This window comes from Pararge aegeria, chromosome 5 (genome assembly GCF_905163445.1).
Source record: "Pararge aegeria chromosome 5, ilParAegt1.1, whole genome shotgun sequence".
Classification (NCBI taxonomy): domain Eukaryota; kingdom Metazoa; phylum Arthropoda; class Insecta; order Lepidoptera; family Nymphalidae; genus Pararge; species Pararge aegeria.
Window position 1 is genome coordinate 15,726,418 of NC_053184.1, and position 288,358 is coordinate 16,014,775.

General features: G+C 35.4%; 16 protein-coding genes and 1 long non-coding RNA gene across 24 annotated transcripts; 11 read left to right on the plus strand and 6 right to left on the minus strand.

Annotated features, from left to right (window-relative positions):
- Nucleotides 1-3,438: 3,438 nt before the first annotated feature.
- Nucleotides 3,439-7,440, plus strand: LOC120623966 (carboxypeptidase Q-like). The gene is made up of 4 exons (XM_039890261.1): nucleotides 3,439-3,511; nucleotides 4,327-4,468; nucleotides 5,412-5,541; nucleotides 6,307-7,440. The coding sequence occupies exons 1-4, from the start codon at nucleotides 3,439-3,441 to the stop codon at nucleotides 7,387-7,389; spliced, it is 1,428 nt and encodes a 475-aa protein (XP_039746195.1). The 3' UTR covers nucleotides 7,390-7,440.
- An 8,727-nt stretch (nucleotides 7,441-16,167) lies between these two features.
- Nucleotides 16,168-27,760, plus strand: LOC120624018 (cytochrome P450 CYP12A2-like). Its single transcript, XM_039890325.1, has 10 exons — nucleotides 16,168-16,404; nucleotides 17,744-17,871; nucleotides 18,960-19,090; nucleotides 19,800-19,921; nucleotides 21,721-21,837; nucleotides 22,798-23,076; nucleotides 23,491-23,647; nucleotides 23,808-24,020; nucleotides 24,513-24,684; nucleotides 27,564-27,760. The coding sequence occupies exons 1-10, from the start codon at nucleotides 16,346-16,348 to the stop codon at nucleotides 27,716-27,718; spliced, it is 1,533 nt and encodes a 510-aa protein (XP_039746259.1). The 5' UTR covers nucleotides 16,168-16,345; the 3' UTR covers nucleotides 27,719-27,760.
- Nucleotides 27,761-31,377: 3,617 nt separating this feature from the next.
- Nucleotides 31,378-36,714, plus strand: LOC120623968. The gene is made up of 3 exons (XM_039890263.1): nucleotides 31,378-32,017; nucleotides 32,507-32,899; nucleotides 33,170-36,714. The coding sequence occupies exons 1-3, from the start codon at nucleotides 31,378-31,380 to the stop codon at nucleotides 36,712-36,714; spliced, it is 4,578 nt and encodes a 1,525-aa protein (XP_039746197.1).
- Nucleotides 36,715-84,678: 47,964 nt separating this feature from the next.
- On the plus strand, nucleotides 84,679-86,058 carry LOC120623831 (probable DNA-directed RNA polymerases I and III subunit RPAC2). The gene is made up of 4 exons (XM_039890095.1): nucleotides 84,679-84,833; nucleotides 84,868-84,917; nucleotides 84,992-85,092; nucleotides 85,860-86,058. Exons 2-4 carry the CDS (start codon nucleotides 84,903-84,905, stop codon nucleotides 86,044-86,046), a joined length of 303 nt encoding a protein of 100 aa, XP_039746029.1. The 5' UTR covers nucleotides 84,679-84,833; nucleotides 84,868-84,902; the 3' UTR covers nucleotides 86,047-86,058.
- Nucleotides 86,059-86,912: 854 nt separating this feature from the next.
- On the minus strand, nucleotides 86,913-88,415 carry LOC120623830 (40S ribosomal protein S2). Its single transcript, XM_039890094.1, has 3 exons — nucleotides 88,289-88,415; nucleotides 87,410-87,929; nucleotides 86,913-87,210 (listed from the first exon to the last, which is right to left on the minus strand). The coding sequence occupies exons 2-3, from the start codon at nucleotides 87,926-87,928 to the stop codon at nucleotides 86,944-86,946; spliced, it is 786 nt and encodes a 261-aa protein (XP_039746028.1). The 5' UTR covers nucleotide 87,929; nucleotides 88,289-88,415; the 3' UTR covers nucleotides 86,913-86,943.
- Nucleotides 88,416-89,764: 1,349 nt separating this feature from the next.
- Nucleotides 89,765-96,625, minus strand: LOC120623727 (N(4)-(Beta-N-acetylglucosaminyl)-L-asparaginase-like). Its single transcript, XM_039889919.1, has 6 exons — nucleotides 96,352-96,625; nucleotides 95,119-95,272; nucleotides 94,240-94,468; nucleotides 93,852-94,048; nucleotides 92,580-92,687; nucleotides 89,765-91,235 (listed from the first exon to the last, which is right to left on the minus strand). Exons 1-6 carry the CDS (start codon nucleotides 96,497-96,499, stop codon nucleotides 90,992-90,994), a joined length of 1,080 nt encoding a protein of 359 aa, XP_039745853.1. The 5' UTR covers nucleotides 96,500-96,625; the 3' UTR covers nucleotides 89,765-90,991.
- A 4,053-nt stretch (nucleotides 96,626-100,678) lies between these two features.
- On the plus strand, nucleotides 100,679-108,363 carry LOC120623728 (adenosine deaminase-like protein). Of its 2 annotated transcripts, XM_039889920.1 has the most exons (7): nucleotides 100,680-100,948; nucleotides 101,553-101,701; nucleotides 101,943-102,131; nucleotides 102,598-102,814; nucleotides 103,577-103,733; nucleotides 107,024-107,124; nucleotides 108,163-108,363. In XM_039889920.1, exons 1-7 carry the CDS (start codon nucleotides 100,910-100,912, stop codon nucleotides 108,349-108,351), a joined length of 1,041 nt encoding a protein of 346 aa, XP_039745854.1. In that variant the 5' UTR covers nucleotides 100,680-100,909; the 3' UTR covers nucleotides 108,352-108,363. The 2 variants fall into 2 exon arrangements, with proteins under 2 accessions (XP_039745855.1, XP_039745854.1); XM_039889921.1 differs by lacking the exon at nucleotides 101,943-102,131 and having other exon boundaries at nucleotides 100,679-100,948.
- Nucleotides 108,364-110,131: 1,768 nt separating this feature from the next.
- LOC120623810 (mitochondrial import inner membrane translocase subunit Tim8) lies at nucleotides 110,132-114,463 on the plus strand. The gene is made up of 2 exons (XM_039890061.1): nucleotides 110,132-110,355; nucleotides 113,570-114,463. Exons 1-2 carry the CDS (start codon nucleotides 110,254-110,256, stop codon nucleotides 113,741-113,743), a joined length of 276 nt encoding a protein of 91 aa, XP_039745995.1. The 5' UTR covers nucleotides 110,132-110,253; the 3' UTR covers nucleotides 113,744-114,463.
- A 1-nt stretch (nucleotide 114,464) lies between these two features.
- LOC120623809 (RNA transcription, translation and transport factor protein) lies at nucleotides 114,465-117,098 on the minus strand. The gene is made up of 4 exons (XM_039890059.1): nucleotides 116,943-117,098; nucleotides 116,649-116,873; nucleotides 116,090-116,176; nucleotides 114,465-115,798 (listed from the first exon to the last, which is right to left on the minus strand). Exons 1-4 carry the CDS (start codon nucleotides 117,010-117,012, stop codon nucleotides 115,500-115,502), a joined length of 681 nt encoding a protein of 226 aa, XP_039745993.1. The 5' UTR covers nucleotides 117,013-117,098; the 3' UTR covers nucleotides 114,465-115,499.
- A 477-nt stretch (nucleotides 117,099-117,575) lies between these two features.
- On the plus strand, nucleotides 117,576-122,928 carry LOC120624133 (dehydrodolichyl diphosphate synthase complex subunit DHDDS). Its single transcript, XM_039890498.1, has 5 exons — nucleotides 117,576-117,876; nucleotides 120,465-120,598; nucleotides 120,777-120,925; nucleotides 121,838-122,013; nucleotides 122,576-122,928. The coding sequence occupies exons 1-5, from the start codon at nucleotides 117,688-117,690 to the stop codon at nucleotides 122,774-122,776; spliced, it is 849 nt and encodes a 282-aa protein (XP_039746432.1). The 5' UTR covers nucleotides 117,576-117,687; the 3' UTR covers nucleotides 122,777-122,928.
- A 503-nt stretch (nucleotides 122,929-123,431) lies between these two features.
- Nucleotides 123,432-128,092, minus strand: LOC120624108 (protein FAM50 homolog). Its single transcript, XM_039890462.1, has 6 exons — nucleotides 127,587-128,092; nucleotides 126,392-126,493; nucleotides 125,776-125,980; nucleotides 124,836-124,990; nucleotides 124,601-124,713; nucleotides 123,432-123,701 (listed from the first exon to the last, which is right to left on the minus strand). Exons 1-6 carry the CDS (start codon nucleotides 127,929-127,931, stop codon nucleotides 123,602-123,604), a joined length of 1,020 nt encoding a protein of 339 aa, XP_039746396.1. The 5' UTR covers nucleotides 127,932-128,092; the 3' UTR covers nucleotides 123,432-123,601.
- A 679-nt stretch (nucleotides 128,093-128,771) lies between these two features.
- LOC120623613 (gem-associated protein 5-like) lies at nucleotides 128,772-155,883 on the plus strand. The gene is made up of 18 exons (XM_039889678.1): nucleotides 128,772-129,095; nucleotides 129,300-129,459; nucleotides 130,479-130,695; nucleotides 131,280-131,847; nucleotides 132,673-132,867; nucleotides 133,629-133,907; nucleotides 134,511-134,697; nucleotides 135,401-135,563; nucleotides 136,366-136,522; nucleotides 138,830-138,969; nucleotides 140,051-140,172; nucleotides 142,791-142,965; nucleotides 144,469-144,951; nucleotides 146,919-147,066; nucleotides 150,646-150,725; nucleotides 152,546-152,678; nucleotides 154,053-154,139; nucleotides 155,105-155,883. Exons 1-18 carry the CDS (start codon nucleotides 128,899-128,901, stop codon nucleotides 155,364-155,366), a joined length of 3,753 nt encoding a protein of 1,250 aa, XP_039745612.1. The 5' UTR covers nucleotides 128,772-128,898; the 3' UTR covers nucleotides 155,367-155,883.
- A 742-nt stretch (nucleotides 155,884-156,625) lies between these two features.
- On the minus strand, nucleotides 156,626-211,610 carry LOC120623614 (kinesin-related protein 4-like). 3 transcript variants are annotated; one of them, XM_039889679.1, is made up of 33 exons: nucleotides 211,318-211,610; nucleotides 210,335-210,569; nucleotides 209,787-209,943; nucleotides 208,309-208,383; nucleotides 206,051-206,256; nucleotides 204,926-205,051; nucleotides 203,879-204,014; nucleotides 202,801-203,009; nucleotides 198,930-199,072; nucleotides 196,938-196,997; nucleotides 195,743-195,855; nucleotides 193,901-194,068; nucleotides 193,600-193,753; nucleotides 188,024-193,529; nucleotides 187,117-187,291; nucleotides 186,476-186,611; nucleotides 185,525-185,624; nucleotides 185,363-185,393; nucleotides 184,845-184,956; nucleotides 181,381-181,420; nucleotides 179,883-180,048; nucleotides 179,628-179,730; nucleotides 178,581-178,752; nucleotides 178,033-178,198; nucleotides 176,940-177,069; nucleotides 175,683-175,762; nucleotides 173,927-173,987; nucleotides 163,222-163,316; nucleotides 162,967-163,050; nucleotides 162,495-162,621; nucleotides 161,722-161,866; nucleotides 160,614-160,716; nucleotides 156,626-159,248 (listed from the first exon to the last, which is right to left on the minus strand). In XM_039889679.1, the coding sequence occupies exons 1-33, from the start codon at nucleotides 211,466-211,468 to the stop codon at nucleotides 159,087-159,089; spliced, it is 9,627 nt and encodes a 3,208-aa protein (XP_039745613.1). In that variant the 5' UTR covers nucleotides 211,469-211,610; the 3' UTR covers nucleotides 156,626-159,086. The 3 variants fall into 3 exon arrangements, with proteins under 3 accessions (XP_039745613.1, XP_039745614.1, XP_039745615.1); XM_039889680.1 differs by lacking the exon at nucleotides 162,967-163,050; XM_039889681.1 differs by lacking the exons at nucleotides 156,626-159,248; nucleotides 160,614-160,716; nucleotides 161,722-161,866; ... (1 more) ...; nucleotides 162,967-163,050; nucleotides 163,222-163,316 and adding an exon at nucleotides 171,271-172,702 and having other exon boundaries at nucleotides 173,895-173,987.
- A 544-nt stretch (nucleotides 211,611-212,154) lies between these two features.
- On the plus strand, nucleotides 212,155-216,139 carry LOC120624125 (protein MAK16 homolog A). Its single transcript, XM_039890483.1, has 8 exons — nucleotides 212,155-212,285; nucleotides 212,370-212,416; nucleotides 212,496-212,639; nucleotides 213,553-213,735; nucleotides 214,520-214,649; nucleotides 214,812-215,018; nucleotides 215,492-215,563; nucleotides 216,031-216,139. The coding sequence occupies exons 1-8, from the start codon at nucleotides 212,271-212,273 to the stop codon at nucleotides 216,127-216,129; spliced, it is 897 nt and encodes a 298-aa protein (XP_039746417.1). The 5' UTR covers nucleotides 212,155-212,270; the 3' UTR covers nucleotides 216,130-216,139.
- A 15,451-nt stretch (nucleotides 216,140-231,590) lies between these two features.
- Nucleotides 231,591-235,554, plus strand: LOC120623841. The gene is made up of 2 exons (XR_005658736.1): nucleotides 231,591-231,728; nucleotides 235,124-235,554. It is a non-coding gene; the product is annotated as an uncharacterized LOC120623841 (long non-coding RNA).
- Nucleotides 235,555-244,441: 8,887 nt separating this feature from the next.
- Nucleotides 244,442-249,505, minus strand: LOC120624116 (uncharacterized 30.3 kDa protein-like). Of its 2 annotated transcripts, XM_039890471.1 has the most exons (3): nucleotides 249,374-249,505; nucleotides 245,742-247,376; nucleotides 244,442-245,329 (listed from the first exon to the last, which is right to left on the minus strand). In XM_039890471.1, exons 2-3 carry the CDS (start codon nucleotides 245,824-245,826, stop codon nucleotides 244,542-244,544), a joined length of 873 nt encoding a protein of 290 aa, XP_039746405.1. In that variant the 5' UTR covers nucleotides 245,827-247,376; nucleotides 249,374-249,505; the 3' UTR covers nucleotides 244,442-244,541. The 2 variants fall into 2 exon arrangements, with proteins under 2 accessions (XP_039746405.1, XP_039746406.1); XM_039890472.1 differs by lacking the exon at nucleotides 249,374-249,505 and having other exon boundaries at nucleotides 245,699-245,837.
- A 4,447-nt stretch (nucleotides 249,506-253,952) lies between these two features.
- LOC120624012 (tenascin-like) lies at nucleotides 253,953-259,895 on the plus strand. Of its 4 annotated transcripts, none has more exons than XM_039890315.1 (7): nucleotides 253,953-254,147; nucleotides 255,220-255,369; nucleotides 255,874-256,041; nucleotides 256,539-256,679; nucleotides 257,476-257,664; nucleotides 258,600-258,757; nucleotides 259,436-259,569. In XM_039890315.1, exons 1-6 carry the CDS (start codon nucleotides 254,066-254,068, stop codon nucleotides 258,725-258,727), a joined length of 858 nt encoding a protein of 285 aa, XP_039746249.1. In that variant the 5' UTR covers nucleotides 253,953-254,065; the 3' UTR covers nucleotides 258,728-258,757; nucleotides 259,436-259,569. The 4 variants fall into 4 exon arrangements, with proteins under 4 accessions (XP_039746249.1, XP_039746252.1, XP_039746250.1 ...); XM_039890318.1 differs by having other exon boundaries at nucleotides 255,232-255,369; XM_039890316.1 differs by lacking the exon at nucleotides 258,600-258,757 and having other exon boundaries at nucleotides 259,436-259,895.
- Nucleotides 259,896-288,358: the final 28,463 nt, after the last annotated feature.

Consider the following 288,358-nt stretch of genomic DNA (forward strand, 5'->3'; position numbering starts at 1 on the left):
AAATTTCTTGTTTTTTTTTCTTCTACAGTTTTTTTTAATCTATCTTACTCCCAAGAAAAATTAGTTTGTTGTCAAAACAATATTTCACTAGCTAAGACGCATATAGCTCGCACGCATAGCTCTGAAAAGTTTAATGTGCTGGAATTAACCGGTAATACTAAAAGTAAGGGTGAAAGAGTACCCACAAGTCTGTATACAGACTTATTATATTATTGCTGTATAGTGCGCATTGGAACTGCATGGTGTCTATGCTCTAAAACGCTTCCTTCTAGAAGATAGGAGGCCCTTGCCCTGCAGTGGGATGACTATTGGCTGTGGATAATGATGATGGATAGGTCCATCGAAAAAACAAAAGGGCATCGACTCATCGGTGCGAATGAGTGGGTGCCGTTTTGTTTTTTCTTTTTTAAAGAGCACCACGGAGGCGTAGGTGATGTATTTCCGGACTTGTATTTTCGACTTGACAGTCGGATTAAACTGAATACAACTTTTCGTACCGTATTTTCGTAGAACTTAGGCCATTTATATTCTCAGTTGTTATTTGTGTTAGTCGAAATAGTGAAAGATGCGACCACATCCATTTATCTACATCGATGGTAGGCCTATCATTCATAGGATCAAAACACACGTCAAGTTTCTTTGCCTGGCGTTGTTTATCGCTGGCAGAAAGACGGAAGGCGTCCATGAATAATTCAAGCGCCTCTCTTTGTGGCAGGTAATCCATTTAAACTGGAGATGTGCGCGAATAACTCCAAATAGCTAATAAGGCATAATGTCGTATGGAAATAAACAACACACCTTGTATATTTCTTTTATCTTTAACAGGTTTATGTTTGACGTTTGACGTTTGAAGTACGTTATAACCTAGGGCGTTATCAGACGTGAGTTGTAGAACACACCCACACATTTTATTTTACAAACAAATCTTTCCTATTTAAAATATTATATGCGAAAATATGGTATTCGATTCTCCATTTAGAATTTCCGTAAACCATTGCCAAACTGCCAGCTTTAAAATTGTACTTTTATTTGTTATTTTTCTTTTTTTTAATTTTATCATCACGAGAAAAAAAATAACCGCATATGCTTCGAGTTTATTTAGTAGAAATTTATTTTTAATAACAATGAAAGCTAATACGACCGACATGCAAAGCTATAAAACTCATGACACCCGCTCTTGACGTCAGAGGGTAAAAACAGAATATAGGGACTCACATTGAACTCCAGTAGTAACATATTAAATGTTGAACACAAAACGCTTTTCATTAATCTCATAGAAAATGTCACTACAATTTAGGACGTTAAATTTAATTTCCCTCGCTAAATGAGGGCAGGAAACGATGCTCTTGAGCATTCCTGACGTTTTTATATCACAAGAGAGCCGGACTAAAGTCAAAAGAGTAATTGTCGGCGATAAATAATGCAAAAGTGCTTCAAGGAACGTGTAATTTTATTTTGCGCTCTCCGACGCTGGCGTTTTCCAACGAGGGAACAGTAGCAAAGGACTTTTTACACTTGTCAGTATTTTTTTTCATAGAATGTTGCGTATAGGATTCGTCGAATAAATAAAAAAAATATTTTAATTCTATAGATAGTTGTTTTTACAAATGTACTGCGTTTTTTTTATCGAGAATATTTTACAAAATCGTGTAACTATTTAATGAGAAATATGGTTTAGAAATCTTTCCATCGCTGTGATCATTGATCACTGAGTGCTTCATTGATCTATAATAGTTTAAGTTCTTTAACCTTATTTAGCACCACTCAGCACTTTAACCTCACTGTTTATAATACCAGCATTTCTAGATTTACGACATTAATTAAGAATAAAGAAAAAAATCCAATGCTTTACTTACATGATGGATATCATAATCAATTAACCTGCCACTGCTTGGCACAGGTCTTCTCTGTCATAGGAGAGAGAGATGTAGAGCAGAGACCCATTACTGCTTTTGCCTTAGCCATTTTTATACATTTATCACATTCCTCAGGTTATTAGAGTCCGACTGCTGGACACGAGCCTCCACTCTCATAGAAGGAAGAGGGATATAGAAACCAGTAATAACTTTTAGCTTAGCTTTTTATACACAACCCATCTCTCCTATGGGAGAGAGAGGTTTATAGCTTAAAAACCTAACAATTTTACTGATATATGATAAATATGACGTAGGTTCGCATGGAAACGTATAACCTTTAAGCCCGCCTTGCTATATTTAATTAACTGAAAGCGCCCGTAACCTGGTTATGGCGTAAAAGGCATGTCTCCCTATTCCTAGTTAATTACAATACATTTACACGTATGGCCTACTTTTTAGAGTACTCAGATCCCGCACGTGTCTCTCTCCCGTGTACAAATGGGCTTACAAACCAGATATGGGTTTGTATTTTAAGGGTTGAAAATTTAAAGGGTTTATAATTATTGACGCCTTACTCTCTCGTTTTCTTTTCGTTTCACAGTTAGGCTTTGAATGCCATTTCACAGTTATTGCGTCAAAATATTTTATTTAAATAAATTTTCTATTTGTATCAACAAACCCTTCAATTACTGTAAGAATAACATATTTTTAGATATCTCACTTCCGAACATCATGGGGAAGTTTTTCAAAACTAGTCATCATGCCTACGTTTACCGTTTATAAATGTTTACCGATATACGTAATAAATACCACCAAGATCAAAATGCCTTATTAAAACCAGTACTCGAAACTTTCCGAGTTAATGACAAACTCCATGATACTGATTTACATATTTGAGCACAGCGTTATATTAAGGTTACATGAAACGTTGACGTGCTTCAAGCAGTGTTGTAATTACAGAACTTTGCATACAGACTGCCAGACGTAACATTAATTAGAAGTAATTATAGTTTTCTTGCTATATTTCAATGACACATTATAAACATGAAAGATTACCCAATAATTATTTTTACAATTTTTTACACCGCTGGCGAAAGAGTGTAAATTTTTCAGGGTTCACGTGCGTATGAACACATATATATATATTTCCTTCACAAGTAAGTACATGAACCCCGATTTTGTTTTTTAATTTACTACTAGCCCTTGGCATTACCACCTGGTGGTGGTGAATTTTTTTTTTTTTGCCCCAAAGTAAGCGTAGCTTGTGTTATGGGTACTAAGATGACTGATGAATATTTTTATTTTTTAAGAATAATATACATAAATACTTATAATATACAGATAAACACCCAGACACTGAAAAACATTCATGTTCATCACACAATCATTTTCCAGTCGTAAGAATCGAACCCACGGCCTTGGACTCAGAAAGCAGAGTCGCTGCCCACTGCGTCAATCGGCCGTCAATTGTGAAGCAATATAAGATGTTAGCGTATAGCGTACACCCAAACCCACGCTACAACAAAGACCTCCCAACAGTCTGAACCTCCCAGTTACAATTTAGAATTTGTATATTACAAAAATGCCTCTGCCGGGGATCCAATTTGTGTTCCCACTTATAAGACCTCAGCGCTACGTGACTCACTACTACGCCAGTGAGGTCGTGATTTATTTTATTCCACCACAACTTGTAAATGCTTGAAGAAATTTGGATGTGCAGCAGTATGAGGATCTTTAGAATCCTTTCATAATCCCGAGTGAGAGTGAAAAACTAACCTGGTTTTTTATTCAAAATGGCGACTGTATGGTGCCTTTTGTAAACGTCAAATTGAACATCTTCGTCTTATATATAAGAATCGTATAGTTTGTATAGTATTTTACATGTTGTTATGTGAGCCTTGTTGTCTGATGCATATAAATAAATAAAATATAAATTAAACAATTAAAAAAAAATTAAATAAATACCTCTATTAATCTGATTTAAGTCCATTGAAAGAAAAAGCATTAAAGCTATTAAGCTATTCTGCTAAGAAAATGATGCTGAGTAACTACCGGGCTGGGGTATCGGCTGGATTTTTTATGATTAGCCACGTTTAAGTCATGAATTATAAAAATCAATTTAAAACAGTCATGCGCAGTCATTTATTTAGCGGCTGTCGAATCGCAAACATGATTTATGTAATTTAATCTAAGTGATATGCAGGTTATTAAATATAACTTTAATATATTTATGTATATCGCTTACATATTAGAAAATCACATGTTTATTACGCTCTTTACAGATAGTTTATACTAGTACATCTAGTATAAACTATCTGTCATAACGAAGTGGCTAGTACTGTAGTTTAGTAAATGTGTAAATTAAAGATTTGAATGATGGAAAAACTTTAAACAAATTATAAAATGTGTTTAAAAACTATTTTCATATTTACCTCTCTAATAATATTTACAATACAACTTGAATTTCCAGAACAAGCTCTGAACTACACCATACAAAACGAGTGCGATTTTAACTGGACTCATACTCAAAACATTCTTTTATACCAACCTACTGTAAATTACATAAAGAATATTGTAAACTCACAACCAATCGCTGATGATTTCTATGAGAAGTAAGTGAATTGTTTACTAACAAAATCTTCAAAAGAATGGCTAACAGAACCATTAAACGAACCATCGAGTTATCTAAGACTTAGATGAAATTAGACCTGAAGCAAATTTGCATAGTCCGAAGTTATTTAATGCATTTGCAAGTAAAACCAGAAAGAGATCACAAAGTTTTTGTCGGCAGTCTGTGCTACAGAAATAACCTGAACTGACAACTGAGCGAAAAATATATAGCCTTACCAGTTAGTGATTATATATTTTTTATTATTCCAATACAAGTTAGCCCTTGACTGCAATCTCACCTGGTGGAAAGTGGTGATGCAGTCTAAGATGATAGCGGGCTAACCTGTTAGAGACTATAGTAGTTATATTAAAACCCTAAACGGTCTCGGCACACCGTGCCGGAAGGCTTAATCGCTTAGCGCTAGGGTGGTAACTATCCACGGCGAAAGCCTCAAAGCAGACAAGACCAGAGAAAATTCGGAAATTATAAATTCCAAAATTGCTCCTGCCGGGAATCGAACCCGGGACCTCCAACTTACAGCCGCAGCGCTCACCACTGCCCCAGGCAGGTCGTCAAGTATGATATGTTTTTTCGCTGGAATTGGACTTCACTGGAATTATGAAATATTTTTAAAGAACATGTTTAAAAAAACAAAAAAAAACAGTAGTACCAAGTTCGATCCCAAGCACCTGTGTGTATGTGCGTTTTAAACAAAAAACTTTCACTTACTTAAAGTAAGGTGAAGGTGAAGAAAGACATCATGCTGAAACATTCCTGCCATAGAGTTCTTCAAAATTTTCTAAAAGGCGTGTGAAGTTTACCAATCTGAACTTCGCCAGCGTGGTGGACGACAGCCTAAACCCCTGTTATTCTGAAAGGAAACCTGCGCCTTGGGTGTTTTGATGATGTTTTTAGGCTGTAACTTGATATAATTTTGATGACAGGTATTCGAAGTTTGTAGACAAATTTGGAGCTCGTCCCTCTGGAAGTTCTACATTAGAAAGAGCCATTGATCACATGGTTGACCTGACGTTTCAAAGTGGTCTCAATGATGTGTGGACGGAGAGTGTCAAGGTGAACAATATTTTAGGATTTTTCCGTACTTATCTTTACCATGCAACTACCAAGCTGTCGCCCGCATTCTTCGTCCGCGATTATTACGGGTTTCTATTATTCTGTTTGTTACGAAGTGTCTGTTTTCCTGGGACAAAAATAGTCTATGTTACTCTCTGTCTTTTCATCTAACTCCATGTCAAAAATAAAGTTAGTTTTAGTAGTAGTAGAGCTTTTTGTGACAGCTCATCCGGAAAAATACTACCATTATCCTTGTTATTGTTGCAATGCTATGTTCCGGTTTGAAGGGCGTGGTGGCGTGTACACGGAACGGGAACACGGGGCTTAACACCTATCCCTCAGGTTATATCTAACAAAGCTAACAGGAGAGACAAGCCATGTGGTTTTTAGTTTGGCTATACCCCCTATGAGAGGGGAAGCCCCACATAACCTCCATCCTGCCCAAGGGTCGGAGGTAGCCATAAAGCTTTTCTACCACGCCAAAAAAAAGGTTGTTGGACACAGGTTGACACGTTGCAGAGCGTGCTCCCTGCGAAGTGTTGCTCTGTTTTAAGGCGACGCTTATCCATTTACCATAAGGTGGGCGATCTGCTCCGTCCGTCAAAATATAAAAAAGTTGATTGGTTGATTAGTTAGGGCGTAAAACAAAGAAACACAGACAAACGAAAACACAGTCGCATTTATAATATTAGTAAGTACTTAAAGCATATTTTCCTGGAATTTAATGAATCGATGATTTTCCATAAGTGTAATCATTAATTACAGGTCCCTCACTGGCAACGTGGATATGAGTCCTTAACAATGATACTGCCACGTACAAGAAATATGACGATATTAGGTCTTGGACCCAGTGTGCCAACACCTACCGCTGGGATAGTAGCGGAGGTTGTCGTAGTCAACAGTTTCACTGAACTTGAGACGATCGCTCATACCGTACCAGGCAAAATTGTATTGTTCAATGCTCATTTTACTTCTTACCAAGAAACGGTGAAATACCGACAATATTGTGCAATAGCAGCAGCAAAGCATGGAGCCATCGCAGTATTAGTAAGAAGTATTACACCATTCTCTTTATATACTCCGCATACTGGCTCATTATATTACGAGGAAGGTATCAGAAAAATACCTGCAGCTGCCGTTACTCTGGAAGATGCAGATTTTTTACAAAGGGTCTATAACAGGCGTAAGAAAGTTGTAGTAAAGTTGAAAATGTTTAACGATTTAAGTTTGAAGGAATCACGAAATGTTATAATTGACGTAAAAGGGCAAGAAAATCCAGACAACATAGTCATAGTTTCTGGGCATATTGATAGCTGGGATGTTGGCAAGGGAGCCATAGATGATGGAGGTGGAATGATGATAAGTTGGTTCGTACCGGTAATCTTAAATCATCTTAGCTTGTGGCCCAAAAGAACCATACGTTCCATACTATGGACTGCTGAAGAGCCTGGCTACATAGGTGCCGCTTCATATTTGCAGCGACACTCAAATGAATTGGATAAAATTGATTTTATAATGGAATCCGATGCAGGCACATTTGAGCCACTAGGATTAGAAGTAGTTGGATCTCCAGACGTGAGATGTTTGATTGCAAAAGTTTTGAAACTATTTGCACCGATGGATGCAATTAAAAATGTTAATATTACCGGGTCTGATATTGAACTCTTTTTGAACTTAGGGATACCTGGCGCGTCGCTACTAAACCAAAATGATCAATATTTCTGGTTTCACCACACTCAAGCTGATACATTAACCGTTCAGAACAAGACTAATGTTGTGAAATGTGCTGCATTTTGGGCCGCAGTTACTTATGTAATTGCAGATTTACCATTTGATATTCCACCGTAAATACAATTTAAATTAATAAACCTTCCTTCATACACAGGTTCTCATATGAAAATCGACCCTTCTTCTACTTCTAATGAGTGAAATCTAATATTCTTTACAATATAGAGAAATACTTTTTGTATTGTAATAAAATGTGTAAAAATATTTGATTTCAGTAAATTGCTTTTATGAGTGTACATTTACTTTATCCGGTTCAAAAGTAAAACCAGTAAGTGTAACCGTGAATGCTACAGATAAACTGACTTAGTTTTACCAATTCAAGTAAACATTAAGTATAAAACAACTCTGCTTGCTTTCTTTAACATTATAAGTTTAATGCTTGTTTTCACTAAATCTAGAAATCACCTTAATCGGATGCCTAGTGATTTAGGTAATTCCTAGAGATAAAAATATTTCACGAACTCACATGTCTAACAACGTAAGGCGCCGTGTAAAGTTACGACCACTCGGCGGATCGTAAAATTTAAGGGTCTTGCAGAAAATACCACACTCTGTGGCGTGAACCATAGACAAGTTAGGTTATATGGGTTGCTTAGAGAAAATCGATTGGTGAAAGGTAAATGTATGCCTAGGAATCTTCTTTGATTAATCGTTTCTCATTTAGGCATTTCCTTGACCGTTGTTAGTGAAAACGAGCATAAATATCGTTATGTTACTGAATAAGATAACAACAAGATTTTAATAAACAAATCCACACCCAGCAGAGAAACAGGCCGCGGAATGATTTATGGTTGGCAGCTACTTCGAATAACTAAGAGTAATAAATCAACCAAACGAATTTATTGGTTATTTCCAATATGGGAATCAAAGTGAATATTACTTAGTTTGTTTAGGACAGGCAGTTTTCCTCTGATTCGCTTGCGTATAATTTCTGTTAAGTACGTAATTTTTTAAAACCTGAAAAAAGTGTAAAACTACACAATGTACCACGACCCACCGCGTCATATCGCCCGCCTCTTTATTGCTTAATTTCCTTGACTTATAAGACTCGTAACGTTTTAATAAATAGCTTAGCCTAGCCGAACCTTCCTCAGGGTTAGAGCTAATGCAAAAAAAATCCAAACAAAACAAATAAAAACTATTTCCTCAGCTTTATATCTTTAGCTTTAGCTATATTTATTTCTTTAGCTTTACTAAAGAATAGAATAGATACGTATAGATAGTTTGAAAATTATGATGAAGCAATTTTTATTTTTTTTAAATTTCTTACGAAGCATAAGTTTGAGTTTCACTAAAGATGCTACATCACATACAAGGCATTTGGTTCAGGGGTTCATGAAGTATTTATCTTCCAGAAGTTATAAGTAGGGCACTACCAAATAGACAGGCGGACATACAAGATACAAAGATTATAATATTATTATTATCGCAAAGCTGATATCTGTATTTGTTAGTCGACGTAGTCTTGCACAAAACAAGAGTTCTTCTCACTTTCCCTTATTTAAAACTAAATATAGCCTGAGCCCTACGTTGAACATAATAGCGGAGTCTTAAAACCTTTGAAGGATAATAAAGCCAGACCATACAACTAAAGGTCTAATAAGGAGGATTCGTCCGCAGATCTATTTCAATTTTCGTGCAGATTGAAACCCATCTCATATGTCCCGTATAATGGGTTCCCAAGTTCGAGTGATACCGGCCATTAGTCCCTTTTAATTCTCGTCCACTTACAGAATTAAGGTTTTTTTTTGTAGTAATTCCGGAGGAAATTTTTCTTTAGCGCGTAATTAAATTCCCCCGTAATTCCGACAGAAGAATACGGTGAATATTTTTCAATATTTTGAAATTGGACTAAACACATACCTATATAGAAGAAGTTTTAGTCAGATTTTGAAATAGCTTTATTAAACGACTAGTGGTCCCCCGCCACTTTGTCCGCTTTTACCTTAAAAGATAGTCCGATACATCATTGTATTGTTTGCAGATGATATATAAAGATACGTCTGGCGATGTAAACCGTGTTATGTCACATATATGTCACTGATTTGCATTCCTGTTTTTTTTTAGAACTTTTAAAGAAGATTAATTCCGCGTTACATAATTTTGGCACAACTTATGAGTAGCACGCATCAAAAGCTCGCAAAAGGAATATTTTTCCCGTTTCAGACACATTGATGCTCCGCTTATATTGATCGTACCGCCTATAGGCCTTCGACAACTTGCTGGCACGTGAGCATTGTGTTGTTAAAAGTGGGACTTCCCGGGTACGTTCCCCAAAGTGGCAAATCGGGATTCTATAATTTCTAAATTTTCTCTGATCTGGTCTGGATGAAGGCTCTTAGGTCTGGCGTAATAGAGTAACAAACTTCTATCCAAACTTTATTTTTTACGAAATTATAGCATAGGTTAGTATAGATTATTCTTAATAGAAAAAAGCATAACCGATTCATAATAAATAAATTTGCGAGACAAAATCAACGCACACATTAAGTATTTTCGTGGTTTCAAACCTCAAAAAATATTCGCACACAAACATAAATGCAGATCTCAAAGGTAGAGAACTCCGAGCGATCAAAGTCAGCTAGCGTAATGGCTTTGTCCTTTTATCCTTCCTCTATAAATCTTTACTAAAAATAAACCAAGGAAAAGTTACCTCTATACTAAAGCAAATCAATCTTAAAGTGCCACGTTCCTGTATGGAACTTTTATTTTAAAACAACTTTACGAAAGAAGTACTTTTCAACACAACTTACCTTTTTTATCATAAATTCGTAATTGTTATACAATAGATAAACTTAATCTATTTATGTAAATAAAATTTGTATTATAAAAATACTGAAAAAATACTAATCTCATTTAGAATTTATAGCGTGACGGTTGAAAATTAATTGTAACAATATATTATTATCTATCTATTATTTTATTGACGGACGATTGGCGCATTGGGCAATGACCCTGCTTATTGAATCCTGTGAAATTTCAGCTGTGGGTTCGATTCCCACAACTGGAATTTTGTGTGTGATAAACTTCAATTTTTTTCAGTGTTTGGGTGTTTATTTGCAAATTATAAGTATTTATGAATGTTATTCATAAAAAATATACATCAGTTATCTATAACCCATAACGCAAGCTACGCTTACTATGGGGTTGGATGGGATGTGTGCATTGTCTTAATACATATTATTTTACTATAATTTTTTTAAATGGTGCAACAAAATGGTTTTAGTCAACATCTTAGTTGGTATAACGTGTTGACCACGACGCCTTTGAACTATATACCTGCAGTAGTCTGAAATCGTTTTGGCCGCTTTAAACTACGTGCAAGCTTACTTCAGGGCAGCCAATAAGTTTACAGACTACTTCTTTTGAACACCCTGAACTACGCGCAGGTTCACTTCTGGGCGGCCAAAGCGTTTGGTGACAAATGTACCAGCGGATAATGTTATACTCGGAACCGGTTTTAATGTACATTAAGTAATTTGACTAGTTTATTTTGATATTTTAAAAAAACTAAGATATCGCGTCGCTTCTTAACTGAGTGTAATCGAATAAGAAACGGTTTTCTGAAAATAATGATGAAATTTATGATGTCAGTGCCAGAATAATAACCTAAACCGGTTTGTAATTTTTACCGGATTCCAAGCCTGCCTCTATCTGTGATATGGATGACCGCAGCGTAGCGGTGTTACCTGTGCATTTATTTGCTGCGAATGTCTCGTAGTCCGGCTGACATAGACACAAAAGATTTTGACAACACAAAAGCATCTAGAAACCTTGAATTATATATTATTGGTATTTCCAAAGGAATATTATAGCCAGCTAAAATAAATTTAACAGTTTTCAATAGAACATTCTAAAGAATTTATTCGAAACTCAGCCAACCATGAGGGCTAAACAAGTTTTAACCCTCTGATCTCCCTTGCTGATAAAATACGAAAAGGATAATCCCAATATCTCTGAATACATTAAATTAAAGCCTCTATTCAAATAAATTCCACTCAAAAGGGAATAGACCGTGTAAATTCGATATTAACACATGGCGGCCTTTTCAGCTTTGTCGTTCAACCCTTCAGGGTTAAGGAATAGAAAATAGCGTAATTTCAAAGAATAGGAATCATTTGATGACTACCATCTTAACTCTTGGAATCCTCTCGGCGTTACGGTATATATATGAGCGGTATACTTGCACCCCCTTATTACAGTTACCGTTATATATGTATCGTTGAAGTATTTGGTCACGTTCTGGCATATCAGTCAGTTGAAATGTGTCAAAAATGACGGTGGAAGACCTTAAGAGAGTTCTAGGCGGTTCTAGTAGTGCAACAGGAAATATTACCAATAAACTCTTACTCTTCCGCAGCTGCTTTAAGTGGTCTACAATTATCTTCTCAATGTAGGTGTGGTACGTATTACAGTGACAAAAGAAGCTTACAAAAGTCTTCAGTAGTAGATATGTTCCGGAACATACAACTATAAAGGCTAAGGAGTGGTGTATAATCGCTTTTTTAGAAGTACTACTTGGTGTGAATTTTAGTGTCAACGAAGTTTGCGAAAAGCAATTATGCAACCTGAAACTGCTTTCTGAACGCTTCAACCACCACTACAGACCCAAAGGTTACAAAATAAGCTTTTAAAAGACGGCGTAACTATTCTGATCCTTCTTACGTCACGTCTGTTAGTAAGGGGGAAACGATGGTGTCATTATGGAGGCAGGAGACTCATCTCACATTGGGATAACGAAAAGAACAATAGAAGGAGAAAAGCTGACCGATAATTCCGATAGCCAGCCGGCTAAGTTTTTTGTGGGCATCTTGTTTTAAGTTTTTCACCGTAATCTAACTACTATGTACACATTTCTTATGACTTGTCGGTATCTGAAGTGTCTCTACTTGCATAGAGATATTCTTGACTTTACTATCGTTCGTCGGGCAATATTCTCGGCTGCATTTTTGGTTCACTTCTCTGCGGCAATTACATACGGACCCAGACGGGTTTAAAATCAAAGAATTGGCATAAAGGGTTAACGATTCTACCGGTGATCCTAGAGCTGGCAGCTCTCTTGGCCACAAGAAAGAAAGTTTTTGGTACATAGAATATTTTTGTTTATGAATATAAAATGTTTTAGGTAAGATGGTACTTTAAAATCAAATAGATCCTTATAGACCCATGGCTTTGTGGCAGTGGCGTGCATAGAGGGTATGCATAGGATATGCAGATGATATAAAATTAAGAAAATCTCCAGTTCGAGTCTTAAGTCGAAAAACTTAAGGGTAGGCATTGTAAGAGTTATTAAAAGCCTACCCTTAAGTTTTTTTAAGTCGTACTGAAGATTTTCTTCATTTTATATAATATGCATAGCTTGTGTTTACCCTCTATGCACGCCACTGCTTCGCGGTAGGCTTTTTAGACCAGACGCGTTTCGAACACTAGTTTACCTTTCACTTCGCTACCCTATAATTAAGATGGATAGATAAAACACTTTATTGTACACAAAAAAGCAAACACACAAACAATTCGGTCTTATTGCTAAAGCTCTTCCAGACAACCTTTGGGGTTATTAAAGAGTTATTAAAGGTAAGAAAGGGTAGCGGTGCAATATTTAAATATGAATACATACTAAAACAATATATATAATAAATATACGTATAAAATAGAAATATAATAATAATAAATACAAATTTTAATTATATAGTACCTATAGTAAAATAGTTACCTACTTTTTAACAATATTTACAAGTTAAGCAACTTGGGAAGACAAAAGTTCTATGGATCAGTTTGTAGTAGGTAGACTTATTTAGCTAGTTCTACTGCAGCAAAGTTTTCAAACCTAGTTTTACTAAACTTAAACTTGGAGGTGATAGTATAAACTTGTTTTGACTATGTTTTCATTTGTTGTATTGCCACAAAAGGTTGTAGCAATATATTACATACATTATACAGTTAAGGCCGTAGTCCACCACGCTGGCCCAGTGCGGAGTGTTGGGATCCACACGCCTTTGAGAACATTATAGAGAACTCTCAGGCATGCAGGTTTCCTCACGATATTTCCATCACCGTTGAACCAACTGATATTTAAATTGCTTGAAACGCGCATAACTAAGAAAAGTTAGAGGTGCGTGCTGTTATTAGAACTTGGCCCCGCAGAAGTGAAGTCGAAGTCTGAGCTCACTGTGCTTGCTGAAGTTTGACCCTGGTCTCACTGAGCTATCGCCACTTCAATTAATTAACTTCTACGTAAATACTAGAATACACGTAGATAGGTTATGTCGTGCAGTATAATACGGACTTATTAGCTGACCCTTACTCCCACTGCGGCCTTAATTGAATGAACGCTCCATAAATGTAGGGTAGCCATGCGGCCAGTAAAATAAATCAACTATACTTAACAAATGACATGTTTAAGATGCCTTATTTGTTAAGTATAGTTGAACGGGTACATACCACGATAATATTTTGGATTTGTCGATATTTCGACCCAGTTGCAAGGATCGTGGTCACGACGGACTCAACTATACTTAAGAAATGTTGATTAACCACGAAAATCTTAGTTTGAAATCTTTAATGCCTTATTTGATAAATTATTTAGCATAGAGACCCAAATCTGTAGGCTTAAGGTCAAATTCATGAGAAAAGCCTTTAAACACAACCGTATTTGTCCGTCACGTTAAAAAACTTAATATCAGTTAAAAATAATTGTTGTTACTAAAATAAAATTTGTGATTTCATTTTTTATTTATTTGTTATTTTGATACCAAGCTACCATCTATTAATGTATTTAAGCATCAAAAATTCAAATTAAAAGGTCCCGTATTGATTTCTGGAATTTATGGCAGTCCTACATACGAGTACATAGCAAATGTCGACGCAGTGGGGATTTTCCGTTTCAAGTCATGTTTGCTAATATATTTTAGAGAATAATAAGTAAAAGAGGTTCGCTACTAAGAACGATTATCTTGACCTTCATCTGAATCCTTAAAATAATATAAAAAACCGCGAGTAATCGGATTGAAACCACTCGACAAGCTGCTTAATGCCTACATATTGGACAAATGAGATTTGAAACCTTAGATCCATAGAATAAAGATACACGGAAATTCAACTTCAAATGGCCTTACCGACGGTTCGACCAAAATTTGCTTTGCGATGCTTCTCAAATACGTGATTATGACTAAGGACTGGATTTATCGGTTTGATACTGAGGAACTCATTGGGCATATTTTGACAATTGTTATATTTATTATCTGATATAAATCTTTTCTGTTACATAAGTAAAAAAAAATCGCCATAAGTGAAATGTAAATGTACGAGCATAACTTCCGAACGACTGCACCAAGTTGAAGTTCTTTTTTTTGTCTTACCGTCCGGGCAAGGTTTGTGTGAAAATAAAAACGAAAAGATTTAATTTGAATCTCATAACATGAAAAGTGACCTAGACCGATCTTGATGAAATGATGGCACAGATAGAGCTTGCATCCTGGAGACGCACATAGGACTGCCGGAACTTTTAATCCGAAAAAGGGGTGTCGTTTCCACATAGTTAAAAATATTGTTAGTCGAAAAATCAATCTTTACAAAATTTTGCATAGATATAGCTTGAACCTTTTAAGCCCTGGCTAATTAAATGTTAATGCGTCCAGCACGAACATTTTATTTCCTTAATAACGTAAAAAATGCGGATTAAGTTGAAGGCAACAACTAGTTTTATATATACGCTCAAAAGTCATAATTTGACATCGCCGCATTAAAGAAACTCCAGCGTAACTTTTTTAAACCAAAAAATGTACCTGAACAGTTAGATATTTATTGTTATAGTTTTTTCAACAATACTAATATATTACAATGTAAATAAATAAATAGTAATGTTTATAGACAGTCTAAATGATTAAGATAAGTCATAAGGCTCTATGAACCTACAATTAATTACTAATAATGCAAAACTATTAGTATTTGATATCAAAGCCAGATTTATATCTCAGGCCACCAACAAAATTCAATTACATTTGCAATTATTTTCCTAACATGGTTTTTGGCACAAGATTGAAGGTCTATATTTACCTGTATATGTATTTAGTATTCAATTCAAATTCTAACGTTTGTCATGTAAGCCAATCACAGGAAAACAATGATACTTTTCTTGTTCCTTAGTTTCCCTGTGCCCCATTTTTTTCTAATCCTACCTACGAATAAAATGAATACAAATCTATACATACTATAGCTGTGTCGGCGGACGTCTGTGTTTATTTCAATCTACACCAAGGTTAAGGCCGAGAGACAATGGTAAATATTAAAAGGTTGCTTAAAAAATTGCTTCCGCGTAAGCTTACCATAGTGAAAAGACAAGAATGAAATGAATGAACAAATATACGTTTACGTTACGTTTTATATTGTTTCAGTAAGAGTTAAAACCTTACTGTTTATTATATAGTGAGGTTTCATTTATTACATAATGTTACAATGATAATTCCTGAATCATGAACTCACAATCGTACATTGTAGATAAATTAGCTTGCGATACTCAAGTTACGCCTTTGTATAAATACCTGTCTGGTAAAAGTCCTGAGTTACTTCTTGCCTTTGAACTTACTTATATTATAAACACGTTAGTTAATTAGAACAAAGACTGCTAAAATGAATCCCGTAAAAATCATCACGTCAATATAAATAAAAATTGTTCGACAGTTTACATTTAAGGACCGTTCAATGTAGTTAAATATTTAGATTTAATTAATTTTTTATTCAAGCACTCTTCAAAATTGCATCACTCTCTCAGTATAACATAACATTTGGACGGGCGAGTAGGTATCATAAAGTTCATGTCCACGAGCAATCATTCAACCATGTACAACGCAGTAGGTGCTCATATCTAATGATTGTTCACTACTCTGATAAGCTATTGTTTGAATAAAAGATACTGTGGAGCGTCATAAAGTATCTACTCGAACTGATTATATACATCGACAGAAGTGTTTATGGAAAACAAATAATCTGGTGTAATTCCGTGTTGTGAAGTGAAAATATGCAGGCTGTTCGCAGATCAGCTTCAATAATAACAACTGCTGGGAAGCAGTTCACAAGGTGGGTACAATTTGGTACCAATTCCATATTCAGACGAGTAGAAAATTAAACTATATTATTTTTCTGACTATGGCATTTTATCTCAGTTAGATATTTGTTTTTTTTTAATTGGGTTTCCGTACGTTTAGCTGCTTTAAATTTTATGAATCATCTTCAGACAAGGCCGAGATTCCTCAGCGGACACTATCAATTACAATTATTAATCAATCATAATAAGTGCAATAACAAAAAAGTTTAAAAATAGAACAAGCCCGAGCGCGGTCCAATCTGCGTAATTGAAATAAGTTAGTGTGTGTCCGTCATTTTTTTTAAACAGAAAATAGTTTGTGTGAGCAATTTATTTTTATGTTTACATAATCCAACTTCTCATATTATAACATAATTATCTTAAGTGGTCAAATTGTTTCAGTTAAAAAAGATTTTAGATACTTATTTCAAAGGACCGTTTCAAATCGTTCTAAAAAGTCGACAGCAATGTGTATTTGAGAAGAAGAATATGTCTTTATATAACCACTACTGATTTTGGTGGTTATGTAAAGACATATTCTTCTTCTTACATTAAACAAAACATCATTGCTCTTCGATGACATGGCCCTGTTACCACAGCTATATAAATTCGTGCAAAAAACTCTAACGTACCTATTAATGGAGTATTCAACCAAAGTTAATGTTTTTTTAATTATATGTAAACACGCAATCGTTATATCTAACGCAGATATTATTAAATAAGATAAACTTTATTATATGTAATAACGTAATTAATCTGAGTAATTAATCTGTAAAGAAGTACAAACAAGTACTTGATTAAAAAAATAACAATACACTTCCACTGAACACTACGAATTTTAATATTTTGGAAAACCGGCTTACGTACGTACTTTCAAAATACACAGTAACATATAAAGTCAATGTCCAAAATATGTAATATAAGTAAGAAGTTTATGCATTCCTAAATTATTTCCCATAACTGTCATCATATATAAATTAGTCATCTGTATAAGTTTAAACAATATGTTAAAACACATTAATTGCAGCGAGGTTACCTAATAATTTTTAGATTTCCTAATCACAAGGATGCTTGGAAGCATCCGGCTCCGCTTTCATCTCTCACGAGATAAAAAAATGGATGTTAAAATGTAAAATGTTAATTGTTGATGTTGGAAAAGAGCAACTAGTGAGTTTCTTGCTGGCTGCTTCTTCTCGGTAGAATCTGCCTTTCGAATCTTTGGTAGAGTAACTTAAAAAAAAGACAGATTTAATGTTTCAAAAGTGCTTATAGAGTTAGCCTTGAAATAAAGAATTTTAAATTCTAATTTTGAATTCATTAATATTGTTATAGATCAATTGCAGTTAATAGTGCAACCATCAACGCTAATGAGGAGCACAACAACCTGAAGTCATGGCGCGAAATACCCGGACCCTCCAAATTACCCATAATTGGACAGTTGCACCATTTTCTGCCAGGAGGTGGGTCTTCTATTCCTAAGTGCAAGACCACGTGGAATCCAATCTGCGTCCTTAGTGGCGTTCAACTTCGCGTCCTGCGTTCGACCAATCAGAAGACCCACGCTAAACGCAAATTTGAACGCAAGTGGACGCAGCGGCGTGGCCTTCACGTAATTCGTTGTAATGTCAACCATTGAACATCCACAGCTGGACATATATCTAGTTAAATCCAATTTAGTATTGAAATTAGTTCAAGAAACTTCTTATCCCAACATGTTAAATTTCGTTTATAATTTGATTTATTCCGTTTTGACGATCTCCTTGACGTAGCGGTGAGCGCTAAGTGGAAGGTCCCGGGTTCGATCCCCGGCAGGGGAAATTTAGGAATTTAATTATAATTCTGAATTTCGTCTGGTGGGAAGCTTTAGCCGTGACTAGTTACCACCCTACCGATTTAGCGTTCCGGTAAGATGTCGCGCAGAAACCGATGAGGGGTATCAATATGGTAATGGGCTAACCTTTTAGGGATACTTAACAGGTTAGCGCCATCTTAGAATGCGTCATCAATTATCCGCAGGTGAGATTGCAGTCAAGGGCTAACTTGTAGTAGAATAAAAAAAAAAGTTCTAATACCAACAACTTCAACATCAAATAGAATTTGTGGTAACCCCTACAATCAAATTCAATTTGATATGATCAGACTCAAAATCAGGTAATGCATTAAGAAATCAGGCAACTCTGACAAAAAGTGATGGAGAAGTCGATGTACAAACATCGCAGCGAGTTTAAACTGTTTTAGCGAATTTAAAGCGAATTTAAAGTGTAAAGTTTGGTCTAGTGATAAACACATTCGACCATGTTGACTAATAATTCTCAGTACTAACCTGGAGTGAGGAAATTTGAGAGTTCCACTCCTATGCCTAGGAGAGAAAGTTAAGCCATCAGTCTCAGTTATTATCATCATTATGATGTCCAACATTAGAGCCGTTTGAACAATGCTTTTAATCTTACTCTCTAATACGGTGACAGCATGTGCCCTACAGTAGGATATTTATAGGATGAGAATAATGAAGATGATGAGTAAATACGAAATTGTTTAAACATTTTAGGTTCTTTATATAACAACGAAGACTTTATTAATAACGTTATGTACGAACGCTTTGGACCCATTATAAGAATGGAGGGTTACTTCGGATCGCCTCCTATTATTTTACTCTATGATGCAGAAGCTTCAGCACAAGTAAGTCAATACTATGAAGTTATAACATAATTTAAGGAATAATAACAATGACGAAAAAAAAATTCACAGCGCCCACAGCTTAAATAAAATTTGTAAGGATGTATGGATTTGTGAATGTATAGCATATGCCATCTGCATATAGTCTGCGAAAAGTACATTAGTCATTTGTGGGATTGAGTATATGCTTTATTAATAAAGACCTACCAATGCATAGATTTAAACAATGTGCTATAACATATTTAATAAATCGTGGTGACTGTACAATTGATATATTTTTTAACGCCAAGGCCACTTGAAAGCAAGCTGTTCCGTCCTCATCTCTCACAGGATAGAAAATTCTAAAGATTGTAAACTGTAAAATTATGTTGAAAAAGATCAATCTGCTGAGATTCTTGCTGGCTCTTCTCGGTAGAATCGGCCTTGCGAACCGGTGGTAGAGTCACTAGAAACAGACTATACTTTGGATTAACACATAAGCTACATTTAACACTGAAAAATACCATGGTTTGCGCTTGCGATTTGTGTGAAACGTAGATCTCACGTCGATGAGCGATACCTAACTATAGCTATAGTTTGCCATGCCAAACTTCCTAGAAATTTATCATAAAAAAACGTAAAGGCTACCTTTTATCCCTTTTACCCCCTTAATTTCCTGCAGGAATGACCAAAACCTATCACTACCAGATCGAGTAGTATAAAACTTTTTCAGATACTTCGTGGTGAAAATTGGATGCCAAATCGTCCTGGTTTCCAATCATTACAATATTTTCGAAAGAATTATTACCAAAAGCAAGGTGCTGCTCCCGACGGACCTACTGGTCTGATTACAGAGTAAGTTTAAAAACACGTTTATTACGATACCATAGAATAATAAATAAATATACTACGAAATAAAAAATAATAATGAACTTTCTTTTACCGGTTACAGGTCATCAATAAAGCAATATAACTTTGGTGTACCATAAGGCAGCTTACTCGGTCCTTTATTATTCATTCTGTACATTAATGACTTACCAGATGTTATTACTGACAAATGTATTCTATATGCAGATGACATTTTACTTATCTTGACATAATATTATCTATCATATATATTATCTTCTAAAAATATTATTAATGATGAAATTGACATAAATAATAAAATTGTAAAAATTATAGAATGGCTAAGTAGTAATAATCTATTCATCAATGTATTAAAAACTTAAATATATACAATTATCCAATTATAATAAATCCATAAAGACTAAATTAAATCTTAATTATCAGTACCAAACCATTGAGGAAACAGACGAAGTTACTTTCCTAGGATTGTAGACAAACACTGTAATTGGAAATCACACGTCGAAGTAGTATGTAACAAAATAAATAAATGCGCATACCTTCTGAACAAATTGCGAAAAACTTCAACACTAAACACTGTTCTTACTACATACTATGGATATGTTTATTCCGTTCTGAAGTATGGGATACTAATATGGGGCAATTCCACGGATAAAAATAGAGTATTTATTGCTCAAAAAAGGCATACGCGCAATGGTGGGAAAGGCCCCGTTTGATTCGTGTAGACCAATATTTAAAAGTTTAAGAATCCTTACACTTCCTAGCATATATATTTTAGAATTAGCAACTTTTGTTAAATCTAACCCAAATCTCTTTAGGAAGGTTACTGATTTATTTCCAAGGCGCACTCGAAACAAAGACAGATTGATATTCAATAAGTGCCCTAGGACAGCTATGTATTTGAAAAACTAAATATTTAATGCATTTCGAATCAAAAATTTAAAAATACATTGAAAAGTGGCTATTGTGCAATGTATTTTATTCAATTGATGAATTTCTACAAATAGAACTCCTCAATTAGAATTTCTACAATTAGATTTCCTCAGAACTAGATTGTTTATATATAATTGACCAAATTTTGTATGTTGGGGTTGCCTGACCGGATATGATGCGACTTATTATTTTGTTAAGAACATTTTATCACATATTCATACAAATAAATACATTTCAATTTATTTCATTTCATTAAGACAATACACACATCGCCATCTAGTCCCATAGTAAGCGTAGCTTGTGTTATGAGTACTAACTAAGATAACTGATAAATAATTTTATGAATAATGTACATAAATACCAATCATATATAGATAAGCAGCCAGACACTGAAAAACATTCATGTTCATCACACAAACATTGTCCAGTTGTGGGAATCGAACCCACGGCCTTGGATTCAAAAAGCAGGGTCGCTGCCCACTGTGCTAATCGGCCGTCTATAGGAACTAAATTGTTCTTACCCAATACACACTCCCTGGTCGCGGGATCCATCCAATATTGCACGCGGGTTCTGGAAACGTCCCCACCATCATGGAAATCCATGAGCTCTTCAAGCTCAGATAGACAGGACAGAGTATGGACAGAGTCATTGAACAAAGACATACCAGAAGCGCTAGAATGCACACTACGGGATAATTACGTCTACCATTTTCATTCCAATACTTTTTGTACTGCGTACGAGATAATGTATTACTGATTTTACAGTACGATTTAATAGTATACAACAAGTAATCCTGAGCTGTTCTTTTTTAAGTCGATTTAATTATTTTTTTTATTTAAATGTTTATATGTTACAGCCATGGCGATATCTGGAAGAAATTTAGATCAACCGTGAATCCAATTATGTTACAACCAAAAACTATTAAACTGTATACCAGTTCACTTAATGAAGTAGCAGAAGATATGATTGAAAGGTTAATATGATTGAAATAATTTATGATATTAATTAATTCCTTAATCAAAAGATTTAATTATATTGATTATGTAATTATATTGATTAAATCTTTTGATTAAGTAATCAACAACATTTTGCACTCCATAAACGTTATTCTTTTAATATGACTCTTTCTTAATAGTAGATATTGCAACTTTAACGACTAACAAAATTGATTGCTTCGCGGAATAATTAAATCTACAGTTATCGAAATCAGTTTTTAACCGCCGAATCACAAAATTAACAAAATGCTGTGGGAAAATTATATGAAATACGATTTACAGCGATGTTTCTGACCAGCAGTATATTATATATTCACAATTTGGGAAAATACAGTTCATTTTCCAACCTTGGACGTTGTTTTCTTAATTCATGTTTATTTCTTAGTATCTACCAACAAAGTATATCTGTTACCAATTTTTTGTGGTTTATCGTCATCATATCAAATGATGGACGCTTACTTTTGAAAAAAATGTTTTATATACATACCCAAATTTCACTGTCTTGAGCAGCTTGTACCCAGCGGTTCCTTACGACTTGTCTAATATCGTTTGACCATCTCGTTGGCATCTATCAACAATGCGTTTCGCTGCACAGCGTCGCCATTTCATCAACTTGAGACCTCAACGTCCGTCAGTCGATCTACCTATGTGCCCCGCTCATTGCCTCTGCAGCCTCACAACTCATAAACTGTGTTGGTAACTCCGGTTCCTCAACAAATCTCCTCATCTCTGATTCCATTACGTAAAGATACTAAGTGCTGCGTGATAGGTCTCTTCTTCGCCATATGAGTGACGCTAAGCCTTTTTACAAGGCCTATAGGTAGTTTTTAACGGTTATATGCATTCAATTAAACTTCATTTTTATTATAGAAGCAATAAAAAAGAAGTTTAATTGAAAAATAAGAGAAGGATGCTATATCCTTCTCTAATTTTTGCAGGATGCGGTTGATACGCAACGACAAAAATATGTTGAAGGGAAATTTTGATTTCGAGATGAATCTATGGGCGTTGGAGTCTATTAGTGTAGTGGCTCTTGGTGGTCGTCTAAATTGCTTCGACCCCAAACTTCCTGAAAGTTCTCCTGCGAGGAAGCTAATACATTTGGTTCATGAAATATTCACTATAGTCGACCAGTTGGACTTCAAACCAAGTGTGTGGCGATATATCTCAACGCCAACATTCAAAAAGGCGATGAAGCTATACGAAGATCAGATTAGGTAAGATTTTTCTCCTATCGTTTGTATTTACAGTCTTTGTTTTAATGTTAAGTTGCATTAATCAACCGATAGAACCGACCTAAGAACCTAAATTGATAATTTTGTATGAAAATTGCTTTTAATGAATGGCTTTGAATAATTAAAAAAAAAAAACTAAAATAATATTGTTAAATAACTAAAAAAAACATGCATCAGTTTTATAGCCAAATAAAAACGGTTAAAAAGGTTGAATATTCCATATTCCGTTTACTAGAATATATAAAAATAGGAACTATGATTGAAAAAGTTTGTATTTAAAAAAAATCGTCTACGGTCGTGTTTAAAACCACATTAGGTAGTCATTAATAATTTTTGAATGTTTGTACTCCAGTAAACAATACTAATGTAGCTTTATACGTAAAATTATTGTTTCAGTATAAGTAAACACTTCATCGCAGTGGCTATGAAAGAGCTCAAGTCTAAGAATCAGCCTTCCTTTGAAGAAAAAGGTGTTTTAGAGAAACTCCTTGAAATTGATGAGAACGTAGCTGTTATTATGGCTAGCGATATGTTATTTGCTGGTGTCGACACGGTTAGTTTCTCGCTTTTCAGTTGTGTTTTCTGCCTTTTAATTTTCTTGGTTTCCCCTGCCATATTTTTTTGTTAGAAACATTACACAACAATATTTTTTATTTTGTGTATATTTTGTTTAAGTTATTATATTGCAGTAACATTTCCTTATGCACTTACAGGCAGCTAATACCATGACTGCGACGTTATATCTACTGGCCAATAATCCAGATAAACAAAAAAAACTAAGAGAAGAAATCCTCTCGGATAAAGAAAAGCGGTCCTATCTTAAAGCATGTATTAAAGAGTCTATGAGAATGATGCCAGTTGTGGCAGGCAACATGAGGCTTACTTCGAAGGAGTACAAAACTTTAGGCTATAAAATACCCAAAGGTGTAAGTATGCTAACTAAGATATTGGGACAGTAAGAGCTCCTTCTCAAAAAGAGCGCAATATGGATTTATGATATGCCTCCGGACAAGGTTACACACATCACAGGGCAAACCACCTCTACCACCAAACATGGCGTAACCTTCCGCCACGCCCACTTACGCCACACAACGCCAACCAAATGCCACAAGGCACCACGCCAATCTTTACACAAAATAAATTGCATTACGTTCTACGACAACTAAACGAACTGGGCCAGAGTTGCTGGAATATGTAATTTAAACTCTACAGAACGCATCATTAAAATACATGACATCACTTTCTGTTACGCCAATCATTAACCAAGTTGCCCAATTATTGGCTAATAATCGCTAAATATTTACTAAATCTATTTTACCGAAAGAGCGATTAATTAGTTTAATAAAGCAGGCTAAAACGCATGTGCTGTTATTATTATGATAATTATAATTACGTTAATAGTTTAAACTTTATTTCAGACATATGTATCATTCATTCATCAAGCTTTGTCTATGATGGAACAACACTTTCCGCAGCCAGAAAAGTATATTCCTGAAAGATGGATCGCAGAAAAAGATGATCCCTTGTTTCATGGAAATGCACATCCCTTCGCATGGAATCCGTTTGGATTTGGAGTTCGCATGTGCATAGGTAAAGTAATTTATTAAAAATATAGATAAAGGGATAAAATTGCCATGGACCAAGGACCTAAAAATTATATTTTTATAAGTGCAAAATGCGGAGAAGAACCAGAGTTACCGACAAAGATTTGATCTATCAAAGAGTTGCGAAACTAAAGTGGCTATAGGCGTAGCACGTAGCTCGGAGAACCGGTGGACGTTTGGGTCCAAAGGTGCTGAAATGGTGACTTCATACCGGAAAACGCAGCGTTGGTAGATCCCCGAAGAGGTGGACGGATGATTGATTGAGTCGCAGAGAGCCATTGCACCCAAGATGGCGGCCGATTGGCGCAGTGGGCAGCGACCCTACTTTCTGAGTCCAAGGCCGAGGGTTCGATTCCCACGACTGGACAATGTTAGTGTGATGAACATGAATGTTTCTTAGTGTCGGAGTGTTTATCTGTATATTATTCATAAAATTATTCATCATTTATCTTAGTACCCATAACACAAGCTTAATTTGGGACTAGATGGCAAATTATGTACTGTCGTAGAATATTTATTTAACCCATTTGGACCCAAATACAAACCAGCAGTAATTTTTTGGAAAAAACTTTATTAAACGAATTATTGGAGGCTAGTTAGACATTTTACAGCAAAATACCTAAAAAAATATCTTCTATATATTAAAAAAAACACTGTCCTTAAATGGGGCCAATGGGGTTATGCATGATATTTTTCGAAACAAAATTTTTGATGCACAATGTTTTGATGCATTTTTTACAGTGTCAACGTGCTTTCGCGTGACATACTACGCAACAAAGCTGGCTTGGTAGCTTCTAAGGGAAGTGTCCAACTTCATTCAGATTCATGCTTGGCACCACTGACGATTTACACCGGCTTCTATCGGGTCTTTTATTGCCTACACCCCTTTAAATAATAGCGGGCCATACTTCGACGAAACTGGAGCTGGTCCATTTTATCTTCAACGGACAGGATATCGAGACACCAAGCATTAGCTACAGCATAATCTAGCATGTAGGTAAACAGCACCCACTACCATTTTTTGCCTTGTATAGCTGATCTGTATGCTGCGATTGACTGATCAGCTTGATCGACTCCACCCATGCCTTTTATTGTAGTTTTGAAAGAGAAAAGAGATGTCCACGTCTATCTTTATTCCTTCTGCTGAGCTCCACCTTTTCACCTTGCCCAGAGGGTAAACAAAGTCGTAGTTGATACCCATGGTAACAACCCTGTTGTCAAGCCATCGTACGAACAAAATTCGATTGGCTGTAACGAAACTGTAGTAAAATTCGACTCGGAGTTACTTTTTCACTCACTTTTTCCAAAAAGCCTTTTACAATTTTTGAATCCAAAGGCTCCTACTGGTCCCTCCTAATGGTTTACCACAGTACACATCGAAAGCATAGCAATAACCATCTGCACTTGCAATCATCCAGTGTTTGTATCCAAATCGAACTGGCTTGCCTCTTATGAACTGCTTGGCAGGGTGGCGTTAAAAATATTTGACCATTGACTCGTCTATCGATAGATGCTCATGGACTACACCCCACTGAAGGAATTTCTTGATCAGCACATCAGCGAGTGGTTGTACTTTGAACATCTTATCGGTAGATCCCGCAGCAGCTTCATTGTCGCAAAAATGCAGGAATTTCTTTATTTCCAAGAATCTGTTTCTTGACTATGACTTTTGAAACAATGGAAACATTACAGTTTTAGTCTAAATACTAGTACAATCGTTCTCGTGAAAGTGAGTTGTATTTAGTCAATAGTAGAATGCCAATAAAAATTTTGGGGTCATCAACATTTATCTGAGAGTCATGGTTGTTGTGTTTTGTAGCATATAACTTCGTGTTCAGAAAGAACTCTTCATTAAAAATATTTTCTATAACTTCCTCGAGGCCCCGATAGCCATTTGCAAAATCAAATGATGGCTTCTTCATGATTAACGTTGAAACTGAATCTGACAAAAAAATAAAAAATATATAAGCAATAAGCCCATTGGACCCATTTGGGGACACCACACTAAAGTATCTTCCCTTATAGTCAAATCTTACAAAATTCCTAATATAATAGCATTATTTTATAGTGACAACTATAGGAAAGTTTATAATTCTAAAAAAAAAAAAATAATACCACTATAGATATGAAAAAGTATGACTTACCTTGAGGCTATCAACTAGTAGCTCAATGAAGAAGATAAAACCGTCAATTATAACAACTTTATTCGGTGATTCACAAAACTATATTTATTATTAGGAAGCCACACTCTTTGACACTACGATTAAGTATCTAAACTCCAATATAGTTTAAAAAAATTATAATGTGTGGGTAGTTAGACAAACGGCCCCAAATGGGGACAGCGGGCGTAAATGGGTTAAATAGTATATTTATATTTTTTTGACACTCCCTACAGAAGTCTAAGTCCAGCAGTGGACGTCCATTGGTCGATGATGATGCTGAAGTGCAGTACAATAAGAATCATCATTGGTTTTTAAAAATATGTGATTCGGCTTATATCAGTGCAAGTTACTAGATTACGAAAATAACGCGACTGTCGATAATTCAACAGAAATATTTCAGAAAGAGTGGTCTGAAACTAACTTATTCAGTTGCACTATAACCTGTCTTCCAACAAATCGCGAGGAATCAGAAGGGTATTTTATATTATAATACTACTCTATGAATACGACGGAACGATGCGTTTTACTTCCTCCGTTATATCTATCTATCTAAAATGCCGCAGAACAAAGAAGCTGAACTTCTGTTTTCAGCGCCAGTAATTATTCTTTTTGCATAAAAAAATATTTCTCTATTCTAAAGTGATACCATAGCTAAGCTAGGTTTAAGTATTTTGTTTAAGTGTGAAAATTTCCATATTCTCAGGTCGCCGAATAGCTGAATTGGAAATAGAAACCTTTCTCGCGAAGGTGATCGAAAATTTCCAAGTGGAATGGTTTGGACCGCCGCTGCGGACTCGGTCCAGCTCGCTGAATTATACTATTGGACCTTTTAATTTTATTTTTAAAGATGTTAAATAACTCTTTGGAGCATACAATAAACACTGGGTCTTTTTCACATTGGAAATTAGTTTAACATTTCAAGCTTTAGCTTGATTAATACTGATTTCGTCATTCCATAAATGATTTAAGAGCTCGTATAAGCATTGTACAAAGATTCTTAACTAAACTATTGGTCCCTTTGAACTAATGCCTCGCATTGTCCCGTCAATTATTAACAGAACTATCTGTTAGTTAAAGTTATCCGCATTTCCTTTCTCTGCTATAAATATTACTTTTAAAAGTATAAATATAATTATGCTTAGGATTTCAACACGTTTAAATTGGGACCCTGATCTGGTTTTCAGGTAACGTGGTAAGTTCATGTATTGCACGCGCACTTCACAGTTTTTTACTCTTGGATCATTGAGTTTTATTTTAATATGAACGTATGTCTGTACTAAGTTCTACGTAAAACAAGTTATTATCATCTGTTATGTAGCTTAATAAGCTGTTAAAAATATTTAGTTTATATGCTGTTAACTTTAAAAAAGGTATTGTAACCAGCTTACCTGTAAGTAATAAATTATTTGTTTAACCTAGGCTACTCAATAGGATACGAACTACTGTAATACAATTATTTAATTAGTAACGATATTTTTGAAACAAAACATAAACAAAACTCTTGGATCAATTATGTTTATAATGTAAATTATAAGATTGAAATTAGAGATGCATATTTCCATATATCTTTAGACTATTCCGAATGGGTTGAAATTATGCAGTCGGTGTTTTTTAGTTTTTAAGTCTTCCGAAGTTTGTTTCGGCATGTGATATAAGTACATATAAAAAATCCATGGGTACACATTATTATTATTTTTTTTTTTGGAAATAAACACGTTAGAGGTGCAAGCTGTTTCAAAGCAGATTTAAAATAGATTTGGCAAATGTGAAGTAACTGGTGATACGCCATACTATTGATTCAATATACTATTTTATTATGTAGATTAAGATCAAACATCTTTATTGGGTGTTTTTGGTCAAAACTTAAATACATTTATACCTTCCTGCTGCTAAGAATAAGAAAAACGTTGTAACATTCTTGTAATAGGGAATTGAGGTGTCTCAGATACGTGCGCTGCTCACTAATATCAACCGTACTGTGTTGAAAACTTCTGTTTATATGATAAATGCAGTAAGTAGCACGATACTTTTTTCGCAGGATATTTTACTGCTTTTTAAAGTATAAGGTATAGAATTAGGAACATGCAGAATCCGTGTACATGACTAATACTGAAGCATCACAAACCACACCACTTTATTACTGTTTCTCTAACAGGTAGTTATCAGTGGCGTGCACTTCATACATGCACAAAAGCGCTTCATACCCTAACATTTTCATATAACTGGAAACGAAGAAGCCATTTGCCATTTTATATCATTTTATTTTTTTATGCTTACCCTAGTCCAAAATCCTGTGCACACCACTTGTAGTTAGTCACTTCATTCATTTAGCAGTTGACAGTAATTATTTAACCTCTAATGTTCTAAATGTTTACCATAAAATGGGGAAAATGGGAAAAGGTTGTGAGATAGCAACATTCCACGGGTTCGAAGTGAGAAATGCGCAGGGCGTTTTCTCTGCTTTTGGACACAATGCACAGCATGCAATAATGGCTGAATGAGGATTCTGAATGTTCTTAATTCTGTGGTATGAAGTAAATTAGAACACTCCTTGCAACGTCTTTTTAGAGATACCGTCTTAAAAGGCAACAGCAAAAAGCGCACCGTAGCTCAGGTTAAGTAAAACTAAGTCTAAAATGGTTGCTTACATGAGAAAAATAGAGTGATATAAACGTCCTTAACTTAAAGACTCGCTCCCACTCCATGTAACAAGCCTTTTGTGCAAAGACTACAATAGAGAATTTGATATACCTACCTACCGCGGTTTGAATGGTCACAATAGAAGTAAAGTGGTTTATTAATCTTTTGATAAAACTTGAAACGTCATTTCTAAATCATTTAGGAAATGTTGGTAGTTAGAAAATAGTAGAGAATAGCTACTTCCAACATTTTTAGAAAATCCCCTTTCTGTTTACCTGATTTAATAAAAGGAAGAAATTGAACAGACTTTGAGCAGTTATTAAAAGTTATAAATACTATTATTAACTGACTTTACAATTAATAGAGAAATATTCATACAAAATGTATTGCAGTTATTCCACGTTGATTTTGCAATTCAATGTTTGCGATTACCTACATATGTACGTACCCAAGCAATTATTTCTTGACTCGCTGACACCATAAAATCGAGCCACGGAAATCAATAAAACAATCGCCATGACATATCGCCATATCAGTATAGCAATCGTAAGAGGTCGATTGTCGTAAATAATCAGCGATATTATAACGATAATATTGCTTTTAAGTTGGCTGACAGTATTCCACTACTGGGCACCAATAATTAAGCCAAAGCCAATTTTGACAGTCACATTGTGTTAATAAGAATGCTGATATTAATTATTTCGACGTATTCATATTAACATTGGTTGCGCCAAGTTATAATTAAGTCTTAAATAATAATTTAAAATTTCATTGGTGTTCCTATTCTCCCATATCCAACCTAAAACAGCACTGAACGATTCTCCGTGAAGAGACTGGCGCCCTCATACGCCTCAAAAACACTAGAACGCAGAGCTGTCACTTAAATTAACGGAAGCAAACGATTAAGACGTTTGCGGACGACTTGCTTTCCGATTGCGAAAAGTAACGGGCAATACGAGTTTACTGGCTGCCTGAAAATAAGCCATAAAATATCATAATATACCTTAGAAGTTTCAATGAGATCCTTTTAAGCATAATTCCTATATTTATGTGTGTGCCGAAATATAACATAAGTGGTGGTGTTCGAGAAGAGAGGACTTCGTGAGGAATATTTGGATCAACGGACGGCGTGCTCCTACCCATGAAAAATAAGGTCAAGTAAGTGCTGTCTTCCTTGTGCTCTGATTCCTTGTATCTTTCTTTTGTACACCAATTTACCGCAAAAAATACAGTCCACTCATTCGAAATAAAAATCTTAAATAACTTAATATAACTTGGCGCATACATATTTATTTGGTTCCGTCGAGACGGATATTTACAGCATTTCCTTCATATTAACGTATTGAAGCATTAGTTTCCTTGTTAGAATACTTCTATAGGCTCTAATAATTGAAATAATATAATTTTAAATAAAATAGGTCATTGCGTCATCTATTTTCTTTGTCGTAATACTGGCATAAGCGGCATTATAGCATTGAGCTAGCTATTTCCCCAGTTAGACATACTAATTATCTACACATATTTATGTATATTTCGATAAATATTAGTGTATTTAAATTGAATTAACAATTAAAACAAATCTTAAAACTTGCAATTATTAATTATTGTAGTACCTTCGGTTGTGAAACATTTACTCAAGAGTCGTAAGACCTAGCATATAAGGTCGAGATTTGTCTATACGAACCTCTGGTCGATCGAACATTCGATATAACCCGACCACGCGTAATATCGAACGAAGCGCGCTTGCGCATATTATCCGCACTCCGCGCGACCTACTTAATTTACCAGTATATGATTGGCTATTAACCTATCATACTCACATAACATATAGGTATTTCGTGATCGTTAGATAATTGTCTCACTTACACTTTAGTAAAATGCCTCCTAAAGTAGATTCTAAAACTAGCGAAAGTGATAAGGAGATTCAGGATACTAAACTGTCTATCTTAATTGCTAAACGTGAAGCTATATTCGGTATCATGCAAAATGTCTTTGACTTATCTCGTGAACCCGATGTTCATACGAACGTTGAAAAAAGAGAACATTTTCTAGACGAATCTTCACAAATTGATTCATTGCGTTTAAAGTACGAGTCTATTGTAGACGATTATAATACACGTTTATTAAACTTAAATTCAGATGCAAAACCTGATTACAAAAGTCTGTATGCTTTTGAGACTTTGTATAATAGGGTCAAACGAACTCATACAAAATGCTCAACTTTAAATACGACACCAGAAATACATAATGCGACCTCCGCGCTGCTAAAAGCCAAGCCGAAGCTAGCTCCCATATCGATATTAGAATTCGATGGTGACATTAAATCTTTTCAGATGTTTTATACGACCTTTAAGTCAGTAGTAGATAATAATCCATCACTCACAGATGCAGAAAAGCTATTTTATCTGTTACCGAAGCTGACAGGGAAGGCAAAAAGCGCAATCGCTGGAATTTCTCCGTGTGCTGAGAATTATCAGCTCATTTTACAAACACTCGTCAATAGGTTCGATGATAAACGTATGTTGACTTCCGCGTACCTACATGAATTATTTCGCTATAAGGGTTTTCAGACTCCCTCTGCGACTAACTTTGAAGATTTCATAGACCGGTTCGCTGGCGCAGTAAGCGCTTTAAAAAACCTAAAGTTAGATAACCTAGCTGATCTTATCATACTACATATAGCTACACAAAGGGTCGATACTGAGAGTGTACGCGCGTTTGAAATTAAATGCGGCAAGAATATACCTACTTTCGACGACTTTGTGGAATTTATCACAACACGCGCGAAGGTGTTTGAGCGTACGAATACGAATGTCACAAACCCTTCTAATACACGTCATAATAAAAATATAAAACATTTGAATAACGGGACTTCTGGCAATGCGCCGAAGTATCAGGCCTATATAAGCACGGTTGATAAGCCTACGTCCAAGTGTCTATGTAGAAATATAACACATGCGCATTTATATAAATGTGTTGACTTTAATAAATTATTAACTCCTCAAGAACGTTTTAAGTGCGTCAAGGAGAAGAATGCCTGTGTGAACTGCCTGTCTATAAAACATAAAGTCGGGCAATGTGAAGTCTCCCCGCACTGTTCGTGTGGTCAGAAACATAACAAAAGGCTGCACTTTGACCAGCGCGAGGAACATTCCCGCGCGTCTCAGTTGAATACCGTCATGCCGCCACCGAACGCACCTACCGTTACCGCGTCATCGCCCGTAGCGGATGATCGCGCCGACGTAGCACTGTGCGCTACGCGCGTAAGCCCGTCTACAAGCGCTACGCAGGTGTATAATAGCAATTTAATGAATCGTGTGGAAGACAAGCGAACTACTGTCTTATTGGCTACCGCACAAGTTGCTGTTTACGACTGTAATGGTGAACGGCAAGTTATACGTATATTGTTGGATTCTGCTTCGCAGGCCGATTTCCTCTCAAAAGAATGTTGTGATCGCTTGGGTTTGCAAACTAAATTCACAGAACGTACTATCGTGAAGGGGTTCGGTGGAATTGAGAAGGTTGTACAATCCAGCTCGGTTGACTTGACGTTTTATTCGCGTTTTGATGATAACGTTAGTTTTAATATCTCGCCACTTGTTGTTGATAAAGTGACAGACAAATTACCTACGGCTGTGATAGATACGGCAGTCCTATCACACCTTAAAGGTATTCCGCTTGCCGATGCGAGTTACGGCGTACCTGATAAAATTGATGCTTTAATAGGAGCTTCCCTATTTCCACATTTGCTTCTCCCCGACGACGTCCATACGTCACGTCGCGACCCGTCGGTGCCCGTTGCATTGCGCACGGTGTTAGGTCTGGTGTTCATGGGCAATGCGCCTACGATACCTACTATAAATACTCATACGGCCTTGACATGTTGTTTCGTTCAAGAGCCTCCTGCTATTGACTCTTTAGTCAAGCGTTTCTGGGAACTTGAAGAACTTCCTTCCGCTTCCATTCAGAATCCTGATGATAATGAATGCGAAGACTTCTACACTTCGACTACTGTCCGAGATCCCGATACGGGCAGATACGTTGTCGGCCTGCCATTTAAAGAGGATCTATATTCCCTAGGGAATTCTTTGGACATAGCTAAGAAACGTTTCATCTGCCTCGAAAGAAAGCTTGAAGCTTCGAATAAATTGAGGTCGGCATATGATGACGTCATAAAAGGTTATCTCGCGAAAGATTATATTTCTCCCGCGCCTTCATATGATTCTAAAGATCCCGTTCCGATTTACGTGATGCCACACACGGGGATTTTACGTGAAGACAAACTCTCGACGAGACTGAGATTAGTCGTCGATGCTTCTTGTCGTTCTAGTTCTGGAAAGGCACTGAACCATCTGCTACATTCCGGTCAAAATTTACAGGGAGATCTTTTTAAAATAATTTTGAATTTTCGTCTGCATGCAGTGGCAATGACAGCCGACTGCCGAGAACAGTTTCTACAAATCGTTATGCGCGAAGCTGATCGTCGCTATCAATGCTTCTTATACCGCTTTAATCCACAAGACCCTCTTGTGCTATACCAGTTCAATCGAGTCTGTTTCGGTCTCACTTCCAGTCCCTTCCATGCACTGCGCACGGTAAGACAGCTGGTGAATGACGACGGCGCAAAATATCCACGAGCGAATAGCATTGTGCTACCCGCGCTTTATATGGATGACGTAGCTTTCTCGCTTCCAAGCGAACTAGAGGCAGTCACTGTGTCGCTGCAGATGATCGATCTTTTTAAGGGTGCACAGTGGGAATTAGTTAAGTGGAACAGCAATTCTCGCGAGGTCTTAGATAACCTTCCTGCGTCCCACAAACTTCCGACTGAAGTGGAGTTTGACAAAACCATGCACCATAAAATACTTGGTCTGCATTGGTATACTGGAAATGACGCTTTCTATTTTAAAATTTCTGTGCCCGACGATGTGACATGCACTAAGCGCTCCATCTTGTCGACTGTTGCCCGTCTGTGGGACATAATGGGCTTCGTTGCTCCCACAGTCGTGTATGCCAAAATATTAATTAAAATGCTTTGGCAATTAAATCTTGATTGGGACACTGTAGCTCCACCACACATCATTAAGATGTGGAGACAGTTTTGCGATGAGTTGCCAGCTCTAAATAAGCTACACATACCGCGTCATGTGGGCGTGACAACAGACTGTGAGGTCACTCTCCTGGGACTATCAGATGCTAGTCTCGCAGCCTATGGTGCTGTCGTTTATTTACACGTTAGCTCCCCTACTGGTAACACTGTGCGTCTTGCTTGTGCGAAAAGTAAAGTTTCGCCGACGAAACCTCATTCAATTGCTCGTCTCGAACTATTAGGTGGCGTCCTACTGTCGAAATTGCTTCGTACAGTACATGACACTTACTCTGAGCGTATCCCAATCAAGGCTACATATGCATTTCTCGATTCCAAAGTCGCCCTATATTGGATAAAAAGTTCACCGCATAGATGGCAGACTTTTGTCGCGAATCGCGTTGTACAGATAACTGAGAATATCTCACCAGACAACTTTTATCATTGCCCTGGCACTGAGAACTCTGCTGATATTCTATCGAGAGGTGTAACTCCTGAGAAGCTTCTCTCACACCCTCTGTGGCTGCATGGTCCACCATGGGCATCAATGCATCCGTCTCAGTGGCCACTCAAAACTCTAGAGGGAGAGTCTATTGAAGACGTACCCGAGAAGAAGGTTCTTATACACACTGTGTGTAAACCTATACTCCCGAACGACTTACACGAGCTTGCTCTCCGTTTTTCTTCGTGGAGCAAACTTCTACGTATAATTGTATACATTTGTAGATTTGCTAAATTACTGCCTCGTCGCGGCACTAGTGCAGTTACCGCTGACGACTTAAATTTCGCAGAGAATAGAATGCTTCGCGCTCTGCAAAATCAGCATTTTGCTGAAGAATATTCTCTTATTAAAAATAATAAAACATGTTCACCGGCATTTAATCGCCTAAGACCATTTATTGATGATGGACTTATCCGCGTTGGTGGTCGTCTCGCCAACTCTGGACTTAGCTTTGAAAAAATACATCCGGTTATATTGCCTCGCAATGGCCACGTGGTAAATATAATCATTGATTATTACCACATTAAACATTTACATGCTGGACCCGAACTCCTAATGGCCCTGCTTCGTCAAAGGTACTGGATTCTGTCGGCACGCCGTATTGTCAGGCAAAGAGTACATATGTGCAATACTTGCTTTAGATTTAAACCGCGTCCAACCATTCCGCTGATGGCGGATCTTCCTGATATACGTACACGTCCAGCGTTGAAAGCCTTTAGTTTCACCGGCTGCGATTATGCAGGTCCTATACCATACGTTCCTGTACGCCGCCGTGGCGTACACAGTGAGAAAGCTTATATTGTGCTGTTCACGTGTCTCACTACGAGATCTACGCACATTGAGGTTGCTACCTCACTCAGCACCCCCAGTTTCCTCGCCGGGTTTAAAAGATTCCTATCACGTCGTGGTCCTGTTCAGGTGCTGCATAGCGACAATGCTAAAAACTTCCAGGGTGCTGCTTCTTACCTTCGGGACCTCTATAAATTTCTAAGAGAAGAATATTACCCGAAGCTAGAGCAGGAATGCGCTGAAAATCGCATAACTTGGAAATTCATCTGTCCCAATTCCCCACACTTTGGAGGTTCATGGGAAAGTATGATCAAGGTGACTAAGACGATCCTGTTCAAGGTCATAGGGCAACAGCTCCTTTCTTATGAGGAACTTTGCACTGTGCTCATTCAGGTCGAATGTCTTCTCAATTCGCGTCCGCTAACAATACTAAGCTCTGACCCTGCCGAACCTTCGGCTCTTACTCCAAGTCACTTCCTACATACTGCGCCTCTATTCTCCTTGCCTGCGCCTGATGTCAATCCAGACAAAATTAACTTGGTTGACAGGTACTCGTTAATAGATAAAATGGTCCAATCGTTTTGGAATCGTTGGAGGATGGAATATTTGCACGGATTGCAAGTTCGTTTGAAATGGAATACGCCTTCCGTACCTATTACGCCGGGAACTGTCGTCGTAGTTATAAATGACAACGTACCGCCTCTGGCTTGGCCTCTAGCAGTAGTAGAGAAAGTGCATCCCTCGAAAGACGGCGTCATACGCGTAGCGACCGTTAAAATTTCCGGGAGAACTTACGTCCGTCCGGTCGTTCGCTTATGCCCTCTTCCGACGCAATAAGCGTAACAATTATAGTTTCATAATTTAGTACTAAGTAGCTCATACGTTAAGACTTTATTCTCTTTTATAATAATTCTACAAATAATTAATATTTTTTAATATACTTTCGTAAATATACACATACTTATATGAAATACGCCCATGCGCAATACGCGTTCTTAAAAGAGGCAATTCTACCTCATACCTTATGAGAGCTTTTCTTAAAGGTGACCCTTTAAGGGCGGGTGGATGGTTGCGCCAAGTTATAATTAAGTCTTAAATAATAATTTAAAATTTCATTGGTGTTCCTATTCTCCCATATCCAACCTAAAACAGCACTGAACGATTCTCCGTGAAGAGACTGGCGCCCTCATACGCCTCAAAAACACTAGAACGCAGAGCTGTCACTTAAATTAACGGAAGCAAACGATTAAGACGTTTGCGGACGACTTGCTTTCCGATTGCGAAAAGTAACGGGCAATACGAGTTTACTGGCTGCCTGAAAATAAGCCATAAAATATCATAATATACCTTAGAAGTTTCAATGAGATCCTTTTAAGCATAATTCCTATATTTATGTGTGTGCCGAAATATAACATAAGTGGTGGTGTTCGAGAAGAGAGGACTTCGTGAGGAATATTTGGATCAACGGACGGCGTGCTCCTACCCATGAAAAATAAGGTCAAGTAAGTGCTGTCTTCCTTGTGCTCTGATTCCTTGTATCTTTCTTTTGTACACCAATTTACCGCAAAAAATACAGTCCACTCATTCGAAATAAAAATCTTAAATAACTTAATATAACTTGGCGCATACAAACATTAACTCCAACATTAAATAAGGTATTTTATCGACAGAAGATGTACTATACAACGTATAAATGAAAACCAAAATAATACTTTAGAGGTTTTAGAGGTACATTATTTACCGTGTCTGAGACTTATCTGTGAAACCGAAAGCCTATTATTTTTTGCCATAGTTTTTACTAAAATAAAGGTACAGCCAAAATAAATCACAATATGCAAATGTAAAATCAAGTGACTCCTGTCACTTTATTAGGTACGCATCGCGTAGCGTAGGTACTATGCACGTGTCGATCTTTTATCTTTAATAAGGTTGTCATAAGTATACACTTTGAATGATTTGAATCAGTTTGTGCGGAAAAATAAATATGCTTCTTTTGATTTAATATTTTTATATGGTTATTACTTATGAAATATACTTAAGCACCCTTTAATAGTATTTTGTAATTCCGTAACACGTTGTATTTTCCATCCTAAAACAAAGATTGCGAGTATAGTAATGTGATAATATTCATGTATTGCATTAATTCCGTAGTATCAATATTAATTTAAAAATTCTCAGTTGTGACACAGTATTAATCGACGAGAAATGCTTTTAGAATAGTGAATACAGAATGCGTCTTTCAAACGTCGAAGCACGTGCTTCAACGCGATTAAACTAGAAAAGAACCATTTCAAAAGATACGAATGCCGTAATGCCTACGAACCTACTTTTATTGTACTGCTTCTATTCTGTGGCAGTTGCCTTGCATGTGCTAAAAAAATATAAAAATATGGAAGGCCAAGGTATTCACTTATTCACTATAATACCCACAATGTTCAGGATGGCACTTAGATCTTTCATTAATTAACAGTATTATTGAAGCTAAATACCTAGTTTCTCATATTAAAGTATTCATTTTATAAAAGACATCATTAAAGCCCACCAACCTGCTTTAGAGCAGTGTTGTGGGTCTGTACTCTATAAACCTGACTTCCCAAGGAGTGAAATAAAACAACTAGACTGACTCTAATACTGTATATTAGGCTTCTCTATAATTCATATTACTTGTTACCTTCAAATGACTCTACTACCAGTTCGGAATGCTGTCTTCGGCAGAGAAGACCACTGGCAAGAAACTCTACCGTTGCTCTTTTATTCAATCAATTAAAACAACTTATAAACACAATTACAACATTGTCATATGTAATAACGCTAGGCCCTTTGATACAAGACATATAAGACAGGTCGAACATAACTACTATTATCACTTATAACATCATAAATAAACCAAAAGATGATATATACTTATCTGATGCAACATCAGGTACCAACAACTTATCTCAACTCCATCACCAATACATACGACTCTTGTTTCGTCACAACAATATTTCCTTAAGTATATCGTTTCCATTATAAATCATCTATTCCCAATTTGTAACGTTCTATCCACAATACTTTACTTAATCTCCTTTTCTCAATTAATTAATTAAAACCCGTGCTAACTTTTCTTTCCCGCCAATCGATCTTGTCAAACTCGCGTCTCCCGCCATAGATCCTATATTTTTCTTTGACAGTCTACTAAAGGCCATTATTCTATTTTCAATACACTATCAATGAGTATACAAACTATGATTTGTTGATATATTTAATATAATCATCGGGTTTATCATAGATAAAGTGCTATAATTCCCTATTTCCTAACACGGCCATTCTGACAAGTACTTCGTTCTCGAAGTACATAGGGTTATTCTTTTTTAGGTATATGTTTTGTATCATAAGTCCTTAGGTACATAGAATATCCTAACAAGTACATAATCTTATGTACACCTATATAACGTTAGTTTAAATGGTATATAAGCACAAATATCATCAAATCAGTTACATTCTGTATACACTTTTATCAATAAACTGTAAACAATATTATATCAAAAGATAGGCATAATCAAAACATTTTATAATTAAAGTGTCTTTCACTTTAATTATAAAATGTTTTGATTCTTTATAGGACCAAAAAAAATTTTCATTAAAATTCCACACCATTTAACATATTACAACAATATAATACTTCTAATAAAGTAAAATGATTAATTTTCAACAATGTAAATCAAAAATACTCATTTTCATTTATCTTGTACATTTTAACATGTACAATCACAATCCAAATATTTCTATCTCAATATAAATCTCAAACAATTTATCCTTTTGCCTCTAGTCCAACTTTATCAAAATATCCACACAGGTAATTTTATTTCCCATCAATTCTGTCATTAACATTGTTAGTCTCATTTAGTCACAGATGCAATCGGTACAGTTTAATAGTCAAACCAATATATACCAAAACACCAACACCCACTGGTGATATCAACAACATCATCACTCTCAAGTGATATCAATAACATCATCACCCACTGGTGATATCAACAACATCATCACTCTCAAGTGATATCAATAACATCATCACCCACTGGTGATATCAATAACATCATCACCCACTGGTGATATCAACAACAACATCACTCTCAAGTGATATCAATAACATCATCACCCACTGGTGATATCCACATCATCATCACTCTCAAGTGATATCAATAACATCATCACCCACTGGTGATATTCATATTTTTTCCACTGTCCAAGTCAAGTAATATATAAGATAAATATAAATAAATTAATATAAAAACGCTAAGATGGAATTATTTCTATTAGTTTACATCTTTTTTTTTTTATCATCTCATCATAAAAGCCAAGGTATATTCAATGTTTGTTCAATTGTTATTTCTATTATTCAATGTTTTATTTCAATCTAAACATCAATTAAACCACCTGTTTAACAGAATCATTTATCATGCAAGGACTCTTAAAATTTCACATAAAATTTGATAATTTAAACAACTGTTAACCTAAGTATAATCTAATTATTTATAATGCAACTAATATATTTTCCTTTGCAGCAGCAACACTAATTTAGTTTATAATTGTATTTCATTTATATCATTTTTAAAAACTTCTCTCAACATCATACTGAAAGATCACTGACCTAACCTAACCCACAACATTTAAGCTGACTCCTAATTCTTTTCTTCACACAACCCAACATAGAAACTAAACTATTTCATTTAGCTATTCAGTAGTAATTTTCCCTATATGTATTGTTCTGACACATAATTATATTCTATTCTATTCTACCAACAAAATTTTTTTTTTTTTTGTTTTGTTTTGTTTTATGTGTATTCTTTTATATGTTCTGAATAATTTACACAATCTCTCCTATCTCGGCTTTCCTGACAAGTACTTAGATCTCAAAGTACATAGAATAGTTCCTAAATAAAAGTCAACAGCTTGGCTAACCTGACTAGTTGCTCAATATAAACTTGAAATCTTGTATGTAATAAAGTCAAAGTCAAAGTCAAAGTCAAAGTCAAATATATCTTTATTCAAATAGGCACATAGATGGCACTTTTCATGCGTTATTATATACAAAATGTGTACATAGCAGTGAGTAGTGATGGCGATAACTACAATCGTAAACTTAAAACTAAAGCTACGAGGGTTCCAATCGCGCCCTGGTCTAAGAAGAAGCCCACAACAAACTTAGCCGGGTGTTCTTTTTGTCATCACCATCTCACATTGTCATTAGAAAATATTTAAGAAAAATATTTAATAAATAAGAATTAGAAGAAAAATCTATTACACATTCCGTTCGGCTAACCTGACCAGTTTATGTATTTTAACCTTGACAGACTAATAAAATAAAGCTTAACACAAATTCCATTTGTCTAACCAGACTAGTTAAATAAAACTTGATAATTCAAATTTATCAAACTTATTACACATTCTGTTTGGCCAACTTGACTTGTTGGTTATCACAAACAAACTTAAATCAATTCTATTTTGGACTTAATCATTTCAGCAAAATAAACAAAGAGCCAATAGGCCATATCAGTTTCAGGTAATAAGTACTATCTTTCAAAAGTAGAAACCACAAAAAGAAAAGATAAATAAAAATATGACATCAATTGGTTCCCCGGACCACATATACTTCAATGGAATTTTACCAAGTCTGGTGCTCTGTCTCCAGAGTGTTTCTGTTTTAGCACATACCAGCTATTAGTTGAGACATCATCAAAAACATCAAACCATGTACTATATCCACATTTGCCGGGATGGTTATTAATTGGTTCCCCGGACCACATATCCTTAAATAGAATTTCAACAAGCATGGTGCTTTGTCTCCAGAGTGTTTCTGTGTTAGCACATAGCAGCAAAAAATTGAGGCATCATCAAAAACATCAAACTCTTTACTATGTCCATATTTGACGGGATGGTTCTAAAAAAAGTAAATCTGCATTAGAGAAAGGCATAAATTGGGCATGAATAGGATCCCACTTCTGATGCTAAAAAAATATAGAGAATGGAAAGCCATGGTAGTCAGACATTCCTTTCAATACCAACAATGTTCAGGATGGCACTTAGATCTTTCATTAAATAACAGTATTATTGAAGCTAAATACCTAGTTTCTCATATTAAAGTATTCATTTTATAAAAGACATCATTAAAGCCCACCAACCTGCTTTAGAGCAGTGTTGTGGGTCTGTACTCTATAAACCTGACTTCCCAAGGAGTGAAATAAAACAACTAGACTGACTCTAATACTGTATATTAGGCTTCTCTATAATTCATATTACTTGTTACCTTCAAATGACTCTACTACCAGTTCGGAATGCTGTCTTCGGCAGAGAAGACCACTGGCAAGAAACTCTACCGTTGCTCTTTTATTCAATCAATTAAAACAACTTATAAACACAATTACAACATTGTCATATGTAATAACGCTAGGCCCTTTGATACAAGACATATAAGACAGGTCGAACATAACTACTATTATCACTTATAACATCATAAATAAACCAAAAGATGATATGTACTTATCTGATGCAACATCAGGTACCAACATAGTACCAACAACTTATCTCAACTCCATCACCAATACATACGACTCTTGTTTCGTCACAACAATATTTCCTTAAGTATATCGTTTCCATTATAAATCATCTATTCCCAATTTGTAACGTTCTATCATACATGCAACAATGCTTGAAGAGTAGCAGATGGATTAAAATAGGATCAAGGTAAGTGATTTCAAGTAAAGACAATCACAAGCTTTACTTTTTAAAGCTTATTACGATTATAAAAAAAAACTAAGGACTTTTCTTTTTAGTGAACGCCTAAGGCTATCTCCTAGATACAAAAATAAAGTATCTACAGACCTTAAGGATAGGACCAAGTTGATCCAATAATATGCCGTCGCGTCTATAAATCCATATTACTTCAAAAAAATATTTCGTTTTAAATGACGCAATAAAAAGTTTCACCATTTTAATAACATAGAAATAAGAATGATAAATGACAGCAACGAGCCGTATAAAAATAATAGGTGAACACTAATAAAAAACCTTTTTGATAATAAAAGAGCAAGTTAGAAAAATTATGTACGTAGACGAAAAAATTGCCTTCATTATGGCAAACGATTTGTATTTTATGCGGTACTCAGTAGTGCAGATAGGGTCAGATTGAAAAATTATGCGCCTTAAGTATGTTTCATGATGTAGCTAACTCATTAAGTAAAGTTTTTCGCCTAATAAAATTTTATTACCATCCTATTAATGTGGAGCAAATATTATTATTTTATGTTATTTTTATTTTTATAGATAATGTTACATTAATAAACTTATAACTAAACTGTAGGTACATGTTATGCCCGTGTGGAATAGGGTCAAGAATGCTCTTTATTTTCGCATTTCCACGCATTTCCGCGCTTAACAGCCAGGTTGACCCTTTGCAATTCATCCATCATCGCTTCTTTCCAAAAAAATGAGCAAGCACTTCTGTCGCCAGATGCAGTGATTAACAGGGTATTCAAGTTCACTTAAATGGGGCACATTGCAACAGAAGATCTAAAAGATGATTGTATAGAAGCAGGCGTTACTTTGCTGAAATCCATGATATATTATGAAACTTGAGCTTAATTTGCTATACTACGCGGAAAGCAGGAGTCAGTCCTTCTGCAGTGCGTCTGGTTTGCGGAGAACCGAGTTGATGGCTTCTTCGCAATTATTAGGAAAAATATCGCGTCCCTCGAACGTAGGATCGAGAGCAGCTCCAATATTCTTCTGAAGATTTTAGCTGACTTGCAGGATAGTGTATTTAAAGCGCATTGGATGTCAGCTTTAATATGTAGAAACATTAATTATATTAACTAACATAGATATTAAGTTTTTTGTGAATTACTAACACTTGGTGGAGAACACATGGTGGTGAACACACAGTGTAATATCTCGAAGGTTCTTTTTGCACTTAGGGTAGTCACTGCAAACGGAATAAATATGTAACTCTCTACTAGGAAGGCTTATGTTACTTAAGTTCATGCCTTTTTCCGCCATCCCAGCTGCGGCTCACTGTCTTGACGCTGTCTCCTTGAGGAAAGCAATGTGTCAACGCATTTTATGTTATGTTTATTTTATGCCAGTCAATTTCAAGTTGGATATTTAATAACGGTATTCTTCACTACAGTTTTTTTCATGGACATAAATAAGATTTAATAAGTTTATCATTGACACAATCACACAAACTTGTTCCCCGTTCCATCTTTTAATGTTATGAAATATAAAAAAAATATTAAAATCATCATATAAATTGATGGACGCCCACAGCTTGACATAGGTCTTCCTCCCTCAGTGCATCATCCCATTGCTGGGCATCCTCTCCTCATGAATATTTTCATGAATATTATACATAAATATTTATAATATACAGATAAACACCCAGACACTGAGAAACATTCATGTTCATCACATAAACATGTTCCAGTGGTGGGATTCGAACCCGTGGCCTTGACTCAGAAACCAGGATCGCTGCCCACTGCGCCAATCGGCCGTCGGCTTAGACCCTCCTCAGCGCTGATCTATTCTGAATTGAAGGATTTTAACACTGTTTATTATAGTTTATTTATTACAATAGTTTTAATACATGTAAGTATCCCGATGATGGATGAGTGTGGTCTCCGAAGCAAGGTGAATAGCACCATATTACTTTCAAGCTGGTACTGAGAATCCCTGGGTAGAAAACCCAAATACCTCACATCCATCTGTGCAGGCCCAGGAATCAACCGCAATATAAATAGAAATTACCCTTTGAATGATTATAGCTTAACATGATATATTATATTGTAAACCGCGGTAGCTCTTTATAATAAAAAAATAAAAGGGACATTGCGTCTTAAGAAAACATATGCAAAGAATAGAGGGCAAATTCGGTCAACCCGATATTTCATTGAAAATAAAGAAAATCATTTGATATAGAGAAAGATACGTTGAAACGGTGAAACGAAGGAAATCACCCCGTTAATATTGACATTGAAGTCGTTTCCGGTGTCAAGGGCGACCTCACCTTTCCGGTGTAAGTGGTAGAAGCACGCGATCCCATTACTGATATTACCTACTGATATTGAGAAATAACCTAGCCTTTTCAGTAGTGAAATTCTTTGTTTGTTTCTTTATGTATACCCGACTTTGAAAGGGTTGTTCCAGATATGATATACTTTTTAGCATGAGATTGTGTGAACACCACCAACACCAACCTAGCTTCTGGTCTAGGGAGGGGAAACTCCAGTTGCGTGCATACGGGTATACACTAAGCTGTTTGATATTATGAAATTTAAAAAATCTACAGTAAGAGTTATGAAAAACTTAAGTATAGGCTTTTTAGGAGTTATAAAAAGCCTACCCTTAAGTTTTTAACTCGTACTAGAGATTTTCTTCATTTTATATCATCTGCATACCCTATGCATACCCTCTATGCACGCCACTGCGGAAAGTAAAACTAGGTTCAGATCTTCCGCGGCTGTATTGAGAAAACTTTTTTAAGAGGACCCTCTATAATCGATACTGAAGCCCACATTGTGTTTTTTTTCATTTATGTCAGCTGTCTGTCTGTAGGTATCTTGGCCACCATACATTTCGTTACAGAGTTCATACATTTCCTTGTGCAGTTCGTCCATGCCCACCAACACGCATTGGAGCATCGCGCCGGGTTATGCTCTGAAACCCTTTCCGATGACAAAGGCATTTACCCAGTAGTATACTGTGAATAGGCTGATGATAAAGATTCCGTTAACTCCATCATCATCAATAGCCTAAAAAATTCAACTGCTGGACTAGACCTCTCCAAATCGGTTTATCCATAATCAATTCGCTGGCCAGATGGTTTGGTGATCGCAGTACATGGTAGTAGCAGTAAAGAGGTGGGTGGGTGGCTGGGTCTATTTCCTGTAATCCCTTAAACATCTCATACAACACCCGCCGGAAGAGAAGGGGTGGTGACAACTGTATTCTGATCTGGCAACTTTAGTAAATGATAATTAATACGTATTTGTGCGAAATATAACGAGTTATCTAAAAAGATACCTGGCATCGGTATCTTCTCACCCACAGCTTTTAGAAAAAAAACTCACTGAGCACTTATCGGTGAGTTAAATTTTGTGTTATTTTTTTGTCAAATTAAGTTTACATGACGCTTTGTCAATATCGCTATGTGCACTTGTCATTGACGTGCGTATCAGTCCATGTTTTTGTGTGTGTGCTATGTGTAATATGCATGTTGTTAGTGCTCTTAATAAATAAATAAATAAATAATTATTATTAAACCTAAAACGAAAATTATTATGATATACTGAGGAAGTTTTTGAAAGAATATTTTCATATACTTTCCGTCAGGGCCTGAATTATTCACCAACATTTTTCAAGTAGAACGCAAGAAAAACTTCAAGTAAAGTATGTAAAATGTATGCAGAAAATTCTTGTTACCACAAAATGTGACTACACTACGACTACTTGAAATAAAGATGAGTACGAGTATTTTCAGAACGCGACACGAATAATATTTGAAACCAGTAGTAACATATTAAATAGAGTTATAAAACTATGAGAAATCAGCTTAAAGCTCAAAGCCATTCAGCCATTGTTCATACATTCACTTCCAACTTTTAGTGGCTAATGATGTGAAACTGAAAATAAAGTATGTTTAGATAATATAACCAACAACACGTGTTTACGTCGGTTAGATTTTTTATTAATGGCCACTGTTTTCTATGGTGCAAAGAAAAAATAAGGTTTTCCTTTTTTAATATACAAATAGGACAGATGAATTGAAGGAATATCGACATTTTTTTGAGTCATCCTATAAAAGTTCACAGCTCGACTTAAAGCGTCTCCCAACAAAGAGGTTTCCCATAATCATATTTTTTATAACAATAACATGTGGACGAAAGAAACGTATACGGTAAGAAATTTTAAACGGCGCAACGCAGATTCGTTTTGATTTTAATGCAGTTTTCAGCAATTGATAGAGTTATTCAAGAAGAAGACTTACATGTAGTTTGCATATTATAGTAGAGTAAAGCCAAGAAATTTGAAGATTTTTAATGTGATGTTGGAACAAGCATATTTCTGTGCGAAAGAGATTTTTACGTACCACAGAATTGTATGTAGACTGTAGACTAATCATCGTCATAATATTATTATTATTCACTCCAATCGACCCCACATTAGTTATTAGTATCATCATTGATATTGGATTACACATCTCATCCAAAACTGTAGAACGTCTTTTTTTAATGATTTAAAAGGCTTTCAAGCTGTGTTTTAAATTAAAAAAAGGCCGCTTACTTACCGCTTTACTTACCGCTTATTTTAAATCTCAAAATTCGAAATGAAAAGAGATCGTTTATCGGACTTCCTAAATTGCCGGTATCCAATATCTGAAATTGTCGGGAAGGTAAATCTCAATATATTAAATAGCCGACAAGCTCGCCACACAAAAGGAACCCGCCTTACTTTATTAAAACACCCGACGACTTTTAAAGTTATTTTCAGCCATCAAATAAAACGATTCCTTCAGCGTTTTCTTTATATTTCTTTAAACTGAGACAACTATCTTGGGCGAACTCTGTGATGTCACGTGGACCTTAGGATTTTATGAAAATCTCTTGTTAGAAATTCAATATAAACATCCTCTGTTGTACAGTATAATAGAATTTGTGACGACATTTTTCGTTATCCCGAGTCAAGGAGTTTTTATGGTGACATCGTTCATACACAAAAATGACAAAACCTTTTTAAACGTTCCTTTGGTTTTCCGCATGGTTTATGAATGGTTTCAATATCAAGGGTGAGGTCCTATGACCTGGCCTTTACCTTCTACCCCTACGATCGCTTAAAAAATCTGACCTCAGAGTAATAAATAATTTTACGGATCTCAAAATTAAAAAAAAACTAAATTCAAAATTCATATATTTCAAGTCCCCTGGCCACTGGCCGATTGGCGCAGTGGGCAGCGACCCTGCTTTCTGAGTCCAAGGCTGTGGGTTCGATGTGTGAAATGTTTGTGTGAAGAACATGAATTTTTTTCAGTGTCTGAGTGTTTATATTTATATTATAAGTATTTATGTATATTATTCATAAAAATATTCATCAGTTATCTTAATACCCATAACACAAGCTACGCTTACTTTGGGAATAGGTGGCTGTGTGTGTATTGTCGTAGTATATTTATTTATTATTATTTAAGTAGGCCTTCTTTATGAGCACTTTTGAAACGTCAAATACGTATGTTTGTAGTGACTCTACCACCGGTTCTCCTTAATTCTGTTCTGTGTTGTAATTATATTCCGAGCATTGCTACTTCTATCGCTCGCTGAGTGAAAAGCTTTTTTTATGAGGTCCATAATAAGCAGCCATGTCCCGACTAGTGACAAATTATCATTAGGAACATGATCAAAGAATTTGGTCTTCAGGCACTAATTTAGTAGCAAGCTAACATGTTAGTACGAGTAAGTAAGTATTTAGATTTTAGTTTGTGCATTGGTATAATTTTGTAATACATTAGGAGGAGCAAGTATCTACCTACTACGCATCCCGTACCTCCAGCGCTTTTATCCCACACTACCAATATTTTGCAATGGAAAATTAACATTATTAACGCAACAGAGCACCCTCTTTTAAAGCCAAAACTAGTATCACAATGAATAATGAAGCAGTCATGCCTAGTACGTAAGGTATCAGCTTTTCGAACTAGGCTACTAAGTGTTCGAACTTCGGCACGCACCACTGACTTTTTTTAGTTATCGGCGTTTTTAATTTAACCAATTTAAATATCACTTGCTTTAAATGGTGAAGGCGAACATCGTGAGGAATCCTTCAGGCCTGAGAACTCTCAGTCAGTTAATGTTTAATGTTTTCAACGGCGTGTGAAGTCTACCAAACCTTCACTTTGCCAGCGTGGTAGACCATGGCCGAAAACCCTGCTCATTATGGGAGGAGTGTAGGGGGCCGTTACCGGCCCTGTAACGGGCCGGTAACGGGTTGATGATGTTAATCACAATTAAATAACAAATCTAACCCAAATATTGGAACCTAGCTTGAATGTTGTCTTAGCTTATACTCCTTATTTATCTGTTTAATTATGATACTATGGTTGGGTACCATGGCTCAGGCGGCAGAATATAGGGGGCAATATTTCGGGAAACATATCAACTCTTACTACAATGGGAATTCACAAATAAGTTGTGATTTATACTCCTGTATAAATCAAAAGGAGAAAGTAGAAAAGAGAAGAAAGACAAGTCCATGAAAAAATTTTTCTAATCGTTGTCGTGTTTTAGGCCGTAAGGCGAGTACACGGTCAAAGAGGTGACGGGGGGTTTTAGCCGGTAAAAGTCCGGCACTACCTAGCGCTGCGGGTGTCCATGAGGATTTCCCCTCCTGTAAGGAAAAAAAAAAACAGGTTTGATACGGCTGACTATCAGTCGCCTATTAGGACTAAGGCACCCTTGCTCGTGAGATTGCAATAGCCGAGCTGATACGGGTTCCGGATTTCAAAAAGCTTTCTTCTTAAAATCAAAAACAAAGCAATACTCAAACGGTATAAAATGTGATAGCAATACTTTCAGTCAAAGTCATACTGATTTCTCACTGAACAGATTTTTATGCTAAGGCAATCAAGCAAGGAGTCTGCGAAATAACTGTTTTGCACAGACCCCACGTTCCTAGCGTCTGAATTGCAAACAGTAGGAAGACGTGACTGTTAACTAGAGCCTTGTGCACAATGTATACTTTTCATCGCAAATTATGGTTCCGTAGCAAATTTTTATAGGTTCTATGGGAAAGTTCGTTTTGACATAAAGTATGGATAGTTTAAAAAATTCAAATCTCGATTCCTTTGAGAAGTTGGTTTAAATCAATTCAAAAAGTACCGAACAAAAATACACCAAAGCAATTTACATAAGTAAGAAATATAAATAAAATAGTCCTTAAAATAAAGCAAAGCACAAAACTTTTGACGCGTACATGGGTAGGTACACACTACGATTTCCTTTCGTTGTACTTAGCTTAGCGATAATGATAATGTACAATCAAGTCTGTTCGGACTACTCCCTCCGACATATATATATATATACATATATGTTTTATATTAATAGATAACAAATGTCAGTCTAAGCAAATTTAGCATCTGATGGTAAGTGTAAAACCACCACCTATCAACAGCCCAATACTCCATAGGGTACGCAATAAATACGTCTTATGTCGTTGCATAATAAGTATGTAAAGTAATTGTTACTAAGAAAATAGCTACACACTTAGCGATAATGTACAATCAAGTCTGTTCCGACTACTCCCTCCGACATATATATATATATATATATATATATATATATGTTTTATATTAATAAATAACAAATGTCAGTCTAAGCAAATTTGGCATCTGATGGTAAGTGTAAAACCACCACCTATTGACAGCCCAACACTTCATAGGGCACGCAATAAATACGTGTCGTTGCATAATATGTATGTAAAGTAATTATTACTAAGAAAAAATATAGGGGTCAGTTTTATAACAAAAGATTTATTTTATTTTTCACTGCTCGATGCAATAGCTTTTTGAACGTTTAAGTTACACAAAGCACCAAATAATGCCAATGTCGTCTTTAAGTCTACGGAATACAGTGCAAAGTTTGTGCTTAAAGGATACGACCACGATCTTTGCAACGTTCGTTCTCTCCTGTTGCGAGAGCACCATCTGAATTGTAAATAGCCGGGGTACCCGAGGTAGCCACCGCTTGACAAACAAACTTTGTGCAACGAAAATTTGCATTGAGATTAAGAAAGGCTACAAAAGCATTTTTCTTGCATTTTTTTCTGGAATCTGTCGGTAGCTGAGTCGTAAGCAAGTACTATCTTTTTACAAAAGTATTATATTTCAATAACCAAATAAATGTTTACAGGAAATCAGCATTTTTTATGGGAAATTCATCTTTATTCCTTGAGTACCCTAAAGTTAATTGAGTAATTTGTTTTTACGGAAAAAACAAACGCATCCGCTACGCCGTAGACGGGTGGGAAGAAGACGGCGGGAATTTTCCGCTCGCCAACTTCTCTTGGGAGGCGGCGGGTAGCTATTGGGTCAGCTATCCGTCAATACACTGTGGGGTTCAAGCAGTTCTGATCCCCTCCTCGTTAGCGCGGGAGTCTCAGCAATCGGTTGGGGTGGTTGGTAGACGTCCGGGAGGTAAACAACGGGTTCCCCGTGCGTCTAACAAAGCCAACAAGTAGCACATGCCGTGGTGGTTTTTAGTTTGGGTAAACCCTCTTTAGAGGGGGGAATCGCACATAACCTCCGTCCTGACCAAGGGTCGGAGGTAGCATGAAAGCGTTTCCACCACGCCAAAAAAAAACACAATAAAATCTGTTAAAAATTTAATTGGTTAACCTTTGCATACAAATCAAATATCATTGCGATGTCGATTCTGCCTTTAACGATCACTATTCTCTGTTAGTGATAGGAGCTGAAACTGATAAATACCAAATTATCGTTCAAACCTTCAAAGATTCCATCCATTTAGTGACTTAGGTCAACGTAACTTTCCTATACTAGACCATACATTATTTTCAGTGATTTGTGAAAGGAATTTAAAAGAATATACACTATATCTATTATAGTAAAGTGAAAATGGAGTAGGTCCCCGAGATAGTCATGTGGGACTCCTTAAATCTTCAGTCAGCGAAGCTTCAAGAGCTACAATAGATATACGGATTATCCGCGCACTGCTCAGTCGTTTGTTGAAATATGTTGTAGAAAGTGGCATGGCTATCATTACTATCGACACATACACACAAGTCTATCATTTGACTTCATTTCCTACCATAGATAGTCTTGTACCAAAAAAACCTCTAGAATATTAAATAGGAGAAAACTAGGAAAAAATGTGTTTCTATATATTTTTTTTTAATCTAAGTGACGTTTGTACGTTACATACATGTCAGCACCATCGTTACACACAATATGAATCCTTGACAAACATAACTCTTAAACTACAACAATTGGAGAGAATCACCAACGAATCTATGAAGTTTAATTGCCGAAATGCTCAACGGTTTGCTAATAATAGAGTTAAAAATGCCAATGTTCATAAAATTAATATTCAGTTCATAGGTTAGTGTTTCTCTCAAGCTGTGATTCCAAACACACGCCATTAGTAGGAAAACATGGTCTACCTCACCACATACATCACAATTGGGACCTTTTGCTCATTAGATATTTGAACTTGCCTAAAGGCATGTGCCAAGATCTAAGTCTACATCCTAGAACTAAGTTATTCCTACTTATATTACTATTTATAAACCAGGGTATATGAGTAGGCTTAGATTGAAACGTTCCGTACCATATACCTTTATCGTTACTATATTTATAGCAGAGTCGGTCGGTTGTACCACAAATAAATCTAGGGCGTCATTTAATATTCTCTGTCGTATAGCTGAGCAATCGGGCTAAGATCATCCCTAAGGAGGTCGTCGAAACTAATAAAGGGCGAAAAGTCTCAACTGTAAATTCGAGCCATACAAACCACAAGGTACGTTAAACAACCATTTATCTCCACTACGAAAGCAATTTAAATTTAAATTGCGGAAGATGGCCACAGTGTCCATTGAGCACCAACAAATGAGTTTTGCATTCATATATCTTGGATAAACACTTCAATTTCTTTCCAATTTTAAATGAGTGATAGTTTTGCTCAATATGTACATTTTAAAAGTAAAGCTAGGAGTGTTCCAAACGCGTCCTGGTCTAAGAAGAGCCCACAACAAAAAGGATTGTTGTATAAGCTTAAAAAAAAAAAAAAAAAAAAAAAAAAAAAAAAAAAAACTTAAAACTAACTAACTAAACTTAAACTTACTACTTACTTACTTAACTTAAACTTAACTTAACTTAACTTAAGGATTTCATCTGGTAATTTGTTATAAAATTATATACAATTACCCTTAAATTAATTACTAACTTAATGCAGCCTAGTAAACTGCACTACAAGTGTATTTTAACTTCTAATGTTAATATTGTTACAGTCATCATCGTACCAACCCATCTCCGGCCTACTACAGGGCACGGGTCTCTTCCCCTAATGAAGAGGAGTTTAGGCCTTAAACTCGCCATCGCTCGTCCACTCGCTTAGCTGGCCCAGTGCGGACTGGTGAACGAACACCAGTGGCGTGCACTGGTTTTCTTGCCAGGGTATGCATAAAGCAGGAAAATTGCATAATTTCGAAAAAACCCTCCTCTTATACGGGGCTATATTTCAATTTTAGGGTATGCAGTGCTTCTGTGCATGTATGAAGTGCACGCCACTGACGAACACAATTATTAAGCACTATAAAAAATACTGCGGCATCTAACTATATATTTTTAAGTTCGAGTTATGTACGAGTATACATTTTGGTGTAAATTGAATCTGAAAGTGTCCTCTGTCTCGCAAATTCTGGGATATATCGGAGATAACATTAGCTATTCCAAATCGCAGCTCTCCAAGCGCGGCTTCCAATAATATATTATAACGTTTAGAGTTTTATACTTCTTGGTGTAAATTGAATCCGTAAGAGAGGATCTTCTGCCCGCAAATCCCTCAATATATCGAGGATAAGATTGCAAATATATTTTTCAATCAAGATAGAGATTGTAAACACTTTTATCGAATGCTAGCGGCTATATCATTTACTCAGCATTAAATTAGGACATATCAGATGGCTTTTTAATTTTTCTTCAACAAGTTTGATGATTCTAACTAGGTAAATGAAATAAAATACTCAATTACTAACTTTTCAAATATTCAGGTTCAGAGATTTACTAAAACTTTCCCTTCGGATGTCAATTTATGCAAATATATTTGGCAAATTACATAAATTAGATAAGTTTTAAAGACTTGGAGAAGTTATTTTTTTTAAATTTTCATTGTGTTTTCTGAAACATAAATTTCCGTATTTGGTTATTATTTATTTTTATATATTATTACACAAGCGTACCCAGCCCGCTTCGCCGGGCTAGATTTTGCTTTATTTTATTTAAACAATAAACTCACATCATTAAATTTTTAATTTTAGTCTCATAATATATTAAATCATTTATTTCTCTCCGTATTCATTCTCTTCTATTCTCTTCTCGAACGGGTGGAGATCATTATCTACACCCATGTACACCCAACAATAGAATATCATCATATTAAATAAAAGCTGTATTTGACAGTTTGACAGTTCAAAAATAGGAGTGCTCCGATCGTCACCAAACTTTACAGGATTACTCGCCAGGTCAATCCGGAAAGTTTCCTTGAAATCGGTCCAGCTGTTTCGGAGCCTATACGGAACATACCCACACACTTTCTCCTTTATATATATAGATAGTTTCAATTTTTTTTAAAGCTTCATACATAGATTTCTTCGCCTTTTCTTTTCCTTTTTTTTTCTTTGGAGCATTGTACTTTGGCTCCTCAGCATTACTACCTGAAGCACTTGGTGACTTGGCCGGCCGGCGGCTCTATATACAACAGATGGTCCAACCAACTAAATACGAAGACAGGCCCATAAGTAAAAGAAAAATGACGGTGAACAGACTACATCTTTTGAAGCAATAAGAGCATTAAGATTTGTGTGCTATTAGTATGAAAAAACCAAAGCAGTTGGAAAAGAGTGCAGCATTTTTGTAAAATACTATTAAAGTAAAATATTTGGTAAAAAAACCTCAAGCTTTTATAGCCGAACTCCTGGCTCGTCTTCTGAGCCTTAAAATAAACGTTATAGCTGTCTGTGCTTTCTTAGGATAGACGCTATCTGAACGACATTTGCTGTCCTTTGGGAATTCGTTTGTTTTAGACGTGATATTGAGTTTCAAGAGTACAAAGGCACTAAAATCTTCACAGATACAGTATTTTTACTAATTATTCAAAACAGGCTTCAACTATGTTACTAGGTTATTATAGTTACATACTTTTCGAATTATTAACTACGTAAAAAATAATTTACAAGAAATAAATAACCACTAAAAAAATGTTTATAATGTCGTTTCGAAAAATTTAGTTCTTTATCTTAACTATGGGTGGAAACCACTACATTATCACCCCGCGCGTCCCGCGGGTGGCAAAGTAATTCAAAAGAGAATAATTCTGATTGTTCTCTTTCTTTCTCCTTTTATACTTCACTATTCTTTTAAAAGACAATCTACGTCTGTGAATATAAAAGTAAATAGTATCCTCTATCCTGGATGTCCAGTATGCAAGATAGCTTGCATCCTGCAATTTGCTACACCAATCTTAACGAAATTTTGCACAAATCTTTATATATGCAGTCGTTGTGCCGAAAAAAAGGGTATGTAAGTGGTAACTAAGTAAATAAAAACAAATGGATGGACTCAACCCCAAATATTTTCGACCACCAAGACTCCCTTTGAAGACTTAGTAATAATAATTTTTAATCAACAAATTGCTATAATACATTAAATTTTAATGAGGAGGCAGCAGTCTTATTTATAAAGGTAACGATGATGATTAAGTTGTTAACCTAGCCAAAACAACCACTGTAAAAGGTCTCAAATTAAATAAAGAATGCTTTTACAACATCGGAGGTGTTTTAATTAACTGGGTAATATCGCGCCCGGCTCAGGCTAAAAGAGATTGCAAAATGCAAATGCTAATATAATTTCTGGTTTAAACGGAGCTAAGCTAAACACTTTTGCAATTAACTAAAACTACCGTTTCATCTCTTCGGGTCACTTTCAAAATTGTGTTGAGCTATAAATATTGTTGCCCGTATGGTTATGCGGCAAAAATAATCTAAATAAAAAACGAGAACGTAAAAACAAAAACGTCGTTTATTCGGAACAGTCGCTTTAGTATTCAGAAATAATTTAATATAGAATATCGATGACTGAATATGAGTTGAAATAAAAAATAAAAATGTTGATGCCATACAAAACGTCCGCTTTTTTAAAACTCAAAGTAGTGCAACTTCTGTACCTACGTAATACTTTTTACTATTCTAACACGTAGATAGATAAGTCTGAATAATGTACCTAGGTATTTTGGCTTGGATTATCTAATATGAAGAATAACTTGTAAATATTTTTGAATGTGAAGTTATGAACTATTAAAATAAATATATATATATATATATATATATATTATTTATGATGTTCATATTTTTACACTGTTGCTCATAAAAAGTCAAATTCAAAGTCAAAAATATCTTTATTCAAGTAGGCCCACAGGTGGCACTTTTGATGCGTACATAAGAACCACACGGTAGTGAGATGATGGCGATAACCACATTCGTAAACTTAAAACTAAAGCTACGAGGGTTCCAAACGCGTCCTGGTCTAAGAAGAAGCCCACAACAAACTTAGCCGGGTGTTTTTTTTTTGTTATCACCATCTCACAATGTCATTTTAAATTATTAGAAGAGCAACCTGGTTAGAGCAATAATTTACACCCAAGCTTTTTTATCGTTTACGTAGTCCTTTATACTATAATAGGACTTTTCTATAAGCTTACGTTTAATACAAACTTTGAACTTTTTAAGAGACATCTCCAAGATGACAATTGGTAGTTTATTGTAGAATTGTATGCAATTTCCTTTAAACGAATTATGAATTTTATGTAACCTAGTATATTGCACTGTAAGTTTATTCTTACTTCTAATGTTTAAATTATTGCAGTCACATTTTTTCTTAAATTTAGAAATGTTTTTATGAACGTCATTATTTTAAAATCTTTAAATTTATCTCTCAATGACTCTCTCGGACCCATTTTGTAGATAGAACGAACAGCCCTCTTCTGCAGCACGAAAATAGTGCTAATATCAGCAGCATTACCCCAAAGTAAAATTCCATATGACATAATGCTGTGAAAGTAACTAAAATATACCAGTCTCGCAGTTTCTAAGTCGGTCATATGGCGTATCTTCTTTACCGCATAGGCAGCAGAACTAAGCCTGTTCGATAAATTATTTACATGAGGGCCCCATTGAAGTTTAGAATCTAACGTTAATCCTAGAAAAACTGTCGTATCCTCCAGTTTCAGTTCCTCATTATTAAGTAGTACAGTGGTTTTCACGTGTTTAACATTAGGTAAAGTGAATTTTATACACTTGGTTTTTTTTCCGTTAAGAACCAAATTATTAGCTTCAAACCACTGTACCACTTTAGCGAGAGAGCTGGAAAAAGGTACATGTTTTATAAAGTACTAGGGAAAGGGTAACATTTGTGTGGATCACAAAGTTAGTTTTAAACAAATACGATTAATAATTCCAATTAAGGTGTAAACTTGGAACTTTCACGCCGTATCACTCCGAGGGATGGAATCTGACCTATCCCAGTCAAGCTGGGAGGCACATCAACTTAATAAAACCCACCCACCTCCCATTACCGTGTTTATGTGTAAACCATTACTTTTAAGCTCGCCCTTTAACTAAATGACCCTCCACGAAGCAACAAACTTTTATGACCGTGTAATTCTTTATGTTTTAGAAGAGGAGTCAAGATATTTACTTTATCAATTATTATTGGTATTTTCTTTTATTTGTGTCTTGTAATACAATACGTGTGTGATCTCTTGATATAATAATCTCTTTCGTTTAAAGAGCCAGGCTATAAAAAACCTTTTTAAACCGATTTCAAAAAAAGGAGGAGATCCTCAATTCGATTGTATTGTAAAAAATCTTCTTTTGTTCGAAATGGTGTACTAACGGTTGCCAATGTAGTCAGATTGTTATCTGGTTATGACCTATTGGTATTGGAAATGTATGTTTTTTTTCGTAGTTATTTATGCATTTTCTGTGGGATGGCACCAAATGGTCATGGGGAACTGATGCTGAACTTTGGTAACACCAAAGTTCAGCATCAGTTAGGTATTTATTACATACTCGTACATAGCATTTCACGGATTGGCATTCGATTATCTTAATATGGTTTCGAAGCAATTTATGCTAGTTGCAATAAAGGAGTTAAAGATGAAGTATCAAAAGAACTCAACAATTAACACCATGCGTCGGCAAAAGCAAAAGTTAGCAAAAGATTATCAACAGTTGATATTTGTCTATTATAAATGATATATCTTTATATTTTTTAATATTAATTTATTTTATTCTTACTATTAGGGCTTTCAATTTAATTTAATTATTTTAACCGGACAAACTTAAATGTTGTGTATACCTGTAAATAATGTAATTGATAACTGAACTCGGACTATAAACTAAAATTTTAAAAATTTGAAAATGGTTTACTTTTCTTTTTTTGAATTTATTTGATAGTAAAACAAAAACTAAATATGTCCTAGAAATACTAAATAACTACTAATTGTAAACTTTCCTACCCGTTCTCTACTATATATGTAGAAAAACATTTTTAAGATTACATTTCAACGTCGGTTTTCTTTGTTCATTATTAAAAAATGTTTTACTTCTAAACCTTTTACGATGGATACAACAAACCTCCTATGTTCCTTACATTTAGGTTCCAGTCTTACTTTCAATCTTTTGTATTACTCAAATCGTAGAAAATCCGTATGAGTACCTACAGAAACTTTAATTAAACCAGTCGGACCCTAATAACTTCCACAAAGTTACACTTTCATCCATTTGATTGAAAATTGCTCCTAGCAAATTAGGTGCTTTATTACGAACCATCTATTTGTTTCATTTTGTCACTTCTTAACGGAGTTGGAAACTGTGTAAGTATTGATATATACAGATGCTATTTACCGCTTTTGCCCCCCACTCTTAACTTTGATCCACGTAAAACGTATTTCATAATAAACTGAGAATTTTAAACCTTTAAGCTCAACTAGTCAGTTTTAGTTATTAGTAGCAAAAAACATAAACTTCAGATTACTTAATAACCAAACTGACTCACTCATATAAATCTTATAAGCACTTGTGGAGTTGGTGTGGGCTATTTGTTAATTATTTATTTTTATTAAACTCACGGCGTTTGATTTAAAAAAGCAAAGCATTTCACTGATAAATGACAAATTCCATGAAGCACGAAAATGTAACATATATAAAAAAAAACAAAGAATTATTAAATTAAAATGTGAATAAATCATGTAAAATATTCAGAATATGAAGCTTTGAGCAATTTGGAAAAAAAGAGAAAGCGTAACCGAGAACTGAATATAACATTTCAAATCAACGTTATATTGCTTAAATTTCGATATGGGGGAATATGAATCTTGATTGCTTTGTACCCTTGCTACGGTTAAGAATTCTCGAATGACGAAATATTGTCAGCTGTGATGTAATACTAACAGCTACCGGTGTCTTCGTCCGGGTGCAGAATATATAATTTTTTATCGTTCCTTGCCGCGTAAGTCTGACTTTACGTTATAATTTTTATAATTCTTTCACAATGTTTTGCCCTACGGGATCTTGCTATGTGGCATAGCAGCAGATATAGATACTATATTTATATTACAAAAAGAACTGTCCGATCAATATTCAAACTTAGATCACCCGGAAAACTCCGTACCTTAAGGTACCACCTAAACATACTTCCATTGAAAGCAAACAAAAAAGCAATAGAGAAAAGAGTTTTTCGATATTTTTTTGTTCGTTTGTTGAAGTGAAAGACAGAAGATCAGACCTTAATGTACACGAACAAGAAGTATAACACAACAAGAACAGTAAAATAAATGAAAAGGCAGCATTTTGTTGTTTGATGAATTTTATTTGTGTTAAAGGAGGAAATGTAGACGTGGGCGTAATCCTAATTCTTAGGTAAACTCAGCGCTATGGATTTAAGTTAAGGGCGTAAACCGTATACGTCGCATAAAAAGTATTAAATCAGGAATTTCATCGCATTCATAGGGGTATCACAATTCTCTGAAGAAGACGTACACTCAGTGGCGTGCAAAGGAGTCTTAACGAGGGTAGGCATAAAGCAGCAAGCAATTTTTACCATACACACATCGCCATCTAGTCCCAAAGTAAGCGTAGCTTATGTTTTTGGTACTAAGATAACTGAATAATTTTTATGAATAATATACATAAATACTTATAATATATAGATAAACACCCAGACACTGAAAAACATTCATGTTCATCACACAAATATTGTCCAGTTGTGGGAATCGAACCCACGGCCTTGGACTCAGAACAACAAATGTTGCCGTCATCAACAAATTTAATATATTTTTTTTAATTCGTTAATGACGGCGGGTAGGCAGAGCATTTGTGCATGTATGAAGTGCACGCCACGGCGTACACTCGATTCGATAATTACTTGTTGTTAAAGATAAATCTGATGAAACAAATTAATTGGTCTTAATTGCGAACCCTTGCTTAGTTTATCGGAAACAATCAATTTTATTACGGTATATAACTGGGTTTTAGTTTCGTGAAACTTTTGAAAATTAAACTTAATTTGCTTAATGACTTTTATTCATTACAAAGTCAACATATCCTGAGGATGCTCCGGTTTCGGAGCGATCTGTTTAGTGTTTAGTATAAAGATTGACGAAATTATAAATTACACTATACATATTCTACTTCTTTTCGCGAAGTATAGCAAAGTAAGCTTAGTTTTCATAATATATCATGGAATTCCGCGAAGTAACGCCTGTTTCTATCCAAAATTTTCGTGAAACTGTTTGTGCGGATTTGTTGATTGACGATTAGTATCACATGTGTTTAACTTTTAAGTAATAACCACAACCGATGACTTAATGTACTCTCCATGGTACGAGGGATGGACCTTGTTATTGTGGTTAAATATACTAGCCACTAGATTAAAGAGAAAGTTTGAGATTTAATAATAATAATAATAAATAATAAATATACTACGACATTACACACATAGCCATCTAGCCCCAAAGTAAGCGTAGCTTGTGTTATGGGTACTAAGATGCCTGAGGAATATTTTTATGAATTATATACATAAATACATAGAATATACATATAAACACCCAGACACTGAAAAACATTCATGTACTTATGCTGGTGGGAGGCTTAGATCGTGGTAAGTTCTACCGACAAAGCTGCGCCGCCAAGTGATTTAGCGTTCCGGTGCGATGGCGTGTAAAAATCGATAGGGGTACGGATTCAATATACCTACCCCACCCCCTAACAGGATTACCCGTTAACATCTTAAACTGCAGCATCTTCTGCTTGTAGTGAAAAAAAAACATACCAATCTAAAGATTTGACGAAATCCCTGATTTGATCATATCACCGTGACACATTAAACGTTTAAAGTGTACCATAACAAAGTTAACGTGAGGCCATCTTACACGGTGTTATAGCGGTAGAATCCCAGCTATTCGAGCGAGGTTAAATACAACGGCAGCTAGACTTAATAAAACCCACCTACCCCTATTACCGCATTAATGTGTAAAGCTCTACTTTTACGATTTTACTCTCGCACTTTACGACTCCGAGACTATCCCCTATCCTCCCAAATTGCTCCGATGGGAGCAACAAACTGTTATAGGAAGAAGCAGCCATATAACTTAATAGTTACATCATTATATTTTTAAATTTGTGTAGAATATAGAAAAAATAAACGGACTTAAGCGTGGCTAAAGGCGTGGTGGTGGAAACAAACTTATTGTTAGCTTTTAAATAGCATTATTGTTTATTTGAGAGTATAAAAAAACATTCAGATACCCTATTGGGTAAAAAGAAGGGGTATCTTTAGTAATTAAAATTCTAATATTCTTAACTATTACGGTATTCCTTTACAATATCTACATTCTACATCTTTTGTTTTTATTTTATTCTCTAAATTGAACAACCACATAAAAGTCAGTTAACTGAACTAAAGCTTAACCTTTAAGAATATTAAACTTTACCCACGTAGATATTTGTAGGATGTTTGTAAAAGACTAAAGACCCTATTGTTATTCTTTATTTTATTGTTGCGGGAAAACCAAATAATAATATTAAGGTTGGAACACTTTCAATTTGAGAAGGATCAAATGCTCTCAACAATACGTATTTTCTATTTTGATCAGAAAAAGAAAGGTGGGGTAAGTACATAAGACTTCAATATAAATGCTAATCTAAATGCATTTTCCAATATCATGCTATCGAAGTATTTTTTTGAACAACGGTATCTACCAATTTTGTTGAAGATTAAAACGGCTAATTCCGGACGATTTTCGTTAAGAAAGTATAAAACATTGACAGTATTGTCCACATCCATACTAATAATATACTACTGTATTCGTATGTTTGCTTTACCGTCCTTCACGCCCTAAGGAAGCATTCAACCGACTTGATTTTATCATAGAGATAGTTGAAAGAACGGAGATTAACGTAGGCTACTATTGGTATAGGGAAATAATCAAATTTCTAAGCATGGTTACGATTTACAGAAACGTAAGTATTTTTATACCAAATATCGTCCTTGCTTTACGTCCTAACAAAACAACCAAACGAACGGGTAGGTAGCACTGCGGGACGCAGCTAGTGAAAATTATATTTTGATTAATTTTGTAAGTAAATTGTATTTCTATTTTTTTACATTGTTTCATTATAGTTAAATTGTACTAACTATGATACTATCGGAAAATAAACCCTTATAATAAATAAAAGTATGTTTTGTATATTTACTACTTTATTTACTTCATTCACGCAGCAACGGAACAACTGATTTACCCTTGCAAATACCGATTTGCAGGTATTTTATATGAATATATACAGAGTTTAACTTCTTAACTCATAGGACTTTTATCCAAGCTCTACTTTTACGACACCCGATTCCCTTTATTATTTTAATGTCCCTAAATTTGAAAAACTAACATTCATTTCCCGAATAACAAGTAGCCCTGTGTAATCTTTTACCTACTAGGGAAAGTCCTGTCAAAAGTCCAACCGTTTCGGAAAATAGCAGTAACCAACAGACGGACAGACAAAAAATAAAAAGTAAGTACGTAAGTACGTACCATAAAAACTTTTTTAGTAAAAAGCTATTATTTTGACATTACAAACAGATTTTGTATACTTAATTATTTTTATTTTTGTATGTATTATAAATAATGTCGAAAGTACTGTTAGTAAGAAGCAAGCTGAGGTAGCAAGTAACAAAATAAACATCGTTGCTCCACTGTAGAAAAAAAAAAAAAATTTAATTTAAAAACTAACCCAAACAATATCGCAAAATTACATTGTAGAACCTATTTCTGGGTGTTAATAAATAAACATCACGCAGAAATTTGTCTCACCCAGCTTCGTCCCAAGAGATATGAGCGTGGGATTACATTGTAAACGGTTTAAGAGGCATTTTGTGTTCACGAGTATTTTTTATTCGATTTTCCCATTAAAATTAAAATTTTAATGCCTAATTTAATCTAATCCAAACTTGCTGTTGCTGTCGGTACAATTAGTGGTCCCGGGATAATATGATATGATGATAATGATAATACGAGGACTATATCCATAGCCACGAATAAAGCTATGTCTATTAATAATTTTGTAAAAATTGATTCAGTGACTGTAGATAGATCAGGGTTCAGACCAATGAATACTATTCCGAGGATCAGGCTTATTAGCTGGGATTGCTGATCATTAATATAAGATGATCGTTATATACTAACAGAAGTGTTAAAATTAAATAATTGAACATATATCCTCAAGTTCTTTGGACACATAACTAGGAATAAACACTCCATGGAACGACTTGTTGTCCAGGGGAAAGTGGAAGCCAAACGGTCACGCGGTCGATCACCCACGCGTTGGTTAGACATAATTAAAGCTACAACACAAACCTGTATTGTAGTCCAATGTTCCAGAAACGCTGAAGATCGTAACAAGTGGAGGCGCATCGCGGGGGCTGCTGTAGCCAAAGAAAATGTACCATCGTCAACCACGACCACTCTGTCAATAGTGAACGACTAAAGAGAGAGATAGAATTCAACATATGTTGCTGTTATGACGGTGACTTTAATTCATCAGAAAAAACGATGGTAGTCAGCTACATTCAATATATTAAATTTCATGAAATATCAGCCATGCTGTTCCCAATTCGCGCGAATGCGTCCGTATTGAAAATGATTTTGATATTAATTATTCGCAGACAAAGATAATTTTAATAAAGCCATGATGACGCAGTTGGAAAACATAGTTATTTACTAAGGGATCGCTATCGTTTAGTTATAGCACTTTAAACAATAACTTTAAAGTATTAATTTTATAATATAGCCAACCGATGACAATATTTCATCTAAACTTCGAAAAATGATATAATACCGAGAGGGTTTTTACTCGAAATTTCCTCCTCCTTAAGGATCTGCTTTCAAAATAAATCAAATATTACTAGTTTTTGGGCTATTAAAAAAAACACGAATATCTACCTTTTTTTCTTCATTTAATAACAATTAGTTAAGAGCAATTGCAATTTTTTTTACGTGTTGATTTCTAATTTTGATAAATTTAGACGGCATTCCGCATCGAATGAGCTATCACTCGAATTAACACGTTTTTACCTTATTGACTGGAGTTGAACTCCCAGTTCAACCCAACTCACCACAGTTATTAAAATTGACCCACTAAAGTGACTGACATGAAGAATGCTTAATCATACATAATACATAGAGTGTTTATATAGACTTTTAAACACATTACTTGTTGTTGGGTAAAAAAACACAGTCACAACAATTAAAACTTTTAAAGGTCGGTAACAATGACATTTGGAAAATAATTTATTCAATAAATGTCAATTTAGATACTTTATATCGTACCTTTAACAAACGAAAAAAAACATTTTCCTTTAAATATAGCAATTTCATTCGTGATTTAGTTTTATCAATTCGTTTCACTTCGAAGCGTAAAAAATATCGTGGAATTTAAAAGCGGTGAATCGTTTTTTTAATAAGACGAAGAGATTCTTTTTCTTGTGGTCTTTCCGACAGCTTAATAAATTGAGATTAACCTTCCCCGCAATCTTGGAAATTGGATACTGTTAATTTAGAAGGATAAACGGATTTACCTACTATTTTCTAAAGTATTTGTCGGTAAACTAAGGGTATGATGAAAGCAAAAAACACCTTTATAATTAAACTATTTTGTTTAAGGTTTTTTCTATAAAGTAACTCATTTGAGTCTGTTATTTGATGTATTCTGGCCAAGGTAAGCTACTTAACTTAGATGCGACTAGCAAGCTAGCGAACTGGACAAATAGGGCTAAGATTGTTCTAGCCAAAGGTTCTTACCACAGACCCCACTAAGTCAGTGTTTAACCGAATGAAGTTGTTTCTTTATTTTTGCTCTCTACAAGATACATCGTCTCTCAAATGCTTCCTTTTTCGCCAAATATGTTTCTCCATTTCAAATTCAAAATTCAAATATTTCAAGTATTTTTGAATGACTTTTTTATGCTAACTAATATGTGTCGTGTACTAGTGTGTAGGTAAAAATCGTAACTTAAACTTGTAAAAGACCCTATCGAGAAGAAGGAAGAGAACATCTTTAAAAAAATACATATTTAATATTACAAATAAATCTAATCAAATCCAATATCAAAGTAAATTTTTTGCACTTTTGTGGAACGCAACAGGCGTTGACACATTGCTTTTAAGTCATATCAGGGAGACGGCATCGACCGGGAGCTGCAGCTGAGATGGCTTAAACGGCAAAAGGCATAAGCATGCGACTCTAATATATACTTACATATTTGTTCCGTTTGCCGTGAAGAACCTGGGGCCACAGAGTCTAGGTGCAAAAAAACCCAAATGTTTTGTTCATCTGGTGACAGAAGGACCGGCTCGTTTTTTGCGCAAAGAACCAGCCTGGCTGTTGGCACTATTCCAAGCGGACATGACCTTAATAGTAATTCGTTAGTTATAAGTTTAATTGTAACATTATAAATTATAAAAGATTTACGTAGACCGTAAAAAGTTAGTTTTATCTCTAGGAAAGAAAAAGGGAAAACGCTGCTAAATAATGTTCATGGATGAGGTGCAATCTTTGTTCAATGCGCTTTAACATAAAGCAATGCAAAATTGTTTAATGAAGAAGTCCTGCCGCTGCAGCGATCACCTGCGTCGTTGGAATATTTGCAATTTAGATAGCGCCCTCATTCTTAAGTCAGAAGAAGTAAAAATCTGATTAAATCAGAGTCGTAGGAAACTTCCATAACATTTTTATTTAAGTAAATTTGAATTTTTAAACTCTTTATCTAGTTTTTACTAGGTCTAGGTTATTAGTAGATCTTTTGGTCTGTATTATATCTAGATGAGCCCTGTGTCTTCGCTAGCATAAATAAGGGGACTGCGTCCATAGTCTACACAGACCTCAATAAATCAATTACCAAACGTAAAGTTTTTTCAATCGTACTGGGCGAATAAGATATGTGTTCGTGCTCTTGAAACTAGTGGGTGACTAACACCCACTATTTTAAACCTTTAATCACGTTAACATTGCCAATCGCAAAGGCCCGTCCCGAGGCCCTACTCCAGTTTCGTCTTATTTAAAATACTTTGAATTCCTAGTAACAAATGGCTGCATTAATACATAACAGAACTACATATCAGTCGAAAGCAGTTTGTGGGCACCGTTGACCCCGGTCAGTAAATAGATGCACGAACAAAGAACAACAATCGCAAACAAGAATTAAATCGCATTGTTAGTTGATTCTATGCTACAGGTTAACCAAGAAATTTTCTTATATTTACTATTTAGTCCTAGCTTCATATATACAGTATCATTTAGCCCTAAGTGAGGGGCTTGCTGCTGTCCGCTGAGGGGTTCTGTCCTCTATCTCCAATCATATTTATTAGATCTACACGAGTAAAACCTATCGAATAGAAAGAGAATTATTTAGATCTGTTAACATTTGACGGAGTTATGGTGTACAATCGTCCAAAAGTTTTATCTCAAATTACGTAGTATGAACTCAAATTGTGCAAAGTTATATTCGAACTCATTCAGTAGTTTCAGCGTGATGAGCGGCCCAGATACAGACAAACAGAGAGACAGACACGAACGAAAAAAAAGTAAAGTTTTGGTTTCAGTATCGTTTACAGAGATTCCTACTTGAAAAAATATATATAAAATATAAAGTTTTACTATAAATAGGTAATAGATAATACTTGTTGTTGCAATATGCATGAAACAAAGAATAGCTTATATATGGTATTTATCTAATAAACTTTTTAATAAAATTATTGTCATGTAAACAATTTTATGCCACTAATTTGTAGTGGAAATTCGACATCATAGACAGAACCTAGCCTGAGCATACGTTGCAAAAATATTCACATTATATTATCTACAACCATTGTATTACTTTAATGGAACGCAATTTTAATATGGTGGGTGGGAAAATTCAATAAACCATGTAATCCAGCCCAGCTCATATCAGTAAAGAACATCGACTAAAAATGGAAAATTTTAAAATATCAACTATTTAAATATTCAATCACAGTAACTTTGAATACATTCCACCAACTACTACAAAAATATTTACAAAGTATAATATATATATATTAATTACAAAGTATAATATATATATAAGTATATATCCTTATCATTATAAACCCATTCCCAGGGTTTAGTCCACCACGCTGGCCAAGTGCGGATTGGTAGACTTCACTTTGGGAACGTTGTGAGGAAATCAGACGTGCAGGTTTCATCGCGATGTTATCCTTCAAAAATTGAGAACGCACATAACTGCGAAAAGCAAGAGGTGCTAGGAATCGCAAGCCAAGCTTTAACAACTAGAAGAATACAATTTTTCATCTCGATTTTAGTTTTTACATTACGTACGCATTGTGATCGAAATGCTCCAACATTACCCACACTCTCGTTGCTTAGTAATCTGATAGCTCAACACCAAAAAATAGACATATTTAATATATAGATAAAAAAAAAAATTTTAATGTACATCTGAAACTGACTTAGTATACGTTTTAAATACTAAGGATATCAGTAAATAAATAAATCACCCCTTTTTAACATTTGAAAATTTATATAAATTGATATCCAACTTCATCCAATGGCAAGGTGCCCAAGTGATATCAAGGTTATGGTGCTATATAAACGGACTTAATTATAATCGTCTTATTCACAAGTTCATTTTATGTATCGATAACTTTTCGTGAGAGCAAAAGTCTATAATAGCGAATACAAAACCTATCCACACCTGTTCTTTGGTATATTATAATAATCATCATCAGACTTTCATTTACCCCCTGCTGAGTACAGACTTCCTCGTTAGACTGATTAGAGGGAGAGATTAAAATTTATCCAAAACATGCTTCAAATTAAATTCAAATATGAAATCAGACTCAATTTTTTTTTCAATTTCTCAATTTAGTAGTCCTGAACACTTTCGAAACCTGAAGTTTCGTTTGTTGAGAACAACTAGTATTCATTTGATGATTTTCTTTCAAACATTGTACACTTTCGTTTGAAAACCTAATATTATTGTATTAAATAACGGTGTAACCAATTACACCTAGTGGATTTCTAGGCGCAGGCTCTTAATGACATTAAAAGCATTATTATTCGGCAATTTGAAGTCTCTACTCGACTCTACTAATGTCTCATTAGTCAAAGTGCCCTCATTAACAAGCGCTGAGAAAATAATTATCTTGGAAATTAAAATCTTAACATTCTAGAGCATAACCGCAACACCCTTTTAATTAAAGCCGCTACACTGGAAAATATGACTCCTACTTCGGGAACAAGCCTCTGAACAGACTAAGGACTTTTAGTTTGAATAGTCGTTATCTTTATAGCGTTAGTTTTTAGGGTCACAAATTTAGTGTTACTTTAAATATTGAAACGATAAAATTTTTACATTAGTCTTTAACAAAAGTTATCACCATCATCTTACTATAATGGAAAAATAGAGCCCGATACCTCGACTGCGCTAGTTTCGGTTTTTATAAAAAAAACCCGCGTGCACTGAATATACAAAGTGTAACAGAATTACGAAATACTGTTGAAGGGTGCATAAGTTTAATTTAATAAAAATATGAAATCAAAAAAAGCATATTTATTTTCCATACAAAGTAATTCAAAACATTATAAGTGTTAACTAAAGTTGTCATACAACCTTATTGAAGATAAAATACCCACTCGTGTATAGTACCTACGCTACGCGACGCGTACCTACTAAATGAGCGACTTGCGGTGATAGGGCTGTATCTGATTTCTTTCAGTAATAACAATGGCAATGGTTTACTCAAAAACTATTAGCGTTCATATATATAGCGGTTTCACAGAGTTAAGAGAAGTCTTAGAGACAGTAAATAATGTACCTATAATTCTTCTGAAGTATTATTTCGCTTTTCATTTACAAGGTGTATAAATTGTGTGTATTTATAACTACTGTACTAACTGTACTACTTTGCTGTTAAGGCAAAAGGAAGACGCTAGTGGTAATGACTGTCTTTGTGTACCTAAACAAAGTTTACATTATGTCTTTGGTACATGGTAATATGTACGCTATCTATGATTGTGCTCTGTAGTCGTTGCTCTATGTATCTCTCTTCTTGCCTTGACCTGGGACCGCGCAACATCTCTGTACCTACTGTAATAATTATCTTTTGTGCTCCCAATATACCATTGAATTCTTCTAATCACTGTTTCTTATTTTTTATTATAAACCATCAGGGCCCAGCTTCCACTTCGCACATCCACTGCATCAATAATAAAACCTTCTTACTGGGGCGAAAATTAAGGCCAAATTTGGACCTCCACAGTTAGATAGCTATCTAATTATAGACTTTTGTCGACGTTGCACAATCGACTAATTAATAAAGTCAAATTCAAACTCAGCCTTAAAGGCTTAAAGTGCTCTACGAATCAATGAGATGTGCTACGCTAATTAGCTTTCTCAGGGTAGTTACCGTCGATTCTCAGGACTGCCTGTAACTGTATAATTTACCAAGCGACTGTGAAAAGTTGCCATTAAATAACGCCTAAAACATTATTACAAATTACGTTATTGTATCTGCCAACCGAATTGAAATTAAACTCAGTTGGAAACTTAGGTTTCAGAATGCGAACGATGGACTCACTTTATCATAATTAAAAAATTGTATACATATTAAATTGTATACGTAGTTTTGTTATACTTTTCTTTTTGTGTACTTCTTGTGGTGGTCAATAAAAGAATATTCATTCATTCATAATATTAGTATAGATGTATTACAAATTAAGGAGCGGTGATAGCCTAGTGGTTTATAGGTCAACCCCTTTTTAAGGAAGACCCAGTCTCCGGTACCTTTAATTTTTCGGAGCTGTGTAAGTTTTTAATTTAGGCAAATAAATATAACTTGCTTTTTAGGGTGGGGGAAAACATCGTGAGGAAACCTGCATGCATGAGAGTTCTGTAAAATGTTCTCAAAGGCATGTTGATAAAAATTAGTGAAATTCATAAAAAAGTATTAAGTAAGACTAAAAAAAATTTCTATGAAATAAAATTTCTCTCCTCCTTCCTCTTGAATTAGAAATTCTATCACATAATATCCGACCATTCTATTTAGATCAATAAGCCCAGCAGTGGGCAGTGGGCCAGGTTGGATTACAAATATCATTTGGACGCAGTCGCGATATCGATAAGAAACTAGAAATTTCTTGTATTAAAGCAAAATGTCGCTCGTGTGATCATTCTTTAATTTTAAGGTGACATAAGCCACACAGGTGCTAAGAGCACTGTTTATCAGATCGGGCGTTCTCATTATCGCACCCTGTCGGAATAATGATCTGGGATATTAAAATGGTTGGGAACCCGAGAGAAACCGCAGAGACCTTTTAATTAAAACCTTCGTTGATATCACGATACACGCGCGCAAATGTAAATCGTTGTCTATGATCAGGGATTAACTTTATACCTTAAAGGAAGGATACTAATGATTGAAGTGCGTCGTCGATTTGTGAATTATGGAGCTTAAATTATGAGTTTACTGAGAAACTGGGAAATATTATTGCCACTAGATGGCGCTCCTCGATACCATATAAATTGTAATTTATTTTCACGCGATCGAATGAGTAAACGTATGTAGAAATAATGATCTGCTGCCCAATTCTGTAATTTTTCTAACAAGTTGCCAAATGCTGGTCATATTTTCATACAAAACGCATAATACGACAGCCACAGTAATATAATAATAAAATCTTCAATTCATCAAAAAATTTATCAACCATTTACAAACTCCATTATAAATAGGTTATAAGGTGCACAGTATAATATGAAGCCAAGTGAGTGTGTGTGTGTGTGTGTGCGTGTGTGTGTGTGTGTGTGTGTATGTGTGTGTGTGTGTGTGTGTGTGAGTACAGTATCGCGATGACAGATCTTCACAACTAGCAACGGTAAGGAAAGTTGCTATCTCGCTTGGGCTATTAAAATGGTACGAAAACCGAGAGAAGCCGCAGACAGAACCTTTTTAGTGAAACCCTCGCAGATGTCACAGCGGGTAAACATTTATGTCATTATATTTGCCATATGGGTATCGTAGCCTTATAATATTTTAAAATATCATGAGGAAATCAGCATGCCCGAGAGTTCTCGTTTTTATTATTATTATTATTATTATTTAACTCTTTAATTGTACACCACAATGAAGTTAGGAAAATAAAAAAAACAAAAGAAATACAAAGACAGAAGTAGAATACAAAAGGCGGCCTTATCGCTAAGTAGCGATCTCTGCCAGGCAACCTTTGGATTAGGACAAGATGAGAGAGAGCGGACAGGTGGTGTAAAATTATTATAAACGTACATTCAAATAGCTAAATACGAATACATAAACAAAATTGCACAAATAAGAAAAATATAATAAATAAATATAGAATAATAAACTAATATATACTCAATCATACATATATAAACATATAGATAATAAAAATAAACATAATCAAGGTATAATAAATGTCGTCATTATTGTGCAAGATAATATGCTTTCACCGCGTTTTTAAATGTTTCAAGCTATTTTGCCTCACGTATATTTAGTGGGAGCGCATTCCACAACTCAATAGCTTGCACTTATTGTTCTCAAAGGCATGTGAAATCTACCCATCAGCACTTAGCCAGCATGGTGGACTTCGGCCTAGGCACGAGTCCTCTCTTGACGTGAGAAGCATTTCCAGCAGGTGATAATAATGAATTACATAAGTTTGATTTTACTCATACGATAATCGAATATTTTATTTTGGATTCATATTTTATTTCTAAACTTAAACAAATAGTACAATAACTAGGGACTTTCGAGTTGGTTGTTCCTTTTATTTTTAAGTTTCAACATTCGCTTATCTCTGCTGTTATAGCAAAACATAAATTATAACAGACAAAGGATATAGTCGTGCAGAGATAGCTTTAGTATATAATAATCACAGACTATATTTTATTGGTACTCAAAAAGGAAATCCAAATAATATGAATATTATTTGGATTTCCTTTATAAGAAATGAAGCCACGGAATTTAGGGGAAGGTATACCCACAGATTAAGAATATACAGAATCCTTATTCTGCTATTATTGCATGCAGTGCATTGTGTCCATAAACAGAGAAGACGCCCCGACCACGCATTACTTCACACCGATGAAATGTTGCTAGCTCACAAACTTTTTTCCCATTTTCCTCATTAGGACATTAGGAGTAAAATGATTACTGTCAACTGCTAGTAACTAAGCGTCTGTTCGAGAAACGCTACTAAAGTGGATAGGTTTTTCTATGCTTCAATATTAGTCGTGTACATGGATTCTGTATTAAATACCTAATTGGTTTGCCTGAACATTTATACCGCCCAAGTCGCCAAAGTCAAAGTTAGTATATAATCTGAGCACACACATACAAATAGACTTTAGTTTCAGTCTCATGATAAAAAACTTTTCAGGTACAAAACACGCACCTGTAAGTAAGATACAAGTATTAGGACAGAAAACAAAAACTGAAAGCTGGGAAGATAAAAGTTATGGAAGGTAACCGATTTGTTACACCGATAGAAGTGATTTTGGAGGGTAAAAGGACACGTCTTAAACCCGTAAAGTGGGTAGGTGAAATCGTAAAACTTTACGGTTAACACATAAACGCTATAATGTAAGATAGCTTCGGTAAGATAATACGTATATATTCCAATATGACTATCTGCCTCCACAGCGTCCCAAATATTTGTGATTCCTAAACGTCTTCAGCGCGTCGAACTGGCATACATTTAAACCTTAAATAAAATCGATCTTAATCTTAGTTCATCGATCTACTATGAAAGCCTGATTGCCCGACAACCTACAGCCTATAAGGCTGAAAGTAAGTAAGTACAGACTGTGCTTTGAACACCGTAGACGTGTACTAAGAACGGATTTTTTGATTCCACCTTTTTGTGGTTTAGAAAGAAGAAGAAAGTAATATCCATAAAACTTTATTTTTGGCCTTCTGTTTAAAAAATAATGGATCACTGGTTCCACAGTTTTTGTGGCTTAAAATATTTAAATTGTATACTTTACAATAATATTTATAATCAACGTACCATTTAATTGGCAGTTGATTTATTTAGAAAACCTATATCCGGTCTATAAAGTTATCAAACGTTTCATCCCAAACGGATTACAAATAATAGTATAAATTATTATATACGATAATAAACAATAACAACAATAATAACGATTAAAGTGAATAAAAAGAATTAACAAAAAGTTTACATTTAACAATTTGATAGCTAATATTTAGACAAATGTGTCTTAGCTCTAAGCATTGCTTGTGAACTTAGGTATTAAGAACAGTTACTCGTTAAATTTATCGATAACGCGCTTCACTGAAGCTGGAACAAACTTTAATTGGATCTTGACTTCAGGACACGCGCGTCTGCCTCCAAGACTCATGTATTAATAGTATATTTACTTGGACATTTTGACAGTAATTCTTAAGTTTAAAGTATATTCCTATCTATCATATCAATTCCTTCTGTATTTGAAAATTATTATAACGTTGGAAACTAAAATAATAACATTTAATTTTAGTCCAGTATAGTCTGTCCGCCTGTTCATCCGTATCCGTCTTTATTGCAATTATTTCACTCAGTCCAGTTATAGAAACATTTTACCACTTCGTACGATTATTTTTGTGACTGGCCGCCCGTCTTTTGTTTATGTAATATAAATACTACTGATCCGATTTTCAACTATCGTACGGTTATATTCGTAACCCTTTCTCCTAAATCTAGGTATGACGTGACAATTCAACGCTAGTTCAATGAATATGGAAAGTGGAAATTGTGTAGATTGCTACGAAAGTCCCTCAACTGAGCCATAACCGACCACAAAGTATGGCTTGATTTTTACTCGCAAAAATAATATAATTACTTGGTTACTATTAAAATTAATAATTGGACGTATTTACTGTGATCAAGCGGACCCAATAAACAAAAACATCATATTATTGTGGTTAATTTCAATGTCTTTTTTATCTAAGACCGTCAACCCGTGTCGGAGAAATTTTGAAATTAACATATAAATTTATCTGAATGCCTCAATTGGAACAATGATCTGGTAACACCTGAAGGACGAGTGGGAATTCAAGTTTGAATTACTTTTAAACTTTTAATTAATTTATTAAACGTAATTTACATAATAAGGCGCAGGGTGCTAGATTAATTTGGATAAGAAAGTATGGAGATAAAGAGACTCCGGGCCCTGTGGGCATGGGGGGGTCACGGCACCCCCCCGGTGCCCTCTCGTAAATCTGTCCTTTTTCTACTAATGACCACGAGTGCTTTTAAAATACGGCGCGGGCGGGCATAGCTAGTTGCAGCCAGAAGTAAAACTGGACACCGCCGTCCGCCATCCCTAGGGGACTTGAGTCAATGGCCTGGTGTTACCTATATTGATCGCTCTTTCCCGGTAAGATAAAGTTTGTTTATTGTACGGAACATTTTCCAGTTTAATTTGTGAATATCCGATATTGTTTATATCGGATTGACTATTGGCCCACTACACAAGACGGGTCATTTCTCAGAATGAGAAGGGTTTAGGTCACAGTCCACAACGCTGGCCAAGTGCGGACAAGTACACTTTCACACCTTTGAGAATATTATGAAGAGCTCCCAGGCATGCAATGTTCCCCACCATGTTTTCCTAAAACGCACAAAAGTCCGTAACTTTATCTTTATCAAAAAGGGAGGCCGAAATTTTAGCCAGTAAGCTTTCACAGCTTCAGTTCTAGTGTAATTTGTGTATTAACTACTTAGAGGTAAAATTGTACGTCAAATCTAAAACTAAACTATTACGTGATATAACATTTTCAAGTCGATAAAATATAGATCACTTTAATCACGAAACACCGAAGCCCATCTTTTTACCATGATGTAGAGTTTGTAGAGTCAACCTTATAGATAGAGTTATTTGTTATGTAATACAGGTGTGGTAGTCAAAAGCACTTAAAACATCTTAAGACTTGGAAAAGTAATCGCATGATGCGCGTCACAAATCGGAAGTACAGCTAGTAGCTTGACTCTACTAGACATCTCTTAGCTTTTTAACAGCGAAAGCATTATTAACTTCGTAACCAACTGCACATGAAATATTTTTTAAACGATTCCAATATATTCGAGGGGCATGTCAAGCAAATTGAATTAACTTTAACGTTTCTTTAATATATGGGATCTTAGTACATAGAAACTGTAGTCATTACATTTTTGCACGAATGAAGTAATATTTGCCAGAAATATACTTTCAAATCAGGCCTAAATTCTGATTTCTGTGATAGTAAATAATTTTATCGAAGTTCTTATGACATATTAAGATTTTAATTCCGACAGGAAACGCCAACAATATCAAAATAATATTGCATTAAGTGATCGTAATAAACCACCTGACCCCCCCTTTAATATGATGCTGGCTACGTCTAAAATGTCACGCTATGAGGCGCCATCAATTTTCAACTTTAACGACTTTAAAAAGCGCAGTTTAAACTCTCCAAACTTTAAAGTGGTCGTTACATTGTAATTTTGGGAAGTTAGTCAGCAAAATGGTACATAGGTATTTCATCAATATGCGCTGAAAGGTGCTGCTGGATACTTATTTTGTAAGTTAGTATTGAATAACTGCATAGATAAAGTTTGTGACGCAGCGAAACGTTTCCAGCTTACAGAATAAATTTAAAGTGATTCAGCACATATTGGTAAAATATATTTAAAACCATTTTGCTGAGCTGAAACGCAGATCCATGCAAAAATCACGTTACTTAGTTTCTGCGCCAAACGCGGACAAAAGTACAAACACAATTTATTTTCTGGGGGTCGTCAAGTTCACAAATATTAAATTTTATTATTTATTATTATCATTTCTAACTAGCCATTTAAAAAAAATAACATAGATAAAATAATCAGTACATAGTCTATACATATTATCATAGCATTTATTATTTTATTCGAAATTTTTAATACATACAATTAAAAAAGCGTAGCAAAAGTATACGCTATAGGTGAAATTTTCCATCGAGAAATTTTATTTAATCGTATAAAACGGGCAACTTAATCAGAAAAAAGTGTTTTAGTCTACACTTGGAGGAATTAAAATTTAATTTATGATGAAATTTTGTAGTATTAGAGTCTTTTGGATGTTTATCTGTATATTATAAGAATTTATGTGTAGTACCCATAACACAAGCTACGCTCACTTTGGGGCTAGATGGCGATGTGTGTATTGTCGTAGTATATTTATTTATTTATTATTTATTAATTTTTATGACAGCTCGTCCGGGCAAGTACTATCGCCATACTTATTTCTACAACAATGTTGCTTATGCTTAGCAAAATTACACCTACGCCTCAAATTGATGGACACAGGGCGGCATGATGCAGGACATGCCCTGTGAAGTGTTGCTCTGTTTATAGGCGATGGTTTTCCACTTACCATCAGGTGGGCCATCGGCTTGGTCCGTCAATAATAACTATAAAAAAAAACATTCAAAAAAAATACAAGAAAAATATTTCAAACCGCAGGGATTTGCATTTGCTAGTTTGGCAAATCCATCGCATGCATAGAGATTATGTCGATCACTAAAAACAGACTACAACTTCTCCATCCAATTTTCTAAGAAAAGTATTACTACTATCGAGACGTATTCAAAATAAATTGGCTTTCAGAAAAGCTGATGTAAATCCAATATATCCGAGGATTCTCAACGTAAAAGCCGGATGGATACCCTATGTACAAAAGAAAAATGGGATATCAAAGTTATGAAAGCCTATTCTTTTTATGTCAATAATAGAAAATGGTAATGGAACGATTTCGATGTCATTTTTTTCTGTTTGAAACTTAAAGTGATTAAAACGGCTTACAGCAGTGTTCGTCAATCGGTATTTTGTAGAGTTCTAAAATCTATGGTCCCGGGCCGCTTGTTTCCACCGGCTGCTAGCGACTCGTTGGATATCGTCTGTCAACCTCTTTGGAGGCCAAACAACACAGCGTTTTCCGGTGCAGGGTCGCCATTTCAGCACCTTGAAACCCCAACGTCTATTGGTTCTCCAAGCTATAATCCCCGCCCAGTGCCACTTCAGATTCGCGACTTGTTGATCTATGTTGGTAACTCTAGTTCTTCTACCGATCTCTTCATTTGTGATTTGATCTTGTAGAGATACTCATAACATAACTCTCTTTATCGCCCGCTGATCGGGGTTACACTACCATCGCTTTAAGTAGTATAATTGTGACGGCGCAGTTGGCAGCGACCCTGCTTTCTGTGTCCAAGGCCGTAGGTTCGATTCCCACTACTGGAAGATGTTTGTGTGATGAACATGAATGTTTTTCAGTGTGTGGGTTATTTGTATATTATGAGTATTTATGTATATTATTCATAAAAATATTCAACAGTCATATGAGTACCCATAACACCAAGCTACGCTTACTTTGGGGTTAGATGGCAATGTGTGTATTGTCGTAGTATATTTATTTATTTATAATTATAAAACTAGCTTTTACTTCAGGCTTCGCTCGCGTTGTAATTTTAAAAGTATTGCCAAGAGGAATGCGATACCGACCATGTATACAGAACGGTACACTATTTGAGGACACGTCATGTGTAAAAATGTCGCGAGTCTTTACATTAACCGCTCATACATGTAAAATTTTGTACACACGCGAACGACCCACATATAGCTGCCCATATGAGACAATACCACCCTTGGGAATTAAGGGTTTTTATTGAGACTTCCAGGTAGTAGTAGAGCATTTTGTGACAGAGCTCATCCGGGGAAGAAATACCACCAAGCTTATTTCTGTCGCAATGCTGTGTTCTGGTCTGAAGGTTGTGGTTACCGATGTAATTACAGACGGATCGGGAACGGATTGTGCGTGTGTATGTGTGTATCCACAGTGTGCACTATTTGCGTGTTCGAGCTAGGCGTGTTTGATGAGGAAACCAAAAATAAACTGATCAACGGAAGTGTTATTTCGTAACAAATGAACATATTTCTTGCCTCAGATTAACACTTCATTAAAAAAATTTAAACAAAAATAACTAAATCCTAAATTAAATCTAAAACGTTTTTGATACTACCCACCGCAACGAGGGATAGAGGTACCCAAGTTACTGGAAGCTTTGAATTGCCAAGCTAACTCTTTGGGCATGGTTACCGCTAGCTCTAAGATCCCTTATCCTTTTTTTATATTTGTTTAAAAAAAAGTTCGAATACACACTACAAAAGGCATAAAAATAAATTGCTGTCGAGGTTAGATAGAAAGATTATATTTAATTTTTTTTTTGGTTGATTTTTGGAAAGACTTTTTGTTTAGGCTCATTGTCATACGTTGATTAAAGGACCGATTCTACTTGCAATATTGATTGCATATGCAATGTCCACCATTTGGTCAAATAAACTTTTCTTAAGTGTCTTAAAACAATGCTGAGGTTGCCTTTGTCATACCTTTAAAGTTATAAACAATTCGCGAAATACCAGCGCCAATTAAACTTGATAAAACTTTTCTATCTCGCGGCTTAATTTAAAAGCCTCTTGTCTCAGTGTTTAACTTCCATTTGAATATTATTTAAATCGGTAAAATGTGGAACGGTTCCGGATGACCCGTGCTACCTACCTATGATGCTACCGCTGTTGATCAGGTAAGTTGGAGTTTGAAAAGATGTTTGAATATTTTATTGTCTAACTGCTAGCACGAATGAGTCAAATTTTACGTTGTGCTCCAACTTCTAAATTCAAATTATATCTAGTTACCGACACATTCTTGTACTTGTCATAGTTAGGGTGTAGAAATGATTAAAATTTCGATTCCGGGCTGGAAGAAACCAAACCAGACTTATATAAGTTTTTAAATATATATAATCTTTATTGCATTATGTTATAATTCAATGGTTAAGTAAAAGTTTGAGTTTATTATAAATATGAACTAGGTTTAAGTATCGTTTTTTTATAATATACTGAACTACATACTTAGATATTTAAATCATGCTATACATTAAAACCCTATAAAAAATTGATAAAAAAAACAATTCCGCTCCTCCACTTCTGGGGCATTTGAGTACCGAAGTACACGGAGTAGTGCTCCAGAGTGAGCAACATTCTCCATACGTGCCATTTCAAGGACTAATGCCTTATTATTATGAATATTAACAACAATTACAAAACAGAATATTACAAAATAATAACGCATTTATATTTGAAATACGCTTAAATAACTGTTTCATGTCTATAATATTAACATGATAAAACCTGAAACGCTACTGATAATGTTTCCTTTCCACCCCGAATCATTTTTAAAAGCAATATGGGGATAATACAACTGGACCGTACTGTCACCCCTGACGAGGGTTAATGCAATGCTGAACCGGCGAGACGACATGAAAATACTAAAAGATTTAAAAATATATTCGTAATTTGCTAATTTTTATTACTGTTTACCTAGACTTCGGAGGAAATATCAATTTTATAAATTTAGAAATGCTCACTGTATTAGTAAAAAAAACTAATTCTAGCATTGGCGGTAGAAGAGCCATAGGCAAGTGAAAAAGCGCTCAGGCCGCGATCGCCAGAAAGTCGCAGGTTCAAATCCTGTCGGTTCCGAAATTTTTAAATGCATTAAAATAAGAAAAAACTTTACACCAGTAAAAAAACAAAAATCAGGGACATAGTCATGAAAAATGGTTAAAATCAAAAGGTTTTAACCATTGAAAGCTGCACAGGTCTTATATGTACAGCTGACTACCCTCTTTCGGTTTTGTCATATAAACGAACCAAATAAAGACTGCTCGGTCGAAACAGTTTTGGGAACTAACATTTTGTTAGTTCCCAAAACTGTTTCGACTGTTTTGTGTTCGAGTGTTTGATGTGGCATTAAATGTTGTTGTAGATCAAAAAACATTTAAAGTATTCAATATCGCTAAGCCTTAAATGAGGGGTTTGCTGCTGTCCGCTGAGAAGTTCTGTCCTCTAACTCCAATAAAGTAGTTTTTGCGTGAAAGCGTAACAAACAAACTTACTTTCACATTTATAATATTAGTAGGGATAACATGGGTTAATAGGGTCAAATATTCAAAAAACACATTTTTGGTTTTTTTATTCCAGTTAATATTATTACAGAAACTTTTTAAGTAGATTTAATTATTAGTTTTTAAGAGATATTTTATCTGCATGTAATTGTAATCATGAGACTGATTTAAATAAATAAATTGTATTGTTTTTTTCAGGGATTTGCTTAAGTATTCGGTCACTTTCCTACATAAGTATGACCTGCGCCAATAAAGTATAGAGTTATAAAATCTTTTCGCACAATATACGGGCGTGTGAATATTGTGCGAGTGAGATAGCGCGACATCGGCCGCCTTTTCTAAATCTGTTCGTTTATTTTTAATGGCTAAACGTACACAATAACTAACCTCCCAAAGTATATTAAAAAAAATCACTTTGAAATTAGAACTTCCTTCCACCTTTGTGAAAAGTTGATAAAAAATAAACTACAACTTGCAATAATTATGAATGAATAAATAAATATAGGTTGTATTGTACACCACATAACCATTAGAAAAATAATGTAATTTGACGGCATTAGCGATATCTTCAAGGCAACCAATAATAATTATTATAATAACTCGTGCAAAATTTTGCGCAGTCTCCCTCAATGTCAAAAAGCTTTACATAAATAAATAAATAATACAGTTCATGCTTTATTACTAAAACCTCTTGAAGCACTCAATTTGTTTATGATACATGAAGCAAAATAATTTACAAGAAGCGTTTCTCTAATTTAGTAACTCTGCTGAAGTGAATGCTTCTACAAAATTTATCGCACGAAGTAATTAGATACATACACCACAGCTCGGGCAGCTTTATTCTAGAGAGAAACGACTGCGCTGTTTGTTCACTGTTTGTATAAACTACAATATGAATATTATAAATGAATGAATGAATGAATATAATTTTATTACACACCACAAAAAGTATGTACATAGAACAAAAAGAAAAGTATAACAAAACAACCTATAAAATTATGCTCAATGTTGCAAATAAATTAATTTTCAGGGTAAAAAGGCGGTTACAATTCAAAGCTTAAATATTGCCCCCATTTGAAACGCCACATGTGACATAATAATTATAAAAAATAAAATAAATATATAATAGTGCTACGAAAAACCTTATACTAATAGAAAAGTAAAGTTCATGATACTACCATTCGAAACGATACTGGAACATTCAGTCTGTTTACGTTTTCGAAAAGGTTTTAGGCCTTGAATTGGAGGAATAAAAGACGGCACACGTCGCTGTAAGTTAGACTGCTCTGAGAGTGAAGAGATTTAACTTAAGGCCCTGTTTTTTTAAACAAAAACTTTTTACTGAACTAATTAGATTTGTAACTAATGAGATTGTTCAGAGCTTGATTGATCGATTATTAAAACAAACCCTAAACCTAGGACCTCGGTTACTATTCAAAATAAAATAAAAATTCTTCAAAGGTCGGTCACAATCGAAGTTCGAGAATCGAGTTATTTTCGAGTATTAAACTCTATATCGTCAAAGTAAAATAGACGAAATACCACTCGTTTAAGAGTCACAAATGCTTTATTACTTTTGTAAATTTTCATTTACAAAAGTTGTGTTAAATGCTAAAGAATTGTAGGAAAATTTGATTTTCCATTCCATTGTACTCCGATGTTCATGAATTTCTATACTCAAAAAAAGACTCCCCGGTTGCGAGCGAGCAAATCTCGTACTAAAACTCGCTACATTAACCAGATGAGGATTCTGGTGTGACATAATATATGGGTCAAATTGAAAGTCAAATTCTAGGAAACTGCGAAAGAAGGGAAGATATTTATTTATTTATTAGATGTTTGCGTGTAGAATTTTTTTAAGAACGATAGGTATCACTTAAAGTAGCCTAGCATGAATAAAAATAAACCGCTGAGGCTCCTTTTAAGGGTATGATAAATGCCTACTAACGTTGAGCAAAAACACTGCTCTAAAGCTTCTTAACAGCCTTATGGAAACACTTGGGTCGCATTATCCTTTAATCTTTATTTGTTTTCACTAAACCATAAACCAAAGGAAATTGCACGTTTCTCAAAGTCAGTGCTACGACTGCTACGTCCTGTTATCCCCTGTGGCTATCTGGAATAAAATACGGTGAAAAATACTTAAGTGGGTACACTCTTTCCTACTGGTCTTAAAAATTAAATAATATTTTCATCACATTACATTTAAAAATATATTAAAGTCGTTTATGGAATAAATTAAAACAAAAGAAAATGTGAAATTCTTTTTATATAAATGTGGTTTTATTATTTTCCTAACAATTTAAAATAAAGTTTATTTATTCATTTATTTGTTTATAATTACCAAAAATTCAAAAATTAATATAGAAAGGACAGGACGTGCCCAAGGAGAACTTATGTCTAAAGAGTTTTCTTCCAGAAGCCCTCGAGTGTTACCTACTTAAAGAAATAACTGATACGAAGAGATACGCTCAGATATAGTATAAATGTAGACTATAATGTAAAAATACAAACAATAATATATGAAATACAGGATGAAAAATATATTCTAATAACCTAATTATATAGAGAAGTCAGATAGTGCTGCTTCAAGCCTTGTCTTAAACACTCGGAGATCGGTTATCACACAGAATTTTGTGTAAGAGAATTCCATAGCCGCGCTGCAAGAACTGCAAATTACTATTTACACTAAAAAGTAACGAAAATATTGTTTATATTATAAGACAGACAAAAACAGACTATAAGTACCGATTTATGATTTATTTGTTGTGAATAAATATACGAACATGCATCCAGCCACATCTAGCGCACATCAATATATTAAAAGGGTAAGTAAATTTTTTCAATCGATGAGTATACTTGGTATACTTGATACTTAGCATCCAGTCTAAAATGTATGTGATAATAAAATTATTAAAATGAAACTCACTGATTCACTCACTGACAAAAACGAAATCTCAGAAACAATAAAGACTACAAACTTGAAATTTGAAAAGTAGGTTCCTTCTAGAACGTAGGTTTCAGCTCAGCAATGATTTTGGGAAATTAACCCTCTAAAGGGGTATGTATCATAGGGGTGAGAGGTTTGTATGAAAGTTAGGTTTTATAAGTTAAGAACTTGGAAATTGGCATTTAGGTTATCAGCTTTAAACAATAAAAACTGTATAAATTATTTCGGAAAATCCCTCCTTAAGGGTGGTAAAATAGAGTTTGAAAGTTTTTGCCGATTTTTTTATTGGTAAGTCTGGAAACCCGAACCTTTAGAACATAGGTTTTTTTTAAAACATAGAAATCAGTTTTGAAAAATGTTTTTTTCCGAATCTAAAGGAATAAACAGGGGTTGGAAGTCGTATATCGTCCATGTTTTCAAGGTTTGAGACACCGCAAAAGGTTAGTAAGAATAAATGGGTTAATAAGGCAGGGATTCATTACAACAATCGAGAAGTTTTAAATGCGGTACCAGCCAATAGATGACGGAAACAGAGGGATTAGATAAGTCAGAAAGGTGGTGAAACTAGGACAGCAACATACTATATAAATAGATTATTTAAAACTTCGTTTGTAGTAATGAACCGCAATATATTAATATAACTCTAAACGCCAAGGTGTGTCTTATTATTCACTTGCCATCTACCGTATAAACTATTGAACTGATTATGAAAACTAAGCTTAATTTGCTATACTCCGCGAACAGCAGGAGAATCTGTATGGTGTAATCTATAATTACTTCAATCCTTAAAGTGGTCCACACCAAACAGATCGTTGGCGATGTAGGTACCCTCTACGCACGTTTCGCTCCGAAACCGGAGTATCCTCAGGAGATGTTGACTTCACAATGAATAATTGTTAAGTGCAACTTAACTTTTTAATTATATTAATAATTGTTAAGTGCAACTTAACAATTATTTATATAATTTTCATAATAAGGCTCATTAGGCTTAACACCTACGCCTGCAATTGATGGACACACGGCGGCTCTGGACTCCTTGCCTGCCTTGTGAAATGTTGCTCTGGGCCGCCTTCACTTGGTCCGTAAATTATTACTAGAACAAGATAAGTCTACCGTAGTGTTATTAATCAAAATATATACTGGTGTCATAGGGAGGGCCATATCTAAGGAATGGATTTAGGGGCGAAGGAGACACAAGGATCTGTTGTTTTTATACATACATAACATTGGAACTTGATAATAAATAAAAGATGGTTTTAGTTACGTGGCGGTAGTGAAATCATCAAAGATTCACAATTATAATCAAGTTGTGTGTTTCTAAGTTGGTCTCTTTTTTATACAACTTACTTAAATAATTGGTCCCTAAATTGGAACTGTCCGTACGAGTTCTCAATGGAAATCTCAATAGTAGTCTGTGGCCCACCTATCACTGTCAGTTGTCAACTGTCAGTGCATGAAATCAAAAATCAAAACCTGTGATCATAACAATGAAACTTACCTCACTTGGAAAGCTATAAATTATAAAACTTAACAACTAACCACGTTGAACTAAATCCTAAATCCGAATCGATTAGAATTTAAAACTCAATAGGTGCTAAACCCAGGAAAGTTATCAAATTTGAAGCAGTTATTTTTCAGTACAATACATTTACCGCGACAGAATTAGATAAAAAATGAAGATTTCTGAGGTAATTGATCATATTTTCTAAATAATTTATTCTTTAACAAACGGTTTTTTTATAAATTTGATTGTACATTTCAGCTACCAGGCGATGAGGATTCTGGAGTGACTTGTCGAACATACGTCTTCCAAAATGAAAGTCACACTTTGGGAAATGCTTTAAAATGTATAATAAATAGATAGTAAGTACAATTTAAATTATTTGGATATTCAAATTCTTTAAATCTACCCTAGTGTTGGGTGACCTACCATTATCGTAATTCTGCTAGGTGCTGCCCTCTCACTTTCATAAGAGAGGTTAGATAAATAGTAGAAGAGCTTTTTTGTGAAAGCTACTGCCACACTTATTTCTGCTGCTAAGCAGCATTCCTGTTTCCCAGCTGTTGCGAAGCATGGTTCCGGGTGTAATTATAGTCACATAAAGCTTAACACCTATGCCTCACGTTGATGGAAACAGGGCAGCGCACTGCGCAGGATCAAAATGTGTTCCTATCATGCCCTATGAAGTGTTGCTGTTTATAGGCAATGGTTTTCTACTAACTATCAGGTAGGCCATCTGTTTTTTGTCCATCAAAAAATTGTTCAATGATGAATAACCAAGACTGATTTAACATGCTCTCACCCGTGCAGTTAGCAAATAGGTTCACCAATATTAAATAAGCATATTAGCAATTTTTTGCATTTAATATCTATAAATTCTGAGAAAGGCTATTTAGCATTTTGATCAAAAAAAAATTTATAACAAGAAAAAAATCAGAATAAATGCAGATGTGTTTCTAAGTGAAATTAAACAGAATTTATAAGTAGTTAGGAACCACTGATATCCAGAAATTCGAACTAGGTACCTAATCTCATTGGATATTGTTGAACTGCAATGGGTATAAAGATTACTATGTCTTATGAGAAACACTGTTCCAAGCAGTTGAACTAACCCTTATATTGATTTCAGTGAAGATGTCCAGTTTTGTGGCTACACAGTCCCTCACCCAGCAGAGGATAAAATGCATTTTAGGATACAAACCCAGGAAACACCAGCACTAGAAGTTTTAAAAAGAGGCCTTAAAGATTTACAGAAAGTATGCGATCATACAATACAATCATTTGAAAAGGAGGTAAAAGAGTTTAATAAAACATAAATTAACAGAAAATAGTTACTTTATTTTATGCCCAAAATTTCTAATGAAATATCTTACAGGATTATTAATTTTCAAGGGTCTAGTGATTATTATACTGACTACTAATCAGGCCCTGAATTTGGTTACTGGATTGGAATTTGGGATACCTCAGAGCATGGTCACTTACATATTATTATGATAGGTACGTACCTAATAATTTCAGACAACCTACTACCTACCTACTAATTTGGGGGTGATGGGTCTATGTATTTTGCTCAAATTTCTCATGAAGCTGCCCAGCTGAGAACAGCTTTTGGTACACAGGAAAGTGATTTTGAATTGCAAATTATAAATATTTCTGCAATCCCCCAAGTAGGTAACAGTAGTAGAAAATGACATTGTTTTTATAGATCTGCTTATATAGTTTAATTTTGGTGTACATAAGTGATTTGAGTATTCCTCCTTACGTTTCATTTACTAATTATATCTTCTACAAAATTACTGTTCAGTATTTGTATTGTAGCACTGTCCTCCCCAATTTTTAAATAAATAGGTAATAAGAAAAAAAAATTATCATAGAATATCTTCTAAAGAGATCTTCTGAACCCTATTATGATACAAAAAGAGCAGTGGCATGCATACAGGGTATGCTCTAAGCAAGGCAATATAAAATCTTCACAGCAAGTTGTGAAACTTAAGGATAGGAATTATTAAGAAGTTTTATAGAGTTTTAAAAAGCCTACCCTATGATTTAAAAGTTGTAGATTTTTCCCATAATAAATCATCTGCCTATTAAGGCATACCATGTATGGCACTGATAGAATCTGTACTGTGTGTATTGCCATTAGGATTTAAAAGGTTAACTTAATCTATTAAAAAAAAAACTATTTTATGGTCAAACATATATTAATTCAATGTTTAGACTTTGAATTCCGAGTATGGAGACTTTGTTAGCGGGATGTCCCTCCACAAGTCTGGAGTAAGATAGGCATAAGTTTTAGCAATTGCCGCATAAGTAGCCTTGGCAAAGTTTCCAAGAGTGCCAGTAGAACCACGAGCTGAAGTATAGCAATCCTGCACTCCAGCCATCTGGAGCAGCTTCTTAGGAACTGGAGCTGACACAATACCAGTACCACGGGGAGCTGGGATCAAACGTACGGTTACTGAACCACACTTTCCAGTGACCTGAGAACAAAAATAATCACTGTATTAACATAAGCATTAAAACACTGACACACTATTAGTGTAAAAATTTAAATCAGACGCAACTGAGCTTCATTGGACAAGCCTCAAGAGGATACCACGAATGAAATGATTGTTAAATTCTCATCATAAATTCTCGTAAATAAAACTATATTACAAAGCTTAACTGTTACTAAATTACCTTGCATGGAACAGTATGTGGTTTGCCGATCTTGTTACCCCAGTAACCTCTTCGGACTGGAAGTACTGACAGTTTGGCCAAGATGATAGCGCCTCTGATGGCAGTTGCCACTTCTTTGCTGCACTTGACGCCGAGACCAATGTGCCCGTTATTGTCACCAATAGCCACAAATGCCTTGAAACGTGTGCGCTGACCGGCCCTGGTTTGTTTCTGAACTGGCATAATTTTCAATACTTCATCATTCAATGAAGCTCCAAGGAAAAAGTCAATGATTTCGAACTCTTTAATGGGCAGGGAGAACAGGTAAATGCTCTCGAGTTTATCGATCTTTCCTTCGCGCACGAGGCGTCCTAGCTTGGTCACTGGCACCCATTCCTTTTGGTCTTCCTTTCCTCGACCGCGTCCACGTCCGCGACCACGGCCGCGTCCACGTGGACCCCCACGGCCCCTGTCACCTCCACGAGAACCAAAGCCACCGCGAAAACCGCCACGTCCACCGGCAGGAGCTGCGTCCGCCATCCTGTAACACAATAATTAACAATGTAAGATATTGTACAACACCATTACACAATATTACCAAATGAATGGGTAATAATCAGACGCGTTAAGGCCATCACTGTGTAAACACTATAGTAGATACCACGAATGAAATAGTTTTTAATTCTCATCATAAAATCCCTAGTTCTAGACAAAAAGTATGAACCACGTGTTGATAAGGTTAGTATAAAACATATTATGAACCTGCATATAACGACACTAAATACTGATTACTTTACTAGATACTAATAAATGTTTGCAAGATAGAAGACAATCTAAATTAAAATTAGCTATTTAATTTTAAATAAAGTTTGTACTAAATAATTTAAAGATTGCACTTACGTTGAACCGTGAGCTAAGAGAGACGGTCTATTTTAAAATGGCCGAAGTTGGAAGTCGCCGGATGATGCTAAAATCGATTAATGAATGAATGATAGATTGATACTTGCTCAAAACTCATTCGAAACCACAGAATGAAAAACTAACAACCAACTAAATCGGCCCAACTTGCAGTCCGTCAAGTTGTTGTACAAAAACTGTAAGTATACATTTTTGTACAATTAAATATTATTATCATATTATTATACATTTTTGTACAATTAAATAATATATCAAAGGATACTTTAATAAATCACTTAATGTTTTGTGTACCTATATTAATAGTCTACCGATAGTAGTAGTCTTAGGCTCGAAAATTGCTGGTGTAATTTGTGCTTTTATATTTTCTTATTTTGCTCGTCTGCAAGCTGATTCCCTCCATAAGTAACACACATTTGACACCAAATTTAGCTAACCAGTGCTGTGCAAAGTAATTATACATTGTATTAATGCACTCAACCGTGATGAAATCAACTTTAGTTGGCAACGTATTATATGAAAAACTACAGTGGTTAGGAAAATTTGGGGTCAACTGAGATAGTAAAATAGCCTTGAGGGATGCTTCGGTCATGGTTAAATGATGTTGAAATATATTGTATCTATACTATTGTCACTGAGTGAGGATAATCCATAAGATTAATTTATGAACAAGAGTCGGCTGCCGTGGCGTGCACTTCATACATGCACAAATGCACTGCCATCCCTTTAATTTTAATATAACTAGGCGAAGGATTTTTTCTTCCTGCTTTATTATGTCATATGTGAAGAATTCTTCCTTGCATTTTTACGCGAACACTCATAACAAAGTTAGAGGTCCCTTACTATTATGTTTCTTATGGGATAAAAATTAATTTAGTTAGGATATAAAAATGACACTTAGTTTAAGTTGATATAATTTTTATTAATTATATTGTACTACATATTTTATCATAAAGAACTTAAAAAATAAATAACAAATCCGAATTTTCATAAACAAACACAACTGAAGGTACCTACGGCCGTAAAAACGTAATAGAAAGCCAAATGGTAACTATGGTAAATCACGTTACGACTATTAAGCACAATTAGCGATAAATAGTAGATTTTACATTTTATTAGCATCCCCGGCAGATATTCTCCTGCCCTGAAAAATCCTAAAATTCATAGCGCCATGTACCGGGTCAAACTGTTGGTGACTGGCACCAAACAGTGACGTTGTATTTTTTGTCAAACACGCTCAAAAAATAAAGTAGCGCGTTGCACAGAAACAGTGTACACGACTAATATTGCTCCATCAAAAAACACTCTACTTTGGTCTGGTTTATTTAACAAAGGTTGTCATTTCATACCATTTAGCAGTTGACAGTAATTAGTTTTACCTCTAATACTCTAAGCGTTCACCATAAAATGGGAAAAGTTTATGATCTAGCAACATTCCGCGGTTGTAAAGCGAGACGTGCACGGGGCGTTTTCACTGTTTTTGGACAAAATGCATTGCATGCAATAATGGCTGAATTCTGTACGTTCTTAATTCATTAATTGGTATTTTTTTTTAAATTACTCCTGGCTTCTTTAAGCGTATTCTTAATGAGGTATTTATCTATTTATATAAAAATCTCGTGCCTTCGTCGTTGTAAAATTCTTCCGAAATAGCTTAACCAATTTAAATTGAGAATAGTCCTATTCTCAATTTAATTCAAGTAATATTTTCATACAGTGTCCCTTTTAAATTTTTTATACATTTTTTTTTCTTGTGATCTCAATGCCTGTAAACATTTTGGAATCGGTAGGTGGCGCTGGCTGGTGGCTACATACCGGCATTTATCAAAATTTGATTTAAAAATTTTATTTCATGTTGCACCGCTTTTCTGGGCAGGACGTCTGACGATTACGCTAATTATTTAACGTTGCACCTAGTACAACTAGGTAAGTAAGTACATAATATTACTATTTAAAACAAGAATGCACTTCATTAGCTGCAACAGCAATAGCTGCTGCAAAACGTTTAAATAATTATTTTTTTCTTACTTGTCATTTAAGCAAACAATCTTTCCATTAATGAAATTCAAGAAAATCTCTTTTTAATCCATTTTTTTTTTATTCATTTTACCTCATTGACTTTATGATTTTTTTTAAATATACCTTTAATTAAAATGTAATTAGAAAATTGTCTGTGTACTTAGAAGATAGAATAAATATTAGAAAAAAGTTAATTAATTACATATATATTTTTATTATGATTAAGTCCTCATCTCAGGTGAGTACCTACTTAAATAAATAATTCTCACAATAATAAGTCGTCAGTAAACTTGCGATATTTTACTTCAGTCCAGCACAAGTTAGCCCATGATTGCAATCCCAGCCAGTGGTAAGATGATGCACTCAAAGATGGTAGTGGGCTCACCTGTTAAGAGTATGGTAGATATATTGAACCCACACCCATAATCGGTTTCTACGCAGCATCGTATTTCTCTACGGACGTAGACGTGTTGCTTAGTTGGTGTTATAATAATCATTCATTCAATAGTTCATTCTCATACCATTAACAGTTATGCATAAATGATTACTAAACTGAGAGTTCTTAAAAATAATGCTATCCTTATCCATCGAGAGTCTTGTGAAAAGGATAGCAGGTATTTTTTTTTTAGATTTGCCAGCTTATAGATTTGGCTACAGATGAATAAAAAATCAGTTCAAAGGCCATGAACAGTTGACCGTTTCTATTTTATATTTCTGCATTGTTACGTCTTGAACTACGAAGGGGAATGGTTCATCTTCCATGCCGTGACAGGCCGCGCCGTATTCACCATCCATATTGAGGGCGATTACAGCGCCCATGAAGTCTGGGAAGTGCGTAGCTATTCGGTTAATAGCTGTTCTAGCAGCTTCTGCGGGCGAAGCACCGCGCCGCATTTCTTCAACAGCTAGGAAACTAAAAATTTGAATGAATGAATATACTTTTATTGCACACCACAAAAAGTACATAGAAAAAAAAAAGAAAAGTATAACAAAACAACGAATACAATTTGGCGACCTTATCGCTTCATAGCGATTTCTTCCAGGCAAACAATGGTGAAGATAAAAACAGGTATAGAAAACAGTTAGGTGGTGCATATATACATATACCCATAAAATAAATATTTCATTACTTAAATATATACATATAACATATAAAAAACAATATTTGTAACTAAAGACAAATAAAAAAAAATTATCCTCAAATAAAAATAATAAAAAATGAAAAAAGAGAAGAAGGGATACATAACCAGACTTGGATAATTCAGAAATTTATAAATATCCGATTTTTCCTTGCCGGGGTTCATTTACCACTGCGAGGGAGGTTCGACAATTGTTACTTTTCGCCATAAATTTTATCACAATTAATTAATGCAATTTTTTTTTTCTGCTAAAAGTTACGTTCAGCCACTTGAAATGAATGATTTTTTAATTTTCCTTGGTCCGTCAATTTTATTAGCATAAAAAAACGTATGTAAAATATGTCACTCTTGGCACTCCAGTTATTTTTTTAATGTTCCACTACAGGTTAGCCCTTGACTACAATCTCACCTGGTGGTAAGTGATGATGCAGTCTAAGATGGTAGCGGTCTAACCTTTTAGGGAGAATGGTAGTCATACCCCTAATTGGTTTCTACGCGACATCGCATCAGAACACTAAATCGCATAGCGGCACGTCTTTGTCGGTCGGTAACTAGCCACGGGCAAAGGCCGAAATTAAATATTCTCATTGCCCCTGCCGACAATATACATAGACGGCCGGCACAGATTAGCCAAGAAAGACATTAATAAACATTATCGCTATTTGGAATAGGCATTATTATCGTGTCAATCATTAGAACGCAGAACAGCAAAAAACTGATACTTTGGCTTGAATACACAAAGGAATACGCGCCGCGCGGGATGAGTGTGCGGGGCCAGTCTACGTACCTACACAACTCATTAAGATACAAGACAACCATTACACTGCAATGTTTATCAAATCCTAGTTCTAACCAAAATTGTAGCAATAGCAAATTGTAATAATACGCATCAGTTTTTATCATCTGTGAGTTGTTATTACCCACGGAGGTAAGAACACAGCCACCCAACATTAAGAAACCCAAACAATAATTAAACAGTAAACTTTACATATCAGTAGTTAATTCAATACAGAGGTACCAATATAGTCAAGTATATCAATTAATATCTAGATGGGATAGACATTCAAAACTTCCAATATTTTCCATTAAGAAATAGAGAAATCATTAATTATATTCACCTCGGTAGAAATCTGAGCATTACATCGCCGTCACCTGTGGCAGTTGCACCACCTACACTATTGTCGGCGTAGGCACCTGATCCTGGGATGGGTGAATCTCCAACTCTCCTAAAAAAAATGTAATGATAACATTAAGTGAAAAAGCCACCTTTTTGTATTGTTACTATATTTTGTTATATATATATATTTGACGGCCTATTAGCGCAATGGGCAGCGACCCTGCTTTTTTAGTCCAAGGCCGTGTGTTCGATTCTCACAACTGGAAAATGATTGGTTTTTCAGTGTCTGGGTGTTTATCTGTATATTATAAGTATTTATGTATATTATTCATAAAAATCTTCATCTGTCATCTCAGTACCGATAACACAAGCTAAACTTATTTGTAAAAAATAAAATAGCATCGCCACTCTGGCTTTTGAATGGCAAATGGGCTACTATTAAATAACTATGGTTTAGCATAGTTGGCAAAGATAATACTCTTTGCGCTAAATCCGTCTCGCCCATGAGAGTGGAGGCCTGTGTCCGTAGTACAGACAGGTCAGGTAGGGTAGAAGGACATTCATTTGCTTCAGATGATGACAATTCAACCAGTTTATAAAGTGAGCGGTGATGGCCTAGTAGTTATTACTTTGGCTTCACTCTCAGAGGGCCGAGATTCCCAGCAGCACCTTTAACTTTTCTAAAATACCATATGCTTCAGCGTCGAAGGAAAATATCGTGAGGAAACCTGCACGCCTGAGAGTTCTCAATTATTTTCTCAAAGGCATGTGGAGTCCACCAATCCACACTGGGCCAGCGTGGTGGACTACAGCCTTAACCCTTTACTTTGCGCTAGGAGCAGTTAATGTCATGATGACTATGTATATTGAGATTTGAGTATTATGTACACGAGCAGGTCTGCACAGTGACAGCAGATAAAAGAATACAACAGAAGTGTTTTCACCACACCACAGCCTCCTCCTGTTGCTGGTGTTGTACAGAGAACTGGTAGCAGCAGTTCTACTACTACCATCTACTGTGATCACCATTCCATCTACATAGTTTGTGATTTTGAACAAAACCTCTCTTTGGCAGAGGCCTTTATCCGAGCAGTGGACTTTTATAGGCTATTGATGTTGATGAACTTGGAAATACTAAACAAAAGTTTGATAATAATGTATGTTTGTTAGCAATGCAGAATGTTGGAGAAAAATGCAACATAGCGTTAACTAAGCTATGTTGCATATAAAGACTATGCTAATATCATGGCAGATGTAACAAATAAATACTTACCCAGGTATTTTAAACTTTGCACCATTAGTTGAAGTCCCAGCCGCAATATCACCCTTCTTGTCAATAGCAATCATTCCAATTGTGTCATGATTAAATCTATCAAACTTTATCATGGGCGGCCAGTCGTAATTTTTGTGAACCAAATTATCTATCTTGCTATAAGGCCCACAAAATCTGCTTGGATCAGGTGTGACACCCTGTGATAAGATAAGTACTTCTTGAATAATTTCATATGTTCAAGTATTCACTTTGCATGGTACTTAAGATATTATTTCAATTGTGTCAAGGATATTTTAACACAGAACATTAAATTATTTTGAAACATAAAATCATGCACGCTATTCACAATCAAACATCAAAGTTATCAAATAAATGGTTCACTACAAACCATCCAATAGTTTGGTTGACAATGATCCCTATAGAACCACTTAAGCCACATCCTTTTAGAATTTGATGTTGTCAAGGTTTCTTCATGGAAACCCATTTGCACAGCAAATTGTGTTGCTAACTCTCCAACTAGAATGGAATGCCTTGTGTGCTCTAAAACATGCCTTGCAACTGAAGCAGCATGTTTCACTCGTCTAAGAGCTGCAACTGCACCAACATTCATTGTTCTCCTGCAAAGAATAGTAAGTTTCTTGGAAAAGGATCTAAGAAGCCCGCGGAAACTTTGGCCCCTTACACAAAATGGAGAAATTATATTTTATTATTTCCTCATTTTATATAATTGTACATAATTATAATTGTAATTGTTATTATAATATTTTATAATTATATAACAATTATTCATTGTAAAGTGAACATCTCCTGAAGATGCTCAGGTGTTGGAGCAAAACATACGTAGACAGTACATTGCCATATATCTGTTTGGTGTGGGGGTATAAAATTATAAATAACTCCATACAGATTCTCCTGCTTCTTGTAGAGCATAACAAAATTTTCTTTGCTTATAATGGATTTTCAAAGTAACGCCTACTTCTATCTAATGTTTTAAATAGAGAAGTTAAATAAGAAAACAACAAAATGTTGAATATTGAGTATATTCAACATTTTGTTGTTTTCTTCTTCTAACTGCTGCTCAGTTTCACTTGATTTGGTTTACTGTAGACAAGACAAGCTATCAAAATGGTTCCACTAAATTGGCTTTAACCTTGTTTTTTAAACTGGCTACGTAACTTCAAAAGTAGAAATAATAAATTTGACTTTTGTGAACAATAAATAACACTTAAACATTACAAAAATTTATTATTTACAAGAAAATTATTACCCATCCATTACAAGGGCATCAAGTGTAGTTTCACTTTCTTCATCGGGACTTCCTCCATAACCCACAGTTCCATCACATTGTTGCTCCTCGCAAATTGATGTTCCTTTTTCAATAGCATCCAGGGAGTAACCTCCTTGCTTCAGAATATTCCAAGCTGTTATAAATTATTAAGAAAATTCAATAGGTAGTTTTTAAATGAGGGAATATAAATTCAGTCTTTCTCAGGTCAACTAAGGTTGCTCTTCTAATGATTTTAAATGACAATGTGAGATGGTGATAGCAAAAAAAAACACCCGGCTAAGTTTGTTTTGGGCTTCTTCTTAGACCAGGACGTGTTTGGAACCCTTGTAGCTTTAGTTTTAAGTTTACGAATATGGTTATCGCCATCGTCTCACTACCGTGTAATTCTCATGTATGCATGAAAAGTGCCACCTATGGGCCTACTTGAATAAAGATATTTTTGACTTTGACTATTGTCTCATCAGGGTAATATGAATCTCATAGAAACCTAAACTACCCTAACTTTAAATATTAGTTACAGCATGGGGACAAGACTAAACTTTTTTGGAAACTCTATGTATCATAGTCGCTCACGTGGTGAAATGTTGGCTTAATTCACTCACTCTATATTATTATATTTAATTTATAAGTATATTTATTAACTCTTTTTTCTTTAATTGAATGCTGCTTGGCTAAGCATTACATTCCCTATCTCATTGGCTATCACTGTATCTACTCAATTTTATTGGGTAGGTAGGGCTGCCCAAAAAAGGAAGTGTTGTGTTTTCAGGGTTCATACATGTATAATTTTTTTGCTCAAATAGTTAGCACACTTTGTTAGTGGCTGCCAGCTAATACTGAGGCAGGTAACTAAAATTTCTAGGTCTCTGTGCATATTTTACAACCTACAGTATACTATATTGGTACATCATAATTTCTTAGATTCAGATACTTTTTTGAGTCTGTTGCTTAAATTTTTGTAGTTCATGGAAATAAATATAACAAATAAGGTAATTAGTAAGTACTACTAAATTTACGAAAAAAAACATACTAATAATACAACCTACATATTAGTTTTTCAAAAGTACCATAGTTGTGCGAACTGCGATCAATTTAGCTAGCAAACTGTATAAACAATTAGTACCATATTTGAATACACGTATTATACATATAGGTAAAAAATTCAAACGTGTCATACAGCTGTATATTAATAACTATAATAGTCGTTCTTACCGGTAATAGTAGAATTGACGAAATTCCATGTTGATATCACTATTGGAGTATTGTGTTCGCTGCTAACAAACACGGCTAGTGTAAGTGATAGAAAAACGCATATTCTGGACATAATGTTAATCTGCCAACAGCCGTAATTTACACTCATTCATCCAAAAGTCTCGAGTACCGGTCTCCTACACAACTGACTATATATATTTCAAATTTTAAACCTCCCCGCTAGTCGATAAAGCCAAGTAAAAATAAGATGAAATTCAACAATGAAACCACATGATTGACAGATGACAGTATAATACATCTGTGACTATGTTCTCCTTAGATACAGCTACTAGATACAGCTATGGAGGGTAGACCTCCATAGATACAGCCTATACAGGACAGACCTATAAAGGACCTATTATAGTACTGGTGATTTTTTTTATATCGTGTCCTTGTCTTTTCTCTAGTACCTAAACATACTTTGGAAGAAATAGATAACTTCACTTGGTTTTCCAATACCAAATTACGGGATTGGCCCTCTAACGCACAGGGTCAAAATAGCGCTATCTAGGGACCAGAGATGGCGCTATTTCGGTGCCATACAAATCGTAGTTAACTTATACGCGATCTACCTCTACCCTCCATAACGCGATCGAATAGATGAAAAATCTCGCACTCGGCACACAGGCTTTTAAAATACAGCGTGTCCCATAAATAAAGAAAATAATGGTTGAACTTGGCAAGACAGTTTACTTTTGTGAATATTTCGTTTCAAATACTTCTATTACTCACCTTTTAATTCTTTCCCAACTTTATTAGGACAAAAATTAAGTAATCGTGGAAAGAACGCTGTCAGTAATGCGTGCTTATACACACATGACCTCGCGCGCAGGTATAGTGTGATCAATTTCATAGCGTCGGTACAGCGGCAGGAGAATTTGGCATTTTACATTCTTTTATTTTTTTTGTAAGTTTAGCTTTTTATGTGAGTACTTCTTTGTTGAATAAATTGTTTTTCTTTTTTATTTGTATGGTAAATCTTAATATATATAAATCTCCTGTCACGATGTTTGTCCGCGATGGACTCCTAAACTACTTAACCGATTTTAAATTAAATTGGCACACCGTCAGCAGTCTGGTCCAACTTAAGAGATAGGATAGCTTAGATCTTTAATTATAGTCGCAATTTTATTTTATTGCAAATTATTTGTCTTTAATTAATTGACAGTCACATGTTATATGTATATATATATATATATATATATATATCTATATACTACTATACTCATTTAAGGCTTAGCGATACTGAATACTTTAAAAAAAACGCAGACGAAGTCGCGGGCAACAGCTAGTACGAATATAAATAAGAAAGCAAATTTGAAGAAAATTTTTAATGTAAAATGTGAGTATTTAAACGAAAATAAAATAGAAACTACTTTTCATCTCGATATGTTTTGGTTTCATTGACCTTCGCACGACAGAAGTGAAAACAACAACTGTATTTTAAAAATCTTTAATGCTTATAGTATTTTTCAATATAAAATATTAGCACGATAAACGCACGATAAACTACACATGCTAACCTCACAATGTAAACCAAATAATAGATAAAATATTTATTTATTACGTACCAATAATAACTATTTAATTACCAGAGACCGATTTTTTAATTTTTGGGTATTAGGTATGAATATTGAATATACTAAACAGAGCGCCGCGCCGCCGTCAGCGACACTCGGTACACTCGGCGGTTCCGAGTTCACTCGATGGAGCCTTTCACCTCAGAGCGTGACGGTTCAGCCTAACTTACTACGTATGGAAAAATCTATGTGCGGTGCGCTAAAAGAAGTTTTAGTTGTATATAACATAAATTATAAATAAATATTATTTCACTTAAATATTATTTATAGCTTCTTCATCTGAGGTTCTTCTTCTTCTTTTTCCTGGACTTGTCTCCGTACTTGGTCAGCCGGAACCTTCCGTTTTACATAGTGCCACTGGTACAGCTCCCCGCTGCGTAACTCCAGAAGCTTATAAGGCGGCCCAGGTCGCCAAGTGCTTCAGGGAGTGATGCTGGGAAGCCAATCTGGCACGTTGCTCTGCTACTCATCACAGCATTACGTGTGTCGGTGTTTCATCTACAGTTTTTTATGTAGCCATGTTTTTTTATTCACTGAAATCAGGTAGGATCGGTTCTGGTCATACCTGACTTGGCCAGCCGCGCTAGTTCGTCGGCTGCGTCATTTCCCATGTTTCCGTTCATCCATCTCAGGGTTACTTTGTGTAATTTTGTTAGGGTTTGTAAGGCATTGTGATAGTCTAGTAAGATTTTTGTTGAAGTCGTGTATTTTGCAAGAGCTTTCAGTACTGCCTGGCTGTCATATGTTGATGTTGAAACCTGTTACCTTCCTGTTAAACATAGCTGTAGCCGCTATGTTTAACAGTTGTCCGTGTGTAGGGACAAACGTATTGCAGCGGTGTCAGTTTTGTTTCCTTCTACAGTTAGTTTATAGTTCCTGTCTAGCTCATATTGCTTCCGCGTTTTTTCACAGATCTACTCCAGTTGTGTATGTGACACTTTGTCATTTCTTTGGATAGTATTTTTGTGTGCCCCTTGTTTTGTTCTTCCACAGCCCATATGCCTAAGTCTGAGGGCTGCGAGTGTGGCTCTTTGATGTCTATGAAGGCACCGAGCGTCGTTAGTTTGTTTTCTAAGTTATTCTACCTACAACTGAGTGCAAAGCTGTTTCTGATGTATTGGTGTTTTAGTACTCCATCTTGGAGGTAACGATCTGATACTTTCTAAAGTTTTTAGCAGAAAAGACGTTAGGGGCTGATTGGTCTGAATGGTTGTGTGTAGTCAGTTTTACCTAGTTTGGGTAGAAATACTGCTTTTACATACGGTACTACTTACTACTTATATGGCTAAGCGGGCCTTGAAGATTTCTGCAAGCCAAAGTATTATGTGATCTTCTGCCCTTTGTAGAAGAGCGGGGAACATCTGGTCATTGCCCGCTGATTTAAATGGTTGGAAGGATTCGATTGCCCTTCGATTCCTTTCATGTGTTACTCTGTTGTTTGCTATTTACCAGTCGGCATCCGTGGGAGCTGAGATGTTTTCGTTTTTCCACTCGGGTTTGTCGACGATCTTGCATCCGGGAAAGTATGTTTCGATGAGAGTTTTCCTCACTTCATTGTCGTTTTTGGTGTACTGGCTACCATCTGGTATCTTTAGTAAAGCGATCATGCGAAAATTTTCTTTTGCTAGGATCTTTCTGATCCTGTCTCCGTTGTCAATTGTTTCTATGTTAGTGTAGAATTGACGCCAAGATCTGTCAGTTTTCTGCTTCACTGCTTTTTGTACTGGGCGTCTTTTAAACTGTCCCAGTCTCCTTTGTTTCTAGTGTTCCTTGCTCTGTTGAAGAGACGCCTTAACCTTTGTCTTTTTCTCTCTAGCTCTAGGCTCCACCAACTGTGTTTTGGTGCTTGTTATGATTTCTGTGTTTTTAGTGAGCACGCTTGTTCGTAGCATGCATATGGTGTCGTTCCCAGTTCTGGTTTTTTTTGTAACAAGTAACGAAGATCTGCTTTCGGATTTGGCTTTGTGTGTACTTGCTTCAGGTTGGGTCAGGTCTGATCTTGGTAACAGGGTTATGGCTACGCTTGGATACGGCTGGGTTACAGGTGCGTAGATTAAACGTTACGTCAAACGACGGAAGTATGTAGTTAGTATATCGGAATTGTCGGAATTTTTGTTTCTTTAAAGTTCTATCAAAAAGTCCGCGACAACACACGACTATTTTTTGAAGTCGACTCATTCGCGAACGAAGTCTTGCGGGTCCGCTAGTTGCCATCTATAGGCCTACTGGAATAAAGATATTTTTGACTTTGACTTTAATCTGTGGTTCAATCTCTAACGCGCAGGTATGGAGACGCGCAGGCGGCAGAGTATGGAGGGTAGAGGTAAGGAGAGTCATCTTATATGGGAGAAAAGTTGAAAAAGTGTCCAGTTGTATGCGCTAAATAACAGTTCATAAATCCTCCACAATGGCGCTGGTGGATGCACAGGGTATGGTACGAATGTAGCAATCGTAGATGAATTGAAGTATGCCGAGTTAAAAAATTTAATGTCATTATCGACTAAAGTAGTTAATTATTGAGAATTTCAACAACTTACGTTGTACAAAATATTGTGGTAAATATAACCTTACTTCCTTGTTTATTTTTCAAGCCCACTCTAACAATATTTATATTTGGCGCTTCTTTTAAGAGTTACCTTGATGCAAATATGGCGCCATCCTAATTTAATACATTTTGACGACACTTTTTCATATACACAGATGATCCTCCTTACCTCTACCCTCCATACGGCAGAGGTAGAGCCGGTGATCAATGAGCTGATAAGCCAAAGAAAAAGAAGAAATAAACAGTTTTTGTAATTATAAATATTCGTGTTTAAAATTTCGAATATTTTTTGTTGATCACAACGAATAAAATGTAATAATAGCTATTAAAATAAGTCTGTAAGCACAGCCAGCTGAAAAGAACATTCTATTGATCTATTTTCATAAGAACCATAATGGATCTGCAAACATTTTGTCAGGAACTGCCCAAATTGGTAAGAAATTTTTAGTGACTGGTACGATGGCTATAAGAAAGGCAAAATCTATCCAAATCTTTAAAAAACTTGTAAAATATCTCTATTTGTCTCCATCATCGGATGATAATTTATTTCTCTTTATCATTTTTACTATTTATGTTTGGGATAACTATTTATTTTATTTATTTGGTTTCATATTTAATTTATTATATTATTTTTAAATAAATATCATTTTTATATATTATATTTATATTGGTAGTTAATTATTTATTTATTTTACAACAAATTTATTTATTTGTCTGTAGTTACAAATATTGTTTTATGTACATATATTAAAAAATAGTTATTTAGGTAAAGAAATATTTTTTTATGAGTATATGTATATATGCACCTGCTAACTATTTTCTGTATTTGTTTTCTTTACCGTTTGTTAAAAGAAATTGCTATGCTATGCCTGGAAGAAATTGCTATGAAGCAATAAGGCTGCCAAATTGTATATGTTGTTTTGTTATACTTTTCTATTTTTATGTTCTTTTTGTGATGTGTTATAAGAGTATATTCATTCATTTATTCATGCATACAATTAACTTCAAGAGAATAATAAATAATACTTCTTTTCCAGGAGCTACATGCTCATTTAAATGGCTCATTGAGTCGCTCCACAATGACCTTCATAAAACGATTTCTAGCTCTTACTGGAATGGCTGATGAATCTGATGTTTTCTTAGATGAATTCCAAGTAGGTCCTAGTGATACGAAGAACTTGTCCGAGTGAGTTCACTATGTTTTTCTATAGGATATAATTGTCTGGAAGTCGTCGAATTAGTTGACTACCTCCCTTGTGCAATGGTGAGCCCATGGCTACAAGTGCCCAATTTGTATGTGGAATTGTTTCTGGATGGGCCCAGTGAAAGCCTTTGGCTGTTCGTAGTTCATAGATTTAAAAGATTAGACATACTTAATTTTTGCTTTTATTAGATAGCTATCATATGATGTTAATATTGTTCCACAGCTGTTTTCAAGTTTTCGATATTGCACATAAACTTACAATTACAAAAGAGACACTGACTATGGCCACTGCATTAACACTTAGAGAGTTTGAGAGAGATGGATGCTGTTATATCGAATTACGCAGCACTCCTCGACAAACAGCACATTTGACTATCAGTGAATATATTGAAACTGTTGTTCAAAGTATGAAGTAAGTAAGAAGATACAATGTTTCAGTGCAAGTGTCATCACCTCATTGTAATTAATTTTCGGTAGTAGACTCACATATCAAGGGCCCTCTTAAACATACATATATTATTAATACATATACATGTATGACATGGGTACTGAAATACCTCTTATTAATTTGTGAATCTGAAATAATTATGATGGGCATTTTAAGATTACATTTTTGATGTTACCTTTTTTTTTTAGATAAATGCACATAGGGTCAGATAGATTAACAGCTTTAATATATTATGCAACTTATCAGGTATACCTGCATATTTTGAACCAGGTTTTTATTTGTGGTTTTATTTAATCTGTAATCCAAATGTGTTTTTGATAACCGGGTATGTGAAAAACTTAAACAAAACTGTCTATAATTGATAAAAACTTCTATTTTCTTTCACAATCATGAAATTAGTATAGATATTCAAAATTTATTTTATTTGCAGGAGCGCTAGAGAGCGAGGACTTATATGCTGTTTCATAATATCAATAAACAGAAATAGCTCTAAAGAAGATGCAGATGTAATAGTGGATCATGCGATTGAATATCACACTAAGTATCCTGATATTGTAGTTGGCGTTGAGTTGAGTGGAAATCCTGCTGTTGGAATGTTCCAAGATTTTGTCCCTGCATTAGATAAAGCAAGAAAAGCTGGATTAAAAGTATAGCTTCTTCAATTACTCCTATCGTTAATATTATTATTATTATATAATAGACTAAGCAGCTTTCGCTGATCTTGTTCTTTATGTTGATGTTATACCTATATTTTGTAATGAGCAACTCTAGAAGATCTTTTTCTTTTTCTGATTTCTAGAAAACACTTTATATGTACAAATGCTTATTTAAACCACATAGCACACTTCTCATTTAATAAATCACCATCAATAAAAATAGTATTAATTAGGTGAGAGCTTGAAAAAATAGTTGGGATTTGTCATACGAATTTTAATGGCACATTGGCATTTTGTATAACCTAAGATATCTTGGCAAAGTCTGGACAGGTGAACAGAAGTTCATAAGTCAAAAATATCTTTATTCAAGTAGGCCCATAGGTACGTACATAAGAATTACACAGTAGTGAGATGATGGCGATAAACACATTCGTAAACTTAAAACTAAAGCTACGAGGGTTCCAAACACGTCCTGGTCTAAGAAGACATCAACAAACTTAGCTGGGTGTTTTTTTTTATCACCATCTCACAATGTCATTTAAAATTATTAGGAGAGCAACCTGGTTAGAGCAATAATTCACACCATTCCATTCCATTTCCATTCACTATAATAGGACTTTTCTATAAGCTTATGTTAAATACAAACTGAACTTTTTAAGAGACATCTCCAAGATGTCAATGGGTAATTTATTGTAGAATTGTATGCAATTGTACACAGAAACCTATTTTTGGATGCTTTACCTATTGTTTTAGATAACACTACACTGTGGAGAAATATGCAATACACAAGAAGTAATTGAAATGATAAATTTTAAGCCAGAACGAATTGGCCATGGTATTTATATACATCCTAAATTTGGTGGTAACGATACAACATGGGATTTACTGCGCAACTCACGTATACCTGTTGGTAAGTTTATTACTACAACTCACTATTTTTGTTTAAGTTGGAGGCTTCAAATTAGGCCAGTTTCGAACCAGGACTGTGTTTAGTAATAGTAGGGCTTTCTGTGTCACAGAACTACCGTCATGCTTTGCGTCACGTTGCAAGATGTGTTCCTGGCATGTCAAACTTAACAAATAAAAAAAACGTGTATTATTATTACCCATTTCTTGTAAAGGCGAATGTACGTAAGAAGCATTACTGCTGCTATTATTTTTATTTTAGATATAAATCAAAGCAATAAAGGGTTTCACTAACAAGTGTATCAGTGAATTTCTAATGAATGTTTTGTCTATTTGCATTTATTTATTGTGCCTCTACAAGTAAGCCTCTGACTTACTCCAACACTGCAGCGCATAGGAAGGCAAAACCGTTCCGTGGCATGTTTTCGTCGGTAGGGTAGGAACTAGCCATGGCTGCTAGCAGTGGTGTGCACTTCATACATGCACAAAAGCACTGCCTACCCTAAAAAAATTTATAACTAGTATAGGAGGAGAATTTTTGCCGTTTTATGTAATTTTCCTGCTGTATGCATACCCTGGTAAGAAACCCAGTGCACGCCACAGGCTGCTAGGCACTAAACCCAACCAGAGAAATTTCCGCATATGAATCCTGCTCCCATTTGGACCCAAATATAAACTGAAATAACATCATTCATGTAACTATCGAAGGCTACTTAGACATTTTGACAACAAAAACCTAAAAATCCCTATGCCTACTTCCCTACTAATATTATAAATATGAATGTAAGTTTGTTTGTTACGCTTTTACGCAAAAAAAACTAAACCGATCATCACGAAACTTTGTACACATATTCCTGAAGGTATTAGAAGTAATATAAGATGCTTTTAGTCCGAAATTAAGCTCAGTTCTCTCGGGAGAGACGAAAGTATTTGACGATTTTACACCAGGCTTAGCTATCCTGAGTACATAAAGTGCTGCCACATTTATGAGGCACATGTCTTTCGAAAAACAAAAACATAAGCGGACGAAGTCGCGGGAAACAGCTAGTATAAAATAAAACTTCGATAATGTATTTAAAAAACACCTTCCTCAAATGGGCCCAATGGGCTTATATATATTTTTCGATGCGCAAAGTATGATTTGCAATGATGCAAAATGATTTTGATCTAGTTTTGATTCATTAATACGCTGCCAAGGTGCTGTCGTGTGACATAATACGCAACGAAGCTGGCTTGGTACTACTGTGGAAAGTGACCAACTCCATCTAGACGCATTCTATTGTGCCTTTTAATGCCTAGGGTCCTGAAATAATAGCGAGCCATACTTAGACTAAATTGGAGCTGGTCCATTTTGTGTTCGACATACAAGACGTGGAGACGCCATGCATTAAGCAACAGCTAAATTGAATTGTGATATATTTTGTGAGTTTTTAAATGAAACAGGATGTAATACGTTTTTTCCTTTCGATGTGACAGTAAAAGAGTGACGAATTTTTTTTTCACGCTTTTTAGTGGATAGGTTTTTCAATCATATCTAAGCTATAATAGCCGAATATGAACTGCTAATAACCTTAAACGAATTATTGCCTCCTCCTCCTTCCTCAATTCCTCTAGGATCCCTTCAACAGATCTTGAGATCTTCAGAGACCTGATGAAATTGGAAGTATTTAGAAAATACCGTAATGGTGATATATTACGTCAGTGGGTACAATGTTTTTTTATCTATTGCACTATTTATAAATCCTGCAGGATTATAAAGTTGTTTAGATGGGCTTAGCAACAAGCAAATGTATACCATTACCAAGACGTGATACTTCACTACAAGTAACTAAAATCCAATTGTTATCATCCATATAATCCGCAAGTGCAAAAAATAAAAGCGTGAAACATAAGATACAGGATTTCCTAGTCAAGGGAAACGGGGGGAAGGTTCCAAAGATATATTCTACTGTTTTTAAAAAAAAAATATTTTCCATTTTCTATAAGTGGCTTCTACTTCATCGATTTCTACAAATATCCTTAGATATACCCAAAGACTTATTTCTTGCATTGCAATATTGATAGGAATATAATCATGATTGTTTAAGAAGTTTTCAACAACATCATAATTTGGTACATTTTGTCTTCTGTTTATTAAAACTATACTTTCAGCAGTCACCACAATCTCCCGTAAATCGCACATTCCATTTCGCATTTCCGTTTTATATACATCTGGATCACAAATTTGAAGTTTTTGTAACGTACTTATTTTAAATACGATAGATTACAGTTATTAATGGTGGCACATCACTATTTGTTGGTAATGGGTATTTAAAAACACCTTACCAGTGATGCAAGCCGGTAATGTCAAGGGTCCAAAACGTGACTGACGTGACTTGGACATGGGTCAAACTTTTATAAGCATATAAAAGTTTGAGTTTATACTTATATAGGCCACAACGTACTCGTAGATCTCCACCGAGACCTCGATCTTCCCACCATAGCCCAGTATTTTAAAAAAATATCAAAGACCTACTTTGAAAAAGCAGTCCGATCCCAACCCCCTAGTGGTCGAGGCGTCCACTTATACCCCCGCCCCCGACGTCGAGCCTAGGCAGCGACGTCCGAAACATGTCCTTTACGGCCATGACGATCAAATAACTACCGACAATGTTTCCCAACAGCACACAAACACACAACCAACACAGCGTCTTCACCGGCGAAGACGAGGGCCCCGATTTCTGACGTCATCCGGACGTGGATCCTTACCACGGTCACGGGGGCGTTCGGACTAAATAATGATTAGTCCAAAAGTCCACCAACACTCAGATTAACGTCGAACCGAGCCGAGGTCCGAGCCCTCGCAGGAGGCACCCTCGGGTCGACGTCTCCAACTCTCCCCCCGATGTCGTCGACCCCTGGGGCTCTTCTCATGGCGAGCTTTCGCGCTAGCCCCACTCCCCCGGTGACGCCGTAGCAACCCCTCAGGTGGTTATCGAAAATCTAAATTATATAGGCCACATGGAAGCCCACTGCTGAACTGAAGGCCTCTCCCAATGGAAGGATTTGCCCACAATCACCACGCTGGGCAGACAAGTTTGTGATCGCAGTAGATAGTAGTTGTGCGTTATATTCTATTTGTAGTATGAACATTATTTTTCAATGAGTTCAATCTTTTAGTAGGATTAGTAAATTTAAAAAAGTTTTTATCTAAGTTTGAACTGTCCTGCAAATGGTATTTTAGCTGTTGCTGTTAAAGTATCTCGAACAAAATAAACATAATTCAATTAGGTACATACATTTTTTGTTTTTCAGAAATATGTCTCACAAGTAATGTGAACACAAAATCAACGCCAGACTTTAACAGTCATCACTTCAAGGAGTTTTATAATGCTAACATTCCAGTTGTTTTATGTGTAAGTACATCAGTTAATATTGTAAAAAATACAGAATTTTATAAAGTGTAGTAAATTTATTATAACGTTATAAGATGATAGTCTAACTCTGCATCAGTGAAATCTTGTGTTAACCTTGGCCTTTACAGCATGTTCGCATAGTTTAATAAATAATGTCTATGAATAAGATTACGTTACATTAATAACATTACGTTACGACCCTAACTAAAGGCGAGTTAAAGCGCGGGGAAGAAGGGAAGTAAATGTAGAAAGACTGCTACATTCCTAACCTAAGCCCACGAATCCACATCAATGCAGTTTGCTGGGTCTAAGCCCCATAGCAAAATGGTCTGTAAATACAACAACAGGTTTTAAAGTAGGGCTATCGTTTTAACAATTGTCTCTGTTGAAAAGTTTTACCCTATTTTTTAAATTATTTGTTTACGGCCGAACAGGCAGGACTATAAACTTTTAGCAGCGGGTGCTCTCTATTTTTACTTGTCAGTTTTCATCAGTCCGGGTTATGGGTCTGTGGTTTTCACCTAAGAATAAAACGAAAATAAATATAGTACCACTATAGACACATCGCCATCTAGCCCCAACGTAAGCGGAGCTTGTGTTATCGGTACCTACGATCTTAGATGACTGATCAATATTTTTATGCTACATAGGTATACATACTTATAACATACAAATTAACACCGAGGCACTGAAGAAAAACATTCACCATCACACAAACATTTTCCAGTTGTGGTAATTGAACCTACAGGCTTAGAATCAGAGAGCAGGGTTAATGCCCACTGCGCCAACCGGCCGTCCTAATGTATCAAAACAATACCATAATATGTGAAATTGTTCCATTCATTACTGCAATGTACAAAACGAAACCCTCTTGCTTGTTCTGTTAAAAGTAACAAAAATTACAAATTGTTAGGACATTGACAGTTCATGTGTGTCAAACATGTAGTGCCCTCCAACTACTGTACAAAGTACAAACTAATAGACAGTAGTATTCTCCATTGGCATTTGGCACCATTATCTGTATTTTTTTTTTTGCAGACCGATGACAAAGGAGTGTTTTCAACATCGCTTTCCCAAGAGTACCATATATGTGGTGAAACATATGGAATTGAGCAATCCAAACTTGCCAGACTTAGCCTCAAGGCCTGTAATTACATATTTGCAGAAGATGTAAGGAAGATACTGACTGAGAAAATACTTAATTTTATCAATAAAAATGAATTGTAATTCTGAAACTTATATTACGAACTATTCATAATAATTATTGTATAATCCCTTTAATAATTATTTATTGCTGAGACATTTTTACAGTAGGTAACCATTTCTTTAGCTGATAATAGTAGATCAAGCAATCTGGAAACGTGGAATCTAAATAAACGGCTCAATAATATTGACTTGTGTATTGAAGTAATAAGAAAAAAAAATAATATCAAAAATATTGTCTATTGATGTTTACATTGTAGAAGACTCTTTTTCAATTCAACTGTAACTGGGTTTTACATCTTTTAATAATTAATATTTATTAATAATTAAACATGTATGTTTAAACATTAAATAATAAAAATTTAAAAACAATATAGAAAATATATTATTATAGTTTAAAGTCCTTAAACTGAGATCCTAAAAGAACATCAGGCACAATAGCACTTATTTCATGGGATAGAACGGAACTAATTTTTCTAGACGAAATAAAAGTTTTATACTACTGAGGTTTTTGAAGTTATACTTCAAAGTCAAAATCCAAAATTCAAAAATGTTTTATTCATGTAGGTTTCACCTTGACGGTGATAACTGCACTCGTTAACTTAAAACTAAAGCTAGGAGGGTTCGAATGCGCGCCCTGGTCTAAGAAGAGCCCTCAACGAACTTAACCAGGTTGAACTTCTTAAGCGGGTTTAGGAAAAAATCATGGGAGGTGAAATTATACGATGTAACGAAATTCGCGCGCACATGGTTACACGATTTCAACAGGATGACGGTAATAGCGAAACCGAGTGAGAGGGGAAAACATCGTCCGCCAGCTCACTATTTACGATGTGCGCACAGCGTCACAAAATATTAACACCCCGAAGTTAGCTATAGTCAACAATTTAGTTTTTCAAAAAAAAAGGTTTGACACTGGACACTTGATTTCCAAAGTCTGCGGGTTCATTCCGGTGGTTTAATTGATGCAATTGTACAAAAACTCAAATATTTCATCTTTGAGATTTTTCTTATAATGTTCAGTAAAACTTGGTGGTCCGAATATGAGAGAACTAGATATTGCGTTATAATAAAACTTTCAATGTATTAAATACCTTTTTTCCGTTGTTAGTGTCGTTTTATCTACTAACGTACAATAAGGCGTAAGATAAAATTTTTGAAAAGATTTTTATTTTGTTACGCCAAAGAAGTATAACTTCTAACGCGAGTACATAAATACACGTTTTTGAAGTTACACTTCTTGTAGCACGTTAGGGAAAAATGATGAGAGTACATTTTTACGATGCGCGCGCACACCGTCACAATAAACCGACACCGTGAAGTTAGCTATAAGGTTTGACAGTGTACACTTTCAATCTTTCAAAGTCTGCGGGCTCATTCTGGTAATTTGATTTATCAATTATACAAAAATCTTAAATTTTAACGTTGAGTGGAACTTGGTTGTCCGATAAAGAGTCTATTAGTTTTCCAAATTTAACCTTAGTGTAGTTTTCCTACAAACGTAGAATGAGGCAAAAGATATAAATTTTAGAAGTATAACTTCTAACGCTTTTTTTTTAAAGAGGACTACTATTTACTGACTCGAATAGCCAGTATCTAAATATGTTTACAAAAGCTAATACGAGGTAAACTTAAATATTTTAAAAGAAAATGAATCGTTATTTTGTAATCCTACCAGGCTCCAAAGGGCTAATAGTCTCTTATGTTTAATTTGCGGTACTAAATTCATCTTTACCAAAGAGAATAGAGCATCATATTTATATACTAGTCTGTGGAGTTAGCTAATTATCTATATACATATATAAGGTGTTTACTCTGTGCTACCTAACCTAAAAGTAAAAATTAATATATTTTATTTTATTTAAAAAATATTGAAATTTTTAAACTAACCAATCCAGCCGATTGAGAGCCAATTGAGTTAAAAATATGACTGACCTACCTGATTTCTCATCTAGTGGTAAAGCTGGAGACTCTGAATTACAGGATTTTCTGCTAGTCGAGAAGCAAAAAGCACAATTCCACGCCCAAGTAAATATGATCTATTATATAAATTAAGAAGAGCCCTTAAAGCTGAATTGTATAATATTTTTTATGGATTTTACTGTAAACTCGTCTTGAAAAGGATTTGGTGTTGTTTATGTTGAACTGTAACTTGGCCTGTCAATTTGTGCACACGTGTTAGTGAGATTCCGGTGTAATTTCGGTGTTTTATGTGAATTTACACAGCAGCAGAAATAGTTGTTATTGGTGATATTCGTATAAATCTAACCGTATTTGGTGTTGGTTAAATATTTATTATGTGTCTGTAGTTATAGTGTTTCCAGTAAAATGGATCTAGATACACCTCCTGAGCCGCCCGACCCGGGGGCATCAGCCTCGTCTCGCAAACGACAAGGAGAGGATACCAACGTATATGCGGCCAAAAAAACTATAACTGATCCTACTCAGGTAAACCCATCCGTTCAAAGCCTTTACATACATCCTTCCTTCACCGAAGGCGCCAAGTCATACTCTGACGATGATAATGGGCCTTTTATCGTCCAAGTCTCACGGGAAGTGGAGGACCCATCCTCTGGAGCGTCATTACGGGCTATAAATTTCGGTCAATTCTTGCACAAACACAAAATTGGTTCAATTATCCACGACGGCGTCAAAAATATAGGCCGCAACAAAATTACTGTAGAGTTTACTTCTGCCCAAGCTGCCAACAACTTTCTGGTTAGTCCAGTTTTGAAGTTATGCAAATATAGAGCTATAATTCCCACATACAACATAACCAGAATGGGGCTGGTGAAAGGAGTTCCCGTGGACTGGTCGATGGACGAGCTTGTTGATTCGCTAGAGCTCCCGCCTGGCTGTGGTGAGGTTCTGAAATCAAGGCGACTGAACAGAAAATCTGTCACAGAGGGTGTCATCACTTGGGTGCCTACCCAATCTGTTGTCCTAACCTTCAGGGGGCAAATGCTTCCTGCTAAGGTATATTCATACCACACCTCACTGCCAGTTGAAACATATAAACTTCCAACAATACAGTGCCAGAACTGCTGCCGTTTTGGCCACATTAAAACAATCTGCAGATCTAAGCCCAGATGCTACAGATGTGCTCAGCCCCATACAGGTGACTCATGTTTGGTCATCAAGGAATTATCTACATGTTTACACTGCTCTGGTAGTCATTTTGCTACTGATAAAGACTGCCCAGAATTCTCCAGGCAGCAATCTATTAAAATGGTCATGTCTCAGAATAATAAATCTTACATTGAAGCATCATCTCAGTTTCCTCCTGTCCGCAGGTCCTATGCTGAGATAACAAAAGAAATGTTTACTCCTACTAATGTAACTTCCTCCAAAACCTCCTACCGGCAAACAGTTTTCCGCTCTCCTCGTCCCCGAGCTCCTCTAGCAAAGGGCTACGATAAAAAAGCTGTTCAGACTATTGTCGGTGATTACTCCTCATCCCTTCCTAATGGATGCGCTCTCAACAACAATGTTGAGAACCCTCCCTCCCAAGGTAAAATGCTTGAGTTTATCTCCGAATTTCTACTTAGTATTGTCGCTCCATGTAGTGAAATTCCCTTACCGCCCAACGTTGCCAAAAACTTAAGCCAACTTTTTAAACTACTCCAAAATGGGCCCAATAACCCTGCTACAGTGGAACTGTAAAAGTTTACGTCCCAAGAAACATGAGTTAACCTTCATAATCCCACCATTCTTCCTCCCAAAGTCCCCCGTCCTTTGAGTGTTAAATGTTTTTTAATGTTTGTTTTCAGTCCTTATTGTAGATTTTTATGTAAATATATAGTAAGTAATAAAATTAAAGTATAATGTACAAAAAATATCCGTGTAAGATATATATGCATGTGTTGTCTGTGTCCTTAGGTTAAAGAGCTAACTAGCTAATAACAACTATTTCTTGGTACAAATTCAAAATTAACTTTTCATTAGTTTCACCGATCAATCTCCTTCGTGCCTTCTTCATCTACAAGACATTGGCGAAATACCTTGTGCCCAGTTGGCGCAGACAAAAGCCATAAACAAGAATTGAATTGAATAATATTTTTTATATGAATGACCATTGGTTGATTTAGAGTTCTTGAACAATGAAGTACTTTATACACTATTAAATGTTATAGATAGAGAGTCATATAAATCTGCAAGTACAAAACGAACTTACAAGTACAGCATGATAAAGCATGATAAGAAGTTTCCAATCATAAACAATGATGAAATAAATCCTTTTTGTTATGCAATTATTGTTATAGAAGACACTATCATTTAACTAATCCTATAAATAAAATAACCAGTCCACTGAACCCTATCAAATAGCAATTATATATAATCTTCATCATAATCATCTTTCACTAAAGGTTCATTGCATTGATTTATTGAATGATAATATGTAGTTACTTTGTCTCACAATTCAGTATAATTAACTCACAATTGACTTAGTGTACTTTGTTTGATCTGTATTACTCTTAGCTTTAAAAAGAAGACACAGTTACCCAATAGTATTAAATATATAAATTACCAAGTATAATTATTGGAAGCTGCCAATATTGAAGTGTTTTGTTGAGTATTTGTTCAGTTTAAATAAAAGTAGCATAACATTGGAATAGGTATGCAGAACCTTCCAAATTAAAAGGTGATGTCAGTTGAATTGTCAAATCACTGCATAACTATGAACAGAAAAAAAGAACAAGCTTCACCTGGCATTGTGGTTAGTTTGGTGTTGCAATTGAAAATCACTGCAATAAAAGTAATTTAGCAAAATGCTGAGTTACAACTTTTTATTCTGTTGTGCCACATATGGCCACCATTATCCTAGTGGTATAGCCATTTGAGCATTGAGTTGTGTTCAATTAATGGAGGCACCACCATCGTATAAATGGCCATAGAGAAAGAAAGAAGAAGGATGGAAGTGCCAGATGGCATCTTGTATTTAGGTGCATAGCATTAAAAATAGAGTAATGTGTGGCATAGTTAAGTATTAAAGATATTTCTTTCTTTCTTTAAATATTTCAATGTTAGGCCAAACAACAAATCACTGATGTTTGTAATAACAAATGTATTAGCTACGTAGATCAGTCTTTATACAATATTTCATTTTACCTGTGTGAAATATTTTATTTCATAACAATGTGAAAAATCTTGGAATGTCCAACCTTCTTAAATATCTATACTGTAAACAATAGAAATATTTTTTTTTTATTTTAAAATGCTAAGATAACCTAATACTTTTCAGATTCACGAGTTCAATGATTTCTGCTGGGACAAATGTGTAGACAAGCCTGGTGCCAAGCTTGACTCAAGAACTGAAACATGCATTTCCAACTGTGTGGAACGATTTATAGATGTCTCATTATTAATCACCAATCGATTTGCACAGATGCTTGAGAAGGGAGGAGGCATGCATTGAAATAGTTTTATTTATACACAGTAAGATATAATGTACTGAAATGAAGACAAATTTAATTATGCCATCTAAGAATTATTTGCCAATGTTACTGTGAATAATAATTATTGTGTCCTAGTTCTTTGATATGTCTAGCCTGTTAATGATCTGATACTGCAGTTATTAAATTCTCAAGATTTATAACACAGGAAGTGTTTGATAGGATATGATGATCTTAATTAATATCTCAAGGAAAAATGTGTATGAGATCAAATTTTATTAATGAACAATGTGTTTATATAATAATAATCCAGTGAAAAAATAAAATTTCAGTACACTGTATGCTGTGTGTTAGTAGGTAAAAATTTAGCTATTTAGTTAAGTAATCACTTTGAATTACCTGTTAAAGCATGCTATGAAAAATATTGTCGTTTATTGAAATGCTCAAATTTCAATCAGTGTTATGTGAAAGCTACAATAATATTCAGCATTTTATGATTGTACATATATAACAAATCATTATACTTTTGGGAATTATATATAAATATATATGGCATATAAACATAAATGAAAAATTGCTCTATGGGTCACAAAAGATCTTGGTTATTTACATGCATAGATGATGAAAAGCACACCACTGGTAGATATTATTTGTAAAGCGTATGTGTGGAAACTGTATAAAATAGATATTGCATTTTTTTGTTTTGTTAAAATAGAGGTAATAAATGAAACTAATTACAATTTCTTATATAATTCATTTACTTATTACAACTTGTGTATAAGACTTAATTCTTCAATTACACAAGGTCCTGATTGTTTAACAAGAATTAGGAAAATAACTTATTTTTAAAAGCCTTTAATTAATCTTCCAGTTTTTAAAATGTAAGATTCAAATGACAAGAACTTTATTGAATTAAATGATTAGTATAAAATACACAAAAAACAATTAAGTAAGTTGTACACAAACTTAACTAACTACTGTTAATGTTTATCATCACTATATCAATTTACTGGAACTTTGTGGACACTGGACTGGACTTCTGTAGGGAGTGCAAAGTTCAGTTTGGGGCTTATTGCATCCAATGGCTCTTTGAGATTTGTTAGATGTATGAAGTTGGAGTCTACCAATGTTGTATTAACCAGTGACACCTTTCCAGCACCTTTTAAGAAAGACCACAGTACCAATCAATTTGAGCTGTTTGCCTCACCCATTGTTACTTTACCTTTGCAACTCATTAAATTGTTCTTTAGATATGATTATGTATAGTATAGCTCTCTCAATGATCTCCATCATCTGCATTCCAATAACTTTCTATATTCTGATTAATACTACCAAGGTTCCGATTAATTTTATAAAAGCTCTGACATCTTTAATTTGTAATGATACTGACACTTATTAGCAAGACCCCAATTGTTGGTCCTATTTTGAGAACTCCTAGATTTCATAATGAATTATTGGTAATTTTTAATTTTTGTCAGTAGTGTCTAACAATGAGGCTTGTGCTCTGCAGTCTAGGTTAAAATAACTATATGATGCAGCACTGCTGCAAAAAGGTTCTTCATCATAACTGCATGATTAGCTATCTAAATGTTGACACAATCTATTCTTCTATTTGTTAAGTAGAAGATTTAGTAAAGTTTTTCAGAGTCTCTTTAAGTTAGCATGTGGATGTAACGATAATAAAATATTGCAGTAATCCTTACCATAATAGTTTATGATTTATGTAAAACAAAATAATTGAAACTTATACAACACTTATATTAATGATATAACATTGATTTATCTTCCAACTCTGCCTAGAGTGGTATCAGTGCGTGGATCAGCTGTGACTGTTTGAACAGCAACTAAAGCCTCATTGATTTTTGTTTGAAGGTCCCTGAGATCTTGTATAAAGAGCAGTTTCAGTACATCCACTATTTGAGTGACCATATTGACCTCATTTCTAGGTAGATCTGGGTGTGGTGAAGTTTTTAATATCTTAGCAACAGCAGCCAAACGAAATTTAGGATCCAAATGGGGCCCAACACCAGCAAGTGCACACACCCTTTCAACTCCTGCCTTGAATGCTGCACTGCCAACTGTAAAAAAGAAACAGAACATAATTAGAACTTTTTCTCATAGCATCTTAAACAGTCTGACCCTGCCTGCCAGCCTGCCCGCAATCTATTAGTAATCCATGCTATACTAGTCACTTAGTTGGTACCACTTGCTTGAGCCTTGTGTATTTATTTTTTATGATGATTTTATTTCAAAAAGTATATATATTTTACCTCAAACTCAATAAGGATATGTTTTTATGAAATTAGATATAGGTATACTTCATTATGTTGTTAGAAGGACATAAATTATACTAAGCTTACAGTACTTACAATCAAGGTTGTCTAAAGGATTTGAGGACACAACATTTGGGGCAGCCTTTTTTGGTTCATCCACTTTTACATTTTCATACTTGGTTACTGTAAGAAATTTTTTTTAGATTACTTTCCACAGTTAAAAATTACAAGGTTTTTAGTGTTGCACCGTTTATTTCAGAGCAGTCATCATATAAATCATTCAGCAGTCTTTGGCAGAGACATTTTTTTTACAAGACTACAATCTAGCCCTTGACTCTGTTCTCACCTGCTGGTAAATGATGATACAGTCTAAGATAGTAACAGGCTAACCAATAAGGAGTATGGCAGTTACATTAAACCCATACTCCATGACTGGACAACTGACCATGTCCAAAGCCACCACCAGACCATACCAGAGAAAATCGTTATAAATTCCTAACTTTCTCCTGCAGCGGGGATACAACCGGGGACCTTCCGATCAAATCCACAGCGCTTACCGTGCCGGGAGGTCATCAAAACATTACACTATGATTATGTCTAATCTGATTTCTTTCCTATTAGGTTTTGTTTGTTATAATCCTCAGAAAAAACATACCATTATCAGCATACTCTAATCTCACAGCATAGCACAAAAGCCAGTTTAGTTGCTCATTTGGTAATCCTTTTACAACCGGGCTGACTAAATCATTTTGATATGTATCATACGCTTTCTTCCACTGGTCACTGTCAATGTTTCTTAGACCTTCCCGTTCTTCTATTTTATAATGCCTGATTTTCTGATCTTCGAGCCACAGTACTACACTCCTGTATTCTTTTTCATCTAGAATATTAATTCAATTTTATTTGACAAAACCGGTAGCAAAGGTTATATATCCTATAAAATTATTACCTTCGCAATTAAAGCCTTCTGGATTCGGATGACCAAGAGCAGTTAACTTAAGTTTAAATATATTGCTCATTTTGATTAATTTCGTTAAAATAAAGTTTAGAATTTAAGACACTGATGCTACGATATTGACTTTTTTTTAGACAGCACAGATTATAGTATAAAAATTAAAAATCGAAGTGATAGATTACTGGTGTCTGTGTCAAATAAATTATAAAAATGTTAGACTAATATTGTCATATAAACATATTAACTTGACGCGTAAGTTTATTGGTAGTACTGGAGCAGATCGCGCGGTTTTTTTTACAAAAGTCCATCTAAATGGTTTGTGTTATATTACACATACACATACACGGTTACTTCATCATCACTTCCTAATTTTTATTGAAAAATTGGCTGTCACGCTTTCGCGTGTTAACGCGTGGCGTTGCAACGGGTTATAAACGAAATTGTGAGGGGAGAATAATGCTACAAAATATCCACGCGTCAATTAAAGTTGAACAGATTTTAATATGGGAATTCCAGATCATTAGACAATTTTCAATTTTTTTCTTTCCCAAGAATTAAAAAAAATTAAAAGTTGGTTGGTTGTCATAAATTCATCAAATGACATAAGAGTTCCAAATAGTTTGTTTATAAATCAATAAAAATATTTATTTTCACATTTATTCATCAGTCATAAATTAATTCCTTAAAACAATTTACTAAGTTTCAAGTTTTATTGTTTTACTAGTAAATAGCAAACAAAATGTCTTGGGTAAAAGAGAATTGTTTATCGTTTTTTCAACTTTTTTGCATCAAAGTTGTGAAAACTGGTAGAATACCACAACATTTAGCATTAATTATGGACGGGAATCGCCGCTACGCCAAAAAGCTCAGCGTAGATAGCACTGAAGGTCACAACAAAGGATTTGATAAACTTTCTGAAGTTTTAAAGGTTTGTGCTTCAGATAATTTTTAGTAGTTCAAAATTCAAAAATTCAAAATTCAAAATTCATTTATTTCAAGTAGGCCTAATACAAGCACTTTTGAAACGTCAAGTCTGTCCGTGTGTAGTGACTCTACCACCGGTTCGGAAGGCAGATTCTACCGAGAAGAAGCCGGCAAGAAACTCAGCAGTTGCTCTTTTCCAACATCAAAAATTTACATTTTATATTTTAACATTCATTTTTCTATCTTGTGAGAGATGAAAGCGGAGCCGGATGCTTCCAAGCAACCTTGTCATTAAGAAACTCATCAATTGTATAATAACCTCGCTGTAATAAATGTGTTTTAACACATTCTTTAAACTTATGGATTGGTAGGTCCAAAATTACCTTAGGAATCATATTATAAAAGCGTATACTCAATCCCACAAATGACTTCTGCACCTTTCGCAGACGATATGCAGATGTCACTAATTTATGACCATTTCTTGTAAGTCGACTGTTTATATCCACTTTTTGTTTATAAAGACTAATATGTTGTCTTACAAATACTATATTGTTATAAATGTATTGTGAGGCTACCGTAAGTATACCAATTTCTTTAAATTTTTCACTGAGGGATTCACGTGATTTAAGTTTATATATTGACCGTACAGCTCTTTTCTGCAATATGAATATAGTTTCAATATCAGCAGCTTTGCCCCATAATAAGATCCCGTAAGACATCACACTATGAAAGTACGCGAAGTAAACAAGTCTTGCTGTTTCTGCGTCAGTAATCTGTCTAATTTTCCTGACGTCGTAGGCAGCCGAGCTTAGTTTACCTGCTAGTGTGTATCGTACCCCAGTGAAGCTTACAATCCAAGGTCATGCCCAGAAAAACTGTGGAATCTTCCATTTTTAGTGATTCTCCATTTATTATTATATTTTTATTAACTTTCTTTACATTTGGTAAAATAAATTCCACACACTTAGTTTTTTTTGCATTTAAAAGTAAATTATTGACAGTAAACCAGTGCGACACATGCGACATAGCACGGCTTACATCGTCAGAGTTGTCTCTACCTCTATCAGTTTTAAAAATTAGAGATGTATCATCAGCAAACAGTACAATGTCACAGGTTTCACTGACATGGTGTGGTAGATCATTTATATACACCAAAAATAGAAAGGGACCCAAGATTGAACCCTGTGGGACACCCATTGACGTAGCCGACCCCTGCGACTTGATGTCTTTTATGCAAACCCTTTGGGTTCTGTCACTGAGATAAGAGGCAACCAAATTTAGTGCAACGTTTTTGATACCATAATGGGCTAGTTTAAGAAGCAAGGTTTTATGATCGACACAATCGAATGCTTTGGATAGATCACAAAAAACACCAATGGCATTCTGCGAACGTTCCCAGGCATCGTACACATGTTTTAAAAGTTTAGCGCCTGCATCCGTGGTGCTACGACCTTTAGTAAAACCGTACTGCTCCGGATGTAGTAAGTTATTTACATTGAAGTGATTCAAAAGTTGATTTAATATAATTTTTTCAAAGACCTTACTAAGAGCTGGTAAGATTGAAATGGGTCTGTAATTGTTAATGTCGTTTTTATTGCCAGATTTAAATAGAGGTATAAGTTTACTATGTTTCATTAAATTTGGAAAAGTACCTCTATCAACACATTCATTAAAAAGTATGGCTAAGTAAGGGGCAATAACGTCTATAATGTTAGATATTACCATTACAGACAAACTTAGTTAGTTATAGTTAGTTTTCATACATCCAGAAGTAAACCACCCGAGCACTTGCTAACTTGGTTTGTTACCAACATCTGTATAATGTTTTCTAATCTTGTAGTATAGTCAGACCTAACAGACAACCTAACAGACAATGATATACCATTACAAAAGAATACCTATAATATTTATGAAATTATTTAGATTTTTTTTTGTCATATAGCATTTGCAAAGAATACGAACATAGAGAGCACATAGGACTCACTTTAGCTTTTGTCTATTCCGCCTGGAGCAAGAGAATTGCTGGTTTCCTCGTATAAATACAGTAATGGATATATTTAATGGATAATATGAATTGTAATAATATATGAATTCAAAAAAAGCAAATCAATGTACCAACTTAGAGTCCGAAAGGAACGAGGCAACAATAACTAAAGGTGTAGGGATGTACTATGCCCAGCCAAATAAATATAATTATCCAAAATCCCAGACCCCAGAGGCACCAGACATACTGATTCACTTGATTCACTTTAATTGTAATGGCTGATTTTTATGTTCCGTAGAAGTTATTAATCAACATTGCCAGAGATTTCCCACCTAACATTTAATGATTTGAATTTTCAAAATTGGCATGGATTTGAATGGATGCATTAAAAGTACATAGGAACACAAGTATACTCCCCAACTTTTTGTAAAAAGGTACGTCTGGGATCCCTGGGGTCTCATTTGACTAGGCCATGTTTAGCAAACACACACAGTACTAAATCTACACAGATTTGTGTGGTCTTACAAAGATTAAAGAAGCTTAATCTTAGTTCACATTTTGATACCAGATGTTTACTGAAATCTTACTAGTTTTTTTGTTGTTTACAGTGGTGCCTAGACCTTGGCATTCCTGAAGTGACAGTCTATGCATTTAGCATTGAAAACTTTAAACGAAACCAAGAAGAAGTGGATGCTCTAATGGAGTTAGCAAGTGACAAGTTTAAACGGCTTTTGGATGAAATGTAGGTCCTCATCCACTGGTGTACATAATTTTTGATACTGCAAGAAATATTGATCTATAAGCATAAGTGTTATATAGTAAAACAAATTTTATTCTGTAGTGGATTTGAAAGCCTTTTCTATATTTTTGACATCAAACTTTTTCACCTAATTTCTGAACATCTTATATTATGTGTACAGTGATCAAATAAACGAATGGGGAGTTCGGGTGCAAGTAGCTGGGCGGCTGTCTCTACTTCCTGTAGAACTGCAAGCTCTGGTATCCAAGTCAATGCTCGCCACAAGACAAAATAACAAACTCCAGCTTAACATAGCCTATAGTTATACAGGTAATTTACTTTTTATATGTATGTCAACTGTTGTGATAAAGACACACTAAATACAAACTTTAGTGTTTTTTACGACACTCACTTGATTTGCTTTATTAAATGTTAGAAGATGGCAGTAGCAGGCTAACCTATGATATTTATATCACACCCAATAACAGAATTGGCACTAGTGTCCAATTTTTTCAGCATCTTCCTCTTAGCATGGACCTTATTAATTTTATATTATTTTAATATAAAAAAATTTATATGTAAAATTTTACATATTTATAATTTTATTCGTGATATTACCGCGCGATTGCCAGAGAGTCGCAGGTTCAAATTCTGTTGGTTCTGTAATTTTTATATGGATTAAAATTAACCTGATTACATCTATAAGGCTTATAATTGAAGATATTAGACATGCATGTTTTATTTAACTTTAATACATTTCTATTATATAAATGATGTTTTGATTATGTTAAATTTGTGCCTCACTGTAAGTGACTGAAGATTCTTTCTTAAATATCAAGAAAGAGTTTTATGTGGCTTAAAATATTATTAATTTTCTTAAATATAATGAATGAATGAATGAATACACTTTTATTGTACACCAAAGAAACAAAAAGTAGTTACAAAGATATAAATACAAATCAAGAGAGTACAATTTGGTGGCCTTATCGCTACATAGCGATTTCTTCCAGGCAACCAATAATAAATATACATAATATATTTCTGTTTTCTTCATTATGATAAATTTACGAAAGCCAAATATACAAAAACCCACTAAATTAAAATAGGAGAAAGTTATCAGTTTGGATGTTTCTTTTTTATGTATATCTTTTTAGATATTAAGATATTAATTTAGATAGTATTACATTTATTACCGAAGTCGTTTATTTCTTTTGTGGAAAAAGGACACTTGTGTTTTTCAAGGTCGCGACGAAATTAGCAGAGCTGCATCATATATTATAGACGGCGTCAAAAATGAAGAATTGAAGGCTGATGACATTGACGAACAACTGATTTCACAGACCCTGGATCTCAGAGAACCAGAGCTACTAGTCAGGACGTCTGGTGAAGTTAGACTTTCAGATTTTATGTTATGGCAGGTTAGAAACGTTACCCTGTTTTAATATTCACCACCCCTTAGAATTAAGAACTAACTTATAAACTTACAGAAAAATCCTATTATAATGCTAGGGATTACTTAAACTATAAAAAGCTTGGGAATGAATTGCTTCATAGCATAATATTAATTTACTGTGATATGGTGATAACAAAATAAAAATTACGCGGATTCTGTATGTTCCTTATTCTGTGCAATCGCCATGTTTTTTTTTGTTTTTCTTGCCCAATGAGTCACACCCAATTGTGTAGGATTTGCACACATGAAAATTTAACAATTATTTGATAGTGTCTGTCTATGGGGATTTGTTGAATAACCCGACTAATTTACCTATCATCATAACCCATAAAAAGTATAGGAATTAGGGTTGTGGCAGTTACATAGTTGGTTCCTCCAAAATCGCCTTAGTGGCAAGTCTTTGTCGGTAATATGGTAATTACTCACAGCCTCCCACTAGACCAAATTCAGAAATTATAAACCCTAACTGGACCCGGGACCCCTCCCACTTAAAACACACAGACAAAAATTTTATATTTTTTTTCCAGATTTCCAAGACAGTTCTCTATTTTACCGATGTATTGTGGCCGGAGTTTACAATATGGAACCTATTAGCTGCTATAATACACTTCCAGAGACATGCCCCAGCAGTACTTCAAGAAAATGGAAACACTCCAGCACAGCAAGATTTTATGGAAAAATTTGAATCAAGAAAGTGGCAAAAATTAGAGAAAATTGTTGGCTGTTGATAATAAACATGGTTCCAGAAAAAGATATACTATAAGAATAAATTTAACATAAATATAACTTATATCCTATGCTCAGCTTCCTATGTTAAATTTTAAGGAAATTGGATGTATATTATGTACGTAATATGAAATTTAAAAAGTATTGTTGTAGTTAATTGTATACTATTTATTTTAATAAATAAGGTTAAAAAATTTACTTTCGTAATTATTTTATTGTTCACAATAATATTACAGAATACTGATGATAAATATGTACATCGGAATGTAAGAACATTTAAAGTTTTCAAAAAAAGTCAAACCTAAACTTATTAAAGAGTAGACACACAACGGGAAGAGACGGCAAAAGTTTGATGACTTAATAAAAAAGTTCACAACTTACCGATTTAAACTCAGTTTAGATTAATCTTCATCATCAGTTCAAAAAATAGACATCCACTGCTGGACACAGGTTTTTTTGTAGGGAGTTCCAAATACCCAATGAATCACAGTGCAGAGAATACAGTAAATAGGATAACATTGCTATAACATGATTTTCGACCAACAAAACAGTACCACCAAATAAATTTGAGATATTGGTTAAAAACAACTGCCATAACCCGAACAGCCTGATACCATCTCAGACACCATCATCACTTATCACAAAATGAAATTAGAGTCAATGGCTAACTTTTATTACAAAAATAGCAAAAATATCCTCGATATACCCCTAATAAATATTGCTCTATATCTCAGTATATTATGTATAAGAAGAACACCAAAGTTAAACTTATATTATGTACTAAAATGTTCTCGCATCCTTATGTAGATAGAAATAGACTTATTAATTCACTTTCCTTTGACAGTATATTTAGAGTATGTCTTCGTTGGATCATAAGGCTCCCATCTGGAGGCGGGAAAAATATGTTTGTTTCTTTCATACCAAGACCTGGAATGGAAAACCAATGTAATTAAAATTAACCATGATTTCTTTTTCATAAATTGTAGAATTTCTGAAGCTGTGCTACCTAATTTATGGACTTACTATACAGGATGTCCCAAAAGTTATGATTTATAGCACGGTTATTCTAGATGACGTTATTGTGATCACGGTACTTAAAAATGCGACCAAGGGTCATGTCGGTTTTCAACTTTTTTTTGATAAATATCTATTTCTACATAACTAAGTGTCATGGATTTTTCCTTATTTTTCCTACGACTGGTATGAGATGGCCTCTCGGCTGGTACCATTTTATCGTCAAGTTTTGGGACATCCTGTATACATCTCTTACTATCATACAGTTTTTCATATTTGCAGGCAGAAGATTGATTAGAGAGGTTTCGTATGAAATTTAAAAACAACAGAAAACCATAATACTAAGGGGGTAAGGGCAGAGTGGAAATAACATCTGGTGAGTTTCTGGTGTCCCTTAGATTGGACAGGAGTGCTAAGAATCACCAGGAGGCCAACCTAAATAATTTCGTAACATCAGAGAGTGGTCTGAAATCCCGAGTGCAGCAGAATGGCTGAAATAGACAAGAATTTAGAAGTTGACTGTCAATCTTTACTAACTCACTTCACTCTTGGCACTATCCCGTTCTCTTGCTGTACGTCCTATCTACAAAGGTTGCCTGTAAGAGATTGCTTGCAGCAATAAGGCCGCCTTTGCATGTCTACATTTTGTACTGCATACTCCTTACTGTTTCTTTTCCTGTATGTTCTAGTTCTATGTGCAATAAAGTGTGTCTTCTTCTTCACTAGTTGGAGAGGCCACCGCAAGAAGAATAAGAAAAACTAAGTTGTTGTTGATAGGAAATCACCTTATTTAAGAAATATAAACTACAAACCTTAGAAGCACTTTACCAGCATGGGAGTCTTGCTTTTCTTGTGTAGCATCATTCACTAATCTTATATCATCAGACGCATCAAATTGAAAAAGTGGACCACTCTTGCCCCTTGCCTTAAACAATGGACATTATGGTAACTTTTACAATAAAGAATATTTATTTTGATGGAAAATATTTTCATAATACTGATAGAAATTATGCCCAAATAGTTGGAATGAGATTATTAGTTACATACCTTAGTAACTATGAAATCATAAAAAGTGTAGTGATGTGGCAATATCAAGTCTTCTTTTACATACATAAGTTGATCGGCTGATACAGTTTTCAATTCACTAAACTCTGGCCTCAAAGTGTCAAGGCATCTTTGAAGAAATTGATATATGGAGTTGCCTGTAATAAATTAAAATTTCTTGATCATTTTCAACTTGTTAACTAAGAACTGAGTATTATGCTCATATAAGCCTATCATACAGGCGCATATGAAGCATTGATACATATATTATGTTTACATTATTGTGAGATGACAGCAGCTCTGGGTGACTTTTATACAATGCTTAATGACCTTAGCAGAGTTTCTCAACAAGTGGCTGTCTCAGTGCCTGAAGACCAAAGTCTTCGAACAGTGAGTGTTGCCTGATGACTTACGGATCAGACACCATGTCTCTGATCGCTAACTATGGAGTCACTCAGCAAGCGATGGAAAGAGCTATGTTAGGAGTATCTCTATGTGATCAAATCAGAAATGAGGAGATCCATAGAAGAACTAAAGTTACCGACATAGCTCAACGAGTCGCGAAACTGAAGTTGCAATGGGCGGGGGACATAGTTCGGAAAACCGATGGACGTTGGGGTTCCAAGGTGTAGAAGTGGCAACCCCGCGCCGGTAAACGCAGTTTTGGTCGCCCCCAACCAGGTGGACAGACAAGATCAAGCGAGTCGCGTGGAGCCGCTGGATACAAGCGGCCCAGAATCGTGTAGTTTGGAACACCCTACAAAAGACCTATGATGATGATGGCAGTGATATCTACATTTGTTAGTTTTTCCCTAAATTTTGTTATAATTATTTATTTATTGCACAAACATCCCTCTCCAAAATAAAATGCTGTAAGACATAATGCTGTGTGTTTTTTTATCGTATATGCTGCATAGCTAATCATTATTATCTTTATATCTACCTTTTTTCAGTGTTACATTCCGCCTATGTCCCGAACCATCCCAGTAGCTGAAGGTAACAGTTATTGGCTCATCCTTGAGGCTAGCTTGAGTCATGACCCACTCGAGTCTGAGTTCTTCACGTAACTTCAAGTCTGCCTCTTCTCTTTCTCTGTCTGGTAGAAATGAAGTATCTACATCTGGATTTTTCTTAATTTTTTTTGAAACCTGAAACAAACTATTTCAATTTACTTGATACATCATAAATAAGTTAAATAAAGGTAACTTAAACAGAGCTTCAACCCAGTTTTGAAATAACCTATATGTTTATATAATTATTAACCTAAATTAATTGTTGCCAGTGTTGAGCTAATACACAATATATTTAAAGCCAGGGAGGAGTACAAATAGGTCAGGTATGAGAATAGGGGTCTATATTTGGACATTTTCTGTTTCTTATTTACATTAACAATCTTCCTTATGTTGCTAATCATAGTATTGTTTGCTGATGATACATCACTAAAGTTAAAAATTAATCAACATGGAGCGCTTTCGACTTTGACAATCTACAAGGTGTGTATAATGTCTTCTAGTAGCTATGAACACCACAGATGTGGTTCAATCACCATTAATACTCACAACTTCACTTTGGTCTTGCCAGGAAGTTTCAATTTTATCTTCCTCTTCCTCCTCACAGTCTTCTTCTTCATCTTCATTGAAGTCAAATGAGAGAGCTTGAATCTGAAATCAAAAAGTGAAAATGAATAAGAGCAAAATAGTTATTATGATGCCTTGAAGTATTATATTGTGTTCTTTAAAAGACAACCCTGGACTGCAATCCTGCCAGCTTGCCAGCTTGTCTTTTTGATGTTTATCCAGTCTATTCTTAAACTGATTCAGTGATTCTGCAGTCACTACATCTTCAGGCTGATATGTTGTAAAGAATTACTCCTTTTAAACCACAAAGACAGTACAAACTTCAAATTTTCAAAATTTTAAGTTTGTATTTTGAGATGGACAATACATATTGTGATTCTACTTCTTTATATCATTGAGAACTTTTGCGCAAGCAGTGATCATAATAGAGCAATATGGCTTGATTGGCAAAGACTTGAGGCTTTAATAGACAGAGAGATGAAGATTCAAATCACACCAGTTTTGATAATTTTAGATTAGATTGTTTTAAACTGGAGAACGGTTTTTTTATACATCTGATAAAAAAAACTGGAACACAGTTTGAAGAAATTAAGAAATATACATACATGCAGGGTGAAATATTAAATATTTCACGGACTATGGAGTTGTAGAGCAAAAGTTGTTTGTTTCTATGTCAACAATTACAACTCAAACAACTGACTTTCTGGTATTTTTTATTATATACTCTCTACATCAATACCTAGGTAATATACATTTAAGAACAAAGGACACTTCTGGTATATGGTATATGCTTCTGGTATGCTTGAATATCAAAATATTATATACTAGATTTTACCCGCAGCTTTGCTTGCGGTTTTGGTGACATAAATACATAACAGTGCACTATTTCAGGATGCTTGTGTCTCCTTTATTCTTCATCCTTTCAAATATTTCTATACAAAAGATAACAGTTACTTTGTGAGGATGTGAATGAGGGACTATTTTTCATGTTTTTTTTAATGTTCCTGTGATGTTTTTCCAGGACCAAAAGTAGCTCATGTTACTCTCCATCCTCTCGACTATCTCTAAGCAAAAATTCACATCAACCCATTGTTCTGTTGTTGCATTATTGATGGACAAACAAACACACTTTCGCTTTTAAAATACTAATATAGTATAGTATGGATAGCATCGATACCTGTCGTTTTTGTTTATTTTTCTGTGCTTGCTTAGCTTCAATTTCTTTCTGACGCTCTTTTTCTTTTTCCGCTTTTTTTTGAGCTAACTTTTTCTCTCTTTCCCGCACTATGTGTTCCTGCTTGGCTTTCATTTCATCAAGGGTCACCAGACCTATGGTGGAGCTCTTGAGTTGCTGTTCCACAGCATCATAATGTGTGGCAAATTTGTTCTCAATGTTTTCAATCTTGAGATCCTCTTCAATTTTCTTCTTACGAAGTTCAATTTCCTGTTGGGCTTTTTCACGTTTCTTCATCAGATGCATGGCTCTGCCAGCTTCGGATGCTGCACCCTTGTAGTGGGCCATGTTTAATAATTTACCTTAAGGAATATATTAAGATAGTTCTTCAATAGATAAACGATTTGTTTAAATTTAATAATCTTTAGACTACGAATCCCGAAATCAAAGTTTATTTAAGGCTACCAAACTTCAGATTACCAAAACCCTCACGAAAGACAAAACATCACGAAAACAATCATATATCACAAAATAATTTGACATTTAACCACGGATTACATGCCATATTATGAAACACCTAAGATTAACTATGGAGGGTAGAGGTAAGGAGAGTCATCTGTGTATATGAAAAAGTGTCGTCAAAATGTATTAAATTAGGATGGCGCCACATTTGCATCAGGGTAACTCTTAAAAGAAGCGCCAAATATAAATATTGTTAGAGTAGGCTTGAAAAATAAACAAGGAAGTAAGGTTATATTTACCACAATATTTTGTACAACGTAAGTTGTTGAAATTCTCAATAATTAACTACTTTAGTCGATAATGACATTAAATTTTTTAACTCGGCATACTTCAATTCATCTACGATTGCTACATTCATACCATACCCTGTGCATCCACCAGCGCCATTGTGGAGGATTTTTGAACTGTTATTTAGCGCATCAACTGGACACTTTTTCAACTTTTCTCCCATATAAGATGACTCTCCTTACCTCTACCCTCCATACTCTGTTGGATACTTAACGGCACAGACAATTAAATTAAGCGCAGAGTACAGACCAACCAAATCAGGGTTTGAAGCACAGGCCAGAAATTAAGTTCCCTATCATTTATTGTTTTGCTCTTTACTCTATGATGAACATTCTGTTTTTTTTCAGATTGCCGATTATCATGCTGGATGCTCTGTGAATTCTGTCAAATGTCATGCGAACATTTCAAATCGTGCGCCATTTGTTGCTTTGTATAGGGCGGTTAGAAAAATAAGTGCCTAGGTTTTAAAAAGCGAACCGGTGTTTAAAATTATTTCTTTGTAAGTATGAGCGGAACTGTAATATTTCCATCACCAAACTGGTTTCATGTGTCTGGACTAGCAGTATCCAAGGATGGTTGGTTAATTTACGGCGGACCCAGCAAGAGTATTTGTGTTTTACAACCGTTGAATCAAAAAAAACATGGATCAGGAAAGGAGGGTTCCTATGAAGCCCACGTTCTGATTAGAGCCCACTCCGAGAAGTAAGTTATACCACAGTACAATATGAATCTTTAAATCGTGCCAAATTTCTGAAAATTTAAAAATATTTTACCTTTGTTAAAATAAATGTTGCTTATTTTAACGACTAGGGCGTTAAGCCTGTGAAGAAATATTTGGTTACGTTATTAAATAAGTAAAATATAATTTTAAATTTTTTTCACATTTTTCCTTTTTTTTTTTTTTAGGATAGTAAGTGTTGATATTTGTCGAGAATGGCCAGAAAAGAAATTGTTCTTGACAGGCAGTGTAGACGGCAGCGTGAAGCAGTGGAGTTTGGAAAATGATCAGAATAGAACAATTCTGAAGTCAACACATTGTCTTGATACTCATCAGAATGAAAAAGAGGTAAGTTATAATACTGAACAAATATTTTTGATTTTCTATGATGTCTGGTGTCATGAATTATAATAAGCTAGCTTAATATCATTAATAGGCTTGGGCATGCCCCAATTACAGCAATATAATATGATAACATCAAAATTTAAAAGAATATAGTTTAACAGGTACATACCACAATAATATTTTTGGATTTGTTGATTTTTCAACCCAGTTGCATGGATCATGGTGAGTGTGACTGACTATATTTAAGAAATGTTGATTAACAACTAAATTCTTAGTTTAAAATCTTTAATTTAAAATAAATCCTAACTTAGTTTTGGTGCATAATAAATCATAATTGCACACAACATTTTGGTATCTGATTGACAGAGTTATTCAGGGGTTAAAACCCTGGTTCTGAAATTTTATATGAATTTTAAAGTGCATAGTCCGCATCAAACTTCATGACTTCTCAAACTTTGTGCATTTTGATGCACATAGTTCAATATTTGGTATTAGCCAATAAGTGGGACGGTATAGTTGACTAGCTGCCCAAAGCTACACTCACAGTTAACCTCTGTGACAACATCAAGTTAGAATTTAACTATATTTGATATTTCCTAAAAATGTAGGTATAGAACACTGATTATAATGTTATAATAATACAGCTGATTTTATCAACTATATCAACATCATTGTGTGCCATGTACAAAATAAACTTTAGGTATCAGCAAGGTAGGTTATGTATCAGTAAAAAAGCTTTTCTATTGGTGGCAGCTTCCTTTAGTTTTTACCTCTTTATATTGTCCAACCATTTGCATTATTGGCAACTGGTTGCTTCCTTATTAAGTATATATACTTTGAAGACCTATTTAACTATTCCAAACTGGTGGTAGAGTCACTACAAATAGACAGACTTTACATTTCAAAATTAGTTATATTAGGCCTACCTGAAATAAATGAATTATCTTTCTATAGATTGTTTCAGTGTAATGTGTATAGATTTTAAGAAATCAGATATAACAATTATAATTTTTTTATTTAAGGATGTAGCAGGAGTAGGTTACAGTAGTGAATCATTTGCAATAACAGTTGGAACATATGGCAATGTTGTCAAATGGGACTTGAGTTCAAATGTGGCAAAATCTTACAATAGATTTTTGAAAAAATATAAACCAACTTGTATAGCTTGTTCTCACCATATCCCTTTAAATGTTGCTGTAGGCACCAAACAAGGTGTCTTGTTTGTTCTAGACTTGAGTGGTAAGTACCCATACTTTTTATTTTTTTTACTATTGAAAAAAGTGGCGGCTGAGTTTGAGTTTGTGGAGAGGATTTTGGAAAGAGTAAGGTTGTAGAATGGACAATGAATGTATTTTTATTGTATATAACATGTAAGAAAAAAAAAACAACACAGTTTAAATTAACATTTGCAAATTCTTTGTTAATTCTTTTTATACTTTGCGTGGATGCTACTGAATTCTATATTATTAATTTCTTTGTATTAACAGAGCTGTTTTTGACAGCAGGTTGGGGCAGTGGGCAGTAGCCCTGCTTTCCATGTCCAAGGCTGTGGGTTCGATTCCCACAACTAGAAAACAGTTTGTGTGATGAATGTGAAAGTTTTTCAGTGTCTGGATGTTTGTCTGTATATTATGAGTATGTTTGTGTATTATATTCATAAAAATATTCATCAGCTATCTTAGTACTCATAATACAAGCCACGCTTACTTTGGGGCTAGATGGCGATGTGTGTATTGTCGTAGTATATTTACTTATTTATTTGTTTGTGTCAGTTTTATACTAGGGTAGTGCTCCCACTGTGCTTATGTTTCAACTTTTCACAGGTCAAGGTAGTATTGTATACAAAGTCAGATGCCAGGATGATGATATTGTCAATGTTTCATGGTGTCCACAATATAAAATGCTACTTAGGAAATTTCTCATGGAATCTAGTACCAAATCAAGTGCTACAGAAAGATTGGAAAGAATCAGATCTAAAGTAGCTGAAGGGAATCCAAATGAGTCTGGAGTTGAAAAGAACTTACCTGATGATAGTTTTGCGGATGATGAATCTATTGTACAGGAGGATGATACATTTGATATATATAAAGATCATGAGCCAGATGAGTTTGGCCACAAAAAGTTTGAACCAAAAGATATTATAATTAAAATTAAGGAAGATAAAGAGCCCAATGATTTTTTGACAGAATGTTTAAAACTAAAAGAGGATATATTGAAGATTAAAAATGAATCTGATGAGTCAGTAGATAATCTTGTGGAGGCATTAGATAAAACACATGTTGATAGCGATGCAGAAAGTTCTTCTGCATCACCACCAGCTAATGAAAAAGAACTGAACGAGTCAAGTGGACATATTCAGAAGCATCTTCTAGCTACAGTGGGAAAAAATGGGTCTGTGAAATTTTTTAACATTTTTCCAATCAAATTGCCTATCAAATCGGAACCAATTCTGATGATTATTTTAGCAACGAAAAAAGCATCATTGTATTGCTGGCTATTAAGGATATTGCATAGTGCAAAACTTTGTATTGTTTGTTGCCCCAAATTTTGTATTGTTTAATCTCTAAAACTGTGACAGAAAACATTTTTATAATATAAAGTATAAATTCAAAAAACACATTCTGCCTATAAATATCATTATATTTATTTATACACTTCAGCAATACTTGTACTTTAAATACATAATTCATTTTAAATCAATTAAAAAAGAAACGCATAAAACAATCTGTTTTACAACTCCGCTGCCTAGCAGCATTGTTGCAATGCTATTTTCCGGTCTAAGGGGTGTGATTAAGGATTACTGGCATATGAGGCTTAGCACCTACTCTTCAGGTTGGCATAGGTTGAGGATATCGAAAAGAGGAAAAAACAATGTAATTTAGTATTAGAGGTTTTTAGCTACTAAAATATGATTTGCTTCAACGGTGAAGGAAACATCGTGCGTAAACCTGCATGCCAGAGAGATATCCATATTCTAAAGGGGCGTGTGAAGTCTACCAATCTGCACATGGCCAGAGGTGGACATCAGCCTTAAACCATTCTGACTGGTATGAGTATGGTATTCTGACATATTCTCTGCTTAAAACTGGTCTCCTATTGTGGGTTCATAATCGATAGATGATGGCCATTAGAGTTAATTGTTCCAAACCATGTGATTTTTTTTAGTTAATGTAACATAATAAAATATTCTTTCTTAAATAATTTCTTTCTTTCCAGTGGTGTAAAGATATGGTCAAAAACTGGTAAATTAATGGGCAGCTGTGTGGTGACAAATAATAATAACAATAATAATAAGAATAAGAACGCTAAAGGCCCTAGATCTATCACAATATTGTGGTATAAACCCGATGTTCTTCTCATAGCTGATGGAAAGAGCCAATTGCTGCAATGCAATCCATTAATTGTTGATTGGTAACTAATATACTTTTTTTTTATAACCGACTACATTTATGATTGTTTAATATTATTGAATGAGGATGCGGGTACAAGTGTATTTGTAATGCTTCTTCATGAAAAATTCTATTGGGCCACCAATTATACGTAAAATAAATTTAGTGTGTCATTGAGGTATTGTATTTTTATAAAGTATGAAACAAAGTCGATTTCCGCCTCTGTCTGTTTATAGCCTTATATTATACTACGTGACATCGAACTACGAAATAATGTTGAACGATGCATGAGTACATTTCATAACCTGTAAAAATTTTAAATCAAAAGAATCATATTTATTTTCCATGCAAACGAATTCGAAACACTCAATTTATGACCACCCTATTGAAGATAAAAGACCGATACGCGCATAGTAACTACTAATAAAGTGACAGGAATCACATGATTTCAATGCAGGGAAACATCGTGAGGAAACCTGCGTGCCTGAAATTTATCTATAAAGTTTTCACGGGCGTGTGAAATCCTTAAGTAGTCGTGCTCTGTAGTCAGTTGCGTGCACTTCATACATGCCCAGATGCACTGCCTACCCAAAAAAATTGTATCACTCGTAAAGAAGGAGGATTTTTCTATTTTCTGCCAAGTTTCTTAATTATGCCTGCCCTTGTTTAAAACCTTTTGCACGCCACTGCCTGTAGTGGACCGGTAATGAGTTGATAATGATAATGGATAGTATAGTATAGTGAGATATATATTTCTGGGTGTAACATTTAATATTTTTTTAGCAAAGGCAAATTACAATGGAAGATAGTTCATTCATTGCACAAGCGTGGATTATTCGGTATCGCCACTAACGCACCGCGTGTGCAATCTATGGATACTCTGAGCGATCCTTCGGCAAGCGAGTCGAGCGACTGGTCGCCGGACAAGTGGAGGGTTTGGACTGTTGCCCAGGATCGCAATCTTATTTGCTACGACATGGAGAAACGTGAGAAGGTCGCCATGTACAATACATGCGGAGGCTTCCTTTACACTCTGCAGTCGTGTCCGTATGATGCTAAAAGGTAAGATAAAAAGAAATAACAAAGTAACTTACTACAAAGGTTATGAAAATTGTTAATAATTTTAAGTCATATCAACCAGTTCGTTAATTAATTCTATTGTAATTTAGTCCTTGACATTGAAAAGTGACGATGCAGTCTAAGATGGTAAATGGCTAACCTGGGAGTATGGCAGTTATATGAAAAGCCTGTACCATACCTCGAGTCGGTTTCTACACAACACCGTACCGGAACGTTAAATCGCTTGACGGCACGTCTTTGTCGGTAGGGTGGTAACTAGCCCCGGCCTAAGCCTCCCGCCTGCCCAAATTACTTTGCGGGGTCGAACCCGCGACATCTCACTTTAAACACAGCGTTCATCGCTGACTTCATGGTGGGATTATTTAGGTGATGTTACACTGTGTTTTTTACAATGTTTTAGTGACTAGAGTCACTGCGTTTTTCTTAACTTTATATACCTACCTGGATATTTTTAGTGTTTGTTTGTTTGGAATTTTTACTGCACACACACATTTTATACAAAGTAAACACATATACAGAAGAAACTTAGAATATAAAATAGAGTAGAATATAAATTGTGTGATCATTTTGAACTAAATTTTTCAGCCTGGCGATAAGTGTAGGAGATGGAGCAGTCAGAGTTTGTGAAACGGATACTTTAGAAGAGGATGATACCAAACTATCCCTGGGGCGTACCTACACGTATTGGCAAAATGTGCAGGGAAAAGTACTAACCATAGCTTGGCATCCCACTCGTGAAAACTTGCTCGCTTTTGCTACTGGAGAATCGAGGGTAATTATTAATTTAATTTTTATCCATTTTTCATTTTAGATCAGTGTGCCATGTGTGGGATTCTGTAATGATAGAGCGCCACCTAGTGGCAGCAAACTGTATCCCGGTATTATAACTAGATGGCGCTCTATCGATACCATACAAAGCGTTAACGGCCACGGGATCGAATAAGTTTTCTTCCCTTCCGACAAAGACGTGCAGCTAAGCGACACGTCACGTAAATGTTATGGAGAACTGTAACAGGCGTGCAGGTCACGATTCGACGTCAAAGCAAGTGATATTTAATTGCTTAGCTTAAAACACACCTAACTTGGAAAAGTTGGAGATGAGTGACAATACGCCATCGGATACTTATAGCTAATTTTTTTTTTTTTTTTTTTCAAAAACGGACTTGTTTGTTGATTTAGGTTTCGTTTTAACAAAATGATCAAACCACTTTTTACCGGTTTCTTATACGCATTCTTCGCGTCATACCTTTGGAAACATCTTTACTTGTCATAGCAACTAAGACACCGGGAAGTATCTTTGCATCGTTCGAGTCCATATAGGACTGAGGTGCATAATGCAGTCGTATTTATATCAAAATACCCACCAACTCAATCTCATGAACATAAATATCTGGCAAATATGAATTTACAGTTATCAAAAGTTTAATTATTTAACCACTTTATAAATTTAATGTAACATTCTACATCCCCGACAGGTTGGCTTAATAGATGCGAGTGGCAAAATGGAGCGGCCAGCAAAGACTTTGGTGCCATCTTTGCGAGGCCCGATATATTCGCTGTGCTGGGGCGATGAATACGACTTGTATGTTACCGGAAGTGGTCACCTTGTTAAATACAAAGCCGACAAACCAGATGAAGGTATTTGCGACTCTAATTTTTTTTTTTTTTTAATTTAAACTTGTCGTGCCGCCAAGAGTTCCGGTACGACTTCGCGTACAAATCGATTAGTGGTATAGGTTTATTGTATAAGTTCTGCCATACACTTAAATGTTAGCCTGTTACCGTCTTAGACTGCATCATCACTTACCAGCAGGTGAGATTGCAGTCAAGGGCTAACTTTTAGTCAAATAAAACATATACGTGCGCACTATTTCTTCACTTAATGAAATAATTGTTAACAATTATTAATTGTAAATTAAACATCCGAGGATCTGTTTGGTGTGGAGCATACAGATTGAAGAAATTATAAATTACACCATACAGATTCTCCTGCTGTTCGCGGAGTATAGCAAATTAATCTTACTTTTCATAAGTTTGTGTTTATGTAAATAAATAAAAAAATATACTACGACAATACACACATCGCCATCTAGTCCCAAAGTAAGCGTAGCTTGTGTTATGGGTACTAAGATGACTGATCAATATTCTTATAAATACTTACAATGTATAAAGAAACGCCCAGGCACTAAAAAACATTTGTGTTCATCACACAAACATTTTCCAGTTGTGGGAACCGAACCTACTGTATTGGACTCATAGAGCAGGGTCGCTGCCCACTGTGCCAGTCGGCCGTCAAAAGTTCATTGACATTTTGTAAAAAATAACATAGCTATAAAATTGGACCTGGTTGGAAGTAAAACACCATCGCCTATGAATAGACAAACACTTTTAGTTTGAGAACTTTTCCGTAAATCGGGCTCTTGTTTCTTGTTTTTGACAGATCCAGTGCAAATATATGTGACATTTGAGGGTCAGAAATGGGAGATCAGTTCAACAAGTTGGTATCCCAGGGGGATGCTGTGCGGCAGTAATAGCGGTGCAGTGGCTGTATTAGAGCCTTATACACGGGAACTAATCACGGTTGCATTCGTATTCAGGTCAGTGCCCTTTAGTAAATAACTGCAATAGGATTAGGGACGTCTCTTGTCTCGGACGATTTGGAAGTTTTCTTAAATTAATTGTTTTCGTACTTTTCGAGTCGAGATTCGAGACACCGTTCAAATTCAATTTCAAAAATTTTGTATTCATGTTGGCCTATCACAGGCACTTATGGAGTTCATACATATATGTTTACATATTTGTAGGCGGATGGTGATAGCTTCGTTCGCCAACTTAAACGTAAATGTACTAGGGTTCCAAACGCGCCCTGGTCTGAGAAGGGCCCACAACAATCTTAGCCGGGTAGATTATTTTATTATCACCATCTCACAGTAAATAAATATTGAGCTATGAAGTAAATTAATATTAAGCAGGTGAGATTGAAGTCACGGGCTAACTTGTAGTCTTATAAAAAAATACAATGGTGAAGGTAAACTGTAAGGAAACCTGCATGCCTGAGAGTTCTCCAATATGTTCTCAAAGGTGTGTTGAGTCCTCCAATCCACACTTGGTCAGCGTGGTTAAGTATGGCCTAAACCTTTCTCATTATGGAATTAGACCCGTGGCCGGTAATGCGTCTATAATAATGAAGATTCCTATTTAGGAATGATGCTAGTGTACCTACACAACTCTACTACTATTTAGTAGTAGAGTAGTGTAGATAAACAACTTTACTACTACTTTTTTTTGAGTAATTAAATTTTTAATTACCTACTACAAGGTTTATTTCTAGATTTATATGCAGCTAACAGGAACTTTTGCATATTGCAACACATCCTTATTCGTACTTCTTTGCACTTATTGATAGATTGACTCATAAAACACTATAGTCGTAAAAATATAATAGGCCCGTTTTGACATTTGTCATCGCGACGTAACTAGTTATGGGACCATAAGACTCTGTACTCGATACTCACGATAAATCAATTCAAGTTTGTATCAGTACTTGATTGATATTATTATGTATTGTAAAGTGTTCGTTCGTTCAAAGTATTCCTTTAACTCCACAACCAATACGCGTGACTGGCTGTTGATTATACGTCGACTTTTCAACATGTTGAAACAGAGTTAGTACTATATAACAACAAACACAAAAATCGAGTCAAATCACTATGTTTAAATTAATGTCCAAAATAGAAAAGCCATAGTTAACGTAATAGTAAACGGGCGCACAGTCAACTTTACAAGATGAGGAACGAAAAACTGCGCAGTGCGCGCGGGGACGCTTCAGTCATGTGCCGCTTGGTCAGACACATCAACTCAGACTCATTATTTAGAACCCATTTTGAGAACCAAGCTTATTCTTTGCAGTAAAGATAACTACACCATATTTAATTTCGATATTCAGTAAAAAAATGGTTACAGCTCTAGTATAAAAAAAAAAGAGACTGAGAACGTAACTGTTTTCGGAACGTTTCGCAACAATTATAAATTGCATGCTACTATGAAGTAAGCGCAAAAATAATACTCGCGATATATTCTTTCATATTATTTAACGTCCCAAAAAAATTTACGTATTTTTTAAAACACTGTATGTAATTGATTTTAATTTTTTTGTTTCTTTCAGTTTCGTTCCAAGTTACATTCTATGGTCTTGCACAAATGTCAAAACGGGCCTATTATATTTTTCCGACTATACACTATTTTACTCTACTACTTACTATTTAGGAAAAACGGTCCGAACACTTATCGGCGAGTTGAATTTTTTGTCAAATTAAGTTTGCATGACGCTTTGTCAATGCTATGTGCACTTGTAATTGACGTGCATATCAGTCCATGTTTTTGTTTGTGTGCTAAATTTAAGTTTAAGGTTCACTAGAGCCACTCTCTCTGATAGACCAATAAAGCATTCAATGCATGATTTCAGATATTTTTTTATTATAAACCCTACATATAATAATCCTGGCGTTTCTCCTATTTAATATAAAATGAAGTCTTCGAGTTCATGTATTGAGTTTCCGAGACGCCTTACTTCTGATAGTCCAATTATATCGTAATTAGTGTTTTTTAGTGAGTCAAGAAGTTCCAGTAAACGGTTATTGCTTGACAGAGTTCGTACTTTATATGTTGCGATATAAAAAAAGGTTACTCGTAGAGTCACTTAAAATGTCACCTCCCTCGGTGAATGGCAATATTAGTGTCAAAATTATATAATATATTTAAAACTGTGTAATATGAATATTGTTAGTGCTCTTAATAAATAAATAAATACTCTTCAATGCGTTAGGCGTCAGTTGCCAAAATGTATTGCAAAAAAATCTAAAAATAAACTGAATCTGTGATTAGAATTAAATGTATTTTTCCAGCAAAATGATACACAGCATGGAGTGGCATCCCCAACAAACCTCAAGTTCTAGCGAAGAGTCGCCTTATAAAGATCTGATCGCGATCTCCTCGCTCGATAAGTCCTGCGAAATTGCTATCGTGGAATATGCTGATAAAGGCGGTAAGTACTATCTAAATATCTAGGGTGGTTTGCTAAATGTGCTATTTTGAAACCTAGGCCATATGACTCTCCGAACTCGCCTTTCTAGCTTTTAGGTTCGAGTATTTGCCGAAATGCGTACTAGCTACAAAATTATAAATGATAAATTGTAAGCATATAAGCAATATCAATTAAAAGCTATGGTTACGATTTCAGTCTATCTCCGGCACGAACCACTAACTTTTTGGAGTTATGAGCGTTTTGGAATACCACTAACTAAGGTTTAACGTTGAAGGAAAACACTGCGAGTCATGCATACCTGAGATTTCTCCATAATGTTTTCAAAGGCGGGTTCAGTCTACCAATTCGCACTCCGCAATTCATTCTCGTTCTGAGAGGAGACCCGTGACCTTGAGTCTTAATACAAGAATTGCTCGCGCGCAATCGAGAACTCGTTTTTGAGTATGAAAATACTTTAACATCGCAGTAAAATGGATCTTATTTGCATTGTGTTAAAGCTCAAATTTGCCAACTATTCGATAGCTCGGGCCTTTGACATGATGTTTGTGAAACGAAAAACAGGGTACAGGATTCGCAACTCTAAACCGAGTAACAATAGGCCCTTTTTACCTTGCCGATACGAGGTTTAATTACTCGGAAACGGTAGAATACCTCGATGTAGTGAGTAATAGAAATAGCCGTCCGCAATCGAGAGTATTGTAAATTTAATAATAATAATGAATAAAAAATCAATAACTAATCAGTATTCAGTACAATACATAAGCCCAGTGGCTAGGAGCTCGACTTCACTTTCGGAGGGCCGAGTTCGAATCCCAGTACCTCCAACTTTTCTAAGTTATGTTTAAGTTTAAGTGTAGCGTTTTAAGTAATTCAAATATTAATCCATCCTTCAGAGGTCTACATAATGTTCTCAAAGGTGTGTGGAGTCCACTAATTCGCAATGGGCCAGCGTGCTAGTGCTACGGCCTTAACCACTTCTCATTGTGGGAGGAGCCCCGTGTCCTGTAGTGGGCCGGTAATGGGTAGATATGATGATGAAGATGTTGATGATGAATAATAATCTTGGTTTTATTACTTTTAGATGGTCCAAAATTACTTATATTGAAATGTCTAAGTGGTCACAAAAAAGCGGTGCTGCAATTGGCTTGGAACCCACACAAGGATGCACAGCTTTTATCCACCTCACATGACAGAACTATTAGAGTGAGTAAATTGTCATAATTTATTAATACTAGCTGACCCATGCAACTTCCTTGCACTAAATCGCTTATTACCGGAAAACACAAATAACATGACATTTTCTAAAAATGAATCCTAGCTAGATCGATTTGTCGCCCCCGAAACCCCCTGTATACTAAATTTCATGAAAATCGTTGGAGCCGATTCCGAGATTCCAATTATATATATACAAGAATTGCTCGTTTAAAGATATTTTATTAATATAAAATCGGGAGATCTTAAATAAATAATACGCGGATATCAAAATGTAATATCTGAGAAAGTTGTTTACAAGCTTCAACTATACTTCAGTCGTGTTACAATAATTGTAAAATGGGGGAAAAATTAACATTAAGAAACTTTTTTAAGCGTCTGTTTAAAAGCCTATTCAAAACAAACATTTGAACATTTCAGTTGAGTTGAGAAATAGAACAGCTATAATCGGCGAGAAATTCCGAGGATAAATATTTTTTTTGTTATTAAAGCTTAAAGGCTAGGACTTCGGCCTTCAGTTAAGGAGACCGAGTTTGATATCTCTTGAATTGTGTGCTTTTTATTAGCTTCACCTGTATGTTTGTATGTTTATTTGTAACCGACTTCTTTGGGCGCGATTTTGACCCACTTTGAACGATCAGATTTGATTCAAACTTTGTAGACATATCGAGGATCGATGACAATACACTAATCTGAGAAGATTATTCCAATTTTCAATATAAAAAATAAGATTTTTTAGTTTTTTCGAACTATTAATTACAATTACTACAGCGCCATCTAGACCCAAATGTAAAAAACCCTAGACCCAAATGTAAAAAACCTATGGCGATTCCAACAGATGGCGTTCGCGTACCTAACAAATACCACAGAAAACATTAAGCTACAACACAATTTCAATAAATATAAATTAATAAAAAATATATTTTATTGTAAAAAAAGCGTGGGGTGCATGGTGTCAATAGTTATAAATATTTTATTGACAGATATGAGTAGAGTGATTATTATTTTGATAATATCTTAAAAAGCACCCCACGCTTTTTTTTAAATAAAATATATTTTTTATTCACACTATTATTAATTTATATTTATTGAAATTTTTAACACTATTCTTAATTTAAATTTATTAAAATTTATTTTCTATTTTTTAGTTCGCTTTTCTATAAAAAGTTAGTTTTTTTTAAACTATTATTTATTAAGCTATTATATAAGTATCATTTGACATCCGTTTGGCGCAGTGGGCAGCGACCCTTCTCTCTGAGTCCAAGGCCGTGGGTTCGAATCCCACAACTGGAAAATGTTTGTGTGGTGAACATGAATGTCTGGGTGTTTATCTGTATATTAAAAGTATTTTTTTGTATTCTTTTCATAAAAAAATATTAATCGTAGCGTAGCTTGTGCTAAGATAGCTACCTTACACAAGCTACGCTTACTTTGGGGCTAGATAGCGAAGTGTGTTTTGTCGTAGTATATATATTTTTTGTTTTTACTTCAGCTGTGAAAGAAAACATCGTGAGGAAACTAAGCAGGTTTCCTCACGATGTTTTCTTTGAGTGAGTTCCCCATAATGTTCTCAAAGGCGTGCGAAGTCTACGAATCCGTAGTTGACCAGCGTGGTGGACTGCGGCCTTAAACCGTTAAATCAATCAAATACACTTTATTGTACATGAAATACACAGCATTAATAAAAATACACAATTAAAATAAAACCTCCCTTTGCGTGGGCTAGATGGAAGACAAGGTATTCGGCAAATAACTTTTTTATCTCGTGCGTGCAATGCTTTTAACTACAAATATTGTGAGACTGACATTTTTCATGTCAAAATTGGCACTTTTAGAAAATTTATTATGGCAAAATAAGTATTGTGAGCTTTAAAGTTTTTGTTTTAATTTAAAAAAAAAATCTCTTTTTTTGTATTATAATTGCTTGGTAGGTACTTATTTCTAAGCAATTGTGGTAAATGTTATCGTATTATATGTATAACCAAATTGTGGAAACTTCATTGGTTTATGTGATACAAAAATACGTTTCCCTTGAAAAGCTAATAAATAAATAAAAGAAGAAAAGGTACAATGGGAGGCCTTATCGCTTAAAAGCGATCTCTTCCAGGCAACCTACCAAATCAAATTGAGTACGTGAAGTACATGTACATCAGAACCGTTTATATATTAGACGGCCCATTGGCGCAGTTTGCAGCGACCCTGCTTTCTGAGTCAAAGGCCGTGGGTTCGATTCCCACTACTGGAAAATGTTTGTGTGATGAACATGAATGTTTTTCAGTGTCTGGGTGTTTATCCAGACACTGAAAATATGTATATATATATTTTCAGTGTATATATTATAAATACTTATAATATACAATTATAAGTATTTTATGTATATTATTCATAAAAATATTCATCAGTCATCGTAGTACCCATAACACAATCTACGCTTACTTTGGGGCTTGATGGCGATGTGTGTATTGTCGTAGTATATTTATTTATTTATTTATTTACATTCAGAGACGAGTCCCGTACTCTGTAGTGGGCCGGTAATGGGTTGATACTGATGATCTCTGTCCTAATGCTGTATATAACAGATAAAACATTGTGTATAATGCTCGTGGCAGGTCTGGGATGTATCGGAAGCTGTATGTATAGCGATATACGACGGGCACTCGCAGTCGTCCCTCGGCGCGGCTTGGAGTGCATTCCCACACCTGCCTTCCACTGTGATGTCGGGAGGGGCGGATTGCTGCCTCAGAGTGTGGAGGGTAGAGGATTACCCAGCAGAAGCTTACACAGGTATATCTCTCGCCACCACAGTTAAAACTGCACGGTAGTTTCGTTTCTTAGTTTAACTACCTTACTACCAGCGCTTAAAACAATACTATCTTAAAATGACTCTTGTCGTCCTAAAAAAAAGCTGGAGTGCTGTAGTAGTCACCGCAGTGGAAAACGCAGAGTTGGGTGGCCTTCCCACAGACACACACAACATAAAAAGAGTCTTTGGGTGCACCTGTAGCGCTAGCATGCTCGCCACGAGATCTCGTCTATCTCTACAGAAAAAGTGAGAGTAACGGGTAGAGATAATTAAGTCTCGGCATGCGTGCTAGCCATGACGGTGGCATGTGGAATCGCTACAAAAGACCAACTAAGAGTCATGGACATCCTGCGGTTAAACACAATGATAATGATGACGATCTTCGTGCTTTAAACCCGTGTCATTGTACAACGTGTAAATGAAAACTGAAATAAAACTTCACAGGCTTTAGAGGTACATTATGTACTGTCTCTGTAACTTATCGGTGAAACTTAAAACCTAATAGTTTTTGAGTAAACCACTGCAATTGTTATTACTGAAAGAAATCAGATACAGCCCACACATCACATGCAAAATTAAAATCATGTGACAATAAGGTTAGCGTCGCGTAGCTAAGGTACTATGCGCGTGTCGGTCTTTTACCTTCAATAGGGTTGCCATAAGTAAACACATAGAACTTTTTTAATATGCTTTGGATTTAATATTTTTACGGGATGTTTTCTTTATGAAATATACGTATTCAACATTATTTCGTAATTCTGTTACACGTTTTATAATTTATTTATAAAAGGTAGCCGATGTCGTGCTATACTGTTTAAGCCTGTATATTGTTCGATAGAGAATAAGTAACTTAGAGATTTGTCTTATATTTTCATTCGTTATTTTAACAACCATGGTCCTGATTCTCAATGGCAATAAAACCTCAAGTGCGTGATGAAATTCGTGAAATAAATTTATTTTAGACGTTTAAACAAAACAAATAAGTATAATACTACTGATTTAGGCAACATTAGCTTAAAACTTCACTCAGGATGTCAAGTGTAGCGAGAAAGTTTTACAAAAAGCCTACTTTTTTGCATTGCAAATGCATTTTTTTATACGTTGTTTCAAACGTGTCTCAATGTAATATGGACCTTTGAAAACGTAGATCGAAACTGCAACGTTTCCTACTAGATGACGCTACAGTCGTTATGAGACTGATATTAAAGGCATCGATGGTAGGAGTGCCGTAGCTTAATTGGAAAAAGCGCTCAGGCCGCGATTGCCAGAGTCGCACGTTCAAATCCTGTCGGTTCCGAAAAATTTTATATGCATTTTAAATTTATAAAATTGATAATTCCTCCAAGTGTAGGTAAAAACACTAATAATAATTAACACTAATAGTAATTATAAAATTACTGCATTAATTATTAGGCTAAACTAGAACAAATCGATGAATGGGATATTAGGATATAATAAGACTGAAATAAGTTTTTACATTTCAGAAATCAGAAACGAAACAGCATCCAAGAAGGAAAAGAAGAAGAGAGCGAAAGAAGAAGAATTTATTAAAGAGGTGGAACCAGAACATACCGACGACAACACACACATGGGACAGATTGCTACTAGTATTGAAATTAAATCAAAAGCTTCCAAACAATTTCTATTGCCAACTATTCATGCCAATATGAGAAATTGTAATGCGCTCTGCTTAAGGAAGATAGCTGAACAGTTCAATAAAAGTGGTAACAAAACTAATTCTGATAAAATAAATGTTATAAAATCTGAGGTGGTTAAAACAAATGGTGTATTGACATCTGAAGAAATCAAAACCACTGATGATAAAAATGATGAAATAGAATCGAAAGATGAGTTAAATAAGGAAGAACTAGAAACTAATGATGTCAAAGATGATGAAAATATGTATTTAGATTTTTGGAAGATTTTCGGCAACACAAATGATTTTAATGAAGTGCTAGATTTAGAAAGTAAGTAGGCACTGTTTACTACAAATATGATTGATGAATTGACTACATTTTATTTTAGGTGAATCTAACAAACTACTGTCCAACACAACCTGTCCTTTTATGTACATTTGTTAATAGTCAAAGTCAAAGTCAAAAATATCTTTAAGTAGGCCCATAGGTGGCACTTTTGTTGTGTACATTACATGATAATAGTATACAAATACACGGTAGTGAGATAATGGCGATAACAATATTCGAAAAATTAAAACTAAAGCTACGAGGGTTCCAAACGCGTCCTGATCTAAGAAGAAGCCCACAACTAACTTAGCCGGGCGTTTTTTTTTTGTCCCATGCCACTTTGTCATTTAAAATTATTAGAAGAGCAATCTGGTTAGAGCAATAAATTCACACCCAAGCTTTTTATCGATTACATAGTCCTTTATACTATAATATGACTTTTCTATAAGCTTACGTTTAATACAAACTTTGAACTTTTTAAGAGACATCTCAAAGATGTCAATGAATAATTTACATAAATAGTTATATCCACAATACTTCGGGGGCCGACTTGATACATATATATATATTAATATATATGTACAGGATTTAATAATTTTAATCCCATTAATTAATTAAATATACAGTAGGAGTTGTACCATAACATGTAAAAAGCGAAAAATTTAAGTTACCTAACATAATATAGAAATATGGTTGGCTTTTGAGAAATTCTTGTAGTAATTGTGCTCACTGGTAAGCTGAAGTGCATAAGGTGCACGGCACAAGATATTAATATATATTCTCGTCTCATTTCTATGAGACAGCAGCTTTTTTTATTTTTTTAATAAACTTGTTAATACCAAATAGTTAGTTTGTAATAGACTTGTTATTACCAAATACCAATAAAAAAATGAAAAGCCGCTCGCACCTTGACTCTTCACTAAGACGAAGATGCGCGTTACGAGATAATTATGTCTTTACATTATCTTGTCTTATCTCATAGAAATAAAACGAGAATATGTTAGAGATTTATATATTGTGCCGTTTACCACAATCTCACCTGTTAGAAAGTGAAGAGTGGCCTAACATGGGACGCGTTTGCATAGAGGATGCCTATTCACTCTGGGCAAACATAGAACTCTGAAGGGAGTTCCAAACCCCAGCCATGTATATAAGAAAAGAAGATACAAATACCTTCATGCTTTTTTTTTGGGTTATTTACAACATGGGATGAAAATCCGCACGGTGTTGCAATGCGATCGTACAGCGCCATGCAGTGACAATACTGTTTCTCAGTTTTATAACTAGATGGCGCTTTTTTCATACCACATACATTAAGTTATCGTTCACGCGATCGAATATGTAAATGGTTAGAAAATTTTATACCGAGCACTCTGTAAGATACGTCGCGATATATAGAGCTAGGTGAAAATAGTTCTGTAACTAATTATTTTTTTCGTATACTTAAAGAAAATAGAGATGCGGCGTTTCGCTTGTGCGATGCTGCCTTGAATCTTGAACGCTCAGCGAACCCTTCAATAAGTATTATAACTAATTTTCAAGAAATATCTCATTGTTGCAGAAATTGAAGGTTATGTTGATATAAATAGCAAATTAAATTAAAAAGAAAAATATTTCCTCCGAAAACGCTCCCCGTGTCATGGGCGCACTAGTGACGTCATTGGCAAATTAGAACTATATGAAAAATCCTTGTTCCATAACTAAAGATAATGATTTTGGTATTTATAAAACAAAACTGAGCAACTGATACAAACAACTGGTACAAAATTATGTTTATAATGACGTGATGACATTCTGCGTCCCACCTGATATTGCGGATCGCTAGGTTTTTCAGTTTTATTTATTGATAAGTAATAACAATCTCACTGTTAATATAAATACGATTTTCATAATGCATAAACCATATATCATTAAATTTATGCAATATTTTAGCGCATCTCTGTTACTGTAATCAATCCTATTGTTTCTAGTGCACCGCCACCTCGAGCAAGAGAGGTTCGAGTCTTGGAACATGCTATCAATATTCCGCGGTCACATCGACTCGATGATCCAATTCGCGAGCCAGAGGGACGCACTATGCCCCTTCCTAGTCTGCTTATCACCGTGTGTTTCATTCAAGTGAGTATCTGATACGGTTCATGTTTCAAAATGTCTATGGTAAAATCGGAATTGAATTGACAATATATAATCTGTGGGGCAGTGGCGTGCATATAAAATTTAAAAAAATCTCCATTACGAGTAATGAAAAGCTTAAGGATAGGCTTTGTAAGAGTTATAAAAAGGCTACGCTAAGTTTTTATAACTCGTACTGGATATTTTCTTCATTTTATATCATCCGCATATGTGTTTAAAGTAAAGTAAATAACCGACAAGTGGCGGTATAACCACTTCGAATTGGCTAGGCTGAACAAATGGCACAGACCGGTGTCGGGCAGCAGCGACGCCGGGGCGATCAGTCTAGCCCTGCGATGACCAACCCGCCTGCCCAGCGTGGTCATTATCGGGCATATCTTTAATGGGAAGGAGAAAAAAACCACAGCCCCTAGTTCCCGGCGGCCCCGCTATTCCTGGCTCTGGCAGCGGTTATGGTAACGGCGGGGCAAGGGGTGTTAAGAATCTCCGGCAGAGATTCCGCTGCCAACCCCGACGACTTGACCTGGCAACATACAACGCACGCACGTTGAGGACCGATGGAAAGGTGATTGAGCTGGAAGAAGTGGTGAGCAAGTTGCGCTGGGATATTATAGGATTGTCTGAAGTCCGGCGAGAGGGGGAGGACTCGATAATCTTGGAATCCGGCAACTTGTTTTACTACCGGGAGGGTGACCAACAGTCACAGGGTGGTGTCGGGTTTATCGTCCACAAGTCTCTCGTCAACAATGTTGTAAAAGTCGAAAGTGTGTCGAGCAGGGTAGCATACCTTATACTCAGAATTACCAAACGGTATTCGTTGAAGGTCATACAGGTATACGCGCCGACTTCGGCACACCCAGACGAGGATGTAGAGGTTTTGTATGAGGACATTTCAAAAGCCATACATGCCTCGAACACCTACTACAATATTGTGATGGGGGATTTCAACGCGAAGCTTGGCGAGCGAACTGGTTCAGAGTTGAGGGTGGGGCAATTTGGGTATGGGCAACGGAACCACAGGGGTCAAATGTTGGCTGACTTCATGGAGAAGGAGGGCCTTTATATGATGAACTCCTTCTTCAAGAAGCGGCCACACAGGAAATGGACCTGGATAAGCCCCGATGGTTCCACGAGAAACGAGATCGACTTCATCATGTCGACCAAACGGCATGTATTCAATGATGTCTCTGTGATCAACAGGGTTAAAACCGGAAGTGATCACCGTATGGTAAGAGGCACATTGAGTATAAACGTTCAACTTGAAAGAGTCAGACTGGTGAAGTCTACACTCCGGCCTACTCGTGCCCATATTCAAAACCCCGAGAGCTTTCAACTAGAACTACAGAACCGGTTCGGTTGCCTAGCAGATTGCGACACTGTGGACGATTTGAACAACAGGCTGGTGGAAACTGTCCAAACAGTCGGGTCCAAATTCTACAAGGCCCACCGTAGAAACAAGGCCAATAGGTTCTCAACCAATACACTCAAGCTTATGACGGAGAGGCAAGAGATGAGACTACAGTCTATAGCAGACGCGTCCGCTTACCGGCGGATTAATAGGCAGATCTCTAAATCACAGACTCGTGATATGCGGCACTTCAATACAGAGCGTATTAAAAATGCCATCGAGTAAAACAGAGGCTCTAAAGTGTTCGCTAGAGATCTGTCTATCGGTCAGAGCCAGTTGATGCGACTGAAGACCAATAATGGTAGTCTTGTCTCTTCCAAACCTGAGATCTTGGGTGAGGTTGAGAACTTTTATGGACAGTTGTACACCACAGTACAGACGCCTGTTGAAGATTTGGCTAAGGATCCTAGAGCCAAATTAACTCGACACTATACCGAAGATATCCCAGACGTCAGCCTATACGAGATTAGTGTGGCTCTCAAGCAGCTTAAAAATGGCAAGGCGCCGGGTGATGACGGAATAACGGCAGAACTCCTGAAGGCAGGTGGAAAACCGATACTGAGAGTCCTTCAGCGATTGTTTGATTCCGTTATTCACCAAGGCACAACGCCAGAGGCATGGCACAGGAGTGTGGTGGTTCTGTTCTTCAAAAAAGGTGATAATACCTTGTTGAAGAATTACAGACCCATCTCGCTGCTGAGTCATATCTACAAGCTGTTTTCGAGAGTCATTACGAATCGTCTCGCTCGTAGGTTTGATGACTTCCAGCCTCCCGAACAAGCCGGTTTCCGTAAGGGCTTTAGTACCATAGACCACATTCATACGCTGCGGCAGGTTATACAGAAGACTGAAGAGTATAACCGGCCACTTTGCTTAGCGTTTGTGGACTATGAAAAAGCCTTTGATTCGGTGGAAACTTGGGCTGTGTTTAGGTCACTGCAGAGATGCCGAATTGACTACCGGTATATCCAAGTGTTGCAGTGTTTGTACAAAAACGCCACTATGTCAGTTCGTATACAGGATCAGACTACGAGACCAATCCAATTGCAGCGAGGCGTGCGACAGGGAGATGTTATCTCCCCGAAACTATTTACCGCTGCGTTGGAGGACGTCTTTAAGCTTCTGGAATGGAACGGACTTGGCATCAACATTAACGGCGAGTACATCACTCAACTTCGGTTTGCCGACGATGTAGTCATAATGGCAGAGACTCTGGGAGACCTAAATACGATGCTCGATGGCCTCAGCAGAGCTTCTCAACAGGTTGGCCTACGAATGAACATGAGCAAGACGAAGATTATGTCTAATGCTCATGTTCCGCTTCAACCAGTAATCGTTGAGAACACTGCACTCGAAATTGTTGACGAATACGTATACCTAGGACACACGATCCAGTTAGGTAGGTCCAATTTCGAGAAGGAGGTGAACCGCCGAATCCAACTCGGATGGGCAGCGTTCGGGAAACTCCGTGCCATCTTTTCGTCGGAAATCCCTCAGTGCCTGAAGACGAAAGTCTTCGAACAGTGCGTGTTGCCAGTGATGACCTATAGCTCTGAAACATGGTCGTTAACTATGGGCCTCATAAGAAGGCTTAGAGTCACTCAGCGGGCGATGGAGAGAGCTATGCTCGGAGTATCTCTACGCGATCGAATCAGAAATGTGGAGATTCGTAGAAGAACCAAAGTTACCGACATAGCTCAACGAGTCGCGAAGCTTAAGTGGCAATGGGCCGGGCACATAGTTCGGAGAAAGGATGGACGTTGGGGTCCCAAGGTGCTGGAATGGCAGCCCCGTACTGGTAAGCGCAGCGTTGGTCGACCCCCAACGAGGTGGACAGACGACATTAAGCGCGTCGCAGGTAGCCGTTGGATCCAAGCGGCTCAGAATCGTGGAACTTGGAACTCCCTACAAAAGACCTATGTCCAGCAGTGGACGTCTATCGGTTGATGTGATGATGATGATGATGATATGTGTTTACTTCTTCATTGGAGAGACGTCTTGACACGGCAAGCGTCTGAATATCACAGATTATTTTTCACAAACCTTTGGACCGCAAAGTTTACCGCAATAACTTGCTTTGCATTTTTGTTAGTATTGCGTAAATGTTTAAGGGCTTTTATGGAATAATTTGTATGTATTATATTTTTATATTATAGATTTTGGAAAGATGTGACACAACTTTATCTGGCCCAAATCGAGAGGGTAGTCGCCAAAGGAGAGTTGTACAAAATTTGCGGTGAGTAAAGTATACTTACCTATTTTCAAGTACAAACACAATGACCAATCGATAGTTTAAACAATGATATGGTTATGAAAATTAAGCTTACTGTTACTTGTTACTTAACAATTATTCATTGTAAAGTTAACATCTCCTGAGGATGCTCCGGTTTCGGAGGGAAACGTGCGTAGACATGCCGAAAATCTGTTTGGTATGGAGTATAAGGATTGAAGAAATTATAAATTACACCATACAGATTCTCCTGCTGTTCGCGGAGTATAGCAAATTAAGTTTAATTTTCATAATATGTCATGGATTTCCGCAAAGTAACGCCTGCTTCTATCCAGTAATGATATGGTTGTAACAGACGGACAAAGTCGTACCGCAGCGATTCGTTTTACCAATTTGGTCACAAAACCTCAAAAGCAGTGTGTAAGGTCAGCTATAAATCTGCTCTAGTCCAAAAACGGGACATTTAGAAGCTTTTTTACCAATTACAGGCCTTACATAAAAATATTTTATAACTTTGAAATAGTTATTTTGTGTTTTAATCGCGCACTGTCATTTGAAAGGTTGGTTGCTCCGAGTTGAAGTGTGACATTCACATAATACTTTATAACTATTAAGACTATACCAATCGTTAAATAACTAATTGTACCAAACGTTCATGTAACGTAAATTGACACCAGATCATGTCGTAATTATTTAAAGGAATATTTGCTTAAGACGCGCTACGTGTAAGTTCTAGAAACACACTGGTCACACGCGTGGGATAGTCTACGAACATCTTGTCTAATGCCGATCAGGACATTCCAGGACGACGTTGCATACGATTAATGTTTTTTATATTGCATAGATTTTCAAATGAAATCACGAGTCCGGATATAATAATGCGTTGCGTACGTGGGATCAGCTTGTCTCTAGCCTAAGTGTCTATCTTAGTATTTGAATTAAGCAGACGACAATGACTCTTCAATGCGTCGTACATAATGTTGTATAGCTACGAAGAATATTATATTTGAAGAGAAATCTGATTTATGAGCTTATCACGTTTTATTTACTCTTAAAAAATACCCATTTACATAAATTAATATTGCGATTTCTAGCTTGCTATTACTTTCAGAAATCATTGATACTAGTACGAGTATTGCAATATTCAATTTTTTTCTATAGAAAGGAATTGTCTGTCTTAGATTGACGGTTGGCTGCAAAACATTTTAAGCAACTGGATAACGACTTTTGTTTCTATTCTGTTGTACACAAGTATCTAAACTAAATTGATATTGTGTTAAATTAGAAACACCATTTTTACTTTACTACTTGTAGAATGAACTGTTTTTAGATATCCAGTTTAGTTTAATTTCTGTTAAAAATTTTGGACCTACCAATGCATACATTTAAAGAATATGTGAAAACACATTTATTACAGTAAGGTTACTATGCAATTGATGAATTTCTTAATGCTTGGAAGCATGCGGCTCCGCTTTCATCTCTCACAAGATAGAAAAATGAAGGTTAAAATGTATATTGTTGATGTTGGAAAAGAGTCACTGCGGAGTTTATTGCAGGCTTCTTCTCGGTAGTATCTGCCTTCCGAACCGGTGGTAGAGTCACTACAAACAGACAGACTTGACGTTTCAAAAGGGCTTAAATTAGGCCTACTTGAAATAAATGAAATTTGAATTTTTTTTTTTTAATCTTGTAGTAGTAGCGATTTACTGGCCTCTATACACTGTCGTGACGCTCATCCTTATCTAAAGGATGTTTGCATTTACCACGAGATCAAAGTCTTCGAACTATTATAACTCTTCTTTATACTATCATAATATTATTTATAGAGAACAAGTGGTACGGTGGGAGTACATACAGGCGTGTAGCGGTGATGCTGAGCTTACACGACATGCGAGGCGCCGTCACTGCGCTTATCGACGCTCGCCTCTTTGTGGAAGCCTTCGTCCTAGCAAAGGCGAGGTAAAGAAAAAAAAATACAAAACTAATAGAAATAGCAAGAACGTCAGAGTAAAATGGAACTTATTAACCATGTGTTGCAGCTCAAATATGTCTACACTTGTCAAGGTAGCAGAGCAGGAAGGATTAGCGACTCAAAAAAACTTATGTCAATAAGGTCTATTTTTCTTTGACTCCATAGGGTTTCGATATTCGAAAAAGACTACAATTGCGGGCGAGTAAAACGTAAACTACTTATAAAGGTAACTATTTATAAATGAGTAAGATGGTAATAATAAATAAAATATCATGTAAAGTTTTTGTGGGCTCAGAAATGTTACATTTAAATGGTATCAGTAGTGTGTCACTAGGATAGTACTGTTTTCAGTAATGACGCTCTTTTCTTTTACGAATAAGAAAACGTAGGTTATCTCATACTACACTCTGGTGAAGTCTGGAAACTTGCATCGTCACATTCAGTGCAATAAATATTAATTCAAGTTATTTTATTTATAATTTTGATTTAGTTTCCATCAATTATTAAAAATATCTCAAATCATATCATATCTAATGTAATATAATTATTAATCTCCGAATAAAATAAGAATTTCTCTCATTTTTGTTTAAAGAAACAAGAGAGGAAAGAAAGTAAACAATTAGGTATGAATCATTCATAAAAGATTTTGTCGCGCTATTTGAATAAAGAAGGTTTGTTTTTGATTTGATTATTGTTTTTTCTTAACATACGAAGTCGGCTCCATCAGTCCAAATAATCATGTATTATCGCATGCAATAATCGCGTACATTGCATACAAGATCGAATTTGTGCAATGAATGTGTTAAAGTTCCCTTATTGCGTATATGTTATGTGTGTTTGCATAGTACTTTACTATAATGGTAAGCGGTTCGTGTAACGATCTTGCGCGTCTATATTTACAAGTGTGTGGGCACTTCGTGTATTGATTATTCGATGACGAGACCTCGTAAGAGTCCCGTATCGTTATTTTTCGTCACTACCTACCCGTACCGCCCCCCCGTGCAGGGAGTGGGTAATTTGCGCGCCTGCTGCCTTCCTTGGAAGTGGTAGCAGTTTCTCAGGCTCCCTCACCCGAATCGAACCCTGATTCCCCGTTACCCGCGACAAACAATGGTAGTCGCAGAAACTCATTCCGATTACGAGACCTCGTAAGAGTCCCGTATCGTTATTTTTCGTCACTACCTACCCGTACCTCCTAAAATTTCTCCGTGCTAATAAATGCGCGATCGAACGCGAGCGGTCATTCAACCCAGGGTTTTCATGCTTTGTTCGCATGGACTTATAGGGGAAATACTCCAATGGGTTGTATTTCTACTTGAGGAACAACTAACGAGTTCATTCTGATGCCTTTAAAATTGCAGGCACCTGGACAGTTTGGCAAAGGACGTACTGCATGCGTGGATAACTGATAGTCTACGCACGGGGCAGATAGAAATGGCGGCTATGTGGTAAGATTTTTTGGCTTCTTAGTGTTTCAATGCTGGGAACCGACTCTGAGAAAGCGAATTCACATTGACATTGCTCAGAATTACTCTCATAACTTTGTCCTGTTTTAACAGTTTCGTCTCTTGGCCTGAGTAAAGTCAGACATATTTATTTACTTTTGATATGTGTAATATATATATATAGTAATATAGCAATAGCTATTATGTGATATCTTACAAAGTTGCTTCGTTCAGTTCAGTTTTTTAACAGACTTCCTTCAAAAAGGAGCAGGTTATCAATTCTGTTTTTTATGTATGTTCGGTAATACCTTCGTCGTTTATAGACGGATTTGCAAAATTCTTTCCTTGTCCGCAAGGGGTTTATTCCGGAATGGTTTTATATACATGTGATAAAGCGTTTCGCAGGCAGACAACGGAACTCTCCAAAAAGTTACAACAAAACAACCGCGATTGCCGCCATCACTTAAATATGCATTGTTTACGTGATTACACAATCACGCCTAATCCCCTTCAAAAGGTTACGCAGATGTATTCAATATATCGGGGAACACCCGAGTCGAGTTCCTATAAAAAGTTATTAGAAGTTGCATATATTTTCGCGTCGGAAATCTAGTTTTAGCACATTCATCATATCAACCCATTACCGGCCCACTACAGGTCATGGGTTTCCTCAATTCAATCAGGAAGGGTAGTCCACCACAAATTGTACTCTCTTGCTCTATGTTTATATCTATGTAACTACTTTTTTTTTCTTAAAAAGTTTTTGCATTCATTCATTCATTGGTGGAGAACTCAGGTTTCCTCACGATGTTTTCCTTCACCGTTGGAGCAAGTGATGTTTTAATTGCTTAAAACGCACATAACTTTAAACCCACTGGGCTATCACCGCGTTCTTTTTAGTTGGTATACAAATTTATTTCAGAAGCCGGTTTTTTTTTGTTTAAAATTTTCTTGTTTTATGGTTTCAGTTGTTTGGCATTAGGGGACCTGTATAAAGCGGCGATGACGTTGGCAAGCTCCAACGACCAACAGTTGCTAGGCGTGGCCGCAGAGTTCGCCAAGGCTGCTGGACAGCCGACATTCGCTACACACATTGAAGATAAAAAGTCGATTATCATCAGTGAAACCCCAGAGCCCGACGCTGACGAAGATTTAAAAGATCTACCCACCAAAATTGATCTGCTGAAAGATAGTATCAAAATAGCTGACGTTGGTGAAACTATAGACTAATATTTTTTTTTTGTAATTCCCAGGCCATATTGTGAAAATATGGCATTTGCTACGTAACCTGCCAATTTGGTTATGTCTAGAGATTTGTATACAACGATGTCTTATACCTTAACGAAAATATCTTCTCGAACTTCAAAAAAAACGTGCGATTAAATTAAGCACTTTTTTTACTTATCTAAGCATTTAGACGTTATTGTTGAAATATACAGTGTTGTCCTTTTTTTATAATCAAACGGTGCGTAATTTTTTCTTTGTTCCATAAGTTAGTGATTGGTATAACCCGCGCCATTAAAAGAATAGATTTATAATAGACGACCGATGACGTGCTATCCCTTTTCCTCAATATACGGGCGCAAGAGATTGCAGGACAAGGATCAAATATATTTTTCACAACTTAGATACAACATATGGCTATCAGATGAAAGGGTCTGACTAGTAGGGCACTATTAATTCATTTCAACCCATTACCGGCCCACTACAGACACAGAGCACGGGTCTCCTCCGACAATGAGAACGGGTTAAGGCCGTGGTCCACCATGTTGGCCCTGTGCGGCTTGGTGGACTCCAGACACCTTTGAGACATTATGTAGAACTCTCAGGCCTGCAGGTTTCCTCACGATGATTAAAGTATCACTTGCTTCACCGTTGAAGCAAGTGATACTTTAATTATTTAAAACGCACATAACTGAGACAATTTAGAGGTTCGTGCTGGGATTCGAACTCGGCCCCCCGAAAGTGAAGTCGAGCTCCTACCCAATGCGCTATCACCGCTTCAGGACACTATACACTAAGATAAATTTCAAATCTAAGATGGCCACCACCATAAAATGCCGAATTACATTTTCCTTTACATGGGTCCAAATGAAAGGGCTTGAAAGTGAGAAAGAAAACAAAATCGTCTTTATTGTCACACATTTGTGTAAAATGTTACATTTGTGTCATAAATTTGTTTGTCATTTGACAAAGGCGCTGGCTCAGTATAGCTGCATACTAAAAAGCGCAACACTGGTTTTTAACCAGCCCCCTTATCTTCGTCGTCACTGAATCCTAAACGTTACGACTAAACAATAACAAAATAATCATAAAAAGGACAATAACATAGAATATAATATATAAACAAACGAAAGACTACTAGAATAATGTACACTATATTGAAAGGGAATGAGGAATGAGAATAATTAATTTGTGTCGTCATTTTTTTTTATAACTTTATCTACTTCTTAATGGCGCTGGTTATAATATTGTTATCAGGTATTGTGATATTCGGCGTATTGTCATAAGATTGTGATATTTCTTCGTATTCTGTAAATATATTATGTAGTAGTCTTCCGCGAAGTCTTCCGCAACTACTTCCGCGTATAGACCGATTCAAACTTTATTACTTCACGAATTACTGCGGTTTGATGCGCAGAATCCTATCTTCGGTATCAGCCAATCAGCTGGACGGTTCAGTTGACAACCAGTACGGCTAGCACATGGGCAGGAGACAATTATGTCCCCGGGGAATGGATAAAAATGTATCTGCTCCCACAGCTTTATCAACTCTCATACTTGTTATCATAAATATATTGTGAATCTACAGTAAGTACCTATTTCTTTAACAACGTGACACTATAATATCTAAGTTTACTTTAATAACAATTAAAATAAGGAACACGAGCCCAAAAATATCCATCAAAATACAATCATCCAGATTAATCTCCATAATGTTACTTGTATAAAAAACAGGATTGTGCCTTCATACATATTTGATGACACCATTTTATTTTGTTCGCATATTTTCGGCGCACCAAGGCTGATGATATATGTGGAGCATGATATATGAGCACTGGCGCACAAGTGGAAATAATATCCAATTAATATATGTGTATTAATAAATGGGGGTAAGCTTCTCCTATCCCCTGTTCCCCTGCTTTAGCAGGTGGACACGTTAATTATTATCCCTTGTCAGGTGAAATATATAATCGGGGGATATTATTTTTGTCTCCTACCCGTGCTAGAGGAAGGAAAGTAAACAATTATGTATGAATCATTCATAAGAGATTTGGTAGGGCTATTTAAATAAGGAACGTTTGTTTTTTCTTGCCATACCTTTCAACTGCTATTATATACACAACATTGACGCGAGTCGTGTCCCGCCCGTCATGATCCGTGTCTATAACCTTTCTCAAACGACGCAGGATGCACGATGCAGGACGCGTTTCTTGCATGCCCTGCAAGTTTTGCTCTGTTTATAGACGATGGATTTTCACTTACCATCTGGTAGGCCATCGTCTGCTTGCTCCGTCAATTATTACTTAACAAAAAGAACCAAAGGAACAGACGAAAAAATATAAATTATATGGCTACTACAGATTACTTACAAAAGGTGGTTTAAAGTTCACGGGGTTAGTCAAAAAAAATTTAATTTGGTTAGTTACCTATAAAAAATATTCCGGCCAATACTCTACAGCAATAAGCATTTTTAAATCCTTTATTGGGGCCATTTTAGAGATTTTTAGAGCTTACCTTATCGAACTGGATCTGGTTTTGATTTTCCAAATGACAAACAAAGATAGAAAAGGTTCTTTCTTTGTTTGTCATTTGGAAAATCAAAACTAGTTATTCATGTACATATAAATATGAGTAGAGTTTTGACGCTTAATTTTAATGAGCTATATTTATTGTTTTGATAGACCCATACCACGTAACTTACATTGGGGCTAAGTTTGAGTTTACCTATTCGAACGTGTGAAAGTTAACTACGATTTGTATGGTATCGCAAGAGCGCCATCTAATTGCATTACTGGGAAACAGGTTTTTTACTATAAGGCACTCTTTCTATACCATATAAATCATAGTTAACATAAACACCGATAGAAAATCTCACTTGGCACCCAGTTCGTTCAAATTTCGGTTGTTTTGTTTGTTAGGATCTGGTTTAAAGTATCGTTATCAGTATTTACAATGTTACTTATGGGACTAGAACGACGATTTATGTATTCGTGGTGTATGAATAGGCATGATGACAGTCGTCACGTCCACATAAACATTATAAAAACATACTATTTTTTTCTGCAAAAATGTATTTTGTTATAGGAAGTTTATCAAAATTAGTTAGTCATCATGCCTATTTTTATGGTTTTTTTCTAAATAAATCTGTTTCATTATCATAATCTTTTTATTTATAGCTGTTTAGTTTATCTATATCTTAACTAACGAAATATAACCCCTAACAGGAAAGCCTTAGACTGCATCATCACTTGAGATTGCAATCAAGGGGTCATAGTTGCAATTATATCGACACCAAGTTATCGGTGGAAAACTTGTGCTACGAGCTTTTGAGGATATCAATGGTGTGGCACAACGAATTATCGATGTATACCGTGTACTTAAAAAATATATATTATCGATTGCGGTACAATTTCGATATATCAATAGGATGTTTGCGAGGCAACCAGCAAAAGGCGAAAGTTTTATTCTGGTTGTGGATGTGGACCCCTAAAAGATCCATTAGATCCTTATCCAATGTTATTTTACGCAAAATATGCACAATGCACTCTCTGTCTTGTTTGGCAATTAAGATGGAATGCCCACTGTCCATATCAGCTTTTTGCTATTAGATTTTAACTGTTTACAAAAAAGGCTGCCTATCTCTTTATACCTTCTATAATCAGGCGTGCTTATAATGTATTTTCAATACTTTTCACGCTTAGTTAACCTGATATTTTGACGATTTTGTTACAAAAAATGATGATAATGATAATGATGGTAGTGATAATGTCTACTGATTACGAATTTCGGAATGCCGAGACCGTTCTCTATATCTCTTCGGAGGTCGTGGAGTTGCTGTCGCTTTTTACGCGTGATCTGCTTTATATTTTCCGGAGCAGGAGCGTTTACCTGGAATACACGATAAATTTCAGTTGAGATGAAGGTGCATTCATCCAAAGCGTATTCCAGTCCACCGTTGGACTAAAGGCGACGGTTCGGACGGCGACTCACAACGCGAAGGTTTGCCAGTACCTGCACAACGCCCAGACAAGAAAGTTTTGTAGATAAAAGCGTCTAGTAATCATATTAGACACGATCGGCGTAACACCAGTACTTCCAGCCCTACATAGCGGCTGCCAAAGAAAAATAATAAAGGTAGGCACATAACTGCACTTCTACATAAATGAAGACTCACAGACGCACCCAAGCACATACATTTGCACACTTATGAACACACGCACACACTTACTCACACCCACTCACACTTATTCATGCTGTTGTGAATATCGTTACTGATTGTTTTGTATGTTGTACTTGCACCTATTGCTTTATTGTCACAGTTTATATTTGTAATCTAGATTTTGCCGTATTTTAGTAATAAGATAAATCCTTAACCAAAATAATTTGTAACGCTGTTGGATTACTAATAAATAAATAAATAACTTAGGGCAGCGACCCTGCTTTCTGAGTCCAAGGCCGTGGATTCGATTCCTGCAACTGGAAAATGTTTGTGTGATGAACATTAATGTTTTTGAGTGTCTGGATCTGTATAAGTATTGTGTACTCATAAAATATTCAAGTCATCTTAGTACCCTTAACACGAGCTACGCTTACTTAGGTTCTAGATGGTATTTTGTCGTAGTACATTTATTTATTTGTTTTATTTAGTAAACTATATTTTTCATATCTGTTAAAAACGCTTTTATTCGATGATACGTAGTGTGTACCTATATACGAATCACGGACTTCGAAGCCCTCGAAATGTGGACAGCTAAAATAGGTGTTTAAAGTTGCTTTGTATGTAATGTAGAAGAATAACCGAGTGTCAAAATTATCAAGCAACATAAGATCTGGTAACTAGGCCATATATTGTGACACGGTAAGTACCGACTGCATCTAACTTTCATGATGGGGAAGATTGCAGGAAAAAGAGAGGTTGAAGGCGAAAGAAGTCCATCTAATCACAATTCCGAATAACCGTACTGTCACTAGATGGCGCTCTTACCATACCATACAAACAAAGTTAAATTTCACGCGATAGAATGAGTAAACGTAGGTAGAAAATCTAACACTGGGCACTCGGGCTGCGAAATATACGGGAGTGGACGCAAGACTCCGAGAACTAATCCATGCCATAGCCATGGACAAGGACGTTTAAGAAACTGAATGCTGACCATCAGCTTCTGCAAAGGCAGAACTAGAAGAAGTTCTAAACTCTTGATAGAGTTCCATAATCTAGTTATGAGAACAAAGACTTAATGCGTAGGTACGTACCTCGGGGCCGTGCGATACCTCCATACATCGCCTTTCTGCTTGCTCCATTATCATTTGATCCACGATTTTGGTCTTGTGCGTAGATTTTATTTCGGATGACTCTCTGACAAGTTAGAAAAAAAAATCTTAGCAAGTTAAAAAACGGAAAATGTAAAGATTCATTCGTACGAAATTTAATATAGGTTATTAGTATATTTATGGTATGGTAAAAAGTAGAGGGAAATTTATTTAAATACTAGCGGACCCTCGCGACATTGTCCACGTATGAGTCAATCGAGAAGCTAGAATAAATCTGATGCATCGTAATCATCGTTGCTAGCTATGAACCTACTATTATTTTATTCGGTATACTGAGTTAGTAAGTTGTCATTATTTTAGTTGGTACACACATACATCCATCCATACATACATCCATCCTCACAAACTTTTGCATTTATAATATTAGCATTTAGCACAGTACGCATGCATTCGATCGTTGTCCCATATGCCTTGTGACTTGCTGTTATTTGTAAAGAGTTATGTTCTTTATCTCAGACAATGTTTATCAGATCTTCATGAAAATTAGACAGTACATGCTCTCAATTAAACAAAGAATTATTAAAATCACTACAAATTTTACGGAGCTATTAAGTAAAATTGATAAAAAATTTCAACCCATTTCCCGGAGGAAACTCATTGTTTATCGGGATAAAAAGTATCCTATATGTTGACCCGGAACATCAGCTACCAACCAATATACCAAAATGCATTTAAATCTGTTCAGTAGTTTTCACGTGATGCCCGAACAGACAGATAGACAAAAATGAAATAAAAATCTGTTTTGGACTCAACTCTCGATTATAAAGCCTCCCCCGGTCAAAATTTGCAAAATATATTTAACACAGTTGAAGCAATAAAAATTTATTCAGTTCTATTTATTCTATTCTAAAAATTAGATACTTTGTTGGAAGATTGTTAGGTTGTTTCCATCTCACACAATCTAAATAAATTCTATATTATTAAAAACCTATACTAATTCTCTCAGGAAGCTAAGGCTTTAAATGGCTTTTGCAGATGCTTGAGGGCACACACAAACTCTGTGTCAGTCTGATTTTTTTTATTTCCTTACTTGTTCTTAATGGTAAACTTCTTCAACGACTGATCTATTTTTGGTGGGACAGTTATTGGGTCTGGCTCTTCAGTGGCATGTATCGTTGGTTCTATTGATTTATTATTTTCCCCCTTTTGGCCATTAGACACTTCTGAAGAAGAACCTGTTAAAGCCAACATCATTATTAACATTTACTTATATGCGACAAAGCTGATTGCACTACGCACCAGTGTAAAAGATGAAAGATTAAAATATAATATGGTATTTGACTGTATTTAAAATATCATTTGTGCTGGTATATATAGATCTATAATATAATATAGCTAATCCTTATAGATTATTATTTTTAATATTATTTCATTTCACAAAAAGAGAAAATATATGAATCATAAAATTTGGTGAGTAAACGGCTTTGAGGTTACAAGACGGTAAAAAATGTGTTATTGCACATTATATTATGTTATAACAGGTCCAGACCACATGGGGAGTATACCCTCTCAAACAAAAAATATTTTTTTTAATCGTAAATTACCGAGTTCTGAACTAACAAACACAAAAAAAAAACAACCGAATGGCAAACTATTTTTAACAGACTTACCAAAGAGGAGGATCTCTTTGGTAAGTCTGTTAAAAATAGCATTATGGTTTATTTCAGACTATAAAAAAAAGCAGTCAAATATCCTATTGATTCAACGAACAAAGCAAAGTTTTGTGTCTGGGCTACTGTTAAATTGATAAAAGTGACGCGGTATTGGAATATTTACGACGCTAATGTGCTTATGTAAACTTACATGCTTGCTTGTGTGCTCCTGCATATTCTTGTATACGCGAAAGGAGTTCCTTTTCCCTTAACAAAGTCTTTTTTTTTAGATGTTCATATTTAGTTTTTAAGTCAACATTTTCCCGTTCCAAATATCCCTAAAATATTTGTTTTGTTTAAACACCCTGATGAATTTTAGGAATATGGAAAGGGGTTTAAATATATTTTATTTTGGAGCCTGGCTTACCAATTGTCCGCAGTTTTTATTTTAATAAAAAGTAACGTATACGCTTAAATAGATATACGCTATATTTACTAATCAATACTTGGTACTTTAAGAGCTTATATTTCATGGCGGTGAAGAAGATAATTATCTTTGTATAGATTATATTAGTCAATAAAAAAAACGATTTCCACTGTTTAGGAAAAAATAAAAATTGCGGACTTTAAAGATAATATAACTGCCCATTGCTAAATGTATAGGTTCTAAAAAATGGACTTGCAACATAATTATTGGTGTTGACGTGCAAATTATTTTTGTACTCCTCGTCATTTTCTTGAAGTGTATTAATGTCTTCTCCTTTATCCTGCAAAGTAAATGAAAAATAAATAATCTTTCGGATTACTCGGTATGATTCAAGAGCTCCGCATGAGTGCACGGTATTAGCGTAAAGCGGCAATAAGCCGGTAAGGTTTCGAGTTCGACCTCCGGCACGTATCTCCGTCTGTCCTCAAAAAAAAATAGTGGGCAATCTTACATTATCACTGCCTTGTAGTTTTGCTTCAGCGTTGCATAAACTCAAATCTTCAATATCTTCGTTTTTTTTCATTATGGTGTCTTCTCTACCCTGCTCCGGAAATAGAAAAAGACTAATAGAAAAGATCCCGATTTTTGAAAATAGAAATATACTTATAATAGATACTAAATTACTTTATTATTAAATAGCTGGTGTCTACGTTTATAACGATTTCACAACAAATCCTGTGGGAATTATCTGTTTTTTAAATATCAAATGTAGCCTTTCAACTAACTCTATGTCAAAATCAAGTTGATTGGTTGCTTAGTTAGGGCGTTAAGCAGGGAGAAACAAACACACTTTCGCATTCATTTATTTTATTTATTTTTCCTCTTTATTTGTACACCACTCAGAAAAACGATAAAAAAAACTCAAACACTTGAAGTATGAAGCAGGATACAAAAGGCGGCCTTATCGCTACTACTCAGTGATAAGGCCGATCTCTGCCAGGCAACCTTAGGATTAGGAAAACCAAAAAAGAAAAACCAATAGGTGGGGTACACTATTTAGAACATACATACGAATAACTACATACGAATACAAAAACCAGACTGCACAAATACAACAATACCTACTATTGATAAATATCACTACTACTATATTTACTAATACATATTTTAACATACCAATAATACTTAAATATGAGTTAGAGTAGATATATAAATAATATTAGTCGTCTTTATTGAGCGAGATAAAGATATAAAAGATATTAATCAGGGTTTTGAATGCATTCTTCATATTATAGCATCTATCTATCTAAATATACGTATATATACATATATAAAAATGAATGCAGCCTATCCGACCAAGTAGTAAACTACATATTATTATTATCTGAAGTATTATGACGATGTATTATGTCATAACTCATAGTACCTATTAATTTAACAGAACATTTATCTGCTAACATATCTATATAAAAACAATGAATATCGTAGAATTTGTTTTCGACAATTTTACTTTTTCAGACTTAAATACAATCGTATATTAACGATTTGGCAGAATTACCTTATGGAATATGGAACATTCATTTCTTTAATTTTAGTACTTACGTCTTTTAACTGAAGATTATTACCATCATCGACGTTGTTTCCACGGAGTTCTTTTATGGCTTCCTCCAACGTAGCTAATAATGGATAAGTTTCTGGCATCTGTTTTAGCATTTGCTGATAACAAACGAATTTAAAGTATAATGTCAAAGTATTGATTTAACAGAACATTTATCTGCAAAAATATAAAAAGATTAATAACGTAGAATTTGTTTTTGTCAGTTATACTTTGTCAGACTTAAATAAAATCGTATATTAATAATTTGGCAGAATTACATTATGAAGTTGGAATATTAATTATTTATTTTCATTTAAGTACTTACTTCTTTTAACTGAATATTATTACTATCATCGACGTTGTTTCAACGGGGTTCATTTATGGTTTCCTTCAACGTAGCTAAGAATGAGTAATCTTCTGGCATGACGAACGAATTAAATAAAATTAAAATTAACGCACCAAAAATTAAGCTTAATTTGTTAATTTGCAGGAGAATTTATAACTTCCTCAAACCCCACACCAGCGCCATCTGAGATCAGATTTGCCTGTGCATCCCCGTTGTAGTAGAAACTGTCCTAGGTGAATACTAATAATTATTATTGTCAGAGGTTTTGTGATGAGACGGGCCTATAGCTCTAACTTACATCTGGGTCGTATATCACTTTTCGAAGTTTTGCCTCCGCGTTGCACAACCTACTTGTAATTTCAATACTCTCCTCTAGCTCTTTAAGAGCTTTGTTTATTTTTGTTCTTTTATCCTGCAACGCAAAAGGATGACAAAGTAATTTTCATAGTGAAAACTGCTTTAGTTAAGTTGCGTAAAGGGAAGATTATTAAGGAGGTTTTTGAAGTAAAAACTGCGCGTTGACCCACTTATTGGGTAAACAAAATTGTAGTACTCCAGTCATCGTCACCGAACGATTCCATGAGCTATATGCATACTGTTTACGTATTCTTATATATGTATTGATTTTAGTGTCAGTTCCATCGGCAGTTTCCAAAGACTGCCCCGCATATGTATTTAAGACTCTCACGTAGGTAAGGTATACCTAAATTTATCAGGCAATTAATTATATGTTCTTGTTTTATAAACTTCCTACTATGACTTACATCTTCTGACGGAGCTATGTCTTCGTGCTTGTTTTGTAGCTTCTCCATGTCGACCTGTTATACCTATGGATAGAAAATTAACGTTAAAAACAATAATTATTATTTACGCACAATACAATTATAAAATAATGCTGAAGTATGCATAAGTATATTTTTTTTTCCTTACAAACGAATTCAAAACATTTTAAGTATTTACTTAAGACGGCCCTATTGAAGTTAAAAGACCGCGCCTTCGCTACAAGACGCGTACCTAATAAAGTGACAAGTGTCGCATGATTTTAATTTTGCATGTGATGTGATGGCTGTATCTGATTCTACCAGAAATATCTATGGCAGTCGTTTACTCAAAAACTATTAGGTTTTCGGTTTCGCAGACAAGTCTCAGAGACAGTTAAAGCATGCATAGACAGTTCCTCTAAAGCATGCGAAGAATTATTTCGGTTTTCATTTACACGTTGTATAATCGGCGGATATCAGCATCAGATGGAACGTTTACTCATCTGATGGTAAGTCAAAAATTATCAACACTTCGCAGGGCATGCAAGGAAAACGTCCCGTGTCACCCTGTCTATCAACATGAAACGTAGTTGTAAAGCAGTGGCGTGCACTGGGTTTCTTACCTGTTTCATGCAATTCTCCTGCTGTTTGCATACCAGCAGGAGAATTGCATGAAACAGCAGAAATCTTCCTCCTTTACGAGTTGTATATCAGTTTTAGGGTAGGCAGAGCTTTTGTGCAAGCATGAAGTGCACCAGCAACCACGCCATAAGAAACGCAGAAATGTTGCCTAGCGGCTGAAATAAGCATGGTGGTACTATTTAGTATGTACTTACCCGGTCGGGGCTTCTCTACTACTTACTCTACAAAATATGTAATTCTGAGGTGTATTTTTCGGCTTAAAGACATTTATTTCTCAAAAAGAACACAATAGTTCACCTACATCGAGAATACAATAATATTTTAAAATTAGTAGATACAAAATCTCAAAGTGCTTTACAAATGTACCATATTATTTAAAAGTAAAATTTTTTGCGGGTGGTTATAGAAAAAGTTGGCGAGCGATAATACAAATCGTTTTATATGAAAGAGGTCACATTAACTTAACTGAACGGTATTTTGTACATGTTCAATAACAAGTTTTTTAAATATTGGTAAACTTGTGTGTGTTTTATTATTTTGTCTTATAATTTACTTTCAGGTTACCATAGAACTAAACTGCTCATTATTTTTATTTTATTATAATACTAGTTGCGCCCAGGGTGCTACCCGCTGTTAATAAGTGCGTACGTAAGTGCGTTTAATTGATTTCTTAGGTCTTGAAAAATTTGATGTTTTTCCCGAACTAAAAGTAGCCTGTTATTATCCGTCTTTTCAACTCTTTGGTTGCTTGGACAAGGAGTTAAAGCCTTGACAAACAAACAAATAAACTAACGCACTTTCCCATTTATAATTTAAGAAAGGATTTGAAAACCTACGTCTACTTATGACAGATCGTTAAAAATTATGTTTCTATAATTCTAAAATACTTACTTACTTGCTTTTTTCCAGTTTTTCACAAAATTAGTATTTTGTGTATGCCAAATAGATACATAACTGCCTTGGTTGCGGTTAACTTTGATAATAATAGAGCAATAAATTTCCCACAAGTAAGCAAGTATAGTTACTTATACATTATATTTGAATAACGGTTTATCGTAAACTAGCTGATATTAAGCTTTAAGGTGAATGTGTTGTCATTTTAATATTTTTATACAAATTCTTCTTTATTTCTTTTCGTCCAAAATCCTTCGTCAGAACCGACGGACGTTGGGATCCTAAGATGTTGGAATGGTAACCCTGCACCGAAACGCTCGAAACAGGCGGACCGTGTTCAGCAGTGGACGTCAATGGGTTATTTTTATGAATAAGTATTTTTTATTGTATTGAGAAAGTTGTAAAAAAATATGTATGGACATCTTAGACCAACCTTCATCCTACATAGCTAAGAACAGTCTAGACTTAGTTCACCATTTAAACAAAAGAAACATCGTTCGAGTAGGACTGAGGTGCATCGATAATGCATTCGTATTTATATCATAATACCCACCAACTCAATGTCATGAACAAATATAATTTTAAGTTTTTCTTGAAAACTATCTTATATCTATATAAGATAATATTATATCTTATATAGATATAAGATATCTATATAAGATATAATATATAGATATCTTATATTTTATTAAATATCTGTCAAATATGAATTTACAGTTATCAAAAGTTTAATATTGGATAGAACCAGGCGTTACTTTGCGGAAATCCATAATATATTATGAATATTAAGCTAAATTTGGTATAATTTTAAGTTTTTCTTGAAAACTATCTTATATCTATATAAGATATAATATATAGATATCTTATATTTTATTAAATATCTGTCAAATATTTGACAGATATTTAATAAAATATCTGTCAAATATGAATTTACAGTTATCAAAAGTTTAATATTGGATAGAACCAGGCGTTACTTTGCGGAAATCCATAATATATTATGAAAATTAAGCTAAATTTGGTATACTCGCGAACAGCAGGAGAATCTGTATAGTGTTATTTATAATTTCTTCAAACCGTATACTCCACATGAAACAGATCCTCGGCGATGTACCCTCTACGCACGTTTCGCTCCGAAACCGGAGCATCTTCAGGAGATGTTTACTTTACAATGAATAAGATTATTCATTGTAAAGTCAACATCTCCTTAGGATATTTAATTATTTACACAGTTTATAAATTTACTGTAATACACGCCAAAATTATAACACGCCGTTTTAGCGTATATAAAAAATAGACTGCACATAAATGAAAATAAGCCAATAGGGGTAACCACTGCGAAAGTTTATTATTTTGTTACAACTCATTTGTTTTTGTAATCGGTTAAAAATAAATAAGGAAATCAGATAGAAAAAAATGTGTAACTATTCTCCTTAACTCAATATGGGTAGTTTGCATGACCTTGTATCCAACGATAATGGTGGTATCTATGAAGTTCACCCACTCTTGCCACCCACGCGATAAACACAATAGTAGGTATAGCTTCAGTGGATATACTGAGAAGGTTGAGTGCGTCAACACTTCTAGCATGGGCAAGAGAAATTGTTCTCCCCGGGGAAGGTATCAAATATATTCTCCCACAGCTTTATGAACCTTCCGAGCATGGGCGCACAAGTAAAAATAATATCCAAATAATATACGTATAATATATTAAACGGTAAAAATAATATATTAAAAAAATATTAAATAATAATAAACGCGGTTAAAATAAATGTATATAAATAAAATTAAAAAATTTAATAGGAAAATTTCTCTTATACTCTGTTGCCGTGTTTTGGTAATTTTTTCCCAAAGGATATAATCTTTGACCAGGGATAAAATTACCAAAACATGGCCATCCTGCCGCTATACTAGCTGTGCACAGAATGGACAACCAATCTACATAGTTTTTTTTATTATTTGAGACCAAATACTTAAATTATTTATTATCTATCTACGAAAAGGACATTGGAGGCATGCAAAGACGGCTTTGTTGCTGCAAATCTAGCGTTGATGAAGTAATTAAATTATTAATTTGATCCTTCAAATAAATTGTGTTCGATTTCAGCATGCGATGTTGCAATTTTGATGCTATCTAGAAGTCAAGTTGATCTTATATTTAATGTTTCAAGTTTTGACATACACTTCGATTAAATATAAAGTGTTATTAAAACCACCAAAATACTCAGTAACGTCTACCTATATCTATCTCTATCTAAATAAATAAAAATGAATCATCAAAATGTATAAATCTTTTTGCACAAGATTGGATAAATCTTTTTTTGTGCCCCGGAAGTATGGAGGGTAGAGGTAAGGAGAGTCATCTTATATGGGAGAAAAGTTGAAAAAGTGTCCAGTTGTATGCGCTAAATAACAGTTCAAAAATCCTCCACAATGGCGCTGGTGGATGCACAGGGTATGGTATGAATGTAGCAATCGTAGATGAATTGAAGTATGCAGAGTTAAAAAATTTAATGTCATTATCGACTAAAGTAGTTAATTATTGAGAATTTCAACAACTTACGTTGTACAAAATATTATGGTAAATATAACCTTACTTCCTTGTTTATTTTTCAAGCCTACTCTAACAATATTTATATTTGGCGCTTCTTTTAAGAGTTACCTTGATGCAAATGTGGCGCCATCCTAATTTAATACATTTTGACGACACTTTTTCATATACACAGATGATCCTCCTTACCTCTACCCTCCATACCCGGAATAGACAACATAAATCTGTTTTTTTTTAAATTATGAACGCGTAATGGTTTCCGAAGCGGTGATAGCAGCTAGATTTCACTTTTGGCGAGCCGAGTTCGAATCCCAGCACATCCAACTTTTCTAAGTTATGTGCGTTTCAAGTAATTAAAAATATTACCGGCCTCGACGGTGAAGGAAAACATCGTGAGGAAACTTGCATGCCTGAGAGTTCTACATAATGTTCTCAAAGGTATGTGGAGTCAACCAATCAGCACTGGGCCAGCGTGGTGGACTACGGCCTTAACCCCTCCTCAGTGTAGGAGAGCCGTGCCCTGTAGTGGGCCGGTAACGGGTCGATATGATTGGTCCCCAAGCAGTCAACGTAGACTTTTTTTATAGTCAAAGTGAAGTCAGAATGTAAGGCCATCTTAGAAAATGCACATTTCTTTGTTAAGAAATTTAACCAAAAGTATGTAATACAATTAATAAATAGGATAAAGAAAAGCCGTTCTTAAACCTTGTACGGTCTTTCTCATGCTACTAATAAAGGATTCGAAAAAAAATTAAACAGCATTTTCAGTCAATATAATCATTCATATTATTTTTCTTTATTTAAATAACACTCTGTGCATGCATCGTTCAATTTCTTACTAAAAAAAAAGGAATATAAGCATTACAATAACTTGGCGTTATAATGAGAACAACGCTGGTACCAACATCTAAAAAACGGCCCTGATTCCGTATGAGATTAAAATCATGACTGCGGAATTCGTGTCATCTGTGACCTTTATTTTTAGACCTCTATATATAACAACAGTCACGTAAGACATAACAAATAGCAGTCATTTGGACTGGCACACATTTGGCGAGGACTGCGATAATCATAGACGAATAACAAAAGAAATAATTAATACACACGAAGGCACGCTTATAATTTATTCGCCTAGCATGTTAAAAAAAAACGGACACTATTCCCCGCGCTAAATGTGTGCTGGCCCTATAATTATAGATTCAGGGCCCTAAACGCACATTACACAACTCGCCGAACCACACGCAATTTACAGTAGTTTGAAATGACGTTGAAATAAGTATCGTTTGTGCGTATAGATGACGTCATTAGCACAGTTCTGCAAGTGCGTTGCTTGAGGCGGGCGCTAAAATGTGCGTTCAGAATAAAAATTAAGTAACCACCTTATTATTACCTTAATATTGCCAAATACGATGTCTTGTTAAAAGTAAGATTAATGCCCGTTTTCACTAACGCCGGACAAGTAAATGCCTAAAGTATGTAACGCCTAATCGAAGAATATTCCTAGGCATACATTTACCTTTCATCAATCGGTTTCCACTGCGGCAACTCATATAAGCGAACTGGTCTGCGGTCTTGCCACAAGGTGTGGTATTTTGTGTTTGTATTATCATATTTTTAAATTTATAATAAAAAAAAATGATTTTACATTTTTTCATGTCAAGTGTCAGTGTCACGAGTCCCCTAAAATTTAAGATTCGCCGAAACGGTGTCGTAACTTTAGACGGCACCTAATGTCGTTAGACATAACATAAGGAGTTCGTAAAACGTTTTTATTTTTAAGAATCAGCTAAATCACTAGGCATCCGATTAAGGCGATTCCTAGGATTAGTAAAAAGGGGCATAAGTATTATATTGCATTCACCAGTGGACTAGCTTCCCTAATGCATTGGCGAAGGAGTTTTTATTCTGCTTAATGCTTACGTATGCCTAAACCGAATTCGTTATGGAATGTTTACCAACAATGGCACGTAGCACGTAGATGTAAAGGTCTATAGAAATATTTTTATTTATTCTGGAAGAAACAAGACTCTTAGTTATATTCATGTTATATTATGTATCATTATCTATAACTACAATTATAATTCAGCTTATTATTTACTATATCAATTCAACAGTTTCAATTCGAAAACTCGCAGATTTCTTGGCTCGTTTCTTTCCTTGACCAATAAAATTTCACTAAGCCTCCAAGCCCACTTGAGTCGGGTAAATCTGGATTACTCATCGTAACCCAGATCGTTAATCGACAAAAAATATATTAATTCCATACTGTTTACCCCCACGTTACTAATCCGCGAAATTCTTTGATGAGAACTATTGTATAGCGTTGTTAAACATATAGTGGTTATTAAAAATTTGGAAACGTTTGTTTTAAGCAATTTTTCTTATGTTTTGTATTCAGCGGTTATGGTTAAGTTTTAGAAAACGGTGTTAAACTAATATTTGAACAAGAAAATCGAGTTTGGCTATACTATAGGTTACAAATTACATGCGCGCCACTGGCATTGACCTAAGTAGCGTCGTTATTGTACTTCAAGAATATAAATCTCTGCACAAAAAACACAGTACATAATCAACTTGCACCTTTATTTACTGGATATAACTAGCATACAGACGTTCATTTAAAAATCACTATTATTTTCAATATAATATCTAACGTAAATACCTCCAAATGAATAAATGCTTCTGGAATGTACATTTATTAGAATTTGTGGCAAAACTGTGTCACGCGCACACGAGCTTTCGTGGCCACATCATATTGTGTAACGTACGCACTGTGCGCGCAATACTACATCCACATACGTTGTTTGCGTGGTCGCTCCGTTAAATCAGTTATTTTACATCAAATAGCTGTCATTAGGTCATACAAAAATAACAAGAAAAAAATTAAGTACCATTTTAAAAATGAGCTGATGAAAGATCCACTTAAGAAAAACATAAACTACTATGTATATTGAAAAAAAAAAAACAAAACAAAAAGTCCAGCTTCTGACAATTTTCAACTGTTTACCAATCGGAATTAAACTAAGATTTCTTATATCAGTATTACATGTCAGCGAAACGTTAGTTAAAATTCTCCGACGGTTGTTCGTTTTCCCTGTTGGAGTCCATCAAGGCTTTGCCACGCTTTTTGCAAATCGTAACCAATTTTGCGTTCATTTTCTTCAATTTTTGATTCTCCTTCATGACATCAGTTATTTGTTGATTCTGAAATAATAAGTAACACGATTAAAATGAATGCTTAGAATGATACACGATTATAATACATTCCGTACAACAATTTATCTGACTTTCACAGGAACACTCAATCCCACAAATGACTTTTGTGGGATTGAGTATAAGCTTTTATAATATGATTCCTAAGGTGATTTTGGACCTACCAATGTAAAAGTTTAAAGAATATGTTAAAACACATTTATTACAGAGAGGTTACTATACAACTGATGAATTTTTTAATGACAATGTTGCTTGGAAGCATCCGGCTCCGCTTTCATCTGTCACAAGATAGAAAAATGAATGTTAAAATGTAAAATGTAAATTGTCGATATTGGAAAAGAGCAACTGCTGAGTTTCTTGCCGGCTTCTTCTCGGTAGAATCTGCCTTCCGAACCACTGGTAGTCACTACAAACAGACAGACTTGTCGTTTCAGAAGTGCTTATATTAGGCCTACTAGAAATAAATGAATTTTGAATTTTTTGAACTTTTTGACATAAGCACGCCTATCAAGTTAAGTCTATCTTGACCTCCGTGTCTGACCCTACAGACGGGGTGCGTGTATGGATTTCGGACCATTATTACCTCAGCTTTGAGTACGCGCAGTTTGTTAAGATTCTACCTCTGGTCACCACACTACCGTTCTTAATTATTTATATTGATTTGATCGGCGCTCTCTCAGCACTATTCACATTAGTTTGTCAATCAAGTTTTATTAAATGCTTGACCAATAGTCTTCGGATTTATTATAATTATTAAAATAGTGGTTTGACAATTATAATAAATACTAAAGCGTTTATTTGATAAGAAGAAAAAGTTAGCTTAAACTGGACTATAAGATTAAAACATTGATCAGGGATACAGGGTGTAACGAAAAAATAAGGCCATTACGCGTTCATCTTAGTATTATATCTAAAATTAACTAGATGACATATTTGACATAGATACTGGATAGAATACTACGCATAAACGTAATATTTCTTGATTTGACTTAAGGCCAATTGAAAATTTGTACTAATATTATTTGTTGCTTTGATAAAATTTACTAATATACTTTTAGCACTAGAAAACTAACGGTTGCCGGGAGATTTATTAAAAACAAAACAAACGCGGTATTTTTTTGGCTAGCTTTTGACAAGGCGATAATACTTAGGCTGAAGATCAATGATTGAAAAGGTGATATACCTGAACGATGGCACTGCCAGTAGCTACGTACAGCGGTGCAGCCGACAGCTGGTGTTCCAGTTCATTCTTCTGTTGGGACACCTTCTCCAAAGCCTGAATTAGTCGTCATCATTATAATCATCAACATATGAACGGCCCTCTACGGCCCTACCGGCCCTCTCGGGTCTCTACTCAGAATGAGAGTTTAGGCCGTAGTCCACAACGCTGGACAAGTGCAGATTGGTAGACTTCACACGCTTCTTAAGGAAATAATACGAGTTCCTCAGACATGTATTCCTTCACCGCTAAGCAAGTATTATTATTAATAATAATAATAATAATAAGCCTAATAATTATATTAATAAAGGTCTTCATAAGCCAGATGTGGATAACAAATGCGTCCCTGCAATGGCTGCGTTTCGGTGATCTCTTTGGGGAAACCGATGGGTTTGTCTGTGCAATACAGGTTTGTCAGACGTGTGATTTCGGGATGTCCTGCGCTTGCTAACACTGAGTACTTGCACAGGCACAACCAAGCAGCCAAAATCCTTCACCAAGAGCTTGCTGTAAAATACGGTTCTCATGGATCAGAGGCTGCCGTACTACAACCGGACCGGACGCAGTCTAGGGTGTTTTTGGTGGACATCACGATTCCGTATGACGAGAAGCTCGTGAGAGCTGAGACCGAGAAAAAACGTAAATATCTTGATCTAGCTCACGAGGTTAACGCCATGTGGCACGTGGAGTCCGCTGAAATCATCCCTATAGTTATATCTGCAAATGGTTTAATCCCAGTTTGCCTAGCACACCATCTAAGTCGACTGGGGTTCCGTGGCAATTCACTGGCAGCCAAGATGCAGAAAGTGGTCTTGCTGGACTCGGCTAGGATAGTCCGCTGATTCCTAAGCCTGTCGCCCTGACCCCCGGCCGTCTGGTCTCCTCTGCCTGGGTGTAATCCTCCGCCCGGTGCAAATATGTATTTATGTAATGTATATTTCAGTGTATTAATCTTTTTTGTATCTAAGTAAGTATATTAATGTTGTTTTGGCTCATTTTATGTATTTATTTTGTACACGGGCGTGAGAGTAAATCTCGAATAATAATAATGATAATAAGCTAATCCCTTTATTAAGACAACTAAGGCCCACCTTTGTTAGTAATACAACTTAAACGACTATGTTAGTATTAATTAATTATATTATAAGAAAAATTCTAGTGAAGTGTTGCAAGATAGGTGAATCAAACTTTCCCGCTAACATATTTAGGATACTGTTCGAGCTCGACCGCAACCTTGTCAGGAGGGATGCCGTCGTTTTCCTTATAATGGCGTAAAAATCACCGATTCGCTTCTGAGCGAACATCCCAGAATTATTTATTGCTTTAATTAAAAACGCACATAACTCCAAAAGCTTGAGAGTTGTGTGCAGGGGATCGAATTTGCTCCCACGAAAGGTAAGCCGAATCCTATTCACTTGACTTTCACCGCAATCCTACATAAAAAAAAAAAAAAAAAACAAAATGACTGCTGAATATTTTTTTAATTACAACGTGTAAATGAAATGATCGAGGTACATTATTTACTGTCTCTGAAACTAAACCGAAACGCACTATGCACGTGTCGGTCTTTTATCTTCAAAAGGGTTGTCATAAGTAAACACCTAGAATGTTTAGAATTATTTTGTATGGAAAATTAAATATGCTTCTTTTTTTTAAATATTTATACAGGGTGATTCCTTATGAAATATACTTATGCACCCTTGAACAGTATTTCGTAATTCCGTTACATGTTGTATACATAAAAGCATTTACCATTTTGAGGCGTTTCAACTCTGCTGCTTGTTTGTCATCCGATCCGAGTTTGGAATTGTCCACCTTGTATGTTAGTAAGTCTGAAACAAATTAGGTTATTTAATATTTTATTTATGCCCGTTTTCACTAAAACTAGGAGTCGCCCAAAGCTTAATGATTCAGGCCATCTCTATAGAAAAAAAAAGTTTTAAGTTTTACTACAAAATACTTAGAGAATAAACTAGCACTTTAGAGATATGGTCTTAATACACATATCTGTATCAGGCAGCTTTTTAATTAAGAATAGGAAAAAATGTACTAGGATTCTTGGATAGAAGCAGGCGTTACTTTGCGGAAATCCATGATATATTATGACTTTACAATGAATACAATGATGAACTTAACAATTATTCATTGTAAAGTCAACATCTCCTGAGGATGCTCCAGTTTCGTAGCGAAACTTGCATAGAATTGCCGAAGATCTTTTTGGTGTGGAGTATAAGGATTGAAGAAATTATAAACTAGCTGTGTGGTGAAATTAAGCTTAATTTTCATAATACTAGAATTCTAATATATACGGTTAAATAAAAAATACCAGAAAGCTCTCGGCCTGTAGTTGCTAACATTAAAACTAAGAACTTTTGTTCTACGACTTTTGTATTACGTGAAAGTTTGTGAAGTATTGAATATTTAACATAGATACTGTTGAAGATTCACGATACCTAAATTGATTAAGTAAATTAACAAATACTTTTGCGAGACCTTGTATCAAACAGTTGATTATTGTAATAAGGAAGTTATGTTTTAATAGTTGATAAGGTAGATATATTGGTTATTTGTATGAAAAATATAAGTTAGTTGCGAGACCTAATCTCCGATAAGTCTATTTAGAGTATATTTTATTAGTAATAAATATAGACGATTTATAGCTGTAAAATTAAACATAAGATTTATTTTAAGCGGTCGATGCTTCCCCGTCACCAACCATACTGAAGCTGACCAATTTGTAAACAACCGCTTCACTCTTTATGTATCACTATCTCTGTCTACTAATATTGCTATCTCTTTTACCTGTATTTGCATCCTTGTCTCATACTCTAATAAAGATACCGATATGCGCGCGCTTCTGTGAGCATAAAACCCCGCCTCACGCGGTCAAATCACGCACTTCACTCGCTGACTCTGAAGCGAACGCATCTCCGGTAAAACGACTACACCTTGTTGTTTTATTTCACTACTGTGGATTGGACTCGTCTACGATCCTCCACAGATACGTACCATCACTGGTGTCCGTGGCTGCGTCGGCAGATTCGACGGGTGGCACGCGCCGCTTGTCGTGCAACGCCTGGCGTTTTTTACGCAGCGACGCCGCAACGCCATCCTCTTCAGTGTAGTCCAGTAGCTTCGCCTGCGCGAATACATGAGTTAAGCATAGCGACTAGTAGTACCAGTTTTATAAATGGATGTAATGTCTGCAAATAAAGATTATTAGATAGATCCAGAATTCACTGTATGTGATATAATGTGGACAGGATTTCAGCTGCCATTTGTTTAAAGACAGCTAATCCAGTGGTTTTTTTTTTTTTTTTTATTATTCCACTACAAATTAGCCCTTGACTGAAATCTCTACTGGTGGTAAGTGATGATGCAGTCTAAGATGGTAGCGGGCTAACCTGTTAGAGAGTATAGTAGTCATATCCCTAATTTTTTTAGCACCGGAAGACTAAATTGCTCAGCGGGACGTTTTGTCGGTAGGGTGGTAACTAGCCACGTCCAAAGCCTCCCACCACAACGAACCAAAGAAAATTCAGAAATAACAAATTCCCAAATTGCCCCGGCCGGGAATCGAGCCCGGGACCTCCTACGCAAATTCATATCGCTCACCGTTGCGCCACGGAGGTCGTCATTCAGTTCTATAAAAGCTTTTTGTGACGGAGATCGTCAGGGGAAGTACTACCACAATGCTTATTTCTGCCGCTAAGCAACATTGTTGCAATGCTGTGTTCCGGTTTGAACGGTGTATGCAGGCGGAGTTTGGTTTATCACCTACGTCACCGATACCTAAGACACATGGCGGCACTTTTCAGAATGTGTTCCTTGCTACCTGCTCGGCCCGAATTATTATTGTAAAAAAAATTCATTGAAGATGAAAACAATACTTTAATTTGAATATTTCATTTTGGTTTTGAATCTGAATAATATCTTAGTTGACAGTTTTTACAAACGCAATCAGAGGCATCTGCTCACTTCGAAATTCTGTTGCTCTACCTATCTATATCACCAACCAATTCGTGAATAGTGTTTTATACACTCGAAAAACATAGCCCTTCTTTTTTAGATTTCAGTGACACTAGAGTAGCTGCAACAATACCTCGAGCGCCGCCTTGGCTTCCTTCAAAGCGCGACACTGGTCGTCTCGCTCGCGCAGGTACGCGGCGCACGTCTCGCACTCCTCATCCAGTTCTTTGAACCTCTTCCGGAGCTCCGAGAGCTCGTGCTTGCATTCAGCAAGCGAAGCTCGCGTGGCCTCCAATTCTCTGAGCAAATCAGAATGACAGAATAATCAATGTAAACTGTTTTTTTCTAGCTTCTAATCTTTTCATCACATTCGCTCGTAACGTGAATCTTATTACTTAGATATGAGGCTCATAATCCAAGAAGTTAGACACGCGTGTAGAATATAACAAAAAAAATTTATGCAGCTAAAAATAATAGACATTAAATCAAACAATTTACGTATGTATGCATGCATGTATGTATGTATGTATGTATGTATGTATGTATGCATGTATGTATGTATGTATGTATGTATGTATGTATGTATGTATTTATGTATGAACGTATGTATGTATGTATGTATGTATGAACGTATGTATGTATGTATGCATGTATGGATGTGTGTATGTATGTATTACGTACTTGTCTTTGCCTGAATGTTTGTCTAATGCCTTCTGCATTTTGGACATAGTGTTCTTCATGTCCTGTTTCCTGAAACGTAGCTCTTCTATGGTTTTCATCAACTTCTTGTTCTTCTCCACCTCCGCGTCGTAAGACATCCTGTCCACGACAACCGAATGAAGGTTCGCCCAGTCTGAAAAAATATAGGTTTTCACACAGTCGACTTTCAATAAATGGTCATAAATTAGTGTCATCTGCATATCGTCTGCGAAAGGTGCAGATGTAATTTGTGGGATACTCGTATATACAATTGATGAATTTCTTAATGACAAGATTGCTTGAAAGCAATCAGGCTCAGCTTACATCTCTAACATGATATAAAAATGAATTTTAAAATGTAAAATGTAAATTGTCGATATTGGAAAAGAGCAACTGCTGAGTTACTTGCCGGCTTTTTCTCGGTAGAATGTGCCTTCCGAACCGGTGGTAGAGTCACTACCCACAGATAGACTTGACGTTTCAAAAGTGCTTATATTAAAGGCCTACGTGAAATAAATGAATTTAGATTTTTTTTTTTAATTTTGACACTATCACTATGAAGGTTATATGTAATTGTGTATGTTTATTAAAACTTCACGCCGCAACTCTTAAACCAATTTCACTGAACTTTAGTGTGGAGATATATTATATTTTGGTTAAGAAAACATTCTACTTTTACCCAAATGCATGATTTCCGCACAAATTTTGCCGTAAAGTTCTGTTACAGCTCATCAAGCTAAACAAAATCAACACAGTTTAATCCGCAACCAATTGACATCCCACTGCTGGGCACAGGGCTCTCTTCTCATAGGAGAGACGGTAATAAAGCATAGACCCGCCACGCTGCTTTAAGGTTTCTGGGCGACTATGCTGCGTCAGGTTCGTGGGCTCTAACGACTATTCTCACAAGTTATAATAACCGGGACCGACGGCTTCGTGTTCTGCCAGACACGGGACGGTAACAATTTGAGAGTACTATAAAACAAGTTAAAAAGTATGATGTACTGTAAAAATAGTGAATGAAATTACCTTCATCAGTATTGACGGATGCATGCGCAAAACTGTTTTTGCTCACTTGACTGCCGTTTGGATTGTTATATTTTAACTTGTCTGTTAATTCAGCGAGGGTGTTCTGCAATATAATAATTTTGTGATTAAAACCGACCGATCTTGATGGAATATCGGTCAAAAAAAAGGACAGATTCGATTATCTCTCAACTATAAAATAATAATTCTAAATAATTAATCGACTAAAAAAATACATTTTGTTTGTAAAAAAATCACCTCTAATTCTCGTTTCTCTTTTTTCAACTTCAAGCACTGTTCGTCTCTTTCTCGCAAATACTCGGCGCAAATCTCGCATTCCTCATCGAGTTCTCGATACTTTTCTTTTAGTTCTTCTAGCTCTTTTTGACAGCAAGTTAATTGCTTTCTTAGCTGAGTTACTTCACTGTGAATAAAATCTTAATTATTACAACTGAAAATTTAGTTCAGAGGATTTTTTTTTAAATTGAATAATGGAACCAACAGATTACAAAAATCCAATAAGAACTACGACATACAAGCTTGAAAAATAATAATAGTTATTAGGTGCAACCACGACGAGGTGTCAGCATGCTTTATAATAACAACCTAGCTGGAAAAAGATTAATCTTAAACTAATATAATTATGTATTATTGATATTAATTATATATAGGTGTATATTAATTATTACTATCTATATATTTATTGTAAGTTTATTGTAAGTTTATTATATGTATATATAGATATATATGCAAATATATATGTTTATTTAAATGCACCACCTACCTCTCTTCTTTAGGTGTGTTCAACGCCTTTGGTTGCCTTGAAGAGATCGCTATGTAGCGATAAGGCCGCCAAATTGCATACTTTTTGTAAACAATTTATTTATAATTTTACTATATGTTTATGTGGTGTACAATAAAAGTGTTTTCATTCATTCATTCATTCATCATACAAAAATCTAATATAAATATAAAACAACTTTTTTCAAATCCTGTACATAAATTCGAATAGATGCGATAAGGTTCATGCACAGAATAACAGAACATACAGAATCCGTGTGCACGACTAGTATAATATAATAACTAATATAGTACTAAAGTGAGTACACTGTAGTGGTTTCTCGAAACGGTTCCTCGGTTCTACTGTCCTCTTATGTTCTAAACGTTTACGATAAAATGAGATAGTGAGAAAAAGTTTATGAGCTAGTGTTAGTATTTAAATTAAACTAGCGTTGTAATTTCCACTTGTTTGTTATTTTTTTATTTAATCTTATTTTTGAACGAGACGACGGTTGTCATTCCCCGATTGGTTAACGCCGGTGGACGGATAACGGCGGCGATCAAATTGATTGGATCCTACCTGGACGGCTGTGAGTTTTGGCGGGAGATTGGGTTTTTCTTCTTGGCGGGTTGGATCGTTCTCTGTAGTGTCAGGGAGTGAAATTCGAGGTTGTGAATAAAATTTTCATATTGTCATAATTTTTAAAGTAAATTAATAAAGTGATATGTGTATGCTTTGTTTATTTGCATCTTTTCGTGGCCTTATCGCTATCCTACTACAGTTCTAATACTTGCAACATTCCGCGGGTATGAGAGGTGCGCGGGGCGTTTTAACTGTTTACGGACACAATGCATACAATAAGGGCCGAATGGAGGATTCTGTATGCTTTTAATTCTGAGCGTTTATTATGGTTGCGAAGAATCTATACATTTTTAATAAATAAATAAAATGCAATCTTAAATATTTTATACTGACCAGTCGACGCTGTTATTTCGTGAAGAGTCACGCGAGTTTTCTGTAACAAAATATAAATGTAAAGTTGCAAGTTAACGTAATTTTGAGATATGAATGAATAATAAATATGAAATGTTATTTATACAATAGGTACAATATGCATTAAAAACATGATGCTTAAATCTTACAGAAGTGTATTAATTGGATAATAGAAATGCCATTTACAGTCCTTAATAAAGTTAGTACTCGTAACTGCTTTTAACATTGCATGACTGTTTCTAGCAGTTACTGTACCCGTTAGTTATTAAAAGAACTTTCTGGGCTAAAAAATGAATTAATTTTTAATGATTTTTATATAAATTATTTTGAGCTGTTTTCTTTCTGTAATTATTGTGAATCTAAAAACTAAGTAAATAGTGAACAGCAAAATAAAACTAAGCACAAATATAAGTATCAAAGTTTATTTAAACAGAGTAAAAAATAAATTCAAAAATCTATACAGCATATATATATATGGTATTTTGCACGAACTGTGAGTAATTATTTATTGTAGCTCATTTCGAAATGATATCACAATATTTCATATAAAAATGCAGGACACATATAATATAATAAAGCTAAATTTTCATATCCAAACCTTGTTGAAAATGGGATACAATGCTTATGGACTATTACAATATTCGGGATAGTGAAATTGTTGTTTATTTTTATTAGGTACATAAAACAGGTAATAACTAAAAGTTGATCTAAATATAAGTAATAACAAGTTTTGTTCTAAGCTACACCCCAAAGTATGTGTACACAACTTGGAATTAAATTAAACTAAAAGTAAAGATAAAATAAATGTTGTAACAAAAAAGAAACTCTTAAAAAATAATATATGCATAATTTCCCTAAAGATTATGTGCAATAGTGCTTAAACAAATATATTTATCATTTTGTTAAAAATGTCAATATTACGATTACTTGTTACTAACTAAATAAATAAAGGCGGCACATGCGAACGATGGGATTGTAAAAGGAAGTATTGTTCTTGTAGACACTCGGGACAAAGGGTTTAAAATAATTTAATCTGGTGTTAACGCGAGTGTTTATAGTAATGAGCGAGAGTGAGACGGAATAATCAATTTTGAAGTACTTATGTTACACGATTTTTACTGTGATCGATAATTTTAGTGTTATATGTGTACAAAGAATAGAATAGAATAGAAAAACTTAATTGCAACAAAACACAATAGTACTTAGAGCTAGGATATAAAGGTTGACTAAAGTCAACCTTTATATCCTAGGTTGTTTAAAGGCAACAAGAGCGTGGGAAATCGGTAAAGGTGGAAAGATTTGGTAAAAAAAAATATGCGACGAAAACCAGAACATCAGCTGTGCTTATATGGATTACTGTGGTCAAATGGAGTACTATGATGACAGAACAAATAAAAAAAAAACTAGAACACAGCAATGCTACTTGGCGGCACAAATAAGCATGGCGCGTGCAAGTAGTACTTACTGCCCGAGACGAGCTTTATTTTTTCACAAGCTCTGAGATTACTATGACTAATTCCTTGTTAGTCAACAACCTTGGAACCAAAACCACCGATATTAAAATGAGACCATATACAATGTGTAAATGAAAACCGAAATAATACTTTATAGGGTTTAGAGCTACATTATATACTGTCTCTGAAAATTGCATGGTTTCCATGTTATTGAGTTTGAACGCAATTATTTAAGATTATAATATTAGTGACGGACTAAGGCGCTAGTGTAAGAGCTACTAATAAATATATTTAATGCATACGTGGCCGTCGATGGCGCAAAGCGACCAGGAGCGATGACGTAGGAGCGGGGCGGGGAGCGGGAATCACAAAATCTAGGAACACTCAGATTAATGAAGGTTATTGTTTGAAACGAAATGCGTCGTTTGTTTAGTAGAGAAGAACGTTCGACTACGGATAACTACGGTTCATGATATCTGCGACTAGAGATTATAACTGTGCGTCCGGACGCAACGTTGAGCTTTGGAAGAATTTTTGGCTTTTTTATTCAATTGGAAATTCTATGGAACGTTGAGACGCTAAAAGCAGCTAAATCGTAAATCGCCGAAGTATCTATGTGTGTTAAAGTTTTTATGTATACGTAATAACCGAAAAACCAACCATCTAACGGCTCTGGGCTCGACCCGTGCGTGGTACTCGGTACCGCGTGATTCGTAGTCGAAATTGATAATCACAAGCGCCCATGGTTAATAGAAAATTGTATATAAAATTTTCCAATTCTTTTGCCAACTTGCACAGGATGTATCTATTAACATTATTATCCCTACTTCCCTAATAATATTAGTTGGGATTATTCCCAACTAATATTATAAATGTCAATGTAAGTTTGTTACGCTTTCACGCAAAAACTACTTAACCGATCCTCATGAAACTTTTTACACATATTCTTGGAAGTGTTAGAAGAAATATAGGATACTTTTTATCCCGACATTAAGCTCGGTTCTTTTGGGAGAGAAGTTGAAAGTGTTTCGATGATTTTACACCATAACTCCGAAAAATTATAGCCGACTTAAATAATTATTTTTGTACTATAGAGGTTATAATATATGTTTAATTTTGCGCAAACTTTGTTAAGATCTCATGAATGTGGTTGGAGATATAGGACAGAACTCCTCAACGGACAACAGCAAACCCCTCATTTAAGGCTAAGCGATACTGAAAACTCTAAATTGAATGCCACATCAAAAACAAAATCAAACGCAGACGAAGTCGCGGACAACAGCTAGTATGATATAAGGGAATAGATTGATTAGCATTAATCAACGTACATACGTAACGGGCTTTGTACGCTGATTGTAGCGTACTAAGCCTATCGAATAAAAAGAGCTCAGGCACGTTTCGCTTGTTACAATTATTCGTTTCGGAGCGAAACGTGCGTAGAGGGTACATTGCCGAAGATCTGTTTGGTGTGGAGTATAAGGATTTAAGAAATTATAAATTACACCATACAGATTCTCCTGCTTTTCGCGGACTATAGCAAATTAAGCTTAATTTTCATAATATATCATGGATTTCCGCAAAGTAACGCCAGCTACTATATATATATTTTTGGGCACTAAAATTTAAAAAAAGATTACGTGTCTCTAGGTTTGTCTTTCTTTTCAATTATTCTTTCAAGCTTTTCAAGAAAAATAAATGATAGCGGCATTTTAGCATTGGACATTGATTTTACGAAAAAAAGAGTCTGCTCCAGAGTCGTTATCCAGTAAGGAAATAGCAGTGGCGTGCACTTCATACATGCATGAAAGCACTGCCTATCCTAAAAAGTATATATATATATATATATATAGCTCGTATGGAGAATTTTTGCCGTTTTATGTAATTTTACTGCTGTATGCATACCCTGGTAAGAAACCCAGTGCACGCCACTGGGAAATAGGTGAATATATTTGTATGGAATAATTACCTATTCAGGGGAAGGGAATTAATTACCTCGTGGTTCGGGCGTAAGGCGCACGCTGCGGTGAAGATCGTGTACGCTTTGGCGGCGGCGGCGACTAGCAAGAACGCTGCTCGATCTAGATTGGTCCTCTTCCTTGTCGCTCTGTGTAAACAAATAACCCGTCATATCATATACATACACAGTGGCGTGCACTCCATACATGCACCAAAGCACTGCCTACCCTAAAATTTATATATAACTCGTATAAGACGTTGACGGCCGACTAACGCAGTGGGCAGTGGCCGTGCCGTGGGTTCGATTCCCACAGCTGGAAAATGTTTGTGTGATGAGCATGAATGTTTGTAGAGGGGAAACCCCGGCCAGCAAAAAAGCCAGTAAGAAGTTCGTGAAGGTCATTTGCGACTTCGAGCGAGGGAAGACGGCATTTTGTCATGTCCACCATAATGGAGGTTATGACTTTTAAAATAAATTCGAAATTTTATTTTTGTATGCCTATCACATGCACTTATGAAGGTTTGTCTGAGCAATAATATCTGAAATATCTTACCTGATCATTCTTGAGTAAGAGACTGTCGCGTCTGAAAACAAAATAAATTTAGTAAATAGATTTAGTGGTAGGAGAGCTTTTTGTGACAAGAGTTCGTCCGTGGAATTATGCTTATTTCAGTATCAAAGCAGCATTGTGTTCCAATAAAAAATGTACACTCACCCTTTGTGCATCAAAACTGGAGTGCTTCGACTAGAGCTGTCGCCATCCACATCCATGAACACATCTTCTGTGATTGTATACGATTTCAACTGCGCTGGCTCTGAAATCCACCCGTAGGGTATTGATTGTGATTATGTTTAGCATTATCATCAATAATTTATACCAGTAAACTGCTGGACTAGACGCCTTCCTCAACTGGAGGGTTCGCCCATAATCACGACGGGCAGACGGGCGGATAATAATAGTGGAAGCCAGCCTCGTACGACACCCACAGGAAGAGCAATCATTATTTGGCATAGAATATTATACCTTACAAAACATGGTTATTTTATTTTACGGGGATATTTACGCCTTTAAATTGATTAAGTGTTATAAACATTTCGTTACGACCCATAGATAGTTTACGCTGGTGAATTCGCGGGGAGAAATTAAATTCCAATTGATCCTGGGTACCATTCCGGCGGGATTATACGCGCGTTTTTCGCAAGTAAATATCACTTGCTTTAATGGTGAACTTGGTGAAACGTAACTTAAGGAAACCCGCGTTAAATGGTGATAGCCCAGTGGGTAGTACTTCGACTTCACATTCGGTGTCGGGGCCGAGTTCGAATTATAGTTCGAATTTTTTTAATTATGTGCCTTCAAAGGAATTAAAATATCACTTGTTTCAACGTTGAAGGAAAACAACGTGAGCAAACCTGCATGCCTGAGAGTTTATATATATCTCTTCCATAACGCCCTAAGTGAGTAAACAATTAACTTGATTTTCTGCATAGACTTAGTTAAAAGTTCGGAGTATTTTTTTATCCCAACAAAACCATCAAATCCCACGGAATTTGTACAAAAAAAACCTGTCATAAACGCGGTCGTAGAAAGTCGGCAACAGCTTGTTGTATGATAATTTGTACTTTGGTTTTGGTTGTTTATATTTGTATGTATGTTAGAACGCACCTTCGTTGTCGTCAGCGAACATTCGTTTCGAGTCATGGATACTCTGGCGTCTTCTCCTTGTCGTCTCGGCCGTAGCCTCCAAAGATGTGCGACGTTTACTGTTCTGAACTTCTTCTTCCAGGTCGGAAATCCGAATCTAAAATAATATCACTTAATAATTTCACTTATCGCAAATAATACGTTTCATGATAATTCATTCATAATCGTTCTTATTATGAAGTCATTTTTTTATTAATGTAAAATAATATAAATAAAGAATATTAAAGCAAATATACACTTAGAGAATTGTTATTAATTTTAAAATATTAAAAAAAACATACATATTTACATTCATAATAAAGATGTTTCGAACTGATGTAAAATATGTATAATTTTTTTATTGTATCGTTCTTTTATATAATGCGTCACAAAATCGACTTCATAGGTTTTTAGTTTTTTACTAGCTATGCCTTGTGCGCGGTTTCACACGCGTCAACTTCGAATCGCAGCATAGTGCTACATAGTCTACAATTTCCTCAATATAGCCTAACAAGCGCAGATTTTTTACATGTCATGGCAGTAGAAGCATCAAATGTTAGCCGAACGTGCTAGGCAATCAAAGTTGTCTTTAGTCAGTCAATGGATGTGATGGGGATGGTTACCTCCAATGACAGTTTCCCTTTTCTTAATTTTTCAACTTCATCTATAGAGGATTTCATATCATTGGTTAACTTCACACATTCGGCCTCTAAGGATATGCACCTCTGTGTTAATTCCTGTAGTTTTAACTCCTTCTCACAAGCCAACTTGTCATCTTCTTCTTTCTGTCTTTGTAGTCTAAAATAGAAAAGAATTAACGGAATTTTAAAAGTCAACATTTTTATAGTTTCGAGAAATTTACATCTATTTCTAAAAATATGTTGCTCTTGAAAGGATTTTTACAGTGCTGTCTTTCTTGTTATTAGTTTGAGTTACCGGTAGAACAAGGTTTAACATTTTACCACTACGTTTGAATTAAAAAAAAAAAAGATCTTGCTTCGAGGAAAAAAATGACAATATAAAAACTGTCAAAACTTCACATTTATTCCTCATCAAAATTAGCATTAGTATGCATTCGATTAAGTTGCCCGTAGCCCCATCATGTTTTTATACCGAAATAAAAAACATTCAATGTCAAAAAAGGTCAGTAAAAAATGCTTAGTTTTCGAAGTAAAGACAAAAACATACATTTTTCAATTCGACGCAATTTTAAAAATAGTGCACCTTAAGTCCATCTTGAGACATGGTACTACTATAAATTATAATCACAGAGAACCTTCAATTCTAAATGGCTAAACTAAGAAATTTAAAATTTTGTATTCTTTGAGCACCAGACATTGTACTAGGAAATGATTTTTTTCATTCTTAACGTACGCGTTTACCATATCTTTGATGATATCTTATTTTTACTCATACAGAAACATATATGTTTACCTAAATTCCAAAACTAAATGGAAAAGGAGACAATGAGAGTTTTTTTTCCAAAGAACTGCCTATGCATTAAGAAGTACAAACAGAAATTTAAAGTACCTGTTTATCATTCGGCTTTGAATTTCTGCAGTTTTTTCATGTGTTTTAATGTTCATTTCTAAACGAGAACAATTTTGCGCCTTTTCTTGTATCTGCTCCTCTAACTCTTTGTTCATGGCAATCAAAGTATCTTTGGTTTGGTTCAAAGTTACAAATTTCGCTTTAAGAGTGTCTGTGGCAGTAGAGCTTTCTTTGGCAGTTTCTCTTAACTCGAAGATATCTTTTGTCATCTTATCCAAATCAATTTTATTTTGTTTAATTACTGCAAATGCTTTCTCTAACTCACTTGAGTTACTTTCTTTCTCGTTTATAACAATCTCATTAATAGTTTTTAAATGTTTAATCTCTTCCTGTAATTCAGATATTGATTTCACAAGTTCTGAAACTTTAAATTCGTTTTCGACGAGATTGTTTTCATTATATTCTTCTATTTTCGATTCTAAAGACCTAACTAAATTCTCTTTATTCAATAAAGTTGCTTTTAATTTATTGACTTCCTCGGTTAATTGACTTATTAATCTTGCATTACAATCATTTTCTTCAACTTTCTTTATATGAACAGTGTTTAAAATTTCAAATCGAGAAAATTGAGTATTAAGCTCTTTTTCTTTTTGCGATAAATCTAATTGAATATTAGACTTTATTTCTTTTATATCTGCAAGTTCTCCAGTCATTTTGTTTAATGCTGCGTCTTTAAAATCTAAAAGAGTTTTCAATGTATCTATTTCAGCCGTTATATTATTTTTTTCTTCTTGCAATAGTTCATTGTTACTGATTATGTTCAATGCAAGCTTAAATAATAGTTCTACAAGTTTGTACGTTGGCAATGTTAAATCTATTTCCTCATTTATAATATTTTTGTCTATAAGTTCACTAAAACCATTTATAATTTGCTTTCTTAGGTCTTGTTCCATCTTAACGATATCGAGAGTCACAGATGCGTTAAGCTCATTTATTTTTTCATTTTGTCTTTGTAACATATTGAATTCAATTTCTTTTTCATTCAGTTGCAATTTTAAAGTTGAACAACTCTCGTTAGCAATATGAAGTTTTTTAACTATTTCTTGTGTATCGTCTTCTAATTTTACATTATCATTTCTCAGTCTCTCCATTTCTGCAGTATGGTTTTGATGCAACTGTTGCATTGCATACTCAAAAACTTCTGTACCACAAATTCCAAACTCTTTATGAATAACTTTCAAAAAATTGTCCTTGAAACGAATAAGGATATCCTGAACATCATTTTCAACACTTAAACCGGCAATATTATTACTGACATGGGAAACTACGTTGGCCAAGGTTTGTAAGTAGCTATCTTTTTCTTCCAGTTCTTTTGCAATTCTTAATTTTTGTGTTTTTATGTCATCTATCATTATTTGCAAAGCATTTTTTGAATCCTCAAAGTCTTTCAATTTATTTACTAAATTTTGAACTTCATGAGCGTGTTTAGTTTCTAGGTAATCGTACAACATTTTCATAACATCTATTAATTTTATGTCACACCCAATATTTTCTTTATCTGTTTCCGTTTTTTCAGCATAATAACTGAGACACTTTTCTTTATCTGAAATAAGGATTTCCAAAGATTCCCCTGGAACATTTGGAATTACACATTTAATTCCTTGTGAATTTAATTCAAAATCATCATAAGAAAACATGGGAGAATTTTCAATGTTGTCATCCAAGTCCATGGCATGGCTTATATTTAGATTGCTACGGTCTAAATGGTTCTTAATTGTAGTAACTTCTTCTTTTAGTTCTATACAATCTTCTTTGCCTGCATGCAATTCATTTTGCAAACTGCAGATTTTATTGCAACGCGAGGAACTAACTGAATCGCTATAACTACGCTCTAATTGAATATGCGATTCGATTGCTAACCTATTTTCTAAAGATATGATCACTTCGCTTTTTAATCGACATTCTTCACATGTGATTTCTTTTTCACTCTTATTTTTTAAGTCTTCTATTTGTTTTCCTAATAATAAACAGTTGTCAGTAAGTTTGGAATTCAGTTCTTTTAATGAATCTTGTTCCTTTTTAAGATCATCTAGTTCCGAAATACTTTCAAATACTTGACTAGATAAAATATTATTTTCCTCTTGTAAATTCCTTAATTCGCCATTTTTGTTTTTTAAAGTTTGCAAAATTTTTGTTATTTCACTTTGTTTACTGTGGGATTCTGCTTCTAAAACACTTAACTTTTGCACAAGAAGGTCAATTGATGGTACTTCTAAAGTTAAATCTTGATATTTTTGCTCTATATCTTTTTTTTTTAATTCAAGTTCCTCTAATTTTTTTGTCACTGTATCAATTTCTTTTTGATGCTTTTCTACCATTGTTCGCATGTTTTCTTTATGATTACAGTTACAAAGTGAATCTATAGGTTCAGTGTAGTTTAAATTAAGGTCAGATTCGCAAGTATTTTGAACTTTGATAAGACTACTGATTGTATCAGTCACATAAACATTCGAATTTTTATTTTTAGAATATTCATCCACAAGATTTCGTAATTTATTGTTATCTACCTTTAGAGATTCTAATGTATCTAGTATTTTTATATAATCATAAGGAGGCGTTTCCATCTGAGAATGTAACAAATCATAATTGGTTATATCAATCAAACTCGTTTGACAGGCTACATCGTTATACGTACTAACTTGGGTTACATCTAAGCATGTATGATCATGACCAACTAATGTATTATTACATGTTGTTAATGTCACATTTGTGTCCAACATTAAAAGATCACCGTCCAAAATAGACTCGTTTTTGAATTTAGAGGTAATGTCTAGAATATTTGGTAGAGAATATCGATTGAAACTTTCATTTTGTTTGTGTTTATTTTCTGATTTGAGTAATATCATGAGATCTTGCAACTGACTTTTCAGGGCTGGTATATCTTTTAGACAAACATTATGAAAGCGATTTTGGTGATGCTGCAAAAATTTTATTTGAGAAGTTAGAGATTTATTCTCCGCATAAGTAGTCGCGGTCAATGTGGACATGTTAGTGCGATGATTGACTACTTTTTTTTGTAACTCTTGTGTATTTTCTACAAGTAACTGTACCTCTTCTTGAACTTCTTTTTGTTCTTTTACTAGAAAATTATTTGTTATTTCCAACTGCTCAATTCGTATTTTTAAATTTATATTTTCTTCTTGTAATAAACTTAAGTCTGCCGATAGCTCCGGGCATTGGCAGATGAATTTCAGGTCTGTACTATTACTTGACGAACTTTCCAAACTAGCGTTTTCATTGGAAACACATTTAATTAATTTATTGCAACAAATTGTTAATAGGCTTGGAGGAGATTCTAGGGATTGTTTTGAAATACACTTCTGATCACCACTTGCTAGATCCGTTTTTGACAGTGGGCTATTTGCATATAGCATCTCCAGTTCTGAGTATTTTATTTTAAGTTCAGTGTTTTCTAGTTCTAACATTTTTATTTGATCTTTCATTACTAATTCATGCTCTCTAAATTTATCCTTCCATTCTTTGGCTTTATTTTCTATAATTTCGATTTCACTAGTCTTTGATATCAGATCACTACGTAATTCTTTCAATATTATATCACTTTGATTTAAATTAACTGATATTATTTTACCATCGGTTTGAATATTCTTTATTTCTGCAGTTAAAACTTCTTTATTACATTTTTCTAAATTAGATATATCTTTTACCAAGTTTTGGTTTTCTTTTTTGAGTTTATGGATTTCGTTCTTTGCTTCAGTCAATATTTCTTTTATATTGTCGCATTCAGTTGTTTTTTGTGCCTTAAATAACAAAATATAATTAACAATCTTATCGAAAATTAAAATAATTTGCTCATATGTCCTATTTTCTATATCATTCTCAGTCTCGTTCAAGGAACTGTTTTCAATATCTAATTGAGAAGCCATAATAGTGACCTTTCCTAAAAGATTTCTCAGGACTAACATGCGTTGGTTTTTTATATCTTCAATTTCTTGTAAATGTTTAGTAGTTTCTGATGTAAGCTTGGACTCAAACTCCAATTTAACATTGTTGATTTCCAATTCTTTATTTTGTAAATTATTACTTAGATATTCTAGCGCTGTTCTTAGTTTATCCATAAGATTTTCCATTTTTAATTCTATATCCTGATATGAACCTTCATGAATATTTTTGTTGGTTTCACTATTATCACAGACATTATCTTCAAGGATCATATTGTTGAAGCATTGACTATCATTACATAAAACATCTACGGCATTACCAAGATCATTAATTTTGGATTTTAATTTAATAAAGGTATTTTGATGATGTTCAATTAAAGCACGTAAATCGTTTTTCTCTTTGACTATGTCGATGGCAATCATTTCCAAGGAAGTTATATTCTCAGTTAACGTTTCAAAAGCAGATACCAAACTGTCAATCATTATTGGGACTTCTAAAATTTTTCCGGACAGCAACACTATTAGATTATGTAACTGTAAAGATACTCTTGCAAGATTTTCTTGCGAAGCTTGTTCTACATTTCGCAACTCAGCGATTATGTTATCCTTAGTTCTCATTTCTTTCTTAAGGGTTAAAATTTCTTTTGATAGGTTGTCCACTTTAGATTGAAGTGTTTCTTTTTCTTGTTGTTTTTTAATTAATTCGAAAGTTAAGTTCTCTTTACATGTTTTAAGATTAGCTATTTCGCCTAAGTGTTCCTTAGTGTCTTTATCTTTAACTATTTGCAGTTCTGATAGCTGTGTTTTTAGTTGCTGTTCTACACTCAGAAAACTATTTTTTGTTTGTATAAAATTATTTAATTCAGCTATGTTACTTTCTTTCAAAGATTCAATTTCTTTTAGTAGGGATGAAATTTCGGTTTTCTTTCTTTTAAGTTCTTCCTCTAAATATTTGAAATCAAGAGGAGTTTCTTCATCGAGAGATGATTTCAAGTTTCTTATCTCCTCGTCGCGTATTTCCAAAGCTCTTTTAAGACTCTGTGTAATATTTTTCATATTTTCATTGTTAGCTATAAACAACTCTTCATTTGCTATAATAGATTCGAAGTCACTGTCATTTATATGGTTCGATTTATCTACCTTGTTATATAATTGAACTTTTAATTCATTAATTACTGTATTGTACGACTCAATGTCAGCCTTTGCAGTCTCGTTAGCTAACTGCTGACTTGCAATTGTTCGGTTTAAATTGTCTATCGTCGATTTTTGTAAGCTATTTTCGTTTTCCAGGTACGAAATTTTTTCTTCAAAATCAGAAATTATTATTTGGAATTTCTTATTCATATTTTCTAAACTATCTATTTTAAGATTTTGTGCATGTAAATCAGCTTCTAATTGGAAAATAGTATGATCTTTGAGACACAACTTAGAATCAGAATCATTGATCATACGAAATCCAGGATGCAAAACAGTTTCTTCTGCATTTATAATACTGTTTTCATTATCACTATTGACTAACGACAGATCTCTTGATAAGTCCATAAAGTGTGTCAGCTCTTTTCCTAAGGCATTTGAAGATATTTTACCTGAATATTAAAAACATACTATTAAAAAAGTACTTTAAACTATAATAAATAAAGGACACGATTCACATACCTATTTTTTCATGCTTCTTCTTAAGTTCATTTTCCTTCAATAGGGACAATAGTTCTTCTTCCCTTTGTTTAGCTTTTTTTTGTAATGTTTCGTAACTCACTTCCCAGTCTGTTAGTTTTGTCGTGTAGTTTTTACAGGTTGTTTCTAGATTAGACTAAAATCAGAAATTTATTTTAAAGATACCTACCTGGTTCTTATTAATACAATGATAGGATCGAGGTGCAACAAAGTGTTACAATAAAGCATCATTTAGTAGATTACACAACTTAAATTGTGTTGTTGTATCAATTTTCTTCCTCACCTTAGCAGACGCGATATTTTTTATTTCTTCCTCTGCCTCACTTATTTTTCTTTTTAATCGCTCCATTTCTTTGTCCTTTTCCATACTAAGATCATTAAGTTCATTTATATTTTCCTTTAAATTAGATATTTTTAGGGATTTGTTCTCCAATTTCTCCATCAGTTCTACCTGAGAAGAATGAAAAAAATGAAATATATCATGCAATTATAAAGTTGTAATCTTCACCCTGAAACTGTCAAATCCGTTTAGAAGAAAGTCAGTCCAGTTTTTACTATGATCGAAATTGAAAATGTACAACTTTGATCAAAATTCTACTAAAAGTACTAGAAAGCAAAGGCTTGAGCCGTAAGCCGTCTGAATATATAATTATATTATAGTGTATATGATACATACGTCATCAGACTTTTTATGCGCAAAATCAGGAATTTTGCGTTTCAGGCGAAAGTCCACTTACTACTTAAGAGGTTTCACATTAGTTTTTCATTTTCTTAGTATCACTTCGGAGTTAAATAATTGGTGATGTGCATTAATTTGCATCAGATCAGGTTTACAACGTCACAACCTTGTAACTTACACTTACTTGTATAAGCTCGTCAAAATTTGATCAGCTATGCCTAAGCTCTATATAAATATTAATAAACTTATTCTTAATTAAGATTATTCTTATTAATGTATTTTCACTACTTCCCAGGAGGCTTACGCCCAGCGGTGGGAATTTTTAGGTCCTTACAGATGAAATTGGCGTTATAACGTTCTGACTTTGATCTCAAATAAAGGAGATATTTGAGATCAAAGTCAGACTTGGTTAGGAATTCCAGGTTTAAAAACCCTTTTCATTTGTTTTTCCCTTTTTTGGTTTTTCCTTTGCGTCACTGTTTACAAAATGGTAAACTTGAAATTCCATCAATCTCGAGTTCCATCGTCGCACCAGTGCTGCAGAAATGCCTCAAGATTAATGATGTGTATCGCAGTGGTGTAAAAGCGAATTCATTGCAAAGCACGCCCGAGCTAGCTGCTGGCTGCGGCGTTAGTGATGAAACTGTTTTAATCTACTTGAAAAAAATTGGTAACATGAAAAAGCTTGAAAGGTACCTCATAAATTGAGTGCAGCAAACCGACAAACGTGCGTCGACTGCTGTGTAACATAACTTAACCGGCACAACAATGAACGGATTTTAAATCGAACCTGTGATGAAAAGTGGATCCAGTACGATTATTGGACACACATTGCGTACGATCCTGTACGATTTGCGTACAGGCAAAATCCAGTCCTAAGCGAAAGTTGATTAAAAAAAAAATTACCCGTTACCGTTAGTCATTCACTCTAATTTTCTTATAACTGGCCAGACGATTATGGCGGATGTCTATTGTCAGCAACCATGATGGTAAAGCTAGCTGCTAAACAACCGAGGCTGGTCATTCGCTCTAGGCCAATGCTGCTCGAGTACAACACTAGACTGCACAAGAGACAGCTACCAGATTAGAGCAGCTTCAATTAGAATGTCTAAGACATCCACCGTACTCCCCGTACCCAGGTCCAACAGATTACAACTTTTTTAGAAACTTGGATAATTCCTTACAAGGGATAAAATTCAAGTCCGATAGGGCAGTAGCGCCTTCAAAGATTTTATTGTAACCGAACGGTTTTTTTTGAGTAAAGCGATCCATGAATTACGTATGAGATAGCAAAAGTGCATATATAGCAATGGTACATACTTTGATTAAATAAATATATTTATTAATATTTAAAAGAAATCGACTTTATTCCCTCACTTACAAAACGCCAATTTCATATGTATGGATCTAACATAATACATTGTGCATATTTTTCTAAACACTTACTACATTTGGCGTATAAATTTTCTCTCTTTCAGTCAACTCTACAATGTCTTTTAAGTTTTTTTCAGCTTGCTTAGCGTTCTTTCTTAATATACAAGGAGGAGTTTTTGATGATTCTGAAAATAAAATACTTTGTATTCTTACTAACGTAAATTCCATTTATTATGATGTGAGTATTATATTTTAATGGGTATTTAAAAGCTACGTGCTATGTGTATGACAGTTTTACATAATATATACCAACTTAATTATGCACTATGTCGTGGAAAGGTGAATCCTTGCCCCGACTCATGCCCCGAAGGAAACGACTTGAGCAATCCGTAATTTGTTAATATACAATCACAAGGTTTGTATAAGATAAAGTTGCTTGAATGTCAGGTTTCTGAACCAGCTATCAAAGTTGCACTGATGGCGTTACAAGTGAATACTTGAAACTAATAAGCGTACAAAAGGTATACTAAAATTAAACGGCTCTTAAAAGTTGTGGCTACTAAGCCTAGCGACTATATAAGATAAAACTATATATGATATTCGATGTAGTTTATTGAAGTAAAACTTCTTTATGCGCGACTAGGGAGTAACTCAGTTTCTTTTTTGAAGGAAGTAACGCTTGTTGATTTATCCGCAAGCTAGTGGCAAATATCATTATCAATTAGGATTATTTATTTCCAATATTCTCAAACTGATCAATTGTGAATAGCAAAGTGAATAAAAATTCAGTTTAAACAAAAATATTTTAAATTGCAAAGTTTTTTGAAAATCTCTAATTATACTTGTTCATTTATTACTTTTGTAATAAATAAATTATTAACAAATTTTCTGACGATTGCGACATTCTACATAATCTAAGGTTATATTGACTTGTGCTTATCTAACCTTCAATATTCTGCTCTCAATTATTCTATTTAACAAATGAAAATATTTATAAAATGTGATAGTTATATTAATGAATTATAAATAGAATATAAAATAAAAAGTGAATATTAAACAAAATAGCGGAGTCCCAGGAACATTTTACTCCTTCGTCAATAAATAATAATAAAAGTTTTACTTCAATCGTGCGTAAAGGTTACACGCACAAACTTTTTATCCATATTATTTAATTTACACAAATTCTGTTTTGTTAATTGAATTTATCGAACTTGAAACTACAATTATTAGTGCCTTTCAGTTACCAAAAACACTACTAATATCTTACCGTAGCATCCATGATACGGCGAGCAGGTTTGAACATCTACCGAGGTGTCGTCATCGCTATCTACAAGTAAATTGGCACGTTAGATTTGTTTTGTTGGTAGATGTGCGTGCGTTTGCTTGTTACGATTTTCCTAAGAAACTGCTAGACCGATTTTAATACGGTTTATAATAGGCACGGCAGGTTCTTAAATAATATGTTTTAAGGCAATTTATCAAAAAGGGGCAATGCAATTTGTGCAATGTTTTTAATATATTATGTAAGGCGTAGGTATTATATTGCGCGTGCGGTCGGCGGTTTCCTTGATCCGTTGCCACAGCAACTATATGCAACGCCCGCACCGGCCCGACTACCTCGGTACAAGTCGCGGCAAGTAATTCTAGCGCTGAACGAAACGTGGAGGGGATAGCTGCGCATGGGTACTGTCGCGCAGGCAATACAATCATTGCTTTAATTAATAAACAGTATTTAACCATTAATTAATAAAGTAATGGTTATTATCCAGATAATGATAATTGTATGTTTGTGTGTAGTGTAAATGCATGTTTGAGTGTGAGTATATGTGTTTGTAATTATTATAGTTTAGAGTTTCAAGTTCCAAAGATTTCTTGTTATCCAGGCTATAATTTTTAACAAGTTTATAGGGAATAGAAAAATAAAAACATTCATGAAAGCAACAACAAAAAATAACAGTAATAACAATACAATTCAGAACGCGACTGTACACTGGAAGCGCGCGGTATGTCATATCGGTGCGGGAGACGGAATACGACTGGAGAGCCAATAAGCGCGTGCGAACAATCGAACTAATAGGCGAACAAACAAATTAATAAGGAGTAACTCACGCTACGTTTATTTTAGAAAAAAATGTTTTTCTGTAATAATATTGTGAAGAAGAATTTTTTTTTTGTATTTTGTACCCAATAGGCTCCGGAAGTGCTAAAAAGATTTTAACCATTCCTTCGCCAAAAGAAAGCTAAACTATCAAGAAGTAATATAGGTTAAAATAAATTTTCAAAAAATAACAAAATGGAGATTCTTAAGAAAATTGCAATTGTAACCCAAAGTAGCTAACTTTTCCCTATAAAATTCATTAATTGGCTTGCGCTGAGAAACTATTGATGATCCATAAAGTTATGTACCTACTACATAATTAAAATACAATGAGTACTTTGTACCTACAAAACAGTCTGGGAAGGAAAAAAAAGAAGAAAAAAAATCTAACCATCGTAGTTAAGTCGCAGTAGCAGCTTATGTGTTCTAAAATTTTACTAGATCGCCGTTTGAAACAAAAGTGGGTTACATTACTATCGCAGTTATGAAAATAACTAGTTTTATCATCGAGGGTATTTATATTTATTTATTTTTTGGGTCTACCAGCGATTTCACAAATATAAAAAAATACACAGAGTATGCAAAACTATTTAAAGGTAAACACACTCCATGCTAATTTTTCTTTTAAATATTAATAATTTTCAAAGAGAATCAATAAAAACGAATCCTTGTGTTTACAAGGAACAGAAACAAATGGAAAAAACTAAATTATTATTATAAAAGAAGTTATGATTAAATTATGTTATATAGCAGTACAATATTTATTCTAATTGGACATTAAATGTAGAAGTTATCGTGAGATTTAAAAAATTATGGACACCTAACCAAAACTTAATTGGAAATGTTCTATTTAAAACCCGATTTTTTTTTACAAGCATACAAAACTTAAAAACCTGATTTGAAAACAAAAACAAAGGTAGACAAAGTCGTCGGCAACAGCTAGTGCTATATAAAAAAGAGATATGCTTTACTTCCTTAGTACTCTATTTACTACATATTAATTTTAGAAAGAATTTTTTTTCTAGAAAGTTGAAAAAAAGAATAAAAACTAAATTATTGAAATACGAGCAGCTGATTTTAAGACATGTCAGCTTGACAGCGACCACAGAAAATGAAGAAGACTATAAGGAAGTGTATATTTTTATATTATTTATATATTACCTAGTTCGATGACTTCGTCGCTTATTGTGACCTTCCTGTTGTAAGGCGGCGGTGTAATCAAACGATCCTCGGTTACACTTTGCAAATTTTGCGACGCACTCTGGATCGGAAGGAACTCGGGCAAGGTGTTTAATGACACCGGGCTGAAATACGAACGATAAATATGCAACTTTTATTTTTCTAAACATTCTATACTTAATTATCCAATGAATACAGAGCTCTTCAAACATTTAAGCATCAATTTTTTCGATAAACTTATTTCAGAAGCCCAGAACGTTTTATTGTCACTTTTCTGGGATAAAAAAAGTATCCCGGACGGTTATTACGTTAGCTTGCATCCTAGACGGCTCTAGGATGCAAGTTATCTTAATGGATAATATTATGAAGATTGATGCAGTTGTTGAGCACATTTTATAATAATGTTATGGTTAAAAGTACAATGTTGAACAACCAGTCAGATTTGAAAAATGTTTTTTTTTTTGCATTTCGACCCACAAATTTACATAAAGGAGTTATTGGTACTCATCATTATCAACCAATTACCGGTCCGCTACAGGGAACAAATCTCCTCTCAGAATGAGAATGGGGTTTACGGCCTCCTAAGCCTTAGGAATTCTTCACGGGGACTCCCCGTGGTGGCGGTAGTCCGGATAGGTAGTCTTCCCACTTCCTCGCGAACATTATGGAGAACTTTCATGTATGCAGGTTTCCTCACGATGTTTTCCATCACCGTTACAGCATGTAAAATTTATTTTTTTTTAAATTAAAAACGCACATAACTCGTAAAAGTTATAGGTGCATGCCAGGGATCAAATTTTGTACCGTCGAAAGGGAAGCCGAAGCCACAACCGCTTTCACTGCTTATTTGTACTAAAATTGTATAATTAGAAAGACTTTATATTACGGAAGAATCCTTATGTACGGAAAGCAAACCACATACATATAATGCAAAAACTTTCTTTATATACGTTTAAATGTAAACCAACCACTATTTTTTTGTAACTGTTGTCTTCTCAATGGTTGCCTGGAAGAGTTCATTATAAGTGACAAGGCCGCCATTACACCCCTATTTTAGTTATAAGTTATTTTTGTATTGTTTTATGTAGATTTAGTGTGTAATAAAAAAAACATATGATCAAATATCTATCAATAACTCAAAATTAACTTTAAGTGGGTTGATCGCTCTCTGCTTAACTTAACTGCGTCCATTTATAAGCTCAATTCATAAGGTTTTTTTTTATTCCCTAGACTGCAATCTCACCTGGTTGTAAGTGATGGATGCCGTCTAAGATGGTAGCCGGCAGTGGCGAGCATAGAGGTTATGCAGATGACATAAACTGAAGAAAATCTTCAGTACGACTAATAAAAAACTTAAGGATAGGCATTGTAAGAGTAAAAAAAAGCCTACCCTTTGGTTTTCCTAATCCTAAGGTTGCCTGGAAGAGATCGCTACTAAGCGATAAGGCCGCCCTTTGTATCCTACTTTTAAGTTTATTTTTGTTTTGTCCATTGTTCTTTTTTACTATTTGTGTTGTACAAATAATGTGTATAAATAAATAAATAAATAAATATTCATAAATCGTACTGGAGATTTACTTTATTTTATATGCACGCCACTGGTAGCGGGCTAACCTGTTAGGGAGTCTGGTAGTCATATTCCTAATCGGTTTCTACGCGACATCGCACCGGAACACTAAATTGCTTAGCGGCACGTCTTTGTCGGTGGGGTGGTAACTAGCCACGGCCAGACCAGACCAGAGAAAATTCAGAAATTATAAATAACCAAATTACCCCTCCCGGGAATAGAACCCGGGACCTCCTATTTAAATTCACAGCGCCGCCGATGCGCCAGGGTCGTCTGATATAAAGTAGAAGGCTATTTAACATCACCTTCGGACACCTTGGATCCGAGCAAATGGAGTATTACCATAGGTTGGCGATACCGTCGTCGCGTATGTACCGAGTTTCGATCGTAAGCGGAATATGAAATGTAGATGTAAACCAACATCTGACGAAATGATAAACAGTTTTTAGGTTAACATAAAACATAATTATAAAGTAACATAATATTGTTTTAAATAGTGCTTACCTACCAACAATGTTTCAAATTCTCTTCTTCTTCGTATAGTGAGAAAATTATTTTGTCACTGTCATTTACTACGTTCTTGTTGACACAATACTTTGTTTCTTTTTTTATTTATTATTTATATGAAATGCAAAAGTTTTTATGTACATATTGTAGTTAGAGTTGTGAAAAATAATTTACCAGTGTCTCGCTCCGGCTTCGCACGTGTTTTGTACTGATTAATAAAGTATTATGATTAGGGTTTATTAAGGATTATGGTCCTTAGGAGATAAGGATTACCATTTTTATCGATCTTTTTTAAGGTTTACAATACCATAGTACATTAATTTGATCTGGTATAGCGTATGCAATGCTAGCATACAGAGTATAGCGTTAGCGTTTTTTTTTGGCATTTTTCGATTTTAACATGCATATAACCTACTTATAAACGTCCCACAGCACGGCTAGCATGAGCAAGAGACAATTATATCCTCGGGGAAAGGATAAAAATGTATCTTCCCCCACAGCTTTATCAAATCTCAGAGCACTGGCGCACAAGTGGAAATAATATCTAAATAATATATATGTATATGTAATATTAAACGAAGGTAAACGTCTCCTATTCCCTTTTTCCGTGCTTTAGCACGGCATGACACGTTTATATACCCTGATAGGGAATATAATCGGGGGATATAATTTTTGTTTCCTGTCTGTGCTAGCCCCGCTGGAATTTATTTATCGATTGCTGAAAGTTGCATTGCAAAGGTCAAAAGATATAAGCGTACAAACAGGGAGTGCGACTTTATTCTATACGATGTAGATAGATAGATAAAGTCTTTATTGTACAAATTAAAAGCGAGAACAAGAAAAAAAAAACAATAAAAATATATATATAAGATGCGCAAAGGCGGTCTTATCGCTTAAAGCGATCTCCTCCAGACAACCCTTTATGGTAGAGAATTAGGTTAGGGAAAACGGGATAGTGCAAACAGTGATACAATTAAGTTAAATACATATAAATAAATAATATATACATACATATAAATGACAATGTGAAGATACGAAGCTTTGGCATGCGGCTCTGCATTGGATATTTCCTTAAGCAACTTTGTTTAATGTTTGTGGACTATATAAAGGAGCCTTTTATTTGGTGTCAACTTTGCTTTCATTGCAGTTGGTACCAAATCGGCTAATGGTACATTCGAGTATTGCAATGTTTGTGCGAAAACTTGACCATGCCAGTCTGTACACAGACAGACTACTTACTTGCTTGATAATATTAACCCTGTATTTGCTAATCGATGTCATCTCTCACATCATATGTGCTCTCATCGACGTAGACAGATGACATCGATTTGCAGGAAGATGGATCCAAGCGGCACAAAACAATCTGTACATTTGACGGCCTCCTTGGCTGAGCAGTGAGCGCTGAGTTTTTAAGTAGAAGGTCCCGGGAGCAATCCCCGGCAACGCCAAATTAATTTTCTCTGGACTAGTCTGGTGGGAGGCTTTGACGGTGGCTAGTCACCACCCTACCGACAAAGACGTGCTGCTTAGCGATTAAGCGTTCCGGTACGAGATCGCGTTGAAACCGATTGGGGTATGGTTTTAATGTTACAGCCACACCACTAACATTTAGCCCGTCACCATCTTAGACTGCATCATCACTTACCAGCTGGTGAGACTGCATTCAAGTTAAAGGGGTCCAGCTCCACTGCTGGACCCCTTTAACCATCATGTCAACCTATGGAGTCCACACTCCATTGGTTGACATGATGACAATCATGTTCAAAATAAACGACTTACTTGTATTTGAGACTAGGAGTGCAGAATCTGGGCACAGTCGGCACGGAGTCTTCCTGTATCGGATGCAGTGTGGATATGGTAACTCTTCTCGGATTCTGCAGTTTCCGTCGCGCTCCGCCTATTATATCGGTGGTGCTCCTCTGAGCGAACCCATTCAGAATGAGTCGCTGGAGGCCGCCAATCCTCTTTTGTAAATTGAAGTTGTCTTGCTGTAATAATATTATATGACTAAAGGCACAGCTATACACTTATACTTAGACTCTGCTGTCCCTCCGTGTGCCACAGGCTGGCTGTATATATATACAACGTGCAAATTATGTACTTCAGAGGCTTTAGATATACATAATTTATCGTCTGCGAAACCGAAACGCTATAGCGTTTCGGTATAAGTTATGTATATTATAGTTTTTGAGTAAACCATTGTCATAGTTTTCACTGAAAGACATATACAGCCCTAACATCACACGCAAATGTAAAATCAATTGACTTCTGTCACTTTAATAGGTACGCGTCGCATAGCGTAGGTACTATGCACGTGTCGGTCTTTTATCTTCAATAGGGTTGTCATAAGTAAACACTTAGAATGTTTTGAATTAGTTTGTATGGAAAAATAATATGCTTCTTATATATTTTTCTTCCTGTAGATTTAATATTTTTAAAGCGTGATTCCTTATGAGATATATTTATGCATCCTTCAACAGTATTTTGTTATCTCTCTACACGTTGCAAGAAAATGATGTGAAATTTTTACAGATGCTGTATTTCTGTTGCGGCTATAACAACAAATATTAAAAAACAGAACAAAATACATATTCAAGGAATGGTGATTTGAATTTCCATACAACTAGGAGACAAGTGTTATTTATAGTGTTTTTATAGACAATGGTAAAGAACACTTACTTACGGCAATGCGCGAGTCTGACTCGCACTTTGCCTGTTTTTGTCATAGCTGGAAAAACACAAATCTCAGGTTTTTCTCAAAGCAGTTTTTCTACAAAAAAAAAAAGAAAGTAGCCCCTCGTAGAAAAATCATGTGAAAATAAAACCATGCATGCACATACAGTCAGACTTTAGTTACCTCAACGTTCTTTTTGCACTCCAATTCCGTCTTGAGCGCCGACAACTGTTTGGTTAGCGATTGAATCATCGTAGCGTTGGTCGCTACAGCATTAACTGCCGGAGTATTTTTGATAGATTTCGCTCTGTTAGCAAATCTGAAACATTATTAATTATTTACTACGGGAATGAGGAGTTACAATGAATAATTTACAATGAATAATTGTTAAGACAAACACTTAACTTGTTGACTTAATAAATATTCCTTGTAAAATCAACATCTCCTGAGGATGCTCCGGTTTCGGAGCGAAACGTGCGTAGTATGTACCCTACATTGCCGAGGATCTTACACCATACAGATTCTAATGCTGTTCGCGGAGTATAGCAAATTAAGCTTAATTCCTATAATTTTGGATTTTCGCAAAGTAACACCTGCTTCTATCCAATGTTCTCAAAGGTAAAATAAATAAATAAACATACTACACTGGACATTCGACACATCGCCATCTAGCCCCAAAGTAAGCGTAGCTTGTGTTATGGGTACTGAGATAGCTGATGAATATTTTTTTATGAATATAATACACATAAATACATATAAACACCCAGACACTGAAAAACATTCATGTTCATCACACAATCATTTTCCAATTGTGGGAATCGAAGCCACGGCCTTGGACTCAGAAAGCAGGGTCGCTGCCCACTGCGCCAATCAGCCGCCATTTTTGGCAATTATCAACCCATTACCAGTCCACTACAGGGCACGGGCCTCCCACAATGAGAAGGGGTTAAGGCTGTAGTGCACCACGCTGGCCCAGTGCGGATTGGTGGGCTCCACACACCTTTGAGAATATTATACAAAACTCTCAGACATGCAGGTTTGTGTTCACCGTTGAAGCAAGCGATATTTTAATTACTTAAAACGCACATAACTTTGAAAAGTTAGAGGTGCGTGCGTGCGTGCTGGTATTCGAACTCGCCCGCCCCCGATAGTGAAGTAGAGCTCCTATCCACTGATCTATGACCGCTTCAAAAGAATAATAGTAAATAATAACATAGCCACAATACATACTGTAAGGTTGATATAGTCTCCTCGAGGGCGGCGGGGGTCACAGCACATATAATACTCGTCTTCGCATTACCTCCGAGGGAATTTTGCAGAATACGCGTCAGTTTGCTATCGCGATAGTTTGCATGCCTGTAAAGAAAATTACTGTGACAAACATTGAAATAATTACCTACGCTCGCAATCGTAGATACGTTTTCGAATAGTGAAATACTGAACTTACTCCTTTTTTACCAACCATCGTTTTTTGTGAAACTATAATCATCCTACCAACCCATCACCGGCCCACTACCGGGCACGGGTCTCCTCCCACAATGAGAAAGGATCAAGACCGTAATCCACCATGCAGGCCCAGTTGGTGGACTCCACACACCTTTTTTGAGAACATCATGGATAACTCTCAGGCATGCAGGTTTCCTCACGATGTTTTTCTTCACCGATATTTTGATTGCTTAAAACGCACATAAATTAGAAAAGCGGCGCGTGCTGGGTTTCGAACTCGGCCCCTCGAAAGTGAAGTCGAAGTCCGGCCCACTGGGCCATCACCGCTTCATGTGAAACTATACTTTTGTCTATTGATTATCTTTAAAGACTTCCACCATCCACGAGACTTTTAACAAAAATGTATTGACGAATTGTACAGAAATCGGTAATACCGTAGTGGTTAGGACTTCGGTTCTACTTTCGGGGGAGCTGAGTTCGAATCCCAGCACGCGCCTCTAACTTTTCTAAGTTATGTGCGAAACCTACCTAACTGGGAGTTCACCATAATGTTCTCAAAGGCGTGTTAAGTCCACCAATCCGCACTTGACCAGCATGGTGAACTACGGCTCAAACCCATTGTGGGTGGATCCCGTGTTTTAGTTGGCCGGTAATTGGTTGATATGATTAGTTTATCAAGTATTAACATTTATTGAGAATACTGTTCAACTGATAAAATTGCTAATGACATCTTTGTGTACCATAAAACTTACCGCTTGAATCATGACCTCTTGTTTTGTAAACAATAGTTACGAAAAGTGGGTTTTAGCATCCTTTTTTTGGTAATCCGCTTTCCAAACTGCTAATACAGTAAAGTAACTTGAAATGAAGATATTTTTGATACAAAATCATGGGATTGTGGAAACTTACTTGTTTGGATCTTCGGACAGTTGTTTTATAACCAGAGCTAGGACTGACAAGGATTTGTTAATATGTGTGCCCTCCTTAAACCGCAGGCCCGTAGCACCGGTCTGACCGGCGCGCTCTGAGCCTGCCAAGTCGACGAGGTTAAGTTGAGACACGTTCACTGATCCCACTTCCTGTTCGCCTTCTATGTGCTCCCGAGATTCTATAGTCTGAAAGAAAAATGAATAGAATGCCCATAAAAATATAACCAAATTTAAAAAGAAAATGTACTGTAACAATATTAATATTAGAAGAAAAATAAAAACTTTTTGTGCAGTTTACTAGGCTACATAAAATTGCTAATTCATTCAATGGCAAGTGTATATTATTTTATAACAAATTACCGAATGAAATCTTTGAGATCTCTCAATAAGTTGTAGAATGTAGTTACAATTAATTGCTGGTGTGTCTTATGAATAAATAAATAATGTTAAGGATTACTTAAAAGCTTGGGTGTGAATTGTTCTAGCTTCAAAGCTTAATATAAATTTACTGTGGGATGGTGATAACAAAAAAAAAATTACCCGGCTAAGTTAGTTGTGGGCTCTTCTTAGACCACGGCGCGTTTGGAACCCTCGTAGCTTTAGGTTTCAGTTTGCGAACGAAGTTATCACAATCCCCTTACAATTATGTAAACATATATGTATGAACGCTTCATAAGTGCCTGTGATAGGCCTACATGAATAAAGAAATTTGAATTTGAATACTTTTACTCCGATTCATAGGGCCTTCCTTTAACGTCTGCGCAGCGACGTCGCGTTGACGTGACGTCGACGTCGCGAGTCTCCAGTGACAAGCGTTCTCGACGCGGCTTTGCAACGCCAACGTCACGTCAACGCAATTTTTGCGTTGCGCTTATAGACAACAGGTAAAATTACGCCGTCTCGCTCTGTTATTAAATTCAGATTCATTCTTTTTAATGTTATTAGAGTACATTGCGATATATTCACATTCGTAATCGATTGTACCTAGTATTTTCCCAAAATTCACGATGATTTTTTTACGTAAATTAAGTAAAAGAAAGAGAAATTATCGTCGAAGTAGTAAAGCCAACAGTCATTGAATTAAGAAGATACAGAATACTCATTATTGTATGCAGTGCATTGTGTCCTAAAACAATGAAAACGCCCAGCGCACGTCTCACTTCACACCCTAATCGAAGAATGTAGCTAGCTCACAATTCTTTTTCCATTTTCCCATTTTAAGGTGAACGCTTAGAATAGTATAGGTAAAATAATGACTATTAACTGCTAAATGCAATGAAGTGACTAACAGTTCTTTCGAGAAACCATTCTAAAGTGGAGTGGTTTTTGATGCTTTAATATCAGTCGTGTACAAGGTTTCTGTATGGTCCTAATATTGTGCTAACAGTAGTGTTTCCTCGTCGGAATCCATATTTTCTGCGATTGTACGCCTAAAATCGCATCATGTGCAACGTTTACGTTGTGTTCAGCGGGATGCACAACGTTAACGCTGCGCAGACTTTGAAGAAACGACAATGCTCACATGACGCCAGTGGAATGGATAGGGACCTTAGAGTCTTAGTGTGATGTTAAATAGCCTTTAACTCAAGAATTAAATAAATAAAAAAATATGAAAGTACAGACATTGCCATCAAGCCCCAAAATAAGCGTTGCTTTTGCTATACATACTCTAATGTCTCGCTTCTTAATCGTTTTTTCTCTTTCTAACTGACATTCTAGTATTTTATTCGAAAGTTGTGGCAGTCTCCAAGTCTCACTAATTTTTATTATTTTTTGTTTAGTTTCATAAGAGTTATTGTAATCTGTTGATTGTCCATTAAATTAATAAATATATCTATCTCCCAACGTTTAGCCAGCGTTTGTAATAAAATCACACTCCAAATCTATTCATTTCTTGGCTTTTCCTACTACAATATGCATGTGTTTTTTTATGTATTTTGTATGTAAAATACAGTTACCTGTAACCTATAACCTACCTCTTTAATCACTCTTAGTATATTGCTATCAACTGCATTAAAATCCGTTGTGTAGTTTAAGAAGACCTAAGCGAATCAACAGGGGGAACGACTATGTTGTATTCTATGTAAAGATATACATAAATACTTATAATATACAGATTAACAACCAGACACATTCATGTTCCATTTGTGGTAATCACTGCGCCGATCGGGCGTCAAAATGCATCCTAATTTGACTGGACCCGAAGATTAACAAGATAGATAGATTAAGAATACTTACAATTTGGAAGATAGAATGCGATCTGCTGCTCTCATCATTCATGTTTGTGGAACCGGTCTGTCTGTTGGCTTTACCCTAAAAGAATTACTATGTTAGATAGAAGAAATAAATTTAATCTTGTCTGGTGGGAGGCTTTGGCCGTGGCTAGTTACCACCCTAACGACAAAGACTGCTGCTAAGCGATTTAGGGTTCAGATGCGATGTCGCGTAGAAACCGATTAGGGGTGTGACTACCATACTTCTGAATAGGTTAGCCCGCTACCGTCTTAGACGGCATGATCACTTACCACCAGCAGGGCTAGCACAGGCAGGAGACAAAAATTACATCCCTCAATTTTATCCCCTGAAAAGGAATTCAATCATTAACTTGTCAACCTGCTAAAGCACGAAAACAGGGAATAGGAAAAGTTTATCCCACACACAAGCACATAAATTATTTGGATATTATTTCCACTTGTACGCCACTGCTCTGAGAGTTCCTGCCCCCGGGGAGGTAATTGTCTCCTGCCCATGCTGGCCGTGCAGAAGCTTGATGCCTTTGATCTCATGGTAAATGCCGACATCATATAAAATCGTAGAAATCATAGGGACAGTGGAAATTTACTACAGATTCTAGTGAGCGTCTATCCCAAGGCCTCTAGCCTTAGTACAAAATTTGATAGTTCGCAATAGAGGAGTCATTTTAGAATTTCAAATTCTATACAGTCAAAGTAAAATGGACCTAATATAAATCTATTTGAGTCACAATTCCTGTAATTCTGTATTAACTGTAAGTCTGTTACACTCTGTCAAAAGCCTTAGCTGAAGAATTGTAAGAGAATTTGAGTTTAATGCAATTTAGAAAGCAACTCCTCAATTGCGAGCGACCTTTATCTTTTATTAAGATTACAGTACTTAAGCCACGATTGATTTAAGACGACTTCGTCAAAAAGCAAGGTCAAAACTTACTATGATAACTATTGTAACACATGGATAGTTTACATACTCAGCATTTTTAGTTCTGTTGTTATCGAAACCAAACTGGGATTGGATTTAGCTCACATTACAAAGGTCAGACTAGTGTAAAACAATACAGCGGTGACTAAGAATTTGCAATGGACCTTGAAGAATTTGATGCAAAATGTCATCTACACGAGGCTCAACTAAATTTTAATTCAATTTTCATAATTTTCTTATGAAGCATTGTATGAAAACTATACTGATAATATTTTTTGGTTTAATATTAAATTGGTTAACATTTGTCAGAGTTATGGCGTTAAATCATCAAACACTTAAGTCCTCTCTCCCGAAGTAAATGAACTGAGTTTTGGGGTAAAATGTTTCCTATGTCCTACCTTGTAGTATGAAATCAAATTGTACATGCTGTCATTTTTGCTTTCGTTTTTTTTTTTAAATATCTTCAATGTAATAATTCAACCCTTTACAGTTTTATAAGTATAGATAAAGCTAGTGAAATAAAATTAAATAAGTTATGTTACCTCTCTCATAACTTGAAGCACTTCTTCAGGGGAAGTGGTTACTTTCTCTGTGGCATCAACTTTTACACCTTGTCCAAAAGTCTCATGAATTTTGATACGTTTTTCTAAATTCAGCAAGTCTATCAGTGTTTCATTGTATATTTCAACATAAGATACCCTGAAAATAGTCTCTTAAGATTCAACATACACAAAATTCATAGAGAAAAAAAGTTGAAAGTTAACTCTGTATAAAAAAAGTTATAAAGGTTAAAATTGTTTCTTAGAATTTAAATTTGTAACAGATAGCAAGGTTTAAAGTTAACATATAAATTTGATTGTTGCTTTATTGAGAATGAGATACTGATATCATGCAGATGCTCAGGGAGACTTCCTGACTATTGGATTAAAAGGGAATAACCTAACCTAACACCTATTAAAAAAATAGTGGTTACTTCAAACACATAGCTAAGAATTGTTTGAATTGTTGGCAGGTTCTCAGTTATATAAAAATATGCTAATAAAGTCAAGTCAGCAAAATGAATATTGTGAAATGAGGGCAATAAGATTACCTCACTAAAAAATCTCTGTCAGGAACATTTTTAATGATATCATAGAGATTGAGTACAGCAAGAGGTATGATGCCAGGGGCATCATCAGTTCCCGTCATGGTATATGTCTTGCCTGATGAGGTCTGGCCGTAAGCAAAGATGGTTCCATTGAAGCCAGCAGTAGCAGCCGCAACAATTGGTTTAGCAATATCATTGTATACGTTGCTGGTTTTTGTTGTTTCATCATAAACTTTGTCTGGAACAGAAAAACCATTAAGGCGAGATGGAAAGCTGCAACTGGTTAAATGCTCTAACAATTTATGTACCTTTTAAGCAATTAAAATATCACTTGATTTGTGAAGGAAAACATTGTGAGGAATGTGGTGGACTACAAACTGCTTGGTAAAGAACTGTCATGCATGCATGCATCATGCATAAGGCCATTAATAGGTTGATATAGAATAAGATATTTGATGTTTTTGCAAAATTTAATGTAACTGTGGGGTATGATCTTATTACCTAAACTGATGGGCATTAACTGCTGCATATCTTTCTATACTATTTTTAATACCATGCATTGGTGCCGCCTGCTGCACAGTATAGTTTGTATTCAAATCTGTTTAAGTTATTAATAGTTAGTATTTTATAAATCTCCTAATGAGACTTTATATTCAAAAAAAAATTCCTTGTATATTTTTTCATTCCTCTCTACTTTATACTTGACACAATAACATATCATCATCATGACTTGAAGAAATCTAAGAAAAAAACCTTAGTTATCAAAAACCGCCCAATTGAAGGTGTTCGGTAGTGAAAGAAACTATAAATCACTGTTCAACAGTCAGGTAATCTTATCCTTAGTTCAGCGTAGCCGAGAAAAAAAGGCATAAAAAAGATTTGTAAGTAGCCTTGATAATGACGTAAAGACCGAGGAAGGCACTGTTTGGAAAACAACCTCCTCACCAACCCACTCACCGGCTACATAATAACAAACAAAGACTTACCGAAAGTGAACACAGGTCCACACTCTCTACCATTCTGATCTATCTGAATAAGAGCGTTGTTGTTTACGCGCCATTGGAGTAAAAGCTTGTCTTCTAATTCGCGTCGAATCAAAGGCCGGACTTTAACAACTACTTTTATATTATCACTCATGTTACTTAAAATTAATGTACGTAAAAAATGTATTTAATATATTTAATTCTTCAATAAAATATGTCCACAATGTGCTGATTCCTACATTTTTTTAACATTTAAAAATATTTTTTTTATCAAATTCTCTGCACCGCACAGACCAGAAAAAACCGTCACATTCACCTACGAATTTTCAAATTAAAATCACAGATTGATAATAACTTTCATGGCACACAGACAATGTATATATTAAAAGAAATTTTGAATTTGAATTTGAATTTGAATAATTATTATACCAAATATCCCTGGATACAATATAAACACAAATTGAAATCAGTCAATCCTTTTTTAAAGATTCCGTTAAGATTGTTGCTGCAGCCAAACATTATAAAACAAATAAACCAACCGACACATTTTCACATTTAAAATATTAGAACCTAGTGATTTCGGATGGCATATATTGTTGGTATTTGGCGTGACAGTAACGTAGACAAAGAAATAGTTCGGCAAAAAATATCTTGTTACTTATACTCAAAATAAATAAGGATAAGTATACTAGCCACGCAAGTTAGAGATCTGTACTGTAGTACAGTTCAGTACAGATCTGTAGATCAGTAGTGTGTAGAGAGTAATCACATTGATTAATACAAGTTACTAAATTATACAGGATTCAGGACTCTGTGGTTAATGTCAGATGTCAATCTTTATTATTTTCTCTGTAGCTTATGCAATTAAAATTGTGTGATTGTCAATGTAATTCCCATGTGTACTTGATTCATCTTTAAATATTAATTCTATGTGGTTATTAAATAATTGAATCAAAATGCAACACGACGATGTACGTATTATTATAATTATGTTTGCAGTACCTCACATTATCAATATCGAATGCCATTTTAAGAAAATTCACATTTTTTTGTAGGTTGTTTGGGCGATCATCAACAAAACACATTGTTCCCACAAAGTAACGTAAGTAAAGTTATTTTAAGCTTTTCTTTAATTAATAATAACTTTACTTATTGTTATAGAGCGATTTTTTATGTTTTAGAACTTCGACACAACACTTTTGCCGAAATGAATATAACCTCACAGGTTTATGCAGTCGGTCGTCATGTCCTCTCGCAAACAGTAAATATGCAACCATTAGAGAAGAAAATGGTATTATTTATTTGTTTATGAAGACTGCAGAAAGGTATAACGTTGTTTCTTATTATTTTTTAAATACTCTATTAGTAATAAGCAATACAGAATACCCTGTAATAATGTCAAACAATATCGCTGGTTTCCATGTGCCTTTTGGCATAGGCGTCTAGGATCTGGCGCCATTGGACTCTATTTGTTGCTGTATCCTTAAAACTCAAATGTTTGTTTGATATCATCTTCACATCCTTTCGGCTGTCTTTTTGTTTGCCATCCCTGGGATATAGCAGTACTACTTTTTTTCTCAAATTTTCTAGGCGGCATCTGAGTACATGTATCATATTTTAAAACTGCAAAGACTGACAAGCAATTCATCACAAAAATAAAATGTGTGGACAGACAGACAATTATTTTTAATATAAGGTATTATACAATTTCTTAAGGTAAACAATGACCATTCCTAGATGGAAACTTTACTTATGAATTAGTGGCAATGAGGGACTAAGAGAATGTAACAATATACTGGGATTACTAACCTCTCTGCATAGAATGGTGGTTATGGGGAAATCCACCTGGAATGGAATGGAATGGAAAAAAATGGAATAGGTATAAAGTTAGCAGGTGACTGTTATAGGCTATTGATTAATGACTGATAATATGATATGCAGTTTCTATTACACTTACATTGAATCTGCTTCTGGAGCCATTTATTCCACTATGCTGCACCAAACTTGATGGAAGGCTTATAGATATAGCTTCCTGGAGGATACATTTTAGACTGGGAAATCAAAAGGGATCCCTTGGTTTTCTTTAAAAGTTAAATAAACAAAAAAGTCACAGGCAAAAGATCTAGTATTTTACATACTACCTGTCTTGATGCAAAAGTCTGTCTTGTTGTAAAAGGTCTTCACATCTTTGTTTAAACAAAGTACTATATTTTTATATTAATATTTAGCTACTTTCAGAGTAATGTTTCCAGCACAGCAATGGGAAAAGGTTAAGTTGTCAAGAAATTTTGAAAAGGCTATTTATCAAATAAATGAGAATCTATTATACTGGCCAGGTTTTATTAAAGCAAAATGTAAGCAAAGATTTGTGAAAATAACACAATACTTAATACGTATGAGAAAACTCAAGCTGAGACGAGTGTAAGTAATCCACCAATTAGTCTAATAAGTACTAAGCAAAACAAATGAAATGGGCTTTAATGTTTTTTTACCGCCTTCTCACATCATATCAACTCAATATTAACTAGAATTGTTAAGGTGCTGAGACAAATAAAAGAAAGAATTTAAATATAAATAACCTATATGGTTCTTCACAGTGAAAGAAAAGATATTATGTTATTCTTGACATTCTGATTATATTATTCACTTAACAAATTTCACTAAAATGTTCTCAATAAGCTCATGTTCACCTCTAATGAAAATCAAAGTAAAAAGTGTGGTTTTCTCATTATTTTTTCAAGGTTAAAATAAACAAAAACACTTTAAATATCATTTATGATTATTTTGGTTATATTACTTAATAGTGATATTTCCTCTAAATAAGGTATAAACACATTTAAAATTAATCTATATTATGACCACTTCTAGAGTTCTTTGAAAGTGCAAAAAAATTGAGTGCATTTTGAGTAATTAAATATCACTTGCTAAAAGAGAGGGTAAAGAAATAGAAGGAAATCTGCATTCCTGGGAGTTATACTGTACAAGCAGTCTACTAATCCACACTTGGCCAATATTTAGGAACATGAAGAAAACCCTTCTCATTCTCAGCAAATACCTTTGCTCTATTAATGTCTTAGTCACTGAATTGAGTCAGTGTTGAATATGTATATAATATGGTGTGGGAAGGCCTTGCCATCTACAAGTAACCCTAAATTTAAAGTTTGTATATTATATTCAATGTTTTCAATGCTTTTAAATTGTACAGGAAAGAATTAGTTCCAATACAGCGCAAAATAGAGAGACGTGAGCGACGTAGGGAGGAGAAAGCATTAGTTGCAGCCAGGATTGATAATGCGATAGAGAAACAGTTGCTCGAGAGGTTAAAGAAAGGAAGTGTAAGTATGGGAATATTAATAGTTTTTTCGTCTCAAACGATAACCTAGCGCTTTAATTAAGTAGATACAAATCCCAAATACTACTTTAATAATTTTAAAAGTAAATTGAGTAAATAATTGAGACAATTTTTTTTTTTCTCAATGCATTATTTATTTTTACAGTATAATGACATTTACAACTTCCCTCAAATGGCCTTTGACGCCGCCCTCAAAGCTGAGGAAGTTTCCAGTGAGAGTGAGGCTGAAAAGACAGATGAAGAAGAAGAAGTAGAGAAAGAGATGGAACCAGAGCTTGAAAGAGAACTACAAAAGAATATTGAGGAAGTTGATGAGTTTGTTGAAGCTGACAGCGATATGGATAGTGAAGTGGTAAGATTTTATGTGCCATAAATTATTATTTATGTTTACCTATTATATGTAATTTTTTTACGAGAAATTTAATTTATAGCATTTTATTCACATATAAGCAACCACACGAGACTGTATGGTTTCTCATATGTTTTCAATTATTATTTTAGCAGTAATGAATATAGGAATATATAATAGTTATAATACTTTAATGTTGTTATAACCGTGACTATCTGACCTGCATGGCTAGCATGGGCAGGAGGCAGTTATTGTGCACTGGTGCACAAGTGGAAATAATATCCAAATGATATATGTGTAAGATAAGGTAAACTCCTCCTATGCCATGTTCCTGTACTTTAGCAGGTAGACTCTATTTATATTCCTTATCAGGGGATATAATTTTTATTTCCTGCCGGTGCTAGCTCTGCTGAAGTCTTTTCAAGTACAAATTTATTACAAGTTATATACAAGATAAGACTTACATTCTATTTCAGGATAGTGAATCTGGTAGGAAAGAAGGCGCTGACGTGGGTAGTGATTTTGAATCTGACACATCTGATATTGAGGTAAGTTTTTTTTCTTTTATTTATTTATAAAGGTTTTTTGATAGCGCTTGTTGTGAGCTCATCTGGGTAAGTACTGCAACCATGCTTATTTCTACCGGCTAAGCAGCATTGGTGCAATGCTGTGTTCCGGCTTTTAAGGCTTATCACCTACGCTTAAGGTTGATGGACACATGGCAGCATGTTGTATGATGTTTTCCTTGTATACCCTGCGATGTGATACTGTTTATAGAAGGTGGTTTTTCACTTACCGTTGGGAGGGTCATTTGCACTATCCGTCATTTATTACCAACAGGCGATATAGTTCATTGCATTATAACTTTTTAACTATATTAATATTCTTGTACAATTTATAAAACCATTTGTTAAGCGTTGGAACTTCCCATTCTTACTAGGAAAAAAGACTATTGTTTGGTAATACTCTGCTTTTAATAAAAACTGTTTGTCTTTAAATTTTGTTATTTTGACAGGACATATCCATGAAGATAGCAAGCAAGAAGCCACGCGTTGAGATCGAGTATGAAACAGAACCAGTGGCTAGTGTCTCGAGAAAGAAAATAAAGCATTAATACTATTGGAGTAAATTGTTTTCTTTTAATATATTTTGGTGAAAAACCTACGCTTTTCCACGGCTGATTGTGAAACCTCTTAAACGTACCGGAACAGCTTAGCGGCACGACTTTGTTGGTAACCAGTGGCCTTAGTACAAGATTTGCTCAGCCCGAGCTAAAGAATTGTAGGCAAATTTGAGCTTTAATACAATATAAAAAGATCCATTACAAACCTTTGTTAAACAAAAATCAGTAGTACAGGATTGGCGACTATACTTTACTTTGAAGACACAGAGTTTGACACGCAAACGACGGTTCGTTTGTGAGCCATCAAGGCCTTAGTACAAGATTTGCTAGCTCGCAATCGAGGAGTTGTTTTCGAGTATGGAAATGCATGTACATCGGAATAAAATGGATCTTTTCATATTGTATTAAAGCTCAAATTTGCCTACAATTCTTTAGCTCGGGCTTTTTACAAACCTTTGTTAAACAAAAATCAGTAGTACAGGATTGGCGACTATACTTTACTTTGAATACACAGAGTTTGGCACGCAAACGACGATTCGATTGTGAGCGATAAAATGTTGAACTAAGACTACTGGTAACTAGCCACGGCTTAAAACCCTCGCACCAAACCAGACTAGAGAAAATTCAGATATTTAAAATTACAAAACTACTCCTTCGTTTTACGATTCTCCGATCTCCCAGCAAGCCTTGGTCGCCGCCAAGAACAGCATCACTTACCTTGCTGGAACAAATTTAGCATCTTCTGCTTGTATTATATACTTCGTCAAAAGAATTCTGCGTTTATGCATCAACGCGGGGCAGGAACAGATCAAGTGCAGCGGCGTCTCCGCAGCCTCTTTGCAGAGTCTGCATAGATATGTGTCCCGCAGCATTATAAATAATAATAATAATAAATAAATATACTACGACAATACACACATCGCCATCTAGCCCCAAAGTAAGCGTAGCTTGTTTTATGGGTACTAAGATGACTGATGAATATTTTGATAAATAATATACGTAAATACTTATAATATACATATAAACACCCAGACACTGAAAAACATTCATGTTCATCACACAAACATTTTCCAGTCGTGGGAATCGAACCCACGGCCTTGGACACAGAAAGCAGGGCCGCTGCCCAATGCGCCAATCGGCCGTCAAAACCATATAAGGTTAAACATGTCAACATATTAAGCTCACAGTGTCCCGTAAGCGCTCGCACTAGGATGCATAGGTTTCTGTTGATTGTTTATGCCTCAAACGCGGCCCTCCTGTTGAATGATTTTACTAGCACTCGAGAGTGGTTCATTCCTGGGGGTTGTCTCCAGCGAATGAGTATATAGTAATTGCAATAGGTTTGTAGGGCGAGTTGTACCAGGCTTTTGGGTATTCCGAAGACTGGCTCAGGGCCTATTTGCTTCTCCAAATCAACTGTTATTGCAAGTTCATCGGCGTTTCCGTTACCGATGATCCGACCGATGATTAACGGTACATGTGAAGCTGATACCGAACTGAGGTCTTCCACTCTACGTCTTCGAGTCAAGCGCCAGATATTAACACTAGGTTTCCCAGAGGTAACTAGATGGCGCTCCTTCGAGACTATATAAATCGTAGTTAACTTTAACACGATCGAATAAGTACCTAATCTTTGGTAGTAAATCTCTCATTTGGAACTCTGCATTAAATATATGGTGCATGAAATATCAATCTCACTTTTGAAGTTATGACTGACTTATATCTGACTAGCTGTTGCCCGCGACTTTGTCTGCGTTTGATTATTTTTTTTGATGTGGAATTAAATTTAGTTGTACATCTAAAAAAAATAAAGTTTTCAGTATCGGTAAGCTTTAAATGAGGAGTTTGCTGCTTTCCGCTGAGGAGTTCTGTCCTCTATCTCCAACCACGGTTTGGGCAAAATTAAACACATATTACCTATAACCTATATAGTACAAAAATAAATAATTAAATCGGTTATAATTTGTCGGAGTTATGGTGTAAAATCGTCAAACACTCATCCCCTCTCCCAAAGGAACCAAGCTTAATGTTGGGATAAAAAGTATCCTATATTACATGTAACACTTCCAAGAATATGTCTACAAAGTTTCATGAGGATCGGTTTAGTAGTTTTTGCGTGAAAGCGTAACAAACAAACTTACATTGACATTTATAATATTAGTACGGTTGGGGATAGGGTTAGGGATGAACAGTAGTTTAAACATACAACAGCTTTACTGCTATTTACCTATATGACGGTTTCTGATTGTCGTAGTGGGAGGCTTCGGCCGTGACTAGATAGCACCTTACCGACAAAGACGTGCCGCTAAGCGATTTAGCGTTCTGATGCGATGGCGCGTAGAAACCGATTAGAGATATGGGTTTAATATTACTGCCATACCCTTAAAAGGTTAGCCTGCTACCATCTTGGACTGCATCATTCACCAGCAGGTGAGATTGCAGTCAAAAGATAACTAGTAGTGACATTAAAAAAAAATGGCCATAGATCCTAATCCCATATCATTAGAAACATACACTTTCTGACTGGTAAAGGAACTTGCACGCGTACCCTCTCGACGCGTACACGACAATTTCTGAACACATTTTTTAGTTCGTTATTAAGTATTTTTCGACTCTTCGGATGTGTGGATGAGTGGACGATAATTGGATTCTCCGTTTTTCGGCACGAGGGAAATCGGAATGTAATGTATTGTTAATTAACTCTTCTGTCGAAATGCTTGCCTCGTTAGGTGCTTTTTATCTTCGATCTAAAGCACGACCCTCCCTCCCCAGAATAAGTTCCTGACTACGGCCTTTTTATTTTATTTATTTTACTTTCCACCTTTGCACGCTCGGCTTGCCTATTTAAGATCACTTTTAGTGATATAGCCGCATTTGCACCCTAGCATTAAGTACTATTAGTGTTTTGTTCCAATAAAGTTATTCTCTTCTTTAATATAATATATTGTATTCTAAGGTATAAAGTACCTACCTACTTAGGTAAAATTAATTAAACATAAGCTTATAGAAAAGTCTTATTGTAGTATAAAGGATTACCTAAATAATAAAATAGCTTGGGTATGAATTATTGTTCTAACCAGGTTTCTTTGAATACCTTTAAATGGTAATGTGAGATGGTGATAACAAAGGACACCCGGTTAAATTTGCTGTGACATCTTTTTGGAGAGACGCGTTTCGAACCGCTGTAGTTTTAAGTTTACGAATGTACTTAGTTATTCCCATCATCTCACTAGTACACTTTTTTATTAACGTACCTGGCAGAGTTACGCCTCCAAAAGACCATCTATAGGCCTATTTTAATAAATTGCGTTTTAAAAAAAGAACTAATTTTGAACTTCTTGATAACAGCACACTTAGGAATGAAATCAGCAAAATGCGGGACGGATAGCTAGGCACTTAGGTAGGTACCTACCTACTGAGGCAGAAAGTATAAGTAGATATCTCCTAGTTTTACGTAAAATTCATCTTGACTATGGCTTTATGTAAAACAGTTGGGAAGGCAAGTATCAAATCCATGATTGTACCATTGTCTGTTCATAATTAATTTTGATTTGAAATTTAATTTGATTGGATTCGTGAAGTTGGAACTCGGAGGCGACACTGTTCTCGACTTAATAACACTTATCCGTTAATTAAGAAAGTCGTTCTTTATACCAAGAATCTCTTCTTATTATAATATATTGGTACTACTACGACGTAGGTAACTATTGGTAAACGGTTGGTAACTAAGCATTGGTTACTGTGTGTGTATTTGAAAACGTTAGTCTTAGGTAATTTCCGGGGACTTTTCGATCCCCGGCACGCACCTCTAAGTGGTTGTAATATCACTTTACTGGTGTAGGAAAACATTGTGAAGAAACTTGCATGCAGCGGTTTCCATACTGTTCTACAAATCCGTACTTTATGAGTACCAGCGTTGATTATAATAACTATGAAATAGGTCTTGATTGAGATTATGTAGGTATGTAGGTATTGAAAGTAATGGCGTAGTGCCAAAAACATTACCTTCCGACATTTCTTTTTCTTTGATATCTCCTTATAGATTTATTGATATTAGATCAGCGGTCGGCAAATCAACAAAAATCCAAAAAGTGTATAAGTCACAGACTTTTCTTGCCGTTTGTACTTTACTATAAAATCTTAGAACCTAGGCGACCAAACAAAATGTTGCGACAAAAGTTGCCGAAGTCTGGCTTTTTTATAGGAGTAATAGACGTACAAAGATGACAGATGCAAAGTGGATTACCATCGCCTATAAACATCAATACTTCACAGCAATAAGCGCCTACTGCGAATTTCCGCCCTGTGGTCACCAATCTGAGGCGTAGCCTGTATAACACCGGCAAACACGCTCTGAGATCGCAAAGACGCTTGGCGGCAGAAATAAGCATAGCCGCAGTACGAGCTCTTTCACAAAAAGTTCTACCAACTTTTATGTACTGTTAGCTCTTATGAATCATCGTATACTAAAAACCATTACCATAGTAGTACGTCTTTCCAACTACCTAGTTGGAAAGACGTAGTCCCTTGAGACGGTGTGAGTCGCATGATAACGACTGCATTGTCCGGGACTAATAAATTAGGCGCTTCATATTAATCGGGCGTCAGTGGTTTGGTGTATAACCTACTTGGGCACTGTTTGCGAGAAAAAGTGTATGATCTTTAAGTTAAGGTACTGCTTATTTATTTATTTATTCATAAGACAGACTAGCAATTAATTGTACCTACATTCATAGAAAAATTAAATTATGTGTTAGAATTATAAATTCTGTCTAGTGACATTACAATAATAAATTATAGGTGCATACAGCATAATCGTTGTCTATCTGCTTGTCTTAAGATAGCGGAGCCTATTGCGAAGGTACCAATCTACAGGTTTGTATTTATGTTTTGGTTCTACCTATTCGATTCAAAATTATTTATGTTATACTAGTAACTGTATGTATACAATACATAAATTAAACCTGAAATATTACTTCACATGCTTTAAAGGTATATTATTTACAGTCTCTAAGACTTATCTGTGAAACCGAAACGCTAATAGTTTTTGAGTTAACGATTGCCATAGTTTTTGCTGATAGAAATCAGATACAGCCCTTACATCACATGAAAATTAAAATCAAGTGACTCCTCTCACTTTATTAGGTAGGTACGCGACACTTAGCGTAGGTATTATGCGCGTGTTGGTCTTTTATCTTTAATAGGGTTGTCATACGTAAACACTTAGAATGTTTTGGCTTAATTTGTATGGCAAAATAAATCAGTGTGCCTCTTTTGATTTAATGTTATTACAGGATGATTCCTTATGAAATATACTTATGTACCCAACAAAAGTATTCCGTAATTTGGTTACACGTTGTTTTTCTGGAATAAAAAGTAGCCTATGTTCCTCTCCGTCCTTTCAACTGACTATGCTAAAAATCAAGATGATTGGTCGCTTAGTTAAGGCGTTGAGGAAGGACACACAAACACACTTTCGCATTTATAATACCTATTAGGATAATTATTATTAGCAAGCGATTTGTAAAATCTTTATACCTGTGCGGCAGATCGCAATGTAAAAAAAACAAAAAAGCTTACTTAAGTGCATGTATATACATCTACTATAATAATTATTGGCAACTTTTAACGTATCTCGTGCTCGCAATTCTCTTAATGCCTCCCCCGGGGACCATACACCATTCCGGAATGCTTTATGTTCAACTGCAAACAAACCCGGGCCTGGAAAGAGGAACACCTGTTTATGCTGTTAACAATAAAATACGAATAAGATTTTAATTGAGAGTACCTACAACCCTAAGTAATTTTAATGACTTAAAATCGCGTTTAGGTACTCGTGTATGCGCGTTTGATAGAGTGCTTAAATTATTTTTCTAATACATTCTAGGCCCATATTTGATCTAATTTTTTTTTTTCGGAAAACCAACCGCTCATTTTTTCGTGTCCGTGTTTTTACGTTGTGAAAAAGAGTTAGGTATGGAACAAAAGAATTTTATATTAAGCACGATAAGGAACGAATGTTAAACTAAATATGCCGACTGATAAGTAACATTTTATATTTTTATCTTCGTGCCAGTCATAACTAACATAGCGATAACAATAATAATTAATTATTAAAGCTTTAGAGCATCGTGGATCTTTTGGGCACATACCCACTATTGCTGATATTAGCCAGTCACTAAACGTATCGTTGGTAGACCTTGAGGTGGACCGATGACGTCAAACGAGTCGAATGGAGCCGCTGTCCACCTGCCAAAGTATGGCAATACGGAAAAGAAGAAGTTTAAACCAGTGAGTGAGTTAAAAAAGTGGATGGCTCTGTACTAGCTTGATGCTTTGGATTCGGTATGTGAATCCCCGAGCTAGGACACTCATCGGTGACCAGGCAATAGTCAGTAGACTCCCAAGTTTGGAACACCGTAGCAAAGTTGCCTGTCTTTCGGTATTCTACAAGCAGTGGCGTGCACTCCATACACGCACAAAAGCACTGCATACCCAAATTATTTTATACAAGTCGTATTGGAGGGGAAAATTTCAATTTTATGCCAAGCACCTCCTTTATGCATACCCTGGTCAAAAACCCTGTGCACGCCACTGTCTACAAGATATATTCCGGAGCTCAGGAACTATTTAGTTTGGTTTCATCTTCACTCTTCTACCATTGAACTGCAAGGCATCGTAAGAATCTGCGCTGTTACGTAGTTGATATCCCATGGACTCGTACAAAGCCTAATTCATTCAAGGGCACTTGTATATTATTTTATGACAAATGACTGAATTAAATCTTTGAGATGTCTCTCAATAAGTTCAATGTTTATATAAAACGTAAGCTTACAGAAAAATCCTATTATAATGTTAAGGTTTACTTAAACGATAAAAAAGCTTGGGTGTGAATTGCTCTAACTTCATAATATAACGTCTTCCCCGATACCTGGAATACTGGTTCCTTTAAATCAAGAGTGAATAGGCATCATCTATGCAAGCGCGCTCCATCCTAAGCCACATCTTCACTTATTTTTGGACGCATTTGCGGTCAAGCGCTCGTCTATAGATTAATAATATATATCCATATATTACACATATATTTTTTTGGATATTATCTCCACCAGCACGGCCTGCATGGGCAGGAGACATTATCCTCCCGGGGATGAGATAAAATTTGATCTCGTGCAACAGCTTTATCAACTCTCCGAGCGTTGTTGCACAAGTGTAAATATTATCGAAATGCCGAAGCTATGTGAAGGGCTGATGGCTAACCAGCGCTTCACATAACTCCTAAAGATATTATCTTCACATAAACCCATTACCGGCCCACTACAGGGCACGGGTCTCCTCTCACAATGAGAAGTGGTTAAGGCCGTAGTCCACCACGCTGGCCCAGTGCCAATTGGGGGACTTCACACACCTTTGAGAACGTAATGGAGAACTCTCAGGCATGCAGGTTTCCACGCGATGTTATCCTATACTGTTGAAGTGAAGTGATGTTTTAATTGCTTAAAAACGCACATAACTTAGAGGTGCGTGCTGGGATTCGAATTTGGTCGAAGTCCTAGCCACTGGGCCATCACCGCTAACAAAGAAAAAGATATAACATATAAATATTTGGATTATTTGGTATAGGTAGAGATAAAATAGCGCATGTATATTATTAAACGTAGGTACGTACCTACCCTCTAACAATACATCGTATCTCATTCTCCGGAATCGGAACAAGAAACTGTAGTAGAGCATCGACAGCGGCGGATTAATGATGTTGTCACCTGCAGCCGTTCCGGAGGAGTCTCGCCCTCGCGTCTTTTGTCTCGCACGAGTCGATACCTCACACGGGTACCTACCTACGGTACGTGTATTTAACTCACTTAAATAATATATTGTCAGTCAATGGTGTGCACTGTATATACGCCCAAAAGCGCTGCCTATCCTTTAGATTTTCATAAAACTGGCAACGGAGGAGGATTACGCAATTTTATGCCATTTTACTTCTTTATGCTTACCCTTGTCCAAAATCCTGTGCACGCCACTGTTGTCCATTGGCTATGAATATAACTACCTTTTTATTTTTTTATTTGGAGGAAATCCTAACGGATGAAGTTTCTGACAAAAACCCCACCTAGTGACCGCCTGACGACGATGGAGCCACGGGAATGCTTTCGCACACATCCGCGCCTCCGCCAGATGATGTCCGTGTTAACGTAAGAGGCGTGCGGGAACAATAGTATCTTTTTTTTTATTCCGCTACAGCCTACAAGTTAGCCCTTGATTGTTTTCTTGCAAATTAAAGACAACTCAGTTTTTCATATGCTGCCCAGCCCAAATTAAATCTTCTGTCAGCTTCCTTGTCACAGTTTCTTCTACCAAGTTTTATAACTTTACCTAGGTAGTTATTATATATATCATACCTAGCTCCGGTGGTCGTGTCTCAAATCGATTAGGGTATGACTACCATACTCCCAAACAGGTTAGCCCGCTACCATCTTAGACTGCATCATCGCTTACCACCAGGTGAGATTGCAGTCAACAGTAGTGGAAAATAAAAAGAAAATAAGTTGGGCGCATACCTACTCATGTTGAAGCTCGAGTAAATAGGTACGTAGACTACGTACGTGGTGAAAATAATGTAGTTGGTAGTGGTACGTACCTCACATCTCACATTTACCTACTCATTAGTTAGTTCACGCACGCTTTACGGCGCCTTTATATTCCTGGTAGCCGAGGATGCTGTAAATTACGCCACCTGAGATCCACCCAGTCGCACGCAGCCGTATTATTATTAAGATAGAGTGGGCGGGAAGCATAACGGCAATGTTAGTGATACTATGGGCCTTATTAAAAGCGTGGGATAACATCGGAAAAGATATGGTGTTTTTACACACTTCCGTAGGCGACACACTTCAATTTAAAACTTAAGCTTACAGAAAAATCCTATTATAATATTAAGGATTACTTAAACGATAAAAAAGCTTGGGTGTAAATTGCTCTAGCTTCATAGCTAAATAAATTTACTGTGAGATGGTGATAACAAAAAAATTAAATTACCCGGCTAAGTTTGTTGTGGGCTCTTCTTAGACCAGAGCGCGTTTGGAACCCTCGTAGCTTTAGGTTTAAGTTGGCGAACGAAGTTATCACCATCCCCTTACAATTATGTAAAAATGTATGTATGAACGCTTCATAAGTGCCTGTGATAGGCCTACGTGAATAAAGAAATTTTGAATTTGAATTTGAATAAATAGGAAGTCCCGGGTCCGCATCCCGGCCGAATTAGCGTAACCTGTAAAATTTTTGATTTATCGGTAAATAAAATAGTATGTATAAACTTGCGACCTATCTAATATTTAAGAAATAGAAAATTTCATCTCCTTTTAACCTTCTTTAAGTTATGTTTATTTAGTAAAGTGTTGTATTGTAGACATAAATTCAGCAAACGCATATTATTGCATTCTATTTCACGTTCGCTCTAAAAGCTGTACATTGCATTGGAGACTGGAGTGCTCGTGCAGGATCGTTTTTCCAATGGCAAGTGGCTAGGAATGAAAGCCTTTATTGGTCGTAAATAGAAAATTACTCTCTCGGCCGAGCCGGAGTCATTTTCGCCGGATGTCCCCTTTTAATATTGGATGAGGACTGTTTTCCTCATCTGGGCCGCGACTTAGTAGCGAAAATCGTTTTTGGACGTCAAAAAGCCTAGATGTTATTTGTTTATGTACAATTTAATTTACTATTTTTCTAATACTTTTCTTAGAATGTGGCCTGCGTTTTGCGTCCGTGCTATTACGGTTTTTTTACAAATCCTGTGGGAGCCGCTTTTTTTTCTGGGATAAAAAGCAGTTTACCTTATTCATCAACTTTTCTTATTTTCGGCTGTCCTCATCCAGTCGATGCCTGCCACTTTTCGGAGGTCGTCGCTCCATGTAGTTGGGGGGCGTCCGACACCCGACCTTACGTTTACCTTATTATGTTTTATTTAAATTTTTATATAATTTATATAGACAGGGTGTCCCAAGAAATTGTGTCAAGCGGTTGTCCAGAGGTAGAAAACTACGAGGGCTACCGGAATCACCCCCATGTACTCGTATGTTCCGCGATTTTGCTTAGTTTTTGAGTTATGATTTTTTTTTTGTATTTTTTTAAGTAATCCCGACTTGCAAGAGATTATTGGTCACAGAGGCGTCAATTATTGAGATATGTGCTTGTTTCTTTTATTATTTAGGTGAATAGTATGCCTTGCATACAAAAACAATTGTAATCAAATCTGATAACGTCAAGTCATAAAAAAAAGTTGAATCCCATACATAAGTTTTCCGAAGGTCATATAAAATAAGTATATGTTTTTTTTCATCCTCCAACTTAATCTATGCCAAAATTCGAGTCGATTGGTTGCTTAGTTAGAGCGTAAAGTAAGGACAAACAAAATAAACACACTATCGCATTTTTTTTTACAAGTAAGCCCTTTGCTGTAATCTTACCTGCCTGGGAGTTTGCGCCAGTTAAACACTGCGCCAGTGAGTTTGTCAAAACCTGAAGTGAAGAATGAAGTGCCTGATACAGTACGATGATTGAGGACGATGATGAAAAATTATTAAAACGCGGGCACCGTAACTGTACCCGTTCTTACCCATGGAAACCGTAAGTTTTCCTTGAATAAAAAGTAGCTTATGTTATACTCCGTCTTTCGGACTAATTCTATGCCAAAATCCAAGTTCATTGGTTGCTTAGTTAGAGTGGAAAGGATGGTCAAACAAACAACCACACTTTCCCATTTATAGTTTAGGCGGCCGATTGGCGCAATGGGCAGCGTCCCTGCTTTCCGAGGCTATGGGTTCGATTTCCACAACTGGAGAATGTTTGTGTAATGGTAATAAACATGAATGTTTTTCAGTGTCTGGGCGTTTATCTGTATATTATAAGTATTTATGTATATTATTTATTAACATATTCATCTGTCATCTTAGTACCCATCACACAAGCTACGTGTGATGTGTGGCGTACAAGGCGATGTGTGTATTGTACTAGTATATTTATTATCAGTTAAGAATATAGTCCGTTCTATTGGCAGAGTATGAAGAGTCTATTATATAGGAGTTAGTAACGTGCTGCGTCGAGTGTCGGAGATTAAAAGTGTAATTTCCGATGGACTTCACTTCGCTTCCTTCGGACTTTGCCGGGCTATGATTTATTATCATGAGAACAATGTGACTAACTGTAGAGTTATGGCCTTCGCGCACCATAGCGAATAAACATCTTCCAGCTTATATCGAAGCGTTAGAACGTGCTAGCAAACTTTTAAATATTTCTGAGTCATTAGTATCGACGAGTGAACGCATAATTCGCAGAACACTTTGTAATACTTTTACATCATTTACTGATATTGTTTATTTATACAATTAAAAAAATATTTTTGATTAAAAAACACGATCTTAACAAAGTTGGAAAGTGTAATAATTAAAATAAACAAAATAACCTACATACCAACATTAAATCCTAAACAAAAAGTGTAAATTATAACTCTAACCAGGTTGCTTCTTTAATAGTTTTCAAAGGACAATGTGAGATGGTGATAACAAAAAAAAATAAAAACCGGCTAAGTTTGTTGTGGGCATCTTCTTAGACCAGGGCGCGTTTGGAATTTCCGTAGCTTTAGTTATAAGTTGACGAATTTATTTATCGCCATCAACACACTCCTATGTCATATTTTACATGTAATGTACGCATCAAAAGTGCCATCTATGTGCCTATTTGAATAAAGATATATTTTACTTTGACTTTGACTAAATCTTTAACATCCTCCATCAAACATAAAAGGTAACCAGCATTGCCCCTTTGAAAACCCAAATTAATTCTTTGGTCAATTAAACTGCCAGTTAGGGTTTCCGGCACACTCGATAAAGCATGAAATATTTTTAAAAGGCTTCCCTACCGTCAATAACGGACCGCTTAAGAAAAATATGAACACCTCTATTTGCATATTCTCGTAGAGTAGACTCCGAGCCGTTCGAGTGTCTGCCATAAAACAAGCCGAGGCTTTGTTCGATTTGGAGGCGACGCTTTATTTATGTTTGAATCCGCCATTAGTGCCGCCTCCCCTTGAGTGCGCCTGTACCCTGCAATATAAATTCACAGTTCACTTTTTTCTCGGGATAAATTTTGGCTTATTTTACTATTTTTAAGTCACATTGTATGACACACCTAAGCGTTGATAACCTAAAAAGCGTTAAAGGTTAGATCGTTAAAAGCGGTGATAGCCTAGTGGTTAGAACTTCGGCCTCCCTTTTGGGTAGTCCAAGTTCGATTCCCGGCACGCACCTGTAACTTTTTGGAGCTATGTGCGTTTTTGATTTGATAATTTGAATATCACCTGTTTTAACGGTGAAGAAAAAAAATCGTAAGACCTTTATGCCTGAGAGTTCTCCATAACGTCAAAGGCGTGTGGAGTCCACCAATCCATATTCAGCCAGCGTGATGGGATATGACCTAAACCCTCCACATTCTCAGAGGAGACCCGTGCCGTGCAGTGAAACTGCAATAGGTTAATCATGATGCCAAGCGCATCATGAACTTTTGACTACTCTTGATTCCTTGTTGAATAAAACGAATGGTTTGGGATTAAAGTAAGATTCTTCATTATCTTGATCTTTTGAAAGGGAAGATTTCGTCCATTGCTGGATAATACACATAGCATTACTCCGAGTAACGCTCTTTCCGGTATACCCTGCGTGAGTCCGAGCCATTGTTTCTTGTGAGGCCGTAGTAAGCGCCCACGTTTTGGAGCCATTTCAATAATTTCGAAGCAATACGCAATTTTATGTGGTCCAGGTTAAATATTTTTTCGCATTCAAGATATCGCATTGATTTGGAAACCATACCATTCATTTGGATCCGTCCCTAACAGACTCATAAATCATAGTTTATGGCGCAAAACTAGTTTACTAAGCATATCCCTAAATATGTTTTATGAGTCTTCGAATTTCATGCAATAGGTACCACTCGTACAGATATTGTGAAAGTTAAGTAATCGCAAACAGGGAGTAACATGGTTTATCTTCATCATCACATCAGCCCATTACCAGCCCACTACAGAGCACGGATCTCCTCCTACAATAAGAAGAGGTTAAGGCCCTAGTCCACCATGCTGGCCCAGAGCGGACACGACATTATATAGAAATCTCAGGCATTCAGGTTTCCTCACGTTGTTTTCCTTTACCGTTGAAGCAAGTGATATTTTAATTACTTAAAACGCACTTAGAAAAGTTAGAGCTGGGATTCGAACTCGGTCCTACCCCTCCTACCCAATTCGCTATCACCACTTCCGCGAAACAAGGCGTAACAAGGTTAAAAGAGAATAAATAGTAATAAAATCTGGCCAAAATATTTCGCTCGGCAAAATATAATATTTGTTTTATGTGAAAAATATGCAAGATTGTTATTGATTTATTAATAATAATGCATAGTTTATAGTTGTAGTGTTTTATCCGTACAAATATGATCTAACACATTAGTCATAGTTTACACTGTTTAGTCACCGTTGGCAACACCACGATTGTGTAAGGGGAATCCCACATATCTCATAGGGTAAACTACTCAGGTATTTAATCTTGCAACATGCTTGACTTGTGTAAATTTTGTGACTACGGATGGATGCTTAACGCATCCAATTTTATAGGCGAATTAGGCTTGACAACTATCATACAAGATGGATTCTTCCCAACAACTTTTATTTACTAACATTACGAACATTTTCTTAAATTATTTAAACAGTCTTAGTTTGTCTGGTGGGAGGCTTTGGCCGTGGGTAACAGTAGTTACCACTCTACCGACAAAGACGTGCCGTTATTTAGTGTTCCGGTGCGATGTCGCGTAGAAACCAATAAGGGGTATGACTACCATACTCCCTAACAGGTTAGCCCGCTACTATCTTAGACTGCCTCATCACCAGCAGGTGAGTTTGCAGTCAAGGGCTAACTTGTATTGGAATAAAAAAAAAAACGCTGTAACCAAACAGGTTAGACCTTGAGAATTAAGCCAGACATTTTAAATACGTTAGGAGTGTTAAGACAACAGAATACGATTCCTCGTCTAACATTAATTTCTATCGAATTACAAATAAATTTCGACTTTCGCCTGTCGTCTAAATTGGCGCTTAGAAAAAGGCCCGCGGTTATTCCGTGCTAAATGTCTGTATTCGATGCCTAGACTTTCCTTTATACAACCATTTAATTACATTGGATTACAGATAAATGAGACTTCTAGGTCAAAGCAGATTTTCATTGATTGTCTACATTCTCTGAGTAAGTACACACCCGGCGTTCTCCCGATATGGAAAAACAGTTTACAATGGTTTTAGTTTAATTTATATAAGAATGAGAATGTGGATAAAGCTTCGGCTTTCCTTTTTTGGAGACCAAGTTCGAGTCCCGGCACTCACCACTGACTTTTTAGAGTTATGTGAGTTTTTACTTTAAGCAATTTAAATATCACTTGCTTTAAACGGCGAAGGAAAATTTCGTGAGGAAACCTGCATGCCTGAGAGTTCTCCATAACTTTTTTAAGGGCGTGTGAAGTCTCATAATCCGCACTTGGCCAGCTTGGTAGACTACGGTCTGAATCCTTGTCATTCTGAGAGGATACCCCATACCCTGTAGTGGTGTGGACCCTGTAATGGGACGATGATGATGAAGAATAAAATTAAATTGGATTACAGATAAAGGAGACCAGTCAAACAGATTTTCATCCGTGGTTTACGTTATTTGCGCTATAAGCCCGGAGTCCTCCTGAGTTTAAAGAACAGTTTCAATGACTGGACTTTCCTCTTTACAAGCATGCGGTGATAGCCCAGTCGGTAGGACTTCGACTTCACACTTGCGGCGTAGTACGAATCCCAGCACGCATCTTCAAGTTTTCTTAGTTATGTGCGTTTTAGGCAATTAAAATATCACTTCAACGGTGTAGGATAACATAAACACACATAACTCAAGTAACATAAATTAAGGTATGCACCTGAGAGTAATCTATAATGTTCTCAAAGGTGTGTGAAGTCCACCAATCCGCACGGGGCCAGCGTGGTGGACTATGGCCTTAAGATCTTCTCATTGTGGGAGAACCCGTGCCCTGTAGTGGGTAGCCCGGTAATGGGTTGATATGATGATGATGAAGCAATAAATTACATAGGATTATTTATTTATAATGAGACTTTTAGGTCTAAACGGCTTTTCGACCGTTGTTTACATTCTCTGCGCTTAGGTTGAGGCCTGGTTTCTAACGGGAACGGTATAAATTAAAGTCAAAGCAGACTTTCATCGGTATAACCTGCAGCTGTTAGGTAGGAGCCTGGGGTTCTTCCGAGTTGGAAGAACTATGCGATGGTTTCACTTTCATATATTTACGGCTATATGGACATATTATTACGTATATAACAGGTAAATGAGAGGTAGATTAAAGTAGACAGTTTGTAGTTTCCGTCAGTCAGTTACGCGTCATTGTTCAGTGAAGCCGCAAGTGATAAAGTTGGTTTTAATAGCGAAGTGATAACAAAATGAATTTTTATTTCATTAACGTGATTTTATTTTTAATCACCTTGCTGATTGTTGGTTCAAAAGGTAATATTAGTAATTTTCATCGTATAAGCAATGTTTTAATTTAATTTTTTTCAGTTTTGCACATTTGGTATTTTTATAGTATAATCGCGATTTCATAGGTATCCTTATTTCTGTTATAGTTTTCCGCAGTTTTTCTTATATGATTGAAATACCTAATATGGTCGAGATTGTTTTGTTCCCTTTTTGGGATGGGATTTTGAAAATGTGTTTTTATCGTATTTATCATTATCATCATCAACATATCAAACCATTACCAGCCCTCTATAGGACATGGGTTTCCATCCCACAATGAGAAGGGGTTAAGGCCGTAGTCCACCACGCAGGCCCAGTGCGGATTGGTGGACTCCACACACCTTTGAGAACATTATATAGAACTCTCAGGTATTCCGCACAATGTTTTCCTTGACCGTTGTGGCAAATGATATTTTAATTGCTTAAAACTCACATAAATTAAAATAGTTAGAGGTGCGCGCTGGGATTCGAACTCGGCCCCCCCCCTAAAGTGAAGTCGACGTCTTACCCACTGGCTAACACCGCTTCTTAATATGCTATCATAATTTTTTTTTACCACTTCAAGTTAGCACTTGACTGCAATCTCACTTGATGGTAAATGATGATGGAGTATAAGACGGTACCGGGTTACCTGTTAAGGGTATGGCAGTTATATTTTACCCCTCTAATCGTTTTGTATGCAGTATGGTATAGGAGCGCTAAATCGTCTTTAATACCAGACAATTTTTTTATAATTACACTTCCGGTAGGCTTACTTATTTTAAGAAAATACGATTAAGGTTAATGTGGCATTATGTCGTCTCAAATGTCTTGGTCAATGTTACCCACAGTGGTCTATATCGACCATAGTGGTCGACAAAAATGGGGCTAGTGCAGTGGCGTGCACTGAGTTATTTACCAGGTTATGCATACAGCAGGAAGATTGCATCAAATGGCAAAAATCCTCCTCCTATATGAGTTATATATATATATACTAGTGGACCCCAGCGCCATCTGTCGGGCTGATTTGTGAATCTAAACCATCCAGGGTGCCACCCAAACGCATACAAAAAAATTCATTCAAATCAATCCAGCCGTTTAGGAGGAGTTCAGTGACATACACACGCACACAAGAAATATATATATAAGATATATCAATATTAGGGTAGGCAGTGCTTTTGTGCATGTATGAAGTGCACGCCACTGCGCTCTTGATATGTAAATAGGTGTGGCCGATAGGAGATCTCGTTTAAGCAACTCATTAATTTTTGCTTTCCATTATTGGAATAGTTCCCAGAGGAAGTTTCTGAAGAATACATAGTTAGTTTAAATCTTTGAAACTTATTTTGTAGTTTAATGAAGCTGCAATGAAATAAATAGAATCCAATCAGATCTAGTGTCTTCCAATAACCGAAAAAAATTGCAATTCGATCTACTGCTAAATGACGGAAAAAAAACCGATGTTATAAGGAAGCGTGTCTCTTCAAAACCTGAATGCTCCAATGTTTTATTCTTATCAGTGTCAATAAATAATATGTAGTCAAGGTAACTCGCAGTAAATGTGTTTTATACAGAAGGAAAATATTTTTGTTATATAGTAAAATACCTATAGAAAAACAAAAAAAAAGTAAATATATAATTATATTGAAAATAGTAGACAGTCCTAAAAATTCGATGGTACTTAATAGAATTTGTACATGCACCTATCTGTACAAACTTTTATACGCTATTCCACACAATATTTCTACCTGGACCCTCCGCGTCGTATCGCTTACCCTCGCTATTTGTTTCCTCGGTTACTACGGGTTAAAACGTGATGTCAAATAATCTATAACAATATAAATTGGATCTCGTATACAATTTCTTGGCTTATTAAATTGTGAAAACCAATTATTATTTTTGAAATAGAAGTACCTTAAGTTACTTTATATAACATCAGCTAATTGCGATTTTAATTCTTATATTTATGGAACCGTCAAAAATTTTATAAATAGTTTTTTTTGTTATAGACATTTTAATATAACATTGAGAAAAAGGCTGTTATTTTGTCTTTGCAAACAATAGATAATGAAACAATTTAACATTCTCGTACACTGGAAATATATTTTATTTCCCTTAAAACTTGGTACGTTCTCGACCTACTTCCGTAATACAATTCGCCCCATTTCCCGAAAACTGTCTCACCAGTATACGTATCACGTTACAAGTAAGAGAACTTAAGTAAATATTTAACTTGTATTCATTTCAACTTGTATCAAAACTTAGTTGACGTCTGTGGCTCAAAAGTGTTGCTCACCAGTCTTAGGTTTGTCTCTCGGTTGGAAACTTAGAACACGATCCTTTTTGTCAAAATTTAGGGAGGTTTGCTAACGTTTTGTGTAATTTTTCTGACAGATGTAATCGATATCGACCTGTCATTTACATAGCATTGTTTAATATAAATAAATAAATATACTACGACAATACACACACCGCCATCTAGCCCCAAAGTAAGCGTAGCTTGTGTCATGGGTACTAAGATGGCTGATGAATATTTTTATGAATAATATACATACATACTTATAATATACAGATAAACACCCAAACACTGAAAAACACTTATGTTCATCACACAAACATTTTCCAATTGTGGGAATCGAACTCACGGCCTTGGACTCAGAAAGCAGGGTGGCTGCCCACTGCTCCAGTCGGCCGTCAAATATGTTACAATCGTAAGTTTACTGTTCCCACATTCTAAAGCCGAGACTGTCATAATTATGCGTTTTGAATAAAACCCGTTGGCAACCTGTCAGAAAAAAATACTGGACACCAGGATTACCCGTGCAAGTCGTAACTTACAAATTTTTTTCATGGAAAAATAGTTATGAATTTTATAGCTACAAATAATATCGTGACTCGGCCTGAGGTAAATAAAATTATTTTTAGTTTAAATATCATATGAGAGGAAGTTTGTGTTGTGTTGTTTGTGTTTAATCTTTATATGATGAAGTTTTTGGTAGAACCGATTATAGTGTTAAATAAACTGCTATAACTAGGTTAGCATGCCTTTGCATTGTCTCGAGATTTCAGAGGTTAACTTGAAATCGAAAAAAAATAAACAGTTAGGTACTTTGTTAGTTTCATCAACAACACTTCAACCGATGGACGATCACTGCTGGACACAGGTATTTTGTAAAGAGTTCCAATATCCGTGGTCACTCGGTTCACAGGGTTGGCTCTTTACAGACAGTGTTGACAGCTACGTTGGTAACTCTATGTCTCATTTCTGATTTAATCACTTAGAGATGATCCCAGAATAGCTCTATCTTTCGCCCGCTAAGTGACTCTGAGCCTTCTTATGAGGCCCATATTGAGCGACTTTGTTAGTGTACGGTTATATTAAATTTAGTGTTTTAATGTTTCAGAAGTGGAATCAAGGAGTGTTGAACGTCATAGGTGTCGCTACGACTGTCTGTCATACTGCCAGACAAGTGGGAAGAGCGATGGATACTGCGGTCATAGGTCTTGTATATGTCGACAGTCTATACAACCAAAGATGTGATCTTCATCAATGCTACATCAAAAATTATTGACCGTCATAGGCGCTACGATGACAGTCTGTCCTATACTTAAGCCCGTGGTGTTATAGCAGGACATAATATGTCAATAGCGTCATGGATACTGCAGTGGTCTAAGAGCCTGTATATGTTGAGAATCTGTAAAACTACGGTAATTTTGGAGACCACCAAACTCTATTAAGGAGTTTTTATAAAGTCTGTTTTATTGTCAGACCAAAATAACAGATGTTTTATGTATTACTTGTTAATTTTTATGAAATATCTTAAATTGTTCTGTATCGTTTTATTTCATTTACTCATTCTCCCAAAATCTCTACGATCTTGTCACCTCTTCTTTTATATTTTGCTTCAACTGAGTTTCAGATTGACCTGCGAAGATGGTCTTGCTATCATACTCATTTTTTTGCATACCGGTTACGGAAAAATAGTTAAACGAAGAGAAAAAATAAACAGCTTTGCTGTTGCACTCGGGAATGCAGCCAGCATTCTTGACACTATTCAACGCTAACATGACCTTTACAGGAATTAGTTTAGTTATAAGGTTTATTGTGTCATTATCAATAAATAAAAAAAGAGCTTTATTTGCACATGCAGTTCAAGTCGGGAACTCCGTTGGAACAAAATTATAAAACATCACCTTTTCGATAAATTAGCACACTACTAATTCATGTTAAATGAGGTACCGTTAAATTTAACTTACGATATTTAATAAAATTGAGTTAACCACTGACGTAATAAGAAAAACGTCAGAGGAGTCAACAAATAAATAATTTTTCGTTTTCATGTTTCATAATTTTCCTCATCATCCCAGGTTAGTCGAACGAAGTCTGCTATTATAATCGTGTGTTATAATATAAATAAGATTTTTTTATTGTAATATTGGTCCGTCTAAAAATAAATTCTTGGAGTTATATACTTATGTAATATACACGAGTCCATACTACAATAATGCATTTACTGTCAAATGGGAAATATAGTATGTCCGTACCTCTCCGAGATGCAAGCTACCGACAAAGGCGTGCCGCTATGCGATTTAGCGTTCCAGTAAAATGTCGCGTGGAAACCAATTACTCCCGAACAGGTTAGCCCGATTACCATCTTAGATTGCATCATAACTTACCACCAGGTGAGATTGTAGTCAAGGATTATAGCATACGAAACTAAGGCTCTATAATCCTCTGGGATCATGATCCTGGGTTTTTTCGGGGTAAAAAGAATATATATATATATACTTTTTATATAATATATGTATATCACAAACTATTTATGTTGCAAAACTTCATCATCATATCATATAAAAATCTTGTATTAACAATAGTGTATGGCAATAAAGGATTATTTTTTAAATTATTATTATTTAAAATGGTTTGAGGTTTTCAATCGATATTTAAGCGTATCCTGATTAAAATTTTCAATTAATATTCAATGTACACGAATCGTCCAGTTAAATAATATCAAATGTACAGGAATCGTCCAGATAAATTTTACTAAAAAATATGTTGGATTTTTTAAATTTTCCAGTGTACAAATTTTGCCCTGATCATTAGGGAACACGAAAAAAAAAAAAACAAAAATTTGGGACAGTCGATTCATTTTATTTTAAGAAGAGAATATATAAGATAGTAGACAAAGATAGAAGATAGATAGATAATTATGGATTACCGAACGATTTAAGAACCGCAGTTAACGCAGGTAAGAAAGCTGGGGAAAATTATTATTGTAAATAGTTAAAAGACCCAGACTCAGGTTTTTTTAATATTTTATAGTAATAAATAACGGACCATGGTAAGTCGCCTTACCGCCCTGTATCACGCAAACTTAGGCGTAGTTAGGTGTGAAACCTCATGTGCCTGTAATTAAACTGCCCACCGGCAACCACGCCCTTCAGATCGTAACGCAGCAATGCTGGAACAGAGCAATTTATTTATTTTATTTATTTATACTCCTTTTTTGCACACAAAAACCAAAAGAAGAATAAAAAAAACACGGACCAGAAACAGCAGACAAAAGGCAGCCTTATCGCTTAGTAGCAATCTCTGCCAGGCAACAGGATAAATAAAAATAGATGAATATACTACGACAATACAAACATCGCCATCTAGGCCCAAAGTAAGCGTAGCTTGCGTTATGGATACTACGATAGCTGATAAGGAAAACAAGAGGATAACAGACTGCAGGTTGCGCATAATTAAAAAAAAATACATACTAATAACTACATACTAATACTTGAACTAGATAACACAGATAAAATAATACATAATATAATAAATATAAAAAAAAACAAATAATAATACACTAATATATACTTTAACATATCATAAATACATAAATAACAGTAAATACAATTACAAGTCGTCTTTAATGTAAAAAAATTGTGATATTTGACAGCTTTCATAAATATTAAATCAAGTGATTTAGATTGCCTTATGTCGATTGGGAGCGCATTCCACAGCTCAATAGGCTAGCACTGTAAACGAGTGCAAGCTATTGAGCAATGCTGCTTATGCGGCGGAAATAAGCATGTGGTAGTACTTCCCTGGACGAGCTCTGTCACAGAAAGCTCTATTACTATTCAGGTGAGTCCTAGCTAATATATCACAGTAGGTATAAAGCTCTGAACATGTTATGCATGCCGTGACGGCAGCTGACGTGGGATTCTGAGCTTTGGAATTGCAAATGTGCTGAGCGGCCGCAAGCTGCTTGCGATTGTACGCTTAGCTTCGAGACCATTCGGGACTGGCTTTGCATACCATTTTCAACCTTCCCGGAAAAAGGGGGGTGTTTAAAGTGTCGACATATCCCTAACGCAGAGGTGAAACAATTATTTGGACGACGGAAACCTCAAAATATGAATTTAAACTAATATATTAATAATGATCCATAATGTCCATATTTTACCAAATAGTTGCTTTCGTTTGTTTCTCCAAATACAGAGTTTCTTGCCGGCTCTTCTCGGTAGAATCTGCTTTCGTACAGGTGGTAGAGTCACTTCAAACATACATACTTGACGTTTCAAAAGTGCTTATAAAGTAGTCCTACTTGAAATAAATTAATTTAGAATTTTTGAATTATTGAAATTTAATTTGATTGTTAGATTAATTAAGCACCTAGTCTTATGAGCGAATTGGGAACTTTCTGTTTCTGAGACTGCTTTGGTCTGGTCTACTTGTGGCGTCAGCCGTGTATTTATTTTATTCAAGTACCGACGAACCATGATAGCAAGACAGTTGATATTGTCACGGATACAGAATTAAGAACATACATAATCCTCATTCAGGCAATTGTATGTAGTGCTTTGTGTCCAAAAACAGTGTAAACGTCACTCATACATCTCAATTGACACCCGCGAAATATTGCTAACTCGCAAACTTTTTCCCATTTTTCCCTTTTTCTGGTAAATGTTTAGAACATTAGTGGTAATATAATTACTGTAAATTGCTAAATTGTATGATTTGACTTTTAGAAACACTACTAAAATGGAGTGGTTTTTGATGTTTCAATATAAATCGTGTACACGGTTTATTATTGTTCTTAACTTTATAATCATAGATGATGTATTTTTGTTGCCGGTATGACAACTGATACAAAAAAAATATAATATAATATATTATATTATATTTTTTATAATATATAATACATACAAAAATTTTAGGGGGCTCCGATACAACAGCACGGCAAGCATGGATAGGAGACAATTATCTTCCCGGGGAAAGGATAAAAAAAATTAATAATATAGTCCAACTTCTGATTTGGAGATATATAAAGTGCAACAATCAAAATATTCATCCTATTTTCCATTTGGCATTGAGCCATACATAAGTCAGGAGAAAGAACAGAAAAATCTATCGATGAAGTTACAATGTTAACAACATCATTAGTATTATGATATATGCTTACGTCTTCAGCCGTTTAAATTTTGCAATGCATTTGAAGTTCGAATAAACTCGAATCAACAGTGGTTGGGACAAGAAAAAGACGGCGCGTAACGAAAAAATGTGACGCGTAACTGAAAAATGTTACACTAAATTTGTTAGGGTTTAGGTATGACAACCCTATTGAAGATAAAAGACCGACACGTGCATATTACCTACGCTACGCGATGCGTACCTAATAAAGTGACAGGAGTCACTTGATTTTAATTTTGCATGTGATGTTCGGGCTGTATCTTATTTCTTTTATTAAAAACTATGGTACTGGTTTACTAAAAAAACCTATTAATGTTTCGGTTTCCCAGATATGTCTCACAGATAGTAAACAATGTACCTCTCAAGCCTGTGAAGTAATATTTCGGTTTTCATTTACACGTTGTAAATTCGCTTTAAAAATAATTAAATTAAAATAAAACAAATATTGCCATACGACTAATGTTTTACCATCTTAGTACTCATAACACAAGCAACGCTTACTTTGGGGCTACATGGCGATGTGTGTATTGTCGTAGTATATTTTTTTTTTGTTTTTATGAATCATGGTACGGGACCTTTCGTTCAAGAGTCCGACTTGAAATTGGCTGGTTTTTATTTAAATCTTCGAACTCCTACGTGCCTTCCAGTTGACCTTGATAGCTGTGCTGATAGTCGGTTTGTTTATAATAATATTACGTACATTAGGTTTATTGACATCGGTTAACCCCCTGCTTGATAAACTAGTTCTGTTTCATACCTACAATATTATAGTAGGTCTCTTATCATAAATGCCCCTTTTAGTCACACTAATATATATAATGAAATTGCGAAATTGCAATACGGTGCGTGCAATTTGACGACCTCCTTGGCCTCGGCGAACGCTGTGGTTTTAAATAGGAGATCCTGGGTTTGGACCTTTTGAGGTTTTGTCTGGTGGCAGGCTTTGGTCGTGGCTAGTCACCACCCTACCGATAAACGACGTGCCGCGAAGCGATTTAGTGTTCCGGTGCGATGTCGCGTGAAAACCGATTTGTATGACTACCATACTTTCTAACAGATTAGCCTGCACTTGGCTAACTTGTATTAATTATAAAAAAAGAATTTGTCAGGGGCAATTTGGGAATAGATTTTTTAATTTATTGGTCGGGGTCTGGAGGCGTGCCTGTAAGCGATTTAGTGTTCCGGTACGATGTCGCGTAGAAAACGAGTATGGATTTAAAATAAATATCATTCGCCTAACAGGTTAGCCCATTACCATCTTAGAGTGCATCATCACTTTTTCCTCAGCAGGTGAGATTGCAGTAAAGGCTTATTTGTGATGTAATACAAAAAAATATAGCGGCGATAGCCTAGTGGTGAGAGCTTTCCTTTTCTGAGAGACCGTGTTCGATCCCGGTCTCGACCTCTAACTTTTCTAAGTTGCGTGTGTTTTTAATTTAAAACCAACTAAAATAACAGTTGCTTTAACGGTGAAGGAAAACAGAGAGAGGAAACCTGCATGCCTAAGAGTTCTCCATAAAGTTTTCAAAGGTGTGTGAAGTCCACCAACCCGCACTGGGCCAGCATGGTGGACTACGGCCTTAACAACTTCTCACTGTAGGAGGAGACCCATGCCGTGTAGTGGGCTTGTAATGGTTTGGTATGATGACCAAGAGTAATTTTTGGCCAAGAGTTAGTTGAAAGGACGGAAATTAAAATATATCGCTGGAAAAATTACGGTTCCCACGGGATTTGTAAAAAATCGTAGGAAACGCGCATAAAGAATATAACTATAATCAACAAAAGACGTGTTCTTACTTACGGACAAGGATATTATAAATAGCCTTTACAGGTGGAGATAATTCGCAGTTCGTTTCTGAGTTTGAAACATGAAGGCGTGTTTGGTGCTTGCGTTATTTTTTGTTATGGCTCTAGCTGACAGCGAGAAGTTACAAAACAGTTAGTATCATAATTTTAATATCGTATGATATTATTATAGTGATTTATAGGAGTATAAGTTACTATCGCCCGATGTTAATAATATTGCATACTATTTGCATACTTGGCATACTAATATTATAAATGTAAAATTGTGTTTGCTTGGTCTTACTTTACGCTTTATGTAAACTAAAGATTTTTGGAATGTTCAAAGGACGTTGAGTAACATGGGCTACTAGTAATCTCAAAAACATAAACGGTTCCCATGGGATATGCGAAAATACCGTAGTAAACCCGGATGGAGACCGCGGGCAACAGCTAGTGAATAAGTAATCAATATACTCCAAAAACATTAGATAGCAGATTGAATTTATTAGTGCCATCCTTTAGTATAAATAAATAAATCTACTATGACAATACACACATCGCCATCTAGCCCCAAATTAAGCGTAGCTTGTGTTGTGGGTACTAATATGACTAATGAATATTTTTATGAATAATATACATAAATAAAATAAAAATATTCATATTAATTACACCAAAAATTTCCACTGTGGGAAGTAGTGTCGCTAGAGTCAATAGGTAGGGTGGCAGAGTCAATACAAACAGACAGACTTGACGTTTCAAAAGTGCTTATATTAGGCCTACTTGAAATAAATGAATTTAGAATTTTTTTGCTACCCACTGCGCCAATCGGTCGTCAAAATTCCTATAGAGAAGAAGCGCTACTAAATTTAATCTGCCATCTAACGATTTTGTATTTTGTTACTACCACTACAAGTTAGCCCTTGACTGTAATATCATCTTGTGGTAAGTGATTATGCAGTATTAGATAGCGGACAGGTAGCGGGCTAACCTGTTAGGGAGTATGGTAGTTATACGCCTTATAGGTTTCTACGCCACATCGCAACAGAACACTAATTCGCTTAGCGGCACCTCTTTCTCGGTAGGGTGGTAACTAGCTACGGCCAAAGCCTCCCACCGGACCAGACCAGACAAAATTCTGAAATTATTAATTACCAAATTGCACATGCTGGGTATCGAATCCGGGACCTCCTACTCAAATTCACAGCGCTCACCGTTGGGCCAGGGAGGTCTTCAAAAGGATTAGGTTGTTTTTTAATTTCGGGCGTTTATTTTTATGCGTACGGTACGTCAAGGTATTTGCCCTGTAAGGCTTTGACCACGGTTATGTTCGTTAACCTGAGGCGTAGGTGTGTCATGTGTTTGTAATTACACCGCCCTTCAGACCGAAACACAGCATTGCAACAATGCTGTTTAGCTGCAGAAATACGCATGGTGGTACTAATTTCCCGGACGAGCTCTGTCACAAAGAGCTCTACTAGACCGGGAACGGAATCCAGGACATCGCGGTCCGTTATTAAAGACGCTATCCACTAGAAAAAAGATGCAGATCTAAATAATTAGGTTACCTTATTACTTAAATCTTATTTATTTATTTATATATTTATTTATTTATTTCATTACATATTGTACATACACATAGCAACTACAAAATACAAAATTGTAAAAACTTCACAAACAAATTAGATGTATAATATTTATAGGTTATGGTTATTAGGTAGGTACATTTCCATCGCAAAATACCTATGTGCAATTGTAAAAACAATCCAATTGTTCATTGACTACTGAACTAGTATAAACTGTGTTTCAGTAGTCAGCCTTCCTCAATTATACAGGAAAAATTACACAACGAGCAAATAGTGAGAAATTTTAACAAAGGACATTTAAAATAAAATTTATAATTATGGCATACAAGTATGTTCATAGTGGTGCTGTGTATATGTAGATATGTGTAGTGAAAGTATGCAAAGTAATGTGTGTAGTATGGTAGGTGTGCATGTTTGACATTAAAAGTAAAACTTATAATTATAACATGCAAGTATGTGTATAGTGGTGTTATGTATATGTATGCATGAAGGTTGTGTAGTAAAAGTATGCAAAAAATCTTAGTTTTCCGTTTAGAATTTTATAGGAGCAGAAGAATAATAGCTGGCAACTATCATTTTCCAGGTATCCATAATGTAGAAAGACGACAAATAATCAAGCCTATGACGATTATGGTGAAACCTCCGCCCGGCTGTATATTTTACGAGTGCATCGCGCGCTGCAAGCAGCGGGGATATCGCGGCGGTGGATACTGCACGATAAATGGATGCCAGTGTGTTAGATAGTGCCAGATAACACCAGAATCAGTGAAATAAAAATAGTTTTAAGAAAACACTGTTTTATTTCATAATGTCGCTGCAAACCGCTCCGCTTTCATCTGTCGTAATACAGAACAATAATTGTAAAATTCTAAAATGTAGATGTTGGAAAAGACCAAGCTTAATTTAAAAAAAAAAAGACAAAAAACACATACAAAAAAGTTAGGGTTTCGTCTCTCAAAAGTTAGGAAGTATCTGCCTTCCTAACTAGTGGCAAAGGTACTGCGAACGTACAGACTTGACTGTCATTCAGAAATAACTGATTTTGAATTTCAAGAGAATGACCGGGCTGGGATTAAATCTAAAAGCCACAATTGCGAGAGGATTGGACACACAGTAATTCCCCTAAGACTTGTCCTTATAGTCTACGCTTAACGATGATTCAATAAGCTTATCAGAATAATGAGAAATCCTTTATATTCTGACTAATATTATAAATCCGAAAGTGTGTTTGTGTTTTCTTTTGTTTGTTCTTCCGACAGACCCTAACTGAGCAACCAATCAACTTAATGTTTTGAAAGGACGTAAAGTAACAGATACTACTTCTTATCCAAGGAAAGAACGGGAATAGTGTAAGACTGTAATAAAAGCGGACGAAGAACGCGAGCAACAGCTAGTAAAAAATAAATACTAAAATTCAAAATTCATTTATTTCAAGTAGGCCTAATATAAGCACTTTTGAAACGTCAAGTCTGTCTGTTTGTAGTAACTCTACGACCGGTTCGGAAGGCAGATTCTATTGAGAAAAAGTCGGTGAGAAACTCAGCAGTTGCTCTTTTCCAACATCAACAATTTACATTTTAACATTCATTCATTACATTGTGAGAGATGAAAGCGGAGCTGGAGCGACCTTGTCATTAAGAAATTCATCAATTGATAGTAACCTCGTTGTAATAAATGCGTTTTTACATATTCTTTAAACTTATGCAATGGTTGGTCAAAAATTACCTAAGGAATCATATTATAAAAGCGTATACTCAATCCCACAAATGACTTCTCTACTTTTCGCAGACGATATGCAGATGACACTAATTTATTACCATTTCTTTTAAGTCGACTGTTTATTTCCACTTTGTTTTTTATATAGACTAATAGGTTGTAATAATAATGTCTAATAGGTAGGTGTTTTTTATATAGACTAATAGGTTCTCTTACGAATACTATATTATTATAAATATATTGTGAATCTGCAGTAAGTATACATATTCTGGAACTTCAGTATTTTCCTTTGTTCACCAGCGTGTATGGACTGAGGAAGTAGTTCGGAATAGAAGTGGGTACAATAACTCGATCAATCAGAGATAGGTTTTTTACAACCTTCTTTTTTCCCGTACCAAAATAGTACGCCTGTATCACAAGCTTGGAACAGTAGCTCGGATTCGTGGACCATACGTCTGAAGTTATTATATAGGTAATGTGCTTAGTTTTCTTCAAACCACCGCTTGGGTTGTAGTATGTGTGATCAGCCCATACAGCGGCACCATTTGCTGCGCTGCCATCTTTGCATCGATACACGGTGGTCCAATCAGAGCTGTGATCGTCGAACCACTTGTCCTTTTTGACCTGTCTATTGTTATCCTTTATCCCGTTTTGCCAGCCGGCACCACCCCTCATTTCGAGCACCCAGTTATTTGTGGTCATAATCGCAGCGTGACCTACCAACCCGCCTATACCACGTCCCGTTATAAGAATATCCCCTTTTCTCACAGTATTGATAAAACGTCGCTTGTTTTCTGCAACACTACGCTTGTTTATTTTCCTCTGATACAGAGATTCCTGGGTATCGGGTAGTATACCAAAGTTGTTCATTATGAGCCATTCCTCGTAGTTTATCGGCAGTGTTTCGTTCATAGAGATATATTCTGCGTAGAGGTTGCGAAAAATGTTTTTTTCGTCCCTCTGGAACGCTTCCAGTGGGTATTTGTCAATATTGATTATGCCCAGATCGACGCCTTTCGTATAGGCCGTAAAAGATGTCTCGTTCGATGGGGAAAAAATTTCACCTGTAATAATGAAACTACTTTATTAAAGCCTGCACGTTTTAAAATATGCCTTACATAAATATAATTTTATTTATTTTTAACAGTCAATTGACCCGTTTTATTTGAAGTTACACATTTCTGAATTTTTTGGTCGGTTCGATTATTTAGTTTCTATATATCACTGCACCACCATTAATTGTTTTTTGTAAATTATTTTTTGATAATCTAATAATATCAACCCATTTTTTATTAAGCCAATCTGATTGCGTTGCATAGAAATGATAAAAGCATATCATTTGTATGGGACGCTGTCAGTTTTGTAAAATAATATAATTATTTATTGTCTGACTGACTGATTAGAACTATTTAAAACTTTTTAATTACACAAACCAACTAAAATGTGAAGTTTGCAGAAAAATGTGTAATGACTTACTAATCTGCGGGTCATCTTTACACCAAACAATCAGCTTTGTAATCGGAACTGTTAATAAAGTAAGCAATAAAATATTTCCGGACATGCTGAAGGAACTCCCACGAATGCCTTATCAAAAGTAAGATTCGCTTTATAAAGAAAGAGAGTTTGCGTAAACTGAATAGCGGCTGTAAAACCACTGGCTCGGGGATGTTCTCATAGATAAGACGTCTGAATCAGCGACCTGTACGTCCGAGTGGCTCACTTGACACATATTTGTACAAGTAGATATTTATGAAACTATTTCAAATATGTTCATGTAATTCCAACGACCAAAGTCTTCGAACAGTGCAAATTTGCCAATGATAACTTATGACTCCGAAACATGGTCACCGACTGTGGGTCTCATAAGAATACTCAGAGTCACCCAGCGGGCGATGGAGAGCGCTATGCGCGGAGTATCTCTAGGTGATCAAATTAGTAATGAGAATCAATAATTAAGATGAATCTGTAGAAGAACAAGAGATACCGACATATTTCAAGTATTTGCAAAGCTATAGTGGCAATGGGTGGGGCATATAGTTTGGAGAACTGATGGACGTTGTCGTGGACGCCAATAACGGAGAAGGAGAGACAAATATCCAACAGTGAATCTCTATTGCTTAATTTCATCATCATCATGATGACGATGAAATAGTGTCAGTACAATAATTTCAAATATTAATACACGTGAATAAGTTGATTAGATAATGCAGCATAACGTGAATTCCTAGGTAATGTTTTTACTTTGTTACTCTAAGTAAGCTTGAGATTGTTGAAATTCCAATTTTAAGAGATGCTGAAGATTTTTTATAAGATTAACATTAAGTGAAGATTGCAAGTGGTGATTGTTAATTTCCAATTTTTAAAGATGCTGAAGTTTTTTATAAAATTAACACTAAGCATTGATTGCAAGTGATTTGTCCCGTATGGAATATAGTAATCTTCAAAGATCTCACTATCCACATCAATTCTTAGGGACGGCGACAGAAAGACATGCCTTTTCCAAAGCAGGACACCTGGGGACCTGGGGAAAATCTCTTATAGCAATATTATTTTTAAATCGTGAAGGTTTGTAATACGGTAAATTGTAAATCCTTCTGCCTGAGTTTGTCTAGCATCCGCGAACATACAATTGCACCAGAATTTCACCGTCCAACAGGACCAATTAGGCAGTAGTTTTAGATGAAAGACGAAATATCGTAATCGATAAAGTAGTAATAATTGTCGAAATTAATTAAAAATAAATATTGAAATAGATTAAAAAATAATTGTCGAAATCGATTTAAGTTTTGACGAAGATATGAAGTACCTAATACAGAAAATCATTTTATTAACGTCACGCCCCAAAAATATATCCACGGAATTTGTACAGTTTACGTTTACCAAACTCTTTAGGTTACGGCGTACCTATTCGGCTCCTTAAAGTATATTGTAAAGTCAGTAACAGAGTTCTATTTGTTTATTCCATTCCAAAGTAAGTTTGATGATGGTGCTCCGAAGATCAACAATAGCATTTCCCTCGGCAGCATTTTCCGAAGGGCTTGCCTTTTGTGTGACAATAACTAGTGCAGTCGAGTCGACACGGATGTCGTGTCTTTTGCGCAGCTTCGATTTCTGTAACGAATAATAGTAAAGTGAAAATAATATAAACACAAGAACATCTCTTTTTACCGTGTTTTGTTTTATTTATTTTATTGACCTTGTTTTTTTATATTTGTTAAATACAAAATGTAACAAAAATATTTGTGAGATAATAACAAAATAAATGAAGTGTACCTAATTATAATGTTCCACTGCTGGGCGAGAAAGTTTTCGGAGCAACGGCTCACCACATTGCTCCAAAACTGGTTGGTGGGTTTTTAACAATTATAATAACAATAATATGTTAGTTACGATAACCAGGATAGCATAAAGATAACGATCATTACAACTTCTGTAGGGTTTTTATAAGTAAACAATGTTTTGAATTAGTTTGTAAAGAAAAATAAATATTAAAAAACTTCATAGATTATTAATAGTTGAAGTTCCTTCACCTTCATATAGCAGTAGTCAGCACGTTAATCACAATTTCCGCCGTACTTATAAATTGACAGACCTTGTATGGAGAGGTGTCAAAATATACATCATTTCATTAGCATTTCTGCCTGGTTGGTCTAGCGGTTAGCATGTTTAACTACGGCTATCGAGGTCCTGGGCTCGAATCCCAGGTCGGTGTTTGGGTAGGTCTTGTGTTTTTTCTGTGAAAGGAGTAAGGAAATTTGCGCTATTAACGCCCGTGGCTCAAAGAGCACTTTAAGCCGTTTGGTTACGGTTATTATCACTAACTTCTGACATTAGTCTTCAAAGCCCACTAATCCCACGGAGCAGTGTGGCGGGTCTATGCTCTTAAACTGTCTCAGCTATGAGAGAGGCAGCCTGTGCCCAGTAGTGTGACGCTAATAGGCTGCGGGTGTTGATTAGCGTTTCTAACGCAACTAAGATTTCAATGCTATAGAGACCAGAAGCCCGTGTTTGTTATCTACTATATATATATGGCTTATAATAATCATCATAGTGTTATAATTACAATACAATTGATAGTATTGTGTTTCTGAGAAAAGTAGACACATAAGCCGCGCTGTTAAAGAATAGGCGTACAACAATACCACTTTTTTATAAATTTATAATGCATATAAAAATTTTCGGAACCGGCAGGATTTGAATCTGCGACTCTCTGGTAATCGCGGCCTGAGCGCTTTCTCCAATTGAGCTACGGTTCTCCTACCGTCGATGCCGAAATTAGTATATGCCTTTCACATCAGTCTTATAGCGACTGTAGCGCCATCTAGTAGGAAACGTTGCAGTTTCGATCTACTTTTTCAAATGTCCATATGAACATTTACAATGAGACACGTTTGAAACAAGAGATGACACATTATTTTTCGCAGAGAGAGTCGCAGGTTCAAGTCCTGTCGGTTCCGAAAATTTTTATATGTATTTTAATTTTATAAAATTGATAATTCCTCCAAGTGTAGGTAAAAACACTACTAAAAATTATAAAAAAAATACAATACCACTACCACTAAGCTACGGCTCTCCAAATGCCGATGCCGAAATTATTATATAGATTAGTCTATAATTGCCAGAATTAGCTAGTGACCAAAGCGCTCGGGCCGCGATGGCCTGTCGCATGTACAAATCCTGTCGGTTCCGAAAAATATTTATATCCATTTTAAATTGATAAAGTCCTCAGTTATATAAACACCTTAGTAATAAACATGCGAAAGTGTGTGTGTGTTTATTTCTTTGTTTGTTTGTTCTTCCTTAAAGCCCTAACTACGCAATTAATCGACTGGATTTTGGCATATAGTTAGTCGAACGGACGGAGAGTAACTCTTAACTGAACTCTACTTTTGGTTCTGGAAAACATCGAATTCCCAAGGGTGGTTTACAGGAAATTTCGTACTTTCACAACAACCATCCTTCGCATTCTAACAAAGCAAACTAAATTATTCACAGCGGGCAGCACCGCGGGGTGTAGCTAGTAATAATATAATTCACAGAGATTCACAATAACACTACAACGGACGGCGCAGCCCATTAGCACAATAAATTCAACAGAAAAAAAATACCTTTTAATCCGACGAAAATAACGGCAGCCAACATGATAAGCAAGTTGAAATAATAAAAATTCATTTTGTTTGCGCTGCAATTGCAGTAAAATGTTATCACAAGCACCTTTACTTAGTAACGTTACTCGTCTGACTGATATGAGAACTGTTTCTAGTAAAAATCAGTTTATTAATAGACATTATATAACCTACTGGCAGTTGTTATCAAATAATTTTTCTGCTATTATCATTCTTATTCTTATTGCCTGGTGGGAGACTTTGGCCGTGGCTAGTTACCATCCCACCGACAAACACGTGCCGCTAAGCGATTTAGTATTTCGGTGCAATGTCGCGTAGAAACCCATTAGGGATTAGTATGACTACTATACTCTCTAACATGTAAGCCCGCTACCATCTTAGACTGCATCATCACTTACCACCAGTTGAGATTGCAGTTTTTTTCAAATTACGAGAGAGGGATCTCGAGTCGTATCCACCACGCTACTTAGGCGGGTTGTGCTGGCTCTGTGGTTTAAAAGTTTTATAAATAAATATTTATGTATTGTATATATTGTAAGTCAATTGTATGATGTTATATAGAGAATATATCATTACATTTTTTATAATTTAAATATTTTTGGAATGTACATTTATTCAAAAATTTAATTTCAAAAATTCAAAAATGTTTTATTCATGCAGACCTTATCACAGGCACTTATGTAGCATTCACACATTTAAGTAACACAACAATGTTAGTGATGGCGATAACTGCATTCGTTAACTTAAAACTAAAGCTAGGAGGGTTCCAAACGCGCTGGTCTATGACGAGCCCACAACAAACTAAGCCAGGTTTTTAAATTAATATATTATTTTGTCTACACCCTTCTACTTAACTTCATGTCCTTTGGTAGGTTACCTGGTAGAGTTCGTTTCCTTTTGTACCTTTGCCTAGTCTGTGTATTGCTTTGTATACAATATAGTACCTATAAAAAAATATGTATTTTTTGTTTTGTGATTGATTTTTGTCTAATAATTATGTGGCTTAAACACCAATTACTATCACTTGTTAGTTATAATCAATAACTAACTAACCCTGGCTTAACAAAATGTAGTATATTTTACAGTATAGTAGTAGTAGTTTTACTATTTACATTTCTAGTATTTAATACAAAGTATAAAAAAAGTAGCTCCCGCAGTTTTTACGCTCCGGTATTTTAACTAAGTACGCAACGGATTTTAATGCAGTTTCAAATTATAGACAGTGATTTACGTGAAACGTTTATTGTATACATCATCATCATATTAACCCATTACCGGCCAATTACGGGGCACGGGTCTCTCTCAATGAGAAGGGTTTAGGCCGTAGTCCACCACACTGGCCCAGTGGAACTTCACACACCTTTGTGAACATTCAAAAAATTCAAAAAATTCAAAATTCATTTATTTCAAGTAGGCCTAATATAAGCACTGTTGAAACGTCAAGTCTGTCTGTGTGTAGTGACTTTACCACCGGTTCGGAAGGCAGATTCTACCGAGAAGAAGCCGGCAAGAAACTCGGCAGTTGCTCTTTTCCAACATTAACAATTTACATTTTACATTTCAAAATTCATTTTTCTATCTTGTGAGAGATGAAAGCGGAGCCGGATGCTTCCAAGCAACCTTGTCATTAAGAAATTCATCAATTGTATAATAACCTCGCTGTAATAAATGTGTTTTAACACATTCTTTAAACTTATGCATTGGTACGTCCAAAATTTCCTTAGGAATCATATTATAAAAGCGTATACTCAGTCCCACAAATGACTTCTGCACCTTACGCAGACGATATGCAGATGTCACTAATTTATGACCATTTCTTGAAAGTCGACTGTTGGAGGAATCCCTTCGTGTCAAATTTGAATAAATAGGTAGGTATACGAAAGTGTCTTATATGCAAGTTTAGTACATCTCGTATACAGAAAGCAAGTGTCATTCATGCAAGTGTAGTACCTATGTCTCTTATCAAGGCGGCAAGTTTCTTGTACAAAAGTTTAGTAGGAACATCTCATAGTACGTCTTTTATACAGAAAGAAAGAAAGAAAGGAATAAAAATCGTCTTTATTGTCACATATTTATGTAAAATTTTACAAAAATTTGTTTAAAAAAAAAAAAACGTGTGACAAAGGAGCTGGCTCAGTATAGCTGCATACTAAAAAGCGCAGCACTGGTTTTCAGCCAGCCCCATTATCTTCGTCGTCACTGAAGCAAGTGTTGTTTATACGAGTTTAGTTTGTCTCTTATAGGGGTTTCAATAGTGGCGTGCACATGGCTTTTGTCCTAAGTATGCATAAAGAAGGAAGAACTAAATCGCTTAGTAAGTTACCTTTTAGACAAATCCGATTATGGCAGCTTAGAATTAATTTCTATTAAATTAATATTTCTATAAAATAAGGCAGGTACTCAATATGTAGACATATTCAATAACTACCTTCAGACTCGCTAAGCCGATTGGCCCGTTATTTAAACCGACTTTTTCGGCCAAGTACAAGTAATTAAAAAAACTGCCGAGCACTCGGTCTCGGTCTATCATTAAAATAGACGAATAATATTCCTAATGTTACTAATCACTCAAGAATGATCTTCTAGTCATTAAAATAAATCGACTAATATTCAATGCTTCAACATGTTTTTCAATTTATTTCAGGTAATTTGTGATGTACCTATTTTTTTAGGTTAAACTGAAAATTTATATCCTAGGCCATTATTTGCGATTGTCAATGTTTACGTGTTTAAAGGAGTGTCAAAGGTAATCTCTTATCTTTCAAGTGATGAGGAACTCAAGCAACAAATTTAAGGTCAAATAACTTATCAGCAATTTACGGAAAGACTCAACTATATATTTGTAATATTAAGTTAACTTGTCTTTATTTTTTTCATACATTACAAGTTAACCGCATCCTAAGTTGGTAGTGGGCTAACCTGTTAAGGCTATAGCAGTTTTAACTCATATCGGCTCATATCATAATCGGCATCGTAGCGAAACGTTAAATCATTTGGTGACACACATTTGTCGGTAGAGTGGTAACTATCAATGGCCAGACTAAAGAAAATTCTGAAATTTTAAATTCCCAAACGAGAAACCCGGGACTTCCACTCACTTTAATCGCAAACATAATTATAAAAATGACTTTTCATACAATATTCACATTGGTTGGATCTGCACAGTGAGTTTGAATTCACTGTTAGACATGGCTTTGCTCGCTCGCAATCGAGAAGACGATTTCGAGTATGGAAATACTTTAACATCGCAGTATAATAAATCTTATTACGCAATATTGCGTACAATTCATTAGCTCGGGCTTTTGCATATATTACAAACGTTCTGTCATACAAGATTTCCGACCCTAAAACGATTAAGGTTAGGTCCATTTTACTTTGACGATACAGATTTTAATTTTCTAAAACGACCCCTAGATTGCGAGCGAGCAAATCTTGTAGGGTTACTGTTTGTATCAGTCACAATAGATCTGGGAACGTTGCTATCATTTATGTATTTAAGTTCAATAGGCTGATAAATGCAATCTTATCGATTTGCAAACCACATACTATTTTAATAGATAGTTTTATAACCTATTTACAGGATGGGTTTTCAAAAAGGGATTTTAATATGAGTAAGGCTAACTAGGCTGTATTTTTCATAGTACGCATTTTGTGAGGTAAATTTTAACTCATGTTTCTTAATGCACCGAATAAATAATTAGTTTATTTATTCATAGACTTATTGTATGACTAGGTTATTGAACAAACAAAATTATTCAACACAATGATGCTGATACAAAACTTCACTTTTTTTTTGTTAACGATTAGCCAGGGCTTCACGACAATCATGGCTGTTAGAAAGCAATGATGAGGTCTAGGTTTGAGCACGTTTGCCAAGGAAAAGCATATTCATTGAAGGTACTCAAGTTATACTTTTTTTATGTCTATAGACGAGCGCTTGACTGCAATCAAACCTGATGGTACTTGTAACACCTATTCTCTTGATTTGACGGTACTCATATTGGAGGTAGGTGCTGGGGAAATTGTAATTTGGAAGGGCATTCCAGATCCTTGAGGTGCGAATCGTTCATGGTATATCTCCACGTAGGGATGCAGATCCTTACGGTGCCTCGCGGTTCGATGGTAAAAAAAGGGAACTAGATCCAACAGTTCGTGGTAGGAACTTACTGCTTTTTAAAAACCTTGAGTCGTCATCATCATCTTCAACCTATAACTTACCAGCGCACTACAGGGCACGGATCTCCTCTCAGAATGAGAAGGGTTTAGACCGTACTCCATTACGCAGGCCAAGCATCGAGAATTCTCAGACATGCACGTCTCCTCACGACGTTGTCCTTCATCGTAAAGCAAGTGATATTTATAAATAAAGCGCAAACACCGAGAAGTGAGACGGTGCATACCAGGGATCAAATTCCTTCGCCCGAAAGGGAAGCCGATGCTTTACCCACTAGGCTATCACCGTTAGACTTAAATAAAAACCACCCTGTGAATTATGTACTCTCAACATGTACGTTTGATAATGTACAACGCACATGGTATGACTAACAACCATGGATCACAAGCTACACAGACCGCACACGGTTAAGTCCCTGCCAAGCTATCAACCCGTTTAAACGAAGGCATATAAATTAAGTGCTATTCAATACACTGTGGCGGTATAAAGTTGACGTGACAATGTCTGTCTCGGAGGTGGTAGTTTTTTTTGTGGTGCTATGTGCGGCAAACGCTGCGTTTACCATTAATATATATGAAGACGGTAAGTTTAAAAACCGGGGGTTTTCTTTATAGCAGCTACTATAATTTTTTAAATTTCATCACAAGTCAAAAGTGTATTATTTGTGTTTTTCTTATTTCATTATTTAATTTTATATTTATGGTATTGGTATGTCTATTCAAATCCGCTCTCTTACCGTTTTTCCTTCTGCCAGAGGTTGCCTGTAAGAGATTGCTTGCAGCAATAAAGCCACCTTTGCATGCCTACAATTTTTGTTCTTTTGTTTATTCTTTACTAGCTGTTGCCCGCGACTTCGACCGCGTTTGATTTTTTTTGTCGTTTGGTTTCATAAGGATCGGTTCAGATGTTTTTGAAAGCGTAACAAACAAACTTACATTCACATTTATAATATTAGTAGGGATAGGGATAGCGATAGGGATTTTTTGTATATTTTGATGTTTGTGTGCAATAAAGTATTTCTCCTTCTTCTTCTTCTTCTTCAAGTGGCCAATTGATGCAGTAGACAGTGCCCCTGCTTTATTAATCTAAGACTGTGAGTTCGTTTCCCACAACTGGAAAGGTCAGTGTGATTAACATGAACATGTTTCAGCGTCTGAACAGTTATATGTTTATTATAAGTATTTATGTATGCATATACTATGTATTTATGTAGTTTTTATATAGATTCATTTGTTATCTTAGTGCCTATAAAGCAAGCTAAATTAATGATCCTACCAAAAATGTGCCTCAACGTTGGAAATCGGAATGCATTGTTTTGTTACACTTTAACAAAAACAAATATCAGAGCGTGATAAAAACTCTGCATTGCTTTATTTACAGTAAAAATTGACGGACCAAACATATGAGCCATCTGATGGAAAGTGGTAAAACCATTTCCTACATACAGAGCAACTGCCACGTTTATTTGCAAGGTCTAAAAAATAGTTAAGTTTCAGATCGGTTAACAAATGTCATACTTCTGAGGTAACAATCAAACATAAAAAAAAAACGATTTGACAACCTCCTCTTTGTTAAGTCAGTCAAAAATGTTAACCAACGAACGAAGTGGACACGGGACATCTAGTTTAATATTACTTACTCTGTTTTTTCTTTGACATGGAAAAAGTTAAAACAAAAGGGCACGAAGTAGAACGCTGTGACAATACGGCGTGCAGCAGGGTATGTCGACTGTTGGGTTTCAACTCCGGATCGTGCGTTGGCGATACTTGTGAATGCGCTAAACTGGAGAGCGACATCATTGAAGGTAAGTAAAGCAAATCAAAATACACTTTATTGTACACCATCATCAACCCATTATCAGTCCAGTACAGGGTACGGGTCTCCTCCCCTACGGGGTTAAGGCCGTAGTTCACCACGCTGGCCCAGTGCGGTTTAGTGCACTTCACACGCCTTTGAGAACGTTATTGAGAACTCTGCAGGTTTCCAGACGATGTTTTCCTTCACCGTTGAAGCAAGTGATATTTTAAATTGCTTAAAAACGCTCATAACTTAGAAAAGCTGGAGGTGAGAAGCCTCCATACAAGCAGGCCACCTCGCTCTCATCTCTGACAAAACAGAATAATTCTAAAGATTGTTAAACTTTAAAATGATGTTGGAAAAGAGCAATCTGCTAAGTTTCTTGCCGGCTCTTCTCAGGAGAATCTGCCTTCCGATCCGATGGTAGAGTCACTACAAACAGACTGACTTGACGTTTCAAAAGTGCTCATAAACTAGGCCTACTTAAAATAAGTGAATTTTGAATTTATAGATAAACTTGAACGAAATGATATACCCAACTTGGATGAAGATGATACCGGTAAAGGCGTGAGAGGATGCGATCCCAACGCGTGCTACCAGCTGTGTCGCCGCTTGAAGTTCCCCAGTGGAACATGCATCAATGGCCGCTGCAAGTGTGACAACTTCCGACAAGACCCAGGTATTTATGTCGATTATGACAATTTTTTTTTTTCTCTAAAAGTTAGCTCTTGACTCACTGCTGGTAAGATGATCTAGGATGGTAAAGGGCTAACTTGTTAGTTAAGGTTATATTAAACCCATACCCCTAATCGGTGTCTGCGTGACATCGCCTCGGAATGCTAAATTGCTTAGTGGCTCTTTTTTGTCGGTTGCTGGATAACTATTCACGGTCGAATCCTCCCAACATACGAGAACAGAGAAAATTCAGAAATTATAAATTTCCAATTTTTCAAGAATTAATAAATGGAATTTGAGCTCTCTTAGTTATAGCAGCTTTAATATGTTAAACGTTTAGCAAAAAATTAGAAAAATGGGTAAAGTTTGTGAGCTAGCAACATTCCGCGGGTGTGTAGTGAGACGTGCTCTGGGCGTCTTCTCTGTTCCCGAAAATAATGCACTGTATGCAATAATGGCCTAATGAGGATCAGTACTTAATTCTGTGCTTTTGTGTTACAGGGGCAATGATTGAAAATACAGTTATGAACGAGGCTAGATGCAATATGTTTACATGTCGCCAGATATGCCATCGTCTAGGCTTTCGCTACGGAGTTTGCGTTGGTGACACTTGCAGATGCAGCAATGCTATACGAACTAACGGTAATCGCATCTATGGATTATCATCATCATACTGGCCTACTACAATGAGTAGGGGTGCTGTCCCAGTGCGGATTGGTGGACTCGCCACACCTTTGAGAACATTATCTCATCATTAACTCTCCGGCATGCATTTTCACACGATGTTTTCCTTTACCGCTGAAGCAAGTGATATTTTGAATTGCTTAAAATGCACATAACTTGGAAACGTTAGAGGAGCGTGCTGGGATTCGAACTCGGCACCAAAAACTGAAGTCGAAGTCGTACTAACTAAGCTATCACCGCTTCATATCATATATGGATAAATAATAATAATAATTAAATTAAAATAAATAATATTATCTATGGTGAATAATTATAAGTCACTATTGATAATGCACTCCAGTCGAATTACCGATTCTGGGAATAGCGAGATATGAGTGCTGATAATATTCCTATATATTATATTTAGAGAAGCTTTTATCTAATCTGACTTGTGTGTTAGAAAATCCTCATAATGATTTTGAAGGAAAGGCTTGTTCGACAATTATTTCTTTACCTTTAAAGATTGAGTTTTGAGGAATGGTGTAGAATTTGCTCGATTTAGACACAAAGTTTCTACCCATCTCTCTATATTTATTATTGGTTTGTCTTAGTTATTAGTACCCCAATGTCCACCGCATCGTGTGCCCAAAATATAAGAGCAATCGTTGTTATACAGTCACGTTCCTATTTTTACGATACACTATATAATAATTCCTTAAATTAATTTACAGTAAATTTAAATAAAGTCTGACTTCATACCGTGTTTTTTTTATAGTTCTAGAAATACCGATGGATCAAGATATAAATGAAGATATTGAAAATTCAGTTGAACCTATTGTTGAAAGAATTGTCACTAATGCTGCGTCGCAAGAATGTGACCAGTTGTCTTGTACGATGGGTTGTCGAGAGTTAGGATTTCCTGGAGGGTTGTGCTTCATGGGAAAGTGCCGTTGTAATAAGGGAGGTTAGTTATTTTTTATTTTATTATAAGAGAAAGGTTTCATAGAAGCGATGATTTGGCGCGATTTCATAAAATCTTTGATTACGGTGTTTTATATAATATATAACGGTTGTTTTATTATGCAGTGTTCAAAAATAAAATTCATTAGCTTGTAACAAATAAAATTTGTTAAAGTCAAGACTTCAGACTACTTCAGAATATATTCATAGTATTAAAGTTTGACTTATTTTTTGTGTATGCCCAGAATCTCCCTGAATACACCTTTTCTTTCTTATAATGGTAGCTCTGCTCTACACTAGGATCCCATTAGACTTTTGAAACTTTTAGTTAACACTGTCACCTAGGTTTCTACATCGTCGCTTAGCTTACAACACCACGCAAGTCAAATGAGCAGTCTTTAGCAGTTACTACTATAAACAGATTTCATATTATATCTTTTTTTTATTTTTTTTATTCCACTACAAGTTCGCACTAGACTGCAATCCTAGTGGCAAGTGATGGGAGTTAGGGAGTATGGTAGTCATATCCCTAATCGGTTTCTACGCGACATCACACCGGAACACTAAATCGCTTAGCGGCACGTCTTTGTCGTTAGGGTGGTAACTAGCCACGGCGGAAGACAAAACCAAAAACCAGATCAGACCAGAGAAAATTCAGAAATTATAAATTACCAAATGGCCCCTGCCGGGAATCGAGCCCGGGATCTCCTACTTAAATGCACATCGCTCACCGTTGCGCCAGGAAGGACGTCAAATTATCGTACAAAAATCGCATAAAAAACTTGTTTATATAATACTAGAAAAAGGTTATTATTAGCAATATAACACATTTGTTTTTACATAATATGACAAGGGAGTGTTTTAGCGTGTCCTGAAAACTTTGGTAATTTCAGTAGCTCGGTATTGTTAGCTAAGAGGCGACACTTCTGTTAAATACAGGTAAAAAATACGAAGAAGCTTTGGAAAACTCGCTGAGAGCCTGTAACTCTGCTACATGCAATTTGATGTGTCTCCGGTTAAGATACCACGGGGGTTGGTGCCGATTTGGCCGATGCGAGTGTTTCTAAACAGTTGTAATGCTGTTGTAATTCAATAAGGTAATACCCGGCTGTACTTCAATGAGGTTTCCGGTTGTAATTTAATACCCGGCTTTACCTACCTCAATAAGGTTCCCAGTTTTAATTCAATAAGGAAGTAATTTTTAACCGGCAATATAATTATGAATTGTTAACTCATAATTATTTTAGGTATTTTAATCTTTATCTTGCACAATTAACAAATCCTATTTATTATAAGCATTTGAATATTTTATCTGACACAACTAAAAACTCTTTTATTTTAAGCATTTTAATTTTATTTTTTAATTTCAAGTTTCAGGGATGTCAATACGAAAGAATATAATGAAATGAGTCTCGCAAATTAAAAGTGACATGTTCCCAGAGAGTTCCCTATTTGAATTCCGTAATAGCTTTTTAATTATTGTTTATGATAAGTGGCGTGTTCTTAAAACTTCCAATTAGCCTAGAAACTAAAAGAAACATGAAAACGACCATCTCCTTTCTATAAGTTTCTAGGCGAGTTTATATATGGCGCCCTTTATACTCGATATGGGATTTTTTACGCCAAATTTAATTTAATTTTCATAATATTTTCTTGTAAGTATTTTATATTATTTTCCCAATGAATAGTAGAAATTACAGATAACTGGGTCATGGTTGTACGACGAAAAAAAGTCGATATACCTATATTAAACGACTGTTATTTTTTTGTTGCAGAAAATGGGAAAAAAAGTTTGAAAACGATGCAAGATTGTAACAATGTAAACTGCTATTTTATGTGTAGGAGTTGGGGTTACATTGGCGGTTCGTGCCGAGACGGTAGCTGTCTTTGTGTCTAAGAAACTAAACTATTTATAAAAAATAAGGGTTCTTCAAACCTTTTTAAGTAACATGTTGAGTAATGTGTTATGTTGACACAATCCATTCAAAAACCTTTATATTTGAAAACGTTTTATATGCTTAATGAAATTTCAGTTTTTAAACGTAAGATAAGAGTAGAAGGGATACCAACACTTAGGTATATTGGCCAATGTTATAAAATGTGCCAAATGATTTTTCGTATATTTTTGAATACTTCTTTTAATGGTTTACTTTGAATATTGGTCGATTTCTTTAAACTACTTATAACATATTCATTAAATATTCCGCTTACTTTTTTTTTAATAGATAACTGTTCTTTTAGTCAAATATTCCAATTAAGAAAGTTTAGTAATCAATTAATTGTATTATAATTAGACTAAATATATTAAATATAATAACGACTGTAATGTTTTTATCAGTTTCAATTAAGAAATATATTTTTCTCTCTTTTTTATGTCTTCTTAATACCTCTAAAAACTTTATTGGTTTCTATTAAACGAAATACTTATGTGAGCAAATTATTTGCTTCTGTTCTGTTATTTTGAGGCCATTTTGCACCGATTTTAAAGTTGATGATAGTGAAAATACCCCATATGCCTTAACAGGGCTCCTGTTCTATTTACTAATGGGATAAGTCTAGGTAAGTCTGTCTTGGCTTTACTTTCCACAAAAAATGCCAAAGTACATAAATATAGCAAAATGAGTTATCAGATCACGCACGTTTTAGTACTGCAGCCTTAGTACAACACTTGAACGAACGAACGAACGAACTCGGTACCCTCAAGTTGAAATGGACCTTATGTCGCTCAGCTTTGAGTTGCAAATCCTGTACTTCTGCTCATTGTTTTACAAACGTTCTGTAAAGAGCCCGAGCTAAAGAATTGTTGACGTTGACAAATTTGATCTTTAACTTAATACAAATAAGATCCAATACTTTAAAGTATTTCTATTCTTGAAAACAACTACTCGATTGCGAGCGAGCAAAGCTTGCTAAGGCTACTGAAAACCGAAGTGACGTCAGCAGCCGAGCCAACCGCATCCGATTCCTACGCCTCCTAAATAATTACTTAATCAATCCTCAATCAATCAATTAATTAAATAGACTTGCAAATGGACCGAAATTCTGAGCGGAAACACTTGATCCACGAAAACAGTTCTGCCGGAAGACGAGCGTACGTGACTCACATTAAGTTGGGCAAGTTTTAATTAGCGGCCCAATTCAAACCTACTACAACGAAGTTAATTAACTAACTAAGAAGCAAACCTGCTTGAGTTTTGGAACAGTGGAGATGAATGATTATTATTATCTGGAAAATTGTGTTTTTAAGTTTCGGTCCGCATAGCTCCCTAAAAGAATTGGGTTACTTCTAAAAAGTATGTTTCGATTGTTAATACGTCATTACTAACATTGTTTTTGTTAAATTTTTACTTAATATTTGTTACGTTTATGTGGTGTGCAATAAAAGTGTATTCATTCATTCATTCATTGTTAGGTAAATACCGCGTAAGTGCATTTTCGCTGATTTAACTGGAGGACCAGAAGATTAGATTAGATTGGTAAAAAAAAAAAAAACACTTAATATTAAATTTATGGTATAATTAAATTTATATTTCCGGTAGATTGTTCATAAAATCATAAGTAAAGTATCCGGTATTTTTATCAGCCCCTACTTAGGTGTTTATTTAAAAATGTAAGTAACAGGGTAACTATGAGTATACCTATATGAAAACCTATATAGGGTTACAGTACCAACGATGACTTCAAGATCTCTTCAAGTTTCTTTCCCCTTTTATTGTATAGCCCCTTTCGATCAATAATATACTAATTAACGGCTTATATAATGCACGTTTTATGGCTGGCGATTGGTTTTCTCTCTATTTATCATCAGTATTTTGACTTTAGAAAGAAGAAGACAAAACATTGAGTAACTATGCAACCGCTTTACAACGTTTATTAATAAGAGGGTAGGTTTATCTATACAGACTTGTTGCATTTAATTTGTCCCTGCCCCGTGTCAATTTATGAGTAGCAACATTATGGGAAAATATATAATACAACCGGAAGATGCTACTGGCGGCAACCGATATTTGCTGGGATCAAGTCAGCGGCGTCACTAAAGAACGTAACCCGCAGGGTGATCTCGCGACAGCTATGCGACAGGCGTAAATCTTGCAATCACTGCTGTCAAACGACACTTGTTTATTTATTGTATAGAAAAGTGACGTTTGACAGCAGTGGTTGCAAGATTTACGCCTGCGCATTGCTGTCGCGAGATACGTAATCACCCTGCCGGTCACCAGGGACCAGGCGAACGTAAGCCACAAGCAGAAGAATTATCAGTTGTCAAAGAGTTTAGGTAAATACGTCAATATTAGGATTTATATATATACATACCTAGAACATAATACATAAGTGATAAACACCCTAAAATGTATCTATAAGAAGTTCCTGAGTAAAAATGGCAATTCTTTTTTATTTCGTTTAATACACTTCAAGTTAGCCCTTGACTTTAATCTCACCTGGCAAAGCGATGATGCAGTCTAATATGGTAGCAGGCTTATCTATCAGTTTTATCCGAATCGGCTTCTACGCGTCATCGTACCGGAACCGTAAATCGCTTAGCGGCACGTCTATGTCGGTAGGGTGCTAATTAGCCACGGCCGAAGCCTCCCACCAGACCGGAGAAAATTCAGTATAAATTTTTTATCCCAGGAAAGTAAACTGATCCCGCAGGATTTGTGAAAACCGTTATAAAAAAAAAATATATATTTTATAATGAAAATGTACGTTGCGTCAATGTGACGGCAACGCTGATTTTCAGTTGGGACCCGAAGAAAAAACAAATGAGTATTTATTTATTGTTTATTGAATTTCCCCAGGTTCGGATGCATTGAATATACCACTCAGGTCTATTATTAATTTCAATGAGAATACGCGAAGGTAATGATGCGAGAGCTATGTAGAATATTCCATATCAGTTGAACGATCGCGAATGGGATGGGAAATATCGGAATGCCGACGCCACGGTATTCGCTCACTAGTTCATATTATAGCACCCTTAATTACACCAACCTCACCTCACCTACCTTCATTCTCGAACGTGACTTCATTACACCGGATATCTCGAATTGAATACCAAATGTGTAATTTATTATAATTTTCATTTCAGTTTCCAACACAACAGAAAACAAGCAATGTGGCATCTGTTGTTTCAAAAGGGGCTCAATATTATCGCGACTCGGTACCGGTACCGCTAGTTCTTCTTCGGATCTCCTCATTTCAGATATCACGTGGAGATACTCCCAGTGGGCGATGGAGAGAGCTATCTCACTCCATCGCCCACTGAGTGACTCACCTTATACCTAATCCTTAGAAATTTCTATCCGCGTCCGAATAGGTACTTAAATAACCTAGGTACTTATCGAAATCCAATCAATTACTGCCGTCAAGTTAACTCATTCAATTAATAAAAGAATCGCTACAGAGTTGGACAGTTTGGCAGTTGTTGGAGTCTGTAATGATGGCTCTCAGTAAATTTCACTCCGCCTTATTGATCTCGCGATATTGTCGAAGTTGTTGGCATTTCAAAGGCCTTTTATCTTATAATAAGATCAACTTATATAATAATTAAAGAAAACACATACAAAAATTCATGTCTCAAAAGGCTGTGCGTTGATTTTTCAGTCTTATTTCATTCCTCATTTAACCCTTTTGGGGGTATAACTTCCAAAATCTACGATACATATATTTCTTTATTTAATGTTAAGAGTCAAAGTTTCATGGATATAATTTGTGAAATAGACTTTATTTCCTAAATCACGCACTAAGTAAGGATTTTTCCACCTCCTTGGGGGTTGAAAAATCCTTACTTAGTGCGTTATTACGGCATAAGAGAAACTTACTGTCAAAATTCAAAGTTTTCAAACACCAGTTGTCTAGGCTGTGCGTTGGTAATCGGTCAGTCATGACTTTGAACCGGCAGTTTATTGCAACACAGACAAACTGACAAACCTAGAGAAGGCATGCAAGAAGTGATTTTAGACCAATTTTACATTCTTTTTTAATGTGAGATGGTGATAGCAAAAAGAACTCCCTGCTAAGTTTGTTCTGGGCTTGTTCTTGGACAAGGGCGCGATTGGAATCCTTGTAGTTTAAATCTAAAGCTTACGAATGTTGTTATGTACAATCTATGGGCCTATTTGAATAAAAAAAATATTTGACTTTGACTTTTTCTTTGGATTTACGAGAACTTAAGAGCCTGTGACCTAGCCCGCGATTGCTTCGGTTTTTATTAATCCCGGATATAAAGTCCTAGTGATATTATTATGATCTGGTCTCGGACGCAAACCATGGGAGTCCATATTCTAGATCTTTTACTACAAGGGCAAGGCCATTTCCAATAACAAGATAAATAAAGATGACTTTAAACATTATAAAAGACAATATTATACAAGACATGATATTAATATAGGGTATATATACGAGACACGGTGGCGGACACAATCTATTACCTAACTCCGGGCAATGGTACAGAGTATTTTTAATACTATTCTTTTCACCATCTGGGAAAAGTGTGAATTGGTAGACTACACCAGCCTTTGGTAATGTTGTGAAAACTCTCAGTCATGAAGGATTCTTCACCGTTAGCAAGCAAGTTATACGTATTAAAAATTCATAAATTAAAATAGCAAATAACTACGAAAAGTTAAAGGCCCGGAGATTGCCCCTTTAGCTATCATAATATTTAGGCTATTATTTCATAATCAGGTTATCGGTATTTTAAATATAATAATGAAATTTTTCTTCCGGTCAACTTTACTGACTGGCGACTGCACTGGGACATGTAAAGTCTGCTTTCGCGAACTTTATTCTTTTATAGCTTATGCAAGATATTTTCCTGTTCAACGAATAAGATAACATGCCAACGCCAGAGAATAAAAAGATTATTTTTCCCATTCACTTGAATATATCTTTTAAGCTTTTGTAGTTGTGGCGTTTTATAAATAAAAGGGATTCTTTAGTGTTATTTAACTATCAATGAGGTTTCTAATCTATCATATTCAATTGTTACGTATAAGTTTTTTTAAACGGTAAAAGGCGCATCGTTAGACCCTAACGAGGACAGATGGCATTAAAAGTCTTGCAAGGAGCCGCTGGACCCAAGCGACACAAGACCACGATTTGGAACTCCCTACAAAGTCGTATTGCCAGCATTGGACGTCCATTGGTTGATATGATTATGATGATGATGGGGATTTTTTGTCCCATGTGGTGACAGCAGATCAGAATACAGTTATCACCACCTTCCCGCGGGTGTCGTACGAGGCGACTAAGGGTGACTAAGGATGATAGCGCGTGTAGGTAACGGTGCGTTTGGGCTTATAAATCAGAGTTAATGACACAGTTTTAGTATTGTTTCACCATAGGAATAGGTAGGATAGAAACGTACTTGCAAATTTCTCCACACTCTCGCTGCGCACGCGCCGGCTGCGATTAATGGTATAGCCCGAAGTTTGAAAACGAATGCGCGATACGTAGCAATGTAAAAAATATACTGGTTGCGTTTATGCGTCAGAAAGATGAGGTAATGAAGGTCGGGGGATGACAGGCAATTGGACAGCGGTAAGACAAACTGCGTTTTGGTAGCGTAGACAGAAGGAATATAACTTAGGTCGGGCATCAGCGTCCTCTGTGCTACTACTACAATCTTCTACGATTACCAATCCGTCTGCCCAGCCTGAGGATTAAAGGTTGCCTTTAATCCTCAGGCTGGGCCGTCCGTTGGGAGAGGCCTTTAGTCTACCAGTGAACTGTTATAGGCTATGGATGATTGATGAGGATTTTCACACAATGTTTGCACGCCCGTATATTGCCCGACATCGGCTATAATGTTGATAACGTAGGCGTTCTGCTGCGGGTAAAAATACGTCAAGCGGTAAGTCATAGGTATGGACTGCGGTATCTAATTCGTGCGGGTGTTGCGGCAATCTGAGCATACTCGTAAACTAAAATATATTTAATTTCTATGTATACAGCGTAATAATGGCTTCAGAGAATTGATGGGGCTGTCGTGCTTCTGCAGTGCATCAAAAATAATTGCGGAGAATCACATTGATGACTTTACGTAATTATGAGAAAAAGTTCTGCAGGAAAATAATCAATGATGAGTAGGATCCGCGTAAACTCTTAAGGTATTTTGAATATTTTAAGCAGTAAATTGGATAATCACTTTATGGAGCACTGGGTACCCTCTTTATGAGTAACTAACTAATATACTAAGAACTGAAGAGGTTACCTTAATTAGAAGATATGTTGGGGAAATTTTAATTATTAAATTATATAATAAGATAATTGTTACTATATTATATTATTTATTATATATGATATTTTTAATCTTGCTGTTATCACAAGCTATGGAATTTTGTCCGAAATAAACATTATTTTTATTATTAATTATATAACATTAGCAAAGTTTTAATTAGTAGGTCGAATGAGAACGTACCGACTAGCTTAATTAAGTAACCCTGAATAACTAATCTAAGAGGCTCAAACAAGACTTAGCTGAATTATTATAATTAACAAACGTTCTGCACGTTAGTCTTGAACTTTCAAGTTCACCCACAGACGAATTACTGGAGTGTAAGTACTCATACATGTTGAAATAACATTGCCTTAATGTTTTATCGATAATAAACTAACTGCCGCGCCGTCTATACCGCGTGTTTTTCGGTTTTTATCACTCAATGGTACCATTGTATTGCTACCCCCATATTTTTATATATTTTATTTTACGGATAGCTGCATATTATTATTTTGGCATAAAGTTTTTCTTTTTTTGAAGTAAAACTTCTTTAGGAAGGAACTCAGATCTTTTTTCTGACGGAAGTAACGCTTAGGTCGTCTGACCTAAGCGTTACTTCTGTGTAGCTTCCGCTATTTAAAAATGATAATTAGGATTGGTCGTAAGTATATGTCATATACTCCACTCTTCTTGACTTTTACGGCAGCTAGTGGCATAATCAATTGTGCATTTGAATAAAAATTCAACAGTGTAAAAAAAATATTTTAAAATCTCTAAATATACACAATAAAGTTATTTGAAAATCTCTAAATATACACGTTTATTTATAACTTTTGTAATAAATAAATTATTGATTAATTTTCTGACGATTGCGAATTTCTATAATATTCAATGACAAGGTTAGGTTGGCATGATGGCATGAATGATTCTATTTAACAAATGAAAATATTTATAAAATGTCAAAGTGATATTAATGCATTTTTAATAGAATATAAAATGAAATAGTGAATATTAAATGAAATGGCGGAGGCCCAGGAACATTTTACTGTTCCATCAATAAATAATAATAAAAGTTTTACTTAGATAGGTTCGGAATTCAAAATATTTAAACAGTTGTGATTCCCTATGTAAATTTAATGGTTTGAAACTGACAGTTGAAGACAACATTCTCCGCTCCACTTTTAATTGTTTGTCAAGATAAAAGCGCAGTAGATAGGTACCTGCGTCACGAATGAGCGCAAGTAACTTCAATATACATACTAGCTTCTGCCCGCGACTTCGTCTGCGAGGACTTCAGAATTGGGTCTAAAACTTCGCTCGATTTTAATTATACCGCGGGAACTAATTGAGAGATCGATATAGAAAGTACATGCCCTTTGATTGACAGTGATTTAGCTCATAAACCATTTTCAATTTTCTCTCGGGACCTACTTAAGAGATTGAGATAATAGGTAGCCTATGTTCTTTTTCATGTCATATGCTACATACGTGCCAAATTTCATCCCAATCCGTTCAGCCGTTTTTGCGTGATTGAGTAACAAACATCCACACTTTCACACTTATAATATTAGTAGGATATATTTGTTTTCTGCTACAAGAGTTGTGGCGCGTTATCTGGTAAAAAAACCTAGATCTTTCTGGTCCGGTCTGTAACTGATTTTTCTACGAGATAAAGATCTGCGATGTACGGACAGACAGACCTGTAGATAACAGAGTTCCCTACTTATGAGTAGGGTGCAGTTTTTGTCCTGGGAATGGAACCCTAAAAATCAGAGCCTAAAATAAATGAAATACTGTTAATTGAAATTCCACCGAGTTTGAAAACAGCCTTACAAAATTCTCCTAATGAATGAAACCAAATGAGGCGTTAATTTCATCGGAATTTCCTGAGGGACTTTCAGTAAATTAATTAATTAACAGGACTTACAAGTCCGTGTTTTGTTTTATGACCGGCGTTATCTATGCCTGCGCAGTATATTGGAGATATTAAAGTAAGGTAATGGCAATAAATTCATTAAAACACGCACAATCCGCTACAATTATAAACGGGCCAGGAGAATTTATCAATTTGCAAGTGTGCCTGTTTGTTTGGTTGTTTGTTTGTTACCTATGTATTTAAAGAGTAAAGGGTTCCTATGGGACCATTCATAATTACATTTGCTATTTAGTATGCTACCCATGTTTGGCTAAACCGCTAATAAAATTTTAACTACTTTTAACATCCCGGAAACGGAGAAAAAATACATTTAAGTCCCAGAAATTAAAAAAAAAATAACTTATAACCTAGCTAGAGCATAATAATTGCTTTTGTGAAACCATGGTTGTAGGCATGCAAATTGCTATTGGAAAAATACTATTTCCGCCCAATCAATCACAATTATTCGAAATTCGCAAACTTCAAATAAACATTCGAAATTCAAATTTAACACCAGATCGTTTAATCACCAAATAACTCCGTTTATTTATCTTAGTAAACTCGACGCGTTAACAGGCCCACCCTTTCCAAGTTCCGAGCAAATCACTTCAAGTGAACCCACTTCATCAATCGGGGGCCGGTAGTCGGTACATTAATTTGTAATGGAAAACAAATAATCAGGGGTTCAATGTTTGTACGAATCCAAGATGTAATTGATAACGAGCCATCGACCTTAATCTATTGCCTCAACGCCGTTATGAAACGGTCTTGGGTTGTATGTTTCAATATTGACCGGATTTGTATGCATGTGATTTATCAAGACACGCGGTGCGTGTGAGCCAAGTTCCAGCCTAGAAGGAGGAACTGGCGACGCAGCTAGCGTGTTTTATAATACACAAACCATTTGTATAGCCTGCCAGCCTCAATGCTATAGATTTCGTTCTAGCTGTTCTAAAAAGTATAGATGTATCATCAGCAACTTAACCACAGGAAAATACTTCATAAGATCTACGTCCATTGCTGGGTCTATTAAAGGGTCCACAACAGTTTTGTGCCGGAAGCTACTGCGACTAGAAAACAACTAGGTACATTCATAAAGTGCATAATTTATAACTAAAATAAAATCAAATAGATAAATAAAATAAAGAAATACATTTTAAAGTTAGCCATTGATATCAAATATAAAAAATACATATTTTTATTAAACTCTATAGAGCAAAAATATTCAAATAGGTTTTTTTCGTATCAGGTCTTGGTCCTAAATTAGCATTCTCCTTTTGTTTGTTTCTACGAACACTACATCTCCTTATGTGCACACCTCCTTATGTGTTCGTATACTTTAAAACCCGTACTTCTGGTACGGGTTTTTAAAGTATAAGAAGAAAGAAAAGCTTGATTCACGCACAAATTCTGTCAATTACTGTCACGTAAAAACAGATAGTGTCGGGCGACTGGCCAGTACTTTATGTCGATGACAACGGTAAATCACTTTCAGCTGATGCGTCGCCTAATTTCGGTGGATATTTTGGTAGATAAATCGCCTGTCCATTGTCTATTCGTTAAACAAACCGTGAATAAATCCATGCCGTAAATCATAGGGCCGATATAAAAAATGCATGTGCTCATGAATATGTTTTCTGAGTCCACCTCAGCCACCTATAAATGTCCCACAGTTGGACAATGGTTCTTTTTGTTGTATTCTGTATCCTATGGTTGCCTACTGCTTAGCGATAAGGCCGTATTTTGTATCCTACTGCTTAAAGTGTTTACTTATCTTTTGATGTTCTTAGCATATTTTTGGTGTAAAAATAAACACATTGCCATCCTGCAAAAGTAGGGAGGGCCTTAGAAGTTGAACCAACCACCTAAATGTTGTCTGTCACAATTTGTGTCAAAAGTTGTTAGTGATAAAAATCGCAACCCACGAGTGCTTTACGAGATACGGTGGTGGACATTACCCGTGCCAGTGAGGAATACGGCAGTGGCTAGTTACGACCCTAATATTCATATATATATATATATATATATATACTACATCTATACTACCCCAATCGGAACACTAAATAGCTTGGCGGCACGGCTTGGTCTTTTATAACTAGACACACCGGTGCCCACACCAGATTTTCCCCCTCCCTGGGATCGAGCCCGATACCTCCCACTCAAAACCACAGCCCTTCCGCTGCGCTAGGGAGGTCGTCATCACTCGTTACGAATTTGTGACGCTTGAATTCAACGACTGCCTGCGACTTGTTTATGTTAGGGGGTCTACCAATACTGCGCTTTGGTCGTTGCTCTAACAGCTAGGAACCTCAATATCTAGTCTTATTGAATGATACTACAGAAATGGAGTAGTTACATAATTTAATTTAAGTTTTATATTTAAGCACTGAATACAATATAATTTTTAATGATTACTTAATAAAAGTTTGAGCTTATGAGCTATAATGAATAATTTTCGGCATGACGATATTTACACTTAATTTTTTTCTTAAATTTCTTGTTTATGTAAAGAATCGAACATATAATTTTTAGTGTAAAGATCGATTAGAAAATATTAAAAAAACTATGAAAACATCTTTTCATATAGAATCCTTGTTTTTAAATATTTTAGTTGCTTTTATTTATTTCAACACATTTGTTTTCCTTTAAAAAACATATTTTACGCCAAATACTAATGAAACGATTGTTCAGATGACAAGACAAGTAAGAAAAAAATGAGAATATCTTTTATAGACTTGACTTTTCCGCAGACACTGTAAAGATTATCACAGACAACTGCATCCAGTTAGGGTACAGTAGCCTCCCAAGTGTCTGCCATATCGTCGGCAAGTGGAGCTGCACTCCCAAGATGTGCAGCGAGGAATGTTGGGCCTTGGAGTGTAAAGCTGTCTCTTTTGCAGAACGTGGACTGGATCTGTAAAAAGGAGAAGGAAGATCGTGGTAAATAACTTCATCTTCTGCAGCCTATTAACATCCAACTGCTCACAGGCTCGTCTCTCATAGGAGAGACGGTTTTAGAGCATAGACCCACCACGATGCTCCAATGCGGGTTTATATTTACGGTTGTCTATTATCACAATTAATTGATATTAAATGGGACCAAAGGCTTAAAGTCCGCTTGGAATCACGGGTGATAACAGCGACAATTCCTCAACTCTGGACTAGTACTGAAAATTCTTTAACAAATATACCTTACAATTTATGGCCTGACCCGAAATTCGATTGCCACACAGTGGTATACTTTTATTTATTTATTTAAGTAATAATACATATAGATGGAAATGATAATTACAAACTAAAATTAATATTTATAATAAATATAAGCCGTCTAACTGTTCACTTATGGGCATGGTACCCAAAATGCTGGCGCTATTGCCCCTTTGTATAGCTAGACTTAGCCGTTGGGCTAAATAAGCACCAGCTCTTGGTAAATTCGATTTAAATTTTTAAGTAATATGACATCTATACGGATAGATAATATATTCTAAACGGATAATAGAATATGAAAATATTATAGCATCAATTATTTTGGTTTATTCCTACACTAGCAGGAAATTTTGCTTTCAGGCTGCGAGGCAGAGATCCGGTTCCAAAAAATTGCAACTGAGTTTTAAATTTATAATTAATTTATTTAGCATCTAGTCTTGCAGTGGATTTCCATCTATTGTTTAAAATGTGTTTAATTAATAATAAACATTTCATAAACATTAAAAGACGTTATTTGTTAATGCCCGTTGAGTATTTCCATACTCTATCTCAGAACACTCTTTCCAGAATTCTGCAGCAAATCGAAAAATACCTTAGTCACTAACTAAAAAGATCGCCATTTCTAAATTAAAAGTAAAAAAACTAAGTATATACTGACTGTAATTATTTTCCACGATCTCTTCACATTGCGTTGAGGCCACAAAAGCCACTACCAAGAAGATAGCAAGAACCAGACACGCCTTCATGATTGAATCGCACGATTTAACTGTGAAATTGCAGAACTAAGCAAGTTATTTATACATTCTCCATACTCCTACGTATCGTCTTTGCGCTCTCTAACTTTATCACGTCTTAATGTGATAACTTGCCGAAAATAACGCTGTGTTACGAATCGTTTGCTGCAAATTTTAGCATCACTTTAAAATATGTCGTAACCGTGCAGCAGTGGAATGTGTTTTAATAAATTTAGTAAACTACAAACGAATAGAATAACAGTGCGGCACCCACAGGGAATTACCGAAGTCAATTTCCCTGGAACAGAATTGCAAGTGATAAATTCATATCACGTTTTATAAATTGAGTTTATATTATTCTATATATAGAGTTGCAAGTCGTTTGTCTACGTTTTCCATTTGTTATTATAAATGTATTTGAATTACCTTTTTGATAAGATTGTATCAATCGAGTGTTTATGTTTACTCACGCTCTAGTTTTAAGAAAACTTGAGTACTGTTTTCTTAAGCTATTAATGTATTAATTACTTGGAATTCTTTGTACAGACTTTTCCTGTTTACCTGTCTGTGTCAGTATGTACTTATATTAAGGTTAACCTAGATTTTTTATTAAACATTACGAGTATATTAGGGACAATTCTGAATCAGATTCTGATAAGAAAAGAACCCTGGTGACAATTATAAGTCTCGTTTTCTTTCTTTTATTGCATTATTGGTTTTAAATGTAGTGATTGGTCTAGTGGTACCATTTTAGACCATAATTAATTATGAAGGATTTGTGTCAGGATCGGTACAAAATGGTCGTAAATTAAAAAAAAATACACAAAATTTGCAATATACTCGTCAATAAGACCATGTTGCTCGCCATTAGATGTTATATTTTTATCCTATATGATATTTTTATACTCTACATCCATTCCATTGTTTTAGTATAAAACGATTAACGATTCTGAGGACGTAGGAAGAGTTGTGTAAAAACGGAAACACTTCTAAATTTGATTGCGAAAATATTAGATAACAATACATTTCCCTTACCGTGCCATCATTAAAATGTAGGTTTTTAGGGTCTAGACAGACGGGATTGTATTAGAATTGCACGACAGCTGCAAACTGCAAACGTCTGCACGATAGCTGTTATTTCCAGCTGGCGTGCGTTGCGTGAGCTCACTCCGTCTGTCTAGTTCCTTAGTAGCACTTAAATTGTTTTTTATGCTCTTCTGTATAAACAAGTTCATAGAATAATCTAAAGCCATAAAGGTACAATAACATTTTTATACATTTTATTTATTTATTTTTATTTATTATTTATGTACCATAAATTGTGATTGTGAACATAAGATACATGAAGTGTACAAAGGAAAGCTTATCTCTATAAGAGATCTCTTCCAGCTACCCCAGGATGTGAGTAAGATGATTTAATTGTGGTATAGGTCAAATAAAGGTACAATATATTTCATAACTACTAAGTATATTTAATATATCTAAATAATAACAAAATTCTACATACCACATTCTATTTTCACATTCACATTATATTTTCTAAAGTGTACCGCCTATTTCTACATTAATTCAAACAATTTGAAAACCTGATAATATGTGTACAAAATGAATAATTAATAATAATTTAATTTCTATATTATTATAGAATTTCATTGTAATTCCAATTAAATAGAGATACAATTTATAATACTTGCAACCGAAGTAAAAAGCTGAGAGAATATTTCACCCTCCTGATAAAATGGCTTGTTTTGCGCATTAGTTGTACAATCTATCTATTTATTACGAATTATAAAGCCGAAGGAGTGATAGCGGAGGAAATATTGTTTTGTGAAAACTTTACTAATTACAGAGTTGTACAAGGATAATATTGGATTCAAGAAGACGTTATTCTGCGGAAATCAACGATATATTGTTTCTGAATTAAAATTTAAATAAAAACGATATATTGTTTCCGAAGAAAATAGCGGAGGAAATATTGTTTTGTGAAAACTTTACTAATTACAGAGTTGTACAAGGATAATATTGGATTCAAGAAGACGTTATTCTGCGGAAATCAACGATATATTGTTTCTGAATTAAAATAAAAAAAAAAAACGATATATTGTTTCCGAAGAAAATAGCGGAGGAAATATTATTTTGTGAAAACTTTACTAATTACAGAGTTGTACAAGGATAATATTGGATTCAAGAAGACGTTATTCTGCGGAAATCAACGATATATTGTTTCTGAATTAAAATAAAAAAAAAACGATATATTGTTTCCGAAGAAAATAGCGGAGGAAATATTGTTTTGTGAAAACTTTACTAATTACAGAGTTGTACAAGGATAATATTGGATTCAAGAAGACGTTATTCTGCGGAAATCAACGATATATTGTTTCTGAATTAAAATAAAAAAAAAAACGATATATTGTTTCCGAAGAAAATAGCGGAGGAAATATTATTTTGTGAAAACTTTACTAATTACAGAGTTGTACAAGGATAATATTGGATTCAAGAAGACGTTATTCTGCGGAAATCAACGATATATTGTTTCTGAATTAAAATTAAAAAAAAAAACGATATATTGTTTCCGAAGAAAATAGCGGAGGAAATATTATTTTGTGAAAACTTTACTAATTACAGAGTTGTACAAGGATAATATTGGATTCAAGAAGACGTTATTCTGCGGAAATCAACGATATATTGTTTCTGAATTAAAATTAAAAAAAAAACGATATATTGTTTCCGAAGAAAATAGCGGAGGAAATATTATTTTGTGAAAACTTTACTAATTACAGAGTTGTACAAGGATAATATTGGATTCAAGAAGACGTTATTCTGCGGAAATCAACGATATATTGTTTCTGAATTTGCTATAATCTGCGAAAAGCAGGAGAATAGCATAGCGGCAACGTACACTCTACGCACGTTTCGCTCTGAAACCGGAGCATCCTCAGGAGATATTCACTTTTCAATGAGTAATAATAGTTAAGAACAACAAAAAATTTTCATGGTAATGTAAACATCTGGATACATTACCAAAGATCTGTTTGGTGTGGAGTATAAGGATTAAACAAATTATAAATTATACCATACAGATTCTCCTGCTTTTCGCGGAGTATAGCAAAGTAAGCTTTATTTTCATAATGTACAAGGATAAAGCCACGGGCACTCGCTTATTTACATGTTAAAAAGGGCGGTTTATTTGACTTTTGTTTATTTTCTTGTTTTTCTTTCTTTTACTCCCTAAGCAACCAATATTCTTGGTTAAGAGTATCTTGGCAAAGAGTTAGTTATAAGGGCGGAGAGTAACATACGCTATTTTTTATCTGAGGAAAACCAACGGTTCCTTCTAGTTTGTAACAAAACGTAATAAACGCAGCCGAAGATAGCGGGTATCAGCTGGTAAGGGTTATAATTCTGAAATAAAATATTAAAATAAAACTGCTACAGGCGTTGGTAGTGAGCCCCCAGATAGGAATTAGTTTACGGATGTTAATGGCGAATAAATTACCATTTATGTCATTTGGGCCTCATTTCCGTCGATTAATCGTCGTTATGTTTAACATTCGTTTACAAATGCAATAAATAAATCCTTCCAAAATCCAAAGTGCGAGTACATGGGAGAGCTGGCACAAACGGTTTCACGCGGTGTATGCAAACGTGTGATTTATCGCCGAGCTGGGTAATATAAAATGGTTGTACCAAATTGTTCGTAAATTGTTGTCACATGGTACAGTTTTACAGAAGTTTTTAAGTGCGCAATCCTTTTAAACTAAAGATAATGACGACTTTGCACGACTTTAGTTTAGATTTTTTCAAATCTATTCTTCAATCTCTATCATAAAGTTTAAGAGTTTGCTCGGTCGAACGCGCTAATCTCAGGAACGACTGATTCGAATTGGATTTTTTTGTGTTCTATAGTCCATTTATTTAGGTAGATTATGAGATATATAACATTACGCTATGATCAAAAGGTATTCCTTTTGGTCATGGTGGAGCATCAATGAAAAATGTTGGAGAAAAAATATTCCTTTTGAGAGCTTCCGAAATGTGCGATGCGTTTAAAGTTATGGCAAAATAACGTGCGACGGAATTCTTCGTCTTTTAAATATCTAAAAAAAGTCCTCGACAGCGTGACTATATAACGAAGACAAGGGGGCCACGAGTCAGTTTATAAATGGCGGAATTCCAAACGTTTCTAGATCCAAGAAGGTTTTAAGCCTGAGAAGCGGTATAAAAGCAGATGTCCGACGCGACTTAGTATCAGATCTCAGAGCGAAGTGAAAAAAAAAGGATATTGGTAGTGGGCAGTGGTGCATCTCAGGATGATTTAAGCAGATGCCGGTGTCTGTGTAGAATTCCTGATTTCCCGTGAGCATTAGAAGATTCCTTGTTGTGAATATTATGCCCTTCTCCCGAACTAAAGAAATTTTCAAATTTCCTTAAGATCAGTTCAATAGGTTAAACCGTAAACGATAGATGGCTACAAACATACAGAAACACGCACTTTGGCGTAATTATATTATATGGCGGATTATAACTAGTAGCGAAATTTCAAACAATCCGTTTATCCCGTATGCCGCTGTCCTAATTTGCCATCGCCCTCTTTTCATTCTTCTATTAGACGGATTTCCGCCTTAAAAACTTCCTATCTGATTTTCGTGAATTTTGGAGTAGTTAGTCCATTTATTTTTAATTATTAGCCTGAATGCTAATTTTGGAGTTTTTAACTCAAAAACATAGAATATAAAAAAAATCTTAATGTAATAGATTTTTATTGTTTTCCACAGAGCAATAAATAAACATGTTTAGGGGTTAGAGAATAACAAAGGCATACATAATATCTATATTTCCACGCGAACGAAGTCTGGGTGAATAAATAGTTTTCTATAAACCTGTATATCTAGAATCTACGATACAGTTTCATAGATGTTTCAGAAAATGTAATTTTAGTTAGTCAGCAGTCGGTTTGGGATACGACCAAGAAACACGGCTGTAGCCTACAGGCGCAGTTTGTTTATTTAGCCAACTAGTGTGTCTACCAAACTTCTGCTAGGCTGCTCCTTTGACCTAACGTAGTAAGGTATCAAGTGGAGTTTCGAATTCCGACTGAAAATAGACAACAAATAATAATTTCTTTTAAATTTTCGATAGTTATATTCTTAACAACTGTACAAGTGAAAAAAAGCTAAATTACAAAATTAGTAAACATTTGCATGACAATACACTTTTTAACAAATTAGTAACGGGCTTATTGGATAGAAGCAGGCGTTACTTTGCAGAATTCCAATATATATTATGAAAATTAAGCTTCATTCGCTATACTCCGTAAAAAACAGGAGAATCTGTATGGTATAATTTACAATTTCTTCAATATTTATACTCCATACCAAACAGATCTTCGGCAATGTACACTCTTTGCACGTGTCGTTATAGGAGAGTGACTTTACAATGAATAATTGTTGTCTAAATTGCTAAACATCTGTTTGGTGCGCCCTCTTTCGTCGGCTCAGGGAACGTAACGGGGCACGGGCAGTACGGGAGATACCTTTAATCGCGCTTTAGCCCAGCAGTGGACAGTTATAGTTTATGTTCATACATAGCGCTATATACTATTTACATTAATTAATAATACGTAACTTTATAACCATTGTTTTGCTAAGTTTTCATATCAATACACTTTTTAAACATGATTTAATTTAATCGCGCTAAAAGAAATAAACATTTTACTTTAAAACTTTTACTATCAACTTATAACGTCATTGCGCATTTAATTACGATATACTTGTGTTGATAAACAAGAAATGAAATGATTGATTTAACTGAAATTATCAAAGTAAGTATTTAAATTACTCAAAGCCATTATCATGCTAGCGAATGGGACTATTTCTGCGTTGTATTACTGATTTCTTGTGAGTCTGATTCTTGCGAATCTCTGGAAAAACGATATATTGCACCAAATATAATTTCAGCAAGTCAGCAGACAATTGAGGTAACGTCGGAGGAACATGGCTTCAGCCGCCAGATGCAGTTTATTTCCCACTGTTGCTCGCTACTCCAGCCATCCAAGCTCATTCCAGAATCCCAGCATACCGCCCAGGTTGCTGAGGATAGTGGCTGGTGATCCCAGGTAGATCTCGCGTTGCTCTGCCACGCCCGTGCACTCCATGCGTAGGTGTTTCATCTGCCTCCATGCATGCTCTGCAAAGAGGACTGTCGGTGACACCTACAATGGAAAGATGTCTGTTATAGTGTTAAAGGCGGTCTAGTTTTACACTTACTGCTTATTTCATCAATTATTAACTGTATATAAAAAATACCTATAAATGCGACGGTAAGTTTCTAATTTTTCTGCTTTTGCATTAATACTAAATCGAAATAGATAATTGATTTTTTTCATAATTCCAATGTTTCCTACTAGATGGCGCTACAGTCTCAAAAAGATTGAAATAAAAAGGCGTATAGGTTTCACTATTTTCGGCATAGACGGTGGGAAAGCCGTAGCGAAATTGGTTACAGCGCTCAGGCCACGATTGCTAGAGTCGCAGGTTCAAATCCTGTCGGTTCCGAATTTTTTTATATTCATTTTAAATTTATAATATTCGAAATAGGGATGTCGGACAAAAGTAAAAGCGAATAGTGAACTCCGGTGCAGTGGCTTGCACTTCATACATGCACAAAAGCACTGCCTAACCTAATATGTATAATGTATATATAACTCGTAAAGGAGGAGGATTTTTGCCGTTTTATGCAATTTTCATGCTGTATGCATACCCTGGTAAGAAACCCAGTGCATGCCACTGCTCAGGTAAAACCAGGGGCAGAGTGTGTTTCGAAATAAATGTTAAGTTTTCAAATAGCATATCGCCCATAAAATAGGCCATAAACAAATACTTCCGAAATTCCATTATAGAGCCGAAACAGTAACAAATGCTTTTTCGGGATAAATGTATTATGATTTATTGCCCCAGCGTTGTTACGGTTATGGGTGTATGTAGAATGGATGTTCTAACAGTCACTGTAAATTTCGGAGACTTATGTATCAAACTAACGGCTTTGTTACTGAAAAAAACTACTATCAGCTATCGTGATACATTTTATTCTGCGGGGCCTCCGTTTTATGAGTGTTGTATATGTTTTAATACCGTGTGATGACGGCAGATCAAAATACAGATGTCACCACCTCCCCCCTTTCCGCGGGTGCTGTAGGTACTAGTGACAAGGAAAAAAAACAGTGAACGGAGCAGAGTCCTGAGTCTACCACCATATACCTACTGTGACCCAAACCGTTTGTTGTTTGGTGATTATGGGCAAATCCTCGACTCGAAAGTCGACTGTTGACTAAAGGCTATTGAGGATACGATTTTTACCTGACTACAGCAGTGTAGGTAAAAACACTTATAAAAATTATAAAAATATTTATTTATTTATTAGTAATCCAACAGCGTGACAAATTATTTTGCTTAAGTGTTTATCTTATTAATAAAATAAGGCCAAATCTAGATTACAAATATAAACTGTGACAATTAAGCAATGGGTGCAAGTACAACATACAAAACAATCAGTAACGATATTCACAACAGCATGAATGAGTGTGAGTGGGTGTGAGTGTGAGTGGATGTGAGTGTGAGTGGATGTGAGTGTGCGTAAATGTGTGCATTATAAAGGCAAAAGTTTGTATGTAAGTGTGTATGTATTACTTAACGTTGCAACTTCTGAACCAATTTAAATATTGAGGATATGATTTTTACCTGACTACAGCAGGGTAATATGTTTAACAGTCTTTATGTAAAAACTAAGTACACCTTTCGGTTAAATACGAGTATAAGTACTTTTTTAAGACTTTTTCAAGATCTACTTCAGGTTTCCAGGTTGAAACAAGGTGGACGGATTTGCGGGCAACGGATATGAAATCTTATACTTTTGTTTATGATACTGGTGATTTTTATACCGACAAAACACCTTTGAAAATTATTGTCTACTCTTTATTATTATGTATTTTTTTATATTAATTGACGGACCACCTGATGGTAAGTGGAAAACCATCTCTTATAAACAGAGCAACACTTTACAGGGCATGCAAGGAGCACGTCCTGCAACATGCTGCCCTGTGTCCATCAATTTGAGCCGTAGGTAGTAAGCCTCATGAGTCTGTAATAACAACGGCAACCACGCCCTTCAGACCGAAACACAGCATTGCAACAATGCTGCTTAGCGGCAGAAATGAATCTACGTGGGTCAAAAATTACAAACAAACTGTAAGCTATAAATAATGAACGTATTATTTACTTACAGTATACAATTTACGAGTAACAAGAGAATACAATGGGAATTTAAGTGATTTTGATCTAGAAACATCGCTTTCGGATGAGATGTAATTTGTCAAGGCTGGGGAGTAATTTCTAAAGACAGATAGGCGCGATGAAGACCAAACAAATATTGCTAGTAATTTCAAGACAGATTTTTTTATGTGTCTATATTTATATTTATATAGAAAAGCTTAAGTTTTAATAATCTTCGAACTATTATTTATTTATTTATTTATTAGTAAGCCAACACCGATACAAATTATTTTGGTGAAGGGTTTATCTTATTACTAAAATAAGGCCAAATCTAGATTTAGTATATGTTGCACTTGCGCCTTGCCGATTAAGCAATAGGTACAAGTACAACATATACAAAACAATCAGTTACAATATTCACAACAGCATGAATGAGTGTGAGTGGGTGTGAGTGTGAGTGGATGTGAGTGTGAGTAACTGTGTGCATTATAAAGGCAAAAGTTTGTATGTAAGTGTATGTATTACTTCAAGTTGCAACTTCTGAACCAATTTAAATGACGATTAGAATGTAGAAAGATCATCCCCTTGATTGATGCATAAGCTTTTCAGTTTTTACTATGAAAAATTCCATTCCCGTGGGATTTGTTATAAACTGAATTTTCAATCATTAGGTATAGTTATAGCTATAGTTTGCCATAAAAAAATCCCTCGAAATCAGATTTATACTAGCGGTGTTCCTCGAAAAATAAGTCTATACACGTTATTTAAATAAAATTTACTCGTGGTTCGTACTTATTGACCATAGGTAATATCGCTGGGTGAAGCTAGTAGGTATATATCATTCATAAGATACAAGGTGACATAAGGTTTCCGACGTGTACCTTTAATAATATTTATTATAAGTTGTTTCTCTTTATTTTCCCTCGCTTAGATATTCTCGATTAATTAAAAAAAATACCCGTAATGCTGGCTACCCTACCTAAGAACCACGGTCAGTTATTAGCTCAACCGCCTTTAGCTACCGACCAACATCAACTTGTCAATTCTACCATCAACTTACAATGTCACCTTATGAATGATATATCCCTAATATATCATTCATAAGATACAAGGAGACATTGTAAGTTGATGGTAGAATAGAGCAACTGCTGAGTTTATTGCTGGCTTTTCCTCAGTAGAACCTGCGTAGAGTCACAATAAACAGACATAGTTCTAAGTAATAAAGGAACTTCGAATAATAATTAGTTAGCGGTTTACCAAAACATCGTCCGAGTGCAAATTAGAATCAACGAATTTTCCGAGATGAGTGAGATAAGAAATCCACTGCATTAGGCATACCACTCACGGAATGCTATTTCACACCATGGGTGAAATGGCATTTGGTAAAACTAATCTAGATTACTTCAAGTGTAATTATCTTAGCGAATAACTTTAGCAATTGTGCATTGTAAATTAAACATCTTCTACGGATGCTCCAGTGTCGGAGCGAAATGTACGTGAAGCGCATTTTGGAAGAATTGTGTCGTGTTGTGTAATATTATACTAAAACAATACACACATCGCCATCTAGCCCCAAAGTATAAGCCGTAAGGTGTGTTATGGGTACTAGGATGACTAATGAATATTGATTAACGACTAAGACACCGGGAGGTATCTTTGCATCGTTCGAGTCCATGTAGGAGTGAGGTGCATCGATAATGCAGTCGTATTTATTTCAAAATACCCACCAACTCAATGTCATGAACATACACATAAACACCTAGACTATCTATAATAGCGGTGAGCGCTGTGGTTTTAAGTTGGAGGTCCCGGATTCGATTCCCGGGGGGGAAATTTGGGATTTTTTTAATTTCAGAATTGTCTGTCTGTCAGAATTTTCTCTCTGTCTTGTCTGATGGGAGGCTTTGGAAGTATTTAGTTACCACACTTCCGACAAAGACATGCCGTTGAACGATTTAGCGATTATTGAGGTTTAATATAATTGCAATACTCCCTAAAGGATTATTCATTACTACACGTGCGATTGCAGTCAAGGGCAAAACTCGTAGAAGAATAAAAAAAAAATACGAACCTAACTAAAAATACAAATACTCTTTTTACATAAGGTTTCCGACGTGTACCTTTATTAATATTTATTATAAGTTGTTTCTCTTTATTTTCCCTCGCTTAGATATTCTCGATTAATTAAAAAAAATACCCGTAATGCTGGCTACCCTACCTAAGAACCACCGTCAGTTAGTAGCTCAACCGCCTTTAGCTAGCGACCAACATAAACCTGTCAAGGAGACACACAGACAGACTCGACGTTTCAAAAGGCCTACTTGAAATAAATGAATTTAGATTTTTTTGAATTTGACTCCACAACAATATCTGATTCAGTAATTACAACAACCTATTAACCAATTTAGAAGCAACATCATAGGCTTAGACTTACTATATTGCGTCCCAAGTCAAACACTTCTGCACAAATCTCACGGACAAGTTTGAGCTTGACCTAGTATCGTCACCTTATCACCGATTCGCATCAACGCAAAGTAGATCTATCTATCTCTTGATCATCATCATCATCATTTCAACCCATCACTGATCCGCTACACGGCATGGGTCTCCTCCCACAGTGAGAAATGGCTAAGGCCGTAGTCCACCACGCTCGCCCAGTGCGGATTAGTGGAATCCACACACCTTTGGGAACAGTATGAAGACACTCTCAGACACGCAGGTTTCCTCACGATGTTTTCCTTCGACGGTGAAGCGAGTGATATTTCCATTGCCTAAAACGCATAAATCTTAGAAAAGTTAGAAAAGTACGTGCATTCGAACAACGAAAGTGAAGCCAAAGTACCACCCACTGAGCTGTTACCGCTTAACGTGATCAAATATCTCATAATAATTATATAAGCTTAACGAGCAATCAACGTGAACTGGTATCTCGTAAACAAAACTACAATATCTACAGAGCTGGTACCACCAAAGTGAGATTCAAGGAAATATACTCACAAATTTCACATAAATCAGGTAAAATTATAATCCCTTCCACTTAGTATTAAATGAAATCAGACAGACAAATCGTTTATCAATTCCGCTGAAGCCTTCCTTTATTCCTGTGGATTAATCAAATGTCCAGTTTCCATTCGTGAGGCCATAAATAAACCCTGTCAAAGTTACAGTAAGTAGACCTACCGGGGAAGTAAAACAAATGCTTTTACAGACTACCTGCAGTACTATGATTTATTATTACGCTATGAAACGTAAAAAGGAGTTTTCATAGTGATTGTTTGTTTCAATTTTCTTCGAGGACGAAGTAACAAAAACCGTAATTCGAACTAAGTTAGGCGTTTATTCCAAGATATATATACGCTTACCCTAAAATATACTTTAATTATACAGTTGATTATGTTATAATAAAACATACACAATAATAAATATTAAAATATTTTTGGTAAATTCAATTTTAAATTTCTTAGTAAAAAGAAGCAACTGCTTTACCTCGCTTCAGTTAAGAATACTACATATATAATATTATATAATAATAGCACAGATACTGCAGATCCCCGCAACTTCATCCGCATACACCATTTGAAAAGCTTCCCATTTTATTAAGTTTAAAAGTTTATCAAAGTTTTTATTTGATAATATATATTATAAGTATTTGTGTATAATGTTCATAATAAAATATTTATTAGTCATCTTAGTACCCAAAACACAAGCTACGCTTATTATGGGGCTAGATGCCGATGTGTGCATTGTCATAGTATATTTATTCATTTGTGCTGCATAACCATGGCCTGCCAAGGAGTAATAAGTTGATTATTTGATAAGTTTTACGCCCTGTAAAGGTAACAAAAAACTTATCGATGTATAATATTGGTAAGTATGAGATGGTCTAACATTTTTTTTTTTAGTAAAAATATTTATATCTTGTTTTAGTATCGGTTCTTCGTTTCTAAGTTTTCGCCATTAGGCGTGACTGGCGGGGGCCGAGGCTACGTGATCAATTACGCTCGACACCCGTCCTTTGTTAACGGAAACAATGCGAGGTAAATGGTGCACACTGATCCGGTGATCATTTACCAAAACATAATTAACGCCTAAGGAAATTACGACTGTGGTAGTGATTTATACTAAGTTTACCTTAGTTTGGTTTGGTTTAGAAGCTCACCAACTCGGCAGCAGCGTGGTGGGTCTATGCTCTAGAAGCCTCTCACCCACTAGAGAGCCGGGTAATTAAGCACAAGATTTTTTGTCTGGTTGGAGGCTTTGGCCGAGGCTAGTTACCACCCTATCGACAACGAAGCACCACGTTGATGCCGCGAAGATGTAGCGTTACGGTACGAAGTTGCATAGAACCTATTGGGGTATAACTTCCACACCACCTAACAAGGGCCCAGGTTAGCCAGCATCATTATTTAACACCAGGTGAGATTGCAGTCAAGGCTGTAGTGGAATAAGAAATATAGGTCTGGTTTCGATGAAGTGAGGTGAGGTAAAGTGAAGTGAAGTGAAGTGACGTGAAGCGAAGTGAAGTGAAGTGAAGTGAAGTGAAGCGAAGCGAAGTGAAGGGAAGGGATGGGAAGTGAAGTGAAGGGAAGTGAAGTGAAGTGAAGCGACCCAATCAAGAAATTATATTTTAATTTTATTAAATAAAACCTAACACCGCCACATTCGTATTTAGTATAGATAAAAAACATAGTTTGTATGTAAACTTTATACATCTATGGCAAAAGATGAAATTGACTCTAATATGACTGGATAGACTAAAGCTTATTTAAATTCTGCCTTTGTAAGAGAAATGAACATGAATTACAAATAATATAAGCGGTGCGGACGGAAATAACAATCGATGAAAATTTAAGTGCTTTTGACACATCAGCCGTCGTTTCTGGGCTCGATGTAATTTGTCAATGAAATTCCGGTTTGGAAAGACAAAGGTCATGGATCATTTAAAATGTACAACCGTGTTTTTTATTTAATTCTAATTGAAATGAAAAACATAGTATGTAATAGAATGTTAAAGATGTTAGGTAACATCGTGCTGTGGTCAGAACCCCAGAGGGGACAACAACTAACACACACAACAACAACTGAACAAGAGACAAGGTCATACTCGTAGAATTAAAAATTGGTAGGGAGTCAAGAAGGCACCGCACGTTAGTCGGTCAGTAATGGGTTCATAATGATTATGATTATGATGCTGCTGCTGCTGCTGCTGCTGCTGCTGCTGCTGCTGATGATGATGATGATGATCATGATGTTCGTCATTTCAATTTAAATAATATAATAAACCCGGTGTTTTGTCATACATTTTTTTATCCTCACCCTCTGTCTTTTCAAACCGGGATTGACTGTTATAACACTTAATGGTAAGATGGAGTGCTCCTGGCATGGAAGATGCCTTTTCACAGAAAACTTGAGGGCACCAAAAGGAAAGACGAAGAAAAAACATGAAGCTCTCCTTTTTTAGCATTCCAGATCGATACTGTGCGATGCAAAGCAAAGCGCTTAGTACATCGATATCAATTACGTAACTTTACAGATGCTTTACGGTTTTCATAGTGAAAGGGTAAACCGATTCGAATTGCTCCTCACCACACTTTGAAATATATCGTGTAGAATATTGAAATTCAGGCAATCGCTTCGCCTAAAGTATTTTCGATCACTCTAACACTGAACTATATTTCGAAATATTTATAAATATTCTTTTAATTTTTCGACATTATACACATCGCCATCTAGTAACAAAGTAAGCGTTGCGTGTGTTATGGGTACTTAGATGACTGATATAGGCTAATGATTGACAAACAGCGTCCAAAACTGGAAAAACAGGCTTTATTAAAGATAATGTTTCTACACACGGGTCACCCTCCTCATTTGGCCACTGCCAACCATCCATAGTAATATTAACGGTCCATCGCGATGGTAGCCATCCCATACTGCCTGATGCCTGATTTTTGACGTGGGTCTTATCCACAATCACGGGGGCGTACGACCTATTCCAACAAACCCTAAAAATCCCTACGTTACCCTTGTCGAGGTCTTATTTTCACTAACAAAGGACAAGGCATTGCCTAATTAACTAACGCCTAATCAAAACAAATTTCCTAGGTACACATTTACCTTTCGACAATAGATTTTCACTAGACAACTCATATAACCTAACTTGCCTATGGTTCTTGCCACAAAGTGTTGTGTTATGCATTTGTTTTATCATATTTTTCGTATGGATTTAAGGTTATTAAAAGAAAACACAATTTTTATTTTTTACATCCGTCAAGTGTCAGTTTACGAGTTCCCTCAACTTCGCCGACAAGATTCGCCGAATCGGTGACGCAGCTGTAGAGCTGTAGAGTAGAGCGCGCCTAACGCCTTTAGACGTAACATAAGAGTTTGTGATACGTTAATTTTGTCAAAGAAAGGGTTTAGTGAAAATAGGCATTAGCCTTAGAAGAGGCGTCTTAAGGGTTAAACGTCTCCCCTTCAATGCCATCGAGCCCTGCAGCAGTTTTTAACTCGGGGCTACACCTCTGTGACGCTGTTGCAACCAGAAAGATGGTTATCAGCTATTGTCGATCTAAAACACACTACGCTTAATGGTTTTAATAAAATTTATAAACACCAAAGCCAACTGCCAGTTTCCATGTCCTCGGAATATTGTAATCATTTCTGTTGAATCTTATTAAGTACTCCAATTAAAGATGAAAAGTTCAAAGCAAATTATTACTTTTCCGCTCCTTTTTGAAGACAATTAATTTCACTTCCTTCTTAAATTAACAATTCATGTTGCCGCCACGGAATAAGAAAAAAATACCCTAATTGTTTTATCTTACAAAGAAGTAATCATTGTTTACCTAAATATTCATTATCTTTTGATATTTAATTAGATGGTTTTTCTTGATTCGTTGCAATCTTCTTTTATCCGTTATAGTTTAGCACTTGACAAAAAACAATCTCACCTATAAGCATTTGGTTTGAGAACTGGCTAAGTTTTTGAGCGTGGATAAAACCGTAAAATTTCAGGTGGCAATTTTTTTAATCTTTTATTTTTAATCTGCATGCCTACTCAAATTTTGTGTTTTAGAGAGTCATACATATTGGGGAAAACCTGGCAATCTGGCGCGTAGCACACGAAAATACTAACTAACCCTTTTCAACTACACATATGTGGTTGAAAAATATATATTTTTTTAAGATTTATGAAAATAATGCAAAACTACTTTTAAAATTGTAGCAATGTTATATTACATTATTTATAACTACTTGAAGCTGTGATAGTGAGGAGGATTGGACTTCGACTTCACTTTCGAGGGGATTAGTTCGAATCACAGCACGCACATCTAACTTTTCTGTGTTATGTGCGTTTTAAGCCATTTAAATATCACTTGCTTCAACGGTGAAGGAAACATCGTGAGGAAACCTGCATGCCTGAGAGTTCTCCATAATGTTCTCAAAGGTGTGTGAAGTCCACCAATCCGCTCTGGGCCAGCGTGGTGGACTACGGCCTTAACCCCTTCTCAGTGGGAGGAAATTTCACGTCAGGCACCTATAGGCCGATGATCGCGCCCTACAAGACGCTTCTTCGATCCCTATGGTTTAAACTCATTCCGGCCATAGTTAGCTTCAATAAACTCGCCATCCCGTCCGCTTTACGCTGTTGTAACACATAGGGTAACCGATACTTAACATTATTCGAATTATTTATTATTATTTGAAATTTGTAATTTTAGCTGAATATTTTTTAAATGTTTAATTTTTAATTTGATTTCGATTTTTATTTGATACTAGCTGACCCGCGCAACTTCGTCTGCATCAAATTGGTTATTATCGGATTTAATATCTTTTAGCATTTCTATACCCAATAAAATTTCTAAACCCGATAGGTCCAATTTGAATAATTTAAAGAACAAATTGCAGGTACATAATCAATTTTAACTAAAAAGCTATTTATTTGGATAATGATCTGATGGGAACGTCACTATCTTAAGATTGTAACCGTGTTTTGATTGACAAATTATAACAAAAAGCGGTTATTGTGACTTAACAGTTAGACATTTAGCCTCCCGGATTTTTTTGTAGGTAATAATGGTTACTTTAAACATATCCATCCATCCATCCATCCATACATACATACATACATACATACAGTCATCCATCCATCCATCCATACTTCCATACTCACAAACTTTCGCATTTATTATATTAGTAGGATGGTACGCATTCGATCGTTGTCCCATGTACCTTGCGACTCGCTGTTATCTGTGAAGAGTTATGTCTTTATCTCCGACAATCTTTATCAGATCTTCATTAAAATTACACAAAATATGTTTGATAGTAACACTTTGAAATAAAAAAATAATGAT

Coding starts and splice junctions, on each gene's coding strand:
- LOC120623614 (XM_039889679.1), bottom strand. CDS start 211,468: ATGAGTGATAATATAAAAGTAGTTGTTAAAGTCCGGCCTTTGATTCGA. Junction 203,010..203,878: donor AGTGCAAAAAGAACGTTGAG/GTAACTAAAGTC, acceptor ATATTATTACAG/CAAGACAACTTCAATTTACA. Junction 193,530..193,599: donor GAAGAAGCATGAAAAAATAG/GTATGTGAATCG, acceptor TTTAATATTCAG/GTAAAATATCTTCAAATGCC.
- LOC120623831 (XM_039890095.1), top strand. Junction 85,093..85,859: donor AAATGTATAATAAATAGATA/GTAAGTACAATT, acceptor TATTGATTTCAG/TGAAGATGTCCAGTTTTGTG.
- LOC120624116 (XM_039890471.1), bottom strand. CDS start 245,826: ATGTCCGGAAATATTTTATTGCTTACTTTATTAACAGTTCCGATTACA. Junction 245,330..245,741: donor TAAAGATGACCCGCAGATTA/GTAAGTCATTAC, acceptor TCATTATTACAG/GTGAAATTTTTTCCCCATCG.
- LOC120623613 (XM_039889678.1), top strand. CDS start 128,899: ATGAGCGGAACTGTAATATTTCCATCACCAAACTGGTTTCATGTGTCT. Junction 129,096..129,299: donor ATTAGAGCCCACTCCGAGAA/GTAAGTTATACC, acceptor TTTTTTTTTTAG/GATAGTAAGTGTTGATATTT. Junction 135,564..136,365: donor AGCCGACAAACCAGATGAAG/GTATTTGCGACT, acceptor TGTTTTTGACAG/ATCCAGTGCAAATATATGTG.
- LOC120623728 (XM_039889920.1), top strand. CDS start 100,910: ATGGATCTGCAAACATTTTGTCAGGAACTGCCCAAATTG. Junction 101,702..101,942: donor GATACGAAGAACTTGTCCGA/GTGAGTTCACTA, acceptor ATTGTTCCACAG/CTGTTTTCAAGTTTTCGATA. Junction 107,125..108,162: donor ACATTCCAGTTGTTTTATGT/GTAAGTACATCA, acceptor TTTTTTTTGCAG/ACCGATGACAAAGGAGTGTT.
- LOC120623810 (XM_039890061.1), top strand. CDS start 110,254: ATGACTGACCTACCTGATTTCTCATCTAGTGGTAAAGCTGGAGACTCT. Junction 110,356..113,569: donor AAGCACAATTCCACGCCCAA/GTAAATATGATC, acceptor AATACTTTTCAG/ATTCACGAGTTCAATGATTT.
- LOC120623968 (XM_039890263.1), top strand. CDS start 31,378: ATGCCTCCTAAAGTAGATTCTAAAACTAGCGAAAGTGATAAGGAGATT. Junction 32,018..32,506: donor CAATAGGTTCGATGATAAAC/GTATGTTGACTT, acceptor TAACTCCTCAAG/AACGTTTTAAGTGCGTCAAG. Junction 32,900..33,169: donor TGGTGAACGGCAAGTTATAC/GTATATTGTTGG, acceptor CACACCTTAAAG/GTATTCCGCTTGCCGATGCG.
- LOC120624108 (XM_039890462.1), bottom strand. CDS start 127,931: ATGGCCCACTACAAGGGTGCAGCATCCGAAGCTGGCAGAGCCATGCAT. Junction 125,981..126,391: donor GGCAAGACCAAAGTGAAGTT/GTGAGTATTAAT, acceptor AGTTTGTTTCAG/GTTTCAAAAAAAATTAAGAA. Junction 123,702..124,600: donor GCTGGTAAAGTGCTTCTAAG/GTTTGTAGTTTA, acceptor TTTCCATTCCAG/GTCTTGGTATGAAAGAAACA.
- LOC120623727 (XM_039889919.1), bottom strand. CDS start 96,499: ATGAGTGTAAATTACGGCTGTTGGCAGATTAACATTATGTCCAGAATA. Junction 92,688..93,851: donor GCAAAGTTTAAAATACCTGG/GTAAGTATTTAT, acceptor CATTTTTTTTAG/GAGAGTTGGAGATTCACCCA. Junction 91,236..92,579: donor ATGCTCAGATTTCTACCGAG/GTGAATATAATT, acceptor TCAAATTTTTAG/TTTCCTAGCTGTTGAAGAAA.
- LOC120624012 (XM_039890315.1), top strand. CDS start 254,066: ATGTCTGTCTCGGAGGTGGTAGTTTTTTTTGTGGTGCTATGTGCGGCA. Junction 254,148..255,219: donor CATTAATATATATGAAGACG/GTAAGTTTAAAA, acceptor GTTTTTTCTTTG/ACATGGAAAAAGTTAAAACA. Junction 255,370..255,873: donor GGAGAGCGACATCATTGAAG/GTAAGTAAAGCA, acceptor TTGAATTTATAG/ATAAACTTGAACGAAATGAT.
- LOC120623809 (XM_039890059.1), bottom strand. CDS start 117,012: ATGAGCAATATATTTAAACTTAAGTTAACTGCTCTTGGTCATCCGAAT. Junction 116,874..116,942: donor AGAAGGCTTTAATTGCGAAG/GTAATAATTTTA, acceptor TTAATATTCTAG/ATGAAAAAGAATACAGGAGT. Junction 116,177..116,648: donor ATTAGAGTATGCTGATAATG/GTATGTTTTTTC, acceptor AATTTCTTACAG/TAACCAAGTATGAAAATGTA.
- LOC120624018 (XM_039890325.1), top strand. CDS start 16,346: ATGCAGGCTGTTCGCAGATCAGCTTCAATAATAACAACTGCTGGGAAG. Junction 23,648..23,807: donor TATTTGCTGGTGTCGACACG/GTTAGTTTCTCG, acceptor ATGCACTTACAG/GCAGCTAATACCATGACTGC. Junction 24,685..27,563: donor TGGAGTTCGCATGTGCATAG/GTAAAGTAATTT, acceptor CCATATTCTCAG/GTCGCCGAATAGCTGAATTG.
- LOC120623966 (XM_039890261.1), top strand. CDS start 3,439: ATGCCTCTGCCGGGGATCCAATTTGTGTTCCCACTTATAAGACCTCAG. Junction 3,512..4,326: donor CGTGACTCACTACTACGCCA/GTGAGGTCGTGA, acceptor TTGAATTTCCAG/AACAAGCTCTGAACTACACC. Junction 5,542..6,306: donor TGTGGACGGAGAGTGTCAAG/GTGAACAATATT, acceptor CATTAATTACAG/GTCCCTCACTGGCAACGTGG.
- LOC120624125 (XM_039890483.1), top strand. Junction 213,736..214,519: donor AAACTCAAGCTGAGACGAGT/GTAAGTAATCCA, acceptor TAAATTGTACAG/GAAAGAATTAGTTCCAATAC. Junction 215,564..216,030: donor CTGACACATCTGATATTGAG/GTAAGTTTTTTT, acceptor TTATTTTGACAG/GACATATCCATGAAGATAGC.
- LOC120624133 (XM_039890498.1), top strand. CDS start 117,688: ATGTCTTGGGTAAAAGAGAATTGTTTATCGTTTTTTCAACTTTTTTGC. Junction 120,599..120,776: donor AAACGGCTTTTGGATGAAAT/GTAGGTCCTCAT, acceptor TTATGTGTACAG/TGATCAAATAAACGAATGGG. Junction 120,926..121,837: donor CATAGCCTATAGTTATACAG/GTAATTTACTTT, acceptor GTGTTTTTCAAG/GTCGCGACGAAATTAGCAGA.
- LOC120623830 (XM_039890094.1), bottom strand. CDS start 87,928: ATGGCGGACGCAGCTCCTGCCGGTGGACGTGGCGGTTTTCGCGGTGGC. Junction 87,211..87,409: donor CACATACTGTTCCATGCAAG/GTAATTTAGTAA, acceptor TTTTGTTCTCAG/GTCACTGGAAAGTGTGGTTC.